General features: G+C 40.8%; 1 protein-coding gene across 1 annotated transcript; it reads right to left on the minus strand.

Annotated features, from left to right (window-relative positions):
* Positions 1-9,663: 9,663 nt before the first annotated feature.
* Positions 9,664-190,289, minus strand: GRM3 (glutamate metabotropic receptor 3). Its single transcript, XM_075274034.1, has 6 exons — positions 189,728-190,289; positions 91,985-92,541; positions 65,251-66,100; positions 18,671-19,734; positions 17,085-17,259; positions 9,664-10,356 (listed from the first exon to the last, which is right to left on the minus strand). Exons 2-6 carry the CDS (start codon positions 92,507-92,509, stop codon positions 10,280-10,282), a joined length of 2,691 nt encoding a protein of 896 aa, XP_075130135.1. The 5' UTR covers positions 92,510-92,541; positions 189,728-190,289; the 3' UTR covers positions 9,664-10,279.
* Positions 190,290-288,358: the final 98,069 nt, after the last annotated feature.

Here is a 288,358-nt window from a genome sequence, read left to right on the forward strand (position 1 = left end):
AAAGACTGGAAACGTGATTTGGAGTAATGAGACAAAAGTCAATATACTGGGCACTGGGCTTTGATGGGTGCAGATGGGTCTAGAATAAACCAGGGAAACGGAGGCTAATGGATCAAGAATTTGAAGGAACTGTCAAGTTTGGTGGAGAAAGCCTGATGATATGGGATTGTTTCACAGCCAATTGCGTTGGAAACTTGACCATGGTCGATGGTGGTCTTAGTGCTGAAACATTGTTACTCTTTTGCTTGCTATATATATCGTGTGTCTGAGATCTCTCTACACCCATTTTTCTACTTTCTTGTCCCAGTTCCCTATTATATATTTTCTTTTTACCTGGCATACTGCACAAGTTGTCCACAAGTCTCTTGCAAATGAACCAGAGTCTTCAAGAGCTCACAGTCCTTTTGTAGTGTACAAAAATTATGTTGGACGTGGTTTATTTTTTACAATAATTTTCAAAGGAAAAATGTGTTGAAAAAAATTGATAAAGGAATCGCATTTGGCAGTGCAGCTTTATTTTTTTTTAATACTTTTTTGAGAAATAAGCACCATAATGGGTTAATGCGCAAGACCATCTTTTTATAGTAAATTAGTTAGCTTTAGCCATTCTTTGTATGAATAATGGATTCCTCATTAAAAGTTCCCATATCTGCATTTTAAATATGAAACTGGATTCATTTATGAAAAGAGCTATATGGAGATGAATTTTATTAGAAAAAAACAGATGGGTTTATAATGTAAACCAATATAAAGTAATGTTGAGTTCTGATGGATATATCGCAGAGGTTATCCAATTACAACTCTTCTGAAAGTCAAGCCTGGCAGTGCGCAATAAAGAGCACCCATTGAGTAGACTCAAGAGACTGCTGAGTATGAAATATAGGTCTGTTTGTATCTTACCTTTTTTCAGCACCCTTCCCCCTACATTTTCATATATTTTAGTGCTGTTGCTTTTTATACTTTGTTTCTGCCTTTCTATTTTATGGAGTTATGAATAACTTAACTGTCTGACTGGGAACACTTTATACCTTCTATTTTGCTCTACTTTACAATCCCAGGGTGCAGCTTTATTGGAGCGGCTTTTTAAGCACAGTAGTTGTCTGTGTGGGACACAGTTGTTATTTATTATACTATTGTCTGAGTTTTTTTCTGTTATACTGTATATTCAGTTTCTTTCTCTTATGAAAAGGCATAGTGGGAATATCAGGACTGAAAATGTATTTTTTAATATTCCCATTCTTATAACAAGTTTTATACATTGTTATCACACAGTTGGTAAACATGTTAAACTGGTTTCTATTTTAAACAAAAATCTAATAAAAAAATGCTCTTTCATTGACAGAAAGTCAAGATGCCTATATCTGTAGTTGCAGATTACATAAATGGACCACTACGCTTCCTGTATTATTACAGCTAGCAATGGTACAGGAACCAGAGATGTGTATGGCATTATGGATAGTCCCATTTATGATGGTCATCATGCTCTGTTTATTGTATCAATACAGATAGTGATAGTACAGTAACATTGTCAGACTGAAGTGCCTATGGCCCACGCAACATCTTCCTGGTAATAGCCTACATCACGGCTCTTTCACTGTACTCTATGGGGAATGACCAGGCCATGGAGCACTTCACGCATGTGCAAGAATATAGTGATATAGACATAGCACACAGGGCTGCCATCAGAGCTGGCTCCAGGTTTGTGTGGGCCCTTGGGTGACAGAGCACACTGCAGCAAAAAAAATTGTTGAAATTGGGTGTTTTTTTTCTGAGGTGGACCACTGGAGTGGACTGTAATACAATCCATTCCATACAAGTAAATATAACCTATTCGGACATCGGAAAGTAAAGAGGAATTTGAGGTGAACATCTGCCTAGGATTCTTCTTTATTTTCTGCCCCTGGCTCATGGTGCAGGACATTAGCATTCTGTTGTGGCTTTCCACTGCTGATTAGGCCCAAATAAATGAGTCTAACCAGTGTGAAGTCTCAAGCCATGGCCTCCGAATCACCTGTACAATCTGCGGCAAGATCCAGCAGGACACTTTTTTTTCAGCTTCCTGCTTCAATTAGAAGACAGAATGAGAATCTGCTGCTGATTTGGGTGCGAAATCCACTGCAAAATCACTGCCAGATTCCGCCATGTGAACAGGGCCTGATATTGTTAATAGTGTCACTATACAGTGGCCCCCAGACAGTATCATATGCTCCACAGTGGCCCCCAAACAGCATTATTTGCTCCGCAGCTGCCCCTACACAGCATTATATGCTCCGCCATGGCCCCCACACATTATATGCTCTGCTGTGGCCCCCATACTACATTATATGTTTCGCCGTGAACCCCACACAGCATTATATGCTCCGCAGTGGCCCCCACACAGCATTATATGCTCCGCAGTGGCCCTCACACAGCATTATATACTCCACAATGCCCCCTCTCCTAGAGCTGATGCTATTATTATACTATATTATATTATTATTAGGGGTCACCTCAGGCCCCATAGTATAATAATAAGAGGTCCAGGGGAAGTGATTAAAAATAGCAAGCACTTATACTTACCCTACCTCACCTCTCCTGAATATCCTCACTCTTTCTTCGGTCCTCTTCTGCCTTGTAAATGAGGTCCTGCTCACCAGATGTCACTGCTGGGCCCCGGAATTGGGCCTCAGTGGTTGCATGAGGTGCGATGATGTCATTACGCTAGTGCGCCCCATGTGACTGCTGGGGCCCAATCATAGGCCCCAGCGAGTGAGGCCTGGGGAGCAGGACCTCAGTTATTGGCCAGAGGTTGGTATTTTTTTTATTTTTAAATTACCTCTCCTGCTCTGGCATCTAATGGAAAGGAACCTGGTGATGTATAACGCCAGGGAAATGGGTTTTCCCTGACCACTATCATAGTGATCAAGGGCCCCGGCCATTTACAGCTGTCTGTGGGCCACGTACCATACGCCACTGCCGAGTGGGCCCCTTGGTGGCCATCATGAAATTTGGAGCCTCATATTGAAAAAATTTGAGGGCCTCTCACCTGCTTGTATCAAAGTAAGTGTGTGTGTATATCAGACATGCAGGACTTTGTGTCCGTGCAAAAAAACTAGTTTCACCGCAGAGAGGCTGCATATGGACACCCGTGGTTTGCTTTAAAAACCCATTCAAATGAATGGGTTTTAAAACTGACCGCTGGCAAGCTGTCCCCTATGCAGTTTCTCTGAGAATTAGGACAGAAACCTCTGGGCAGACAGCAGGCGCTAGTGGGAACGCTGCATAAATGAGGTTATAATACAGGTAACAAAACCTAAGCTGTGAGAAGTGTTTCCCTCTGTTAGTATTTAACCTGTTGTTATTCTTCTAGGGAGGCCCCCTCAGGCTCAGGTAGGAGCTTGGCCTCATTGAAGGCCTATAAAAGACTGTAAAATCCTTAGTCCTGGGAGAACGCCAAACCATATAGGGCTGGCATTCCTGACTGTATTAGCAAGTTTGGGAGCCATCTTGACTCTTGTCCCCCCACCCACACACACATTCGCTGCATTCAACCCCCCCTCCTTCATATTTTTCTGGGTTGGTTGGGTTAGTCCGTTTGTGTGAAGGGGTGGGTTGGTACAGATCTGTAGGTATAGGCTAAGTTCACATGGGCATTTTTGGTCAGGATTTTGAGGCCGCATCCGCCTCAAAATCCTGACTAAAAAGACAATGGGAGCCGGTCAGTTCTTTTTTCCAGGAGCTAAAAAAAGAAGCGACATGCTCATTCTTTCAGGCGGATGTTCTTGTCTAAGACATAGCTGGCGGTACAGTTCTGTTAATTGGGGAGTGGAGGTGGACTGTATGTAGGGGGCCCCAGTCAAAGTTTGCACCAGTGCCCACAAGACTTTAATTAGGCCACTGGGTAGAAATGATGTCGTGTGTAAGGAATGGGGGAAGGGTACTGAAGGAACAGTGTGTGGAATCATTGGCTAGCCTTAGGCAACCATCTGTATTATATCAATGAACAGAAACACACATTGTGAGCACCATCATAGCTATTTTATCCTAAATGATAATGTAATATGGGACATAGCAGCTCCTAGTTGGTAATGTTCACAAAAAAATCAAAAACTAGACATATTTAGTCAAACATAAAAATATTTATTGGAAGAATTTGAATGAACATTCTGTACTTTATACAAGACAAGCAGCACTGCCTTCTATAGATACCACCGTACAGAACTTAGAAAAGTGCCCATTCACAATAATTTGTGTAAGCTGCCATTACAACATCATACTGTCATACTGATTATATTATTTATGAAATCTAGTAATTGATTTCCATGTCCTATACAACACTGCAGTAATAGCATATGAAGCATAGGTTAGTAGAGTATACCGAATAGCCTACACATCCTGAAAAAGTCTGTAACAATTTAGAACACGTATTTCAGATAATGTGACCACAGTGATTTACATTGTCTTTATTAACAATATCGTTTAAAAAAAACAAACTGCACTCTTTTAGCCTAAGTGTCCCCTAGGGTTAAATTCAGCATACAGTTCAATGAAGTACAAATATCCAGAAGGTATCTTCTTTAATATTTCCATTCTCGGTTATACATATCATTCTAGTTTAAAATTATCAATGGAACAAATTTTTTGAACAATCCAAGAAGTACCAAAAGATGTCTTGTGCTTTACAATCTCATTACTTTTTTTGGTGCTGTCCGAACTCCCCGCTATTCCAATGGCTTTGCATTCGGTTCCTTTATGATTTCCATCAGTTGTGCTCAGTTTGTGCTTATATACATTTCAAAGGGAGATACTGTATACATGTCCAGGAACATATCCAATATGTCATTTATGTAAAGATGTAAAGGAGTAGCCTTTGCTCAAACAATATATATTAGGAGATCATTGTGTACATCTACTTACATGCTCTCTATTTGATTCTCTTTTGAGAATCAGTATTAGTAAACTATCATTATTTTTCAATGCTATTGGTTCTCTAGCTGAATAGCATATGTATGTGTTTAAGGGGAGTTCCATCGAAAACTAGAGCTTCTCATTTTAAATATTCATGGGAGAACATGTTAGAGTCACCATGGAAAAATCACGGCAACAACTAAGTTTGCTATAAAATAATAAATGCGGTGGAATTGGTGCAAAGGCGCTTCGCTTGGGTGACAAATCTGTCATGTGTTTGCATATGCAGGGAGGGGGAGAGGGGTCAACAGTGTCTCTCTACTGGAAGGTGTAACATCTCTGCCTGTTCGGGCCTCTGCGCCACCCTCTGCTCGCATGCTGCGGCGCAGGAGGCGTGTGCAGTTTGATAATCTGCTTAAAGTTTTTAGTTGCACTGTGTGAACACGGCTCTAGTCCTTAATTGTATTTGCACCACACCCGTCTTCTGCCAAGGTTGCCTCTAGCTTTCTGGTTTTGCTTGCTGTTATATTACTTGTATTCTAATCCTTGACCTCTGCTTCCCTACTGACAATTCTTTTGGACTCCGTTTTGGCACTGCATCGCTCTCCTGTTACCGAACCCTGGCTAGCTGAGCTCCCTTTGTTGTTGTTCGTCTTGTCTGCGTTTTGTGTTTCACGTATTCAGGGAGGGACTGTCTTCGTGGTTGTCGCCTATTACCTAGAATAGGGTCTGGCAATAGGAAGGGCAAGCGGGGGGCTTCAGCTTAGGGCTCACTGTCTCTTGTGCCCCTCCCTCCAGGGTTCACCAGCAGCTTCTGGGGAATTATCGTCTGCCATTCCCTAACAGAAGGTTCCTTTAAATGTGTACATGAAAAATTGGTGTGTTCTCAAACAAAGAAAATGATTTACATTGACAATATTTTCTTCGCAGGAGACTTATTATATTTTTGCGGAGGAACTCATGTTATTGAAAAGGGCCAAAGCAAAAAGGAACATTTTCAACAGAATATGAAGCACGATACCTCAATGGCACCACACTATTTCTTGGGGGCACTTTTGAAATAGGAACAGGAACTGGTTCTGTTAGAGAAAATGTCTATAGAAAATTAGCTTCACCCAACTTTAGGACTTTTTTATATGATCATGTGTAGCATGGTCTACAATACAGACCCATACGGCATGCTGTATTGTGACCCATATAGTTCAGCATTATGTCTTTCTATAAGGAAATAGTCTGATATACAAGTATTCTGCTATTTTTGATGTGTATAGATATATGAATATTTGTACTTAACAAATGTCCACCACCAGGTTTACGAGCTATACTTAGAGTTGACTTTGTGCCTATAGGGCACCTGATAAAGCAATAATATATATACAGTTTGAATACCCTGAAAGGTGTGCATTTCTATGTAAATTATATGTATTTATCTTGTCAATTAGGCATTTGCAGTAATGTGGGGAGTGTGCAAGATGGTGGCTATATACATTACATGAGAGTCAGTCAAGCCTTCAGATTTCTGCTGAACTGGCCTTCTATCTGACTTTTTCCCAGGGACAAGTGTCTGGCAGATGCTTATTCTCTATTCATTCTTCACATTGGCTGAGGGATGTCTTAGTCGACACATAAATCTATGAGCATTTTTGGATGTTGGAAAAGTACATCCCATAATACTTTTTTTTTGTAAGGGCAGACAAAAATGTTTAAAGCCCTATAGGATTTAAGGTATGGCCTACTTGATGTAAAGACAATCTATGTCTACAGGCTTCTGGGATGGAAATCCATAGTTGCTCATGTACATTACTCAGTTTTTTTCTTGATGGATTTTTTTTCTACAGGAACAAATTGATTTTTAAATGTAAATGCATTTTCCCTTTAAATATTTTTTTTTTCTAAAATAGTCAAGATTTTCAGCTTGAAAATTCCTCTAACATATACAAAACAAATATGTTTTTATCATTTTCTTCTCACTATTCAGTACTATGTAAATTGTAGGGTTAGGCCAAGTTTTTAGTCTTAAATCTGGGGTGAAATGTACATTGGGGCTCAAGGTGGAGGTCGTGCTTTCTCCTTTGCCATTCATTTGATCAGTGTCATTAGGTTTTTCAATGACTGTATTTAAGTAACATGTTTAATGTTGGAGCTCTTCATTAGAATTAGATTATATATTACATTTATATTGATATCAAGATTGTTGCATTTATTATTCTTATAAATTGAGCCACTTTTTACATGTCTTGGTGATAGTTTGTATGTTTAGGTTATACATGTCATGAATTCCTATGTTCTATGTTTGATGTAATCATGGTTCCAGATTCACACACTTGTGTTATGATATATATGGCTGCAATCATGTATTTCATCTGTTTAGACATTTTTAGATATTGAATATGAATTAATGACATTATAATGAATCATGTTTATTTATTAATAGGTATTCTACATCCATACAGTATATGGGTATGATCATCGATTTGTTTATATGAACTTTTGATATATTTATTATTGTCACATGTTGGAATTATTTTTGTGCTTATTGGCATAGGGGTCAGTAGGGGGGGCCACCTCCATCTCTTCATGTTTTTAGTGATTTATTGGATTTCTGTTATGTATTTATTAATAATTAAAAAAAAGGTATATATTTTGATGTATTTAGTGATTATTTGTGGGTGCATTTGTAAGATTTCAAGATATGTCCTAAATTTGAATTAATTAATTCATTAATTGTATCTATTAGTACTTAAGAAGGTTGTATAGTAATAGAAAACATGGCAGCTCTTCTCTCAGGAAGTGAGCTCACATCTGTCACATGGCATTGCCATAGCTCAGTACCATTAAAATGAATGGAATTACAGGATCACCGTGTCACCAAAAGACATGATATTACTTCCTGAGAAACAGTAATCAGCCATGTTTTCTAATCCTTCCCAATCCCATTAACAGTTTACAGGCGTTTTCTTGGGATCATTAGAGTGGGATACCCTTTAAGCTAATGCCCCACATTGCAGAAATGCAGCTTTTTTTTTTTTTTTTGTAGACTTCGTTGTGGTTATTTTAGCCAAAGAAAAGAATGGCTACAAAAGGAATCGAAAATACAGTTATATAGGAAGTACTTAGAAGTGTAAGTGTTCTTGGCTCAAAAAACTGCAACAAAATCTGCAAAAAAACCAACATTTTCGCAAAGTGAGGCCTTAGGTTAAGGCCCCACGTGGCGTTCTGCAGCAAAAAAGAGCTGCAGGAAAAACCAGGGCGGCAACGCAGGTATAGTTGACATGCTGCGATTTCCAAAACCGCGCCGTGTCCCTAGTGTGGTTTTACCACAAAGTGGGCATGGGATTCACTATAATTCCATCCACTTTGCCCTGACTGTAAAATGCCATAATCTTTCCTGCGGCGTTTACACCATGTAGGGCCTCGGCCTTAATCAGCTTTTCAAATGGAAACCTTTAAAGTAAAAAGGGATTATCCAAAATGTACAACTCCTTTAAAAGATTAAATAAGGCTAAAGCCTAACATAACAAAACTAGGCAATACAATGCGCATTTTGGTTTTTTTTGCAACATTTTTCATTGTATTTTCAGAGTTTTCCTCTGCAAATTTTCTGCCCTTATTACACCTATACGGAAAATGCCATTGCAGGTATAAATGACAAGCTGCGATTTTTAAAAATACAAACGTTTTTGAAATATTAAAACCCTAAAAACTATTTAAAATATTATACTGTGGCATACGCTTTCAAAGAAACTATAATAAATAAAGTTCTATAGTAATAACTAAAGTGGTTGGGTGCAATTACAATAATATAGACCTGCTTCATTCCAGATATAGGGTCACTGCTGTCCATCAGATGTGTCTGTTATTGCAACCACGAACAATAGAAGCACTATTTTCGGAAGGGTGCAAGTACATTTTATGTCTTAGGCTATGTTCACATCTACATCGGAAACTCCGCCGCAGAAACTGCTGAAAACTGCCAGAGAGAAAAGTCCTCCATTCAGTATAAAAACAGCGAAAACTTGTTGGGCACCTGGTGGACCACATTATACTCTATTGGGTTGCGGGTAACTGTTGTTTTAGCAGAAGGGCTGTCCATCATTCGGGACCTGTGGTGGACCTGAACAACTGAGAGACCAGTGTAAGTTTGAACCTAGCCTTAATAACCTTTAGGGTTGAGTTTATATGTCTTTATGTTTTTAGTATAAGTGTTATTTTTGTTTGTGCTGTTAGTCATGGTACTCAGTTGGTAAATTATGATTTTTTTGCTTAATTACATTTGTTTTATGTGTGCATTTTATGAGATTTCAGAATATCCTTTGTCTTTTTGAGAACATATTACACTTTTTTTTAAACAATAGCATGCTCTCATGTTTGTAGAGAATTTTTCTTTTTAATTTGAACGAGAAAAGGCAAGAGAAAAACCCATGTTCAGTTATTACATGCATATGAATTTCTCTACAGAAACGGCTCTAGGGACATTTTTTATAACTATCATGGCCACAACTGGGTTGTGTGGTCCCTAATGAAAACATTATTGGCCTTTATGGTTTATGTATGAACAGGTTTCTATATAGCATTTAAGATCATAATATTCTATTATAAACAGCATGTCAAGATTGGCTGACCCTACTTTTTTTCTTTTTGCTTGTGTTATATATAATTTTCAAATGATGTGATGTTATGGAAGATTACTAATACTATATCTGCAGTTAGCATTAAAAACATTTAAAAAAATTGTCATTGCAATGTACAATACTGATAATATATATTGTTCCAGTGTATTTTAGGAAAAAGTGCACAAAACATTAAATATTCAATGTATAGAGTATTAAGTAAAATGAACATATTGTGTCCATGTTTGGCTCGCTCATTTGCAGGATACTTTAGAAGCCATACATTCATTGTACTTTATTATACTTCCAGAAACCTTCAAGTCAGTGCAATACAACAGTATATAAGTACCAAGAAATACATGCTATAAACCTCTACAAAGGTTTTATCACTGGCTTCTTTACATTAATACTGTATCAGTTGTGCAAAAACAACCAGTTACATGTCATGTAATTATAAGTAACTTAAACGCATTCTAAAATTGGTTACAACAATAACCTAGCGTACAAAAATGTCATAGGAAAGTAAATAACCCATATAGTAAATGGCAGACGCCATAGTTACTCAGTGGACACAGCAAGTTGTGTAGCTTACGCACCTTATTTACATGGTTTTAAAACTGTGGATTACAGTGGTCATCGAATCAATCTAAAAAGCTCTAGAACATCAGACAGTCCTCAAAAATATTTCTTTTCTAAAAATTAAAAAAAAAAGACAGGTCTGCACAACAAGTGCATATTTTCTAACAGTCTAAAAACCTTTAGGACAGAAATGTTGAGAACGATTATAAGGATGAGGTGGTGGAGTCTAGAACTTCTCCTCCATTACAAATGGTCGGTGTGTAATGTGCACTGGCCGAAGCTGAAAAAGAAATGAAACAGATAAATATAACATAATGATGTAGCAGAATAATGACAATATAGACAAAGAATATTTAAAGAGGACCTTTCATGGGTTTGGGCACAGGCAGTTTTATATATCGCTGGAAAGCTAACAGTGCACTGAATTCAGCGCACTGTTGGCTTTCACGATCTGTACCCCGGGTGAAGAGCTATTGGTGCCGGTACTGTAGCTCTTCACAGTCAGAAGGGCGTTCCTGAAAGTCTGTCAGGAACGTCCTTCTTGACAGCAGTGCCTATAGCGCTGTACTGTGAGACCGGGGAGGAATGGCTCCCTCCCCTCCTGATAATACTCATCTATGAACGAGTACTGTGAGCAGAGGGAGGAGTTCCTCCCCGCTCACACTGTACAGCCCTATAGGCGCTGCTGTGAAGAAGGACGTTCCTGACAGACTGTCAGGAACGCTCTTCTGACTGTGAAGAGCTATGGTACCGGCACCAATAGCTCTTCACAGATCATGAAAGTCAACAGTGCACTGAATTCAGTGCACTGAATTCAGTGCACTGTCAGCTTTCCAGCGGTATATAAAACCGCATGTGCCCCAACTCATGAAAGGTCCTCTTTAATAAGCAGAAGTCAGACATCTGATCTCTAAATGGTGAACCATCTTCCCACAGTGGTTTCAAATACCAAGATCAATTCAAAGCTTCTCATACAACAGTCAATCGCTTCACACTGATAGAATCCAATAGTCCCATGAAGTTTAACCAATTGTATCATTCTAAATCCTCATGCATCTTGTTCTCAATCCATTATAATAGTGCCATTCTGACTTGGGCCCAATAAATTAATTTAGAGATTTTCAGAAAGAGACTGCTAAGTAGATGCCATAAAACATATGACCACCTCTAATATAACTCTCTTTCTGGTCCAGCTGAAGAACTGGATGTACAGCCTAGTGCCCCAGCTGTCCAGTGGTAGACATCAATGATTTAACAGGAAGCAAAGTTGGCTGTGTATGTTGGGTCATGAAAGAATGTTTACCATGCATACTGAAAATCAGAAGCATGAAATGTAGCGAGTAGGATTGAGCGATCCGAATCGGAAAAGATCGTATTCCGATCGGCGATCGAGTAAATTTCACAATCGCGATCGGAATTCCGATCCTGTTTTTTTTAGGCGGGATTAAGGTCAGAGGTTATTTCCCACAATGCTTTGCTACTGGCCAAGCATTGTGGAAAAAGCTAACAATGTTAGCTAGGTCCCATAGAAATGAATGGATGCAGCCGACACACAGCCTGTGCCGGCGTTTGGCGACTTAACCCGCTGCACGCTTGCTGCGTCCATTCATTCTAATGGGAGACTAGCTAACATCTCTAGTAGATAACACTTACCTGCACAGATCGCTGGTCTGGTCCCCGTTGATCTCGCTCCTCTTCTCACCTCGCTGCCCCCGCCTCCCAGGTTAGTATTACAGACCTAGGAAGAAGGCGGGACTTGTGGCTTAGGAGAGTATGGGTGGGTACTGGGAGGGGAGACGTCACGTCTCCCCGCCCTGTACCCGCCCACACTCTCCTAAGCCACAAGCCCTATCTTCTTCCTAGGCCTGTAACACTAACCTGGGAGGCGGGGGCAGCGAGGTGAGAAGAGGTGCGAGGACAGTGGGGAACGGACCACCGATCTGTGCAGGTAAGTGGACAGCAGGGGGGACTAAGTAGCCAGAGGAATTTTTTATCTCTACACAGCGTGGAGTCTAACAATTAAAGCGTTCAATTTTTAGAATCCATGCTGTATAGTGAATAGGATAGTTTTTTAAATCTGATCTTCGATTATTAAAAAAAATCCCATTGACTTGCATTGGGATCGGGATCGGGTTCGAATGGAAAATGATTGGAAATCGGATTTTAAAAACGATCCTGAAATCTCAAGATCGGCTCAACCATAGTAGCGAAACTGTAGGAAGGAAGTTCAGTATATATGGTGTTGTAAGGGCATGGTTCTTCAACATCCACCAGATAAAAGTGTAGAGCTGGGAGGTCCAGAAGTCAACATTGGATTGAGAACAGTAACACAGAGGCCATTACCTTACTAAGCATTACCAGGTCCTGCAGAGGCCATTATTGTATCAGGCATGAAAAGTAGGTGGCTACAAATATTGTGTGTATGAAATGGGACACAATAATTTTTTCTATATTTTATAATAATTTGATTTTATCAATCTTTTTGACTGTAAAATGTGTGCAGTAATCTTAGCTTTATGATGTCTGTCAAACACATAATAGCATAAGCAATAATCATATATATTTGTCATTGATACTAATTGTATCAATCCTAGTTACCACATTACATTTCAGGCTAAGGCCCTACGTAGCGGGCTGCAGAGAAAAAGCTGCAGAGGTTTCCTCTGAAGAGTTTATGCTTCAATTATACCTATAGGGAAACCACCAGTGTTTCCATAGGTATAATTGACATGCTACGATTTCCAAAAACCACATCAGATTTGGAAATCGGAGCAATTTCATTGCACATATTTTTCTGCAATGTGTGGATGGGATTCAAAGGGACTGGAAAACATTGTTTTTTGAGTTTATGCCATGTGAGGCCTTGGCCTCAAAATATTATGTCACAAAATTATTTATCCACTAAGGGACAGGGGTTAAATTACTGATCAGTTGTGTCTAACCTCTTAGGGGGCATTCACACGGTGTAAAGTGGCGCTGATTTTGTCACGATAACTCGCGGCAAAATCAGCACTGATAAAGGCCTTTTTAACCCATTGATTTCAATGTGTTCCGCGTGGAAAATGGAACCCATTGAAGTCAGTGGGAGTCTATCAGCACTAATTCTGCCATGAGTTATCGTGGCAGGATCAGCGCTACTTTACTCCGTGTGAATGCCCCCTTAGTCTCCCATTAAACCAGAGTTCAGGGGTATTTTACACCAGTTGTATATGTAGAAGTGGACACAAAGTGTGTGCTCTTGCTCAAGGCCACTCCAATGGGAGTGACAGAAATAGCTGAAGGTCAGCACCTGCAATCTCTCATGCTCCCATTGAAGTGAATGGAGTGGAAACCTGCATTCTACATCTACAAGTAAACTCACAATAAGGTAAAATATTTTTTTCTCTCAAGATCGTTGGGGTCTTGTCATTTAGACCTCTATGGGCAGGGGATAAATAATTTTTCCAGTAGAACTCCTTTAATTAACTGTCAGATTAACAAAAAAAAATGAAAAACCTGAATTGCATTTACAGTTTTGATGTACCATAAGTTAGTGTAAGCCATAGTGACTTGACTGATAGACTTCACGGGAGTATGTTACTGTAGAATACAATACTGTGTGTGATATTTCTCATTAGCTGTCTGGCTGTGATTGCTACATAGTGGTTTTATTGTCTGTCTAAGTTAGTGTTTTTCATCGATTGAAGGCTTCCAATACTGGTACTGGTACTTTTTAGAGTGATAATAAAGATTTCTAGGAAAACACTCTGCAGAGATTGCTAAAATGAAGAAGAGTATTGACAGCAGACTTGATAAAGAGCCTGCACTAAGGCAAAGACTAATGAAAATGAATGGAAAAGTATGTTAAGCATAACATGTACAAGAGCCATTCTTAAAGTGTACTAGACACAGTATACTTAAATATACTAGAGGTATGCTGTTATTATATCATATATATAGTCGCTTACTACAGCACGTATCTTCAGGAAGAACTGATTCCTTTACAACCAGAGTTGAGAATGTTGGGACTGGGGGAAAACATATGCATTTGGGTTCACAACTGGCCCATTGATAGGGAACACATGGTGCTTGTTAATGGTAAATACTCAGAGTATTCTGAGTGACTTAATACCTTTTTGTATTTGCGTGTAGAAATAAAGTTTAATGTAGACAAATGTAAGTTTATTAATTTTGGTTGAAGTACATAAAATATATACTTATGTACTTAATAGTAAATTACTGGGTTAGACTGCCACTGGAAATGGCTTGGGGATTTTGGTGGACAGCAAGCTTACTTTAGTGATTAGAGCCAGGCAGGTACCGTCAAGGCAATTAAAATTATGGGATGCATCAAAAGAGGTCTAGATTCTCATGACAAGAACATACAGTAGTTATGCTTCTATACACTGGTACGGCTACACATACACTATTACACACAATTTTGGGCCCCAGTATACAAGAAGAACAAAGTTGAACTAGAGAGTGCAGAGAAGGTGCATTGCCTTGCACTGCAGCAAAAATTGTTTGTTGCTTTTTCGTTCTATAACTCAATGACATCAGATACTGCCAAGGTTGGGAATGGCTCTGTATTTAAAGGGGTTGGCCACTTTCAGACCAATATTGACAAACAAATGTACAATAAAAAGATATACAATTTTCCAATATACTTTCTGTATCAATTCCTCACGCTTTTCTAGAATTCAGCTTGCTGTCATTCATTCTGTTACTTCTAGTGGATAAAAGTCTGACCATGGTCATGTGATTTACGGTCCATGGTCATGTGATGAGCACACAGGTGCACAGCTGATTACCAGGCAGATGTCTCATTATGGTGCTGTAACTATAATGAGTTGTGCACCTGTGTGCTCATCACATGACCATGGACCGTAAATCACATGACCATGGTCAAAGTTTTATCCTGTAGAAGTAACAGAATGTATGACAACAAGCAGAGATCTAGAAAACTGTGAGGAATTGATACAGAAAGTATATTGGAAAATTGTATATCTTTTTATTGTACATTTGTTTGTCAATATTTGTCTGAAAGTGGCCAACCCCTTTAAGGACACTTTCCCTTGCTCTTGATGAGTGGGCTGGTTTGGAGGACAGCTGGTGTTATGGGACAGGTTGTAGGTGAGGAGAACAGCTTGAGGGTATACTAGAGAAGAAGATGAAAGCTTTGAGTGTTGTTTGCCAAGCCTAAGGAGTGGAGAAGACTGACAGCCATAGAGAAGCCATTCTATTCTACAAAGTGGCACATCCAAAAGCACACTTGCGAGTAGGAGGGTGGGTTTTAGAGTGGCAGAGTTATTTTTGCCGTGGACTGGAATTTTGCAAAACTAGGCCTAACGTTCATCTATTGTTTCATCTGTTAACTGTTCTGTCACTAAAGAATTCCATTCACTGTATGTGCAAGCTTCAGTGAGGACTCTATCACCACTTAGTCATCATTGCCAGTGGGTGGTCTCAAGTAATGCAGAGAGTCTGTGTTTGGGCAATAGTTTTGACAAGGCAGACTGGGGACAGAAGTATGAAGAGTGTGGTGTTGGTCTCAGCAGAGTCAAGATTGAGCAGCCATATTGTCAACAACCAGGTATGTGGTGGTGACTGCCCATCAGCATCTTCTCACATGCAACTGACAGAAGGCTCAAACATGGAGTGAACAGAGTCATAGTCAAACCCAATGCACAAGATAACTGAGACAAATGTTTTGGACCATACAAGGAGCAAAGGTGATTTTTTGATAGAGATCTGACTACAAGATTTGGCACAGCATTCATGTACATTAGTGTGTGTATCTGTAAGTTATAGCATCTCTCCGCTGACATCAATCATTTAAAGTGGTGCTTAAAATTTTTTGAACCCATCAGAATTTTCTATATTTCTGCATAAATATGACCTAAAACTACATCAGATTTTCACACAATTCCTAAAAGCACGGGTCAAAAATTACCCACACTCTGGCTGTAAAATCTATTTGAAGTAAGTTTCATAAAAGAGAAATACATCATTTTGCAACATATTCTCCATGCTTTCAATGCACTTCGTCCATCTGTCAACAAGCTTTCGCATTGAGTTACGAGCCATAAATTCACCGCTGTTTTCATCGGACGTGAATCTTCATCCTCACAGGGCCTCAGTATTAGTCCAAATTTTGTTTGCAGATGTCTAAACATTTGTGTTTGTGCTCTTCTGTGAAATGTTTCAGTAACCATTTTGAATAAACCTTTTGAAAACCCAAGTTTGTATGTAGATTATTGTATAGACAGAGCCATGGCTAACTCGTAAATGATTTGCCGTATGATTCACTGTCACTCTATATCAAGACCACAAATCTAAATATACACCATTTATTCTACCAAAGAATGGTTGCAGAAGAATAAAGTTAAACATTTTTGGAATGGCCAAGTAAAAGTGGAAGCATGCCGTCTATGAGAGGAACCCCACCAACATTAAGATTCCTATTACCAGAAATTTTTAGATGCAGATTTTGCTGCACAAGGGGGTCACACCAGATACTGAAAGCAAAGTGTAGGTACTTTTAGCACTCAGATATGTGATATTGGATCATTTGATTTGGTTCTCTTTAGTGTTAGGATCTGTGTGAAAATCTGATATAGTTTTACAACACTGCCATAAGCCATCAATGTTAACTGAGAGCTGCAATAACTACCAATTTTTAAAAAGTTTTTTTTTTTTTAAGATTTGGAAGTGCTATATTCACACTAGATTGCCTTAACTTTGCTGTCAATATTATTATTATTATTTTTATGTAAATTTGTCCTCATGTCTGAAAAGCCCAATGCCTGCCCACTTGACTAGTGTACCCTAATCTGCAAGAATACTAAAATTATAACTAGAACTTTTGCTAAAACTGCACAGATATTTCTAAAATCTTGAACGTATTTCCCTAAGTGATTAATAATGTGAGAATGATGACTCCAGATAGCCAGACTTCTAGTTTATACTGTATGTGAAGTTTGTGTTGTGTGTGAAGCTGCTAATGGTCATGAAATATAATATACTTACACTGGGAGTACGTGGTCGCAGTGCCGCTGACACTGAATCTATTTAAATGGAGTCTGTGCGTTACAACGTTTTTCTGTGGTTGAAATAGAATGATATGAACTTTCGGGGCAAACAGACATCCCAGGACTACAAAACCGCTTAGACTTACAGAAATACACATGGTTGTAGTTTGGACCTGAAAAATAATTAAAATAAATAAGTTATGTTTTCACTCAAGCGTCATCTTTGGATACACTGTTTATATGGAAGAACAGTTTGTATTGATACATGATTTATGTTTGGACTACTGATAACAAGAATTTATCTAACAGTAGCCTGAGTAACAAAGTCAAATAGGAAGGTCAAAGTATCATCTATCAAGTGAAGTAGAATATATTAGAGAAAAAGCTGATACAGTATCTTCACTAAAGTACCTGGAGTGTTGTAGAGACTAGGTAATAGAAATACTAGAAGAAGAATAAAATAATATATAAACCATAACTAAAGATCAATAATAACGTAACATCATAATACTCATAATGCAATATAACTTCCATTTTGTGTTGATTATTAGAGATGAGCGTGTAGTGTTCGATCGAGTAGGTGTTCGATTGAATACTACGGTATTCGAAATAGTCGTACTCGATCGAACACTACTAGCTGTTCGAAGTTTAATGTTCGAAGCAGAACCAGCGTTGATTGGCAGAATGCTATACATTCTGCCAATCAACGCTGGTTCTTCTCTTACCTTTCCGAAATCTTCTCCGCGCTGCGTCCCCGCGTCTTCTTCCGGGTGGAATTCACTCTGCCTAGGCATACACGCGCATGCGCAGTCGGCTCTGCTCAGGCGTCGGGCCTGGGCAGAGCCACACACGCATGCGCAGTCGGCTCTGCCTAGGCCGGATGCCTAGGCAGAGCAAATTCCACCCGGAAGAGGATGCGGGGACCCTGCGCCGGGAGAAGACTTCAAGCAGAAGCCAGCCCGACTGTCACTCGTGGACTTGGTAAGTATGATTTTATTGAATGTTGCCTACCCCTGAAACGAGCATTTCCCCCCATAGACTATAATGGGGTTCAAAATCCGTTCGAACAGTCGAACAGTGTGCGGCTGTTCAAATCGGATTTCGAACCTCGGACACTAGTGTTCGCTCATCTCTATTGATTATAAGGTAAAGCAGGAGATACTAAATGTCCATCTCTAATATAGTGCAGTCATAATGTCAGACTCATCGTTGCCTGTGCTGACGATATGAGCAGGTAGTTTCTGCAAATGATCAACATGCTCCATCAAATAGGGCAGGGTGAGCTGCAGGGAGAGGGGTCTTATTATTGGTGGATGAGAAGTATTGCTGCTACTTTATCCACAGTAATTTTCCACTGAACTGTCCATCGGGAAGAGTAGGGGTTTGGAGCCAAAATGAAAACTACAGCTTTGTATACCATTTTTTCACCTGTAACAAATATGTCTGCTGCTTTTTAATTTACTAGACAACCTCTTTTAGAAGATTAGAACAGTGCTGATTTTTTTTCTGTATTTCTGTAGGTCACAGTAGGTCATGGATAGCTATTTTTGAGTAGAAATTTTATGTAAATATAACTAAACTTACCCTGTAGTCGCTGGATGTCACATAAAATATTGGAAGAAATGCGAGCCAGATAATACAGGTTGTGTACATTGTAAATCCAATAAACTTGGCTTCGTTGAAATTTTCTGGGCACTTCCTTGTTTTAAAGGCATATACAGTACATAGTATCACTAGAACCACGTCATATGTTAAAGATATCAGCATACTTGAATCTTTCACATTACATTTTAATATGACAGTCTCCCTCTTCTCTGGAAGAGTATAGCGCCTGGTGCCTGGATATTCCAACATCAGCCATACAGAAACAATTACAATTTGAACAGAGATGAGGCTTAGGCAAATTATGACTTGAGATTTGGGGCTGATGAATTTAGGTCTTTGAGCACCTTCTTTCACACCACTGAAGATCCGGGCAATTCTATTTGTCTTTGTTAATAGAGCTGAGTAGCAAACTACAAAAGACGTCCCCAGGCCCAGACGTCGTAGAGTACATATGATCGGAGAAGGTTTAGCTATGAAGAAAAATGTCATACAGTAACACATAAAAACTCCAATCAAGAGGATATAGCAGAGTTCACGCCCAGATGCTTTGACTAAAGGGGTGTTATTGTTCTTGACAAAGACTCCTCCAACTAGGAATGTACACAAAAAACCAAGACACGCAATTGTTACTGGGCCTATTGCCCATGCGTCCTCCCATTTAATGTAGTCTTCTGGCAAGTCAAAACATCCAGTTAGATCTGAGGTGGGCCAACGTCCAGGTCCACAATCAACACATGTGAATTCATCTGCAAGATATTGATATGTTTCACATGGAATACAGATCCAACAACAGACATCTCCAGGTTGCATATTCTTCATTTCATTTGGAGCACATGGATCACTGCACTGTGATGTTGGCACCATACTCTTTGACCACTGTATGACATCTACATCAAGGGATAAGGTCTCTGCCCACTGACCTATTTTTAGATATGAGTATTTGCCATTATTATATTGAAAATTGAAGACATTATATAAACCAAGGCCATCTCCATATGCGTCAAACTTCACAACGCTGTCCGCAGAGGGAGGGATAAATGGAGCTGTTGAAAAAGAAAATAGTGTTAAAAAAAAGAACATATCATGATATACAGTATTGGTAAACATTTCTAAACGCCATAGACACATAAAAGTGAATATATAAGTGCTATGAAATTTGTAAATTGCATTTCTTGAGACAAGATGTTGATGCAGAGTTTGAAATTTTTCATATCTTCTTTTTTTCCCTCCTAGTAAGTGAAAAGGTGAAAACATTGTTCCGATTGCCTCCTAATAAGAGGTAAATGGCATCATTATAGGAGTTTTTCTTTCCTCCGAACTGTAGAAGTTTAGGTTAGACTTCCTGGTCCTGTGTCTTTTTTAACTTTATCACCCAAGTTACCACATGTACACCATTGTAGAAAAAAAATGTGGACTGCACATCCCAATATTATACATTGATCTATACTTTTTGGCAAAATATAAAAAAACAAATATGAGGTTCTTAATATGTATTTTGAGCAAAGTGTATAAGCCCACTACACCACAACTCTGTATAGTCAGTCCCTACAAAACTGGGTGTGGCGCTGACTCAGGATCGCCACCACCACAGCATAGCGCTTACAGGGGGAATAACCCAGCGGCTAAACAACACCTCTGCTAGTACGCCGAGACCTAATGTTCTGGGTCACCACACCTCACCGTCACAGCAATCACGGCCACCATGCAGCATCGTACCATGTGAACAGATCTTAAAAACGTCACCTTAGCATATGGTCTCAATGGACTGAGAATTAGTAGGTAAATCCCTTACGCAGTCGCCCATTGATCTGTTTAGTATGGCTAGTGGGCTTATACACCTTGATCAACATGTATACTAAGAACCTCATGTTCATTTTGTACAATTTGCTATGACACATAAATTCAATGTATAATAATGGGATTTACAATCCAAATCTTTTTTTTTTCCTGAAATATTGGTGTAAGTTACCATATGTTATTGTCTTCTTTTATGGAGACCTGGTATTCAGTAATGTCTGCTAACATGTATATATACACAATATCAGGGAATGCAACAAACACTGCTCTTCTTCCTAGACTAGTGTACCACTCGGGCAGCATACTATGCAGGACCATTATTGTACTCCTAATGAAAAAGAAGAGGGAAGGGAACAAAGGAAGAAAAAGAAGTGTAAGGTAAATGAAAGGGATGGAAGGAAGAGTACAAACATACTTTAAGTTATGGCCTTTATGGTTGCAGTGTTTTGAATGAAATTGTATAGCAATAACCACCCTCTGAATTAAGTTGAATATTAGCAGTATGATTATATTTGCTATTTAAAGGTGTTACCTTAACAAATATCTTACAAAACCTTACAAATCCCTCCAGTGGTGTAACTAAAGTCTTGTGGGCCCCAGTGCAATCTTTTGTCCGGGGCCCCATACCTCATCCTTACAGCAAATTATTGATAGTGATGGTTACGGGTGCTAAGGAGTTTAATAAGCCTTAGTGTGTTTAGGGGAATCTGTTGGTGTCCTTGGTTTATGGGCCAGATGGAAGCTGCAATCTCAATACTGATGCCAGTGCTTAAAGGCCCAGTAAGGTTCATGGGCCCTGTACGACCTCAAGTTATGTCCCTGAATCCATCCAATATAGAGAAATTATGATAAATATAGTGTCACTTTGGGTTCCTTTATCTTCGGTATGCATGTATGGTTATTTCATACTTATGTTTCAGGGAATGCACTAATGATTATGAAGTCTTCCTTCTTTCTTCTTCTGTTCCTTAGCTGCTATGGACTCCTAGTATATCTTCTCTTCTCAGCTTATGTGTGTCTATTTCTGTAATATATTACTGTGTATTATCCTGTTTCTGTATTACTATGCTGCTGTAAGATGCTGAAATTTCCCCACTGTGGGACTATTAAAGGATTATCTTATCTTATATCCCAATTTACATCTATTATATGATTTGTTCCCTTTCTGAGAGCAGTAACTTGATAACAAAGCAGCGATGGAAAATGTAAATTCCATGCAATTGTCCAATCTCCACAACTACCCAATGACATAGGACCACCTAGCCTAATGTGCCAAAAGGCAAATATAGCTTGTTGTAAAAGGAACCAGATACCACTGTGTGTCTGAGATTTAATACCCCTGCAAAACCATTTTTCACCACATTTCACATATGCGTCATGAGGTCTTCCAACACATACCTTCTCAATGTCCATATTATGTTCTGGCATTACTAGGAAATGAGCAAAATTCTTACATTTTGTCAGATTCAATTTGGCCCAGTCTGCCCTGAAAAGATGTGCATCACCCCCTGAGCTCTTCTAGGTCTTAATCTAACCACTTTGAAGCTCTTTAAAAACCAAAACAACATTAAAATGTTAATATGACAACGATAGATATGGTTGTGTGTAAATTGATGTTGGCTAGTGTTAACAAAAAAACTTCACACTGCCTGTCACCTTATATGCCTTATATAAATACAAGTAGTCCCTTTTTGGGTTCCATTTCAGGTTTGTTATATCTGCCCTGTGCAGGTTAGGGCTCCCAATAGCCGGAGTACTTGTGATTCTTCTTCTCTGGTTTCTTATGATACATATAATGTGGTCTGCATTTTGAACAATTTGTGTAACAAATCCAAAACACTTCAGGCTCAGCGAAATCTGAAACGTCTGAGACATTTGTAACAATTCCAATGTCTGCTGAATTGATTTATTCACCTCTAATTACTTACATCGTTCTCCTTGGCTACACTGATCTTTACCCTGGTTGTTTATACTTAAGATATATTATGATTTTATGATTTCTAAGCATTAAAACATAGCAACCTGAGCTTAATCCAAAAATCTCTGCCTATATTTTGGAAAATGTAGAATTTAGTCAGTGTTTGGCCTAACTCACATGTCCTCATCTGTTGTCAGCAATATGTTCATGAACAAACTTTCTATCTTCAGAATCAAATGTAATATGATGTGACATTTTGTGACCTGATATGTCCATTTTTATCATGGCATTGAGATGACTCCTGTCCAAAGGCTGTCAAGTCTGGAGGCCATACAAATTTATTCCAGACAGTTTAAGAATCCTGTGCATACAAAATGACAATTACTGTATCATTAGAGGTGGCCTAACTATAAGATTTTAATGAGATTCTAGAAGTGTACGTGTAAATGGCTTTCCAAAGGACAAATGATACTAATTCTCCCACATTAACTACATTTGTTCTACTCTTTTCATGTGCACTAAGTGATGTTGATATGATTTCATGTTATCAATTTCTACTATGCTCTTTACCATCCATAGAAAATCCATTTTCCATTTCTGATCAGCATACACAAGTGTCAGGTCAATAGTTAAGCATTCTCTTGACATTCTTGAAAGTCTATTCAGGTCCCTTCTTTTGCTAGCAGCTAAATGCCCTAGCTTCCATCTCATGTGCTTCTGAGTGTCTCCCAGCTGTAGAGCGCCTGGGAAGGCAGCACATAATATGACACAAAAACCATAGGTGGTGATCTTGCCCAACAGACATCTGGACAGTTGGAAATCTTCAAGTATTTCTCGGTTAATGCTCTTTCATTTGTTTGAGGGGAAGTATAGCTGTCATGTATGAACTGTGAGCAAACTGCAGTGACAACTCATGCGAAGAAGAGAAGTGAATTGTGCAGTTACAGAACAGTTATGTATTTATTTCTTGTGTAGAGTGATTCAGGACTTTGCAGCAAATTACAATGTAGGTATAAAGGTAAAGTAGTCAAAGCAACGTTTTCCCATACTCATATATAGTCCTGATAGTACAAATAGCTAGACAACCAGTTATATTTTACATCCACTATGCCCTAATTTATTTTATTGAATGGAAAAGCCAATGGCTTATGAAACATGTCAGTGGTCATGGGGTTTAAAGAAGTTGCCTCCTCTCCTGCCATGTTTGCTATAGCAAATAACTCCTCATAAATAACTAACTCAACATTGTGTGGTACCACTGTTCTTCCTTCTACAAATGTGTGAATAATTTGAAACTGTTACCCTTGCGGTGTCCCTTCACACTCTGACACTATCTAAACCCTGCTGAGAGAGCCAGACTGTGTAGGGACACACCTCTTTGACAAAATGAATGGAGGCCATGTGCAAAAAATGGGTACACAGAGAGATGCAGCAAACCTTGGGTGCACAAAAAGCTCATTTGCATATGGATGAAAAACTGTTTACCAAAAAAGGAACACAACACAGTACCAAATATGGTGGAGGTTCAAAGATGTTTTGGGGTTGTTTTAATGCATTTGGCACTGGATACCTTAAATGTATGCATCACGAAATCTGAAGATTATCAAAGGATTTGGGCTTGAATTATATGGCCCAGTGTCAGAAAGCTGGGATTCTGTCCTAGGTCATGGGTCTTCCAGCAGGACAATGACCCCAAACATACTTCAAAAATCACCCAGAAATAGATAGAAACAAAGTGCTGAAGAGTTCTGACATGGCCGGCAATGAGTCCGGATCTAAATCCCATTGAACATCTTGAAATGCTGTTGGGAGAAGGCACCCTTCAAACATGAGAGACTAGAGTAGTTTGCAAAAGAAGAATGGTCCAAAATTCCAGTTGAGAGGTGTAAGAAGCTTGTTGATGGTTTTAAGAAGTGATTAATTTCAATTATTTTTTCTAAAGGGTGTGCAACTAAAAATTTTGAGGGCACCTGTAATTTTGTCTGGCCCATTTTTGGAATTCTGCATGAAATTATATAATTTTTCGATTTATCTTTCTCTACACACAAAGGAAATAAACATGTGTATAACAAAACATGTGTAATTGCAATAGTTTTCTGTGAGAAATACTTAATTTTCCAGAAAAAACTTCAGGGGTGCCAACACTTACGGCCATTACTGTATCTGTGACCATGCTCCAGTTTGATTGTTATACATCTGAATCCATTTCCTAACCCCCTTAGACTTAAATATTACACTTATAGATCCTGAGGTCAAGCACATCCTCTTCCACTCCTTTGCTGTCTCGAAGAGAATTAATTTAAATCACTATCAAAATGGTACAGGTCGCAAACCTGGATGCGAGAACATGGTCTCTCTGGGACTGACACATACTGAAGATTTAACTCAGATAAAGTTCCTCTAATCCATATCTGGTGGTCATGCCCACTATTACTGGAAACAGGTTGAACTAAAAATCAGGAGACTTGGATTCTCGTCTTTCTCGCTAATCCTGAGGACGTAGTCTTCACTAAAAACACTCACTAACTTGGATACTCTGTTTCGAACGCTGATCCACTACTTTATCGCAGCAGCTAAGGCAGTCATCCCATTGTTTGTGTTGCAACCGTCCCCTCCATCAATTTCCCAATGGTGCTAGAAACTTCATCACATCACAAGATTTAAAGAATTGTACAGCGAGTTGAAGAGGACTCACCATAAATACTGAGAGATATGGTTCCCCTGGCTCACTAGCAAATAATGTTTTCCTGTCTGCAAGAGATGACAATTTCTCAGTGTCTACATTTTATTTTGCTCTATCAAGGAATACTTCTCTATGGTACTCTGTGTAAGTGGCTACCCTACACCCCCCATTCCTTCTGTGTACTAACACCCCCACTCACCTCCCCTACTCCTCCATCTCTTCCCTTGTCCATTATTTGAAAAATTGTTGGTTCTTATTTTCATCTTGTATGATATGTCCTACTGTGGTATGCATTGCATTTGCTTACACCTTGCTCTGTAACAACTGTTGTACCTCTGTAATGGTGTACTATTTTAGTAAGAATTATTAAAAAGAAAAAAGTAGAATTTTTTAAAGCAGGAGAGGAAAATATGAAAAAAGTCTCAATGCATTATCGTCCAAACTACCCTACCACTGATTGATACAACTTAAAAAGTCTCTTTTTAGATGAACAAATTCTGGTCACAGCTAGGGAATACATATGGATGTTATGGTGTAGCCATTTTCCTTTATATGTTTTGAAAGTTAAAATATTTTGGCAGGGTGACCCCTGTCTATGATCTATGACCCAAACAATCCAGAATATGGGAGGCACCCAGAGACATACAAAGTGTAGAAGATGAAACAAAAACAAAGCTGATCTGATCATCTACAGCAAACACCAATCACAAATTAGTGTGGTGTGCTGTCCATAATTGTCACGGAGATCACACGTCTGCAAAATCTAGATGTGTGAATAAGGCTTAATATTGCAGTTTTATCTCTGAAACCACTTGACTGTTAATATGCTTGTTAAGAGCCACATGGTTTTGTGTAGAGATGAACGAACAGTAAAATGTTCGAGATTCGAAATTCGTTTCGAGTAGCCCCTCAATATTCAACTACTCGAATCGAATATCGAACCCTATTATAGTCTATGGGGGGAAAATGCTCATTTCAGGGGTAGGCAACATTCGATCAAATTATACTTACCAAGTCCATGAGTGAGGGTCGGGCTGGATCCTCCGAGAAGTCTTCTCCATGCAGCGTCCCTGCGGCATCTCCCGGTTCTGAATTCACTCTGCCAGGCATCAGGCCTGGGCAGAGCCGACTGCGCATGCCCGCACTACACGCGGACATGCGCAGTCCCAATGCCTGGCAGAGTGAATGAAGAGCTGGAAGACGCCGCGGGGAAGCTGCACGGAGAAGACTTCTAAAAGTAGGAGAAGAACCAGCGTTGATTGGCCGACTGTATAGCATTCGGCCAATCAATGCTGGTTCTTCATCGAACTTTTCCATTCGAATAGCGAGTGGTACTCGATCGAGTATGAGTGTTTTGAATACCGTAGTATTCGATCGAATACCTACTCGATTGAATACTACTCGCTCATCTCTAGTTTTGTGGGTATAAGTGAAATTTTTACCAGATAAACTATGTGACAAGTTAGCACTCTGATTGGAAATCTCACACATGACAAATGGACAAAATTTAAGTCATATTTGAACATTAGAATGTATGAAGCCACCCTCATGGGGATGTCTTCTGCATTAATGTCCATTTTACTATGAACTCATTACAAGGAGATCCAGATGGTAGGTCTAATGATGCCATTCTAAGAGCTGCTAGATTTTTGCTGTCAGACAAAATAGTGACAAAGCGAAGTTTGAAGCCAAATTTTGAAGCAGGCTTTTATTTGAGAGTTACTTCAATCCTGCCCATACAGTGATCAGACAAGCTCTTTAACATTTTTATTTACATCAAGATTATTAATAAAAAAAAAATCCAACATTAATTTATTGGATTTTGCAGCTATAGAAATAAAGGCTCTCAGGTTGAGGCTCAAACTAAAAAGTCTATTTCTGACAGATGATCCTCAATTCTCATGCTCACCATATCTCTAAGCATACTTCTACTACTAAAATCAATGTTTAATACATGCCTGAGGTTTCACTCATCACTAAATGTTTTATTTTGTATTATTAGATGTTAATTTATTGTAACCAAGTGAATTATGTAAAAATCCAAACCATGAAAAATGAGATTCCTTGTTAGCCAAGTCTACAGCAATATTTCACACTTATTTCCCTGTAAGTACCACTCTTGTGTGTTCCTGTGTGAGTATGCAATGATCAATTACCCTATGAAATATTCTGTGTACTAATTTTATATGCAGTAAATCAAGTGCATGCAAAGCAAAGTAGTTTCCAATATTGTCTTATGTGCATGTGACTGTGAAACAACGCTATTTTCTAGTTACTTGTTCCTTTTTAGCAGTAGTGTGATTTATGATGTAGAATTTTGATTTATCATTTAGCTTTGTTACACACTGTTTTACAGAAAATAGAACAATGTATCAAATAAAGTACATACTTGGACTAGAACTGCAGATTGTTTCAGAATTAGCCAAGGAAAGATTTCTGATGAAAAGGTCTTGTTTGCCAGTTTCTGGTGTCCAGCTTAGGGATATGTGACTTTTTGCATTTTTGTTTTGTTAAATGTTAGTTTTCAGATACATAATAAAATACTTATGTAATATATTCAATATATTCACGTGAATAAAATATGATTTTTATTCTTAATACGTAACTAATAAGCTTGTGCGAACATCTGCTCTTCTCTATATCACAGCAGAAGAACTGATCCACAATGTACAATATAGTGCAATAACCACACAGGAGACTGATAACCCTACAGTGTCTTGTTGATGATATATTTTTAATATTGCACTATATATGCTTTAACTCTTTCCAAATCGGACATAATTATAACATGTTATAGAGCAAGACTATCAAGCATATTGCTTTTGCGGGGAAAAAAATGTTGTAAAACTTATTTTATTCATTAAATCTATGGTTAGGAGACCAATGGGTAGACATACTCAATAAGTGATACTTAACTCTTAGGCCTGGTTCACATCTGCGTTTGGGCCATTCTGTTCCCCTCTCCACATGAAAAATGCGGAAATAAAAGTTCTGCCAGCACTTTTCTCTCCGCATTTTTTGTGCAGAAACCGAGCGGAAACCACACAGACCCCATTATAGTCTATGGGGTCCACAGGTTTCCTTAGGTAATCACTTTTTTATGCAGATTAGATTTTCTTTTCAGAGGGTCCCCAAGCTGACTCCCCAAATGGAAACCTATGCACAGATGTGAACTGGCCCTTATTTTTACACTGAAGGTATCACTTGGCCTTGTTTGCACATTGAATGTATGGCTTATTGTTTACAATTCTTCCATGAAGGCCAATTTTGGCTAGGCTTCTCCAAACACTACTTGGGTTCCACTGATTTTTGCCAGTTTGGAGCATATGGCACTGCTACAAATATTCTGATATTAAAGGAAAGTAATCATGATGTATCTTTCATTTGCTGCACTCAGTTTCCTTGGCTGACCACTGTGTCTATGGTCCTCAACATAGTCCGTTTCCTGGTGCTTCTACAAAAGAACTTAAACATCTAAATACCCCAGTCTACTTTGAAATATTTACCTGGGAGAGACCTTGCTGTTGCAGAGAACAACTCAAAAGTGTAAAAACCTTTACCCTTTATGTATTTGTTTCATAAATCAATAGTACAGGTGAAGGGAAAAAACTTTGTAATATATTTGGCTACAAATGTACCTGTGTCTAAGTATTTCTCCTTTCCATTTCTTATGTGATTTATTCTATCCATACTCCCATAAACAAGTAACCTCAGTTTACAATGGGCTTTGTGGGAGGGGGGTGGGAGAAGAGGAGAAAGACAGAGATATAAGGTATTTCCATCAGGAGACAATAGGATAATAATTCATGATAACCTAGCTGTGTTGTGAAAAAGAACTCTATATATTGCTGTTGTCTATTTGTTTGAAAAGGTCTCCTTTCCTTCCCTCTTCTCCATAGAGTTCTATTGCAGAGATTTGATCAGAGACAGAATGAGGCAAATAAATGAAGAAAGTGTCACTTGTATTATATAAAAGATATTACAAAGTTTGTTATCTTCAAATGAAATAAAAAAAATAAATAGGCTGAATAGAAGGGCCATCTCTATCCTGGGGAGCCCCCTGGACCCAGGGTGACAGAAGGATACTGTCCGTGGTGAGCTCCAAGCGGGAGAACAAAGCCACCCTATCTATAAGACCGTGACAGCGCTGGGCAGCACAGTAAGTGACCGACTGCTTCACCCCAAATGTGAGAAGGAGTGTTACTGGAGGTTCTATCTCCCAACCATGGTCAATCTACATAATCTACACCAGACCAAGCGAAGAGAGAGAGCTAAATCATCCTGATTCCTGAAGTCTTCTTTCGTTATTTTGTTCCTTAGCTGCTATTGATTATTGAGTATCTTTTCCTCAGCTTATGTGTGTCTCCTTCTGTAATATATTCCTTTTTATTATCCTGTATCCGTATTACCATGCTGCTGTAACACACTGAAATTTCCCTACGGTGGGACTATTAAAGGATTATCTTATCTTATGCTTAGAGATGGGTGAACCTCTCCATATTGGTTTCTATTCTGGTTCGTGTGGTCCGGGACCAAGATTTGTTTTAGGTTGAAAAAGTATGGTATGAAACAAAGCTTATATTGGCTTAAAACATAGTATATAACATTGTCACGGCTCCTAGGTACCAATCTACCAATTTTTAGCTCTCTAATACAAGCACGGCTGAAGTTATGTGAAAGTGAAGTAACATGTATGTGTATGTAAAATGTAAGCAGTGGATACAACTCTGAGTTTAACCATACACTGCACCGACACTCGCTTTTACACATTTTAACATTTGATCCTTTTCGATCAGTGATCTGCTGCAGTATTATGGTAACATACCCCACATTACTAGGTTCCTGTTAGCAGAGACCAGCCGGGGACAAAATAAAAGGCACATCCATTAGACTAACAACATGTGAGAGAACTAAAGTGGAGCAATGGGCCAAAGCAACCAAACAAGTTGCTGTTTTTTCTTTTCCAGTTGTGATTTACTGCAGTTTATTGGTCTTTACTTCCGAACATGTGATGCTAGAAATACTTGTGAAGAGATCAACTCCTATTCATATTGGAGAATCTCTCTTTTACTGCCACAACACAAAGTAGTATCATTCAACGTGTTTCCTGTTCAATATTAATATCACAGCTCATAATGATGGTTGAGTTGCAGTGGATTTATTTGAAGCAGTTTACATTATTCATGCTAAAACTCTTGAAAAGCTTTTTCACAGCAGGATAACTACTTCTCCAGTTTCATGGTTGGCGTTATTGTGAGAGGTGTATTGCTGTCATGTTTATGATCTATTTGATTGAAGGTGGAAAATGCTTTAAAGAAAAGCTTGAGAAAACTACAATAAAAATGAACTTCTGAGAGCAGTGAGCAGGCTGTCAGCCATGCATAGAAATGTGGTGATAAGGAGCCCTTGTACATAAGTATAGTCTTTTAATGCTTAATTGTGAAATTACTTCAGTAAGGTTTAACATGTCACCGCATTGTCTGAAGTGTATGTGAGCACACCTGTTCTGCAGAAATATCTGGGAAAAATGGAATAGACAGAATTAAGAAAGACATCCAACAAATTGCTATTTAGTCTAACATACATAATAAATACTGTAGAAAGAATTACTAAGATCTGCATTTTATATGCCAGTCTTTGTCTAAGTTGCAGTGGAATAAGATGGCAAAATTTTATAAAGACGCACAGGTACGGAAAACAGGAGCACGTTGCATAATAAATTCCTTGAGTAAAGTTCTAATGGTAAAATATCCTACTAATATTATAAATGAGAAAATTACTTGATAACGCAAAAACAGCTGAACAGATTTAGATGAAATTTGGCACATAGATAGTTTGTAACCTCAATTAAAATGTAGGCTACTTTTTATCCCGGTAAATGACATAGCTTCACGGCTGTTATACATTTATATTCATATACTATATTAAACTGCTCTTGCCAACAGGCTGATAAAACCAGGTCTGTTATCTCTCTATGTAAACACACAGATAACACTGAGTCCATTGTGTACAAACATCTGCATATTATCTGATCTGCTTCAGGCAGTCCCTTTAATCCAAATTGGCAGTTTGCCAATTTTGAACATGCTGGGAAAAAGAAAATCTAATTTGTTGCAAAATTGTAAAACAAGGAGAGCTATGAAGGTAGCCAGAAGTCACAGACTTCTCCTCAAGCAGAACTCAGGGAGGATCATCAACACCAATAACACGCTCATTATATGGCATCCCAGCCAGCCACTGAGATGCAGAACAATCGCAGGCACGGCAAAAAGAACAAGTTCAGCAGCAGGTCAGATTGAGAGCTGTCGAAACGCCGGAGCAGGTGAATCATCGATGGCAGCAATTTACTGAATATAGGCGGATCATCAATATCAACCACAAGCAGACGAAGTCGCGGACAGAGGCTAGTATATAATAAATACATAATAAATTCCCCTGAGTGTTTTAACATAGTGGAGCTTGGTTAATGCCATTATGCTATCAAAACTAGAGCACTAAATGAAAAGGGATGTTCTTCATAGCAGTCAATGAGATTTTAGCTGTCTTTTTTTCAAACATACAGACCTGGTGCTTAGCCATGTTGCCTTTTGGCACTAATCTACAAGCTTTGATCTAACCATGGACATCATCTATATAAAGTTTGCTCTTTATGCTCTGGTCTCTTTAGACAGGTTCAGACCTTAGCCTGTGTAAATATGCGAGGAAGGAAAGTGAAATTGTCCAATAGGTAACAGGGATTTATTTGGCCATTTACAATTTCAATTACAGTTGACAGAACTCTTTGGAAATGCGATGGATTGGTCGCCTCCCATTCTGCTTTGCATAAAAGCTTTTCGCACAAAGATTGGTTATTGTTTCTAAAATCCTCTGGTATTGCCCAGGGTCCTCCAAAGGCCTAGTCAAAATTTTCCAGATAAAATTATTTCAGACCACAAAAAGGACTTTTATATTTCTGAAAATTTTACTCAACCTTCTATGCAAAGTACTATTTATACCAGTGAAAACTTGGAAATCTGAGGGGGCTTATACTTGGCTTCTATAAAACCCAATCAGGAAACCAGTAGTGGTCTGAGATGATGGATTTACCAATGTGGTGTGAATGATTTCACATTCAGGATGAACAGGATGAACATTTTACTGGATTTCCCTATCACAAAACTGACAATTGTTTTGTACTATGTATTACCTTCTGGTTTTTATCTTTGTATTTACGTCTTTGTATTTATGTCTGGCATATAATGTAAATCTTACACTCTAATTTCTACTACTAATGATTCCTAAAGCAAAAAAAATAAAATAAAAATCATAAGATTAGAAAGACTGCAACTTTCATGTCTCCGTTTCTTGCAAGTTTCAGAAATGTCCCCTGGCTTACAGCTTGATTGACTGTGTCTCTATAGTGTTCTTGGAAAGGCCATAAATGTGATGAGCTGAATGACTGGTGTGCGCTTTGTCTTGATGATTTTATCTCACGGATGTGAATGGCTGTGAGGCTCCTGCCAAAAACACTGTGGCATCCCCAGAGGTGAATAAATGTCAGTGTAATTGGTTTATTTATGTATAGCTTTACTTAAGGAGCTGAAGCCATAGTATTATATACGTGTGACATGCCTTGTCTCATCTAGGTGAAAAGGCTCCTCTACCTATCAGTCAAGTCTGAAGTGGGAAAAGATAAACTGGATGGGTTGGTTATATGCAATGCCATCTAAGTCATTACAATTCAGATTTCAGAGTAAAAGCCAGATATTCATACACTGCTAGCATAATGTTACAAGCTAAACTAGTATCTTGCTTAAATAACTAAAAGTATATTCTGTTAATTATTACATTGTGCACAGTGTTATGCTCCTTATGCCCCATAGTGGCCTCTGCACACACTATTATGCCCCATATTAGCCCCTGTGCACAGTATTGTGCCCCATAGTGGCCCACACACACTATTATGCCCTACAATTACCCCTGTGCACAGAATTAAGCCCCATGGTGACCCCTGCGCACAGTATTATGCCCCATAGTGGGTTCGGCACACACTATTATGCCCCATATTGGGCCCTGCACACAGTATTATGCCCCATAGTGGCCCTTGTGCACAGAATTATGCCCCTTAGTGGCCCCTGCGCACAGTATTATACCCCATAGTGGCCGCTTCTTTTACTTTTATAATCAGACCACCTAGGGACCTTGAAACCTATGGAGTCTGAACACATACTATTCATTGCAATACTACTATATTGCAGTGAATAGCAAAATGCTTCCCTCTCTATTACAAGCCTCGGACAGCATGTAATAAATCTGATGCAATGACAAGCCTGGGAGCCTTCATTAGTCTCCTGGCTGTCATGGCAACTGTTCACCGCCCTCCAATGACATTCAGGAGGACAGCAATCGGTGAAAAATGGCGGCGCCCGTGGTGCCTGCACAGTTTAGACGCCACAGTCCTGTTTGACCACGGCATCTAAAGGGTTAACAGCCGCAATTGGTGCAGGCACTGATCGCTGCTGTTAGCGGCGGCTGCTGGCTGTATTATAAAGCTGGAATCCGCCCTGTATAGAGAGAGCCGAGCTCCTGAGCACTCTCCATACATCTCCATGCGACGCAGGATGTACAATTATGTCCAAGGTCGCTAAGGGGGTAATAAATTAGGCATATCTTGCTCCAACACAGATGTGATCAAGACTGATGGAGATGGATGGATTAGACAGAGATAGCACACGGGACGACACTAGCATGTACAACATGTGAATTTTATATTCCACAAAACAGATAATTAGTATGAAAGCAGCCTAAGACTAGAGGAAAGGGCAGCAATGCAATCCTAACATTATAGCCAATGAAAGAGCCCTTTTCAGGATTAGGGGAAGCTTGTGATTTATCTTAAGCTGTACTTTTATTGAAGTCTCATATCACTAGGAGTCTGATATCTGGTTTCCTAGCAACAGTTGCAGTTTGAGGCCTTTTAGGCAAGTGGATTTTTTTTTTACTGATATTAAAATGATAGAAAATGCAATCTACTGTATTACAGGTGACTTCACTAGATCTCTATATATTGGGCTAACCTGACTGTTATTAACTAATGAAAGTGCTACATTCATTATTTTAATATTAACATTTTAATATTTTATACTTTGTCAAAATGATGTCTCTATTATTATTGAGGCAGTTCAGATGCTTGCAATGAGTGATTTGTGATTTATTTTGTTTCCGTTCAGTTTTTAGATGCAATTATACCAGCAAGAATTTCTGATGAATTATACACTCACCGGCCACTTTATTAGGTACACCATGCTAGTAACGGGTTGGACCCCCTTTTGCCTTCAGAACTGCCTCAATTCTTCGTGGCATAGATTCAACAAGGTGCTGGAAGCATTCCTCAGAGATTTTGGTCCATATTGACATGATGGCATCACACAGTTGCCGCAGATTTGTCGGCTGCACATCCATGATGCGAATCTCCCGTTCCACCACATCCCAAAGATGCTCTATTGGATTGACATCTGGTGACTGTGGAGGCCATTGGAGTACAGTGAACTCATTGTCATGTTCAAGAAACCAGTCTGAGATGATTCCAGCTTTATGACATGGCGCATAATCCTGCTGAAAGTAGCCATCAGATGTTGGGTACATTGTGGTCATAAAGGGATGGACATGGTCAGCAAAAATACTCAGGTAGGCTTTGGCGTTGCAACGATGCTCAATTGGTACCAAGGGGCCCAAAGAGTGCCAAGAAAATATTCCCCACACCATGACACCACCACCACCAGCCTGAACCGTTGATACAAGGCAGGATGGATCCATGCTTTCATGTTGTTGACGCCAAATTCTGACCCTACCATCCGAATGTCGCAGCAGAAATCGAGACTCCTCAGACCAGGCAACGTTTTTCCAATCTTCAATTGTCCAATTTCGATGAGTTTGTGCAAATTGTAGCCTCAGTTTCCTGTTCTTAGCTGAAAGGAGTGGCACCCGGTGTGGTCTTCTGCTGCTGTAGCCCATCTGCCTCAAAGTTCGACGTACTGTGCGTTCAGAGATGCTCTTCTGGCTACCCTGGTTGTAACGGGTGGCTATTTGAGTCACTGTTGCCTTTCTATCAGCTCGAACCAGTCTGGCCATTCTCCTCTGACCTCTGGCATCAACAACACATTTCCGCCCACAGAACTGCCGCTCACTGGATGTTTTTTCTTTTTCGGACCATTCTCTGTAAACCCTAGAGATGGTTGTGCGTGAAAATCCCAGTAGATCAGCAGTTTCTGAAATACTCAGACCAGCCCTTCTGGCACCAACAACCATGCCACGTTCAAAGGCACTCAAATCACCTTTCTTCCCCATACTGATGCTCGGTTTGAACTGCAGGAGATTGTCTTGACCATGTCTACATGCCTAAATGCACTGAGTTGCCGCCATGTGATTGGCTGATTAGAAATTAAGTGTTAACGAGCAGTTGGACAGGTGTACCTAATAAAGTGGCCGGTGAGTGTATATACTAATATAATATAATATAGTTTATTAAATACATTATAATACACAGTTTTGTCACATTAATGTGACCACCTGTCAAAATCCAGAATAACCACCTTTCGCATAGTGGACCGCTGCAAGACGTGCAGGAAGAGAGCGGATGTTGTGAGGATGTTCAATGGGATGTTGAGCCATGCCGACTCCAGTGCCGTGGCCAGCTGCGCTAGGTTATGCGGTTGAGCATCCATGGCGTGAACAAACCGATCGAGGTGGTCCCATAAATTCTTGTTTGGGTTCAAGTCCAGGGAATTTGCTGGTCAAGGGAGTATGGTAAACTCATCCTGGTGCTCCTCGAATCACGCACGTACTCTGCGAGCTTTATGACATGTGGCATTGTCCTGCTGGTAGGTGCCATCATCCTGAGGAAAAACAATTCGCATGTAGGGGTGAGCATGGTTCGCAAGGATAGATGTATACTTGTGTTGATCCATTGTGCCTTCCACAATGGTGAGTGCACCCAGATGGCTATGACACGTTTCTTCTGCAATTGGTTATTTAATGTTGACGTCAAAAGTAGGCGGTGGTCACATTAATATGACTGGACTGTGTATAATGTAATACTCATGCAATGGCACTTGGGCTGGTGAAAGAGACATAATAAATTTAGAACACATCGCTAAAAGAGAACTCTTCACCGCCTCCACCAACTCCAGTTCTTTCAATGCTTTATTAGGTGGATTTTACCGTAACCCCTACTTTTCCACACCTGATTTGATAATTAGACACTTTCCTGAAGATGAGTGAGCCAATTCGTAACAAGCCTGGTTTGCTCCGAACCTTCCAAAATTCTTGGTTTTGACAGAACCCAAGATTTTTTGGATTCCCTACTTATGAAACTCTATAATAAAAGCTCTTTCAGTTTGGACCAAACAAATTTGCACCAAACTCCTTTACATCAAGAGGTAACAGCTGAACAGTTTCAGAGATGATAATGACGTGGCTTGTCTGGTCCAGACTAAGGTCTCGTTCACATCTGCTTTGGTATTCTGTTTGTCAAGTAATATTTGTATGCTTAATGGTTGTATAGTGGGCGCATTGAATGAATTTTTCTGGTGGGCCCTAGGCATCCCTGTCCAACTCTACTATTTATTCGTAAAGAGACACAAAGTCAGGGCTCTTCACGAATAAATAGTAGAGTTGCACTGGGATGTAAGCTACACTTTGGTAACTCACAGATCGCGAGCTCTTTTGCAGGATGGACCGCAAGACTCATTTAGTTCAAAGGCAGCTGACAGACAGTCTACAAAGAAATATGTGAAACCTCCGAATAGACTGTTTAAAATTCCATTCAGATAATTACAAATTTCTAAACACTTTGGTCTGTCTTGAAAACATTCTGTGTAATTTATAATTTATACTCACAAGAGATTTAATATGAGAGACTTTACATCTATGCCAGCCAGAACCTACTTTTTGTGTAAAGTCATGAAAAATAAAAATATTGTGTATTTAGATATTTCATAAAACAATATTTCTTTAAAGAAAGTAATATTTAGAAAATATGGATACACTGCTGTAATAAATGTATTATGCATCAAATGAATCACAGAACCAAATGGGTCCCAGAGTTATGGCCTGCATCAGGCATTCTCTGGATATAGTGTAACTCCCATTTTTTCTTAACTATTGTGTTGGGGAGTGTTTGGTGACCAGTATATACTTTATAAACCTATCTAACTTCCTTTTTAATAGAAAACAGACTGTAACATTCTCCTTAGCATCTGTCTAACTGAGCTTTTGCTAGGGAATGTCTGTATATATTTGTATTAAAAGGGTATATTTGTATTATATTTGTATTGTGAATATGTAGAGCTGAAGCATTTACCAAAGAGGGGGATGGTTGCTTTAAATGGCTGTATCTCTGTTTTTATACCATCTAGAAAAATGGTTCTATTATCACAAGTAAGCTAAGATTCAATACATGCTGCATATTCAATTCAGTATTGTGTTTTTAACTTGTGATATCTCAGGTTCTGTTATAGCTAATACCTTAATACTGGTAGCATATGAAAGCTGAAATATTTTGATATCAGAACCATTTTTCTAGATGGTATAAAAACAGAGATATAGCTATTTGAAGTGAACATCCTCCCCCTTTGGAAATGTTTCAGCTCTACTTAATGCATTTAGCATGGGTGTATAGACAGTCTCCCTGGAAATGCTTAGTTTAGAGCATTGCTAGTGGGAACTTTGCAGCCTGTTTTTTTTTTATTAAAAGGAAGTTTCAGAGGTTAATAAAGTATATTACAAAAATTTCCCCCAATCACAAGAGCAAACAAATAAGAAGGGAGCTACACTTTTAATGACAACATAGAAAAATCCCATTATATAAAAGCATATAGTATACTTATATTGTATCTTAGTGTTCAATTTTTTAGAATTCTGTGGAAAGTAATGTGGAAAAAAGCCATCATTGGGGTAAGCGATGTGTGGACCCCATTGTTTTGACTTTTTAGGTGTCTTGGTTACTGCCTTACTATTGTCTATGACACCTGAGTTATGAAACAACCAAGATCTGAGTTAACTCTAATTTTGGCCATTGCTATAGGAAGCTGCCAATCACAGCTTTTGTGTCTACATGATCACTGTGCTCTACATTTGTACCACTGGCCCTTAGTAGAAAGATCTTTGTTGTGGCGCCAAGGTGTCCTTTTTATGTAAAAGGAACCCGCATTAACCTTTGAGTACTTTCCTTTGCAGTAAAGGAAACTGCACATTATTTACTTTATGGTGTCGGTGTATCGCCATATATAATTTTATCCAAACCATGTGTAGTCTGATCCTGCTGTCCTACCTACTTTAATCTATCTCTTATTCTTGCTTAAGGGTATATACCGTATACATAAAAGGTTTACATGAATGAATGGTATTTATATGTATTCTTGTGTGTTCTAATTTGAATATGATACAACTGAAAACAAAGTACTGGTATATATATTACAAAATACAGCATATAGGGAGCATACATTCAGCTGGATGTTGTATTCATGTGTACAGTATAGAACCTGTCATCATAATAATCCTCACGGGAATCAGTGATAAATATATTTAATTAGAAGCATGCATATTAGAACAGTGACCTGGACTTATAGGATCATGAAACCAATAATGACTAGTACTAATTAAATAGTGAATGCTAAATAGACGAGATATAATCTCCATTTTCATGCAGTAATATCCTTTTGAATAATTGATTGCTTAGCGTCTCACCGTGTAATATTAACTAGCTCACATCTATATAAACAAACCAGAAAAAAACCAGAAACAAAATTTCAGTGATCAGTTCAGTGACTAAAGTGGGGAACCACAATAAATTCCCCTGAGTAGACACCTCATAGCAGGACCAGGAATGAGACACTATGGGGAACAGGGATCCTTTGGAACTGGAGTTTAGGTTGTGTTCTTTTTTCTTTTTTGCAACTTTTTACAGCATACACAGGGAAGGACAGACCGCAGGGTTAAGGGGGCCTTATCAGATTGCAGGTAAATGGCTATATCAATGAACTTCAAGGCTAGGAATTACTAGTTCATTGTTAGAGAGAAGGAAAGGTCTATGCTGAGATATTGTAAAACAAGTGGTTGATAACTGGAAAACCGTTGTAGGCTGAGGCCCCACATTATGGAAAAGCTGCTTTTTTATTGAAGATTTTGATGTGTTTTTTTTGAGACAAAGCTAGGAGTGGTTGTATTTCCTATATATTTCCAATTTCCCATATTTCCTATATATTTCCCATTATTCTTGTAGCCACTTTGGCATTGGCTCAAAATTCAGCTACAAAATCTTCAATCAAAAAAAGCAGGTCTTCAGCAATGTAGGGCCTTAGCCGTAAAGTGATAAAGGGATGCTTTTTTCACAAACATTCGATGTTTCATTCGGCTGCAACAGTAAAAGGAGCGAAACAAGTGTAAAACATGAATAGGGAGAGTGTGAGTACATAATAATGGAAGTAAAAGCAGATACAAAAAGGCAGAATACAAACAGTATTGCAAAGGGGAATAAGAGTTATCCCATGTGCAGTCCTTATACTAATTTCTCTCTTCCAGGTAGTATATCACTCATTCAGAAGCCCATTTGAGGTTATATTATGGAATTGCCACAGGAACATTTTCCAAAAAATATGCCAAAACTGGCTGATACCAGAGACAACAGCAGTGGGAGATCGAGTCTAAGGTTGCTCAAAGGACTTCAACAGAACCCACTGCAAAGTTGGATGTTCTTTGCAGGATCTGAGGCCCCGGTTATCGCCCCAGATGCTTAATGTAAGAAATAGATGCTTCTGCAATCTGAATTCAAAATCAGAATCTATAGCAATACTCACAATGCAGGTCAAACCAGGAGAGTGGAATCAAAAGAGTAAACATATCCAGTCTGAGATAATCCAAGAGTTCACAGTCAAAGCCAAAATCAGAAGACAAAAGAATATCCGGTAACAAGCCAAGGTCAGTATAATAAGAAACAAGCAGGTATGTACAGAGTTCTGGAACCTAACTAAAACATATAACTAATAGCAGGTACATGTTGGAAGATGAGAATATCCCTCCATATCTGCTGATTGGTTCAGCATAATACAGCACTGATAGCTGCAGAAAGCTTCATATGTTGGCATGGCGACTTTAAGGCAACAGCAGTGAGCAGTGGCCAACACCAACACTTCCCAATTTCTGTCCAACATGCTATTTCAGTATTCTTCTAGAGTTCCACTAACTGTTGAACAGTTTCTGACGACTTGTCTCTTTCTGGAACCATCAAAGGAGCCAAATGTAGACTTGCTGATACTGCATAGTCCCCTCATATTTTGGTGTCTGTACTTGAGATTGATGCCCCATAGGTGAGAACACACCAGTTGGGACAAAAGCAAAGTGTTGTAAGAGTGAATAAGGGTTACCCCTCCCCCTTCAAGATACAGTTAGTCATGGGCTTCTTGAACCAACTAACAAATTTAGCTCTGGTTCTAAGCATACAACATTGTATGACAAATCCTCTAAGCACTCAAATGGTCCATCTCTGAAAGAGAATCTGTGATACTCTGTAAGAAGGATGGAGTTAGAACAGTAGCTGTTTCATATAGTAGTGCACACAAGATAACCCACATAGTGCTAGACAGTAGTGTTTATTTATCTCAAAAGGTGTTGCAGTGCTTTTTTTTTTTTAGAAAGGTATTTTGTGTAAAGCCCTATATAGTAATACTCACTTTTCCACTGGAATTATTGGCATGCTGCAGCACCATTTGGACTGTATTGGTAACCTTGAACTATGTTGATAACAACAATGTTGTTTTTATAACAAGGAGAGTTATGCTTTTATCTATCTATCTATCTATCTATCTATCTATCTATCTATCTATCATCAATCAATCAATATATCTCTGCTTCAACTTTACTTTGCTATTTTTGCAACTTACTCATTTCTATTTTTATAAAAAAGTGGTATAATGGTATATATTTTACATTTATACAAGTAGTATTGTAAAAAGTTCCCTAACATGGTCTATTTTAGCAGACAGCTTCACACACAATGTCAGAGCCAAAATCTGAAACGATTGCTTTCGGATCACTAAATGATTCTATAACATTATCCGTCCAAGACCAATTACAAAGGAAATTATCTGATAGACCCGAACAGCCAAACTCTACCCTGAGGGCTTCACTGCTTAGTAAGTATTTCAGCAGCACCTGAAATCCTTATGAAGGACTATTCCCTGTGCTGCCTTCACTTCATGGAAAGAAGAAGAAATCAATGTTGTCTCCTGCTGCTTCCTCCAGCTAAAGCAAACATAATTTTCCATATTTATCATAACCATTACCTTATACTATCTCTAATTAGGGCTTATAGCTCATGTCCAAACACAATAGTGTATATTTTACATAGAAAGCTTGTCATCTAATTACCCCTGCTAGCGCTTCATCTGTCTGTATTTTTAGGTAATGTATTCCACAATAACAATGTTGGGATTCTGTCCAAATGACATGCCATCTTATTATGAAGAATTCTTGTCTACAGTGACATTCTAGTTCCTTTCTACCCTACACAAATCAGCAGTCTCATGTATTGTAGACAAAGCTTCTTGGTTCTGCACAGACATTCCCATAAAACATGCATGCAATCTTTCTATATCCAGTGGTCAATTTGAATGGGCCATTGTATTATATATATATTTTAGATTTATGTGATATTTAGCTTTAATAAAAAGTGCAGTTTTAATCATTGTTAGGATATAATCTTATACAGACTATGGCAACACACTCTGCATACAGTGGTCTAAGAACATAGTGGTCCTATAAAATGAAAGCAGAGGGGTCGATGGACTCTGAGACACTGACATTGTTGGATGTAGAAAACAAAGAGCTGAGTATCCCAAAGCAATGTATATTTACTTGTCCAGGTCTTTATTGCATAGCATAACAGAGTGTATAGGGATGACACATTTTATTTCTTCTGGATTGCTTCTATAAGAATGTGATACCATGTCTTCAATATAGGATGAGAGTGGTTTGGTGGTATTAAGGAGACCTGACAGGGCTCCTGATATTTCTGTTGAAGTGAATTTGTCTATTTCCCACTAAATATTTTTCTTGGATAGTAAAATATTGTGTTGTACTGCTTCTCCATTAATTTTAGTAAAGAATTTAGATAAGCGCATTGATATGGAATATAATTCACAAGTCAAATGCATATGATGGAACATGTACCCCATAGGCAAAAATACAATAGAACATTCTTAAAGACATTGATGTGCAATTTGTCATTCACTTTAAAACCATGAAAGTATATGGCTTTTCTTGACAAAAGGACAACAGTTAACGGGCTCTATGCCTTGTAGTATCCATAACTCTCATAAACTACAATGCATGCTCACCTCAATTCATTTTCTCTGATCAGGTGTAGTTGGAGATCCTTATTCTCTGGATAAACAAGAGTTATTTATAACATACTGTATACTGTCAATATGTTTAATGGAAACATTACATTAAATTTTAATATATTCCTTAGGAGTGTAACCTTCAATCGATGTGCTCATTGGACAAGACAAGCTTGTGCACCCTTGATGTAGACTATTTGCCCATAAGGAATTACAGAGTTAATCCGGCATTTGCAGGTTAAATATTAGGAGGCCTTCTATCCATCCATCTATTGGAAGGCAATATTCTTCCTGGGAGCAAGTGTGGAAGACTGCTGTTATGCCACAGAAGCATCTCCTCACTAACATGGTCCAAGGATGACAATTTCAGGACATCATTCAATATCTTGGGTCTAGTCTGTGATTTGGTAGCATTATGGTCTTTGGCACATATGCAGGATCCAACACAGGTCACAGACAAGACAACTCTAAAAAAATTCACCTAGGTAGCTTTCAGGATGACATAGGAAATTAGAAATGAGCCATAGTCCAATATATTTTAGATCCCACTAAATAGGTCAATATCAGACAGTGCCAAATAGCTATCTCCCTGGGTCAAGGTACCTTGGTTAACTGTATATAAACACGATCATTTGAAACTATAGGCTATGGAAAAGGAACACTGGAGAGAAGATACATTTTAGTACATATAAGCTTTTAGGTTGGGCAACTATCTTAGTAAGGTTGATGTGATGAGTTATAGTGATATGGAGAGTTGACCATATCTTAACTCTCTCTTTGATATAAGTCAGTAGCAGAATGACATTAGCTTCCAGCATTCTGACACGTGTTTTATGTGGCTACCTAGCTATTTAATCTGGCAGGCAACTTTCAGCCCCAATATCGAGTATGGGAGAGTGGGAGTTTAGTGAAGGACAGGAAATGTAGATGGTGTGACAGGACCAGGGGAAAAGTGGTAGAAGGTGTATACATTTCTCCCAGGTTCCTGTCTTATATGATCTAAATACAGCTGAAAAATAAACCGTGTTCCTTGCTGAAGACTTTGATCAAAACCCTGGTAAAAAGTCCTGGCTGCTGGAGTAGGAGTATTGGGTGTGGCTCTACTCCACTCAACCACTCCAGGTTTTAAGATGTGTGGGGTTAATTCCTGGTTTCATGAAAATGTCTGTATAAAAGGGCAGACAGCCCACAGGTATATGGCTCTGTCTACTCCTGGGGAAAATACTTGTAAGTAATACTGCTGATTTGTGTTTAGGGAGCTGTGCAAAAGGCCCAGCTCTCATAGTTAGGTAACCTGTGTTGAAGGTAGAAGCCGGACGGCTAGGACTTTATTTTGCATTGTTTATGTTTTGTTTTGCCTGGAAAAATCCTGATAAAACTGGTTGCGGCCAGTTGCACCATACTTGGCTGGATTGGACTTTAATTTTGTGCCAAAAAGTGTTAAAGACAGAGATCCCTGAGCTAATCCCGTTACAATGGATAAAAAAAAAAATAATAATTGTAGGCTTGTACACTTTTACCCAAGACCTATTATATAGTGAACGAGTGTTCATATGAATGTTTTCTCCTGTACATGTAAATCTATGATCAGTTGACAACTGGGAAAATGTTTTTCTCTTAGCTGAGTGCATTTTTAAGTAGATATATAAAACATCATCATTTGTCAGTAACACATTTGGCAGCATAAAATACCCAAGATTGCTTAAACGGAGGTAAACATCAACTTGCTATATCGTTGCTTGACATTCATAACCATTAGAGATGAGCGAACAGTGTTCTATCGAACACATGTTCGATCGGATATCAGGGTGTTCGCCATGTTCGAATCGAATCGAACACCACGTGGTAAAGTGCGCCAAAATTCGATTCCCCTCCCACCTTCCCTGGCGCCTTTTTTGCACCAATAACAGCGCAGGGGAGGTGGGACAGGAACTACGACACCGGGGGCATTGAAAAAAATTGGAAAAAGTCATTGGCTGCCGAAATCAGGTGACCTCCATTTTAGACGAATAGTGGATTTCAAATCCGGGTCATATGAGAATGTGAACTTTGTGACTATGAGACAGGGATAGCTGTACAGGCAGGGATAGCTAGGGATAACCTTTATTTAGGGGGGAATGTTATTAAAAATAACTTTTTGGGGCTCTATCGGGTGTGTAATTGTGATTTTTGTGAGATAAACTTTTTCCCATAGGGATGCATTGGCCAGCGCTGATTGGCCGAATTCCGTACTCTGGCCAATCAGTGCTGGCCAATGCATTCTATTAGCTTGATGAAGCAGAGTGTGCACAAGGGTTCAAGCGCACCCTCGGCTCTGATGTAGCAGAGCCGAGGCTGCACAAGGGTTCAAGCGCACCCTCGGCTCTGATGTAGGAGAGCCGAGGGTGCACTTGAACCCTTGTGCACCCTCAGCTCTGCTACATCAGAGCCGAGGGTGCGCTTGAACCCTTGTGCACACTCTGCTTCATCAAGCTAATAGAATGCATTGGCCAGCGCTGATTGGCCAATGTATTCTATTAGCCTGATGAAGTAGAGCTGAATGTGTGTGCTAAGCACACACATTCAGCTCTACTTCATCGGGCTAATAGAATGCATTGGCCAGCGCTGATTGGCCAGAGTACGGAACTCGACCAATCAGCGCTGGCTCTGCTGGAGGAGGCGGAGTCTAAGATCGCTCCACACCAGTCTCCATTCAGGTCCGACCTTAGACTCCGCCTCCTCCGGCAGAGCCAGCGCTGATTGGCCGAAGGCTGGCCAATGCATTCTTATGCGAATGCAGAGACTTAGCAGTGCTGAGTCAGTTTTGCTCAACTACACATCTGATGCACACTCGGCACTGCTACATCAGATGTAGCAATCTGATGTAGCAGAGCCGAGGGTGCACTAGAACCCCTGTGCAAACTCAGTTCACGCTAATAGAATGCATTGGCCAGCGCTGATTGGCCAATGCATTCTATTAGCCCGATGAAGTAGAGCTGAATGTGTGTGCTAAGCACACACATTCAGCACTGCTTCATCACGCCAATACAATGCATTAGCCAGTGCTGATTGGCCAGAGTACGGAATTCGGCCAATCAGCGCTGGCTCTGCTGGAGGAGGCGGAGTCTAAGGTCGGACCTGAATGGAGACTGGTGTGGAGCGATCTTAGACTCCGCCTCCTCCAGCAGAGCCAGCGCTGATTGGTCGAGTTCCGTACTCTGGCCAATCAGCGCTGGCCAATGCATTCTATTAGCCCGATGAAGTAGAGCTGAATGTGTGTGCTTAGCACACACATTCAGCTCTACTTCATCAGGCTAATAGAATACATTGGCCAATCAGCGCTGGCCAATGCATTCTATTAGCTTGATGAAGCAGAGTGTGCACAAGGGTTCAAGCGCACCCTCGGCTCTGATGTAGCAGAGCTGAGGGTGCACAAGGGTTCAAGTGCACCCTCGGCTCTCCTACATCAGAGCCGAGGGTGCGCTTGAACCCTTGTGCAGCCTCAGCTCTGCTACATCAGAGCCGAGGGTGCGCTTGAACCCTTGTGCACACTCTGCTTCATCAAGCTAATAGAATGCATTGGCCAGCACTGATTGGCCAGAGTACGGAATTCGGAATACACATTCAGCACTGCTTCATCACGCCAATACAATGCATTAGCCAATGCTGATTGGCCAGAGTACGGAATTCGGCCAATCAGCGCTGGCTCTGCTGGAGGAGGCGGAGTCTAAGATCGCTCCACACCAGTCTCCATTCAGGTCCGACCTTAGACTCCGCCTCCTCCAGCAGAGCCAGCGCTGATTGGCCGAATTCCGTACTCTGGCCAATCAGCACTGGCTAATGCATTGTATTGGCGTGATGAAGCAGTGCTGAATGTGTGTCCTTAGCACACACATTCAGCTCTACTTCATCGGGCTAATAGAATGCATTGGCCAGCGCTGATTGGCCGAATTCCGTACTCTGGCCAATCAGCACTGGCTAATGCATTGTATTGGCGTGATGAAGCAGTGCTGAATGTGTGTGCTTAGCACACACATTCAGCTCTACTTCATCGGGCTAATAGAATGCATTGGCCAGCGCTGATTGGCCGAATTCCGTACTCTGGCCAATCAGCACTGGCTAATGCATTGTATTGGCGTGATGAAGCAGTGCTGAATGAGTGTGCTTAGCACACACATTCAGCTCTACTTCATCGGGCTAATAGAATGCATTGGCCAATCAGCGCTGGCCAATGCATTCTATTAGCGTGAACTGAGTTTGCACAGGGGTTCTAGTGCACCCTCGGCTCTGCTACATCAGATTGCTACATCTGATGTAGCAGTGCCGAGTGTGCATCAGATGTGTAGTTGAGCAAAACTGACTCAGCACTGCTAAGTCTGCATTCGCATAGGAATGCATTGGCCAGCCTTCGGCCAATCAGCGCTGGCTCTGCCGGAGGAGGCGGAGTCTAAGGTCGGACCTGAATGGAGACTGGTGTGGAGCTATCTTAGACTCCGCCTCCTCCAGCAGAGCCAGCGCTGATTGGTCGAGTTCCGTACTCTGGCCAATCAGCACTGGCCAATGCATTTCTATGGGGAAAAGTTAGCTTGCGAAAATCGCAAAATGACAGGGATTTCCATGAAATAAAGTGACTTTTATGCCCCCAGACATGCTTCCCCTGCTGTCCCAGTGTCATTCCAGGGTGTTGGTATCATTTCCTGGGGTGTCATAGTGGACTTGGTGACCCTCCAGACACGAATTTGGGTTTCCCCCTTAACGAGTTTATGTTCCCCATAGACTATAATGGGGTTCGAAACCCATTCGAACACTCGAACAGTGAGCGGCTGTTCGAATCGAATTTCGAACCTCGAACATTTTAGTGTTCGCTCATCTCTAATAACCATCAGAAGATCTACTTGTGTTTGGGACTCTCTGGAGAAGCGATTTGGGGAGGGGGTGCATGGATACTTGTTAAATAGTTCTAAAAAAATGTAAAACTTTTACTTTTGCAACTTTACAAGTCGTATTAATAAATGCATTGTGCATAGATCATACTAAATGAATACTTTGTGCATAAACTGAACCAAGTAAATAAGTGCATATACCTAACAACCAACATAAATAAACACTGTGGAATATAAATGAATTGAGTGAACATTGGTGTATCACATACATTAATACAATTTGGCAATGGGATAACTAGAAAATTTTTCATTTATATGTCACTTTTTAGAATTTATGATTCTTTCCCCAAGGCTTTTAAAGAGGCCATATACTTAGCGCTCTTAGTGCATGATTCCTCATACGTTGGATGCTTGGATTAGCCAAGTATGGATGTATATTTCAGTAGGGTCAGATTATAAAGAACTACTAAACTCTCCTTAATACTGTTTATCACTCTAGTACAAGAAGGATTAAACTTGATCCTTTCAATAGGCTGACACTATAGACATAAGATTGTCATGAGACTCATTAATAAGAGCTTTCGTTACAAGGGATTGTTTTGCATCTGGTGTTGCTTCTTATTTTTGATGCATTATATTGTGACACCAAAATAGATCAGAAACTAATAGTATGCACCTTATTATTTTATATGGTTTTCTCTCTGTAGGTTGCTTAATTCTGATATCACAGTAGAGGATAACCTTTATATACGGATTAGATTGTTTTAGTGCACTCTTTTGTTATGTCACAATAGAGAATTGTCTATAAATGCATACAAATGATTTATGTTGAGTTCTGTGGTGACATTACAACAAAACACTACTTATCAATACATATTCAATCATTGTATTCTATCAAAATGGGTTCATCAGAATAGAACACAGCCTAGTAAGCTGGTAGCTTGTGCCGCATATTCTGTAAAATGTTGCAAATGTTAACAATATGGCACTTACTCAAAAAATGCCTTATACACATATTCACATCCACAGTCCATGCCTTTCATGAACAGCACCCTACCCTTATTTGTGAATGGTGTGTTGTCCTTGGTTGATCTACTTTTCATGCCAAGTTTTTTTGTTTAAATTTTCATTTTATCTTTTTATATTTTGAATATCTCTGGGTCCATGAAAAACAGATGACACATGAATGTCATCCATTTTCTTTTCATGGACCCAGAGATAGTCATGATGCATCCGTGATACATCAACAGGAACGAAAAACAAAAGGAGGTGCTTCTATCTGCATAAACACATTGAAATGAATGAGTATGTATGGTTTCTGCGAAACACGTGGACACCACATTATGAGAACTGCGGACATGGGAATAAGGCTTAAGTGTACAAAATTGAATTCCCTTTCTTTCTAGCTAACACAAACAATGGTTATACAGTATTAGTTACTTGTTAGCTATGCTACTGAGCTACACAATGAAACATCTATGATCACAAATAATGCATTCAAGCTCTTTGTGGCCAGAATTCAAAATGTATATTCCATTACCTATTTTACTGTCCTAGTTATCTAGCTTCCAATAAAAGGTTATAGAATATTCATAACATTAAAATATTCACTTTGTTATGCAAATGAAGCATACTTCTTAATTGTGAACAATGTTATTACCTGTGTGATTTGACCAAATTATCTGACCTGGTTTGTTTTAAGTTTTTAAATAGGTAAATGTCTTGTTTTAGGAAAATGGAGCAAAATTATACCTGTTAGTTAAAAAACCCTGTAAAGGATTCTTTAAGCTAAATAACCTCAGTTTCTTTAATTTACTGGGGCTTAGTTGAGTGTTAAATTTAAGATATATTGGGGCAGGTGTACTATTTAAAACATGAAAGACTTCTGGTAGGGGCAACACGGTGGCTCAGTGGTTAGCACTGCAGACTTGCAGCGCTGGAGTCCTGGGTTCAAATCCCACCAGGAACAACATCTGCAAGAAGTTTGTATGTTTTCCCCATGTTTGCATGGGTTTCCTCCCATTCTACAAAGACATACTTTAATGGAAAAAAAAAGTACATTGTGATCCCTATATGGGGCTCACAATCTACATAAAAAAAAAAAGAATTCTGGTGTAATTTGTGCCCAAACCAGTAGTACATTCTTTACAGTATATTTATTAATACTTTATACACTTTTTGACAGTTTCAGCACTTGGTATGACAGGTGGACAAGAGGAGCTGCAGAGGACAGCTTAGAGAAGGAGGAGGGGCTTGTCAGAAAGGGGTTGGGTTTAATATGAAGGACCCTACACCAAAATCTTGACACTTTTTTGTTGGAAATGAAGCCAATTCATAAGTGGTATGAACAAACTATGCAGTCTAAGGCTTTACACAAATGACCATTCAATTTTTAACGGATACACACAACTGTTTTTGATAGCCATTGTGCAAATTTCCTGTGTCTGTTTGTCCCTTTTTGATGGCCTGGTGTCATCTGTTTTGCCACCATTTTTAACAGATCATTAAAAACTGACAAATTTTACTGGTCTTTCTTTTTTAACCCAACCCACTGATCTATTTCAACTGACTTAATTCAGATAGAAAATTTTCATTTTTGCAACTGACAATTTTTTTAGGTCCATCAAATTCACTCTCAATGTACCATTAAAACCATGTGAACAAGCTCTAACAATGGGTTAGATTTACAATCCAGCTTCAAACATGGCGGTAGATCTGGCACATTTCAAAACTGTCTAGTCTAATTCTGCACTGTCTAAAACTTGGACAGTATTAGTATGCCTGGTGCAGTTTAAAAGAAGAAAAATGTTGGCATACATGCCTTATAGTGCATCTTGCTTGAAGCATGGATTAAAATGTGACAATGTGCGCCAAATTTGCAAAACTTCACTATTAGAATTGTTGCAATGTAAACAACTGTAGAGAGATAGAGGCAGGGAGGCAGAAATGTGAAGTTTTGACAAGACTAGAAATATAAGACTGTAGTAGTAGTGAATAGACACTGTAGCTAAGCCCGAATCTAAGCTACCAAGACAGAAAAAAATAACTAAGAGAAAAGCTATTTGCATTTTTAACTCCACAACCATTCAACTGCAACCTCCACCAACCAAAAGACCATGTTATGGGACTGTCAGGTCATAGTATAGTCAGTACTCCCTACTCTACCATAGATATCCACAGTATTGGTGGGTATAGCACGCCAATACACTAATAAGTTATGCTCCCCCCATCCAGGTCATGAGATCAAATGTCTAGTGCTGCAGACTCCGGGGCCACTGGGCATTTGTCCATGTTGCCCCTATCCGCCATCCAACGCTGGTAAGGTATATGGTGTCATTTATATGACAATATTTATTAAAAGACAGACCTCTTACCTCTTGTCTCCTCCTATTTCCTCAAAGATTATAAGCTCTTGTGAACAGTGCCCTCTATCATATGTTTGATATGTTTATTTCTTTATCACATTGTAATGTTCCATATTGTCTGTTCATGTCATCTGATTTGTAAAGTGCTGCGGAATATGTAGGCACTATATAAATAGAATGATTGTCATTATGATTGTTAATCCTGTATTTGACATCATAGTGATACTTTCTGCATTTGTTGTAATGTCTTAGTGTACACAGTGAACTTTTTGTATTATTCTTATAGTGTGACATCACTGTGTGCGTTATTCCAATACTGTGACATCACTGTGTGCATTATTCCTGTACTGTGATATCACTGTGTGCATTATTCCTGTCCTGTGACATCACTGTGTGCATTATTCCTGTCCTGTGACATCACTGTGTACATTATCTCAGTATTGAGTCATCACTGTGTACCTTGTCTGTACTATAAAATCAATGTAGCAGCTTTGTGTGTACACAGGAGTACACGTTATGGGGCCCCATGGTTACTTGTTATGTTACTTTCAGGTAGGTCAGCAGTATAGTCTGTACCTAGTGGTAACATACATCACTTTATCTATGTGCTTAGTATAGTCCTTCAATAATGTTGCTAACAAGCCTCATAAGTGAAACTAGTTGACATCACAAATGTTACCGTCTATAACAGAGAATTAGGCATTGCTTATTTAAGCAGTTTCTAAATGTTGCAGTTCATTGATTTATGTCTCAGCCATTGTCAAACCTTTAATAATGGAAGACAGAGAAGCTTAATTTATTTCCCAATAATCTATTCCACTTCATAACACATACCTACCAGCAGGTACCTACCTATGCATTTTAAAGGTTGAATCAACAATTTTGAGATTTCTGCTAGAAGTCTGCAGCGAAGCCTGAATCCTAATAAGAGCTTAAAAAGAGCATCTCTCAGACTCTGATGAAAGCAGTCACCTTTGGTGCCACTCAAGGATGTATCTAATATTACTGCTGATTCTATTAACCCTGCCAATCTTTGTGTACTTCTCCACTACCACAACCAACTATGCTACACTCCATACAGTGGTATAAAGCAGACTGACAGCTCCTAGTTTGTACATGTCTGTATAGACGGACCCAAGAAAGAGGAATCTTGTCACTGTTTGTCATAGTTAAAAATACAGCTCTGCATGTTTCACAATCACCATATTAAACCAAGAGTACATGTGTTACCCTGTGTCCTTTTTGGCTTTTGCTCTAAGGAATAATTGGCTTATAATGTCAATGGGGTTTAGCCCTAGTAAACAATCTAGCCAATCAAGTTACGGTATATAGTAACCCAGTCTAATAGTACCTTCAATTTTTTAAGATGCACAAACATTTTACTGATTCCAGATTACTGCAGAATATTGTAATCTTTGCATGTCTAATGTCTTTACTGTGTACAGGTTTTGCAGTCTGTTGTTACAGCATACTTTTTAGATAACAAGCTTTTGAGATATATATTACTAAGCCCAGACACTAGTATGCACTAAATGCAGACTTCGGTAAGTGACGCCACGGGCCCCACAAGCACTATTATTATACTCCGGGGTCTTTTCAGACCCCCGAGTATAATGATCAGGGGTCAAGGAGAGGTAAGGGAACATAAAAACACTGTTACCTCTCTGCGCTCCATACACGCATCGGGCCTAGTTGTGTGACATCCCTGACGTCACTTGACCGGGACCTGCGTCCTGGGTCATACGATGTCCGTACGTCATTAAAGATGACCAACACCACCGAGGACTGCAGTGGAGCCTGTAGATAGGTAATTAACAGTGTTTTTTATGTTTGTTCATGAGTGTTCATTATGGGGTATAATACAGTGTGCAGGGGCCACAATGGGGCATAATAGTGTGTGCAGGGGCCACTATGGGGCATAATACTGTGTGCAGGGGCCACTATGGGGCATAATAGTATGTGCAGGGGCCACTATGGGGCATAATACAGTGTGCAGGGGCCACTATGGGGCATAATAGAGCCCGCAGGAATGTCAAAAGTTCGCCACAGGGCCCCGCCATTCCTAGTTACAGCACTGTATGCAGCATTTTACGCACACATATGTTGTATTGCCATCTCGAAAAAAAATTGTTTAAAGAACTGTGAGGTGTTTTTTCTTCTTTAAACCCTGCAAATGAAAAATTTGGAGCTAAATGACCTTCAGCGGACATGTCAACAGTAACGTGACACGCTGAGGATAATCAGCGGCTTTGGCAGAACTCAGGAAGAAAGCTGTGAGAAGCACCGGAACATACCAGATTGTACCTGGAGGACACTGGAGCATTCGGGACAGGTGAGTATCATTTTTTTTTTTTTCCTCCTGCTCCAGTTGACCAGGCATTGAAAAAAAAAAATGTCTGGACAACCTCTTTAATTAATTTTATGATGGTGGAGTTTCCAAAATTGAGTCACTTTTTGGGGATTTCCATTGTAATTTTACTTTAAAGGCTCTCCAAATATGACATGGCACCTGCAAGCTATTCCAGCTAAATCTGGTTTCCAAAAGCCAAATAGTGCAGTTTTGAAAATGGGTTGATTTATGGGGAACTTTTAATATATAGACCTTTAAAATCTTTAAAAACAAAATCTGCAACAAAAAAAGCTGTGTTCCCACAATGTGGAGCCTAAGGGTCCATTCACATGGATTTTTTTGGTAAGGATTTTGGCGCTGAAAATCTACGTGGAAAATAAAGCCTGCGATTGACTTGAATGGGTTCCTTTTTCCACTGGAACGCAGTGAAGTCAATGGGAGGCTTTTTTTTCCACATGGATTTTCAGCGCCAAAATCCTCACCAAAAAACTCTGTGTGAATGGATTCTTAGCCTCAAAGTCACTTGGGTAAGTTAAAGTGTCTCAAAGTTATTGGCATATAAAGTGAGACATGTCAGTTTTGAAAAATAGGGCCATGTCCTTAAGGTAGTTTTTGGCCATGTCCTTAAGGGGTAATCATTTTCTTATCATTAATATGGCTATCGATCTTGTGATTTCCATAAGACTTCTTTTTGGTGCTTCAATTTCAATGTTGAGGAGTGTATTTATTTTTTATGTTGCAGAGTCCATCAAGGGAACACACAACATATATAACATATACAAACTATACATGAATGTTATACATTGTATACAAATAGATGCCAGAATGACTTAAATTTTATACAGCAGGCTTTTTAACTGATCTCATTTGTCACTTTCATTAAGAAGCGAATGAACCAAGAAGAGCAAATGTTGCTGTGAGTGTCCTTTCTTGAGCCTGCACAGCATGGTAGGTGGAGGAGGTGCATGTGTTTGATATTGATGGATGAGAAGAAATATTCGTGAAATAAAATTTGATATGAATGTTTCTTTGCCAGTTCAGCAATCATTTGAGACCTTGAGGTTCCAGATGAAAGAATCCCATATGCCAGCACAAATTGGTAACCAGTAAGGCATAGCACAGCTTCAGGACACAATGTTTTCTACTTTTATGTGATCTTCAGATATCTGACCAAACTGACATGGGCTCCAGCTTGACTTGCTGCCAAACTTCTTGTTCAACCACTGTGTCCGCCTTGATATTTGAATAGAAAATGCTTTGTTGTTGTACTAAGTTAGCTCTCAGACCTTGCGTAAGAATCTATCTATCTATCTATCTATCTATCTATCTATCTATCTCTCATCTATTCATCCTTCTATTTCTCTATCTATATTTTTAAGTTGTCATGTTACTAATGAAACTAGGGGAATTATTAATTCATGACAGGAAACATACATATATGCTTAATAATAATATGTAATAGATTTACAGTGATCATCTGGGCTATAAGATAGAGTGAAGGAGCACATCCTAGCCCCAAAGTCTAATTTACATGTTTTCTCTACCTGTACATTGTGGTTCAGGGATGTAATTGAATTTCTGCCATGACTATCACTCTGGTTCTTTACACACAGTTTGGAGTGTAACTATGAATTTATCTTAAATAAGATAAAAGTGGTGTCATGCATTTTTGTAAGACTGTCTTGTCCTAAAGGCCGGGGCCCCATGGGAAACAGCACAGGCAAAGTGTATGGGATTCTAGCAAATCCCATGCCCACTTTGCTGTAAAAATCGTGGTGCAGACATGCTGTGATTTCCAAAACCGGCGCGGTTTTGGAAATCATAGCATGTCAATTATATCTACGGAAATGCCAGCGCTTTCCTCATAGATATAATTGTAACAGAGTCTGCGGAGGAAAACTCTACAAACTTTCTGTTTAAAGTGCTGTGGGAAGAACCGCAATGAATGCGTTGCCACCGCGGTTTTTCCCACAGAGCATCTTTGCTGCGGGATGTCCTGTGGGGCCTTAGCCTTAAGGGGTTGTTTAATCTGCAAAACTGTTTCTTTGAATGAGAATACACTGACATTCATGGCATCACTTCTGCTAAAACAAAATTGTTATGAAATAGATAAGGTCTACTGTTGACAAGTAGGCAAATAATCCAATATAATTTTAGCAATCTAAGGTACCCTTGATATTTTCATCAGAACTTGCTGCAAAGCAGGTTGGGCTATGCCACTCAGGATTCAGTTTGCAAAGCCCGAACTTGATACTAGAACATAAGCACACCCACAGATAAACAACCAAACTAGTAACCCCATGGCCCTACTCCAGAAGACCAAGCCAAATGTCAGAAACTAGGATATCAACAAAGTCAGGGAGTTAAACACAAGAACACAAGGAGCCGAGCTGCATTAACAATCTCAGGCAAATGTCTATGCTAAATCCAAGATTGGATGGTGAAGCAGGACTTTGATTTGATTTACATCTCAAGACTTTGATGGGTTGAGCAAACCCTGGTAGAGTTTGACTAGTGGGCATGGTAACCTTAAAGTGATGGCTGCAAGGTGGAGAAACACAAACACTGAGATTCCTAAGAGAAATAAAATGGTAACCAAGACATACATAGTGGTAATGAGTGAAAGCAGGATTTATCCAGGCAAGAAACCCCCTCTATGATATTACTATGTGCGACATATGGACAGGGATTGTCTGAATGGAACAACCTCTTCTCCTTACCATGTGAAAGCATCATTTCTCTAGGTTATATTACCATGAGTCTTTTTCCATCTATGACTATATTTTAGGCTCATTATTCATCATCCAGAATATGCCACCAATCCCTGAATTCATCTCTGCTACCAAAATAACTGGTATAAAAAGGTTATAGCGGGTTTATTATATTAAAGCACTCTAGGCATTTGCAAAACTGCACAATTAAAATATAGGAACAGTGTTCTAACTATGTGAATCCAACATATCGCCTGACTCAGATCTGCCCTTAAGGTGTACCAACACATCACTATTAGAGATGAGCAAACACTAAAATGTTCGAGGTTCGAAATTCGATTCGAACAGCCGCTCACTGTTCGAGTGTTCGAATGGGTTTCGAACCCCATTATAGTCTATGGGGAACATAAACTCGTTAAGGGGGAAACCCAAATTCGTGTCTGGAGGGTCACCAAGTCCACTATGACACCCCAGGAAATGATACCAACACCCTGGAATGACACTGGGACAGCAGGGGAAGCATGTCTGGGGGCATAAAAGTCACTTTATTTCATGGAAATCCCTGTCAGTTTGCGATTTTCGCAAGCTAACTTTTCCCCATAGAAATGCATTGGCCAGTGCTGATTGGCCAGAGTACGGAACTCGACCAATCAGCGCTGGCTCTGCTGGAGGAGGCGGAGTCTAAGATCGCTCCACACCAGTCTCCATTCAGGTCCGACCTTAGACTCCGCCTCCTCCGGCAGAGCCAGCGCTGATTGGCCGAAGGCTGGCCAATGCATTCCTATGCGAATGCAGAGACTTAGCAGTGCTGAGTCAGTTTTGCTCAACTACACATCTGATGCACACTCGGCACTGCTACATCAGATGTAGCAATCTGATGTAGCAGAGCCGAGGGTGCACTAGAACCCCTGTGCAAACTCAGTTCACGCTAATAGAATGCATTGGCCAGCGCTGATTGGCCAATGCATTCTATTAGCCCGATGAAGTAGAGCTGAATGTGTGTGTTAAGCACACACATTCAGCTCTACTTCATCGGGCTAATAGAATGCATTGGCCAGCGCTGATTGGCCAGAGTACGGAACTCGACCAATCAGCGCTGGCTCTGCTGGAGGAGGCGGAGTCTAAGATCGCTCCACACCAGTCTCCATTCAGGTCCGACCTTAGACTCCGCCTCCTCCAGCAGAGCCAGCGCTGATTGGCCGAATTCCGTACTCTGGCCAATCAGCACTGGCTAATGCATTGTATTGGCGTGATGAAGCAGTGCTGAATGTGTGTGCTTAGCACACACATTCAGCTCTACTTCATCGGGCTAATAGAATGCATTGGCCAATCAGCGCTGGCCAATGCATTCTATTAGCTTGATGAAGCAGAGTGTGCACAAGGGTTCAAGCGCACCCTCGGCTCTGATGTAGCAGAGCCGAGGCTGCACAAGGGTTCAAGCGCACCCTCGGCTCTGATGTAGCAGAGCCGAGGGTGCACTTGAACCCTTGTGCACCCTCGGCTCTGCTACATCAGAGCCGAGGGTGCGCTTGAACCCTTGTGCAGCCTCGGCTCTGCTACATCAGAGCCGAGGGTGCGCTTGAACCCTTGTGCACACTCTGCTTCATCAAGCTAATAGAATGCATTGGCCAGCGCTGATTGGCCAGAGTACGGAACTCGACCAATCAGCGCTGGCTCTGCTGGAGGAGGCGGAGTCTAAGATCGCTCCACACCAGTCTCCATTCAGGTCCGACCTTAGACTCCGCCTCCTCCAGCAGAGCCAGCGCTGATTGGCCGAATTCCGTACTCTGGCCAATCAGCACTGGCTAATGCATTGTATTGGCGTGATGAAGCAGTGCTGAATGTGTGTGCTTAGCACACACATTCAGCTCTACTTCATCGGGCTAATAGAATGCATTGGCCAGCGCTGATTGGCCGAATTCCGTACTCTGGCCAATCAGCACTGGCTAATGCATTGTATTGGCGTGATGAAGCAGTGCTGAATGTGTGTGCTTAGCACACACATTCAGCTCTACTTCATCGGGCTAATAGAATGCATTGGCCAATCAGCGCTGGCCAATGCATTCTATTAGCGTGAACTGAGTTTGCACAGGGGTTCTAGTGCACCCTCGGCTCTGCTACATCAGATTGCTACATCTGATGTAGCAGTGCCGAGTGTGCATCAGATGTGTAGTTGAGCAAAACTGACTCAGCACTGCTAAGTCTCTGCATTCGCATAGGAATGCATTGGCCAGCCTTCGGCCAATCAGCGCTGGCTCTGCCGGAGGAGGCGGAGTCTAAGGTCGGACCTGAATGGAGACTGGTGTGGAGCGATCTTAGACTCCGCCTCCTCCAGCAGAGCCAGCGCTGATTGGTCGAGTTCCGTACTCTGGCCAATCAGCGCTGGCCAATGCATTCTATTAGCCCGATGAAGTAGAGCTGAATGTGTGTGCTTAGCACACACATTCAGCTCTACTTCATCAGGCTAATAGAATACATTGGCCAATCAGCGCTGGCCAATGCATTCTATTAGCTTGATGAAGCAGAGTGTGCACAAGGGTTCAAGCGCACCCTCGGCTCTGATGTAGCAGAGCTGAGGGTGCACAAGGGTTCAAGTGCACCCTCGGCTCTCCTACATCAGAGCCGAGGGTGCGCTTGAACCCTTGTGCAGCCTCGGCTCTGCTACATCAGAGCCGAGGGTGCGCTTGAACCCTTGTGCACACTCTGCTTCATCAAGCTAATAGAATGCATTGGCCAGCACTGATTGGCCAGAGTACGGAATTCGGCCAATCAGCGCTGGCCAATGCATCCCTATGGGAAAAAGTTTATCTCACAAAAATCACAATTACACACCCGATAGAGCCCCAAAAAGTTATTTTTAATAACATTCCCCCCTAAATAAAGGTTATCCCTAGCTATCCCTGCCTGTACAGCTATCCCTGTCTCATAGTCACAAAGTTCACATTCTCATATGACCCGGATTTGAAATCCACTATTCGTCTAAAATGGAGGTCACCTGTTTTCGGCAGCCAATGACTTTTTCCAATTTTTTTCAATGCCCCCGGTGTCGTAGTTCCTGTCCCACCTCCCCTGCGCTGTTATTGGTGCAAAAAAGGCGCCAGGGAAGGTGGGAGGGGAATCGAATTTTGGCGCACTTTACCACGTGGTGTTCGATTCGATTCGAACATGGCGAACACCCTGATATCCGATCGAACATGTGTTCGATAGAACACTGTTCGCTCATCTCTAGTAGAAATGGTAGACCTAAATTTATTATATGAATTTTAAGATATCATGAAGAAATGTGCCCAGTGACAAACCCCCTCTGTTATACTGATAAACTTATGCCTGTCCAAAAAGTATGGCTTAGTAATGTAGCTAGACTCTGTCTAGAAGAGCCAGACTTCATCAGATCCACCACCATGTTTTCATTTTCCAGAGGGCCACATTTGGCCATACAGAGGAGAACAGAGGTTTCTGTTTGCTGTAATAATGGAAATGAAAGGCATTTTCCTTCTGTCCTGCCTCCTGTTAGCAGCATGTAAATATAATTAAAAGTTTTATGGATTGTATGTAATGCAAATGTAGTATTAGTTCCCAATTAGTTATGCATTAGTGATTTGTGCCGTTTAATGATTTTCCTTCTCCAGCTGTCGATTCTTTTCTGCAGGTTTTTGATCTTGTCTATCAGTTTTATTACTTTACAGTTTTGCTGTTTTATTTAAGCAGCAGAAGTATTGGAATAACTGAACAAAACCAAATGTGCTATAAAATGTATTTTCTATATATATTTTATTCCACAATAATATAGAATTCTGCTTAGTGTTTAAATTTTGAAACTAAAAAGCAAAATACTGTACACTTACACTAAAAGAACCTTAAAGAGGACCTTTCACCACTTTTGGGCACATGCAGTGTTATATACTGCCAGAAAGCCGACAGTGCGCTGAGTTCAGCGCACTGTCGGCTTTCCCGATCTGTGCCCGGTGTAAAGAGCTTACGGTGCCGGTACCGTAGTGCTCTATGGTCAGAAGGGCGTTTCTGACAGTTAGCCAGAGACGTCCTTCTGCCTCGCGGCGCCTATCGCGCTGTGCTGTGGAGCGGGGAGGAACTCCCCCCTCCCTCTCCTGATAATGCTCGTCTATGGACTTGCTGTGTGAGCAGAGGGAGGGGGCGTTCCTCCCCGCTCCACAGCACAGCGCGATTGGCGCCGCGAGGCAGAAGGACGTCTCTGGCTAATGGTCAGAAACGCCCTTCTGACCATAGAGCACTACGGTACCGGCACCGTAAGCTCTTTACACCGGGCACAGATCGGGAAAGCCGACAGTGCGCTGAACTCAGCGCACTGTCGGCTTTCTGGCAGTATATAACACTGCATGTGCCCAAAAGTGGTGAAAGGTCCTCTTTAATGTAATCCTATTAAGTAAAATAATAGCATATGTCTGAGGTGGCAAAGAGACATACTGCTGAATTTAAGTAATAGAAATTTAGCATTGTGTTTTCTCTAAAGCCTCTTAAACAAAAGCCTTCTGAAATACCTGCATACCACTTCACATCACTTGTATCACACTGTTTGCAGCCTTTGCAGCGCAAAGCTGTGGGGTAATCTCGCACCATAAATCGCCATGTTGTGTATTGAAAACCCACAGTACAGGTCATCTTGCACTGTTGGTTTTGGTCTCAGTAAATGGAAGAGATTTGGTAAAATCTCATCCAGAATGCTGGCCATGGTACAATGCATCGGATTAACCCACCACATCAATGTGATCAGCATCACATCAGCAATAGGAGGATGGCTACATGGAGAAACACAGGCTGCACAGCAAAAAAACAAATGGCATGATAAAGACACCTATTCGGCAATCAGCCAATTTTTCAGTAGTGCTCTACAATTTTGTGTTTTTTTCCTATTACTGTATGCTTTATCACCACCTAGATTGTAGGTTGGTGTCCGGGTAAGAGCTGCAACTGCTCCAGTGCGCTCCCGCACTGAGCCTTACAATTTACCGTTACAGGTGCCAGGTCAACTATTATTTGCATACTGTTACGGTTCTGTGTATATCTATAAAAATAATATTCTTTAACTACAGAACCGCTAGACTGCAGGACACTGCAGTGAGGTCCACAGGCCAAGGTGCGCGTCCGTATGTCTGAATGCAGACCACCAGTTAGCTTCACTGGCAGAGGCGTTAGTGCAGTTCAAGCTGCCAAGGGTTAAATGTCACCTCTGGTCAGCAACACAAAAGGACTCCTTAAACAACCAGGAGTTACAAAGGAAATAGACAGTTTAAATAAATAGGCTAACTCAGAGACCAAACCTGCTGGCAGCACCACAGGCTGGAACAGAGACCACCGCTCTAAGTTCTAGTGTAGAGCTGACAGTTCAGGAGATTACTGGTCCTGACTAACAGTGCCCAGATTGAGGCTGAGGTATCTCCACACAGAGGCCTAGTCTGGCAACCTGCCTGAATACTAGAACCTAGCCCTGAACTGCTGTCATTAACCAATTTTCAGACAAAGTGTGAGCCCCTAGTGGGCGTCGGCTCACACCATATAAAGGCAAGTCCCCACCCAACAGGGCGGTGGCCATGACCTCACCGGTCATCATCAGTATGGCCAAAACGGGACTTAGCCTCTGAGTGGCTCCAAAAAGTTCAAGCGTGCTCAGTAGGGGGAAAATGGGACTTAGACTCCAGTCACCTCACTGCATAAGGCCGAGGATGAGAGTTGGATTGACCCGCAGGTGGCGCTGTGTGCCGGGACAGAAACCTGCAAAATCCGATCCTAACACAGACCTGCATACCTATAAAATGGCAGATAGAAAAAAGGTTTAGATACTTATACAATGACAAATGGATTTTAAATAGTTTTAATGGATTTAGCACTGTATAATCTATAACAAATAGTGGTGCGCCAGACTTAATTGTGAAAGATTTATTTACCACAAATGTGAATGTGGCCTGCTATACTCTGAATGTATTTTGATTCCAGTTTTGCTCTTGTTTTATTTTATCATCTAGTAGCCAAGTTTATCCTATAAAACTGTCCATTTACGCTATATGCTGTACCTAATGTATGACTACTATTTACAGTAAGCACTAAATAGGGCATAGCTAAGTGGATTATTGTGCAACAGAAAATCAGTTAACTTATATGTGGTGAAGAGACAGAATTTTTTTTTAGTATTTCCTTAATTTTACATTAACAGTCAGTGCAGTTAAAAAAATTCCTTAACAGTTTGTCACAGTAACACATTTGTTTACATTTCTCTGACGGGATATGAAGATGTTATCAAACCCACTCATTAACTCCCACACACGTTTCCCGATGAAACTTGTCACTTCATGTACACTTTACATATAGAAACACGTTTATCAGTGAAAATAATCATTTTTGTTTCTACTAAATAGAGTGTAACCTTTTTATAGATTTATTAAGGTCTTTTTGGAATAGCCAGTTATCTTTATGAATCACTGCTTACTCACAGGCGGTAAAAGTAACTGGCCAGTGCAAATGCATAAAAATCTAAGACATTACTGTAGGCTTCCTTCTGCTTATAGCCACCAAGTAGTGACGTGGAAAAGCCATTAGATAACCTCCTGTATGTTACATTTGTGTCTTGAATGATTATTCTTATCTCTTTTCCTGATAAGGAGGAGAGCTTAGGCAGAATTCACACTACCGTTGAATTCCGTTATGAAGGTGTCCATTAAAAAACAAATATCGGACACCTATCATAACGGACACAAACGGACAGTAACTGATGGCTACCAGTTACTGTCTGTTATAAGTCCGTTGCCTATAGACTTCAATGTTAAAAAAGAACTGGACACTTGCCATCCGTTTTTTCTTACGCCCAGAAAAGTCCTGCGTGTAGGATTTTTTTGTCTGCTGGGAAAAAATGGACTTGGGTACAAACGGACACAAGATAAAATCCCGGTTCAGTTAGTGTCCGTTGCTAAAATCTTGTAACGGACAATAGCTATGGACACTGCTGACAGTCACCAATGGTAGTCTGAATGCCCCCTTAAAGATAGGTGAAGAGGTTATGTTTAGAGATGAGCAAACACTATTCAGAACAGCCGTTCAGAATAGCACGCTCCCATAGAAATGAATGGAAGCGGCCAGCACGCAGACTTTGCCGGCGGCCGGTCGCTTAACCCCCTGTGTGCTGGCTACGTCCATTCATTTCTATGGGAGCGTGCTATTCGAAACGGCTGTTTCGAATAGTGTTTGTTCATCTCTAGTTATGTTACCCCTGGTTCACAATAGCGTATGTATTCTGTCTGGTTACAGTCCGCATGGAGTCCCTCCAGACGGAATACAATTGCAATTTCAAGCGCTTTGCTGTAAAAGCACATGGTTCCCATAGACTATAATGGGGTCCGTGTGCTTACCGCGCACTGCCCGCACAAATGATGCTTGCAGCGATTTTCTCTGCTCTTCACTGGGGGATTTCATTTCCCATTCTGCATTTTTCATGTGGAATGGGTAACAGAATCCCCCAGTGGAGAGCCGGCTCAGTTGTGAACCTAGCCTTATAAAGAGGCTTTTATTTTGATGTTCAATGACAATATCAGTGAATTAAAGGGGCTGTATCAGCAAAATCATGCTGCTAGAGCCCCACATATGCGTGCATAGCCTTTAAAAAGGCTGTTCAGGCACCGGTAAAGTTATATTAAACTAACCCCCCGTTTTAAAATAATAACCTAAAAAAGAATGTGCTCTACTTACGGATCGTGCACGCTGGGCGGGCATTCAGGGTGTGTCTTCATCTTCATCCCTGCCTCTTCTTCCTCCGGTCCCGTCCTCCTCCGGCGCTTGCTCGCGGACACTGATAAAAAAAATAGCCTAGGCGCATGCGCAGTAGCCGTAGTAGAAGCCGCGTGCTACTGCGCATGCGCCCAGGCCGTTTTTTAATATCAGTGTCCGCGAGCGAGCGCCGGTGGAGGACGGGACCGGAGGACGTCGGAGGAAGAAGAGGCGGGGATGAAGATGAAGACACACCCAGAATGCCCGCCCAGCGTGCACGATTCGTAAGTAGAGCACATTCTTTTTTAGGTTATTATTTTAAAACGGGGGGTTAGTTTGATATAACTTTACCGGTGCCTGAATAGCCTTTTTAAAGGCTATTCACGCATATGTGGGGCTCTAGCAGCATGATTTTGCTGATAGAGCCCCTTTAATAACACCATCATTGTATATTGATTGTGAGTTGACTCCTCATTCTTCTCATTTGGCATATGGGGTTTACTTTATATACACAAGAAAAATCTGAACTCAAAACTTTTCTCTTTTACGTATAATAGCATGTCATGTCTTTCATTTTTCTGTTCAAGAGATTATACACTTATGATATATGCAGGGTACTCTAAATAGCACAATTCACATTAAACACCAATAAACTACTTGCAATGAGTCAATATATTTTCCGGTAGGCTAATAACTGCTAAAATTTTGCTAACTATTCATAGTACACCACTTATTTAATCTCTTTTCTAGGTCACAATATCATCATAGAGAACAGGGAATATTACCCTTACTGCATTAGGACCCATATTATCAGGCAGAGCTCTTTGTTATAACCTGCCTTTGTCTTAGGTCCAGGCTTGTAAATGCAGAGGATGACTTTAGAGGACTTCTGTGAATTACTGAAATACATTTATATGAATAAGCATTGCCCTATAATATTATTTTAATTGAAATATCTGTAGATCTGGAGCGGCAGTAAAAAAATAGAAAAATGGGTCATTGGGGACCTCTCTGTGATTTTCATTTTAGAGAAAAAAACAGATTCCAGTCTGCGATGGCTGCATGAACCGTATGTTTCACCATGCACACAAAATTCACAGGCAGTTCCTTCATGCCCATGACTAAGCAAATGGGTCATAATCAGAACATGTCCCTTTAATTCGATTTTAGGAGATGGCAGATGTTTTAAATAAATTATGTCCCAGGTAATATACATACAAGTGTAAGGTCAACAGAAGTATCCTTATCAATATTTGGTAAAATCTATGTTGAACCACAAAAACAAAAGACATCTGAAGGTCATTCTCAAACTTATAGTTGTCAAAATGTTATAGAACTTGACCTTAAAAAGCTCAATATGAGATAGCAGAAGGTTTGCCTCAACATTAGGATCCCCTCCTGGTGTTTTATTTCGTGATGCCTGGGGTAGAAGACAATGCTTTTTCTTAAGTTGTTTACTGTTTCCTTCTCTTTTTATGAAGCAGTTTCCATTCAAAAAGAAATTATGGGGAATTGAAATTTCTATCCAAACTCTTTGCATCTCATTATGCAGAGCAACATCTGTACTCTCTAATCATCGGGATCATGCTTTCTGTGGAATGTTTTTTATCCATCTCATTGTTTGTAAATGGTTTCCCTTCCTCCCATAGTATAGATGGCTTAACCAGATGGAAAATCGAAAATAAAAAAGCCATAAAATTCATTAATTCAGATAGCTTGTTTAATTAGTGCACATTGGAAAGAATAAGACTCTGCGGAAAGACTTACCTGTAAAGTTAACTTTCAGCAAATAATCCTTATAGAGCTTCTTACCATCTACAGTTTTCATGGTGTCGCACAGATGGGTAGTGTTTGAGCAAAGAGACCGTTGCATGTGATGTAGTGCATGTGCCATGGCGTACACAGCATTCACCACAAACATAATTTTGGATTCTTGCTCATAGTTAGAGCTGTTAATATGGAGACGCTTGTCACATGGTTTTTCAGTTTTATTGTGGAGACTGCATTGAAATTTTTGTTGCCAGAAATCCTTAAACCAAGGATTTCGATGATTGTTGCTCGGATTAAGGCTTTTAAAATACCTATCAAATTCCTTAAGAGGATGTGAGGCGAGTTCTAGAGTAATTGCCCCATATGCAATATGCTCATTGCCTTTAACAATGCTTTCTTGAGCACCCCACCCATCACTGGCGATCCATGTAAAGGAAGCATTAAACCTGTTTGCAGCTGCCAAAAGCTCTCGAGTGTCATCACTCCGCATGAAAAGAACAACAACTTTTGCATTGGGTTTTTGTAAGAGTTCTTTGATAGCATTTTCATAGGACTTTTTCATGTTTGATCTCCCAACTTTTTCGGAAGTGGCAATGCAAATGTTTCTCAGTCTTGCTTCTTGCTCAAAGGCTTCAATTCCTGTCTCCCCATAGTCTCCTTCAGAAGCAACTGTGGACACATATGTCCAATTAAAGTAACGAAGGATTTCTGCCATTGCTTTTGCCTGATAAAAATCTGGTGGCACTGTCCTTGCAAAGTAGTCATATCTGGATTTGTCACTGAGTTTGGCACTAGTGGAAGCATAGCTTATTTGAGGAATATGGAAGAGTCTCAGCAAATTTGCCACCTGTGAATATAAAAAAATAATTTATGAAAAATCATTACTTAGGAAAATATACTTCCTCTTCTGAATTTAAAATACATTAAATGGAGCTTTTACGGTATTGAACATAATATGGTATAGTGAGTATTTTGACCCTACAGCGGTTTCACAGATTTTAGTAACATTGATATGTGTAAATGAAAAATTACTAAAAATGGCACTTTATCCCCCAAAGTTTTCATTTTCACAAGGGGTTAAAGGAGAAAAAGCACCTCACAGGTAGTTACACAATATCTCCTGAACACGGGAGTACCCCATATGTAGTTGTAAACTGCTGTATGGGTACATGGGGGAGCTCAGAATGGAAAGACGCTTTTAGAGGGAAGATTTTAGTTTTCAAAATGGGGTCACATATCAGGGAATTCCACTTTACTATCTTTTCAGGGCTCTGCAAATTTGTCAAAGTGTCCAAAAAACAAACTGTCTAAATCTGTTCACCAAAACCCAAATATCGCTCCTTCTCTTCTGTGCCTGACTGTGTGGCTAAATATCAGTTTATACCTACATATGACATTAAGTATGCTATCCTGGGTACAACAGTGTCATACATGTGGGGATAACTTTAATATTGGGCACACGGCAGGGCACAGATGTGAAGGAGTGCTCTGTGGATTTTGCAGTGCAGATTTAGATGTTTGGTATCTGGATGCCATGTCATGTTTGCTGAGTCTTTAAGGTACCAGAGAAGTGGAATCTTCTAAAGAGTGACTGTAACATCTCTGTCTGTTCGGGCCTCTGCGCCACCCTCTGCTCGCATGCTGCGGCGCAGGAGGCGTGTGCAGTTTGATAATCTGCTTAAAGTTTTTAGTTGCACTGTGTGAACACGGCTCTAGTCCTTAATTGGATTTGCACCACACCCGTCTTCTGCCAAGGTTGCCTCTGTTCATTAAGTGTTTGATTTTATCTTGCCTGTGATTGACAGCTTTCCTTCCTATCAGGTTCAGGGCGGGTTCTTCCTCCCCTATTTAGTCTTGGCTCACAGTCACACTGGTGCCGGTTATTGCATCTTGCTTTCTGGTATCTCTTGCTGTTATATTACTTGTATTCTAATCCTTGACCTCTGGCTTCCCTACTGACAATTCTTTTGGACTCCGATTGGCACTGCATCGCTCTCCTGTTACCGAACCCTGGCTAGCTGACCTCCCTTTGTTGTTGTCCGTCTTGTCTGCGTTTTGTGTTTCACGTATTCAGGGAGGGACTGTCTTTGTTGTTGTCGCCTATTACCTAGGATAGGGTCTGGCAATAAGAAGGGAAAGCGTGGGGGCTTCAGCTTAGGGCTCACTGTCCCTTGTGCCCCTCCCTCCAGGGTTCACCAGCAGCTCCTGGGGAATTATCGTCTGCTATTCCCTAACAGTGACCCTATTTTGAAAAGTGTACCCCTTAAAGAATTTATCAAGGGGTGTAGAGAGCATTAGTATCCCAGACGTGACTGCACAACAGATGGTGAAAAGAGAATATGTAAGCTGAGCAGAGTACATTGGGAACACCAAATTCCCTACTATGTCCCAGTAGCCCCTATGATTGAGGGTCACTCTGGGGGTCACGTCTGGTGTCTTTTGCCTTATAATCTCTACATATGGGGTATCCCCTTATAAACGCTTACACAGTTCGTACATTTCCTTCTTGCCACAGTCAGTTTTCTTCTAGTGATTTGGCGATATTTGGGGTTATTGTCTTCATATTGTATGAGCTATATATATTTTTTTTTAATTTTCTGTTGATGTAGCCATATGAGGCCTGTATTTTTGTGGGATGAAGTGCATTTTTGGATGCCTATTACTGATTGAGTAAATTTTACTATTTACTTATTTGGTGAATTAAAAAAAAAAAGCAAAAACCAAACATCAATTCTGGCATTGCGTTTTACCTTTTAAATTTTTTTTCCATGCAGCGTACAACACAAATAACATATTAGCTTTACTCTGTGGGTTGGTATGATTACGGAAAGTCCCAATTTCAATTATTATTTTTTTTTTTATGCACATGGGGATTAATACCAGACAGTGCAGGTCTTGATAAATCATACACTTAAACACATGAAAACTTGCACGGGTAAAACATGCAGTAGTGTTTCAGTGTATATCTATGGTTTGTGTGGATTTATGTATTTTATTGTATTATTTTCCATTGCTTAGTGTAAGCACAAATATCTGTCATGGTTCCTAGATGATATTTTTGTATGTGCTATTTTATTTCCACCTATTGACTATTTGTAAAGAGACCATATGAATAAATAATTCTTTTCATTTGGTATAAAGTATTACAGCCATATCTGTATGCATTACATACACATTGTTGCTTTGTGTACGGCCCCTAAATAAAGCAGCTCCTAGCGGCAGGAGGTTTATTGCTATTAATGCTGTATGTGGTGACTAAATATGCAGGACTGCAGACATATCTACCTCAACTCCCTTGATATTCCTGCACATCAAAATTTGATGGGGATGAACTGTTTTATTTACCAGCAAGTCTGATATGTATCTGAAAAATGGATCCAACATTATTCTGCCAAAGACCCTTGCATAGTTCATAAAGTCCCTTTCACTCCCTTAAACAAAAAATGCATAATTTACCTGCACCTCGGTGGAATACATTTCTTCTGCGACAATAAATGTCATTTCTTCATTATAAAGCAAATAAAAGGAAAGGATATTAAACTAGCAGTAACACCTCTGGGCTATTCTGAGCATGTTAATTGCCATTTTTCAGTTCCTGGATGAATGCAGATTTCTATTAACATATGCTTTGTTATTTTAATGTTTTCTGAACTCAAAAACAACACAAGAAGTCCCCCAATGTGCATAAATAAATTGATTACAGAAATAACTTGGCTGCTGTACAGTAGTGACACCATAACAATTCATTAAGCTAGGGGCATGAGAAGACTACTCTGAATTTGCCATGTGAAATTAGTTCTTTCATTGCAGCCTGTTTGGGTTACTAGTTACTAGTCATAGTCAGTAACTACTAAAGAATCCCCATAAATCTGATATTGATGATAGGGGGGTCATCAATATCACAAATCCACTGAAGCCTGAAAAAGATCCTTCATTTGCTCTCTCTGCTACCATTATTTGGGTACTATATGACGCTTGTATTGTCGTGCCACATGGATTCATTATTTGACCATTGTAAATCCTTCAATTAGGTGTAATTACTGTATTATAGTATTAACTAAGAATTGTATGATAGAATTACACACAGTATGGAAGTATTATTCCTACAGTATGAGCACTTCAGAGGTATCATAATGTAGTAGATATAAGGCGTGGGGATTACTTGGCTCCCACAATATCATAGAAACTATAGAATACTATTATTTCGATATAGATATAGATAGGGTAGTTTGGGGATTGAGGATTATTGCATTGTAGACCAGAATGTTTACTATAGTGCACTGAAACCATAGATTACCCACCGGTGTGATATCAGATTCCTATGTTGTCTTTTGGTATACAGTAACTTGCTGGTAGAAGAATAGTAGTAATACACAACTTTGTACAAAATATGTGTTGTCTCTTCATAATATAACCTACAAAATAGTTATCATTTCAGAGCCATACTACATATGATGCATTTTTGCTTTAGATTGCCTGGTCTACATCTATATCACAGTCAATGAGGGATGACGCGTAGTCCTAGACCGAGTTGTAGACCCAGTTGTCAATTTATTTATACGTTTCTAGTGTACACACCACACAAACTGAACAATGGAGAATTCTGCTCAGAATTATGGTTTCATTGAGAATTCAAGCATTCATAAATGGACATGTTAGAAAATAGAAAAGAGAGAGACACCGAGCGCCAATAGTGTAGTATTCCCGATAAGATGAGGCAATAGGCATAAATTAAAGCCCCTTACCTTGTTGTGTTGTGATGTGACAAATCACAACATTATTAGCACACAAAATTAAAGCGTGGTGGCAGCAGTTAGTCCCCTTGCGACAGCCAAGGCTCGCAAAAAATTAAATTTACAGGTGGCCCTCAAAGTCCAAGACCAGTCAGGTAGCAGAGGAGTGGGGTAAGGCGCGCACAAACCAGCTGGACATAAATTCTTCCAGACGATTTAAACAGACCTATATGCACTTGAGAAAGGGCTAGTGCCCGAAACGTGTAGTGCCTTGTCAATAAAGATTCTGGAAGAATTTATGTCCAGCTGGTTTGTGCGCGCCTTACCCCACTCCGCTGCTACCCGATTGGTCTTGGACTTTGAGGGCCACCTGTACATGTTAGAAAATAGGGCATTTAAAAATAAAATGGGTTTTCTAATCCAGACCACCCCTAACTGATCAGTATTGTGCCACAGTGCCTGGCATTTGTAATTCTGTGCTATGGCTTTGGGTCCTAGTCCAAGTTACATAATCTGGGAGCTGTTATTTTCTGTTTCAATCACGAAGTATTTTGTTGGGTCATCTTGTTTGTATGTAGTTGTTTATCATGTATCTGTATTTGTATGAAATAGGGAAATAAGGTAAGCTCCAGAGGAACTGATCCTATAGAGAAATAAATGACTAGAATTATAAAGATAAGAAAAAAATCTGCTCTGAAAACAGATTGAAGAAGTATTACATATGATTCAGGCTTCATACTACAACTATTACATTATTGTTTATGTTATTTTCATTTTCTTAGATACATTTTGTATTAAAGTAAATTAAAAGTATTAAAAAGTATTATTGTCAAACAACATCTCCGATAACCTAGAGGATTTTCACTACATGGGATGAACTATATCTATTGCTAAAAAGTATGTTTGCAGCAATAGTTTCCTGATCACTTAATTTCTAATTTCTGAAATTCAATTCATGCAGAAAAATTCACGTCTTCCAAAAATCTCATTAACGCTGAAAGTCATGACGAGTTTTGATAGAGGATTAACATTTCCATGGAATGACATTTTTTCTTGTAATAAGGTCATATGTTTGTCCAGTTCAAAATGGACTTGTCTTATCAAACTTTGTCAAAAGCCAACTTGTAGTTTTGAGCAATTATTTCATGCAGTTCTGGTTTCATGTTTTTGGGGCAGCACGGTAGGATCCTGAGTATGAATCTGACCAAGGCCAACATCTGCATTGACTTTGTGTGTTCACCTCGTGATTATGTGGGTTTTCTCCAGGTATTCCAATTTCCTCTCATATGTCGAGAATATACAGAAAGATAATTGGCTTCTTGTAAAACACCATTGTAGGTGATATGGATGGGTGACTGTATGGTAGCCACTAACTCCCCTATTCCACAACACTCCCTGCGAAAAAAAAGCATTACAGATGTCTGAAAATATTTTCAACAGGGCCTAAGAACTGAATGCCTATAACGTGTTTGATGAGTAATATCAATTAGCCTCTACTGATCTCCAGAATAATTCATACTCAAACATTCACACTGACTGAAGATATAATAAATCTGAACTCATGTTAGTGTGCTCTGAGAGACTACCGTATATAAGTGCCTACGAGGTTAATGGCCCTTACCTTCTTTTGCAGCATTCTATGTCTATGCTTCAAACTTAAAATGTTTCCAAAAATAAAATCATTAATATTTTTTTTTTAAATTAACAAAATGCAAAGTGAATGAACAAAAAAGAAATCTAAGTTAAAGTGTAACTGCCATTTTGTATATTTTTTTTTTTTTGCTATTGCATCAGGGGGTGTTTATGACCATTTTTGATATATAACTATTATCCTATCTAACTTCTTTTTTAATGTAAAACAGACTGTAACATTCTTCCTAACTGAGCTGTTACTAGTGGTCATCTCTGCACAGTTGTATTGTGAAGAAGTAGAGCTGAAACATTTACCAAAAGGGAGAGTCAATTCAAATGGCTGTATTTCAGGTTTTATACCATGACTCTGACATTATAAGAAAGCTGAGGCTCTCTTAAGTACTAGCTATAACAGAACCTGAGATATTATTAGTTAAAAGCACAATCAGGAATGTGAACTTAATATGCAACATCTTGTGATTGTAGAACTATTTTTCTATGTGGTATAAAATTGGAGGTAAAGCTATTTGAGGTGACCATCTGCTCCTTTGGTAAATGCTTAACCCCTTCCCGCCGATGGCATTTTTTGATTTTCGTTTTTCATTTTTGACTCCCCTCCTTCTAAACCCCATAACTTTTTTATTTCTCCGCTCCCAGAGTCATATGAGGCCTTAATTTTTGCGGGACAATTTTTTCTTCATGATGCCACCATTAATTATTCTATATAATGTACTGGGAAGCAGGAAAAAAATTCAGAATGGGGTGGATTTCAAGAAAAAATGCATTTCTGCGACTTTCTTACGGGCTTTGGTTTTACGGCGTTCACTGTGCAGCCAAAATGACATGTCCCCTATATTCTGTGTTTCGGTACGGTTCCAGGGATACCAAATTTATATGGTTTTATTTACATTTTGACCCCTAAAAAAAATTCCAAAACGGTGTTAAAATTTTTTTTTTCTAAAAGTCGCCATATTCCGACGGCCGTAACTTTTTTATACATAGGTGTACGGGGATGCATAGGGCGTCTTTTTTTGCGGGGCCAGGTGTACTTTTTAGTTCTACCATTTTCGGGAAATGTTATTGCTTTGATCACTTTTTATTCAAATTTTTATCAGAATTAAAACAATGAAAAAACGGCGGTTTGGCACTTTTGACTATTTTTCCTGCTACGGCGTTTACCGAACAGGAAAAATATTTTTATAGATTTGTAGAGCGGGCGATTTCGGACGCGGGGATACCTAACATGTATATGTTACACAGTTTTTAACTACTTTTATATTTGTTCTAGGGAAAGGGGGGTGATTTGAACTTTTAATACTTTTTATATTTTTTTATATTTTTTTTTACTTTTTTTTTTATTTTTTTTTTGCATTTATTAGACCCCCTAGGGGTGTTGAACCCCAGGGAGTCTGATCACTAATGCAATGCATTACAATGCTAATGCAATGCATGCATTGCATTGCAAAAAATCATCATCTCTTTTGCAGGCTGTATACACCAGCCTGCAAAAGAGAGAATTTGCAGACTGGCTGGGAGCCCTTAACAAGGCTCCCGGCTGTCATGGCAACGGGGGGTCGGCCCTGGAGCATGCTCTAGGAGCCGGCGATCCCTGCCAAAATGGCGGCGCCCTTAAAGCAGTAGACACCCGGCGGCTATGACGGCCGCCCGGCTCCCGGGCGGTCGCCATAGTTACAGACCCGACACGCGCCGTACTATTACGGCGCATGTCGGGAAGGGGTTAAGCTCTACATGCTGCATTGAGTATAGGTGTCCAGACAGAGTCTTCTTGGCAACACTTAGTCAGGACATTGCTAATGGGAACTTTACTGCATGTTTTTTTTTTATTAAAAGCAAGTTTAATAGGTTAAAGTAAATTACAAAAAATGTTCACCACCCCTTCCCCTGATAGTAGCAAAATAAAAAAAATAGATGAATTAAATGGGAATTCCACTTTAAATCAATATTTAGCATGACCACTTTATTTAGCATTTACCTTTAAAACAGCATCAATTCTTCTAGGTACACTTGCATGCAGTTTTTGAAGAATCTCAGCATTGAGGTTGTCCCAAACATTTTGGAGAATTAACCACAGATTCTCTGTGGATATAGGTTTGCTCACATCATTTTTTCTCTTCTTGTAGTTCAAGACTCAATGATGTTGAGATCAGGGCTCTATGGAGACCATATCAATTATTCCTCCAAAGTTTGGTCACACCAATTGATTTGATTTTGATTTCTGTTTTGTCCATTCACTTCATTTTGTTAACTCAGAAATATAAATTATTAACACTTCTATTTTTGAAAGTGATCTTAATTAGAGATGAGCGAACAGTAAAATATTCGATATTCGTTTTGAATAGCCGCTCAATATTCGACTATTCGAACGAATATCAAACCCCATTATAGTCTATGGGGAAAAATGCTTTGTTTCAGGGAATCCCACTCTTCGACTGAGGAGAGTCACGAAGTCTACTATCACACCCCAGGAAATGATGCCAACACCCTGGAATGCAAGTGGGACAGCATGGAAAGCATGTCTGGGGGCATCTAACATGCCCAAGTCACTGTATTATGTCAGGATCCCTGTCAGCTTGCGATATGCGGGAGCTGACTTTTTCCCATAGAAATGCTTTGATCAGCGTTGATTGGCTGAATGCCATACAGAGTACAGCATTCAGCCAATCAATGCTGGTTCTGCCGGAGGCTTGTCTGTCAGGAGGCGGAGTCTAATATCGGACCAGAATGGAGATTGCTGTGGACCTATCTTAGACTCTGCCTCCACCTGCAGAACCAGCGTTGATTTGCCGAATGCTATACTCTGTATGGCATTCGGTCAATCAACACTGGTGAATGCATTCCTATGCCAAGATGAAGCAGAGCTGGCCGTGTGCTGAGCTTGGGTACTCCGAAGATGCAGCCGAGCTCAGCGCATGGCCAGCACTGCTACATCGGAGATGAAGCAGAGCTGGCCGTGCGCTGAGCTTGGCTACTCCGGAGATGCATCCGGCCAGCACTGCTACATCGGAGATTGTCTATTGTTGAATTATTTTGGCGAGAGATCGTAATACGGTAGTATACTAAGGGTTAAAGAAAGAAGGTGGAGTAAGTTAGTCCAGTGTTTCTTTTAAAAGCAAATAATGTCAGTATGTTATTCATGTCACGAGGAAGGTGCGTTAGCACCGAAACATGTAGCTCTGTCGTGACTTAACTTTACTTGTTTCATAGTTACTATTTAACTTTTTTAATGCATCATAAATAAAAGTTAAATTTTATCTCCGTATCTTGGATTGGACCCCTTTTTCTGGTTGGAGCTGAATTTTACAGATTATTGACATATATCTAATGGTCGGAGTCTATCCAGCTTTCTTGTCTCCCAGAAAAGGACTATGGATATGGTGAGCTGAAATAAATTGTTTTCTTTGCCTAGCAGACTGACCATGCCTATCGGCTGCAAGGGGATTAACCCCATGCATGCTGGACTGAACAGTCACAGTGGAAGAGGCTGCGACCCTGATATCAAGGTCGCATCTACTGTAAAGTCCTAACAGGTACCTACTCTGGCATTTCGGCAGTTCTCAAGCTGGCCTGCTGCTGAACTTGTTCCTCGCACCGTGCCTGTGATTGTTTCGGCATCTCAGCAGCTTGCTGGGATGCCATATAATGAGTGTGTTGTTGGCGCCGATGATCCACCTACTCTGGCGTTTTGGTTTCTCTAACAGCCATTTGAATTCTAGCTTGCTCAATCCTCCTGAGCTCCGCTTGTGACTTCTGGCTACCTTCATAGCTCTCGTTTTAGAATTTTGCGATAAATTAGATTTTCTTTTTCCCAGCATGTTTAAAATTGGCAGACTGCTAATTTTGATTAAAGGGGTTTTCCCATTTCAGTGTCTCACAATGGACTCAGTGTTATCTATGTGTTTACATAAGAGATAACAGACCAGGCTTTATCAGCAAACTCCAATTAACTGAGATAATGCTGCTGGCAAGAGTAGTTTAATATAGTATATGAACATAAATTCATAACAGTTGTGAAGCCATGTTACTAAGCGGGATAAAAATTTGCCTATATGTTAACCAAGGTTACAAACTATCTATGTGCCACATTTCATCCAAATGCCATTTGTGCGTGATCAAGTAACAAACACAAAAACATCCAAACATCTAAACTTTCACATTTATAATATTAGTAGGATATTGACCAATGGCTTAATACTGGAAATCCATTTGTCTTCTGATTTTAGCTCTGATGTTTCCTCCAGAACTGACTATTGCCTGGACAGTCACTCTCCTTTTTTATCCCCATGATTCCTAGCTGCCTAGTAAGTTTATCATGGGTTCTGGTTTGACTTTTTATTGTGGAACATTTATTTCTTGTACCAGTTTCTGTGGAGACAACTTGGACCTCAAAGTCCATCTCGCTTCTAGTATCTGGGATCTGTCTCTTAGTGCTGTATGCTACTGTTATCTTTTGGCAGCCAGATCCGGAATTTTTTGATATTTGCTCCAGAGACTCTACCATAACAAATATATAAATCTATTCAACATATCCTGCTCTAAAAACCTGCTGTCTATAGACTATAAAAAGACTTAATTTTACATGTGACTGTTTCCCTTTAAATTCTATCCTATTCAACATTGCATACTATTTGTATACTATCAACATATTCTATAAATCATAGTTCACATATTCAGACAAAAGTTAGATATTACACTCTAAAAAAATGAATAATCAATTCAAGCAATAGAGAAGCGGGCTCTGTCCTCAAGAGCTTACAATCTATGAAGAAGTAGCAGGGATACAATAGCTTACTGATCACAGAAAAACAAAAAGGTTTAGGGGCCGTTCATATCATGTTTTTTATTTTTGTTGAGCAGACATATTTTGACACAGAAAAATCACGATAAAACATGTTGCTAAACATCCCCATTAATTTCTCTTGATAAATGGATGTCAAAAGGTTTTTAAAAGAAAGAAAAGCATGGCATAGTATTCTTTTTCACCCATCCAAATGAACAAGGAATAAAAATCTATCTTCTGGGGTTTCCTCAGACCCGAGAGTATAATAAGTGGAGGCCCAAGGGAAAATAACAAACAGCTATTTCTCAAATCTCTTGGATGCTCAGGAGATTTGAGAAATAGCTGTTTGTTATTTTCCCCACTCAGCTTTGGGCTTTCACTTATTATACTCTCGGGTCCCTTAGAGTTGTACTGACTAGAGATGAGCGAACACTAAAATGTCCGAGGTTCGAAATACGATTCGAACAGCCGCACACTGTTCGACTGTTCGAACGGATTTCAAACCCCATTATAGTCTATAGGGGGAAATGCTCGTTTCAGGGGTACGCAAAATTCGATAAAATTATACTTACCAAGTCCACGAGTGACGGTCGGGCTCAATTCTCTTTGAAGTCTTCTCTGTGCAGCGTCCCGCGGCATCTTCCGGCTGGTATTCACTCTGCCTAGGCATCAGGGCCTAGGCAGAACCGACTGCGCACACCTACTTGATCGAACACTACTCGCTCATCTCTAGTACTGACGTCATGATGCTGATATGATCGCGTGACATCATACAGGGACTGTAAGAGGACAGAGGATGCCAGGGTACCACTGGATGCACAGGAGAGGTGAGGCAAGGTGCTTATAGCTGTATTTTATTTTCTTTAACCCCTTAGCGACCCTTGACGTAACTGTACGTCATGGGTCGCATGGGGATGTATGGAGCGAGCTCACACGCTGAGCTCGCTCCATACACGGCAGATGCCGGCTGTATAATACAGCCAGGACCTGCCACTAACAGCAGCGGTCGGTGCCCGAGCCGATCGCTGCTGTTAACCCTTTACACACTGCGGTCAAACGCGACCGCAGCGTGTAAACAGCGCAGGCGGCATGGGCGCCGCCATGTTTTGCCGATCGCCGCCCTCCTGAACGTCACATGAGGGCGGTGATCGGTTGCTATGACAGCCGGAAGCCTATTGAAGGCTTCCAGGCTTGTCTCTGCCCGAGATCTATTAGACGATGCCAGAGGCATCGTCTAATAGAAGTGCTGCGATTCTGCTATTCACTGCAGTACTGTAGTATTGCAGTGAATAGTATGAGCGATCAGACTCCCTAGGTTTCAAGGTACCTAAGGGGTCTGATCATAAATGTAACAGAAGAAAAAAAAAAGTTTTTAAAAGTATTAAAAAAATAAAAAAAATATAAAAGTTCAAATCACCCCCCTTTCCCTAGATCAACTATAAAAGTAATTAAAGAACATTAAACATAAACATATTAGGTATCCCCGCGCTCCAAAATGCCTGAACTATTAGAATATTAAAACATTTATCCTGTACTGCGAACGGCGTAGCGGCAAAAAAATAAAAACAGCCAAAAAGCGTTTTTTTCAACACTTTGCCTCCTATAAAAAATTGAATAAAAAGTGATCAAACCATCGGATCTTTCCCCAAATGGTATCAATAGAAACGTCATCTTGTCCCGCATAAAAAGACACCACAACCAGCTCCATACATGGAAATATGAAAAAGTTACAGGTGTTAGAACATGATGACACAAATTTTTTTTTCTATTTTGCAAAGTTTATCATTTTTTTAAAAGTATCAAAAAATTTCAAATACTATATAAATTTGGTATCACCGCGTTTGTACTGACACGTAGAACACAGGTAACATGTCATTTGTACCAAACAGTGAATGCTGTAAAAATTAAACCCATAAGAAAATGGCGCAAATGCATTTTTTTCTCCAATTGCGCCTCATTCTGAATTTTTTTCCAGCTTCCCAGTACATTGCACAGCATATTGAATGGTGCCATTACAAAGTACAATTTGTCCCGCAAACAATAAGCTATCATGTGACTCTGTGAACTGAAAAATGAAAAAGTTATGGCTCTTGAAATGTGAGGAGGGAAAAACGAAAATGCGAAACCAAAAAATGGCCTGGTCCTTAAGGGGTTAAGCTTCCCTGGGCCTCTGTTTATTATATTCTGGTATAATAATAATATCATAATAATAGTACTTTCGCTATTGGGTAAAGCGGTGGGACAAACGTCTCGAATAGTCGTCTAAAAGAATCTTGTGAGGTTGCCCATCTATTCTTGGCTCTTTTCTAGTTTCTTAATGTAAAAACTGATTCATGTTTGTACCTGTGTTTACTACTAAAACAAACAGCAGGGACATGATGTGAATGATCACTTATATTTCTGCCCTTTGAGCAACTGAGCCTAAGTGATAATGCAGGGACAGCCACACAATGAAGAGTATAAAAACAGAAGGGCAACTGCGGATTTCTCTGCCAACAGTCTAAACATAATTCTTGTAGCCTATTGAATTACTCATTGCTTCGGCACTATCAATACCAATAAAACTAAAAAGTAGCTTGGATTAACTCTGATCAGCTTAGTTTGGGTCTGTTACAATGAGAGAGTTTCTGTAATTGTCCTATCACACACACATTGCCTTTTTATATTTGCAGCTAAATAGACTTCAGCCACTTGGCCAAGCCCTACTTTGTATTAATCATTATAGCTGTTAACAGCAACTGAATGTATACATGCGTGTCCTTCCTTATGCTTCGTTTACTCTTGTGTCTGTCGTGAATCTGCCTTAATATCAGAAAAACAGATTGGGAATGGTTTGCAAATGATACATTTAAAAACCCATTCAGTTCAATGGGTTTTTAAAGCAATCCACAGGTGTTGGTTTGCAGCGTGTCATGAATCCACTCTTTTGAACGGAGACAAAGAAAGTCCATCTAAAAAGAAGTATGGCACTGTAATGCTGCAGGCACAGGAGTTGTGCCTGCACCATTGCTTCCAACACTTGGCTGTGTTATCTTCCGACTCCATTGGTTAACCCCCTGGATGCATGATCAATAGTGATCACAGCATCCAAGGAACCTAGGAGCAAGATCTGCAGTACCAGGATTGGCCTCTACACAGAGAACAGAGCTGTCTGCTTCCTGTTACATTCTCTGTGTATCAGCTGCTGAGAACAGATGGTAAGTAAAGGTAACAGCTCTCAGAATACCAACTACCTTTTATTGAAGACCTCCTCTTAGATTAATTCATCAATAGTTTTAGCCCAGAAAACCTCACTAAGGGCATTTATAGCTGTATAATATAGGTAGATGTATATACTAACATACAAAACAAAGATATAATAATATGAGACTGTCTTGTATCCACTCAGCACAATTGAATCAAGCGTGAACGCACAGTTACATCCTCGGTGGTGGACAGTATAAAATTGTAGCCATCACCATTAGAGATGAGCGAACACCCAAATGTTCGAAGTTCGAAATCCGATTCGAACAGCCGCTCACTGTTCGACTGTTCGAACGGGTTTCGAACCCCATTATAGTCTATGGGGAACATATACTCGTTAAGGGGGAAACCAAATCCGTCTCTGGAGGGTCACTAAGTCCACTATGACACCCCAGGAAATGATACAACACGGAAAAAGCACAAGCCAATAACAATCACAACATATCTATAAAAAGTATCAAAATATTTTATTGTATCAGGTAAACAAGAATACCATAAAAACAAATAATGCAGCAGGGCAGATGAAAATAGCCAAAAAAGACGACACAAATAGTGACACATAAGACTAGAAAATATAAGACATATAGCTAGATGGTCAAAAAAGTCATTCAATAGTATTAACCATTACAGGTAACATATCTCCTACTATATATCAGGCTCAGCACTCCTAATGATGAATGGAAGAAAGTGCTATGCTACCATATATAGCATGCACTTCTAAATAACCTTAGATGAAAAAATCCCACAGGTGTGAACTAGTGCATATAAACTAGTGATTATGCTGCAATGGCAATAATAAAAACACACAGGGACTACTCAAAGAGTGACATAGAAGATAAAGAGTAACCATGGAGGTTAATCCCCATTTAAATAGTATAATACATAGGTCATAGGGTAACCATGGTACTACACAGAGCCAACTAATTACATTAGTGTCATAAATTACCTGTAGTCATAGTGGCAAATAAAGAGACCATCAGCCAGATGCCCGATGTTAGTGTTAGTAGCTTGAACTCAATTCGCTGGGCTATGGGTAACCAGTGGAGGGACTGGCAGAGGGGAGCAGCTGATGAAGATCGGGGGTGAGGTGGATTAAGCGAGCAGCACAGTTTAAGGTGGACTGGAGGGGGGCGAGGGTGTTAGCCGGGAGTCCATGCAGAAGGGTGTTGCAGTAGTCTAAGCGGGAGATTATGAGGGCCTGGACGAGCATCTTGGTAGTTTCTGGGGTGAGGAAGGAACGGATTCGGTGGATGTTCTTGAGCTAGAGGCGACAAGAGGTGTTGAGGGTTTGAATATGTGGTTTGAAGGATAAGTCGGAGTCCAGGGTTACCCCAAGGCATCGGGCCTGTGGGACAGGGGTAAGTGGGGTTCCATTAACTTTGATAGATGGGTCAGGTGGAGGGGTCATACAGGATGGGCTGAAGATTATAAACTCTGTTTTCTCCATGTTGAGTTTGAGAAAGCGGGAGGAGAGGAAGGAGGCTACGGCCGCTAGACAATCTGGAATTCTGGCCAGCAGGGAGGTAATGTCTGGTCCAGAGATATATATTTGGGTGTCGTCGGCATAGCAATGGTACTGAAAGCCATGAGATTCTATGAGTTGGCCCAGGCCAAGGGTGTAGATGGAGAACAGGAGGGGTCCTAGGACGGAGCCTTGGGGGACACCTACAGAGAGAGGGCGTGGTGAGGAGGTGGTGTGCGAGTGGGAGATGCTGAATGTGCGGTCGGAGAGGTATGAGGAGATCCACGAAAGGGCCAAGTCTGAGATACCAAGGGATGAGAGAATTTCTAACAGGAGGGAGTGGTCAACTGTATCAAAGGCAGAGGAGAGGTCGAGGAGGAGGAGGACAGAGTAATGGCGCTTGGCTTTGGCGGTTAGCAGGTCGTTAGTGACTTTTGTTAGGGCAGTTTCAGTGGAGTGCCGGGGTCTGAAGCCTGACTGAAGTCTGTCAAAGAGCAGGTTGGACGAGAGATAGGAGGAGAGTTCTGAGTGGACGTGCTGCTCAAGAAGTTTTGAGCCGTACAGGAGTAGTGAGATGGGACAATAGTTGGCAGGAGAGGATGGGTCGAGGGACGGTTTCTTAAGTATAGGAGTGACAGTGGCATGTTTGAAGGCTGAGGGGAAGGATCCATTGGTTAGGGATAGATTGAAGAGATGGATTAGGGCTGGAGTGATAACTTCAGTGAGCTTGGGGATGAGATGTGATTGAATCGGGTCGAGCGTGCAGGAGGTGAGGTGGGATTTGGAGATTAGGGAGGAGAGTTTTTCATCAGTGATGGAGGAGAAACAGGTCAGGGATGGGGAGCAGCGAGTAGTTGGGTGGATGGACTGTCGGGGGAGTAGGGTGAGACTGTCTCTGATGGTGTCAATTTTAGTTTTAAAGTAGGAGGCGAAGTCGTCAGCTGAGATAAGTGATGTCGGAGGGGGGGCGGCAGGAGGACGGAGGAGGGAGTTGAAGGTGGAGAATAGTTGATTGGGGTTGCGAGAGATTGCAGATATGAGTGTGGTGAAGTAGACCTGCTTGGCGGCGGTGAGTGCGTTCTTAAATGTGAGAACTGCCTCTTTGTACCTGAGGAAGTCCTCCTGGGAGTGGCTTTTCTTCCAGAGGCGCTCTGCAACCCGCGAGGCACGTCTCAGTTTTTTAGCCTGGTCGGTGTGCCAGGGTTGTCTATTGGTTGGTCGGGCTCTGGGGTTTGTGTAGGGGGCTACAGAATCAAGGGCTGAGGTAATGGAGGTATTATAGAAGGCAGCAGCGGCATCTGTGTCCTGGATTGAGGATATGTCAGCGAGTGGTAGGAGAGAGTCTGAGAGGGTGCAGGTGTCAAGGTGGTTGAGGTTCCTGCGGGGGCGTGGTGGTTTAGAGAGTGGGGGGTCCGTTGGAGAAGAGAGGGCAGAGAACGTCAGCAGGTTGTGGTCAGAGAGCGTGAATGGAGAGTTAGAGAGGTTGCATATGGAGCAGAGGCGGGTGAATATTAGGTCTAGTGTGCCCCCCTTTGTGTGGGTGGCAGAAGAGGACCAGAGGGAGAGACCAAAGGAGGCGGTGAGGGACAAGAGACTGGAGGCGGAAGGGTGGTCTGTGTTAATGGGGATGTTGAAATCCCCCATGATGATGGTGGGGGTGTCTGAAGATAGGAAGTGTGTGAGCCAGGTGGTGAAGTGGTCGATAAAGGCAGCGGTAGGTCCTGGCGGTCGGCATATGTCGGCCAGTCGGAGGTTGGCGGGTGAGTAGATACGAACAGAATGCACTTCAAAGAAGGGGGGGCTAAGGGCAGGTAGCGCCTGGATAGGGGCAAATGAACACTTGTCTGACAGGAGGATGCCTACTCCTCCGCCAGGTTTGTTGTTGGGGCGGGGAGTATGTGAGAATTGCAGACCTCCATAGGTGAGTGCAGCGGGGGAGGCTGTGTCTGAGGGTGTCAGCCATGTTTCAGTGAGACCAAGAAATGTAAGATCATTGAGAATGAAAAGGTCGTGGATGTAGGTAAGTTTATTACATATGGAGCGGGCATTCCATAGTGCACCGGGGAGGGCAGGGGGAGGGGTAGGAGTGAGTGAGATTGGTTTGAGATTTCGGGGGTTCCGTGCTGTAGCGCCAGTTGTGGGGAAACGGCTGACAGTGGAGATTTGCTGTGGAGGTCCAGGGTTAGGAGATATGTCACCAGAAGTAAGGAGGAGCAGGGAGAGGGACAGCAGGTGTAGGTAGGAGAGGCTGTGGGGGGGTTGTATGTGTCTGGGGCGGAAAGCCTGCAGGTTTGTGAGGAGCTGTGCAGAGAAAGTTATATGGTGGGGTAGGAGAGAGGGAGAGATGAGGATTTCTTTACTGACCAGGCTGGTTTGGGGTGGAAAGGTGGTTTTTACAAGGAGTGGGAGAACAACAGTGATTGAAATGAGAAACATTTCTGGTAGACAAGTGATCAGTTTACAGCAGTTGGACTATGTTACCTTCTGTTCCCTTCTGGTTTAATTCTGGCATAATTCTGAAGTCTACACTTAGATGCACTTGGATTGCATGCTGGATTGCAGAATGACCAAGGCCAGAATGACCTAAGCTATTACATTTATACAAGCCTAGGTGTGTAAGATGTCTATCAGGTCTGAATATGGGTGGGCATATAAGCAGAGGCAATCAGGCCAGAATCAAAGAGAAGGAAATGAGACAGGAAAGAACACAGTAGGGTTAACCAACAGGTATCACACTGATATAATGGCTACAAAGCGCTATGCATATCACGTACCAACAGAGAGATTGAATGATAATAGCAGGCAAGGAAGCAGTTAAGCAGGATACTGGACTATATTTTCATGGGCACAGGATATCCATGTACAAAGGTAGATTATTCCATAATACAGCAGATACTTCGAAATGGGAGATACGTTTTTTTTATGTATAATGCTTCCTAAAGGCCTCCTTTAAAAGTACATAGGATTGACCAATACACATTTTTCCTCAATTTTCCCCTGAAGATACTGTATATTAAGCATAATTGTAACGTCTCTGCCTGCTCGGGTCACTGCGCCATCCTCTGCTCGCATGCTGCGGTGCAGGAGGTGTGTGCAGTTTGATTCCTTGCTTAGAGTTTTTGGTTGCACTGTGTGAACACAGCTCAAGTTTGGTAATTGATTTTCCACCACATCCGTCTGCTTTCTCCTTCATTTCCCTTTGCTCCTCCAATGGTTAAATTTAGTTTTGCCCTGTGATTGACAGCTGGCCTTCCTATCAGGTCCAGGGCGGGTTCATCCTTCCTATTTATGCTTGGCTCACATTCACACTGGTGCTTGCTATTGCCTCATGCTTGCTGGCTTTTCTCTTGCTGTTTAGTTACTTGTATTCTTATCCTTGACCTCTGGCTTTCATATTTTGTGTCCACTACTACATTCACAATGGGTGTTCAGGATTAGTGGTGGTCTCAGCAGTCAGGCTCTCACTATTCAGAAATGAATCCCCTGTCCTATAGATAGGAGATAAATCACTTCTGTGCCATGACCACATTTCAGTTTTACTTTTTTGATAGAACATATAAAGGAAGTAAACCTAAAGCCTGTGCAAAGAGAAATTGTACAAGTCAAAATTACAATGTGGATACGTACCAATACATACTGTATGCAAGGAGGGAAATTTTTCTAAATAATCCTTAGTGCCTTTGTGACATACACTCACCGGCCACTTTATTAGGTACACCATGCTAGTAACGGGTTGGACCCCCTTTTGCCTTCAGAACTGCCTCAATTCTTCGTGGCATAGATTCAACAAGGTGCTGGAAGCATTCCTCAGAGATTTTGGTCCATATTGACATGATGGCATCACACAGTTGCTGCAGATTTGTCGGCTGCACATCCATGATGCGAATCTCCCGTTCCACCACATCCCAAAGATGCTCTATTGGATTGAGATCTGGTGACTGTGGAGGCCATTGGAGTACAGTGAACTCATTGTCATGTTCAAGAAACCAGTCTGAGATGATTCCAGCTTTATGACATGGCGCATTATCCTGCTGAAAGTAGCCATCAGATGTTGGGTACATTGTGGTCATAAAGGGATGGACATGGTCAGCAACAATACTCAGGTAGGCTTTGGCGTTGCAACAATGCTCAATTGGTACCAAGGGGCCCAAAGAGTGCCAAGAAAATATTCCCCACACCATGACACCACCACCACCAGCCTGAACCGTTGATACAAGGCAGGATGGATCCATGCTTTCATGTTGTTGACGCCAAATTCTGACCCTACCATCCGAATGTCGCAGCAGAAATCGAGACTCATCAGACCAGGCAACGTTTTTCCAATCTTCAATTGTCCAATTTCGATGAGCTTGTGCAAATTGTAGCCTCAGTTTCCTGTTCTTAGCTGAAAGGAGTGGCACCCGGTGTGGTCTTCTGCTGCTGTAGCCCATCTGCCTCAAAGTTCGACGTACTGTGCGTTCAGAGATGCTCTTCTGGCTACCTTGGTTGTAACGGGTGGCTATTTGAGTCACTGTTGCCTTTCTATCAGCTCGAACCAGTCTGGCCATTCTCCTCTGACCTCTGGCATCAACAACGCATTTCCGCCCACAGAACTGCCGCTCACTGGATGTTTTTTCTTTTTCGGACCATTCTCTGTAAACCCTAGAGATGGTTGTGCGTGAAAATCCCAGTAGATCAGCAGTTTCTGAAATACTCAGACCAGCCCTTCTGGCACCAACAACCATGCCACGTTCAAAGGCACTCAAATCACCTTTCTTCCCCATACTGATGCTCGGTTTGAACTGCAGGAGATTGTCTTGACCATGTCTACATGCCTAAATGCAATGAGTTGCCGCCATGTGATTGGCTGATTAGAAATTAAGTGTTAACGAGCAGTTGGACAGGTGTACCTAATAAAGTGGCCGGTGAGTGTATATGTAAAGTATATCAGATAGATTGTTTCCGGTGCCTTAATTCCCTTTATATAAGATGTAGCACAGTTGGATAGTAAAATACAAAAGCCATGAAATTATGACACATATATTAGTGTCCTCAGTCCTTGAATGTTTTGACTTTCTAACCTTGCTTTTTTATGCTCCTTTAGATGAGAAGTGAACTATGGTAACAGACTGAAATACAGACACAACCAATAGTCTAGATGATAAGTAGTAAGTACAGTAGTGTATATAAACTTATTGGTGTGCATGCAGTATTGTCATTTTTGTGGATGCAGCCCTTTAAAGAAAAATAAAGTAGCTCTTTCATTTCTTATCCTCTTTGAAATATCTTCTTATATTACTGTACGTATTTCATTTTTTTCATAAAAAATTTTTTCTAAAAAAAACACATGCTTAAGTGGTGTAAATATTGCTATAAAAACAGCAACAGCATAAAAGTGCAAAAAAATGTAGTGCTCCTGGGACTTGAGCTGACCTAGGTATCTGGCAGTAAAATAGTTAATTATCCCGATTTACAGTTACTAGAGGTCTCCTAATAGAAGATAAAAAAAAATATATAAGACAACTAAGGTGAGGCAGAATAGCAAGTAAATGGGCAACTGTTGCTGTGTCATAATATATCCACAGGTCAGACTTTCCACACACCGAATATAGAATTGCCTTATTTACATACACATTTAATGCAGATATGACATGATCTATAGTGAGAAATGTGCCGCAGAGCAATCTATGTTCCATCTCCATATGGACATTATAAGTGCAGAACCGAAACAGCTTCTTCTGCCTTATGGATTAACTCTTTAGAATTAGATGAGAGCGAAATATGGTAAAACTGCATGTAAGATGTCACTATACAAGAAATTTACATTTTCCCATCCCCCAACATTGCTAAAGAAATCATTTAGTCTTAATAATATGTATTGAATGCATAAGCCGTTATTTCTACTTTTATGGTACTGCTATGGAAATCTGCATTATCATTATGACATCACTACATATGAGTTCTGTGAGTTGTCATGTTCAGACACCTGTAACTTTTTTCTGTAGCTGTGTAAGGTATCTTTTTTTGTGGGGCAAATTGTGCTTTTTATCTAATTTTTTGGGAAGACGAACCATATTAATATTTTACCTGCTATGACATTGAACATATGAGATAAATATTTTTGGAGTTTTTTTCGGTTGCGAGGATACCTCGTGTAATTTTCAAATACGATTTAGGAAAATGTGGGTGATTTTCCTATGGCAGCATGTAATAAAAAGCAAATCTCACTTCGGGAACCAGCAATCCTTCTCAACATGGTTGTTCCTACATACAACTTCTCTACAGATGCCTCAATCACATTACCACTGGATCTCTGTTGTGTGAATGAGAGAAGACCTGGCTGCTATGGCACCTGCTCAGCTCCTGAGTGGGCGCCATGTTTAAAACTGACAGATGTCAGGACAGGGATGAATATTATAAAACAAATGCTCACTACATACTGTATGTATAAATGATCAATATTGCAGTCCTTAGATAAACTGAATAGACATACAGTATATATGCTATAGTTTACTCATCTAAAGGTCACATTGGTAATTTAAAAGGTTTACAATCTTTCCATGGTTTATTTGCAGTTCTTCAGATTTGTCTAAAGCTCAGAATTAACTCAATGTCATGGGCATGACTGCTGTTTATCTATATCTGGTGGCCAAGGAATTGCTAGCTGCATGTGTCTCAACATGTCAATTACTTGAACTTAACTTAATTGAAGTGAAAATAGTTCCGTGTACTCAGGGAGCACAAAGTTCATCAAGCTTTGCATTCCCTGAAAGATTTTCTCTAAGTGTTGTCATTTTTCAAGCTCTAGGTCTTTAATCTACAGGGATCCACCTAAATTAGAAACATATTTTAGCTTTGTCCTTCAATGACATCTAACTCTTAGAACTTTTGCGTTTAAAATATTTCTTTCATCTAGTTTCACTCATAGCTGTTACCTGAAAATGCTGCAGGTTTTGCAGGAACTGAAAATATTAGAGGTGAATGACCCAATTTGTAATTACACATTACAATTTTCCAATAGTTCAGCCTAACTGTAAATTTTTCAGGTAGGATAATAATAATAATAATAATAATAATAATAATAATAATAATAATAATTGTAATTATTATTAGCTTCAGACTCCAGAGTACAATAATTGGAGGCTCATGGGGAGGGGTCTGGTTTTCTATCCCAAGTGTCAGTTTAAGTCAGTTATCCAACTTCCTTCATAACATTTACTTCCTGAATTACCCTCCTCTATTGGAAAAAACCTCCAAACAGCTTAAGGAGCTTGCTATACCACTGACCTCACGGATGGGTTGCAAGAAATCAGTCAAATCTTGTCATATGCTAAACTTCCTTTTTAAAAACTACCCCATATGTCTTCCTCCAGCTTACTTAAAATCCATAAGATGCATATTTTCCAGCTATCTTTGGAAACAAGCTACTCAGCCTCCCCGACATAAGCAGTTATTAATGAATTATTGGAAGAAGAATTTGAAGAATAATTATAAATTAGATGAAACTAGAAACATAGCTCTAGCCAACTTGAAGACAGTAGACTGTGCTCAACCACAGGGGCCAAGAATATCAACATCACAAACCTCGCCAAACGATGTTCTACTGTAAGGAATATTTGACACTTGGCACTCCATCAATAACGTATACTCTTTCATGCCATTCCTCTCCCCTCTCAGGCAAGCTAACTTAATACCTTATTTTATAATAATATTACATTACTATTTTATAATAATAGAATAAACAACAAATATGAAGACCCATTTTGAATATGGTCCTTCTCAAATATAAAAATATGGGACCTGCTCAAAGGCTAAAATATTTCCACTCTGTCATTTATACATACCCTAAAACTGAGCGCTATATGGTCCCCTAGACCCCCATACAATACACTCACTTTGTAAAAAACAGTGAAGCTCCCCTAGGTTTTGGTAGTGTCTGAAATTGTCTGAGCTACTTCTGAACTTTTATATCCAACCTACTCACTTGATTTCCAAATTATATAGAAAGCCACAAATAAGTAACACTCTGGCCATTTCCTTTGGTGCGACGGAACTGAAGATCTCTTTTGCACCCTTAGAGTTTTTAAAAATTCCCATGACTTTTCTAGATGTGTGCATGAACTCGAGTACCAAGTGGTACTGCTCCCCAGGTATAGTAGCCATAATGCATTGATACTTACTTTATACTGTATATGTTGGAGATATGATCACTACCCCAGCTCTCTATTTTATATTTGGTCAAACCAAAGCACAAGCCAACTTTCCTTTAGCCCCAAACTACTGTATAACCAATGAACCTTTTCTTCTCCCACTTTAGTTTTTTCCAAATGAAACCTGTCAACTCTGTTCATAATGACAGCTAAATTGTTGATGCCATTTATTGATGCCAATAGGGGTCTACTAAGTTATACTATATCCATGTGGATCGATAAAGTTAAACATCTTTATTAAATAGAAGGATTGCTTAGGATAAAGTTAAAAGAATGCATAACATTTGTAAAAGTTTGGTACCTTGGGTAGACTGGACAAGGTTTTACTCTCCATAAGCTTTATTTTCCTTAGTGCACCCTTGGCAGATGTTAGTTCTTTCAGACTTCCATCAATGATCTAATTGTGTTTTACACTAAAGATCAGGCCTATAATGTAGACCTACCTAATAATATCTCACCAACCACATTGGCTTTGTCACGGATTTCCACTTTAATTCTCATTACAATAATAATAATCCTCAGTGAATGTCTAGCTGTATATAAAATATTATGCATACCAGTTAATGTACCCTAAATTAATTTTAAGGTCAACCTTTATTGTGTTTTAAAGTTATGTTCTAACTACCTGATATTAGTATGCCAATTTTTTTTTTATTGAAATTGAGTCAGAATTTTGGTGCATTTAGTAAATTTTTCAAACCCTTCTAATTTTCTTTAAAGGACACACATACAAATTCCTTGTCTGAATTTTTTAAGTGGGCAGTAAGTTATATCTACCGTATATACTCGAGTATAAGCCAACCTGGATATAAGCCGAGGCCTCTAATTTTACCACAAAAAACTGGGAAAACTTATTGACTCGAGTATAAGCCTAGGGGGGAAATGTAGCAGCTACTGGAAAATTTCAAATATTAAAATGGTCGGAGTTTTGGGTGCAATAGATGTTGGGTGCTGGGAAAAGGGAGGGGGTGTTTTGGTTGTCTGTCTGCCCCTTTCCTGAGCTTGAGGACTGTTTTTTCTTCCTCCACTTGGAATTCAGTCTGGCTGAATATAGGGTCTCTGCAGTGCTCTTATTAACCCCTTCCCGACGGAACAGGAGCTCTGCAGATAACCTATATTCAGTAGACCGGGCACTTTCAGACACAGGGATACCTAATGTGTATGTGTTTCACAGGAATTTTCTACTTTTGTATGTATTCTAGGGAAAGGAGTGATTTAGAACTTTTATTTTTTTTATTTTTTTTAAATCTTTTTTTTTGTTTTTTTCCTGACTCGAGTATAAGCCGAGGGGGGCTTTTTCAGCACAAAAACTGTGCTGAAAATTTCGGCTTAAACTCGAGTATAATTGTGTTGTTAAGTTAGTCCTTTTTTGCTTACCTTTACGCCATCTCCTGTTCAGGTATGTCTTTTTTTATACTCTACACATATTGTATGTCTAAACTAAGTAATGATTTATAGTTTTACTATGGTATCTAGCCCATTTTAATGCATCTTATACATTTATTTGCATTGGTCTTACGCTTATAAAAATTGCTGAATGGAGTACATATTTTTGCAATCATACCTTTGTAGGTGCATTGTGTACATCGCTGTGGAATATGTTGGGGCTATATAAATACAAGATATTAAAAATATTAATAGATATAATTATGACCTAATTATAGTATGATCTGATTAAAATGTGCGCACCTTTGAGTTTGTTTTCCCATAGGGTGTGTATTGTCTTGTTGTGACTTTTACAGAATCTGAATCTTATAAGTTAAATTGCACCTTATAAGATGTTAGAAATCTGTCAAATGACCTACTTGCTGTAGAAAGATTTTCAATTTCTGAGGTGCATGCTTTCTGATACAGAGTTGCATACTTTCCATCATGCCTTGATATCTATCTTTTTACATGACAGGCTTGAGATGAAATGATGATAAACATTCTTAGAATATATCATGAAAAGTGTCACTCTGTCCCTTCTTGTGAAGTCTTGTCAGCTTGCATGTATTGTACACCAGCATTTCTTGACATTTACCTTTCTCATTTAGAATGTGTACATTCTATGGAATACATATATATATATATATATATATGTCATTAGATTTTGGCAGACTCTTCTCATGTGCTCTCATGATAAGGGATATAAAAGAATCGGTAAGAATTATCTTAAAAGATGGTTTACATTTAATTCCCGATGAGCTGAAATCCTATTGATGGTCTTCATAGCTGATCATTGACTTGTGGAAGAAGTCCACTTCATCTAACTTCCATGATTTTGTCAACCATGTTATTAAATAAAGTCAAATTCTACAAGTCTCTAGACCTGAACATGAGTCACAGCAATCTGAAATATAAGCACAGAGGATTCTCTCAAAAGAATGCAGGATCGAGTTATATCTTAACTAAGCTAAAGTGAAGTACTTGGCCTACATAAGGATGTCCTCTTCATTATAATGAAACCACATTCACAGGTATTGTTTATGTTGGTAGAGCTTATCATTGAAAGACAACCTTCAACCTTTACTGACCTTTTAATAAATAATACAATATGACTTTCAATACTAAAGTTATTTTCATGAACACATTTGTAGTAATTTTATTACGAAACACATTCTGATCTTCAAATCATATATTGCATTCCTTATATTGCTTATAGTAAATGAACCCTGTACATTATATTGCTTACCTGTATAGATACACTGCTATATGAACCACCAATTACTCCAGCGATAAGTAACGGGCTGTTTCCTTGAATGGCAAGTGAACCATCTGGACACACATACTCTGCTTCATCCACCTTTGTCAATGAAGCCCTAACAAACTCCAAGGATTGTTCCAGTGCATAGGTGTCTCTTGAACAGGTATCCAAGATATGAACACCTAATTTTACTCCAGGAAGAAGCATACTGTCTCGGTTAATATGATCAATTGCAAACAACATAGCTTCCAGGCGTTGTATGCCCCGATCCTCATTAATCCTTCCGCATTCTTCTAATCCGGTGCCCTTTTCTTTTATTGGAAATAGACCTCCTAATACAAGATCACCCTCAAACTTGATCTCTTTCCTCACAAAGTTATGATCACTTGAAGAAAGCAAAACTCCTTTAGAAAATAAGGCCAAAACAACCAGTTGAAGGCTGGAAAATGTCTTCATGATTTTTACTTCTTGGTATAAAAGTTGCACTTGCAGATTATAACTCATCCATAACATAGTCACTTGGTGGATGCAAGATCATCACATTCCTACAGAGATATAAGAAAGAGTCTTATGTCAGATAATTGCTACCATAGCATATGTCAACCATAGCACACATAAACATACAAATGAATAGATTATCTCTCTATCTATCTATCTTCTGGAATATGAAACTTCACACTTATGTGATATATATATATATATATATATATATATATATATATATATATATATATATTATATAATCTTCATTAGAGATGAGCGAGTAGTGTTCGATCGAGTAGGTGTTCGATTGAATACTACGATATTCGAAGTACTCGTACTCGATCGAACACTACTAGCTGTTCGAAGTTTAAGGTTCGATGCAGAATCAACGCTGGTTCTTCTCTTACCTTTAGAAGTCTTCTCCGTGCAGCGTCCCCGCGGCGTCTTCCGGCTGGAATTCACTCTGCCTAGGCTCTGTCTAGGCACCCGGCCTGGGCAGAGCTGACTGCGCATGCGCGGGCATGCACACGCATGCGCAGTCGGCTCTGCTCAGGCGACGGGCTGGGCAGAGCCGACTGCGCATGTCTGCGCATGCCTAGGCAGAGTGAATTCCAGCCGGAAGAAGACGCAGGGACACTGCATCGGGAGAAGACTTCAAGGAGAATCCAGCCCGACTGTCACTCGTGGACTTGGTAAATATAATTTTATCGAATTTTGCGTACCCCTGAAACGAGCATTTCCCCCCATAGACTATAATGGGGTTCGAAACCCATTCGAACAATCAAACAGTGTGCAGCTGTTCGAATCGGATTTCGAACCTCGGACATTTTAGTGTTCGCTCATCTCTAATCTTCATCATTCAAGCTTCTAAATTATGAACTATAGCTTTTTGCATCCAGCACACGAGCATAAACTGGATTGTGATGTCTATAAGTCATCACGTGCAGATGAATGAATGAAGTAGTCACATGTACATGACTTTTTCTTGATGTTACATAGGCAAGCAAACCACATTTTTTTACATACAGGACAATGTCATCAAATGGACAAGTTATGTAATAAATTATACTCTGTCACATTGTAGACTATTTAACACATACATAGTAAAGGAAAGATAAAACCTTTTTCGTACAGTACATTGCACCACAGTCTAATACTGCATGTTTGTGCAATACAATAATATATAACACATTTGTGTAAATGTATTTAAATCGCCAGGACATTGTAAAACAATCTTATGTATTTGAGTACATGTATATACAATATGATATGATTATGCTGCCAGTGTATAATAAAAGCTATAATTATGGCTACAACATTTTTGCAGGTGACTGGGGATTAGACGCATGCATTAGCAGAGTTAAGACTGAGGAAATTTGCTTGGTCAAACAATAACTTCAGCGGATACTCGCAGTTGCTGCAGGGTATAATCCAAGTTGGAGATTTAATTAGAGAAATGTCCTTGGTTGATTGTCACATAACAAAACAAATATGTCCATTAAAATTAATGAGACTAGGCGAGTAAGCATCACCAATAGCTATGGACATGTGGTAATCAGCATTTGGCGTCTACGAGCAGGGAAATAATAAGAATTTGTAAACACAAATATATTGGTGTTACTAAAACATAAAGTCATTTTCCTTTGCTGAACCCAAATCGAGTGCTTTATATAATACATAAACAGACTGGGAAGTGTTTTCTGGGGAAAGGCAAATAGAATGCTTTGTCTTATAAGGCAGGGGTGGATTAAGGTCCTTCAACATTTCTTATTTCTAGCTTTCTCCTAATCTTGATAACACGGTAAAGATTTTATTTTCATTGTCTGAAGTCGTATCTACCTTCTTCACAAGTAACATACGGTGAGTCACACATCAATTTGGAAGTACATAGAAGGTGAGGCTGAATAAATGCTCAAGAAACAAGAAAAAATATTGAAGATTATTTATATTTACAAGGATTGTCTCCTGAGGACAACCATTCTTCAAAAGAAAGTTGCCACAATTCCAGCTTCTGAAAGCTGAAAATAGTTATAGATATTGTAAGCAGAGAAGATGAAATATTATATGGTAGGCGTTCAAATGAATAGCCAACAGTCCAATACCGGGACAGGCAGGTCCTAAAGGGAACAGCACAAAGTTATTTCTAATATGGATTCTGAATTGAAAAGATTAGAGATGAGCGAACAGTGTTCTATCGAACACATGTTCGATCGGATATCAGGGTGTTCGCCATGTTCGAATCGAATCGAACACCGCGTGGTAAAGTGCGCCAAAATTCGATTCCCCTCCCACCTTCCCTGGCGCCTTTTTTGCACCAATAACAGCGCAGGGGAGGTGGGACAGGAACTACGACACTGGGGGCATTGAAAAAAATTGGAAAAAGTCATTGGCTGCCGAAATCAGGTGACCTCCATTTTAGACGAATAGTGGATTTCAAATCCGGGTCATATGAGAATGTGAACTTTGTGACTATGAGACAGGGATAGCTGTACAGGCAGGGATAGCTAGGGATAACCTTTATTTAGGGGGGAATGTTATTAAAAATAACTTTTTGGGGCTCTATCGGGTGTGTAATTGTGATTTTTGTGAGATAAACTTTTTCCCATAGGGATGCATTGGCCAGCGCTGATTGGCCGAATTCCGTACTCTGGCCAATCAGTGCTGGCCAATGCATTCTATTAGCTTGATGAAGCAGAGTGTGCACAAGGGTTCAAGCGCACCCTCGGCTCTGATGTAGCAGAGCTGAGGCTGCACAAGGGTTCAAGCGCACCCTCGGCTCTGATGTAGGAGAGCCGAGGGTGCACTTGAACCCTTGTGCACCCTCGGCTCTGCTACATCAGAGCCGAGGGTGCGCTTGAACCCTTGTGCACACTCTGCTTCATCAAGCTAATAGAATGCATTGGCCAGCGCTGATTGGCCAATGCATTCTATTAGCCCGATGAAGTAGAGCTGAATGTGTGTGCTAAGCACACACATTCAGCTCTACTTCATCGGGCTAATAGAATGCATTGGCCAGCGCTGATTGGCCAGAGTACGGAATTCGGCCAATCAGCGCTGGCTCTGCTGGAGGAGGCGGAGTCTAAGATCGCTCCACACCAGTCTCCATTCAGGTCCGACCTTAGACTCCGCCTCCTCCAGCAGAGCCAGCGCTGATTGGCCGAATTCCGTACTCTGGCCAATCAGCACTGGCTAATGCATTGTATTGGCGTGATGAAGCAGTGCTGAATGTGTGTGCTTAGCACACACATTCAGCTCTACTTCATCGGGCTAATAGAATGCATTGGCCAGCGCTGATTGGCCAGAGTACGGAATTTGGCCAATCAGCGCTGGCTCTGCTGGAGGAGGCGGAGTCTAAGATCGCTCCACACCAGTCTCCATTCAGATCCGACCTTAGACTCCGCCTCCTCCAGCAGAGCCAGCGCTGATTGGCCGAATTCCGTACTCTGGCCAATCAGCACTGGCTAATGCATTGTATTGGCGTGATGAAGCAGTGCTGAATGTGTGTGCTTAGCACACACATTCAGCTCTACTTCATCGGGCTAATAGAATGCATTGGCCAGCGCTGATTGGCCAGAGTACGGAATTCGGCTAATCAGCGCTGGCTCTGCTGGAGGAGGCGGAGTCTAAGATCGCTCCACACCAGTCTCCATTCAGGTCCGACCTTAGACTCCGCCTCCTCCAGCAGAGCCAGCGCTGATTGGCCGAATTCCGTACTCTGGCCAATCAGCACTGGCTAATGCATTGTATTGGCGTGATGAAGCAGTGCTGAATGTGTGTGCTTAACACACACATTCAGCTCTACTTCATCGGGCTAATAGAATGCATTGGCCAATCAGCGCTGGCCAATGCATTCTATTAGCGTGAACTGAGTTTGCACAGGGGTTCTAGTGCACCCTCGGCTCTGCTACATCAGATTGCTACATCTGATGTAGCAGTGCCGAGTGTGCATCAGATGTGTAGTTGAGCAAAACTGACTCAGCACTGCTAAGTCTCTGCATTCGCATAGGAATGCATTGGCCAGCCTTCGGCCAATCAGCGCTGGCTCTGCCGGAGGAGGCGGAGTCTAAGGTCGGACCTGAATGGAGACTGGTGTGGAGCGATCTTAGACTCCGCCTCCTCCAGCAGAGCCAGCGCTGATTGGTCGAGTTCCGTACTCTGGCCAATCAGCACTGGCCAATGCATTTCTATGGGGAAAAGTTAGCTTGCGAAAATCGCAAACTGACAGGGATTTCCATGAAATAAAGTGACTTTTATGCCCCCAGACATGCTTCCCCTGCTGTCCCAGTGTCATTCCAGGGTGTTGGTATCATTTCCTGGGGTGTCATAGTGGACTTGGTGACCCTCCAGACACGAATTTGGGTTTCCCCCTTAACGAGTTTATGTTCCCCATAGACTATAATGGGGTTCGAAACCCATTCGAACACTCGAACAGTGAGCGGCTGTTCGAATCGAATTTCGAACCTCGAACATTTTAGTGTTCGCTCATCTCTATATATAATATATATGTATAATAGAAAGTTAGGGGGCTGTTTGCTAAAAGCAAAGAGAAGGTTTTGGTCATTGCTTTATATTTGAAATATACTTGTAACTAATACAGAAAACCATATTCTATAGTAGTATTCTATTATGGTGCTATATTATATCAATCCATCAGCTAATCATCCTCTTCTTATTCTAAATGCTTGAAACTATTTGAAATAAAGAAATAAGAGAGACAATCTGTTATAACAGAAGTGTGCCCAAAGTTATAGGCATTCTGTTAGGAATGGCACTGCACCATTAAATATCTTGTTCTAGGCTCTACGACTTGCTGTAACTGTCGGCAAAACACTTTACTTCCTGCTGAGTGATTCCAGCAATTTATAACTAGTAGAGATGAGCGAACAGTGTTCTATCGAACACATGTTCGATCGGATATCAGGGTGTTCGCCATGTTCGAATCGAATCGAACACCACGTGGTAAAGTGCGCCAAAATTCGATTCCCCTCCCACCTTCCCTGGCGCCTTTTTTGCACCAATAACAGCGCAGGGGAGGTGGGACAGGAACTACGACACCGGGGGCATTGAAAAAAATTGGAAAAAGTCATTGGCTGCCGAAATCAGGTGACCTCCATTTTAGACGAATAGTGGATTTCAAATCCGGGTCATATGAGAATGTGAACTTTGTGACTATGAGACAGGGATAGCTGTACAGGCAGGGATAGCTAGGGATAACCTTTATTTAGGGGGGAATGTTATTAAAAATAACTTTTTGGGGCTCTATCGGGTGTGTAATTGTGATTTTTGTGAGATAAACTTTTTCCCATAGGGATGCATTGGCCAGCGCTGATTGGCCGAATTCCGTACTCTGGCCAATCAGCGCTGGCCAATGCATTCTATTAGCTTGATGAAGCAGAGTGTGCACAAGGGTTCAAGCGCACCCTCGGCTCTGATGTAGCAGAGCCGAGGCTGCACAAGGGTTCAAGCGCACCCTCGGCTCTGATGTAGGAGAGCCGAGGGTGCACTTGAACCCTTGTGCACCCTCAGCTCTGCTACATCAGAGCCGAGGGTGCGCTTGAACCCTTGTGCACACTCTGCTTCATCAAGCTAATAGAATGCATTGGCCAGCGCTGATTGGCCAATGTATTCTATTAGCCTGATGAAGTAGAGCTGAATGTGTGTGCTAAGCACACACATTCAGCTCTACTTCATCGGGCTAATAGAATGCATTGGCCAGCGCTGATTGGCCAGAGTACGGAACTCGACCAATCAGCGCTGGCTCTGCTGGAGGAGGCGGAGTCTAAGATCGCTCCACACCAGTCTCCATTCAGGTCCGACCTTAGACTCCGCCTCCTTCGGCAGAGCCAGCGCTGATTGGCCGAAGGCTGGCCAATGCATTCCTATGCGAATGCAGAGACTTAGCAGTGCTGAGTCAGTTTTGCTCAACTACACATCTGATGCACACTCGGCACTGCTACATCAGATGTAGCAATCTGATGTAGCAGAGCCGAGGGTGCACTAGAACCCCTGTGCAAACTCAGTTCACGCTAATAGAATGCATTGGCCAGCGCTGATTGGCCAATGCATTCTATTAGCCCGATGAAGTAGAGCTGAATGTGTGTGCTAAGCACACACATTCAGCACTGCTTCATCAAGCCAATACAATGCATTAGCCAGTGCTGATTGGCCAGAGTACGGAATTCGGCCAATCAGCGCTGGCTCTGCTGGAGGAGGCGGAGTCTAAGATCGCTCCACACCAGTCTCCATTCAGGTCCGACCTTAGACTCCGCCTCCTCCAGCAGAGCCAGCGCTGATTGGCCGAATTCCGTACTCTGGCCAATCAGCACTGGCTAATGCATTGTATTGGCTTGATGAAGCGGTGCTGAATGTGTGTGCTTAGCACACACATTCAGCTCTACTTCATCGGGCTAATAGAATGCATTGGCCAATCAGCGCTGGCCAATGCATTCTATTAGCGTGAACTGAGTTTGCACAGGGGTTCTAGTGCACCCTCGGCTCTGCTACATCAGATTGCTACATCTGATGTAGCAGTGCCGAGTGTGCATCAGATGTGTAGTTGAGCAAAACTGACTCAGCACTGCTAAGTCTGCATTCGCATAGGAATGCATTGGCCAGCCTTCGGCCAATCAGCGCTGGCTCTGCCGGAGGAGGCGGAGTCTAAGGTCGGACCTGAATGGAGACTGGTGTGGAGCGACCTTAGACTCCGCCTCCTCCAGCAGAGCCAGCGCTGATTGGCCGAATTCCGTACTCTGGCCAATCAGCACTGGCTAATGCATTGTATTGGCTTGATGAAGCAGTGCTGAATGTGTGTGCTTAGCACACACATTCAGCTCTACTTCATCGGGCTAATAGAATGCATTGGCCAGCGCTGATTGGCCGAATTCCGTACTCTGGCCAATCAGCACTGGCTAATGCATTGTATTGGCTTGATGAAGCAGTGCTGAATGTGTGTGCTTAGCACACACATTCAGCTCTACTTCATCGGGCTAATAGAATGCATTGGCCAATCAGCGCTGGCCAATGCATTCTATTAGCGTGAACTGAGTTTGCACAGGGGTTCTAGTGCACCCTCGGCTCTGCTACATCAGATTGCTACATCTGATGTAGCAGTGCCGAGTGTGCATCAGATGTGTAGTTGAGCAAAACTGACTCAGCACTGCTAAGTCTGCATTCGCATAGGAATGCATTGGCCAGCCTTCGGCCAATCAGCGCTGGCTCTGCCGGAGGAGGCGGAGTCTAAGGTCGGACCTGAATGGAGACTGGTGTGGAGCGATCTTAGACTCCGCCTCCTCCAGCAGAGCCAGCGCTGATTGGCCGAATTCCGTACTCTGGCCAATCAGCACTGGCTAATGCATTGTATTGGCTTGATGAAGCAGTGCTGAATGTGTGTGCTTAGCACACACATTCAGCTCTACTTCATCGGGCTAATAGAATGCATTGGCCAATCAGCGCTGGCCAATGCATTCTATTAGCGTGAACTGAGTTTGCACAGGGGTTCTAGTGCACCCTCGGCTCTGCTACATCAGATTGCTACATCTGATGTAGCAGTGCCGAGTGTGCATCAGATGTGTAGTTGAGCAAAACTGACTCAGCACTGCTAAGTCTGCATTCGCATAGGAATGCATTGGCCAGCCTTCGGCCAATCAGCGCTGGCTCTGCCGGAGGAGGCGGAGTCTAAGGTCGGACCTGAATGGAGACTGGTGTGGAGCTATCTTAGACTCCGCCTCCTCCAGCAGAGCCAGCGCTGATTGGTCGAGTTCCGTACTCTGGCCAATCAGCACTGGCCAATGCATTTCTATGGGGAAAAGTTAGCTTGCGAAAATCGCAAACTGACAGGGATTTCCATGAAATAAAGTGACTTTTATGCCCCCAGACATGCTTCCCCTGCTGTCCCAGTGTCATTCCAGGGTGTTGGTATCATTTCCTGGGGTGTCATAGTGGACTTGGTGACCCTCCAGACACGAATTTGGGTTTCCCCCTTAACGAGTTTATGTTCCCCATAGACTATAATGGGGTTCGAAACCCATTCGAACACTCGAACAGTGAGCGGCTGTTCGAATCGAATTTCGAACCTCGAACATTTTAGTGTTCGCTCATCTCTAATAACTAGTAATCAAAGTATCATTACATTATCACCATAAGCCTGTCATCAAGTCCATTAGTTTAAAGTCAAGCGTTATTACCCCAGCGCTGTAAGTTTGTGACTTTGGATTTTTTTATGTGATGATAATAGAATGTTCTATGCAATTTAACAGAATACAAATAAAACCGAGTGCATATTTGACTTTATAATAGCATATTAGCTTTGCTTACTACAAAGAAGATATTTTACATCAAAACATGTATTCATTGAGGTTACTGCATTCAAGAGGAATTAACCTTTCAAAATGCCTCGACAAGGGAAGTGAGAATGTAATACCTGAGCAATCATTATTATTACCACCAAAGACGTGTAATCCCAATGTAATTACTCTTCTCAGTCTTGCTACAGGATCCGTTACATTTGCATTGTATTAAACAAATTAGCCCTGTCTGTGTAGTTGCGTTAATACAACATTAAAGTTATAATGGAGAGTTAAGAATTCCTTTAATTCAGTATTTAATGCTACAGAAAGACTAGTTCACATACGGAAATTAGGTCAAGTTTTTGTGGCATGTTAGAAGACAGTAGCCCACATTTATCATAATGAGACAGGATTTCCAGATTTTCAATGGACAAATTTTCCAAAAGGTATTCATTATTATTATTATTATTATTATTTAACAAAACAATCCTTTGCTTTTCGTCTTGGCCAAAACATTGCAGGAAACATTTATTGTGTGGTTAAAATACAGAGGATACAGAGGAGAAAGAGGATCTGTGAAATTGGCTGGCTTCTGATATCACCTGAAGTCACGTGACAGCCTCTCAGCCTATAATAAATAAGTAGGTGGAGTAAATGGATGTCACACAATATAAATTTTTGCAGCAGAAGACAGCCATTTTGTGATATTTACAAGCTGAGGGAAAGTTGTGCTTTCATTTCTGTCTGTCAAAGTAATTTTTACAATTTGCTACTTGTTTGCTAATTAGGAAGATCCATACTTCTGCTAGTTGATACTTTAACCAGGAAGCATCAAGGATTTACTTTGAGAAGGAGCAGTGTCACCGGGCTTTTTCCTTGTTGTTGTGTTCAGTTAAGTTAAGGTACCATGCAGTGGGCAACAGTAAAAAAGCACTGCAGGAAAAACCACGGCGGAAATGCATGTCATGTTATTTCCTGCAACAATTTTCACAGAAAGTCTTCTTTCTGCATCAATTGCACCTATAGGCAAACCACCGACATTTCTGTAGGTATAACTGACATGCTGCAATTTCCAAAACCGCATCGGTGTGAAGGAGATCCAGCACTGATTCTGGAATATTTAACATTTTCAGACTTCTAATTCAAATTCTTCCAAAGCCTAAAGCACCATTAATTTCCACTAGGGACCGATCAACAGAATTATCTGATTAAACAAATCATACTGTTAAAATTTGCATTCACATTACTGTATCTGATAGAAAAATATACATCCTATTAATATTTTATTTTGAGGTGCACAATGATTTCATTGGCTTGCATATATTCTTGTAGCAACTCTACCTATTGTTCTATGTATATTTCATAAAATTTCACTTAATGGGTCATGAGCTTCTCTGTTATTGTTAATAATAATAGTATAATGGTTATTATTAGGATAGAAATAGGATGATTTGTAGAGTTATTTCATAAATCTCGTTGAAGCTCTGAGAGCTTGTATATCATTCCTAGAATTTAGCGGTAGAAATAAGATTTCCCCTTTTGAACTCTGCCAAAATAAAAGAGCCTGGTTTAGAGTTAGTGCCCCTGTGAGCCACATGTATAGATAGCTCTGTGATGAATTTTTGTCAGCTGATCTCTTCTATTATTCCCTCACCACCAACAATAGGAAGACAGAACTGTAAGTCTTTCTTTGACAGATTCAGAATGCTGTGATATTTGAGTTCCGTCTTAGGGTCACTGAAAGGTTGCTTGTCTGTTCTCTGAAATACTTGGTCAGTCAAGAAGTTTGAAAAGAACAAATGGTTTTATATGATAACCATTACAAATTGTTACAGCTAAGCCCAAGCCTAAAAGTCCTAGAGAATTTTGCTTCATTTTCATGAACTCTATGGGTATGTCTAGAATGTATGTCTGCATGCCAGAAGACGGAAACCATAGACTGGGTCCGGCCGTGAACGGCGGTGAGCGTTTTATGCTCTCCGCCGCGAAATCGGATTTTTTTATCCGGACACAGAGTACTGCAAGTCCGACTCTGTGTCCGGATTATAAAACCCGGTTTCGCGGCGGAGAGCGCAAAACGCTCACTGCCGCTCACAGCCGGATGTCTTTCTCACCCATTCAAATGAATGGGTGAGAGAGACTCCTGCAGGTTTCCGTCTCCTGCCTCTGTTTTAGGCAGGAAACGGAAACCTCAAGTACGGAGAGGGCAACGCAGATGTGAACGAGCCCTTACTTGTATAGTGGAAACATATTTCACACCGCTTTACAGACTTTGTCAGTCACTGTCCATATAAGACTCACAATTCCCTATTAGTATGTCTATGGAGTACCGAGGATGCCTAAATTGTTAACCATGTCCAGTACATATGAAATAGATGTTGTGTGGCAGACAGCTACGGCGCAGCTACAGTAGTTTGAGGATGACATAAGTGTAAAGCTTACAGACTGTATATTATCATGCAGGCCATATACATTTTTAAAAGAATGGTGACAAGTGAGACGTGAATGTTTTGTTATACTCTTTATGAACTTGTCATATACACGTCTGCTCTACTATTATTTCAGAACTAATATGAATATACTTTTCATTTGTTCTTAAATGTGGACATTACCATGAGTTTCTGAATTTTAGCCAGTCAGCTGCATTTATTGGGGTTGATTTTACAGCGGAATGCACTTGGATAAAACTATGAGTGACATGCGAGTGCCGTCCTTGATGGACTCACCTCTATGGGGGCTTCTGATCTAATCTGTTCCGAAGATATGGAGCAGGATAGGACATATGCTATAATCATTGGAATGGAGCATCAGATGGCCCCTCGAATGTGCCGTGGCCTGCATACTCTGTCTTGTGCAATAGGTCTTAGTCTTTCAAAAATGGAGTGTAATAATATTGTCTCTGGAGCAAATATTAGAAATTACAGGAACTGAATAACAAAAGAGCAGTAGAACTTGCAGTTTAAATCTTATACCGCACTGAGAGACAGATCCCAAGCACATAGGCATGTGCTCCTATAAAGGGATAACCAGGAGGCTTCTCTTCTGTCTCCCAAGTGATGTTCTCATGGTCTTACAATTGGTTTGATTTCAGAGTACTGTCTAGCTTTTTCAGCTAGCAGGCCGGTCACACTGAGAGTGCATCCCAAATTTTTCTTCAAATTTTGTAATTATCACTCAATAGTATTGCATCCCTTGCAACAAAGAGAACATTTTTGGTGGCTTTTTTTATGAAGTCAATCCTTTATCATTTCACTTTCCAAGCAGTAGGCATGCTGAGATCATGACACACATTTTTCTTCTAATTCTATAGTTGCCAGTGCAGTAGTATAATGAGAAGAAAATGAAACAATCCCACCATTGCTTCTTCCAATACCAATATTATGTTGGTGTGGCATTTTGCTCCCATATAGAGCTAGATATCGGATAAATAGAATCCTAGGAGCACTGACAGTGTTATACACTACTAGCTGGTACCTGCGACTTCGTCTGCGGTGATTGTAGCAGTGGGTAAATACAGGCGCGGGTAAGGTTTTAGTACTGTGTATAAGGTCTGGGATATGAAATGTAACTGTGTATCTTGTTTTTTCTGTAATTCTGAGAGCACATGAGACTTTTGTGTTGAACGTAATTTGTAGTTCAGCTGCTATACGGTGTTCTGAGAAACTGTACATAGTGTCTTTGGGACAGAGGTATTTCAGATTAATATACTTCGATATACGACGTTGTATGATTTGTTATTTTGCGCCAGTACTTGTAAGTTTTGGGCACAGGATACTCTTGAGCAAGCAACATAAAGTCTGGCCCTGTGCATGACAGTTTAGTAGCTCCATGTGCCTCTTATTAATAGCAATTAACCCCATAATGTCGCTCACATTAACCCCTGTGTAAGCGTTACTGATAGAGATGAGCGAGTACTGTTCGGATCAGCCGATCTGAACAGCACGCTCGCAAAGAAATGAAGGGACACAGCCGGCACGGCTATTAATGTGAGGCACATGGAGTTACTAACACTAAACTAATAACCCCAAATGGCTGACATTAATGAGAATAGGAACTAAAGGAAGGTAGCTGTGTGTTTCTTACTTTCAGTTTGCTAGCACCCCTCTCAAAGGGGAGTGTCCTTATGCCTCAGCTCTAGCAGAGCACGGACTTCATTTAACTCTTGCAGGTCCTGTGCTGCTGGTGTGCCAGTGAAATACGGCAGGAGTGCCACTCTTGGCACATGTGCCAGGGGTTGCTGACCTCTGCTGTAGGGGGTAATATGAATTTTGTGGCTTGCTATGGTCCAAAGTGTGTGAGATTGCAGAGATAGTGATGTGAGTTTGGGTTTTGTGGGGGTCCTGGGAAAAATGTATGTGCGCTATTGTGACGAAAAGTAGCCTATTGCGCAATCGAGTGTAGTAACTATGTTTGTGGAAAATTTCAGCCAAATCGGGTGAGCAGTTTTTGCGTGATTGACCGCCAAACATCCGAACATCCAAAGTCACAAACCCACAAACTCACAAACATTTCACATTTATAATATTAATAGGATGATTTAAGCCAATTTATGGTGTGGTTCATACCGTACTTGTCAGACCCAAAATTAATCTGGGAACCGAGTCACCTGAACCTAAAATAAACAGGCCTTGAGAGGTTTCACTCATCTCTACTTTTGATACTATTTCAAGAAATGGGTCACTGCAAATATAATTGTACTCTTATCTCTAAAGGGTTCAACATTGTGCATTACCAACAGATGTGAGTCATGATACTTGGACTTTAAATTCATCTTTAGCAAGAATGAATGGATACACATGAGGTGTGTGATGAGGTATGGAAGGTACAACTTGGAAAATTCACTTTATAGTTTTTAAGTGTCTAGAAAAAAAGCAGTACCAAAAACATTTTATTATACTCTTTATTTCAAACACTGCAATTCTGTCAGAATTTAATTACAGGTATTTTTAAGCCTTGAAAAATGAAGCTCCCTGGAAAAAAAAAATCTCAAGAGCTCTTGTTCATTGTTTGATTTGAATGCAGTCGGAAATACATATGAAATCTAATAGCAGCTTAATCAGGAGGATCTTGTAAAATAGCGCACCACCTCTGATATTGGTAAGATCTGCTATCTTAAAGAATAGTGCAATTACTGTGATGTGGAAGAAGAAAAAAACGAGAACTAATTCAGCTGGAGAGCCGGCATCCTTTATCACCAGTGAACCTTTTGTGTCACTGCTTTTCTATCAGGTCAAGGATTAAATGTAAAGGGAAATTGAGTTACATATCCCAAAAGGTGGTTGGGACAAGTGGAGTTTTCACACGTTAAAGACTTACTATGTGGGAGATTGCACAGATGCTGTTAAGATCACAGTTTCTATAAGAAATTTCAATTGATTTTTATTGCAACTCGGGAGCTTATAAGTGTTTAGATGTCTCTCTGTCAAATCACTGACTATTGCCTGCTGTAAAGTGCAAAGAAGGTACGAAAAAGTCCTGTGGCATGGGCAGAAATAGATATGATAGAAATTCTACCAGTATGTACGAGAGGTGTCCAATAAGGTATAACAGGCCTCTATGCTTAAAAAAATGTCATTATGTATTTCATTGCTCACTTTGCTGGAGAGCATAAAAGTGAAGATGAAAGTCAGAAATGTCATAATCTCTATCTCTATACTTTTAACCCCTTAATGCAAAATGGCATAATAGTACATCATGGGCAGGTGTACCTTCTCGCATCCTGACGTACTATTTCATCATGGTAGTGGCACCTGCTTAGAAGCTGACATTGTGAGTCCCATGCGGACTTCCATGAATGGATTACCGATGCAGATGTGACCGAGGCCTTACCTTGCCTGTTGATGTAATACCTGTGCATCAATGTACAGCAAGTCTGATGTAGTGATGAACTGTTATCCATGGTAGGAAGCAAATGTGTCCAATAACATTGCATTGCTTATGCCGTACATTCAACAATACAGGCCTGGCCAAGAAGTATGGTATTATTTACAAACTGCATCATTTTTATAGCATACAGAATATACAATGGCATAGTAATGGTAAATGAAATGTATAAATGTCATACTGGTGTTTGTATTGTGTTTGTCTTGAGGGCCTGAGGTACCATTTCCACCGTTCATTTTCTATGATTTACCACTATGAATAAAGATTATTTGTCAGCAAGTCAGTTTTGGAGGTAGGCTGTGAAGGGAGAGGAAAAAACATAACTGTATAATGGAAAGATTTGCATCTCTTCTGTTTCTAGACCCACATTGGTTTTAGCTCGCATATATTTATACAACATACGATTGTAATATGTATATGTATAGTGTTGACTTTAGTTTGGTATAAATACGTATGTATGTCTTCTGCTGAATTGAGGGTTAATGATCCCATGTATATGGGTGACTACCTGCAGACTGCACAGAGTGCTAGAAATATTAAATAGAACACGCTGGTGAGATACTAAGTGTTCTATGAAGTGAAAGTTACCTGGAGGCAAGCAGGGTCTGTCAAGTGTGAAATCACAATTAACATAGCAAGTGTTTTGTAAGTGAGCAGAAGCTGCTGCAAATTACATTCTGCTATAAGCTCATTCCAGCACAGCGCGGAGAAGATCAGGATTACTGGACCACAGCGTGTATTAAAATAACATTAATAAAACATAATTGATTGTGTCTTCTAAATTGCACCTCTGTCTTTTAGACGAAATTGCTTGTGTAATTCTGCAAGCTTTTATTCTTATACCTGTGGTCGACTAGACCTAGCAAGTTTATTATTTCATACTGCGTAATGTTACTCTCTTGCTTTATGACTTATTCTAAGAATATCATTTAAGACCGGGATCCCATGTTGCGAAAAGAGAAATTGGCACAAATTCATATGTGTCATATCATTCAACATGTATAATGCATACACTGAACACATTTTGTACACATTTCACCTATTACAATAAAAAAATAACTACATGGCAATCTCCACAGACAAACCCATGCTAATATGCAATGTTCTGGATGTTATTTGCCATAACATATCCAGGGATCTGCACAGATTATTTTCATAGTTATGGTCAGGGCTCCACGTGGCCAAAACACAGCGTTCTGGCCATGATGGACATGCTGCAGCAAAAACCGCTGCATTTTAAAGTACCTGAAAAGTGGATAGGATTCTGGCTAATCCCATGCACACATTCCAGAAAAAAATCCACTGTAGAAAAGCTGAGGTTTCAAAAACTCTTGTGCTTTTGAAAATCAAAGCATTTCAATTAGACCTACAGAAACGCTGGTGGTTTTCTGAGGCTAAGGCCCCACGGGATGATCCACAGCGCTAAAGCACTGCAGGAAAAACCGTGGTGGGAACGCATAACAGTTCTTCCCGCAGCATTTTGAACAGAAAGTTCACAGAGTTTTTCTCCGCGGACAAAGCATTTTTTGGCTGCAGCCCACTACGTGGGGCTTAAGGTCCATTCACACAGAGGCAAATGGTGTGGAATTCGGTGGGAATTTAGGCGATTTAAAAAAAAGCCTCACATTGACTTCATTGGGTTTCTTTTTCTGCTAGCTAAGACAGGTAGATAGCAGAAAGTGGTCTCTTTTGTCAAGAAATGGGTGAGGCAGCATGGATTATTTAATCTGACGCATCAGGCATTGGTGGGTGGAACTCTTGGCTGATACACACCTAATTCATCTTAACAAAGGTTAGTCTCTCCACATTTTGGGTGGACAGATGAATTCTTCTTGGGGTAACCATGGCTCCCGCTGCACTAAACACCCACTCTGATGCCATACTACTGGCCGGGCAGGACAGCTTTTCTAGGGCAAACTCGGCCAGTGGCAGCCACAAATCCAGTTTGGCTGCCCAGTAGACCAGTGGATCTTTGATGATGGGTGGCAGGGTGCACTCCAAGTATGCCACCACCTGCTGATTCAGGTTCTGCTCTGTGTCTAGCTGCTGGTGAGTAGTTTCTTCACTATGCGGGTGAAGAAAGCTTCTCATCAGTGACTCTAGGCTCAGGCTGCTTTTGATGTAGCTGGTACTGTTCCTGCCCCCCCCTTCCCCCTCAACAGCAGCCATGTCAATGCAAAGTTTTGTTTTTTGGAAGTTGAGTTTTGTTTTTTTCTACCACTTTCCCTAGTACTTGCTGACATCTCTCTCTGCACTAAGTACAATGGAAAATGCCTGAATCCAAGATGGAGGGTATTTTTAGGGCTGTGACATCACAGGGCTGGCTGGCTGCTGATTGGCTGCACGCATGGCATTGTGGGCGATCCAGAGTTCCTTGCCCCGTGTCCTAACATGTGCAGCAGTCATTTTAGGAAAAAATGCAATTTGTTACTACAAAACATGAGGAAATCCGGATTATCTGCAAATCAAATTTTTCTTGAAATTCAGAACGAACTTCATTTCATGAGCTTTGATTTGGTTGTCTCTAGTAATGAGGTGAAGAGCCAAGGCATATTTCCTTGTATGCTGTGTTATAGAGCCATTCTTCCCCAAAACATTGGCCAAGTATTATTGTGGCTAAGTTGGAACTGTGGTTTTTGTGCTCCAAAATATGGCACATTGGCGCAGCTGATTAGAGGGGCATGCAGCTGTCAGACTCCAACTAATCTCATATTGATAAACTATCCTAAGGGTAGCTCATTAATATCATAATCCTGGAAAACCTCTTTAGGGTGCATTCACACAGAGGAAAATGGTGCTGAATTTGGTGTGGAATCTGCGTCAGATTCTGCGCTGAAAAAAAAGTCTCCCATTGACTTCAATGGGCTCCTTTTTTATGCTAGAAGTACTTATACTTCTCCCTGGTTTTGGCTAAAAAAACCTCAGCAAAATCTGCAACAAAAAAGCTGCGTTTCCGGCTAAGGCCCCAGGTAGGGAAACACAGCAAAAACATCTGTTGCGTTTTCATTGAGGTTTTGTTGTGTTTTTCTGTGTGTCTCCCCCCCTATTAAACATACAGAGAAAACACTTGTGATTCCACACATAAAATTAATATGCTGCCTTTTCACTTAATTTCTGCAGCCGCCAAAAATGTGTGTGTTTTTCGGAAACAGCTTATTTTCTGTGCTGCAGAAAAAGTGCTGCAGAAAAAAGATGTTTTTCCTGTGTTTTTTCTTGCAGAGATTTTTAGCTGTGTTTTGCTACATAAGCCTTAAACTAAATTTCATCCTCTATACTGCTATGGTAGACTATTGATGATAGTCACTGGCAAGGCTGCAGCACCTAACCTGCTGTGTTTACGGTCTATATGGCCTCACCTTTAGGCCAGTTTCAGATGACCGTGCTTCCACAGCTCCTTTCATTAAACAAATAGAAGCCACGGAAGCAAGGACCGCAAAATAGGACAGGAATAAGACTGTCAGCCCACACATGGGACCATGAAAATCATGGTTGTGTATGGACCCATAAAAAAGCATGGGTCAGTGTGCTATCTGTGAAATACATGGATAGCACACTGACCCACACCATGGTCGTCTGCAAAGGGCCTTAACCTGATACATATCAAACTCTCTCCAAAACCACTGAAATAATATTTGAACATATATGGCTTTGCCCTATACATAACAGCGCATGAAATAACATAGCTAGAGAAAAGAATATTTTTAGAAAATGACCGTGTTGAAAATAATTACAAATTATCTACATAAACATTGTTAAAAATCACAGTAAACTGAACACATACACATTGTATTATTTAGAATAATTATCTTGATGGCTGGCAAAATCTAGGGGTACTAAAAATGTACGTTACACATGTTTCTGATTTGATATCGAATTAGAACAATTTATATTGTATACCATTGTGTAGCAAAGCCACAAACACCTCTGTATCCTTGCTGCATAACCTATAAAGACCATGTCATCTTTGATTAATAGCATGTATTTGCTGCAAATGCACTCTGCTTTTCTGTTTTCTACAATGCACATGGAAATCCACAAGGATTTAGAAACATTACTGAAAAGACAATATCAGGAATGATGCTAAGGAGCAATCTATTGCTCCAAGAGCCAAGCTAGCTTTAGCTTTCATAATGTATTTTCATTATAAAAGATACAACCCAGGTCTTCACTAGAACAGCAATTATTTTAGATGGTTTATAAGCGGAGACAAAAGACGGTTTAATAGATGCAGCTCAGTGACTGTTTATGACTATGTTCTTATAGAGGAATGCTTTAATAATCTATGGTGACAAGTACCATAACCACAAAGCCACAATATCCGGGAATCAATCTTCTCTGATCTATTAAAATGATCACCATCAGAATTTAGTCTAACATTCAAAACTACTTTAACAGTCATTTTAAGACGGCTAGAAGATGATAATGAAGTTATATGGTGTCAATACCACACACGAAGCCCTAGAAATCAAGCCATTCATATGGGACTTAAAATGGAATTTTAACTGAGATCCTCCATGTCCCTTATGAATATTTTTGGGTTTCATTTATACCTTTTCTAACTTTAGGACACCTTTTACATGAACTGGTGCCCAAAACTGAACTGCATGTTTGAGATGTGGCTACATCAATGCTTTGTAAATTTATTATAGTCCTATCCTGCCAGTCCATATCTCTTACATATTTGACATTACATTCTATTATTCAGTTTATAGTCTTCAAGTATACCCAGTCCCTTCTGTACTTTACTCCCCCTGGGGCATTTGTAACATGAAGATTATTTTTAAAAGGTGCATAACTACTTTTATCCACATTTAACCTCATTTACCAAGTGGATGCCAAACCATACAGCCTGTCCAAGTCAGCTTCCAACCTACACACATCTTCCATAGACTGCATTGTACTACATAGCTTGGTATCATCTGCAAAAATCAGCCACAATGACTCTCTGAATACGATCCTACAAACAGTATTTTTTTTGGTATTTTTTTCCAAGTTTTGTTTTTGCTGAACTCATAAACAATTGACTAACCTGTAGCCAACTATGCCAATCTTTATAAGAACTTGGAGTATGCCAGCCTAGTCAGTTTATATCACAATATTAGTTTATTAAAAGCAACAACAGTTCATATCTGTTAAAGGTCACAGTAAACAAATATGACCTTTTTCATTCAAGGAAAACCACTTACTTTTTCTTACTGCTCATTCATATATTGACTTACTGAGTTATACCAAATATAGCAAAGTTGGCAGAATTTTCCCTTAGCCAGGACACAGACCTTTTGAAATACATATTAACATTGGCATAAGAAACAAATTGTTGCTGAGATGAAAATTAGTACTCTCAGTCCCGATCCTTACAGCTGGAATTTATGGGAACAGCTGAGCAGTGCTGCTCTGCATTATTCCCAAACCTTCCATAGAAGTGAATAAGAGCTATTTAAACAGAGTAGCATTGCTGAGCTATGATGTTTCTACAGCTTCGCTGTTATGGAAACAGCATAACTAGATGTGCTACACTGTGTCCAAAGTTTCAAGTCTTCTCAATGATAGTTACTGGGAAAAAGTGTAGAACATCCCTGGTTTGCTGTTCCTGTATGCCCCTCCTTAATGATTGAGAATTGGGAGCTGTTATTTATTTCCCAAAAAAGATTTGCAAAGATGGGAAAAACCCTTTAAGACCGAAATGCATCAAGGTTTTTCCCGCGGCACTTGTCCAAAGATTTTCTGCTTCAATTTTACCTATATGGAAAATGCCAGTATTTCCATAGGTATAATTGACATGCTGTGATTTACAAGGATGCAACAGATTTTGAAATAACAGCATGTCCGGATGCAGATTCTTTCTGCAATGTGTGGATGGGAATAGCCAGGATCCTATCCACTTTGCAGATATTGCAAAATGCCATGTTTTATGCCATTTCGGCTGAGGCCCCACATTGCATTTTTTTTCAGATTTTGTTGCAGCTTTTTGAGCCAAAGTGAGGAATGGTTGTTCTTCCGTGCATCTACATTGGCTCATACTCATATATATTGAACAGTGGTATATCAGTGTGTGGTTGAGTCGTGTTTTTCTGTTTTTGCCGTTCCATATGTAAGCATGCTCAGCCGGGCCAAGCAGTGAATATATACTGAATGGTAGAGAGGAGAGAGGCACTGCCAGGTCTGAAAAAAGTAGTTAAAATCCAAACTCCAAGTCAGGAGCAATTGGTAGGTATGGCCACCAATGTATATGGCCAGCTTTAGACTACATATTAGATATTCAATTAAACTGGCTGATAAGCGGAAAAGCTGAAGATAGACAGCACGGTAATTCTGGAGCTTTCACCTCCCCCCTCCCCTATCTGAGGAGCTCCATTACTTGTCAGCCCATCCCTCCCCCCCTGAGAGCAGGCAGCTATGTCACTTGGGAAATGAGCAGATAAGTCCAGTGGCCATAGAAACGCAGTGTTAACAATGAAGTGAATAAATTAAGATAGCGGCCAAACAAAGCAGTTTTGATAAAGCAATGTATTTAGGAAAAGTCTTAAATCCACATAAACTAGCAGTATAGATAGGATACTTTTCATGGGACAACCCCTTTAAACATTACTATCCCCCTCAAGTTGCCCCCAGTTTAATATCATCTTCCAGCTGCACCATAGTTTAATTTTGGGAGGTAAGCCTCTACACCCTCTACGACCCTAGTATAGTACTTCAAAAAACAATCTCAGTCCAAAGGTAAGCAAAAGGTGGTTGCTCACCTGATGTAGTTGTGTGAGACACAACAACTTCTGGAGTATATCACAAAATCGGCAGGGCAGCAGCTGGAGAATACGTCCAGAAGATGTCAGGACAACAACAAAAGTGGACCAACCCCCTCGGAAGGAAAGGCAGAAATTAGCTCTCGCCCAAGTGGGTATGATAAAGAACTTTATTCGCACGACGCACATAAGTAACCTTAAAACAAATTACACAGGCATGACAATCAATAAAAATGAATTTTCAAACAGAAACATAAGTTTTATATAAAAACATTGCGTAGTTAAGTTCATACATAAGTGGAACATTTAAAACATGGCATAATTAAGCTCATAAATAGCAATATCCAAATCAGGTGGCTCATGTACAAACAGATATAAAGCAGATATATTCGTATGTACAAATATAAATAACATATCAAGCCTCATAGTAGTTACTCAAGCTACATATATACACTCACCGGCCACTTTATTAGGTACACCATGCTAGTAACGGGTTGGACCCCCTTTTGCCTTCAGAACTGCCTCAATTCTTCGTGGCATAGATTCAACAAGGTGCTGGAAGCATTCCTCAGAGATTTTGGTCCATATTGACATGATGGCATCACACAGTTGCCGCAGATTTGTCGGCTGCACATCCATGATGCGAATCTCCCGTTCCACCACATCCCAAAGATGCTCTATTGGATTGGGATCTGGTGACTGTGGAGGCCATTGGAGTACAGTGAACTCATTGTCATGTTCAAGAAACCAGTCTGAGATGATTCCAGCTTTATGACATGGCGCATTATCCTGCTGAAAGTAACCATCAGATGTTGGGTACATTGTGGTCATAAAGGGATGGACATGGTCAGCAACAATACTCAGGTAGGCTTTGGCGTTGCAACGATGCTCAATTGGTACCAAGGGGCCCAAAGAGTGCCAAGAAAATATTCCCCACACTATGACACCACCACCACCACCAGCCTGAACCGTTGATACAAGGCAGGATGGATCCATGCTTTCATGTTGTTGACGCCAAATTCTGACCCTACCATCCGAATGTCGCAGCAGAAATCGAGACTCATCAGACCAGGCAACGTTTTTCCAATCTTCAATTGTCCAATTTCGATGAGCTTGTGCAAATTGTAGCCTCCGTTTCCTGTTCTTAGCTGAAAGGAGTGGCACCCGGTGTGGTCTTCTGCTGCTGTAGCCCATCTGCCTCAAAGTTCGACGTACTGTGTGTTCAGAGATGCTCTTCTGGCTACCTTGGTTGTAACGGGTGGCTATTTGAGTCACTGTTGCCTTTCTATCAGCTCGAACCAGTCTGGCCATTCTCCTCTGACCTCTGGCATCAACAACGCATTTCCGCCCACAGAACTGCCGCTCACTGGATGTTTTTTCTTTTTTTAACCATTCTCTGTAAACCCTAGAGATGGTTGTGCGTGAAAATCCCAGTAGATCAGCAGTTTCTGAAATACTCAGACCAGCCCTTCTGGCACCAACAACCATGCCACGTTCAAAGGCACTCAAATCACCTTTCTTCCCCATACTGATGCTCGGTTTGAACTGCAGGAGATTGTCTTGACCATGTCTATATGCCTAAATGCACTGAGTTGCCGCCATGTGATTGGCTGATTAGAAATTAAGTGTTAACGAGCAGTTGGACAGGTGTACCTAATAAAGTGGCCGGTGAGTGTATATATAAAAGCAGAGGCCAGCACAAATAACACAGTTTATAGGTTCACCGAGCTTCAAGGAATAGATAGGGGTTTGGTCCGCATTTAGAGGAAGAACATGGTTGGCTGGTTGAGAATGTATGTTCAGCTGTTTCTGCTCTGAGGTAAAATGTAGTGAGTTAGGGAGCGTTCACACTACCGTCGGTTCCCGACATGTAGTGTCCGCTCAAAATCTGTCACGGTAGTGTGCTAGTGTGCATGCAGGGTTCTTCTGTCCGCCTGAGAAGTCGGACATCTTCTCTTTCGGACTGGAAAGGACGGGCAAAAGAATGCACCCGGTGCCCATTCAAGTGAATGACAGGTGTCACGGACACATCTAGTGTCCGCTCCTAGTGTCCGTGACAGATTTTGAGCGGACACTAGATGTCGGACACCGACGGTAGTGTGAACGCCCCCTTAGTCTTCAGTTGCAGAAAAGCCTCTGATCGACTAGCTGAATCTGAGCTGATTGGCCCAAGCTTTGGCTATTGAGTCTGTTAGTGCAGAACAGTCCCTTAGTGTAACAAGCGCTATTCAGCCACTTGGGTAAGCGGCTGTTTCATATTGTATGTGCATATATTCACTCAGTCTACCTTGTGGCAATACTAGGCTTTGTTAGTATTGATTTATAGATTAATTCGTTAGACCTTAGACTGTAAGTTCATTGCGTACCATTGTCATTACGTGTATAACTATATTAATTGCTTTCGGCTACTACTTTCTGTGGATCATTGTTGAGACAACCTCAAGAGAAAACCCAGTGATGGAGAAGGATTCTCCCTCCCTTTAAGAGTGCTGCTTAAGACAGACATTTTTCTTTTTTTTTTTCATAACTGTTTATTTATTAGGAATTTTGTCACAAGAGAACAGAAAAAAACACTGAGGCATGAACAGCAACAATGCTCGTACCGAAAACAGAGATCTCTATGAAGCTAATTGGTTACTGAGCTGTGTTGTATTTATCAATAACCTTATTCTGTACTTTCCAATGACTTTTAAGTAAAACATTTTTAGACCATAAACGCAGTCTCCAAAGTTTGTTTCTATCGTACATAATACCACTAATGGTTCCTACAAAAGCATATAGGTTAACCTATGAAATGCTAATTTTAATAAATCCCTCCATAGTGTTTTTAACTTGGACACTACCATGTTTAATTAGGACCAAATATATTACAGCTCATTCTGCACTAGAACGTCTTCACTCTGCTGTTTCACTCTTCACACAACCACATTCAAGGTGTCTCATGTGTATCCCCCTGATACCCTCACCTATTGTCTCCACCTATATCACCTTATAGATTTTAAGGCTTTGTAGACAGGGTTCTCATTCCTATTTGCATTAGGTTAGTCATCTAGTTGTTAGAAATCTTGTACTTCTTGTAAATGTATATGTATGTAAACCTCTTCACAAATGTTCAGCACCATGGAATTAATGGCCATTTGTAAATAAATTAATACTAATTATGGTAATACAGTCAGCAGTACAGGCAACTATGGCATAATTCACATTGTGAATAATGTTAATAAAATAATTACTATTTTAAGGCTAAGTGTCTTTTCTATGAAGTAATGATATCTCCGGATATAAAAGACAAGTACTGGACAAGTAAGGACATTAATCCAATTACTGTATCATTGTTAGGGTCAGAGAGGATCAATTTACAAATGCTAAGCTTTAATTCAGTTTATATTGAAGTGAGCTTTGCTGTAAAGTCAACTTTTTTCACAATACAGCAAACCCGCAACCTTGATAAATAATTAATATGGAGCAATGAAATATACAGAACACGTTTATTAAGCAAACACCATATATTGGAGCGCTGGCCACATTTATGTCACTTAATACATACAAAAAGCATCTTCATAAAATATTTTTCCTTTTTTAAATAAAATTTTTATTTTATAAAAACACAGAATGAAGTGCACAAAACCAATTGGGTATACAGACCCTAATATTATAACTAGAGATGAGCGAATAGTAAAATATTCAATATTCATTTCGAATAGCTGCTCAATATTCAACTATTTGATCGAATATCGAAACCCATTATAGTCTATGGGGAAAAATGCTTCGTTTCTGAGGAACCCACCATTCGACTCAGGAGGGTCACCAAGTCCACTATGACACCCCAGGAAATTATGCCAAAACCTCTGCAATGCATATGGGACAGCAGGGGAAGCATGTCTGGGGGCATTTAACAAGCCCAAGTCAGAGTTTTACCCCACCATCAAAGCCTATCAACTACACACTTTCCACACTCCAAAAAAACTCTATCAAAGTGGGAAAATACCTGGAAACCTTCTTTCCTCCCCAATTCAATGCACAGAAACCCAAATTTGACGCTAAAGAAACATTAACTTTAAATCACGTTGCCCATGACAACCACAGATGGAATAGGCAATGGGAAATCCAACAGTACCCACCCTTAACTGTCATTGTGTGTGTGATGTGGTAAAAGCTTCAAAAAATTCACTTTACTGGCCCTTAACGTGAGCCCTTCCAAATTAAGTTACAGGCCCTTAAGCTGAGCTACCAGCAGAGATTGAGGCCCTTTAGGTGACTTCAGCCTCTTGCCAGCAGAGTTTTAGGCCCTTTAACTTAGTTCAGCCTTGCACCAGCAGAGATTTTTGCCCTTTGGCTGAGTTGAGCCTTGCACCAGCAGAGTGTTAGCCCCTTTAAAATTCTTAGCCCCTAAAACGGTGGTTCCAGAACCATCACTCTCATTGTGTGGTATTGATGCAGTGGATTGGACTGAGGACCCAGACATTGACCTTGATTGGGAAATTGATAACATTTTGGCATCAAGTACTGGGAGTAACTTTTATTTAGAGGACCGCAAAGGTGGAGAATTGGCTGCAACCACTACTACCGGTAATGGTCCTCTAATATGGGACTCTACATTACCTCTACAGGGTTCTGATCCTGTGTGTGATGCAAGAATCCCTCATCACCATCAGGGATAACGCATTTTATGCTGAGGAGTTGGACATAGGACAGAACCATTCCAGCAGGATAGTCACACTCCTGTCTGCTTCACAGCGTATATTGATGGAGGAAGAGGAGGATGACAAAGTGTCAGATGATCTCATTGTCACACAGGAGGCTAGAGGCACCCCCTGGCCAAACTACTGCCACTGAGGTGCCTAGTGTCAACATGACAAATTTAGTGCAGTTTGCACACTTTGCAAGTCTAAACTGAGTAGGGGCTCTGAAAAGAGCAACCTTACCACCTTTTGCGTGCGCTGTCATTTGGAAGGCATGCCCTGGGCTCAGTGGGAGAGAGCAAATGCAGGACAATCGTCGCCCGGCGTTGCCGACACTGCCTCTTCCACTGTTTACAGTGCTGGTGCTGCAGTCCAGACCACCAGCCTGGACACTTCCATATCTGTCTCTGACACTTTGGGGAAAGCCTCTCTGAAAGCCTACTCCCGCGCTGCAACCACCACCTCATCTACGAGTTGGAAACGCTGTAACACTGGCGTGGGGAGATGTCAGCAGGCCGTGCTGAAGCTCATCAGCTTGGGGGACAGACAGCACACTGCCTCCGAGGTGAGGGATGCCATCTTGGATGATATGGCAATATGGTTTTCACCGCTGCACCTGGGCCCAGGCATGTTTGCGTATGTGATAATGGCCGGAACCTGCTAGCAGATATGGATTGTCCAAAAATTTGATTGAGCTTATATAGCGTGACTGAATTACTGTGTATCACACTTAGCTTTTGGGGGGTAGACCCTTAAAAATTGGATTGACCTGATATAGCCTGATTGAATTGCTGTGTCTTCCACTTAGCTTTGATGGGTACAGCATTAAAAACAGGTTTGAGCCTACTTGGCTTGAATGAATGAACGGCTGTGTCTCCCACTTAGCTTTGGGGGTTAGAGCCTTAAAAATTGGATTGACCTGATGTAGCCTGATTGAATCGCTGTGTATCCCACTTAGCTTCAGGGGGTACAGCATTAAAAACAGGTTTGAGCCTACTTGGCCTGACTGAATGAACAGCTGTCTCCCACTTAGCATTGGGGGGTTCAGTGGAGGAAAGCTGGATTTCGCGGATATGGAATGACTGAATGAACGGCTGTCTACCACTGAGCTTGGGGGGGTACAGCATTAAAAACATGTTTGACCATATGTGGCCTGACTGAAAGAACGGCTGTCTCCCACTTAGCTTTGGGGGGTACACCCTTAAAAATTGGATTTAGTATACATAGCCTGACTGAATTTCTGTGTCTCGCAGGTAGGTTTTGGGGTTACACACTGTGAAAAACTGGATTGAGCGTACATAGCCTGACTGAATTTCTGTGTATACCACCTAGGTTTTGGGGGTACACACTGTGGATATCTGGCTTGAGCATACATAGCCTGACTGAATTTGGGTGTATACCAGAAAGGATTTCTGGTTACACACATGGATATCTGGACTGAGCGTACATAGCCTGACTGAATTTCTGTCTCTCCCACCTAGGTTTTGGGGATACACACCCTGGATATCTGGATTGAGCGTATATAGCCTTACTGAATTTCGGTGTCTTCTACCTAGGTTTTGGGGGTACACACCCTGGATATCTGGATTGAGCATACATAGCCGGACCTAATTGCTCTTTATCCCTGTTTTGGGGTTACAGACTGCCTGAAAAGCTGGTTTGCACGTATATAGCTGGTTCTGACTGCTCTGTATTCCTGCTATTTTGTGTGTGTGTGTGTGTGTGGGGGGGGGACACCACTAATAAAAGCTGGTTTGCACGTGTATAGCAAGAACTAACTGCTGTGTATTCCTGCTATTTTGTGGGGGGGACACCCCTAATAAAAGCTGGTTTACACCTATATAGCAAGAAGTAACTGCTGTGTATTCCTGCTATTTTGTGGGGGGACACCCCTGTAAAAGCTGGTTTGCACCTATATAGCCAGAACTAATAGCTTGGTATCCCTGTTTTCCACAGTCTGTGGAAAGCTGGACTCTTCTCCCTGCAGTATATGGCTCTGAAAAGAGCTGTTGTTTTTCTTTGGTTTTTCCCTGCCTACTAGAAGCTAATGCCTATCTAGCCCTCAGCAGATATGTTTCTCTCCCTATCTCTTACCGCAAATCTGATGAATATGGCGGCGGCCATTCTTATGAATGGGAGGTCACATGTTTTCGGCAGCCAATGGGTTTTTTCAGTTTTTTTTCAATGCCTCCATTGTCGTAGTTCCTGTCCCACCTCTCCTGCACAGTTATTGGTGCAAAAAATGGCCAGGAAAGGTGGGAGGGGATATAATTTTTTACTGCGTAGGTGGCGTGGTATTCAATTGGAATTGAATACCTCGAACGACCTGATATTCGATCGAATATCTATTCGATCGAATATCTATTCGATCGAACAGTGTTCGCTCATCTCTAATTATAACTAACACAAGAAAATATATTGTATGCATTCTGTGTGTGACCTTATCTGCAGTTTTTGTCGAAGCAGAGTAGAATAGTTATATAGATTTAGACAGAACTTTACAATTTTTAATTGCCCCAAGACCCTTCAGGTTTTGAAAGAGAGTTAAAGTGAAAGACACCGCCATCTTGGTCCTTTTATATGTAGCCAAATAAATATATATATATATATATGTGTGTGTGTGTGTGTATATACATTTGTCTATGTATATATTAAATTCTCTCTAGTCATTAATAAATTTCCCCAGTATGGAGTCCCTAATTTCCTCCTCTCCATCTCCATCCATTCCATCTGTATCAGGAGATCTCTTGGAGATGTCTCATCTCCCTTGTAATCATGAAATAAATAGGATGCAGTGGAATATTCAAACGCCACATGGACATAATTAATTCATGGGTTTATGACCAGCAGCTCTGACCATATCCCATGATATAAATCCATCCTATATTGTTGATGGTTTGGACAATGTGGAAGGGATGAATATTGAAAACTAAAATTGCTTTACATATGATCCTATAGTGGGTCTCCTTCCAACCCTCATTTAAAACCAATCCTCCAATATACTTCAGCCACAGAGGATTCTATTACCTGTGTCAGGTATGTTAAGCTGTCAGTGTCAATAAGCAAAGATAGTATTAGGATGGTTACTAGACTGTTGATCTCGCAGTCAGCATATATCAGTCATATGTTGGAACAAATATAGTCAGATAGCAATATATTGTCTAACTTATTCTGGATGTTTCATTTTGAACATTCCTCATCTTGGGCATTGCTGAAAATATAATTTGGCTACATTGCAAGAAGTGGGTTCAGTTTAAGTAGTATTATAAGTTCATCTCGGTCAAGTCAACAAGGTTCTGTCATGAAATAGATGTTGTACTCATTGGATGCCTATATCACACCACACCCAAAAGCTCTGATACAATCTCTCCTGGTCCAGGAAGGACCACAGTGGTTAACAATGACCGCTTTAGTTTAGCTTTAAGTTCACACTGGGTTTTTTGGACTAGGAATAGAAGAAAATGATGATCAGCAACACATTGTTTGACCCAATAATGGAAGCCAACATGTCACTGAGAAAGCTTTAGGCTAAGGCCCCACCTAGCAAGACACAGCTGAAAAAAAACACTGTGGAATAAATGCATTGAAAATATTATTTGCTGACATTTTCCGTGTAATAAAGCTGAATGGTCAAAATTCACAGTATTTGTGCATTTGTGTATTAATTGCATATTAAAACTCTAAAACAGTGTGTAAAGGAGGTCTTATATGGATAGACATATTATACACATTAGGATTCCAAAGTAGTCAAATACCAAAACCAACCAGAGTACTATTACCTTACGTTCTTCACCAGCAGATAATGCAGTATTGGCCTTTATTTTTATTTACTATATTCAATTGTACATTACAAACTAAACTGTAGTTAATACAGATTTATATAGAATTATGCAACCCATGCCTGAAATGTTTGAGAATGGATACAGCACAAAGCAGATGCACTGACCTTTATTGTGACTGGCTACAGCTGTTTCTGAGCAACCTGCTTGATTCGATTAGTTAAATGATGAGACAGTAGTCAGATATCTAGGCAGATGCAATTTCTTTTCCATGTCTGTCATTACAGTCTGTTGTCAAAACCAACATATAATGCTTCACTGAGAATGGTCATCCTTGAACCTCACAAGTTTTGTTTCTTTGGTCCCAAGATTTATTTTGGTCTGAATAAATTCATTCCGGACCTGAGTTTAAATTGGCTCAAAACAGGATAGAGCGCTCTCGGCACTCCTAGGACCCTTTCTATACCATCTCTAGCATCCTAAGGCAAACAAAAGCAAAGCAATGTCAAGTTGACAGTAACATATATGCCTTGGGGAAACGGATAGCTTAACACCACAGTGCATGGTCATGTTTTTTTTGGTGTGTTGTCTGAAAATGAATCCTTTGCAGACATCCACCATAATATATTCCGACATCCACTGTGTTAATCCACTGACTTATATGGATTGTGGACATTAACCCTTCTGCTTTCTCGGTCAAACCTTCTGGAGACACCATTTTCACTGTTACATTTTGAGGAGGATTGCTGGCCCCGAAGTATGGGGTGGTGATCCATTACCATGTAAGCCAGGAGCCTATTGAAGGCTCCCGGTATTGTCATTACATCTATTACAGGCTGTGCTAGGTTGCCTTTAATCAAAGTGTGTGGATTTTTTATTACATTAAAGAGCATTAGCATTGCAGTGTTTTGTATTCATGATCAGACTCCTTGGGGTTCAAGACCCCCTTAGGATGTTAAAAAATAAAAGACCAAAAAAAAATTAGGAAAAAATAACTAAGGGTGCATGCACACTACGTAACGCCGGGCGTGTATGAGAGCCGTACACGCCGGCGTTACAGCAGGGCTGCCGAACACTTCCCATTCACTTCAATGGGAGCGCTCGTAACAGCGGCGTTTACGAACGCTCCCATTGAAGTGAATGGGAAGTGCTCGGCAGCCCTGCTGTAACGCCGGCGTGTACGGCTCTCATACACGCCCGGCGTTACGTAGTGTGCATGCACCCTAAGAATATCAAAAGTTGAAATCACTCCCCTTTTCCTAGATCAGATATAAAAACTAATAATGTAAAACACATACACATTAGGTATCCTTACCTCTGAAAATTCCAGGTATACAAAGCTATAAGAATATTTTTCTCATATGCTGAACGCTGTAGTAGAAAAAAAACTCAATAGAGAAGAACAATAGTTTTTTTTTTGCCATTTTGCCTTCCATAAAATGTTGAATAAAAAGAGATAAGAACATCAAACATTTAGTACCGACTCACAGAATACAGGTAACATGTCACTTTGGGTGCACAGTAAACGCTGTCGGCAAATCGTGGTGTTTTCGGCCTGTGGGGCCCTGGCCTCAAAGACATTTGGGGGGGGGGGGTCCATAGTTGAAAGCACTTCAGAGATTTCTGCAGTTTCCTTTATCTGACAAAATGTATGGCGATTATATACATTTGACCACAACATCAACTCATGTAAACTAAACCTTTAACTTCTTGGCGGAGCTCCATTGTGTTTAGCATATGCCTGATTTGTTACTAAATGCAGCTAAACAGGGATTAGGGACTACTTGCATGAAACTAGTTTATTACACTTCACTGAACTTTCTCATTTCTATTATTTAGGCATGTAGCATCTTGTAAGTGTTTGCTTGCAGTAACGCAGCATCTTATTTTTGCATACTTTGACAGAACTATGATAATCTATATTATAAAATATTTCATATGCTATATTTACCACTGCTTGATGAGTCAACACAATGATAACATGTCAAACTAAAATGAAAACCACTTAGTCCCAGGCACAATGTAATGGAGAAGTAATTTCTTTGATGAATATACTTAATTTTACTCACAGTAAACCTCGTGTTTAATAAAATGGTGCGCGCTATACTTTATTGACACTATCTCTCATAAAGTAAATTCATTTTCTTATGCAAATGTTTTGAGGCACTAAAGTGTCATTTATATACAAATTCTTGCAAGACGTAGAGATAGAAACATTATTGCTGTGTTTATGAAATGTGCCTGGTTTGTTAGGTATGGTATATTTATCACCAAAGATAACCAGGTGAATACACTAAGGTCTCGTGCACATGAATGTATTTTTGATGTGCAATTGCGGATCCTCTATTGTGGATCAAAGTATGGATACATGATTTTCATTGGGTCCAGACATATAGCCATAGTTTTTGGAGCGGTGTGTCCTGGCTGCAAATTATGGAGCAGGTCCTATTCCTCTTCATAATTGTAGCTCTGTCATTTCATATCCATTGTATGGGTCAGTAAATATCAAGGATGATACACGGATACCGATCTGTGTGTCATCTGTGCTATTTTACTGATTTGGAGACCGCACACAGATTTCACACAGTTTTCTAAAATGGATGTGTGAAAAATGTGTTGCATCTTTAGCACGCAACCCAATCTTGTCCAGAGATGCCACACATGCCTTTTTCAGCACCTTGCTTGCTGCGTTCCGTAAACGTGGCCAGAGCAGGGTGGGCTGGGACAGGGATGCCTCAGACCAACAAATTTATTATAACTCAATACTTACAGTATAGGTGTCTTAATATGTGTCAGGAAGGATGGGACTTTAAGACCTCATCCAAGCATCACTACTATACACTACATAAGGAAATGGGCTACTGGGCATACATTAAAGATGCTACGTTTGTTTCCATTGCAACTATGCCCATGGATGGAACATTTGTATCTATTCTCTGTGGAGGATGAACTACAAGACTGATGGACAATATGCATTAATACTAGGGCTATACATAATGCTAGCTGTACAAAATATCTACAAATAAAGATAATGTAAGAAAATGGTGCCAGGATATATATCCCTGAGAACATTATCTAAAACAGTTATTTGCTATGCTTATCTGCTAGGATGTTACACATGATGTAATGGAAACAATTTATACGAGACTGTATAAAAGGAACATACATTAAATGATGACATTCTGATTATAGGTTATATGTATAGAACTTGCATATGTTGCCTCATAAAGCTTTTTTTCACACAATCAATCAAGCCAAGCTGAAATTCACCACCAGAATAGCCATGAAGAGACAAGGAGTATACAACCTTCCAATAAATTGAGATTTTGAGGGAGATTGAGAAGAAAACCTGTTCTTGTGAAATTAGGAACTAATTATGCTAATCTATTTTGGATGCCATCTGGCTTGAAAAAAGCAAAGAAACCTGACCAAGAAAAAAACAATAACTATGGGAAATTCAAGATGATTAGACTTCTGGCTCTATAAGAAATGACTTTGCCCAATTCCAATTAGTGTCTTTTTTTTTTAAACAGCCATAATGCGACGCATTTAGGAAAATAATATCACTCCTATTAATATATGATCTTAAAGGGGTTGTCCAGAATTTTCTGAAATTTGCAAACAAGCAGAGTATGTTAGAATATATATATATATATATATATATATATATATATATATATATATATATACAGTACAAACCAAAAGTTTGGGCACATCTTCTATTTAGAAGAGTTTTCTGTATTTTCATGACTATGAAAATTGTAGATTCCCACTGAAGGCATGAAAACTATGAATTAACGCATGTGGAATTATGTACTTAACAAAAAAGTGTGAAACAACTGAAAATATGTCTTATATTCTAGGTTCTTCAAAGTAGCCACCTTTTGCTTTGATTCTTGCTTTGCACACTCTTGTCATTCTCTTGATGAGCTTCAAGAGGTAGTCACCTGAAAAGGTCTTCCAACAGTCTTTAATTAGTTCCCAGATATGCTTAGCACTTGTTGGCCCTTTTGTCTTCACTCTGTGGTCCTGCTTACCCCAAACCATATTGATTGGGTTCAGGTCTGGTGACTGTGGAGGCCAGGTCATCTGGAGCAGCACCCCATCACTCTCCTTCTTGGTCAAATAGCCCTTACACAGCCTGGAGGTGTGTTTGGACTCATTGCCCTGTTGAAAAATAAATGATGGTCCAACTAAACGCAAACCGGATGGAATAGCATGCCGCTGCAAGATGCTGTGGTAGCCATGCTGGTTCAGTATGCCTTCAGTTTTAAATAAATCCTCAATAGTGTCACCAGCAAAGGACCCCCAAACCATCACACCTCCTCCTCCACGCTTCACAGTGAGAACCAGGCCATCCGTTTACCTCTTCTGCGTTGCACAAAGACATGGTGGTTGGAACCAAAGATCTCAAATTTGGACTCATCAGACCAAAGCACAGATTTCCACTGGTCTAATGTCCATTCCTTGTGTCCTTTAGCCTAAACAAGTCTCTTCTGCTTTTTGCCTGTCCTTAGCAGTGGTTTTCTAGCAGCTATTTTACCATGAAGGCCTGCTGCACAAAGTCTCCTCTTAACAGTTGTTGTAGAGATGTGTCTGCTACTAGAACTCTGTGTGGCATTGACCTGATCTTCAATCTGAGCTGCTGTTAACCTGTGATTTCTGAGGCTGGTGACTTGGATGAACTTATCCTCTGCAGCAGAGGTGACTCTTGGTCTTCCTTTCCTTTCAGTGTGAATCTACAATTGTCATAGTCATATATTTACTTGAGAAAGGAGCTGAGAGTTCCGAAACATTGTAATCTGTCATCATTATTATTTAGCCATTTAAAAAGGTATCAACTACTGAAGACTATCAAGTTTTTTTTTTTTTTATATATTTCCAAAAAACCCTAAGAGTCCAAAAGACCCTAAGAGTCCATGTGTCCTTCACTGACTATGGACAGCTTCAGGTGACTCTCAGGCATCGATACTGGGGCAGCAGCTTAGGAGAAGACAGGCCGGGTGCAGTAACACTTTAGTCGTGGAACAGTGAGGTGCCAGCTGCATTGGAGAAGTAATATTGCCACCATTCCAGTGCTGGCAGCTAACTGTCAGTGCCTATTATATATGATTTAAAGCTATACTGAATCAGTATATGGTTATAAAGCTAGATTATTTACATCATCCATTATTTTACAAACTCGTCTCTGCTATATTGGTATACTGCATAAGAAAATATTTTTTTAAATAGATTTTATTGAAACTGAATAGAATACCAGTTTATGTGAATTGCTTTAAAGATCTGATAACATCAAAAAATTAAATTTATTATAAAAGCAATCCTATCCCGGTACTTTGATAAGCAGAAACAACTTACTACGCCTACTTACATTCATACACTTGGGTGATAAGCTAACATATCTCAAAGATAACACTGTTTTGTCCATCTTTATACAGAAAAAAATGCATCTACATTTCTATTTGTGGTATATACTACCACTTTAACATTTCTGAAAGATAAGCTTCTTGTAATCTATAATTACAAGGCAAAGGTTGGATTCTTCCTTTTAGACAGGATAAAGATACTACAGTTACGTGCCCACAGAAGCAGGCATATTGTTATAGTATCTGATGTTATACCATCATTGTGTCTAGCGATTTAATCCTTTTCATAACATATTGATGTAGCTAACCACAATGGATCTTAGGCTGCAGTATACAAGTTTGTGGTGTTTGAGGGAAACATAATAAATTATTTCTACAGTGTCTTCATGATCAAAGAGCAGGAAAAGAAAACTGACGGTGAGTATAACATATAGAGGACTGTACCTACCAAGGTAGATCCCACTAGCATACATTCTCCATATGTATTCATAGTCTATTCTCCTGTGTCTCTACACATTCACTCTATACCACCAAGTTAACCTTTACTATCAACTTTTTATATTGTATATTATTGGCAATTGTATACATTAACATGGTAGTTGAAATGATAACCAAAGTACCAGTATTCTACAATTAGAGCATACAATATTATGTTTGAGAACTTCATTTAGAATGATTTGATATGTTGTAGATACATGTGAAAAATTCAGTTTGGGAATATTATCAGAATATACACAGGGAATGAAAACAGCTTAGAAGCTGCAGGTTAGAAGGACAGCCTTTTACTGTAAATCTAAACTGTACTTAGCAAGGAAATAAGTAGTAAAGGATGCGGGATAATAGAATTATATATAACGCAAGGCAGCAGAAAAGGGAGGGGGGTCTAGGATTCAAAACTACCAGACGGAAGAATTGAGGATATTATCAGAAGAGAGATATGAGAAGAAAATAAACTTTGATCCTTTTCTGGAGATGGAGAGAAGTCTTATATCTCTAGTTACAGAAGCAAAAACACAGCACAGCTATCACTGAGGGATCCAGAAAATGAGCAAAGTTAATGATTGACATATACCATACATCCCAACTGTCGAAGGATAGAAAGAGTGTCAGTATGTGTGGCAAATTTAGCTCCATCCACTTTTACATTGACTCCGCCCTTTCTCATCCATTTTTCTTTGTGCCTCCAAACAGTATAATGCTCCTAACAGTCACCCTAACATTATAGGCCCCCACATTACAATGTTCCCTTCCAATTGCCCCACAGTATAAAGTCCCTCTACTCGTGCCCCAGTTTAAACTGGGGGAAATTAGTGGGGAACATTGAACTGGGGCATCTGGAAGGGGACATTGAACCATGGGTTTAACTGGAGGGTTCACTTTAAACTGGGGGCAACTAGAGGCAAACCTGTCCCCTCTAGTTACACCCATGGTTTAATGTCCCCTTCCAACTCTCCCCAGTTTAATGTCCCCATCCATCTGCCCCAGTTTAATGTCACCCTCCATCTGCCACCTGCAGTTTAATGTCCCCCTTCATCTGCCCCAGTTTAACATAATAAAACACTGATGTTCTTTTCTCCTCCCTTCTCTGCTGCTCTTTAAAAGTCTGTTCTCCCAGACTGTTCAGGGAACTGCAGGCACAATGTGTGTCACACAATTTTATTCCAAATATATACTGCAACAGACCAGTCTTATATACCGCCAGTGTGTTGTATATATTTGGAATAAAATTGTGTATTCTTCAAGAAATTTGGAGTAAGCGTGGTGCCTTTATACTCAGGTCGTCCTTCTGCATAATACAGGATATAACTGCGCTATTTAAATCACATGGTATTACCATCACTCTTTACCTCAGTGAGATGTTTAGGTGGCTCAGTGGTTAGCATTGCAGCACTGGAGTCCTGGGTTTGAATCCTGCCAAGGACAACATCTGCAAGGAGTTTGCATGTTATCTCCGTGTTTGCGTGAGTTTCCTCCGGGTACTCCGGTTTCCTCCCACACACCAAAGACATACTGATAGGGAATGTAGATTGTGAGCCCTATTGTCAGAATCTATGTGTTAGAACCTCTGTTTCATCATGTGAAGATACTGTTCCAAGGATCTCCACTAGTGGCCGCTATTCAGGTGTCATTATTACTCCTACCACTGGAGGCTGCTGTTCCCTGACTCTTGCCCACAGTTAATGTGGCGAGTATTGCTTCATGACCATGGCCATCTTGTTTCCTGTTTGCGGCCATCTTGTTTCCTGTTTAGGCCTATATATACCCAGAGCATATTATAACCAATGCTTGAGTATTGTGTGTGTTCCCAGTCCTCTAGCTCTGAGGTATTCTTGCTCAGTATACCTTGGCTTCTCCTGCTTACCCGCTCCGTGTATCGACTCCTGGCTTCATCTGATTACCCGCTCCGTGTATCGACTCCTGGCTTCACCTGACTACCCGCTCCGTGTACCGACTCCTGGCTTCACCCGACTACCCGCTCTGTGTACCGACTCCTGGCTTCATCTGACTACCCGCTCCGTGTACCGACTCCTGGCTTCACCCGACTACCCGCTCTGTGCACCGACTTCTGGCTATCCATCGATCAAGTCTCTTACTCCGCTGTGTCTGCCGTCCTTCCTGGCTATCGGATTCCAGCTGTATCACCAGTATCGTAACAGGATACTCAAGCCTTAATAATGGAATCCGCCGGGATTAAGAGTCTGGAGGATCGTGTGAACCAGATGCACGGTACACTGTCCAAGCTTCATAGTGAGGTGCGTGACTTCAAGACTAAACATACGGCCTTGGAAAATCAGACTACACACCACATTCAAGTTTATGGACAAGCCATCCAAAACTTGCAGGAATTGGTACGTGATCTAACTGACCGCATGGTCAAACTGGAGTCCCAAGAGCGTGGTGGAACAGCATCTGCCCTTCCCACTCTGCCACTTCCACCCTTTAGGTTTGGTGGGGACCGAGATAAATTTCGAGGATTCCTCAATCAGTGCCAACTCTTTTTTGAAGCTCATCCCATGCATTACCCCACAGACCGATCCAAGGTTTTGTGCGTCATCATGCTCCTGACACATAAGGCATTAGCCTGGGCTAGCCCTTTCATCGAGACAAACGATGTTCGGCTGAATAATTTAAAAGACTTCCTGGCAGCTATGAGTGAAGTGTTTGACGACCCCAACCGAGTGGCTACAGCGGAGGCGACTTTACTAGCACTACGCCAGGGCAAACGCTCAGTAGCTGAATATGCCTTGGAATTCAGGAGGTGGGTAATTGACACTAAATGGAATGATGCTGCTAAGCTTACAATCTTCAGAAATGGTCTTTCTGGGACAATAAAGGATGAGTTGGCACGTGCTGAAGCTCCCACTGAGGTGGATAAATTCGTACAACACTGTATCCGGATTGACACTAGATTGGCTGAACGTAAACAGGAGAGATGGGGCTCCTTGTGGTTCCGTAACAATAACAGCTATACTTCTGTTTCAGCTCCGGCTACCAGAGACTCCCAGGAGAAAGGGTACCAGGAATCCGGAGTAGAGCTGATGCAAGTAGACAGCATGCAGAGACGTGAAAATGCTGAAAGAAGAGAACGTAGGCTTCGAGAGAATCAATGTTTCTATTGTGGAAAGAATGATCACTTCCTCATTAATTGTCCCCACCGGGGGCGCAAGACTGTTGCCGCTATGGTCGAACCAGAATTTTCAGATGAGGAATCTGTGTGCTCTGAACATGTTTCACCTGTGGTTGCAGTTACTCGCTCCATTGCACCTGGTATAGGAAAGGAGAACAAGGACTCCCACTGTGTTATGTCTGTAAAATTCCTAGCCAACTCCCAGTGGATATCCACACAAGCTATGGTCGATTCTGGAGCTAACGGTAACTTTATGGACATTGACTTTGCCAGAAGACATGGGGTGAAACTGCAAAAAAGGCGGTCTCCTATCGTTATGGAAACTGTGGACGGGTCTCCACTGAACTCAGGACCAGTTGATCATGAGACCGAACCCCTGGAGATGGTCATGGAGCTTAATCACCATGAGGTCCTATCTTTCCTTCTAATTTCATCCCCACACTTCCCTATTATTTTGGGATTGCCATGGCTGCGTACACAGAACCCTATAATTGATTGGGAGACTAAGAAAATATCCTTTCCATCCGAGTCTTTACAACAAGAGTGTTTTTCTGAACAACCCCAGAGCAAGCCAGAGGAGAATCCTCAATCAACTACAGGATTGCCATCCATATATGCAGAATTCGCTGATGTCTGCGATAAGAAGAATGCTGACAAACTCCCGCCACACCGCGATTATGACTGTCCGGTGGAGTTGTTACCAGGTGCGGCTATACCTTTTGGAACCATCTATCCTTTAGCAAAGCCCGAACTGAAGTCTCTCAAGGAGTATATTGATGAGAATTTGGCAAAGGGATTTATTCGTCCATCTTCATCACCAGCAGGTGCACCCATATTTTTTGTTAAAAAGAAGGATGGTTCACTTAGACCATGCATCGACTACAGGGAACTGAATAAGGTTACCATTAAGAACCGTTATCCCCTGCCATTAATTCCTGAATTGCTGGAGAGAGTCCATCAAGCAAAAGTATTCACAAAGCTAGACCTCCGAGGAGCCTATAATCTTATTCGTATTAGACCAGGGGATGAATGGAAGACAGCGTTTAGATCACGATATGGGCATTTTGAATACATGGTCATGCCCTTTGGTCTTTGTAATGCACCGGCAACCTTCCAACACTTTGTTAATGATCTTTTCAGAGACTTATTAGACTTATTTGTTGTCATCTACCTTGATGATATTCTAATTTTTTCCAACACGTTAGAAGAACATCAAGATCACGTGAAGACCGTGCTGAAACGTTTGAGGGACAACCAACTCTGCATCAAGCTGGAGAAGTGCGAATTCCATCAAAGAGAAATACAGTTTCTGGGTTATGTAATCTCTCCTTCAGGACTATGCATGGATACTAGTAAAGTTCAAGCAATCATGGACTGGCCCATTCCCAAAAATGTGAAGGAGGTGCAACGCTTTGTGGGATTTGCCAATTTTTATAGACGTTTCATCAAACATTTTTCGGAGATAATTGCACCAATTACCCGATTAACAAAGAAGGGAGCAGCCTTCGTCTGGTCCATGCAGGCACAAGAAGCTTTCTCTCAACTAAAGACTAAGTTTACAACAGCTCCCATATTGATACATCCTGATCCGGAACGTGCATTTATTGTTGAAGTGGATGCCTCGGATTGTGCAATCGGAGCCATTTTGTCACAAAGAGTTGGGGAAAAAGACATGCTACACCCTTGTGCCTACTTCTCAAGACGCCTGACCTCATCAGAAAAGAATTATGATGTAGGAAACAAGGAGCTCCTAGCGATCGTAGCCGCTTTCAAAGAATGGAGACATCATTTACAGGGCGCAACACAGCAAATAGTGGTCTTAACTGACCATCGCAATTTAGAATTTGTTAGATCTGCCAAATGTCTGTGTCCTCGTCAAGCCCGATGGAGCTTGTTCCTAAATCAATTTAATTTCTTAATTTCCTACAGGCCTGGTTCTCGGAATGGTAAGGCCGATGCCTTATCTCGAATGTTTTCCACTGAATCCTCTCCTGCAGAGCCACCAAAGACTATCCTCCATGAATCAAGATTCTTTGGGGTGATCCATAACACAGACCTGCTGGGGAAGATAAGAGAAGCCTATACAAGTGACCCAGTCTTGGCACATCCCCCCAATGATTTATCATTAGTCTTCAAGAACAAGGTGTGGATCCATGAGGACCGTCTCTATGTTCCTGAAGCAGTACGACTAGAAGTCTTAAAACTAATTCACGACTCCAAAATAGGGGGTCATAAGGGAGTGCAGAAGACACAAGAATTCCTATCCCGCTTCTTTTGGTGGCCTGATCATCTCAAGGATGTGAAGAAATATGTGACATCTTGCAGTACCTGTGCAAGGAATAAGATTCTGCGCTCTTCACCTATGGGATTGTTACAGCCCTTACCAATTCCATCTCGCCCCTGGGGATCAATTTCTATGGACTTTATCGTAGATCTGCCAGTTTCTAAGGGGAAGAATACCATTCTGGTGGTGGTGGATCGTCTCACTAAAGCCGCACATTTTGTCCCTTGTTCTGGATTACCTTCAGCTGAGGAGACAGCTGATCTTGTCATTCACAACATTTTTCGTCTTCATGGAGTGCCTGATGAGGTTGTCTCAGATCGTGGAGTACAATTTACCTCAAGATTCTGGCGAAGTTTTTGTACTGCATTAAATATCGATATTAATCTATCATCTGCCTTCCACCCTCAGTCGAATGGACAAACAGAGCGCACCAATCAGACCTTGGAACAATACCTACGATGTTATACATGTCATCTGCAGGACGATTGGTTCGACTTACTTCCTGTGGCAGAATTCTCTTATAACAACTCACAGCACGCATCAACGAAACAGACTCCATTTTTTGCAAATCTAGGTTACCACCCCAATATTCTTCCTAACTTTCCGATTGAGACCTTAATTCCTGCAGTCACCGATAGAATCCAAGCATTACAGCAAAATGTCAAGATGTTAAAAGAGACTCTGAAACTTGCTCAGGAAAAGTATAAGAAGACAGCTGATAGGTTACGCAGACCTTCACCGACCTTTCAGATAGGGGACGAAGTTTGGCTGTCTACTAAAAACTTAAAGCTCAATGTACCGTCAGTAAAACTAGGACAGAAGTTTATTGGTCCTTTTAAGATAACAGCACAAGTAGGCTCTGTAGCTTTCCGTCTCCAACTCCCCAAGACAATGAAGATACATCCAGTATTTCATGTGGCACTATTGAAACCAGTTGTTCCCAATCCGTTTCCAGGCCGTCTGTTGCCTCCTCCGGGTCCCATTAAAGTTGCTGGAGAAGAACACTACGTGGTTGAGAGAATTCTGGATTCTAGGATCTTCAGAAACCGTCTGCAATATTTAATACAGTGGCAGGGATATGGTCCTTCGGAAAATTCATGGGAGCCCATCAGCAACATCAATGCTCCTCGTTTGATTAGAGAATTCCACCATAGATATCCAGACAAGCCAGGTCAAGCAGCGTCCAGAGGCCGCTGTTAAAGGAGGGAGTAATGTCAGAATCTATGTGTTAGAACCTCTGTTTCATCATGTGAAGATACTGTTCCAAGGATCTCCACTAGTGGCCGCTATTCAGGTGTCATTATTACTCCTACCACTGGAGGCTGCTGTTCCCTGACTCTTGCCCACAGTTAATGTGGCGAGTATTGCTTCATGACCATGGCCATCTTGTTTCCTGTTTGCGGCCATCTTGTTTCCTGTTTAGGCCTATATATACCCAGAGCATATTATAACCAATGCTTGAGTATTGTGTGTGTTCCCAGTCCTCTAGCTCTGAGGTATTCTTGCTCAGTATACCTTGGCTTCTCCTGCTTACCCGCTCCGTGTATCGACTCCTGGCTTCATCTGATTACCCGCTCCGTGTATCGACTCCTGGCTTCACCTGACTACCCGCTCCGTGTACCGACTCCTGGCTTCACCCGACTACCCGCTCTGTGTACCGACTCCTGGCTTCATCTGACTACCCGCTCCGTGTACCGACTCCTGGCTTCACCCGACTACCCGCTCTGTGCACCGACTTCTGGCTATCCATCGATCAAGTCTCTTACTCCGCTGTGTCTGCCGTCCTTCCTGGCTATCGGATTCCAGCTGTATCACCAGTATCGTAACACCTATATGGGACAGTGACTGACAATATCTGTAAAGCGCTGTGGAATATAATGGTGCTATATAAGTAAGCATAATAAATCAATCAATAAATAAGATGTGTCTATAAGATTATGTAGTTATAGTTAAGATTTGGTCCCTGTAAAGAAGTAGCTGCATATTTAAGGTTTTACTATAAACTGAACCTTATTTAGTCATTGACTACAGACTATATAGCATTACTGTCTTATATGCATTTTGATCACGATTATAGGTATGGAGTAGTTCCTTCTTTCTTTTTTACATCTACAACTTTTTTTCAATAATAAAATCACTATTGTTCATGGAAGGTGTCTGGTATTGCATCTGAGCTCCATTCATTTCAATGGTGATAAACTTCAATCACACTACTTCTAATTCTAGACAACCCCTTTAAGTCCGGGGCCACACAAGTCAGAAACGCTGCGATTTGCGTTTGCGATTACGCGTTTTACAGTAACTGCAAAGTGGATGGAATTTTTCCGAATCCTATCCTTACTTTGCGGTAAAAAACGCGGGGTTTGGAAATCGCAGCATGTGAATTATACCTATGGAAATGCTGGTGGTTTCCCAATATATGTAATTGTAACAGAAAGTTTGTGGAGGAAAACGCCACGATCCTTCTGTTTAAAGCGCTATGGGAAGAACCACGATATGTTGCCGCCGGGGTTTTTCCCGCAGAACTTTATTGCTGCAGGTCGTTCCGTGGGGCCTTAGCCTTAGAACTTAAGGTTTTATTAGGTATTTAATAGAGATGAGCAGTACTCGATCGCGTACTACTAGCTGTTCGAAGTTAAGATTCGATGCAGAACCAGCGTTGATTGGCAGAATGCTAAACATTGCCAATCAACGCTGGTTCTTCTCTTACCTTTAGAAGTCTTCTCCCTGCGCAGATTCCCCACGTCTTCTTCCGGCTCTGAATTCACTCTGCCAGGCATCGGGCCTGGGCAGAGCCGACTGCGCATGTCCGCTTGTAGTGCGGGCATGCGCAGTCGGCTCTGCCCAAGCCCGATGCCTAGCAGAGTGAATTCAAGGCCGGAAGAGGACGCGGGGACGCTGCGCAGGGAGAAGAATCCAGCCCGACCCTCACTCATGGACTTGGTAAGTAGAATTTGATCGAATGTTGCGTATCCCTGAAACGAGCATTTCCCCCCATAGACTATAATGGGGTTCGAAACCCGTTCGAACAGTCGAACAGTGTGCGGCTGTTCGAATCGGATTTCGAACCCCGAACATTTTAGTGTTCACTCATCTCTAGTATTTAACACTATAGTAAAAATACAATAAAATCGGCAGTTAATGTAAAGGCAATAACATTATAAATAAATAGCAAAAAATTAAGTAATTCAGTTCATCTGTTCAACAGCTGACTCCAGTCTCTGGGAAATGTTGACCTTTACAATGAATCTTTTGTTTTTCCGAAAATTATAAAGAAATGTCATTGTCTTCTTACATTGCAGCTGGCACACGTTTCAATGATCAATTATTTATTTATTTATTTATTTTTTTAACAAACCATGTCTTTGCAAAAAACATTCCCAGACAGGTTTTCATGCAACATCAATAGCCAAGATGTACACAGATGGCTTAGGCAAATACTGACTAATTAACCAAATGTATTTTCTCAATATTTAAGGAAAGGGTTATTAATTCTGGCTACCAGCCCCAGTGTTAAGAACTTGTATTTCATATGCAACTGCATTTCATAACCTGCACACTTAGGGTCCATTCATACAGAGTAAATGCACGCTCATTTTGGCAAAATACACATGTAAAGAATAAGACTGTGTAAAAATAAGACTCATATTGACTTCAATGACATATTTTACATGTGTAAAAAACATACCAAAAAATGCGACGCAACACCTTGACAAAGCCCATTTGTGGGCGAAATGTGCGTCAGACGGTTGCAGCTCCTGATGGTCCTGGTGGTATAGGTATATTTATTATTTAGGGGGTCCCATCTTGCTTATTTTATTTAATGCACTTATTGAGGTATGTCATCATTTATGCTGGCATTTTTGTATGTGTATTGTATTTACTCACCAATTAGCCTATATATGTAGTTCATATTGGGACTCTGATTTACATCTGTTTTACATGTTCATTACCCTATGCCCTCAGCCATTAGGTTTTGGAATAGTTTAGTTTCCCCTCAGGGCTCGTTCATGTCTGCGCCCGGTCTCCGTTTATACAGGTTTCCGTTTCTTGCCCAAAACTGGGCAGGAAACGGAAACCTCCGGCATCTTTCCAAACCCATTAATTTGAATGGGTTTGAAAAGTGTCCGGCTGTGAGCGCCGGTGAGTGTTTTATGCTCTCCGCGGCGAAACCATTTTTTTTTACCCGACACAAAGTCGGATATGCAGGACTTTGTGTCCGGTTTAGAAAAAACGGTTTCGCCGCGGAGAGCATAAAACGCTCACCGGCGCTCACGGCCAGACCCGGTCTAACAGGTTTCCGTCTTCTGCTGGCAGAAGACGGAAACCTAAGTACGGAGACCGAACGCTGGTGTGAACCCAGTGTCACTCATTTTTGTATTGTTTGTTATTTTTGCTTTACTTTATTTTTAATGACATTAATAAAAAATCATGGTTTTATTTCAATAGCTGGGTGATTTTTTCTATTGTTGCTTTGTAAATTTACAGTTTGGGTTAAAAACTCTTGGTATTACAATGGCTGATGCAAACTATGGAACCATTTGAATAATTTGCGTAGGAATCATTTTGAAAATTTTAATAATTAAAAACTATAATTGATATAATATTAGGACTATTGAATCACTTTGTTGCTGAAAAGTATTTGCTGTTTGCAATAATAAAGGGTTGGAAATAGAAACCATCTGAGGTGTGTACACATGCACGTAGTCTGATGCCTGTGCTTATATTATGTATTAAAGAAGATCTGTCACCTCTTATGAAATGTCCGTTTTAGTATTTGGATTTCCCATTTCAGGCATATTTTTCTTATAACTTTGTACTGTGCTGTTCCTCTGCTTTTCTTCCTATAAATATATGAATACATTGAAAACTGGATGTTAGTATTCTCAAAGGTGTATGTCCCTACACTCAATTTGTGATACTGATTTGTCAGTAGCCTTCTATTTTGGGACACATCCCAACTTGAGGATAAGGCATCACGTAGCAGGCTGCAGAAGAAAAGTGCTGCGATAAAAATAACACACGGCGGAAACGCATCACGGTTTTGCCCGCAGTGCTTTTTGCAGGTTTCCTCTTTCTGCTTCACAACATACAGAATGAATTGATAGAAGGATCCGCTCTACCAGGAATATTTCTTTAAAAAATAACTTTTAATCCATAATGATTAAAAAACACTCCATAGACAGGAACAAAAGTGCAAAAGTAGGAAAAAAGTGATTAAAACCGCATAGGTTTCATTGTGGCTGACATGTTTCGACACGTCTGTGTCTTACTCATAGCCCAATCTAGAGTCTACTGACCGACCAAAACCTTTTTAAAGGCTGAAAACACGATTATCCACCTTACAATAACACCTGATCAAAATTAGTCCAAAGCACAAGTTAACCCTCAAAACTGCTATTATGTTTATCATGAACGACACTTTCAACTAACAATTTCACTAAATTGAATTAAAACTACAATATTCACCCATATATATACAAAAACAATATTACCGCATTTACAGTGTTACAACGATAAAGCTATATATAAATCCATTAACCCACATAGTTCCAAAGGGTAGACAGCCCATGATCAAAGTGGTGTGTTTGTATAAGACCTTATTCACACACTGACGATAGTTCAAGCAATGAAACTATTTGTAAAGATACAAAAGCTGCAACCTCCCAAGGTCAGCACCTTAATTCCAACATACCTATAGGGAAACCACCAGTGTCTCCATAGGTAAAAATGACATGCTGCGATTTTAAAAAAACACAACGGTTTTGTAAATCACAGCATTTCCGCTGTGTGTATTTTTCTGCAATGTGTGAATGGGATTCACTTCGTTTTTGCAGGGACTTAATAAGAAAAGATGCTTCATAAATCTTATTTTATGGGAAATTTTTACTAGTAGGGATGAATGAAAAAAACTGGTTCAGGCTAAACAAGTTGCAACCAAAAAAACACTTTTTTCCAGCAGTGATTTTCACAGAAAATCCAGACTTTTCCTCTGCAGACTTCTTGCCCCTGTTATATCTATATGGAGAACTGCAGCATTTCTGTAGGTATTATTGACATGCTGTGATTTACAAAAATTCAAATGTTTTTGAAATCACACCTTTTCACCTGAGGATTTTTTTTTTTTGTAAAGTGTGGATGGAATTAGCCAGAATCTCGTCCAATTTTCAGGTTACCTAAAACGCACCGTTTTGCAACATGGGGCCCTGGCGTTCACTGGACATTTCTAATACTTTTGGGTTTAAATGAAGCTGAACCTTTTGTGGTTCAATTCACATAAAGTGTCTAAATGGCAGCATGTTAACGTGGAGAAAGCAGACGAGAAAAATCATTAAGGCCTCAGGGATGAGGTGGTTTCCCCACAATGCTTTGCAAGAAGAACTCATGACATTGGAGAGCCAATAAGGAACTGTAGACATCACTGATGACTCATAGGCAGGAAAAATAACTCAGACAGAAAAAGAAGGTGCCCATTCTGAGGGAAGAGATTAGAGAGAGGGTCTCACACAGTCAGACTAAGGCCTGGTTCACATCTGCATCGATAATACGTTTGGGCAGATCCGCCTGGGGACCCCCCTGAATGGACTACCAAATGCATTGGCAAGCGGTGTACAGTGAAAGCACATGGACCCCATAGACTATAATAAGGGCCGTGTACTTTCCGCACGGTCTCCGCATGGAACATGCTGACAGAAAAGAAATCCACAATCTACTTTCCTGTCCACCTGACTCATGTCTAAAACGGATAATAAAAGTGAGTGTTCTGGGTAAGTGTAGATTCAAAACTAGAGAAGAAACACCTGCCCCAGTGATCACAAACACACCCCTCCCCCTTTAAAGCAACCAGTCTGCTCTTATCAATCAATAACATGAAAGTTAGCTTGTCCTTGTTCACACTCTCTCAAGCTAATGAGAAGATCACCGAAATGATGAGAGCAGGTAATTTTGTCACAGGACTGAAAATCAGTGGGAATCATTTTTTGTGATTAAGTTAATTTTCATGGCAAGGATTGACTTTGTAATGTCTTGAAATTCATCTGTTTACTATTCATAATCTAGTTATCAAAGTCTACATTTGGTTACACCCTGCAGAGTGACATCTTATCACTGAAGACAACAAAAAACAATGTGGAGTCATTGAAAAAGTTGTCTTCTGTGATAAGATATCATGCTGCAGCAATTTAACCAATTGCAGAAGTTTGTGTTAACTCTGCTACAACCGTAGATATAGAGTGAAAACCAAAATGTGTCCTCAACTGTAAGTGGTGTATTAGCATACTCTGCAATTGTTTACATCTGTATCTTCCTGTTCTATGCCTTTACTATAGCTCCCATGATTCCTTGGGCTACAATCAGAGCTGACTCACTGCCCCCTTTCTCACTCCCTCCCTCTCCATTTCCCTAGCTAGCCTGCCCACTACACACACAACGATAATCTTTAGACTCTTAGTTCAATAACCTTCTGTTTTGTCTGTAATATAGTAATATACCAATTGCCAAAAAAGCATCAAGGAGGGGTTGTTGTCCTGTCCCGAAGCTTTCTCAATGTGACTGTAATAATGATCTATGATCTATTACAATGTTATAGGCAAAAGAGAAGGTTATTGGGGAAAACTGTACAATTGACATCTATAGCCTGGATACAAGATGAGATACTGTTGGACAGGGAAATATACAGGTTCTGTATGGTATTCTGCGACACATTTAACCACAGATGTTACAGCTGTTACAGCCCTATGCAATAAAATATGCTCCAAAGTGAACCCACACAATATAATATGATACACAGAGGCCCCACACAATATAATATGTTCCACAGAGGCCCCTGCACAGTATAATATGTTCCACAGGAGTCTCACACAATATAATATGTTCCACAGGAGCCTCACATGGTATAATATGTTCCATATTTGCCCATGCACAGTATAACATGCTCCATGGTGGGCACTGTGTATACTGTGATGGGGCCACTGTGAAGCATATTATACTGTGTGGAGGCCTCTTTGCAGTGCAATATGCTCCATAGTGGAGGGTGTACCAGAAGATATAATGTAAACAAGCAGTCACATTGAAGATAAGGAGCAGGAGAACAGTTTAATAAGTGGTGAAGGAAGCGGATCTCCTTAATAAGGATTTATAAAAAGTTGTTTAGAACCTTTACTTGTTTTAACTTTTACGCACCTACAAATGTGAATATAGGTATATTTATCGAAGTCCACATGTAGCAGAAACTTCGTGAAAAAAAATGCTGAGTTTTACAGCTCTAGCAAATGAATTTCAGCCATACATTCTCAATCACAAAAAAGGAGCTCATCCTAAAATTAATCAAAATATATACATTTTATTCAATAAATATACAAAAAAAAATTCATTCATATATTTAAAATTCTGAGGACCACATCGATTTACTGGTGCACAAATCCAGAGCAGATCTTTTTGGAACTAATGGCAGTCAAATATACAAATATACTAACCAGTCACTTAGTACACACATAACAAAAAGCAATCCTATGTACTACCATAAGAAAAATAATTCCAATTCTCTTACTCAGTGTAATAAAGTATATCCACTCACAGATGTTACCAAGACCAAACACTATAGAAAAATGAGCAGAGTTCTGTTCTGTTTTACTGCACATGCTCCTTGGATAGTGAATTTGATAAACTTCCCTGTATCCAGACAGAAAATAATGTAATCCTTTAATAATTTAGAGGGTATGTTACCATAATACTAAAGTACCTGCCAAAAGGAAAATAAGATAAGAGGTATTATTGAACAGCACTTGTTGCGGCACACAGTGTAATCCCCAATGCATGATGTCATTGTAATATTGTCATTTCTAATCCCTGTGCGCTCCTGATCATTCCAACAAGTGCTAGCTAACAGCAGCATTACTAATTAGTCTTGTTGCTTGTTATTTTAACCATGGGGTGAATATGCACTTGAAATTTGGCAGACTAACACTGTGAAAATGTAGAAAAAGCCAACTTTATCAACAGAGGTTTTATGCAGTCTGAGCAACGGCTTGAATCTTTGAAGAAAAGACTTCAAAGAAATCTGGAAAAAAAGAAACAATGTCTAATCTTCATACAAATGTGCTCAGGGGTTCTCCAAGCTCAATGTCTTTCAAGATTTAAGAATTAATTATCAGTTGCCAGAAGCAGGCTTCCTCACAGGTAGCTAACTAGTATAGTAATTTGAGTCCTTTAGGTGTAAAATTCACGAAACTATGTTAAGCTGATTAAAGCCTGGTAAATCATTATATTTCCCTTTGGTGTCGTTGGAAATGATGTGTACTGTATGTTTGATTTTGTGCTGTGCACGACTTGCTGTTTTAACCTTGGGACACAATTTATTTTGTTTATCCATATGCATAAGAGCGAAAGTTTATTTATCATTATTTTTTATTATTTCACAACATATTTTAGATTGTCAAGTGAAGCATACGCAGCCATCTGAGATTGCTTTAGCACAGGGCAGCAAACACAATCATAATACAGTAGATTATTGTAAGAAGCTGACTGTAAATATTAATAATAAATAATCAACTACCTTTCAGTAGCAAGCTTGGTGCCAAACTTAGAAACACTACTTGACAAACAAAATCAACCTTCTTTCCATTTCAAGTCGTTTTGTCGGTCTGAGGGTTTTTATACATAGATCTACAAGTGATTTGTACAAACTTTTAAAGGGATTCTATCATTAAAACTGCATTTTTTCTTGCTAGCACGTAGGAATAGCCTTTATGTGGTACATCATGGCACAAAAAACACTCCTTTTTCTGAGAATACATAACCACATGTTTAGAGAGGACCTTTCATCAGATTGGACACATGCAGTTCCATATACTGCTGGAAAGCTGACAGTGTGCTGAATTCAGCGCAATACTGGCTTTCCCGATCTGTGCCCTGTGTAAAGTGCTATCGGTCCCGGTACTGTAGCACTTTACAGTCAGAAGGGCGTTCCTGACAGTCTGTCAAGAATGTCATTCTGCCCACACTGTACAGAGCGATAGGCGCTGCTGGGCAGAATGACGTTCTTGACAGAGTGTCAGGAACGCCCTTCTGACTGTAAAGCGCTACGGTACCGGGACTGATAGCACTTTACACAGGGCACAGATCGGGAAAGCCAATAGTGCGCTGAATTCAGCACACTGTTAGCTTTCCAGCAGTATATAGAACTGCCTGTGCCCAAACCCATGAAAGGTCCTCTTTAACATGTCAACATTTTTTAGTTTAAACTCGATGCGCCATGATGCTCCACACTGTACCAAATATGCGCATGTGTATGCCAGTATCTAGTCTAAACCACAATAGTAACTCTGGGCTGCTGAGTGTTTCAGCATTTATTTGACAAATGAGGATCAATTTTACAACTCAAGGTGGTCCTCAGATATTTTTGAAAGTATGGGGGAAATGTGTGATTGACCCTTACCGAATTCTCTAGTATTGCATTAGCTACAGCTCCATCTCATTATATTAAACAGAATTTATCAGTTTAAGGTTTTCTTTATGTTTTGTCTTTTGCTGTAAGGGTACTATTAGTCATCTGTATTTTTACTCACATTAGTGCATTCTTTTTTTTGAAACCACACAAGTGTTTGTATTTTTGATCAGTGTTAGTCATGTTCATTGGTGTAGAAAAAAAAAGAAAAGCAAATGCATTAATGTGAATTAAAACAGCATGTGTAATAGCACCCGTAGGCCTCACGTACACGACCACGCATGGAGGCACGGGTGGCACATAGTCATTACTCGTTAATGATCTTCAGTGAACCCAGGCTGCAAAAAGGGCAATGATGCGACCTGTCCTGAGTTTTGCACCAGGCTCATAGCCTCATATATGGACCCATGATAATACATGGTCATGTACATGGGGCTGCAGAATCTAATCGTTTAACATGACTAGCAAAGTGAAAATGCACACAGTCATGTGTATGAGGCTAAGCACTCAGTATAGTGGAAGTGATGTCTTAGTTTCAACTGTGTAATTTAATTTAGATTTATTTTTAACCCCATCATGAATACCTTTTCTGCTTGTAAGTTTTAACACAGTCAAATAAAAACATATATATTATATTTATAAAAGATATTGCAATATGTTTTTCAATCTGATCTCCTGTTTCTTAATATTAAGAATATGTACCTTTGCTCTGTGTTTTATACGGTATATACTACAGAAAAAATAAAAGCAAAACTGTAGTCCAGTAACACTTCGTTTCGTGCAAGCGCTGACATTTTCCAACCTGAAAGTCTGCTTGTAGCCTGTGGAAATGAACAGATGAATTGTCTCTTGAGAAATCGAGTCTAACTTTGAAGTCCACAATGCTGCTCTGCAGGTTGACTTATAGTGCAGCATATTCTGCAAAGCCATCTGGTGTTCGTAAGCCTGATCACAAAGCGAATATGGTTTGTAACTATTTTTTCATGGATTTCTGTTTGGTCCTTTATGTACTTTGAAGATATTTTTCTCTCATGGAATTCAGCATGTTAATGCACTAGACATATATTCAAATGGCCTTTCCTACTAAGGTTATTTTTTTAATGGGTACAATTTCTATTACCTTGCACTTATACATATAAAGAAAGTAAGTGTGAAACTGCGTTTTTCATAGATGATGTTACATCTTCATTGAAATATTAATCTGCATGGATTTTATTCAGTTTACTATTTAGTAAAACATTCATAATGGATACTAAAGGATCATAGTCAAACATTCATATTTAATTGTCTTATTGACAATGACCTAGACTCTTCCACAATTGAAGTCTCCTATTCTAACTATTTTCTTAGCCAAATCTGGGTTATATGATGTTTGAAGATGCCAACATGGTGAAGAGAGGGACTACAGTTTTTTCTCCTTCTCATATATTACTTATTCGCAAATTTACTTTTTCGTGATGGATAAAATAGGCTTAATAGAAATGGCCTTCTCCCACATAGGGCTCAGAACTTTGCTGTATCTGTGATCCTTTTAAGGAGGCTATGCTAGTGTTTTTTTCCTGCCACTCTGCCAAGGTTCTGTCCTCAGGGTTCTTATCAGAACTTTATCCAATCAATGGAACACGTCAAGGGTGCCCACTATCACCAATTATATTTGCCCTTTTTATGAAGCCCTTGGCGGAGTCCATTAGATTAAACCCAAATATTGTCAATATTCCCATGGGAAGGTCGCAATACATCGGCTTGTATGTTGATGACACTATACGTTCTCTCTTTAGCCCATTGTCCTCCCTAAAAGCAACCACTGTGGCCTTGTAACCTTTAGTAAGGTCTCCCATTACAAGATTAATCTTTCTAAATGGAGGGTGATCACTATTGGTATATCCCCATCAATGAAAAAAGTTTTGGCTAGACCTTTTCCCTTTAATTTACTTTGCTAAATTTCCAAAATTACTCTAATTTAATTTGGGATGCAAATAAGTCAAGACTAATTCTATACTATGGCCATGCCCTGGTCAAGGGAGAGTGGGGTTATGGTAACTTTGGACGTTAAAAAATATTACATTTCCATAGTACTACACCAGATGAAGGCTTGGTGGTGCATTGGAGTGTGTATACACTGGGTTGACTTGGAGGAGGCTGAGGTAGTCATTGTAATTTACACATGCTGCAAACCACATATCCCCATCCCACTACTGAGTATCAGGGCGTCCCTTTGGACTTTAGCTCTCTGCCGATGGCCTTGTAACTATGATGGACATGATTCTTTGCTACATAACTGCATTCCTGCAAAATATTAACCTGACACAGTGGACCATTAATGGTCTAACGCTCCTTCGACAACTGTTCACTGGTGAGCAAATGAAGTAATTTTTATGTTATCTGAAGAATTCCAACTCCCATCTAGAGACTTATGGAAGTTTCTACAGATAAGTCATCTCTTTCAGTCCTGAGATGCCTCACTCCCTATATTCCCCATAGTGGTCCTAAAACAGCTGAAGTTGTCTGCTTTTTATAATAGGGGATCCTCTGTTTTCTACAAAACTCTGACACTCCCTTTGGAGCAGATCAATCCTTTTTTCCTCATACGATGGGAGAGGGACCTCTCTAGACAAATATCCCTTCAGGAATGGTATAATGCCACAGGTTATGTTAAAATTATTTTGAAGGGTGCTGCCTATTGGGTTACAGCCAGGGGTGAACCTACCCCTTTCGCTGCCCGAGGCGAACTACAGAAAGCCGCCCCCCCCCCGGAGGAGGGGGCGGAGCGAAGGGGCATGGCGGGGCAAAGGGGGTGGGGCTTAGCGCCGTTCGCAGGCAGAGAGCAGGCACGGATAGGATCTGCTCTCTGCCTGAGCGTGAGGGGAGGCTGCTGGAGCAGCGCTGCTCCAGTGGCCTCCCCAAATCACCGCTTGGTGCTAAGCCAGTCCAGGAAAGCTTAGGTAATCAAAAATGCCGCCCTCCCTGGGGTCCTGGCGCTCGCTTCAGGTCGCCTCATTGGAGGTGCGGCGCTGGTTACAGCAACAACAATAACAATAACTTTATTTATATGCACCAACATATATCCCATAACTTAACAAATCAGAGAATACATGAGCTGCTATTAAAGCTATACTACAGCATTTATTGGTAGCTGCTATGTGTCGGGATAACCTGTCTAATTTACTGCAGCCAGGGCTGGCTCTAGGTTTTGGTGGATCCTTGAGGCGGAAATGTCTTAGCTGGTCTCCTGTCATTCATGGTAAGAGGCACAATTGATGGGATACAGTATATCATATATCCACTTTCTGAGTTCCCATATTTTATAACATTGCAGTGAAGCGTGGTGGTTGCAAATAGAGGGTATACCGTCTGCATCTGTCATTCTGTCATATCAACAATCTGAGAAGTGTAAACCTAGCCTTACTTATATAGTACTGTAAGCACTGGTTGGATGTATACATAAATTCAATTATCATACACATAAAACATTCACTGCAGTTTCAATACACTTTATAACAAAACTTTAACATAAAAAACACAATTCACATCTGTATCGTGGCTTCTGTTATAAAATGGAAATCAGGACATAGTGTCAGCTCATGGCAGACTTTTCCTTTCTCATTGACTTACAATGGGGATCGCTGAGTTTTATCAATTTATGGTTTTACTTTGGCATTTACACTGAAATTATTCCTTGTTATACAGATAATACACACCCATACTAGACAACTGTGGAACAAGACTGGGGTAATACAAGCTCCAGGGCAGAAAAATACACAGTGGACTGCATTAGAAAATTGAGCACTTATATGCAGTCACAGGCATAACTACGGTCCAGCAGGTCAATTACAGAAGTGCTATATCACATGGAGAATACAGTAATATATATAGGGGTCCGAGGTCAGATAGGAGAAACAGGGAGTTGAAAGGATGTTGTGGACAGATAACAGCAAGTTTAGCAAAGGAAGAGATTGACTATAAGCTTGTTTTGTTAGCAAAACTGATGTTTTCAGTTCTCAATCCCTTGAGCCTGACTGTAGCACTGACTCTAAGAATCAGTAGGATGCCATTTCTGTGCTCCTCTCGCCAACCCTTAGTGAGTGCGTGGTGTTCCACTATCAGGGGGCCCATTTGAGGGTTATGGCTAATACCCAGTGTGCTGCTACTTAACGATGGCCCTGTATATGGAAACCTAGTGATCTTGAGAATGAAGGGGCTGCAGTGCTGTGTCTCCCTATCAGTTTATATGGGCACAACAGCGCTCCATCCACTTGTTTGTACAAGAAATTGCAAAATGGCCCCAATCACTTTAATAGGGCTTTGCTGCAGCCCCATACCAAGCTGGTAGTCGGGGCACCACTGTGCTTTGGAAAAACAGTGAAGGGAATACATTCTATACCAGTGTCCATAACTGTGTCCCCTTCAGTCTCAAGATTGGTTAGGGACCCTCAGGATGCCCATCAGTCATAAAGTCATCAAGATAATAAGATAGACTTCAAGATAAAAATACCCCTTTTAGTTTCTTCATTTTAGCTTTCAAATAATATCATATTTCAGTGATGTTCTGCTGAATGCTGCTGCTGCCTAAGTAAAGTCAATGCCACATATTTTACAGGATTTATTTACATCTGATTGTATTTTCATTCCATTAGTCTGTGACTTGGAAACACACTGTAAATGTCAGAACTACAAATTTTTAATAAAAACCATGGACTGTGTTTCTGTGCCATAAAATTTCTCCCTACGGGGTAAATACTGCTCAATAGCTCAATAACTTGAAGTATAAGCATGCTCAATGCCTTTCTTGTGCTCTTTGAATTTTGAGAAGGATCAGGTGCCATAGCAACAGTATGGGAAATGATAGAAGGAAAGCAAAGCCAAAAAGTCACATATAGCACACGTAAGGACACAATCTTTATATTTTTACTTTTTTCAGTGCTGATCATCTAGAAAATAATGTTCCTAAAGACTGATATTTTAGCAAAAATTAAGTTTCTTCATTTGTAAATAAAGGTTTGTATGGAGTTAACATCTTCCTGAAAGAACCTCACATTACTGTGTAACTCCTCTGCGAGGTAAGCACTGAATGGTAGATTTATGACTATGACAGCCAGTGCTGTGTGGTTGCTGTCTGTACACCTATACATAGACAAAATATAGCGCACGGCTCTTCGGCCATTGTATTTTTTTTTTTACCAAGGTTTATCTCCTGTAAAGGCATAATTCATCCTTATAGTATAATTCAGTAATAGTGTAAGGAAATGGGTGGTCCAAAAGTCAGATTTCTTTTTTAAGTTTTGAATATGTAAACGGGAAAACTTGTTCATAAAATGAGACAAAATCGAAAATAGTTTTTGATGTCATGTCACCTACAGACTGGCACTGGTACTCTGTGTGACTGTATGGTTCCTCCATATGCTGCAATGCTTCTATGGGTGAATATATGCATTATAACATCCAATGGAGAATGCCTCCGACCTGTGTCTTATGACATTATAGGCATGCAGAGGTACAGTAAAGTTCTATATGCTTGTATGAGTGACATATTATGGCTATTTAGAGGTCACTCTCATGTTATACCAAGCCATTATATGCTCATGTACCTTCATGTTTCCAACATATACTTTTGTCCTCTAAATAGTTTTGGTTTTTCCTTAGATAAGTATATGAATTGACAGCATTATATGACTTGTTCTCCCAGGGAAGGTTTAGGGCAATATATACAGATCAGTAGTAAAATGCACATATGAGCAATGTGCAGGGAAGTTTGCCTGTCTCCTGGTAAATGATCATCTAAAATATAGACAAGGCAGAGACTTGGAGAAGCAGTCTGCTTGATGGTGTAAAATATTAAAAGAGATGCAATTCAAAAGGGACATGAGCGGAATAATAATTGTCTCTGGCACAGTTTTTAATTTCTTTTTCTAATACTTCCTATTTAAATAGAATAGAGTTCATGTTCAATGTATGTTTGCTAACATGGAAACAGCGTGCAATTACAATAATTAATGTTTTTCTAGGTGACATACACAGCACAAAATATAATTTAGGCAGATAATTTTAGCCAGAAAACGTAGAGGTAAAAATCAGAATCATACATATATTAATTTACCTATTTCTTTGCATGGCATTGTGTAGACTCTTAAAACATTTTTTTTTGTAACACTCCTTCCTCATTCTGTGGTCACACAAATAGGATAATTGGCATATAAATGTGTCATGAGTCATGAGACCATGTTATGTTTAAAAAAATCTGCTTAATTTGTGATACACGTATCTGAACATGTCTACCGGTAATAAAGACGACAAGTGTATGAAGATGTGTCTGTATATATAAAGCCATATACAAGTCCTGTTAGACAAGTTACAAGATGCATTCTAAGCTGATGATTTGCCTGTAACTGGGGTTTCTGGGTTCTAAAAAAATCTTTGCATTATCATAGAACAGAGTGAAATGCTTCTCATTGTCTCCCAGGGTCGTAATGTGCACAGTAGCACATAGTGGATCAGTGAAGGACTTAAAGAGTATGTGCAGCTTGTGGAGTTTACTATTTTATTATTACAAGGCTTTTAGGTATACCTAAAAAATTCTTTAGGGAGGGGTGTAGTTGTACGGTAGAAAAAAAGAGGTAGCAGTAATTGTTGTTCCTCATGCCTTCAAGGCTCCAAAGTCCCCTGCTACATAAGATACCACCTATTCAGGAAGGCCTACAACCTCCAATAACACTATCACCACACCAGCATCTGAACTGTCTCCCCCTCTCCTTCTGTCTCTACCCCCCCTTCCCTCATAGATTGTAAGCCCTCACGGGCAGGGCCCTCTGCCCCACTGTGCCAGTCGGTCATTGTTAGTATTATATCTACCTGTATATTTTGTGTACTGTATGTAACCCCCAAATGTAAAGCACCATGGACTTAATGGTGCTATATAAACAAACAATAATAATAATAATAATAATAATAATAATTAGAGCTGAGCGAACAGTAAAATGTTCGAGATTCGATATTCGTTTCGAGTAGCCCCTCAATATTCGACTACTCAAATCGAATATCGAATCCTATTATAGTCTATGGGGAGAAAATGCTCGTTTCAGGGGTAGGCAACGTTCGATCAAATTACACTTACCAAGTCCACGAGTGAGGGTCAGGCTGTATCCTCCGAGAAGTCTTCTCCGTGCAGCATCCCCGCGGCATCTTCCGGCTCTGAATTCACTCTGCTAGGCATTGGGCCTGGGCAGAGCCGACTGCGCATGTCCGCACTACAAGCAGCCATGCGCAGTCGGCTCTGCCCAGGCCCGATGCCTGGCAGAGTGAATGAAGAGCCGGAAGACGCCGCGGGGAAGTTTCACGGAGAAGACTTCTAAAGGTAGGAGAAGAACCAGCGTTGATTGGCCGACTGTATAGCATTTGGCCAATCAATGCTGGTTCTGCATTGAACTTTTCCATTCGAATAGCGAGTGGTACTCGATCGAGTACGAGTATTTCGAATACCGTAGTATTCGATCAAATACCTACTCGATTGAGTACTACTCGCTCATCTCAAATAATAATAATAATATGAATGTAAATGGTGGGCAGTACGCAGTGCCTTTTTGCGTTGTCCCAGCCATCCTTGGAGGGGTGTACCATGGTCATTTGGGACGTACTGTTTTGCACTCATCCCCTTGTGGGAAGTGTAGGCTGCTGCTGCTGCTGAGTTCATGTCTGACTATAAATGAAGGAGTATCCCCCCAGCCAGGGGCAACCCCGTGGGACATCATATTGGAGGTTCTTCAGTCGCTCGGTGCTCTACATATCTTTTTGTCTATTAACAATAGACTTAACAGTTATACTAGCATGGGAGGTGAGCAATTCTGTTCTCCTATTCCTCCCTGTGATCTTTCTGGTAGGCAGGCCACATATACATATACGCATAGTATTAGCACCTAGTCGGCTTTGTTATCAACATTGTCACCAACTGTTTCTCCTTCTCTTACACACCAATGTCAGTCATCCATAAAGGAATATGCGGACAGGAGACAGCAATATGTACCCAGTAATCTGTCAGTTGTGCAACTTAACTTGCACATGACCAGGCTGCTCACGGTACAGTCTCTGCTATACCACTTAGTAGATTCCAATGCATTTTGACAACTGATCGCATGTGCTCAACCACGAATGAGGATACCTAGCCATCATTTTTTCTCTAGGAAAGCTGCCCTTTCTTTATATTGCTTCTGTGTAAGCAGTAGAAGGCAGTGAACAATAATGGTATGTAGCAAATCACAAGCACAATGTGTTACTTAGGGGTACGGAGTTGGAGGCTCATGAGGAAAGTGCTCTTGCTTCTCAAGCCCTTTGAATAAGCCACCAAATTTGTCAGCATGGACTATTGCAGCATTAGCAATGTGATCTCTCTATTGTATATCTTCCAGGAAACTCTATCACTCATGCAATAATGTCAATGTCATCGCCCTGTGGAGGATAAGGAGCTGAATGATAAAGGTCACGGTCATTAAGGTAGAGGAACTTAGATTGAAAAAGGAGGAAGACTCTCACTTGGATGAAGTCAGGGTCCTTGATATGTCATAAGCACAGCCAGGGGAGGAGGCTGACCTTTATATGTTTCAAGAAGAAGTTGATAATGATAGTGATGACCATGCTGGCCAAGAACACAAACCATATGAGGACAATGGGTCAGTGCACACGGTAGCAAGCAGGACAGGCTGTATGCTCTGCTGCTTGCACAGTGACAAGTATATTATTAGCATGAAGCAGAGGGATGAGTAATAGATGGCTGTGTCCTTCAGACCCTCGCTATAAAGACAAAATGAGTGAATTCTTTCTTGCTTCCCTGTTTAGGGAGACCACTGCAATTTACAGTCACATGTACCCAGGTGGCCTCGAATTGCTCACAGTCTACCTTACTTAGCCAGTGCTCCACCGCCTTTGCCAGTGCATCAGGGGGAGTAAAAACAGCAACCAGGCCCATTACAGTATCTGAAAGATGAAGAAGCAAAAAATTTTCAGCTTGTAGTGACAACCAGAACCACAACAGGCAATGGACACCCACCGTCATACCTGCACCTGCACCTATAGTCCAGTACATAACTCTGACCTCATGGAATTCTGAGCCAATAGGTAGAGCAGTGAAAGGACTGGCTCAGTTTGCAATGGGAGTTTTATCTTGTCCAGCCTCAGGTGTTATGGCTGAGATGGTATTTAGTGCTGATGATGATATTGCAACACCTAGAAGGATGAAACTGTCCACTGGTAGCAGTGAAAAAATGACTTTCATCAAAATGAATCAGCCATAGATCCTCACACAAACACATCGTTTCAAACACCTCCGGCTGGTGCCTCCGAATAGTGATGTCTCCCTTTATCCAATCATGGGATTTTTTTTTTTTTTTGAAAAGCCAATTCTTTATCACTTTTCAAGTGGCTCACAGCCACAAATCTGTCTTCCAAATAACAATAAACCCATGTAGAACTTACCAGTCATGAAAACCGGCTAATTTTTCTACAAAACCATAGTTTTTTGCAATATAACCGCTATATGTGTCTATAAAACCATGGGCACACATTTCCCCAAAAAAATGGGTAATTTTTGGAAAATTTTAAATGTTAAATGGGTAAAAGTGAGTGTCAGTGCACTGTATGGTTAAACTCTGAGTTTGTATCCTCTGTTTCCCATACATTTTTCCATAGATATGCATATCACATTCACTTTGACATAAAAACTTAAGCTTAGAGGGCTAGAGATCGGCTAGATAGGTTCCTAGGAGACAGTGTTCCACACTATGTTTTAAGCCAATTTAAGGTGTGGTTTGAACCAAACTTAGTTGTCCTGAAACAAACCTAAGACCCAAGAGGCCAAATCTGAACACTAAATAAATCTTGAGAGTTTCATCCATCTTTAGTTTTAATAATTACAATACATTTAGCATATACTATAGCACTATTGTGTTAGGAACCATAATTTTTAATTCTCATGAAATTAGCCATAGTTTGTCCCCTTTCAAGAGTTTAGGTTGTACCCACCACTGGGCAAGTATTGATACAATCAATACAAAGTGCGGGACATTTATCTCCTATGCTATTTTACCAAAAAGTTTGCATGGTCACCATCCTGGGCATCCTTACCGGCAAGATTTTTATATAAATGATTACCAAAATCTGTACTAGCTATAAGCTGGTGTAAATTTCAGTCTATGCAAATGAACTGCGATTAATCTATAACAATGCCTGCACCTTAAAATGCATTATTGTTATCCATGCCCTCCACTGGCTCAGGGGATATCAAGACTGGCATTGAAAACTGCCCCTTTGTGTATGACTTTCCAGAATATGTTACTGCAGAAAATAAGACAATATTTTAATATTAATTTGTATCTACAGACTCATGGAGAATAAATTCATTAACTGCTGTAATAGAAAAGAAATCCAATAATTAAGGTCTAAAAGAATGACATTAGAAAGACTAAAAATGAAAGTGAGTATACAATCAATATTATTTTTGTAGTTAAGAAAACATTTTACTGCTTTGAGCGAGAAATATTCACTAGACTGTTAAGCGTGAATGAGTTAAAACTTTACTTCTGTATAATGCGTTTGCATGAATGCACTTTGGGAGTTCAATCAGACTTTTCCCAATATTGGAGATTTACACATGGCTGAAAATGCTTGAATATATGCAACGAGTCGAGCATGCAATTCTGCACTTTCTCTGTGTGATCAGGGGATTAAGATAAGTCAAGTGGAAAATACAGCCCAAAATTTCCTAAGTAATCTGCTGAGTTAACATTATCGCAAAAGAGGGTAATTAAAAGTAAGAAAAATCCTAAGTTTGCAAGCACAATTTTACATGTTATAAATTAAGTTTCTTATGAGATAATGAAAACCCCATTTTAACAAGCAACACATTTTTCACCTCATTTTTCATATATTCCATATTGCAAATAGTTTACGTTTTCAATCTGTCATCTTATTTATCAAATTGTTGATGCAATATAAATGAAATCCTTAGATCTATCAGTCTCTACATCTACAGTTACCTAGGCATCATTAATTAAAGGAGCTTGTACTGCTTTGAGACTACATCAAGCATATATTCTAAACCATACATGGTCTGATAATACAAGTCTTTGTAGGACTGGAAATAACCAGAACTCTGGATACTAATAGCACTGATCAGATAGGGCCGTTTATTATGCTTGCATATTCTACCTATACATTGTCATTTGGAACTGCATATGCTAAGCTCAACTGACTTAGTAAAAGGGGTTTTCTAAGTAACAACATTTATCCAGTATCCCCAAGATAGGAAAATCCCTTTAAGGGTCTAAAAAAGGCTTAATGACTACCATTTACATCAAACATGATTAAAAACACTTTCCTAATACTGTGCACAGATGTAGCAAAGTTTAATCTGGTATTCTGTGCCCCCTTTTGGAACTCAAAAACTTCTGACCCATCAGGACATTGACTAAGGTATCTGGAACCCAGAATTTAGCTGCAGATTCATGTCCTGTAAGATGCATGGTGGAGTTTCCATGGCTTAGACTTTGTTTCCAGCACATCCCACAGATACTTTATCACAATTTGGACAGCATATCAATATCCTGAATTCTTTGTCATGTTTCTCAAACTATTCATATTCCACACAGAACATTGTCCAAAGCTTCATACTTTCTCAGTATTCTTTCTTCTTATAGTGCATTCCCGTACTCTTCCTCAGGTAAGTAATGTACACATATATGGTAGCCCACATGATGCAGAAAAAAATGTAATTCATCTGACCATTGTGTCATGGGCCTGTTCTAATGCTCTGGTGCTCATTGTAGGAGAGGTCTTTAGAAAATTAGGAGTCATCATGTGCACTCTAATGGTCTGTGTCTATGCAGCTTGGGTTCTGACATCATTCTACCACACACAACATTAACTACCTATTCACTACCTTCAACTCCCTTCTCCGTCCTGCTGTGCCCCCTCCGACGTCACTTATCTCAGCTGACGACTTTGCCTCTTATTTCAAAAGTAAAATTGAAACCATCAGAGACAGTCTCACCCTACACCTGGAGCAACCACTCTACCCAACTGCTCGGTGCTCCTATCCTTAACCCTTTTTCTGTAGGTGTCCCCCAAGGCTGTGTCCTTTGACCACTCCTCTTCTCCATCTATACCCTCAGCCTGGGCCAACTGGGTTTTCAATACCAGTGCTATGCCGATACCACCCAAATATACCTCTCTGTACCAGACATTACCTCTCTGTTGACCAGAGTTCCAGATTGAGAAAGTAGGAGGAGAGAAAGGAGGCTATAGCCACTAAACAAACTCAACATGGAGAAAACAGAGTTCATCATCTTCGCTCCACCGAATACAGCCCCTCTACCTGACCCATCTATCAAATTTAATGGAACCACACTTACCCTCTATCCCACTGTGCCAGTCGGTCATTATTAGTATTATATTTGTATATTTTGTGTACTATATGTAACCCCCCAAATGTAAAGCACCATGGAATTAATGGTGCTATATAAATAATAATAATAATAATAATAATAATAATAATAATAATAATAATACATTTTTCAGCTATTGGTTTTACATTTTTTTCTGTAACAGCAGACCAGAATGACTAACCTAACCTATAACCTATGCATATCAATAAGCCTTGGTCATCCATGGTCCTGTTACTGGTTCATCAGTTAACCTTCCTTGGATCACTTTTTTTACCGTTTTAACTACTCCATACTGGGAACAATCTACAATACCCAGGGTCGAACTGGGGTGTCTAGGGCCCACCAGTGGAATTGTTTCTAGGGGCCCACCGCCAGGACCCCCACAGATCAGCGATACCGAGACACGACGGCTAAATGTAATAACATGTCAGGAGCCATGCTGCTCACGCACTATACCATGGGCACCACTGCACTACCTAAACCTACTGCTACACCTTGTATGGCAAGTGAACAGTGCGGCTCCTAGAAATGTTACCATTACCTGTAGCCATGCTGTCCTGGAAGAGCTGATTTGCAGAGATCCTGGCTGTTGTATCATCACAGATGTAATATTGATGGTCTATCCTAAGGACAGGCCATCAATATTAGAAACATGGATAAATCCTTTAAAGTGGTTGTCCAGGAATTGGAGCAACTCATGTGCCAGGAGGGAGGTGTAAAATAAAAAACAAATAAAAAAGCATAGTCACCTGTCTCCGTTGTCCGCCGCCAGTGTCCGTTCAGTCTCGTGCTGACGCCTCCTTGCTGGGAGTCCTGCACCTCATGTGATCGCTGAGACCAATTAGGTACAGGATTTCCAGAAATGAGTTGCCGCCATGAGACTGAACAGATACAGGCGGGGGACAAGGGGGTGCTGGGGACAGGTCAGTATACTTGTTTTTTTACACCTCTCTGGTGGTCGCTACAGTGATAACTCCTGTTTATAGACGACCTCTTTTAAAGGGGCTCTATCAGCAAAATTATGCTGATAGAGCCCCACATATGAGTGAATAGCCTTTAAAAAGGCTATTCAGACACCGTTAAAGTTATATTAAACTACCCCCCTCGTTTTAAAATAAAACCCTAAAAAAGAATATGTTAAACTTATCTATCGTGCACGGTGGGCGTCCAACGTCATCTTAAGGGGTTTTCTGAGCCAAATCTTGTATGGCCACTTCACTGCTCCCCATCATACAGTGGCCTCTTCACTGGTCCCCATCATACAGTGGCCTCTTCACTGGTCCCCCATAATGTATGGGGAAAAGTGATGGGGCCATTATATTGTGTCGGAGCAGTGATGGGGCTAACGTCCTGTGCAGAAAGGGGATGTTAAACTATGTGGGACATATTGTCCAGGGTTAAACTTTTTTATGGCCTATGCTCAGTATAGGTCATAAATACCTGAAACCCCACATTGCAGAAACGCAATGTCTTTGGCTACTACAGAAAAAAAAAAAGCGTTTTACAGAATCAACAAAGTGAATGAAATTTACCTCATCCACACGTTGCAGGATGGCTCCAGGTTGGAATCCCTACCCTTGTACAACACAATAACAAACTCTTCCTATTCTACAGTTATGACACTTCTTGTTAAATTTTTGCACTGGCGTTCACGGAGCTTCTTGCATTTTCCATAGCACTTAAACTTAACTTGTGCATTTCTAAAAAATATCTTTCTCAAGGAAATAGTGTAATTACTGAGCTATCTTTAAGTATGGTGGTGCTCAGCCATATGTCCACTGCAATGCACTGTGGCTGGTTTGACAGTGAGTTTCCTGGTAATAGACTCCTTTTAAGAACTAACTGTTGGTTAACATCACATATCCTATCACTTGACAGGTGCCAGCCATTGTAACAAGATAATCAGTGTTATTTACATCATCTATCAGTGTTTTTAATGTTATGACCGATCGATCTATTTCCCTAAGGCTCTGTTGCTACTGCAGCTAATCCTTGTTTCCTTGTTTCATAAGGTTTCCATAGCTTTTTCAGAAAAAAACAAACAAACTATAGATCATATCTTGCTATAATATCTTTATTTATGTATATATATATACATATATATATATATATATATATATATATATATATATATATATATATGAACTAAATAGAAACCTATTAATATACATATGGGAACCATGAGACTTGGAATTCATTGCACAATAGATCTTATAAAGCTATCAAATCTCTATAAGTAATAGAAGACTATAAGCTGAGACTACCCATAACTTGACTTATGGAATGGGAGCTCATATTTAATCAGCTTGTATGTTTTCCAGAGATAGCTACTGTATATACAGCACTGTATGCATTCTGGCTGTGTTTCCGATATACACACTCATCAACTACAATTAGTATTAGTTGTTCATTAGCATAGTCTTAGGCCTCATACACATGATAGTGTGCATCTGCTGAGTTCATGGCTGAATGACATGGATGATGCCCATGTGCTACCCATGCCTCCACAGACCCATTCAGTTACTTCAGTGATTCTGGGACGCAAAATTGACAGCGATAGGAGTTTTGCCCCGGGCAAATTATGGGGCATTAGAATATAATGAGTGAATGTTCTACCATGAAAAACATGGCTAGCCCACTGACAATGCACATGGCTGTCACATGCTAATTCTCATGTCAAAAACCATGTATCATATCACTGCTGCGGGTTGAAAATAAGCGAAGCTGGAATATTATGCACATTAGGCTCCACATTAGTAGAATTTATGTCTAAAATATATAAATTAACAATAAAATCAATTAAAAGAATAGAATAAGATTGGAAGTTGTCTTTTCTATTCCTCTTTCAGCTTCACTACTGTATACTGAGGTCAATGGAATTGCTTTATCTTCTTTCAATATATTACCACCATATAGGCTCTATTCACATTACATTAGGATACTTTGATGAAAGAAATAGCAAAGATTGCAGGTAAACTTTTCTTTACAAAACACCAGACCACTAACCATTCTTAGGGCTGGTTCACATCTGCGTTCAGTATTCCGTTTGGGGAGTCCGCTTGGGGACCCCCTCGAATGGAATACCAAACGCATTAAAAAGCAGTGATCAATGAAAGTACATGGACCCTATAGACTATAATGGGGTCCGTGTGTTTTCCGCGCGGTGTCCGCACTAGTCATACGGAGAGAAAAGTACTTCAAGTCTAAAGGATGGTTAGTTATTCAGAGATTTATTTTCCCTTCTGCTTGATTTTGTTTTAAAGTCTAAATCCGTCCAAGTAAAACAAGAGCGTTGACTGAAGAATATTTGTATTCCATGTTTCAGTAACCAGGTTGGGAAGATACAGCTATAGGCAGCCAATCTGGTGGCTATGAAGAACTTGCTTTAGCCACTCAGTTACCCAGCTTTATACATATAGTATATGTAAATACATCCACTTTTCTGCTCCATGTCTATCAAACGTGCCTGTTTCTTGTATAGTGATTTCCATGTGTTTATTGGGTTGGCACGGAAATTATCCATATTGTATTACATTACAACATGTATCAGAGCAGATATTGTAAAATATGCATAAAGCCATAGTTGATTAATTACTAGAGATGAGCGAACAGTGTTCTATCGAACACATGTTCGATCGGATATCAGGGTGTTCGCCATGTTCGAATCGAATCGAACACCACGTGGTAAAGTGCGCCAAAATTCGATTCCCCTCCCACCTTCCCTGGCGCCTTTTTTGCACCAATAACAGCGCAGGGGAGGTGGGACAGGAACTACGACACTGGGGGCATTGAAAAAAATTGGAAAAAGTCATTGGCTGCCGAAATCAGGTGACCTCCATTTTAGACGAATAGTGGATTTCAAATCCGGGTCATATGAGAATGTGAACTTTGTGACTATGAGACAGGGATAGCTGTACAGGCAGGGATAGCTAGGGATAACCTTTATTTAGGGGGGAATGTTATTAAAAATAACTTTTTGGGGCTCTATCGGGTGTGTAATTGTGATTTTTGTGAGATAAACTTTTTCCCATAGGGATGCATTGGCCAGCGCTGATTGGCCGAATTCCGTACTCTGGCCAATCAGTGCTGGCCAATGCATTCTATTAGCTTGATGAAGCAGAGTGTGCACAAGGGTTCAAGCGCACCCTCGGCTCTGATGTAGCAGAGCCGAGGCTGCACAAGGGTTCAAGCGCACCCTCGGCTCTGATGTAGGAGAGCCGAGGGTGCACTTGAACCCTTGTGCACCCTCAGCTCTGCTACATCAGAGCCGAGGGTGCGCTTGAACCCTTGTGCACACTCTGCTTCATCAAGCTAATAGAATGCATTGGCCAGCGCTGATTGGCCAATGTATTCTATTAGCCTGATGAAGTAGAGCTGAATGTGTGTGCTAAGCACACACATTCAGCTCTACTTCATCGGGCTAATAGAATGCATTGGCCAGCGCTGATTGGCCAGAGTACGGAACTCGACCAATCAGCGCTGGCTCTGCTGGAGGAGGCGGAGTCTAAGATCGCTCCACACCAGTCTCCATTCAGGTCCGACCTTAGACTCCGCCTCCTCCGGCAGAGCCAGCGCTGATTGGCCGAAGGCTGGCCAATGCATTCCTATGCGAATGCAGAGACTTAGCAGTGCTGAGTCAGTTTTGCTCAACTACACATCTGATGCACACTCGGCACTGCTACATCAGATGTAGCAATCTGATGTAGCAGAGCCGAGGGTGCACTAGAACCCCTGTGCAAACTCAGTTCACGCTAATAGAATGCATTGGCCAGCGCTGATTGGCCAATGCATTCTATTAGCCCGATGAAGTAGAGCTGAATGTGTGTGCTAAGCACACACATTCAGCACTGCTTCATCAAGCCAATACAATGCATTAGCCAGTGCTGATTGGCCAGAGTACGGAATTCGGCCAATCAGCGCTGGCTCTGCTGGAGGAGGCGGAGTCTAAGGTCGCTCCACACCAGTCTCCATTCAGGTCCGACCTTAGACTCCGCCTCCTCCGGCAGAGCCAGCGCTGATTGGCCGAAGGCTGGCCAATGCATTCCTATGCGAATGCATACTTAGCAGTGCTGAGTCAGTTTTGCTCAACTACACATCTGATGCACACTCGGCACTGCTACATCAGATGTAGCAATCTGATGTAGCAGAGCCGAGGGTGCACTAGAACCCCTGTGCAAACTCAGTTCACGCTAATAGAATGCATTGGCCAGCGCTGATTGGCCAATGCATTCTATTAGCCCGATGAAGTAGAGCTGAATGTGTGTGCTAAGCACACACATTCAGCACTGCTTCATCAAGCCAATACAATGCATTAGCCAGTGCTGATTGGCCAGAGTACGGAATTCGGCCAATCAGCGCTGGCTCTGCTGGAGGAGGCGGAGTCTAAGGTCGGACCTGAATGGAGACTGGTGTGGAGCGATCTTAGACTCCGCCTCCTCCAGCAGAGCCAGCGCTGATTGGTCGAGTTCCGTACTCTGGCCAATCAGCGCTGGCCAATGCATTCTATTAGCCCGATGAAGTAGAGCTGAATGTGTGTGCTTAGCACACACATTCAGCTCTACTTCATCAGGCTAATAGAATACATTGGCCAATCAGCGCTGGCCAATGCATTCTATTAGCTTGATGAAGCAGAGTGTGCACAAGGGTTCAAGCGCACCCTCGGCTCTGATGTAGCAGAGCTGAGGGTGCACAAGGGTTCAAGTGCACCCTCGGCTCTCCTACATCAGAGCCGAGGGTGCGCTTGAACCCTTGTGCACACTCTGCTTCATCAAGCTAATAGAATGCATTGGCCAGCACTGATTGGCCAGAGTACGGAATTCGGCCAATCAGCGCTGGCCAATGCATTCTATTAGCCCGATGAAGTAGAGCTGAATGTGTGTGCTTAGCACACACATTCAGCTCTACTTCATCGGGCTAATAGAATGCATTGGCCAGCGCTGATTGGCCGAATTCCGTACTCTGGCCAATCAGCACTGGCTAATGCATTGTATTGGCTTGATGAAGCAGTGCTGAATGTGTGTGCTTAGCACACACATTCAGCTCTACTTCATCGGGCTAATAGAATGCATTGGCCAGCGCTGATTGGCCGAATTCCGTACTCTGGCCAATCAGCACTGGCTAATGCATTGTATTGGCTTGATGAAGCAGTGCTGAATGTGTGTGCTTAGCACACACATTCAGCTCTACTTCATCGGGCTAATAGAATGCATTGGCCAATCAGCGCTGGCCAATGCATTCTATTAGCGTGAACTGAGTTTGCACAGGGGTTCTAGTGCACCCTCGGCTCTGCTACATCAGATTGCTACATCTGATGTAGCAGTGCCGAGTGTGCATCAGATGTGTAGTTGAGCAAAACTGACTCAGCACTGCTAAGTCTGCATTCGCATAGGAATGCATTGGCCAGCCTTCGGCCAATCAGCGCTGGCTCTGCCGGAGGAGGCGGAGTCTAAGGTCGGACCTGAATGGAGACTGGTGTGGAGCGACCTTAGACTCCGCCTCCTCCAGCAGAGCCAGCGCTGATTGGCCGAATTCCGTACTCTGGCCAATCAGCACTGGCTAATGCATTGTATTGGCTTGATGAAGCAGTGCTGAATGTGTGTGCTTAGCACACACATTCAGCTCTACTTCATCGGGCTAATAGAATGCATTGGCCAGCGCTGATTGGCCGAATTCCGTACTCTGGCCAATCAGCACTGGCTAATGCATTGTATTGGCTTGATGAAGCAGTGCTGAATGTGTGTGCTTAGCACACACATTCAGCTCTACTTCATCGGGCTAATAGAATGCATTGGCCAATCAGCGCTGGCCAATGCATTCTATTAGCGTGAACTGAGTTTGCACAGGGGTTCTAGTGCACCCTCGGCTCTGCTACATCAGATTGCTACATCTGATGTAGCAGTGCCGAGTGTGCATCAGATGTGTAGTTGAGCAAAACTGACTCAGCACTGCTAAGTCTGCATTCGCATAGGAATGCATTGGCCAGCCTTCGGCCAATCAGCGCTGGCTCTGCCGGAGGAGGCGGAGTCTAAGGTCGGACCTGAATGGAGACTGGTGTGGAGCTATCTTAGACTCCGCCTCCTCCAGCAGAGCCAGCGCTGATTGGTCGAGTTCCGTACTCTGGCCAATCAGCACTGGCCAATGCATTTCTATGGGGAAAAGTTAGCTTGCGAAAATCGCAAACTGACAGGGATTTCCATGAAATAAAGTGACTTTTATGCCCCCAGACATGCTTCCCCTGCTGTCCCAGTGTCATTCCAGGGTGTTGGCATCATTTCCTGGGGTGTCATAGTGGACTTGGTGACCCTCCAGACACGAATTTGGGTTTCCCCCTTAACGAGTTTATGTTCCCCATAGACTATAATGGGGTTCGAAACCCATTCGAACACTCGAACAGTGAGCGGCTGTTCGAATCGAATTTCGAACCTCGAACATTTTAGTGTTCGCTCATCTCTATTAATTACACTTCCTTTTCCATTTATTATACAAAGATAAGTAGCTAGAAAGATATTTTTTTCCCTAAATTATGAGTCTGTTGCATCATTTAAAATGTATTGGTTACAATATTATAAAACAACTAATTGAGTAATTCTTGTATGTCTGAACACATTATATGATAGGAAAATCAGATGCCAAAAGTAGAGGATTTCTTCAGCAGTTTATCAGCTTTCAGCATGTGCTCTAACAATGGAAATTTGTCACAACTTGAAGAGAACTTGTGATTGTTTTCACAGGTTTCTATGTGTTAATTAAGTTGCAATGAGGAGGATTTTACAATATATTAGGGCTAGATTATTGTTGTTGCCTCTGGATTATTAAATATGATGTAGTAATGCTTTTACATAACACATATCTTAGTAGAGTCATTTGCATTACATTTTACAGTGTGACTGCTTTTCAGTACCATGGACAGAGACAAACCTGAGCTTTCTAATATTAAAGAGAGTCTGTCACCAGGAAAATCAATATCAAACTAATGACGGTACCTTGTAGGGCTGCCATTACACTTTCCAAAGTTGCCTTTCTTATTCTGCCATGCAGCCTCATTTTCATGAAAATCAGGATTTTATTCTTATGCAAATTAGCTGAAATCAGTTTCAGGAGCGTTTCTTCTTCTGCCAGGGCTGGTTATATAGAGGAAAGATTGAAACCCCAGTAGAAGAAGAAAAGCCTTTTAAAACCCTTTTCAACTAATTTGCAAAAGAATAAAATCCTGATTTTCATGAATATTAAGCTGCATGGCAGATTAAGAGAAGCATCTTTAGAAAGTGTAGAAGTCGCCCTAAAAAGTACTATCATTTGTTTGATACGGATTTCCTGCTGACAGACTATCTTTAAATACTATATTTTAGTCTCTTTCTTGAGATGGATACAAAAATTAGTATTGATGGCATGTAAGCAAATAATAAATAGTTTAGTATTTTACTACTTGTGTTAAAAGGACTGTACATTAGTATATACTACTTTAACTAACTTGCCAGTTCAGGAACATGGGTGTTCGGGTAATTCTAGTTAGGGAACAATCACTATATTGGTGGTATTCTCACTGCTTGGACCCTAACTGTTATAAGAATGGCCCCTTGTACTTCTGTGCGAATTAAATGACTCGTCACACATGTATGGCTCTTCTTTCACTTTGTACTTCTGTGAGACTACTGAATTACAGCACTTGGCTAGCTGAATACACCAGTTATACAGTGAATCTTCCATAGACTGAAATACAATGATACCATTGTATTGCATTCTATGGGACAAGCAATCCAAATATCATAGGTTTAAGCCTCCTACAAAGGCTATTTTTTTTAATTTAAAGTTTCCAAAACATAAAAAAATAGAAATAAAAAATCACCCACCCTTTCCTAAATCACAGATATAAGTAAACAAATACAAACAAATTAGCCATCCCTGCATCTCAAATTGCCCGAATATAAAAATATAAAAACGTTTATGCCATGTTAACATGTTGTATGGTACGTTTATACTATGTAGCGTTAAAAAAAAAATAGTTAAAAACATTTGACATGCCCCAATATTGTCTAAATAAAAAGCCACATCTAGTGGAAAAAACAATGATGCCTTACACACTTACAAAGAATCATAAAAAGTTAGAAGTATCAAAGTATGGGGACTAAAAAACATTTTTTTATTTTTCAAAGTTTTAAATTTTTATAAAGTTTTTAAAATCATAACAAACACTATATAAATTTGGTATTGCTATGATCATGTTGACCCAAAAAATACAAGGAATGTTACTTTTACAGCACGTTGAATTAGCTATTTATACATGGAAGACAGATAAAGTAAAGGTTCCCTGCTTAACTAGCAACCTCTTAGCATATTATGCCTATATATTATTTATTTCCATTACTGCAAAGTTCATATTCCCCTGTGGCAAAAAGTACTCCTCAAAAATGATAACTATTTTTACTCTTCCAGAAACAATGCAGTGCGACCTATGTGCTCCATTCAGTTTGGGAAATGGGAGTCCTGCTTTTGTGATCGTAGGAAGTTCCAATAAAAACTAGCCAAGACTTGTTTCATAAATATTTATGAGGGTTACCAACCAGTAGTTTGGTTTGAAGTGCTATTATTATTCTTCAGGGTCTCTTTAAGGGTCCTCTGGGGTCCATCATGAAACCCAGTAGGCTAGAAGAGGACAGAAGATGACTGTGATGGAGCAACAAACATGCAAGGGAAGATGAAGGAAGGTAAATATTAGTGTATATTATTTTACTACCCCTTCAGTAGTCTCTATGCTGAGATATTGGAAAGTCCTTGTGTAGTGAAGTCTAGAGATTCCCATTCACACAATAAAGAAAAATATGCAAAGCGGACACGCTGCAATTTCCAAAACTATAGCTGCTTTGGAAATTACAATACGCTAATTATACCTATGGAAACGCCGATGGTCTCCTTAGGCCTAGCTCACACGGGGATTCCGAGTTTGCACATTCCGTCACGGCTGCCACGACGGGATGCCAGTGCAGTGCACGGCATCCTGTCGCGGCTTTCCGCTCCGGATTAGGCCCAAATGAATGGGCCTAGACTGACGGGTGCTGTTGCGAGGCGGACGCCGCGGCTGAATTGCTTCTTTTTTCTGCTAGCGGGAAAAAGCGCTAGTGGAAAAAAGAACACTAGCGGTCTATATAGACCTTTATTGTGAGGGGGTGGATTTTGAGGAAGATTCTGCGCCAAAATCCGCCCCCTCTTGCCCTGTGTGATCTAGCCCTTCTAGGTATAATGAAAGAGGAAAGTCCGCAAAGGAAACCTCTGCATTGCCTCTGCGTTTTTTCCTGCAACACATTTTGATGTGGCTTGCTACGTGGGGCCTTAGCTTTAAACAATCTTGAGGACTTCCTGCAGAGAACACAAATCTACATTCAGATGAATGAGGTGCAAAACTGCCATGAAAAGTGTCCAATTTTTTATGGCTATCTTGCACTCAAGGGACACCTATTTTCATGGATCCCCAAAGTATTACAGTGTATGGAGAGATCTGTGAAAACGGACAAAAATAGGACATGACCTATATTTTGATGATCTGTGACAAATGACTGTCAAAATAACGGTCATGTCAATAGCCCGCATTCAGTGACATTGAATCTAATGCTGAAGTGTGATGTTCCTTAAAAAAATCATCACATGGCCATTATTCACTGTCATGTGAATGTAGTTTTACGCTTTTGCTGATCTGTTCCATTTTTTATTTTTTTTAGCTAAGGAATGGCTAAGGGATGGGGTTTAACAATCATTTGGCCATACTGCACACAGGGACGCTCATGCTTTAGCCCATTGTTTGACTGCCAGATGTAAGAGCAGTGAGAGAGAGAAGTGTAAAATATGGCTGGTAAGGGTTTATATATATATATATATATATATATATATATATATATATATATATATATATTAGACAGAATAAGATGAAATGTAAGGAGGAGTTAAAGGAAAAGAATTATGACATATTGTTCCTTCATTATAATCATGTTAAAGAAAAAACACAAAACAGATATCTACTTCATGTATTCATATGTGTGTGACTATGGATGTGATAAGTATATTACTAATAACGATTCCTGGCACTTTGAATGAGAATATAATACTGATAGCTCGTGCAATGGGTTTTAACTATTCCCTACCCAATTTAGATCTTCTGTCATTTAATTAAACCAAGTGCCAATTTAATAAGAAATGTTCTCTGAATGAGCATTGTAGGAAATATTAGCATGCTGGAAATGTTTGAATGAAAGGAGGAGAAGGTAACAGGGACAAGTGTACAGTGAATGAAGGTAGTGAATGAATTATCAGGAGACACAATTAAGCCATCAAACAAGAAATAAAATGCCATTGATTCCCAGACTGTCAGAAGTTGAAATTACTTTAACTTTGTCAATTAACCAAACTTCTCTGCCAGACATCAATTTATAGATGTTTTCAGTTCTTGTTATATCACATTATTTCAACAACCTACAGCACTTATATTGATATAGAGCAGGAATTAAAGGTGAATGCTAAGACACTGCAGATATTTTTCTCATGAGGAAATGTATGAATTTTACTGGCAGGTTTGACACTGCTTTTACATAGCATTCACCAGCTCAAAATCAATTTGGGCAGTTGTGAGGGCAGAAGTCATACACAAAAAATGATTCTTCCTTACTTGTTATGGCAATATGCTTATGTGCAAACAATAGAAAGGGTTAACCAGGCAAAGTAAATTGCAGGAACTGAGGTGTCCTAGGTGATGGGTGGATTGAGGCTAGCTGCAAGCCAGTAAAAAGAAAATAGTGTCTAGCAAGGTGTGCCAAATTTAATATGCTCCATATACTTCCTGCTTCTCTGTTTGTGGCTTTTTCTACAGCATACTGTGTATGGGTGGGCACTGTGCTCCTGTAGAGCATGCACCTCCCCCTAGATTGATATCACACAGTAAGCAGAGGCTATGTCAGTAGTTATACTGAGATCTGTCACAAACCTCTGCAGAGACTATGTCAGTAGTTACACCAAGATCTGTCACAAACCCCTGCAGAGACTATGTCAGTAGTTACACCGGGATCTGCCACAAACCCCTGCAGAGACTGTCAGTAGTTACAACGGGATCTGCCACAAACCCCTGCAGAGACTATGTCAGTAGTTACACCGGGATCTGCCACAAACCCCTGCAGAGACTGTCAGTAGTTACACCGGGATCTGCCACAAACCCCTGCAGAAACTGTCAGTAGTTACACCGGAATCTGCCACAAACCCCTGCAGAGGCTATGTCAGTAGTTACATCGGGATCTGCCACAAACCTCTGCAGAGACTATGTCAGTAGTTACACCAGGATCAAAGTAAAGAGATTGCTTGCAGCCTACGTGCTTACAAGGCCAAAAAAAAAAAAAAATTAAAATAAAGGACTAACATTAAAACAAAAATGTTTATTAGCATCATTGATATGTTACAGTTTGTGCCAAAAAATCAACAAATGATAAAGTAAATAAAACTAGGAATAAAAGGCAAATTTGTAAACCTTCCAACACAGTTGCACATCAGCAACTATAGAACACTTATTTTCAGTATTATTGCAAGTCAAATCCCACAAGTTACAGAAGTACATGGATAATCAATAACAGACTGACCCAGAGAGAAATCCATAGACATTCTAAGTCTCGCTCTGGGTCACGGTTAGTCTAAATATAGTAGAAAGGGTGTCATAAAGGTTGATCTTAGCGGTTCTATTTAATACACTACTGTAGTTAATAGGAAAGGTACAATACTCTAACAATACAAAACTAGATGTGACCAAAATCATAATTAAACATTGTATCAAAGGCAGCAGCTTAATACGACTTATGACGGGCTCGGCTATATGATCAGACCTGTAGCAAATGTAGGAAAGATCAAGCATTATATAGCACCATAAATCTTCAATGTATAGCAACTGAATCAGCCAGCTTGCTATAAGGTAAAATAATACACCATACTGTCTCTTTTCTCAGTCAGGAAGCGATATTTCAGAAATCTTATTCTGTGACCAATGCATCTCCATTACTTTTGCCTCTGAGGGCTGGAAGGTCTCCCTTTTTTGCTGGAAATTAACCTATTACACGTTTGAGAATAATAATACAAATTTGTTCAGGTTGACCCTATTGGGAGGTATGACTCCATGCCTTCCACATCCCATGTCATTTTAAGTAAATCATAGATTTGTGAACTGCTCAATGGGTCTGTTTGACCCACATGTCCCAGGGTGTTGATAAGGTTCACAGACTATTCTACATACCTCATACTGTAAATTAGATTAAACCATGAGCAGATTGGTCATTCCTGAGTAAGCATAGGCTGCTCAAGCAGGGGGTCTCTAAAGTAGGGGCTACCAAAACAGGCTTTGTTGCCCATAGCTTTTTAACACCGCTCTGTGGCACTGTGATTGGTTTCTATGGGAATATGGCCAATTTGCCAGTGTGAATAAAAAAAAATAGCCTTATATTATTAATCCTTTCCTAACATCTGCCATAATAGTATGGCAGATGTCGGGTATTTAAAGGGGTTCTATCATTGGGAAAAGTCATTTTTAACTAATCACATCCTTGCACAGCCTTTAGAAAGGCTATTCCACACCTACCTTTAGTATGTAAATTGCATCAGGGTGGAGTCTGATGGAGTCTCCTATGGAGATTACATAGACCACCTAACCTTAAAAAGGACCAGTCACCTCTCTCAACATGTCTTTCAATAACCAATTGTGTGTTTCATGCAATAAAAATTCTGAAAGTTTTTTTTTTTATATTATTTTTCTGGGTTCAAATATTCCTCTTATTTCCTCTAGAGTATTTTGAATACATTGACAACTTGGTGTTACAATTCCCCTTATCAAAGAAGTGTGTCCCTACACAATCCTACTGTTAGGGCAGTGTCAGATGTTTGGGACTCTCCCCATCTACTGGTAACACAGAGTTGCCAATGTATTCATAGATTTCTAAAAGGAATAACAGAAGAATGGCACAATACAAAGTTCTAAGAAATGATGAAGTAGGATTGTTATTTCAGATGGACTAAATATTTTTACTAAAACAGCCCATTCCTGTCATTTGACCTACATGCACGTCATAATGTCAAAGTGGAATATGAAGGGGGCTCAGGAGCAGCAGGTAGGCACTGATAACAACTGTGAACAGTACCAGCAATGAATGCGCTGTTAACCACTTAGATGTCAGTGTTTAAGCCATCTTGAAAACAGCCATTGCCCTTGCAATGTTAGGGCCCGTGCACACGGAGTATACGCACGCTCATTTTTGCATAATACACATGTAAAGAATACACGTGTAAAAATCAGACTCCCATTGACTTCAATGACAATTTTTACACATGTAAAAAAACGCACCAAAAAACGCGTTTTTCACTGCAGGTGAAACCTTTGAAACCCATGCCAAACCTACATGAAGAAATCCATCTACTGCATGTTCACAATCTGGAGCACCAACGACTTTGTGCTGTTCAGTAGAGATGAGCGAGTAGTACTCGATCGAGTAGGTATTCGATCGAATACTATGGTATTCGAAATACTCGTACTCGATCGAGTACCACTCGCTATTCGAATGTAAAAGTTCGATGCAGAACCAGCATTAATTGGCCAAAAGCTATACAGTCGGCCAATCAATGCTGGTTCTTCTCCTACCTTTAGAAGTCTTCTCCGTGCAGCTTCCCCGCGGCGTCTTCCGGCTCTTCATTCACTCTGCCAGGCATCGGGCCTGGGCAGAGCCGACTGCGCATGTCTGCTTGTAGTGCGGGCATGCGCAGTCGGCTTTGCCCAGGCCCGATGCCTGGCAGAGTCAATTCAGAGCCGGAAGATGCCGCGGGGACGCTGCATGGAGAAGACTTCTTGGAGGATCCAGCCTGACCCTCACTCATGGACTTGGTAAGTATAATTTGATCGAATGTTGCCTACCCCTGAAACAAGAATTTTCCCCCCATAGACTATAATAGGATTCGATTTGAGCAGTCGAATATTGAGGGGCTACTCGAAACGAATATTGAACCTCGAACATTTTACTGTTCGTTCATCTCTACTGTTCAGTATTGTGTAAATCCCAACCCCTACACTAATGCTGTATATTGCAGCTGGTTACATGCTGGCGACTCTCAGAATAAATGTAACCTGTCATTTTTATAGTAAAAACAAAAAGAATATGGCACAACTCAGTTTTTTCCTAATTTGACCCCATTCAGAATTTTTCACTGGTCCATTGGCCCATTGTATTGGATATTAAATGGGCCAATAAGAAGTACAATTTTTCCTGCAGAAAAAAAACAAACCCTTATAAGGTATTGTGAATGGAAAAATCTAAATGTTATGGTTTATGGAAGGAAGAGAAGAACTAAAACAAAGGCAAAAAATGAAAGTTTGCACTGAGGGAAGGGAATAGAAATGTCAGGAGACCTAACAGGTCATCTTTAATAAATCTGAAATAAATATGTCATAGTAGAAGCTGTGGATCAGATATTAACTCTAAGCTATCTATCTATCTATCTATCTATCTATCTATCTGTCTGTCTGTCTGTGTCCTATCTATCTATCTATCTATCTATCTATCTATCTATCTATCACTATATATTTGAAGCCTTCTATTGCATTGTTTTCTACAGTGTTTTCGCCACATAGTGGATAATTTACTTTTACATTTCTAGTAATTGGGATTGCTTTTCAAAGCTAACATCAAACACTGAGTATTTCTCCAGGATTTCACCTCCTGTCACAGTGGACAGTGACCTTCTTTCTTGTATTTATTTAGCATGTAAGAACCTGCTGATCAGCCTGCACAGAGTTAAAATCAGCTGCCAGCAAATTAGGTATCTGAGCAAGATGAAATTCCCAGTCTGCCAGGACTTTTCTCCTAGGATACCAAGGGAAGCAAAGTTCAACTAAACAGCGCAATTAATTCAAGATCACTTCGAAATATGAAAAAAAAAGAAAAGGTTGTTTTATGCTGAGCCTCTGTCATCCCGGGGATTTATTGTCAGTTTCTGGATCTGGAATTGCTATTCTCTTTTAGCTGCCTTACCTTATTGGTATTCTTGTAATTAGTATCTCACATGCATTCTATCCTTTAACTGGAAGACTCAGCTTCAGGAATCAATTGGAGGATTATCCTAATGTAAATATACAGCAAAAAATGGCACTGAATATAGAGAAATGACAACATAAAGGATCCCAGTTAAAACAAAGGCAGTGTCTGCTGTTTGAAGTTCCCTTTGGATTCACAGACATTTCAGCACTGGAAAGCAAGCTCCCTCATAGTAATTGGTATAAAGCAATATGGAATAGTCTGCAGATATTTAATAGATTCTTGTGCTTTGCATAATACAGAACAGTCTGCTGTCAGCAGCCAAAAAGACAGTGATTTAAAGTATAGTAGCATTGGTTAGAATAAAAAAGGAAAAAAAAAATTACTCTTCAACTGAGACATACAATATTCCACAAACCAGAAAATCATTGAATGCTGGGGACACATCTTGTGTATTGAAAGTGGGTTAGCCAAGGCAAAATTGTCTAAAAAATAGAAAAAATCCAATTGCCACTCACCATATGTCAAGAGGTCTTCGGGGTGTGCGATCCACGCTTCGGGACTATCGAAGCAGTTAAGTAAATTGAAGAAAAAAGGTGCGAATCCACAGCCCGGCTTCTTAAAAATTAGCTTTTAATCCATAAATATTAAAAAGATTTTTCACATAGTGCAAAAAGACAGGAAAAACATAAACAGTGCAAAAAAGATTTAAAAGACGCAACCAACGCGTTTCGGGACCTTTAGATCCCTTAGTCCTGGCATGGTCTAAGAAAAATGGCATTTTTCTTAGACCATGCCAGGACTAAGGGATCTAAAGGTCCCGAAACGCGTTGGTTGCGTCTTTTAAATCTTTTTTGCACTGTTTATGTTTTTCCTGTCTTTTTGCACTATGTGAAAAATCTTTTTAATATTTATGGATTAAAAGCTAATTTTTAAGAAGCCGGGCTGTGGATTCACAAAATTGTCTACTGCTAACCTATTGGGAAGTGCAGTGGCCACGTAGTGGAAGGGATTTCACCAAATTCCATCACTGCAAAGTGAATGGCACAGTGCAGAGTTTCTTGTGCTGCAGACAGTCATGGCTGTTTATTTGCACACAGTTGTCTGAAAGATGTGACAAAAACATCTGTTTCTGGCTGGTTTGTGCTGTGGGTGGGTCAGCAATGTATCCAACACATTGAGTGGCATAAAAATCTAAATATCTAAATCTAAATCTAGATAGTATAATATATATAAAGATATAAGTAATTTAAGATAAACTATTGGAATTTAGAGATGTTAATCAGCACAGAATTTTGAAGAATGAATTGTAATGTAATATTTTATTTCTATAAATTTGTCCTATGGGAAATATACAGAAACATGTTTTTGCTAAGTTTTTTTTTTTTTTTGGAGGTGTGTGTGTGTGTGTGTGTGTGTGTGTGTGTGTGGGGGGCTGATTTATTAAGACATTTTCCAAACAGTTTTGTTAATCCCTGGTTTACCAGCGCCTGCGTGTAATCTGACAAGGTGTATACCTTCCCACAAATTAGCACATCCTTATTGAGTGTTGTATATGCAGTGATCAGAAACCGGGAAAGTAATAAAGCATCCCAGCCTTCTCTAACGGAGGTCCAGTGGTAGTAACAGCTGGCCCCCGGTTCTGCAGCTTCAAAATTTCATGCTGCTTTACACTGAATAGATGCTTATATATATTCTTCTTATGGTAGAGTTGGAAGGGACCTCAATGGCCATCGGGTCCAACCCCCTGCGAGTGCAGGTTTTCCTAAATCATCCCAGCTATATGTTTATCCAGATTCCGCTTGAAGATTTCCATTGATGGAGCGCCCACCACCTCCCGTGGCAGCCTATTCCACTCTCTCACTACCCTCACTGTCAGAAAGTTTTTCCTAATGTCTAATCTGTATCTCTTTCCCTTTAGTTTCATCCCATTGCTTCTTGTACTTCCTTGTGCTAATGAGAATAGGGTAGATCCCTCTGCACTGTGACTACCTTTCAGATATTTGTAGACTGCTATTAAATCTCCCCTCAGCCTTCTCTTCTGCAAACTAAACAATCCCAGTTCTTTTAGCTGCTCCTCATAGGACATGGTTTGCAGACCTTCCACCATTTTGGTTGCTCTTCTCTGGACTTGCTCCAATATATCGATGTCTTTCTTCAATTGAGGCGCCCAGAACTGTACACAGTATTCCAGGTGTGGTCTGACCATATATGTCCATGCAGAGTTAAGAGTGGACTGTCCAGATGTATATAATCTATGGACTGTCCAGAACTGGTTAAGCAAGGCAAAAGGTGACCAAAAGCCAGGACCACCGAGCAACCTCCACCTTTTGGTTCCCCCAAACATTTTCATATATACTCCATGCTGAAATATGGCAAGGCTCTGAATCTCTTTCTCTGTTAAGATTAAGCTTTGAAGCCCCATCTGCCTTCAGCACTAACTAGAAGAATGATTGGTATAAGTAAATTCTAGATACCACTGACTTTGAGAACGAGGATCAGAAATGTTAAGCTACATAATTTCAGATCCTTGCCTTCAGCAAATATCCAATGATTTGACAAGCAATGAGGGTAATGGAGTTATTAGGTATTAGGTGGACTAAAGAGTTTGATAAAAACAGCTAACTGCTTTAACCCCTTCCCGCCGATGGCACTTTTTGACTTCCTGACCAAGCTCGATTTTTCAAAACTGACATGTGTCACTTTATGTGGCAATAACTTTGGAATGCTTTAACTTACCAAAGTGATTTTGAGATTGTTTTTTCGTAACACATTATACTTCATGTTAGTAATAAATTTTGGTTGATATGTTTTGTGTTTAATTATGAAAAAATAGGAAATTTGGTGGAAGTTTTGAAAAATCTGCATTTTATAAAGTTTGAAATTATGTGCAATGCATACAGATAATCAGACCGCCAAAATTATACCATAAATCTCATGTCCCAGATCTCTGCTTTATGTCGCCATCAAACATTAGTCACCCTTTTATTTTTTTTATGGACATTAGAAGGTTTACAAGTGAAACAACAATATTCAAAATTTTCAAGAAATTTCCAAGACCCATTTTTTAAGGGACTAATCCAGTTATGAAGGGGTTTTAAAAGACCCTTGTATTAAAACTCCCCATAAATACCCCATTTTCAAAACTGCACCCATTAAATAAGCCAACACAACATATGTACCTAGTATTTTAACCCTATAAGTGCTTAACAGGAATTAAGACAAAATGGAGGTGAAATTTACACATTTGATTTTATTTTACTGATATTTTGGTTTAGCCCTAGAATTTGCACATTCACAAGGGGTTAAAGGAGAAAATGCATCCCAAAATTTGTTATGCAAGTTCTCCCGACTACCATAGTACCCCACTTGTGGGTGTAAACTAATATATGGATGCACAGCGAGACGCAGAAGGGAAGGCGCGCCAAGGAGCTTTTAGAGGGCAGATCTGGCTGCGATCAGTTTCAGGAACCATGTCGCATTTACAAAGCCCTTGAGGTGTCAAAACAGTGGAAACCTCTAGAAAGTGACCCCGTTTTGAAAACCGCAGCCCTCAAAGAATTTATTAAATGATGTAGTGAGCATTAGTAACCCCGAAGTGAATATGTAAGCTGTGCGGAGTAAATTGGGTACACCAAATCCCATTCTATTTTCTCACTAGCTCCTATGACACGGATGGGGAAGAGGAGCATTCTGGGGGACGCTCGCACAGCATATACATTTCCTTCCAGTCGCAGCCACTTATGTCCTATGGCAACTTTTGGGGTTTTTGTCTTCACATTGTACAAGCTAGATTTTTATTTTTAATTTTCTGGCAATGTGGCCATATGAGGGCTTGGTGTTTGCGGTATTAGATATACTTTTCAATGCCACCATTTTGGAGTGCCTGTAACTTATTGACTACATTTTATTAACTCTTTCTGGGTGGGAAACATCAATACTAGCATTGCTTTTTAGCATTTATTTTTTTCCCCGTGCAGCGTACAGCATAAGTAACATGTTACCTTTATTCTGCGGGTCGGTATGATTACGGCGTAACCTCATTTATATTATTTTTTAATGTGTTGCTATTTGTGCAGAATAAAATTCAATTTAGGGAAAAAATCAATTATTTTTGCATCGCCATCTTCTGAAAGGCATAACATTTTTATTTTTAGGTAGACAGAGCTGTTTGAGTGCTTATTTTTTACGGGATGACCTCTTCTTTTTATTGGTACAATTTGGGTTTTCATCTGACCATTTGATTACATTTTATAGAACATTTTGTAAGGGAAAGGTGGTGAATAATCATTATTTTGTGCAGTTTTTTTTTTATGATGTTCACCGTTCAGGTTAAATAATGTTTTAATTTTACTGTTCAGGTTATTACGGACGTGGTAATACCAAATGTTTTTTTTTTATTTTTCTTTATTTTACATAATAAAACATTTTATATGGGAAAATGGGATTTTTGGGGCTTTATTTATTTCTAATTTATTTTAAACTTATTTAAACTTTTTTATTTTTACTATTTTATAACTTTTTTTTCTGTCCACATGGGGGATTGAAGCAGTGATCTGCTGATCTCTGCTTCACTAGATGTAAGCTGCAATACACATGTTACACGTGTATTGCAGTGTAGAGGAAGCTGTCAGCCTGTGTAGACGCACGGGGCTGACAACTTCCTTTTTAGCAGGATCAACCAGGTACGTGGAGGGGACGGCATGGGGCAGACCCAGGGTCACTGATCAGACCCCAGGTTGCCCATTACCAACCCCGGCACCCCCCGAAACCGTTGCGGGGGGTGCCGAACGGCACTATAATATACCGAAACCCCTGAGATGCCGGCGGTCATGTTTGACCACCAGCATCTCAGGGGTTAACACCCGCGATAGGACCCGGTTCGGGGGCGGGATAGGGAGAAAAGGGATGTGGGGTCCAACGGGCCGCGCTGCACATGGTTCACGCAAGGAAGGGGGATTCACGGACGAAGTCGCGGGTATTGTATAAATGATCAAGCAGTCAGTGTGATCAGCTAGAAATGAAAATAAAGTTTTTAAAAATATAATAAAGCAATAAAAGAATAAAAATCCACATTTTGCATATGAAAATAATTTTAAAAAGGCAAACATAATTGGTATCAGCATTCTTGAAAATGTCTGAATAATTAAAATATAGATAATTTTAAGTATATATCCTGTATTTAAGCATGTCGTAGAGAATAAAAAAAATCTCAATGTAGAATTCACACGCAGCTGTAGAGAATAAAAAATCTCAATGTAGAATTCAGATGCAGACGAAGTTGCGGGCAGAGGCTAATATATATATAGTATTCTTTTTACCATTTTGCAATACTTTATGTAAAGTTAACTGGTACCATTAGAAAATACAACTTGTTCCACAAAAAACAAGCCCCCAAATGGCTCTGTAAAGGAAAGAAATTAAAACGTTATGGTTTTTGGCATTTGAGTAAGTAAAACCAGTAAATGACTGTGACAGGAAGGAGTTAAGAGGTGGTTTTTACAGCAAAAAAAGAGCTGTCAACGTTCACGTAAAATATATTTTATGTAAAATTCATCTTTTTTGACACTGTTTTCTATTTTTCTGTTCTATGCAATATTCCTTCAACATTAACTTGTTTTTCCAGACTCTGTTGGGGAAAGGGTCTATTTTTACTACCTCTGCCTTGCTTTGTAGCAAAAGTTTTTGCCCTGCAACTATTACAATTTTAAAATTTCAGTTTTTATTTTTAGTGCTAGAAAATAGCCTATGGAACATAATCACAGAATAATCAACATATATGTATTAGCGATTATATATAGAAATATATATATATTTTTGGCAACTGCAAATACCAGTTACTATAGTAACTAAAGTAGAAATACTGTATACCAAAATGGCATGTTTGCTTTAACACTTTCAAGATTTAAATATTTAGAATAGCCATGACACCATTACTAGTCATTTACCTTATTGGCCCTACTATTGATCTTACCCTCACTCTATTATATTGACTATTTAGAGATGTCTATTCTAAGCTGTATTCTATGCAATCTAGTTTTATGCATCTGCACAACCCAATTATCCTTATTTCAGTTGTCTCTTTCCCAAGTGTTCTGACAACAATCAGCTCTGAGACTGTGAATTGATGGAGCAGTATGAATCCTCAGCAATAGGAAATACAATGCAGTATAAGGAGCCTGTAGTGTTGTGTGCTTCACCATTTTTTTCCCGCATACAGCATAGACACGTTCACTGCCACTGCAAATGTCTAGAATCTATTAGTTGAGTCATATTCACTAATTAAAATGATGTTTCAATTATTTGTTGCACATGTGGGAAGTAGAAAAGCAGTTCTGTAATAGTTTTTTTTTGTTACAATATTCAAAATGCAGTATACTTGCAAATAATTCCACAGGTCAATATAGGTAGTAAATTTATATTGTTTCCATTTTTTTTTTTTTTACTAGGTTTGCAGAATGAAATAATTTTTGTGTCCCTGTATTTTGTGAGCCATGTCTTCTTTATTTTGTAGTTGAGAGAACTGAACGGGGGATTTTTTAAATTGGGGTTCATATACTTTTAATAACATATATTTTTAGAGCCTGGAATTAATTTTCTCTTTTTGTTACAGCAATCACCAAACAGGATAAAAATAATCAAAAAGTTATAACATTGGTTATTACAATGGAAATAAGAATTTTGTTAGTTCTTCTTTTTCAATAATGAAGCATTTTTTGTGGGAAAAGAGTAAGCTTCTTTTTTTAAACTTAAAGTTTTGTTCTCTTACCATAACTCTAATGGAAGTAAATATGAGTAGGACAGTAAGCTACGCTGTTTCTGTAACATACAATTTAGAGAAACAGTGAGTCTTGCTGAGATTCAGTATGCTGTTTCTGATAGTATCATTCATTTCAATGGCAGTAAGATAACTCAATGTATATCTATACTGGGTAGGTCAATGTTGCAATATAGGGTGAAAAAGGGTTAAATCTTACCATACAAATGATAGCAGAGAAATACTTGAAGCTCTTATGCCCAAATGAAAAAATAATAATGGACCTCCAACTATCACATGTCATTTTGAGCAGTGCTCAGGTTGCAAGAGGACAACGTCTACACTTTCTTACCTTACGCTCCTAGCAATCAGTAAAGTCTATTTTAGGAAACATGAATTAATTCAGAAATAGTATACATTTCATATATATCATACATTTAAGACAATTTTTTGATACCTTGCAAATTTGACTCCATTGTTTGCACAAAATTTACACCTTGAGTCCTTTGCACTGTATTGTCCCTTCTTGACAAACATACATTACAAAGTTAAAATATCTAGCTTTTACTGTCACCATGTTCTGAGTAGGATGTCACAGCTAAGCAGATTCACAATGAAGCCTTTCAGAATGAGGATTTCATTCATTGGTATTTTCAACCATTTCCTAATTGCTTATCATGACAGGAACCATGGTGTGCACTTACATAATGCTGGAGGAAGAGGCACAATGGCTTCATCTTTCACTTAGCAAATTATTATATTACTTGGCATGAACTGGAGACACAAAGTAATGCTGGTGTGAAAATGTAAAGTGAAAAGAGTGGGCTATGTGTGACAGAGACAATTGAGACATGCTGTATAAATAATATTCCTAATATACACTATATATATATATATATATATATATATATATATATATATATATATATATACATATGATGTAGGCAGGTTATGTAAAAATGAACATGACCAAGAAAATCAGTTGATTTGGCAAAGGGCATTACTCAATGTCATCAAACTGCTCTGCTATGTTACACAATGGAAACCACACAGCCATTGTTAATGGATAGATATCAGGCAGTATACTCAAGTAACACATTCAATGGGTGCACGTTCCGAGAGGGACTGGCCACACTCCCTCGCGGATTAAGTAACTCCAACTATAAAAGGTGGCCCTAAGGACCATATGACTTATGAAGTACACTTAAAGTCTTGGTGGGAATTACAGTCATTAAATAATTATATTAAGAATAAGATTATTGCTAAGGGGTTGAAGATTACCATCACCCCAGGAGTGAGAATATCTACTACAGATCTGGGAATCCCTGGAAACTGATTGTTCTCTGTTGGTTATGCAATTGGTGACGGAAGAAACAAAAATAGGACTTGGCACAATCAATTTGTTGTAGATCTGCTTGAATTTGTCTTCACCCATAATTACTATGTATTTGATGGGTTTTCTTCCATCAGCTCAGGGGCACAGTTATGGGGAGCCCAGGTGTCCCCACATGTTAATGGTCCGCAACACTCCAATATTCAATAAAACTTCATATTTTAATTCATCTTCTTAAAAACGATAGACATGATACGGACAATGTGGCAGCAAGAAAACATATAGGTGCAATAAAAAACGCTAATGCGTTTCGAGGTAAACTGACCTCTTAATCATAGCTATGATTAAGAGGTCAGTTTACCTCGAAACGCGTTAGCGTTTTTTATTGCACCTATATGTTTTCTTGCTGCCACATTGTCCGTATCATGTCTATCGTTTTTAAGAAGATGAATTAAAATATGAAGTTTTATTGAATATTGGAGTGTTGCGGACCATACTTCTTTTTCTTCATATCCTGCATGGCTGTGTGTCCTCCATTGTCCAGAGGCAAGGTCCAGCACCTCAACTAAATCGCCTGTAGCGGTAAGTCACAATCCACATCTTTTTCTTTTTTGGAATACCCACATGTTAATATACTACTAGGCTGGTGGGAGGATCTTATGGAATTCATGGAATCGAATGTGACCTGGACGAGACATTACTGCTCTTTGATGCCATTATATCAATGATATATTTGTGGTTTGGGAGGTACAGAAATTCAGTTTGGGGAATTTTTGGATGTATATTTAAAATATGAAATTAGCAAAAAAAATCAAATTTCCTGTTGTTGAGTTATCTAGTGCTCCACTCTGTAGGGGAATCCCAAATGGTTAGTACCAGTGGGTACACAGGAATTGTTCTATGAAGAAATTATATTGAAATGAAGCTGATAAGCTTATACAGAAATTCCAACAGAAGCCTGCAGATGTGTGGATTATAAAAAAAGGTAATTCACTCAAAAAATGGAATCAGATAATATAATCAGATTGATAGACACATATGATGAACAAGCACAGGAATATTGCATTCTATTGTTTGTAGATCCTGATCTTAAAAGAGCTATTCCCCTCTACTCTGCTATAACCTATAGCTGGGAAAGAAATATTGGATAAAAAATTGTGCACAACTATTTTCTCTACCCCTATAAAATCCAGTTAGTTAGAGAATAGAAGTATTGGTAAATGTAAGTGTGGCTGCTGTAAAGCTTCTGATCACAAAAACAATAAAACATCCACACTGTACAAATCTTCTAGACATTCAGGACCTTTGCACTATACTATGTCTATACTATGTAGTCAAGACTGTTAAAGAATTTAGATGAAGTATTTGGAACACATCTATGACATAGGACATGAAAGGGCCAAGTCCATTTCAAGACATGTCAACAGTACTCAGGAGATACATCTGTATTCAGTTTTGCTATCTTTGAATCTGTTAAGAACATCATTGAGGGAAGGGGGGTTGAAGGTATAGAAAATATCCAGTTAAGCAAGGAAGCCTCATGGATACATTGCTTGAGTACTGTTTCTTTTTTTTATTTAATGAGATTTTGAGGAAGGTCTCATGATACATCTCTATCTGATTAGGTGGCTATAAGCTATGCCTTATTTCCTACTTCATCATGTCCTGTTAGTACTTTTAGGGTGGACCATCTGGTATTTCAATCACCATTACCATCCAGGAAATGTCACTACTAAAGGTGAAATTAAGTTTTGGCAGTTTTGTCTACACAGATTGTGCCTGAGAGTTTATTAGTAGGGTACAAAATCTTCTCTATTACTGTATCTCTTCATTATATGGGATGTATCATGGGGCTACTTTGTTGTTTATGGCTTTTGTCCATTAATCTGGGTTAAAATTGGTGCCCTCTATTGATTTTTGGGACAACTTGACAGGTTCCTAGTGTGTTCATTCCTTTTGTAAAACTTTTGGTCACTTTATCTAAGCACCTCCAATTCAGTGTAATAACTGTGCCCCTACAAATTGTACAGCGCTGCGGAATATGTTGGCGCTATATAAATAAAATTTATTATTATTTATTATTATAATTTTATGTAATCTCTAAATCCCTCTATTTATGAACCTCCAAGATCATGTATCTATCTCGTTCCCATTTAGTGATCCTTTTCATATGTGTAAAGTCTATAAGGACTTTGCAGATGAATTCATGAATGTGCAATGTACTGACACCATTTTTGTACTCTTGGTACCTGTCCCCGGCTTTCAGCTTAGGCTGTCTCGTCATCGATACACATCAAAGGTGCGCACAGTGATGATGCTCTTTGAGGATGAACTGTCAGGGGCAGCCCCACTACTTAAATGACCATCCGTTCACACAAACACATGGAACGCCAGCATGATATTTATGAAGCTGGGACGATGGACCTTATGACACATATATGAGACATGAGATCAAGGAATATCACTCTCCTCTGACTCCCTCATTCTCAGTGCTTCTAATTAATGAGCCAGCACCTGAAGGGGGGGGGGGAGGGGATGACTGGTGCTGCTGGCGTGCTACTAAAGGGAAATAGAGTGCCAGCAGACTAGTTGGCAATGACTACATTTGTACATACCAAAAAAGGTGTGTGCATATATGTATGTGTGTATATGTGGGTGTATATTTTGGCTTGTTAAGTATATTGGGGTACTTCCACATGTCATTTTTCACCTTAGCATGTTAGTCTTATTATACAAATAGTTTATTTGTGCCCAGTGTCTGTTTTTCCTGTGTTGTTTTTATTGTGTGTGTGTTTTGCTCATTCACTGTTATACTATGTTAATATCACTGTGACAATTTTTATTTTTTTAAGCCTTATGAAGGGTTAATACCCAAGTCTTCACAATAAGCAAAAGTATTGTGAAATAGTAAACATTTAATCAAGTGGTGACCCACTATAATACATGTCTCCCAACTGACACTATTACTTATGGAGTGCTGTTCTATTCTTCTACTTACCATTGTTAATGTTTGTTGCTGTCATCCGTTTCAGGGTGAAAGCAAGAGACATTAAATAACAGATGCAGATGGAGTTACCCCTGCCGGGGTCTGTCTACATTCACCCCAATGTCATAAAAACATGTCGTTTTCTGATAGAAGAAAAAGTTTTGCATTCAGTACTTTTTCTTCTGTTACAAAAATAAACAAACATGTACACATGTGGACAGAATAGTTGGGTACACAATTATTATTAGTAGGGTCCTTTAATGAAGGAAAAACCTACAATGGTCACAGAAATAACTTGAATCTGACAAAAGTAATAAAAGTAAAAATTCTATGAAAATGAACACATGAAAGTCAGACATTGCTTTTCAAACATGCTTTAACAAAATAAAAAATAAATAAAATAAAACTCATGAAACAGGCCTGGACAGAAATGATGGTTCTCTTAACTTAATATTTTGTTGTACAACCTTTTGAGGCAAATCACTGCAATTGAACGATTCCTGTAACTGTCAATGAGACTTCTGCACCTCTCAACACGTATTTTGGCCCACTTGTCATGAGCAAACTGCTCCAGTTATCTTAGGGTTTGAAGGGTGTCTTTTCCAGATGGTGTGTTTCAGCTCCTTCCAAACATGCTCAATAGGATTTAGGTCAGGGCACATAGAAGGTCACTTCAGAATAGTCCGATGTTTTCCTCTTAGCCATTCTTGGGTCAATATCCTGTTGCAAGACCCATAATCTGTGAGAGAGACCAAGCTATCTGACACTGGGCAGTACATTTCTCTCTAGGATCCCTTGATAGTCTTGAGATTTCATTGTACCCTGCACAGATTCAAGCCCCAGAACATAACAGAGCCTCTTCCATGTTTCACAGTAGGGACAGTGTCCTTTTCAAGACATGCTTCATTTTTCCGTCTGTGAATATAGAGCTGATGTGCCATGCCAAAAAGTTTGATTTTTGTCTCATCTGTCCATAGGACATTCTCCCAGAAGCTTTGTGGCTTGTCAACGTGTAGTTTGGCAAACTACTTTTGTCAGATTCAAGTTATTTCTATGACCATTGTGGGTCATAGAACTCCTGACCTGACCTGCTGAGTAACTCCAGCAGGTAACGGGCCCTATTTACTTACCGATCCTCGCTCCTACTTATGGCTGCTGGCGCTTCCCCTTTTGCAGAGGCGGCTGTGATCAGGAACAGGGATCGGTAAGCGAGGTCGCATCTTTTCAGACCCCCAAATATAATGATCGGAGGGCTAGGAGAGGTGAGGGAACATAAACATAGTTACTTACCTCTCCTGTTCATAATGCATCACGACACAGGCCCATCCTAAGTGGCGTCTGGTCCATCATTGAAGAGGTAAGTAATAGTGTTTTTTATGTTTGTATCCTCCCCTGGGTCTCTGATTATTATACTCTGGTGTCTGAAAAGACCCCAGAGTATAATAATTGTTCATTGGTGAACCACTATGTGGCGTAATACTGAGTGCAATGGCCACTATGGGGCATAACAGTGTGTGCAGGAATGAAGTTTGTTGCATTTAGCTGCATAGTGGAGTCCCAGAATGAATTCTACTGGTGGCCATGAGGCACCCCAGGCCTGCACTAACTCTGGTAATCACAGAGCTTGACTACTCAAACATACCAGAGGTCACAGTCAGAAGTCACAGTCAGCTTACCAGTCAGGGGGAGTTTTTGAGTTTGGATATAATCCACTTCAAGAAAACTTTGGTCCAGCAAGACTTTTTAAAATGTATTTACTTTAGTAGCAGTTTGTTGCAGAAATTCTACCATGGAGGTCTCTAAGCAGTTGATGTTCTGACGTGTCTGTTGCTATTACTCAGTGAAGAATTTATTTGGCCTCTAAAGAACTGTTGATAGGCAAGTTCTAAAGCTGGTGACTCTAATAAACCTCTTCTGTGCACCACATGTAACTGAGTATTGGTTTCCCAGGGATGATCCTCAAGACACCATAGAGGCTTATGGTTTTTGCCACTGCATTAAGACACAAAGCAATTCTGAAGACTAAGTTTTTAGAGCAGACGTTTTCTATATTTGCCTTTACAATGAATCTTTTTAAGAAGAAATATGTATATAGCTATCACCTTGACCATTTACATTGGTCCAAAATTCTGATTTCAAGCACTTAAGCACAAGCCTTCAGGTGAACGTGCTTTTCAGTTTCATGGAAAACATACTTTTTTGGCCAAACTTGTGACTGGTACATAGACAGGTCGAATAATTTAGTACTTGCCAAAGGAGGTTCACTTCAGTTACTTATGACCCTGACATAAATTCCCATCACTGGCCCTCAAACAGTATAATTCCCCAGAATTTGCATAACAGTTTAAACTGCCCCCTCAGGGGGCAGATATTATTCTCAGATCCCTCAGACATTATTTTGTAATCTCTCCCTCCAGTTGCACTCACTGTATAATGTCCCTGTCCTGGTGCATCTATACTATAATTTCCCCCACCTGGTTGCCCCCACAGTTTCATGTCCCTAACTTGGTTGTCCTTACAGATTCATGTCCCTCTCCAACTGCCCCCACTGTTAATGTCCCATAGTGGTCCCTCCAGGCAATACAGTGTCTCACAGTAGCCCATACACACAGTATAGAATCCTATATTGGCACCTCCACACAGTATAACGTTTCATAATGGCCCCTAAAATCTACCAAAGATTTCAGTTTCAATTGAACACTAAATTTTTGGGTTACACCACACACAAGTTATTATCATACATCATGAAGCTAGCATGACCCACGTGACCACCAAGGCCCAATACCAGGCCTCAGCTCTCTGACTTCATTCTGATGTCATGATGAGTCAGGAAGAGGCTTGAAGACCAGCGCTGGAGCCCAGGGTAGGTGAGTAACATATTTGTTCTGTTTAATCACTTACCCTGAGCCTCTGGTTCATTCTACTCAGGAGTCTGAAGAGAATCTAGAGTATAATAATAGCATTTTCATTTCTACCATGTGTTTAGTCTGAACAAAGCCTCTGGATAAACCCAATAAATATTAAGAAATCTGCTGCTTAAGCATCATGGCAGATGCAGCCCTGGGACCGTCCCATGGGGCCTCCCACAACCCTATGTTTAAAGTGGACCTTGCAGTAATATAGTAGAATTATCATGAGTCTGCACTGCTAGTGCAGTCTGCACTTTGGTGCCAAAATAGCTCCATAGCCCCAGCATAATAGGTATAAATTTAGGGGAGTGTATTATAAAGATAATTTTTAAAGTCAGTCTTGCTGGAGGCTACAGTTGTATAATTTGTTCAGAAGTTTTTAAAGACTTAAATTTGGAGCATCTTTAAGTCGAAGTCTGAGATAATACTCCGCTTTCCTCTACTGGAAATTGCAACAATTTACCATACCACTTTCCCAACCACTTTTCAAAAGTGCAGGGAGTGGTGTAAAAATGAAGAAGTTCCAAAATTCTTCAGCAATTTAGCTTTAAAAAGTTTCAAGTCCCCTTCATTTGCAACTTTTTGATGTTAGAATTCTGTCGCACAGGGCTTGATGTATCCCTCTAAACAGTCTACAGATACGGCAGTTTTGTCAGCCAGCATCAGTCATTTCAATAAATCTGTTGCATTTTAAAATTGTGTACCTAATGGAAAACTGGAGTTTCATTAAAAAGTCTATTAGCTGAGCTTTGTATTGTACTATCTTTGGCAGTTCCATAGACCCTTATTTTCATACAAGGTGGAGGTCTCCACAGTAGATACGTGATAAGTTGTGATTATATGACATCTCTTATCTATTTGGAGGATAGTGTTTATTTGAATGCCCTACTATTAAATTATTTGAACTAGATTGGGTTTACCCTATAGAGCCTAGAGATAAACACACGTACAAGCATGCACATGGTGGCATATTAACAAAATCTAATGTGTACTATGCCATTTATTACACACACTATCAAATCTGCAAAAAAAAGTATAATAGATAAGCTATTTCACCAGTACAAGGCAAACCACAACTTCTCAATATTTGTTGCAATTTTAGAGAATAAGGCAGTGCCATTGCAGATTTAGGAATACTTACTTGCTTGCACAATGTTTTTTTTTTGTTTTTTTTTTGTTTTTTTTTAATTTAGAGAAAATATGGCATACCCAAGGGATCGTATCCAGCTGTCATTTTAGAAAACATAATCTACAACATATAATTCATATTTTGTAATTCATTCTTACAAGCAATAAATATTGTTGCTTTAGACCTTGTACCACTTAATGGAATCTCTAGCTCTAGGAAATATGTAATAAACCATATCAGACCTGATGGAGGGGACAAAATGCTTTAATACTTGAAGAGAATAATACACCATGTGCATAATATATTTCATGCTAATAACTCGGTATACAATACTGCATCAGCATTACATGCACACAATTGAGACTTTCTGATGTAGCTCACTGCCTCAAAGGAGGTTACAAAATGTGACTATTCTACGGAATGAATTAGTTCTTCATGGTGTTAAAAATTTCACTTACATCTATATGTAATTACCCTTTAAAGAAAGCCCAAGGCAAAGAACATGTCTAATTGTGACCACATGTTTCCCCTTCAGGGACTGTCATTTCATAGAGTGCTGATCCTCTGTTACCTCTTTGTCTCTGCATGAAGTCCCCCATGGGAACTGGTGACAGCAATGCTTTCCTCTTGGGACACAGCGTCTGCAATTCATTCAGCTGTGGTCACACTACTACAGTCTACATACACAGTAGCATTTTGACTTAACTGAGCGCTTCCCTTGACTTAAACATGATGTATTAGTCTCATGACCCAGTCATTCTCAATTAACTAACAAACCCTGCAGATACCTTTCCTGTGAATGACAGTATTATGCAAAGCTATCACAATAGCTTTCAAGCATGTCTAGATTTCATGATTTTGCATATGATACCTGTTAGACTGTGTTAGAAAAATAAAATATAAATGTGATATAATGCCAAATGTTCTGAAAAATTATTAAATATTTATTAAAATGTTATCAGTATGTCCCCATTTCACATGGTGTTCCCCCTGTACAAATTACTTATGCATCTGGAGACCTCATGGCACATATGATATAGTGACCCACAGGATGCCCTTATACTAACAGATATTAATAGTGTTTTTATGGCTTCTGTTCAGAAGTTCCATTTTTAACTGTATAAAATCGCTGTGACTTAGGGTGCATTCACCTTTGGGTCATTTGGTGCATTCTTCTGTTTCCTCACAGGATCAGACAAACAGATTAACAATAAAGACACATCTGTCTAATCTGACACTTTCTGAGGGGCCCCATTCTCTATAATGGGGTTGGCTGGTATTCTTTTTTTTTCTTCCTGACATCTCCAGAGGAAAAGTCATGCTTGCAGGACTTTTTCATCCAGAATTCTAAAGGGATTTTGTGCTAGGTGGACTCTGACGTAGATGTGATTGTATCTTTAGCTGTTTCATACATAAACATTCTGTATAAAAAATGTTAACTGTGTCCTATGCTTTGTTTTTTTCACATGGATTCCTATGTGTGACAGATACCACTACAGGCATCCATTTAATGAAGGCACCTGAAGCTCTTAGTGCTTCTGTACATTACAAATATGAGAGAGTTCAGTCTGAAAAATCCTAATATGGTAATTATTTAGTGACACTATAATGTCATATATGATAATTTACAGCACACATTTGTTGTAGATTTTAGGGAGAAGATTAAACATACCAACTGAACAGAAATAAGGTAAGGTTCTAGTGAAAAAAAAATTGTCACTTGTGTGGCCAGCTTTGTGGTTGTCCCCTTCAGATTTCCAAGCTACAGATCAGCAGATCCCTTTATTAGTGAGTCTGAAGATTGCATAACTACTGCACAGTGACTTCTACTACTTAATGCTAATTCCTGCCTCATTACTGGAAGCAGAACTGGCCTCTTTTCTCTTATAATCAGTGAGGCAGTGCCTTAACTTTAGGTGAATTACTACTTTCAGGTACATCAAATGTCTACATTGTTAAGGTAACAGAATCCTTTTTGCAGATGATGTGGTTTGTGTCTTTGCAATGTGGCCATGTATACATATATAAATACAGCAGAGCTATGTATGTGAGTGGAATTTGCCACAGGACATCTCCTTATCATCTTGTTTTATCTGTGGCTTTACATGGGACTGCAGCTGAAGCTTGATGGCTACCAACAGTCCCCTAATGGCATTTAAATGGCTAATTCAGCCCTGCATTCACCCTATCTATCTAGCTATCTAATTACTCTATCCATCTATCTACTAATGTTTTCCACATCAATGTAATATCTACCTAGCCATTGCTCTCTAGTTTTATCACTCTCTATCTTAGTCTATTTATTAATAGAATTATGCATCAGATCACAAACATTGCAGCACCAACCAATAATTTTATTCACATATTATACTGTGATATCATATATTGTAATATTTCATTAAGAGTGCAGGAGAAAGGCAATGTGGTGCTCACATAGTTCACAGTTCAAAAGCCACTAGTCTCCTAGATTTGGTTTGCAAATGATCTGTATATTAAAAATCCCAGTTTCCTGCATAGACATGATTCTAGAGATATACAGAGTATATGTGTTGTCTGCCATTATCATACATGTGCTGCTTACCTGGTGCAGGTGATGCTGCGCACACATGTCTCATACACAGTCCTCCCCTCCATCCAGCATCACAGTTCGCACTGGGACATAGGACAGAACTTGGAATTGGCCCCTGTACTTTCAGTGCATGTCATCCAGTTTGTCCTCTCAGTGTGAGGGGATTCTTTTCCTTATACACCAGTTACCATTGCTCTGATCAGGAATGTAGAATTGGGTTGGCTTTAATGTCATTTTCTAAGACAAGATCCAAAGCTTTTGTTCTATTCTGTTCCTCATTTCTCTTAAGGGTTTCCCCTCTGGGGCTGATTCAGCTCCTGCTAATTAAGAAATGCAATGCAGAAGAATAGTGAATTCTGCCACTTGCTATTCAGATATGAGAGTAGCAGCTCCTGGAACTTTGATGCTTGTTTGCTCCTGGCATCCTTGGCAGGGCTGCTGCTGGACAATTAGTCCTTGGAGTGGCCTCCCATTCCCATGCTGTGACTTAATGAGAGAACACACTTTGTGCTCTCACAGCAGCCTAAATAGTGGTGCAGAGCCGGACTGAGGAGTGTGTGTCCGCTGCACCAGGCATGTCTCCTCAGCAGCATGCACATCTATCTGTGCTCACACAGTACCAAGCATCACCTTCTCCATCTCCTGGCACACCCACTGTGACGTCACCACCCCACTCTCACTATCAGGGGTGAAACTCAGCACAAAGACAATAAAGAGATCCTGCTTATTTAATTAGGGAAAGAAGTGCAGGATGGCATGTGCAGCAATCTACACTATAGCTCTCTGTGTATCAGCTTATGTCTGGCTATCTGTGTCTATTATCTGAAGTTTGTCTATATCTGTCTATCTATCTAAGGACTATTGTCTATCTGTGTCTATCATCTTATGTCTGTCTATGTATCTAAGGGCTATTATCTATCTATCTATCTATCTATCTATCTATCTATCTATCTATCTATCTGTGTCTATCAGCTTATGTCTGTCTATTTATCTGTGTTTGTCTATCCCATGTCTGTCTTCCACTATTTTTTATCTTTCTATTTATCTATGTATTTGTGTATGTATATTTGATATCTATATGTATCTTTCGAGGACTAATAACTGTCTATATATCTCTCATCATCTCATGTCTATCTATTTATCTATGTGCCTTTATCTATCATCTCATGCCTTTCTATATATCTATCTATCTACATATCATTTTTGTCAGTCTATTTCATATCTATTTATGATTCTATCTCTAACTATGTACTTGTGTCTATTTGATATCTATCAATCTATATGTGTCTATTATCTAAGGTCTACTTGTTTATCTATGTGTCACTGTCTATCCATTTATCATATGTATATTTCATCTATCTATCTATCTATCTATCTATCTATCTATCTATCTATCTATCTGTTTGTCTATCCCATGTCTGTCTATCACTATTCTTTTTATATCTTACTAGCAAGAGGACCTGGATAATTCATTTTATGTTTGCATAAGGATCATGTGTATCTCAGTATGGATATCATTGAAAAACACAGCTCTGATACATCTCTACATATGCACAGCATACCCAGCTCTGCTTCATCTCTACATATGCACAGCAAACCCAGCTCTGCTAAATCTCTGCATACTCAGCACTGCTACTTCTCTGCATATGCACAGCATACCCAGCTTTTCTACATCTCTGCATATGCACAGCAAACCCAGCTCTGCTCCATCTCTGCATACCCAGCTCTGCTACTACTCTGCATAGGCACAGCATACCCACCCCTGCTACTTCTCTGCATACCACAGAATACCCCGCTCTGCTACATATCTGCATACACACAGCATACCCTGCTCTGCTAAATCTTTGCATATGCACAGCCTACACAGCCCTGCTACATTTCTGCATATGCACAGCATACCCAGATCTTCCACTTCCATCTCTGCATACCTACACAGTCCTGCTATGGGTATAGTGTATAAAAATGGCTGAGTTGTTATGGAAACCTGGAATATAGCTGTGAGTGACAGTTGGCGCTCCATGCCTGCGATTGTTACGGTATTTCAGTAGCTCACTGGGTTGCCATATAATGAACATGTTGTTGGCGTCGATGATCCACCTGCTTCGGCGTTTCAGCTGCTCTGAAGCTGGACTGCCACGTAACTTGTCCCTGGCGCTGTGCCTGTGATTGTTTTGGCATCTTGGCAGCTCCCTGGGATGCCATATAATGAGCCAGTTGTTGGCATCGAAGATCCCCCTGCTCTGACGTTTCGGCAGCTCTCAAGCTAGACTGCCGCTGAACTTGTTCCTCACGCCGTGCCTTTGATTGTTCTCATATCACAGCAGCTCACTGGGACGCCATATAATGTCTATGCTAAGGCTAGGTTGCGCCAGGCTCTCCGTCATTTGGTTCTTCCAGGAAACCCGAATAATGGATAGCCTGTCTGCTAAAACAGTGGTTGCCCATAGACACCATAGAGTATAATGGAGTCCACCAGGTGTCCGTCAGATTTCCACCATTTTTATACTGAAACCAGCTGAGAGAAAAGTCCTCCTTACACGTTTAAAGGGGTTTTCCAAGTACTTTATTTAAAAAAAGGTTTGTTAGTGCTGTTAATGGGTTAATAATTGCAACCAAAGTCCTTTAGCAGTGTTTTGAGTGATTTCTGGGTTTCTCAGACATCTTCTGCATTGTTTTATATGGGTAGATTCCTGTTCTTTTATCCTATAACTACCATGATGCATTGCTCTTCACTCAGAGCTGACTCACCCTAGCTCCGCCTCTCAATCCTCCCTCCTTCCCTACCCCTTCCCCCGAGGCAAAGTCATTTAACAGAAGGGAAACGTCTAAGTGCTTCCTTTATATTTTCGATTCTTATTCAAACCATTCCTGACTCAAAAAAGCAGCAAAATCTGCAACAAAAAACACTTTTTCTCTGCAACATGGGGCTTTACCAAAAACTCCTTTTCTATAAGTAATTGTAATGTGATACATTTCTCAAAATGGTATCAATAAAAGCTACAACTTTCCTCACAAAAAAGAACCCCTACACCGCTCCACAGACAAAAATATAAAAAACTTAGAGTTATCAGAATATTGTGCTGTAAATAAATGATTTTAAAGCTTTAGGCTGAGGCCCCAGTTGAAGAAAAACAGCTTTTTTTTGTTGTTGAATCCACTCCTACCTCTGGGCAGCATGGTGGCTGAGCGGTTAGCACTGCAGCCTTGCAATATTGGAGCTCTGGATTCAAATCCTGCCAAGGACAATGTTTGCAAGGAGTTTTTATGTTCTCCTCGTGTTTGCGTGGGTTTCCTCTGGGTACTCTGCTTTCCTCTCACACTCCAAAGACATACTGATAGGGAATGTAGATTGTGAACCCTATGTGGTACAGTGACTGACAATGTCTATAACAGCACTGCGAAATATCAATACCATGCTATCTCAATACAAAATGCCACTCTGTCCCATTATCAGCCGATCTTATTTCTAATCAGGGCTTCTGCTTGGGTCTTGGAATAGAGATACCAGCTCTAAGACGTGTTTTGGTCTCCCACCTCCAAAAAATGGAAATGTAGCACCATATAGCTTGATGTCTTCTCTGATTGTAGTTGTTCATCACTTTAACTTTTGACTCTCTCCATAACCAGACTATTATGAAGACTTCTTCAAGCTTTGACACATCTCTGCCCACGAACTGCCCATCTAGTTACTATCCTAAAATGTCATACACACACACATTACTAGTATCTTAACTAATACAAATATGCGTTAGCTAACTTGAGTAAGCTTTAATATAAAATATTTAATAATTAAACTATGACTACATCAAAATAGTTACATCTTACACTAGGTTCACACTAGCATTTGGGTTTCTACATGGGTACCTGAAAGACAGAAACCCTGTCTTATAATGAAACCTGCAGAGAGAAAAGTTCTCCTTGCAGGACTTTTCTCTCCAACGATTTTAAGCGCATTCCGTGGCAGAGTCTCCTTTGGAGACTTCAACGTACATGTGAATTCAGCCTTAGTTACTAACTTGTATGTCGCTTAATTTAATGGAAAATGCTATTTAGATCCTGGTGGATAGTCTGAAATACAGTAGAGCCATACTCATGCCTTACACATCAAAAGACTATTCACAATGATAATCCTTCTACTACTACAACATATTTTACTGTTGTTACTGCTACTATATTAGATTGCACAAGCCCTGTCACCAATAAACTATGATTGTATGTTATTGCATGAGTAATCTATGTACTGTATCAGTTTCATTCCTTTATTCTACATTGCATTATTGCATTATTACATGCATATTCCAGGCTGGCAGACAAGTAGAATTAACCTCTTTGCAGATGTCAAGGGTTAAATATGTCACCCACTTAGAAGCTAAGGTGGCATCATAGCCACAGGGTCTCTGCTGTTTTGCACAGCAGGAATGTTTATCCACTTGCTACCATGGCATCAGAGTGGCTGCTTTCAAATTTGGCTTCCAGGTCTGGTTTCTACCATCATATTGCAGTTTATGGTACAAGCAATCTAAAGATCACAGGTTCAACCAATGACGTTAGGCCGGGGCCCCATGTTGCGAAAATGCAGCATTTTTCAGTACTTCCAAAGTGGATGGAATTCTGGCAAATCCCATCCACACGTCATAGAAAAAGATCCACAGTGGAAAAGCAGCTTTTTTTAAAAATACTTGCATTGAAAATTGCAGCATGTCAATTATACCTACGAAAATTCTGACATTTCCCATATAGGTATATTAGGGGAAGAGAATCCACAGAGAAAACTCAAATCAAGCTAAAATTTGAAAGAAAACCGCTGAGGAAATAAAACAAAACAACAATGCTTTTCCGCTATGTTTTTTTCTGCAGCATTTTTTCAGGGGGCCTTAAATAATTTCACTGGTTCAAGATGAAATTGACCTAATTGGTAATACAAAAGTTCACTCAATAGAATCATAAGTCTCAAAAATAATAAATCCTTAACTTTTATTAAATTAGACAATAAAACACAAATATACTATGTGCTCAAAAATCAACCAAAAATGGTAAAAACTACCAGAGCATACCAGCTCTATGATATAGCAGAACTAGACCCTCATATGATAGCACATGTGCAGCCTAGGAATCAGCCCAAAGTGTATGCTAACCAGCTGGTGCGTTCCCCTAAGGGTTGGTTCACACTAGCACTTGTATTCCGTCCGCAAGGAGTCCGCATGGAGACCTCCCCGGACGGAATGCAATCGCAATTGCAAGCGATGTGCTTGCAAAGCACATGGAGCCCATAGACTATAATGGGCTCTGTGTTCTTGCCGCGCACTGCCCGCACGAATGAATTGTGCGGGCAGTGCGCGACAAGCACACGGAGCCCATTATAGTCTATGGGCTCTGTGTGCTTAACTGCACAGCGCTTGCATTAGTGTTGGAATTCCGTTTGGGGGGGGTCTCCATGCGGACTGCTTGCGGACGGAATACAAGCGCTAATGTGAACCAACCCTAAGAGCGCCCCCAGGAATATAACCCAGATGCAAGGTCTTCTGAATTAAGTCTGCCTAATAATGCTGGAAGCTGCTGTTGCCCTGAACTGTAAAGACCCTACACTCTGCTTTTCCCTGGTGTCAAAATTTCATTAGGGGTCATATAGATTACATCAAACTCAGAGCCAGTATCATACAGACACACTGTAGCAACATGTCCACATTGATAATAGCAGCACACTGAACTGAGCTCTTGGAGCGGCTTTTATAGGTAAGAGCCCGCCCACTTACTGCCCATAACCGAGGAAGAACCAATTAGAGCCTGCCACATCATAGGGGCATGCACTATGATATGTGGCTGGACCAATCAGGTAAGTATAATCAGGAGGCTTGTCCTGTTGTCATGGTGCAGTACATTACAGCTAAGGGGGTCCCAGCTACTATGATCGTGCAAATGTGAACACTCCACGATTGGAGACAGATAAAGTATGGACAATGAGGCAGAAGATGATCTATAATAAGATATGGCTGCACGTCTGTGTCCACCATGACGCTATCAGCATAAATAGATAACCTAGCCAATCTGAGAAGTAGATTGTGTACTAATAAAAAATACAGCATGATCACGACTTTATCATGGGGTTTTTTGACTTCCCCTGGATCAACACTGTAGGGGATTGTAGGGTTATAGGTTGGACTTGATGGACTCATGTCTTTATCCAACCTCATCTACTATGTAACTATATGTAACTATGTGAAGACACAGATAAAAACCCAGAGATAATAAGGGCACTCAGGGGTCAGAGGGTATGAGCCAACAAAGATAATAGGGCACTGAGAAAACCAGGGCATAGAACAAAACCCTCATGATCTGCACTTAGAATAGTTGAGTGCTCATCACAAAGATATTACAGCAAAACCTTCAGTGATGCAATGTGAAAAGGTAACTAGGTTCACATTAACCCTATGCCAAACATATCAATCCTGTCAGTATAACAGATCTGCACGTGGCTCGATACAGTACCAGAGTTGTGGCTGAAAAATACCTGGCATAATACAGTATCAAAACTATGAAGCAAAGAGTAAGAACATTCCATATTACCATCCCAGATTCCATGATATAAGGGCTAATCTGAGAACTCTGCCCAAGAATTGAACCAGGGTCATCTGCTTGAAAAGCTGCTAAACTCACCCCTATACTACAAACACTGCAATACTGTCACAGTGTCTGCATTACATAGAGGGGATATTAACCCTCAAAACATCCCTCAGAACCTGAACATAGATACCAATAGCCACCTTATATTGCAACCAAAACAAAATGCAAAAATTAGGCAACAGTCCCATAGAAAATATGATACCATACAAAAAAAAGGGAAGGGACAGTGATATTAATGGGCCAGGAGAAACTAAAGCATTAGTAGACACGTCCTATGTCCCCTGATCATAGAAGTGAAAACCAAGAGATAGGAATTATAAGACCAGAAGATCCGGTCTAAGAAAGACCTTTATCTGTTGTTCTTGCCTGATTTCTAATCAATTGGTTGGGAAACACTCGAGCCCTAAACCTGTCTGCCAGTTCAGTAGCCTGTCTATCAAAGCCCCAAACTAAGGAACAGTTTCTACGAGTACACAGAAACTATCCCTGTGGTAACCTACGTTTAAGAGCCACAGGATGGCAACTAAACCCCGCCTGACTGATTTTGATCTCTCGATAGGATACTGCCTTTGTATAATGCAGGCACTGTAGCAGTATCTCTTACTGTTGTGGTGTAATGGTTAGTTTAGTTGCCTTTCAAGCAGGGGGGGGTGGTGTCTCTAAGGGAAAGCACCAGTTGGTTAGCATATATTTTGGGCTGATTCCTAGTTTGCCCATGTGCTATCATATGAGGGTCCAGCTCTGCTATATCATAGGGCTGGTCTCCTCTAATAGTTTTTAGCATTTTTTTTATTCTGTCACTTTTCTTTTGAGCACATATTATATTTGTGTTTTATTGCCTGGTTTAATAAAAGTTAGGCTTTATTGTTTTTGTGACCTATAATTATGGGACCATAATACTATTCAGTGAACTTTTACATGGGGCCGTAATCTAACATAGGGCTGTACAGTGAAATATACAGAAGTTACAGGTGTATAGTGACTCAATTTTTTTTATATTCGTATTTTTTGAAAGATATTAACACTTTGGCACACCAGGATGTACAGTTATGTCGTGGTGTGTGTGAAAAAACATGCAGCAGCTCTGAAACAGAGCAGCTGCACTAGCTGCTGGGTTTGTGCTGTTTCATAGAGCAGGGATCTGGCAGCACTGCCTGTGGTCAGAGATAACTCTAAAGATCACATGTTCCAGCCCCCTAAGGGAGATGGTGACTGGAAAAAAAAAGTTTTTAAAAATAAGTTTTCAAAAAACTGAAAAGTTTAAGTCATCCCCTTTCCCTAGATCACATATAAATATAAATAAATAAAAGTAAACATAAACACATTAGGCATCCCGAAATGCCCAAACTATTGAAATTAGGGTTGAGCCGATCTTGACTTTTCAGGATCGATTTTAAAATCCGATTTCCGATCATTTTTCATTCAAACACGATCTCGATCCCAATTCCGATCCCAATGCAAGGCAATGGGATTTTTTTATTAATCGGAGATCGGATTTTAAAAGCAATCCTATTCACTATACAGCATGGAATCTAACAATTGTTAGAATCCACGCTGTGTAGTGAATCACTAAAGTAGCCAGAGGATTTTTTTTTAATCCTCTGGCTACTTAGTCCCCCCTGGTGCCCCCTCCCTGCCAGGTTAGGAGAGTGTGGGTGGATACTGGGAGGGGAGACGTCACGTATCCCCTCCCTGTACCCGCCCACACTCTCCTAAACCACAAGCACCGCCTGCCTAGCGCTTTAAACACTAACCTGGGAGGCGGGGCAGCGAGGCAAGAAGAAGGAAGGCACTGGAGCAGCCATATCTAGAGGTAAGTAGCTGCTAGAGATTTAGTTTAGCCTTCCATTCGAATGAATGGAGGCAGCCGGCACGCAGGGGGTTAAGGCTGTGTGTCGGCTGCTTCCTTTCATTCCTATGAAACTGCAGCGGAGCCTTCACACTGAGTATACAGCGTATACTCAGTGTGAAGGCTAAGCAAAGCATTGTGGGAAAAATCACCGATCTCGATCCCACATAAAAAGATCGTGTTCGGAATTCCGATGGCGATCGTGAAATTTTCTCGATCGGAATCTGATTTTTTCCGAACACGATCGCTCAACCCTAATTGAAATATAAAAACATTTTTCCCATACATAGCAGGAAAAAAAAATCAAATACCTCTAAGAAAAAAATAAAAAATGATACCTTACACAGGTCTGTATACTGAAATATAAAAACGTTGCAGGTCAGAATATGTTGATTCAAATAATTTTTTTCTTCAAAATTTTAAATTTTTGTAAAGTTGTTAAAACATGAAAAGAACTGTATACATTTGGTATCATTGTAGGGTACCATACTGCCCTGAAGAATAAAGCTAATATAGCATTTTTACTGCAGAGTGGAAGCCGTAAAAACGAAACCCATAAGAAAATGGAGGTACTGCGATTTTTTCTTGATTTCACCTCATTCTGATTTTTTTTCCCCACTTCCTGGTACAGTGTACAAAATAATAAATGGTACCATTTTGAACTACAACAAAAATCAAACCCTTATATGCCTATGTAGACACAAAAATAAAAAAGTTATGGCTTTTTTTAAATGTAAGAATTAAAAAAATGAAAACACAAAAATTAAATACATGAAATATAACAATAACAAATTGATATCATCTTGATCATACTGACCCACAGAATAAAGTTAACATGACATTTTTAATGCAGTATAAATGCATTAATGTGAAGGGGTTATCACCAGCATCCTCTGGGATATGAAAGTAAAGGTGATAGTGTCAGCATCCCTGGTGATGAAGGGCAGTGATAAGCAGGTATACTGACATTTACCCTATCTAGTGGAGTGAATTGCATAAAGTTAGGGTGCATTCACACGGAGAAAAATGGCGCTGAATTAGCAGAAAAAGGAACCCATTGAAGTCAATGGGAGGTTTTTTTGTCAGCGCTGAATCTGACGCAGTTCCACACCAAATTCAGCGCCATTTTCTTCCATGTGAATACACCCTCAGGGAGAATTTACACGTAGTAAAGTGGAGCGCAATCTGGCATGTATACGTGTGTCAGCAGTTTGCGCGCTCAAAAAGATCCTATTGATTTCAATGGGAGTTACGAGCGTATACGCCGCGTAATTTTGCGCCCGTATTTTTGCAAAATTACGGGCGCAAAATTACACGGCGTATACGCTCATAACTCCCAATGGGATCTTTTTGAGTGCGCAAACAGCTGACACACGTATACGTGCCAGATTGCGCTACACTTTACTACGTGTGAATTCCCCCTTAGGCTGAGTTCACATGGGGTATTTTGGTCAGAATTTTGAGGTGGAATCCACCTCAAAATCCTGACCAAAAAAATGGCTCCCATTTATATCAACGGGAGCCAGTCAGTTCTTTTTTTCCATGAGCGGTTTGTTCCAGCTCCCGGAAAAAAGAAGCGACATACTCATTCTTCAGGCAGATTTGCCTCCGCCTCAAATTCTGGTCCAAAATACCTCGTGTGAACCCAGCCTTGGAATTTCTGGTTGCACTCATTATCATCCAGACCTGGGATCTAATTAATCTGACAAAATGGCTATTGGTTTCAGACTTTGTAGGAATAATAAAAGGGGAATGGTGACAACCAGTTGTCCATTTATTCATAAATTTGTAGTAAGAACAACAAAAAAAACCCCCATAGAGGTTGGAAAAAAAGATGTTGCTTAAATTTTATGTAATGGTTATACATACTATTTACTAAAAGAGACAAATCACAAGAGCTGTTTAATCTGGTTTAGTTATTGGTTTTACTGTAATTTCTTTAACTAATATGGATGAACCTTAATAGAACCACTAAAAGAGAGGGCACATTAGGTCTTACTACTTATTGGAGGATACTGGGAAATTGAAAGTGAGTTTCAAAATAAAGAAATTAGCATTGACTGGTTTGAGATTTTCCATTTATATTTGGCTTCAAAGACCTTTTTCTTGAAATTTTAAAAACTTTAAGAAATTCAGATATTAAATACATTGATAGATGTAGAAATGTGTGTCTAAAAAAACATATGTAAGGCTGGGCCCCACGGGCACTGCAGGAAAAATCGCGGCATCAAATCAAATCAAATAGGCTTTATTGGCACGTCCGAATGGGTATTTGGCATTGCCAAAGCTAGTAAAGTGTGTGTGTGTGTGTGTGTGTGTGTGTGGGAGTTGGAGTCGAGGGGGAGAGTATGGGGGGGTGGGGTGGCTGATTTGGGGTATAACAGTCCATGGAGTCTCATATTCCTCTTAGTTGGTGACCGCTATATGGGGAGGTGGGGTGGGGAGAGTGGTTTGGGGTATAACAGTCCGTAGAGTCTCATCTTCCTCTTAGTGACCGCTATATGGAGAGGTGGGGTGGGTGATTTGGGGTATAACAGTCCGTGGAGTCTCATCTTCCTCTGGTTTGGTGACAGCTGGACACGTATTGGGCAGCGATCTCCACAGTGGACTCTTCTTCTCCCAGTAGGATGTAGACTTTCCTCTTCTCATCTGCAGATATGAAGTCTGGGATGTGGGCAGAGAGTCTTTGGTAGTAGATGGCTCTCACAGCTGAGTATTTGGTGCAGTGTAGCAGGAAGTGGGACTCATCTTCTAGGGCCCCCTGGTCACAGTGCTGGCACAGTCTATTCTCCCGTGGCTTATACGTCTGCCTGTGTCGCCCTGTCTCCATCTCCAGGTTGTGGGCGCTCAGTCTATACCGGCTCAGGGTCTGTCTGTGTTTGGGGTGGCGTATTCTCTCCAGGTAGGTGGCCATGGTGTAGTCCCTTTGCAGTGACTGGTACACAGTGAGTTTCTTGGAGTTATTTATTGCGCTTCTCCATTCCTCGATGTACCGCTCTCTGTCTCTCTCGATGACTCCTTTTATTTGAGCCTTGCTCAGGGCATGTTGGGGGTTTTGGCTTGGCAGATGGCTGATGCTTGGTTGGGGGTATCAGTTTTTCTCGGGGCTCTGTGGCTAAGCCACAGAGCATTTTACATTCAGGGCAAAGTGGATGAGATTATAGCAAATCCCATGCCCATTTTGCGGTAAAAACAGCGGTGCAGACACACCGTGATTTCCAAAACCCGTACTGAAATGCTGGCGGTTTCTCACCATAAGTATAGTTTTAGCAGAAAGTTCTCAAAGGAAACCTCTGCAAACTTTCTGTCTAAAGCGATGCGCTGCCGCCATGGTTTTCCCTCAGAGCTTTTTTGCTGAGGCATGTCCTGTGGGGTCTTAGCATAAAAATCTTGTATTTCAGATTTTATGTGATAACCAAGCTCATGACCCCACAACAGTACCAACTACGTTTAAGGTAATGGGAAATATACATGGTCTATAATAAAAGGCTAGTTTCAATGGGTTGTGTAACACTTCAAAAAGGTGTATGTTCTTCTAGAAACATTGCTGTCTGTCCATGAGCTTTATGAGCTTTATGTGGTACTATAGTTCTCCTTTCACTTTAATGGGAATGGGCTGCAATACCACACAGCATATGGACAGAAACCGTTCTGTTTCTCAAAAACTTCAGACCCTTTTCTCAAGTCCATGCCAACCGTAAACAGTGTCATAAAAACGAAGCAGGCAGCCTACTGATGGGGTGATCTGACCTGAAGGAACCCCTTGGGAATTAGTGATCACTGCAGTGGAATTGTGCAGTAATATTACATTCCAGTAATCAAAGTGAATAGCCATTATTGCAATGTATGGACAGACTTGGTTCACTACAATTGGTCTTTGGAAATCACCATCTGATCCTGCTTCATAGTCCCAAGTGGAGGACCCTCATCTATGAAAGGGATTGTCCTGATAAAACAACCACTTTAAATATCTCACTATACTTGAAACACGTGTATTAGAAATGGTCTAGCTTATTCATTTACCCAACATGGCAGCTGGTTAAAATAATATCGTTAATCTGTCATCTTCGTTTTGAACATTGCTCCTGCCATGAACAAGTGTTTTAAATTCATGTGCAAGCGGCCATCAGTTGACCCTAGAATTGTGGAATTTCTCACGAAATTCAAGAAGGTGCTACATTTCTTTATATCAGATGAATATATATGATTAAAAAGTTCTTTGAAAAGGACTGAAAGCCAAGTTAGCTGATTGTGGCATTGAATGTCCAATTGGTTTCTTCCAGGCAAAGGATTGTAAAAGGCTTTTATAGTTGTCTGGCGCTTACAATGTTAAAAACATTCAGGAGCTGTTTCATGTGCTTTAGCTGTTTTAGGAAGGAGGCAGAACTGTCTGTGCAGTCTGAGGTGTAAAACTGCAGCCATGGAAACAGGTAGCAAGAGAAAAATAAGCTTCAATGCAGATATTAGGACTTTAAAGCTATAACCTTTGTGGAGCAGAAGCTCCATAAAAAAGTTAAAACATATATTTAAAAGAGTCTTGTCTTCCTTAGCTGAACAAAATGATGAGAAGTGAAATAAATTGTCTTTCTTATGGAACAAAAGATGACACTGAGTTGAAATTATTCTTTAACACACCAGCTCTGTGTTTTTCCCAGGCTGTGAATAGAAATATCTGAGTTCAGGGCATTGGGGAATCATTGATTTATGCTGAACTCTGAAGATATCTTTACCATTAAAAGTGCTTTTGAATTGCTGCTTAGTGGCCATCTTTATGAGCATTAGAGGAAATTTCATCAAAAATGTTCAGTCTTAAAATAACAAAGGTTAGTGGGTCTATGAAATAAGCAGAATCCCGGTTTTACTTATTATACTTAGATACCGTTTAATTCACCTTGAGAATTATATTTTATTTTTTTTTAATGTTATTAAAAAGAATTATATTTATTAGATAGGAAATCTATCTGTGGGTATAGACTGTAATAAGGTAAAAATATACAAAGATTTAAACTGCTTACTGCCTATGGAAATATTGTTACAGATTGTAGGACAATCCAGCCTATGGTAAAGGTGCATAGACTGCTTGTAGGACTACCTGTAATAGCATATAGTGAATTGTTTCCCTATAGCATCTTTCGGTCCATTGTTGCCCTATAAATGGGATAAGATTTGTAGTGATAGGACATATGTTGAGTTTTTGGTCTTAGAGCTGTTTCACATATGTCATTTGGCAAAATTTACCCCTGTGGTACAGCTAAACCCACATTGTTTCCAGGGTGCCGTACCTGTGTGATAAGACAGGACTGATGACATTACTCATTGCTCTCTGTGTGTGGGTTGAGCTCTCACTGTTATATACAGTTCTGCAGGCAGGACAATCAGCTCAGCTAATTGCAGTTTACTGATAAAGCCATGTCCGCTTTCTCTAGCACACAGATAACACTGAGTCTGTTCTCTAGGAGCATGTGCATATTATCTGACCTGCATTTCTATTAGATTTAAAGTAATCATAAAAAAAATGTGACACTTCATAGTGTCCTGTTCAGCAAGCTGGGGGAGGCGGCTTTGACTGTTTGATAAGGAATTTAATAAGTGAGAAGAAGAAACAGCAGGCAAAGCTGCTGAGAACAAGAAGATGGGAAAACCCCTTTAATTAATAGGGATTCTTTAGTGACTGGTACATGTATAGTATTCCTGGACTTTGCAAAGGTGCTTCACACTGTCCCTCACAGATGTTCAATAGATAAAATATAGTTTGTATTGAAAACCAGTTAAAGGATTGTATCCAGAGAGTTTTGGCAATGACTGATAACTAGACTGGTCTTCTGTTATAAATGGTGTACCTCAGGGCATAGTGGATGGGATTAGCACTGTCTCTATTTTTGCAGATGGCATCATGCTATGTCGTAACATTCACTCTATGGAAAATACAGGTAGTGTTTGGGCATATACATGGAAAATGAGGTTCGATGTGGATAAGTGTAAAGTTATGCATCTGGGTAAAAAAATAATCTGTGTACAATATATGTCCTAGGGGAGAAAAAAAGCTAGAAGAGCCACTGGTGGGGAAGGACCTGTAGATCAAAGATTAAAAGCATGCAATATTAATTGACTGTTTCTAAGGCCAGCAGGATATTATCGTGTATTAAAAGGAACATATACAGGGTTGGAGCTGGTAAAGACCCAGTGTTTATGGTGCACCTCACCATCAGTTACTTAAAGGGGTTGTCCCATCACAAGGATCCTATCTATACTGCTTGATAATGTGAATGTAAGACTTTTCCTAAATACATTGCTTCAACAAAACTGCTTTGTTTGTCCACTATCTTACTTTATTAATTTCTCTGTTGACACATCCCTTGACTTATCTGGTCATAAGTCAAGTGATGTATCTGCTGCTCTCAGGGGGAGGGAGGAGGGGCTAAGTGCACAGGAGGGGGGGGGGTAGTGTACCATTTTGGGGGGAAGGGGCCGCCAATACAGACCCGGCATCTGCTGTAATAGAGAGGCGGATGCCGGGGAGTATAGACGCCGGCACACGTGCCTGCAGCATCGCTACACTCCTGTCCTGCATGAAACCAGCAGCGGCAGGAGCGATGCTGCTATTACGGAGGGGGGGGGGGAGGGGGGGGAGCGGAATAGCAGGATCGCTCCTGCCGCTGCTGGCTTCATGCAGGGCAGGAGCATAGCGATGTTGCAGGTACCTGTGCCGGCGTCTACACTCCCCAGCATCCGCCTCTCTATTACAGCGGATGCCGGGTCTAAATTGCATTGTGAAGGCTGTACGTTCGATGCCTAGCTTCATCGGGAGCGCACCAACAGGGCCAGCGGCATAGAAGCGACGATGAAAGATTTCCTCTTTGCACATTAGTGAACATATTAATTTGCTGAAGAGGAATTTCTCACTGTAACTTTTTCATCATTTAAACTATTGTTGTTATTTTAACAGACTAAGAGTTTGCTCACTTGTGCTGATCTGAAAAGGCTAAACTTGTAAAAATATTATTCAACCGTAGAGAAAATGCCGAGTATTGAAGAACATCCACATTTTGCATACCATAAGCTAAACCTGAACTGACTTCAAGCAAAGCAGCAAGTTTCTTGGAAAGCTTCCAATTTGAAGTGAAGTTAATACTTGGCAATGAGGAAAACTAAATGACAGTAAAATGTTTGACAGTTACGTTTTACAATGCAGTAGCAATACCTCAATACCCTGATGTCTTTACCTAAGTTTGGGACTAATAATCTATGCATGTAAAACAAATATTGTGTTTTTCTTTTCATGTATCCTCTTTTTGTATTATTATTTTTTAAAATAAATAACATGCTTTTATCTGTTGTGATGCATGTTTTAATACAGTATGTTTTTGCAAAATTACAAAATTCACCAAGCAAAACTAAAAGGTATAATTTATTATATAGACTGACCCTATTATAATGATATTCCTCTACTTTATCAGGCTGGAGAGAAGAATGGAAACTACAAGAAGTAGAACTATGCAGAACTATACATTGCATTGAAAAGTTAAAGCAATAAGAAATAGCATTAGACAGGGCAACATGGTGGCTCAGTGGTTAGCACTGTAGTCTTAAACGCCTGAGTCCTGGGTTTGAATCCTGCCAAGGACAACATCTGCAAGGAGTTTGTATGTTCTCCCCATGTTTGCGTGAATTTTCTCTCATACTCCAAAGACATACTGATAGGGAAAAAATGTTCATTGTGAGCCCTATAAGGAGCTCACAGTCTACATTAAAAAAATTTGAAGTTTTCCCAGCACGAAACACTCCACGATGTTTGTTTATATAAAACTTAACTTTTATTCTGTATCATGCTACAGCCAATAAAAGAAATCCTGCCACCATGATGTAAAAGTGGAAGAGGGTCCGTACCCTAGCGCCTACGCGTTTCGGAGGATAACCTCCTTATTCATGGCATGCCATGAATAAGAAGGTTATCCTCCGAAACGCGTAGGCGCTAGGGTACAGACCCTCTTCCACTTTTACATCATGGTGGCAGGATTTCTTTTATGGCTGTAGCATGATACAGAATAAAAGTTAAGTTTTATATAAACAAACATCGTGGAGTGTTTTGTGCTGGGAAAACTTCAAATTTTTGCTGTTCCTATGGATTTTGATCTTCCAGCGGGGGAAGACATCCCGTGCACCCTTCCATCACTCCTACGACTCTACTAACCGGGGCATGTAAGTGCGTTTTCCTTTTCACTATTTTAATACTTTGAGTAGTGAGGCTGTTTTTGTCAAAGAATTTTTGCGAGTACATTAAAAAAAGAAATAGTATTAGTATTGCCATGTGGTCCATATGCTTATCAACTTTAGATAAGGTAAACCAAAGAATATGTACACATCTTAGAATAATCCTGAACCATTACTAGTTCTACTTAAGACATTTAGATGTCTCTCCTTTTTTGCAAACCATTAAAATATTCAGACACCATAATGTGCACCAGCAGAAATGTAAAGTATGCATCTTAATTCACAAAGACTGTTTAAGCTTACAACTTTTACAGCTGTAAATCTGTCATAAACACCATTCATTTCCCTGGGGTTTAGTAATAGTCAGCAGATCATTCTTCTCTCACTGCTAAATGGTCTTGAAATCTCCTTACAGTTTACCTTCCATATTAATAGTACCATAAGTCCCCTTTTCTGTTTTCCAATGCATTGTGTGCAATAAAATCTTACATTTGATTGACTGTTTTGCACAACTAAGCTATACTTTGAGTCATGAGCAGCAGAATCTAGCCAATCTCTTCAGGTTTCTTGAGTTATTACACCTATTGATTCTAGGCTGTTTGTTTTAGGGAAATCCCATTTTGCATACAGAACCTGAAGAAGGCAGAGAGCAAATTTTCATAAATAGAATAGAGTAGGGAATCCAGTCTGATTTGCTGTCAGTTGTTGGCCATCATAAGCAGCTGTTGTTATATTTCTTTCAATGTTTATCAGTCAAAAATGACCATTTTGGCCAATTAAAGTTTGTGGTGTGTGGCTACTTGTTTCAGATCAAGCTGGATTTTACCCACATTTTCAAAATACCTGTACAGATTATATTTTCATCATTTTCAGTTAACAGTGACATTAAACATCTTCATGAAGAAGTCACAATGTGACACTGGCACTCTTGCAAAACTCAACACATTCTATTTCACAACCTTGACTCAAACCCAAAACTTTTAAGGTTTATCACTCATGAAACTTTACAATAATGTTTTAGACCTCAAAGTGTAATATGTGGAGGCCCAGGGAAAGTGAGTAGATGTAAAAACAGTTTTACTCACCTTGCCTCAAGGAAGAGAATGGTTCCAATCCCCAGAATACTGTCCCTCCGTGATAAGTAGAGATAAGGGATCACTCAGGCATGGCAGCAGATGTGATGGTGTAAACAATATAGGAGCCATTGTAGTCATTGGAAATTAATAGTTGGAATACCCCTTTAATATAATGCATAGAACTTTGGAATGCTGCATGCTTATGTCAGGGTTAAAATTCTTTTCCAGCCCAATGAAATGAACTGCACATGAAATGACTGTACAGATTGCATTTTCATCATTTTCACTTAACGGCAACATTAAACATCTTCATAAACAAGCTACAATGTGGCATTGGCTCTCTTGCAGTATGCAGAACTCAAACACATTCTATTTTACAACCTTTACACTTTGTAATGAATTTTACCACATTGACAATATGGTTATATAAACTGGGAGAGAAAAATGTTTTTGCAAAAATAATAATCTTTGCACAATTTGCACAATTGTAAGTAAAATTGTAAAATAGCAGCCCTTTATACCCTTCTGCTGTTTAAAAGCTTCCCTTCTGTATACTATAAATTCATTCTTTTTATTCATAAAAAAAAAGAAAAAATTAGTGTCACTCAGGCTAGATTTACACCAGCACTCTGTCTCCGTTCGGGATTCCATCCCCCATTCCACTTCAAAAATAGGGAGAGAAGTCCTGCAAGCAGTATTCAGGCGGGAACCTGGCAGACTCGGTTACAGTCTATGGTGTCCGCAGGTAACCCCTTTTTTAAGCAAACTGGGTTTCCTATTTTCAAGTCTCCAAGCGAATCCAAAGAACAAGAACCCGAGGGTAGGTGTAGCGTCACTGATCACTGCAAAATTTTTTATTAGCATTAAAAACAGCACTGGTCACGTCCTCAGTGACGGTCCGTTATCCACAGCGAGCTAATTACCACTTATACAGCACGAATAGGCCCATCACTGATGACATCACCTGCATTGTTGTTATATGCCTGCACCTCCTAGTGAAGAGTTTTGAGGTCATCGCTGGGTACTACTGCTTTTTTATTTTTGGCTAACTATAAAAACTGACGGTTTGAGCACTGCATGTCCTTTATTGCTTCTCTGTGGACATTTCCTTGTGTGAAGATAATATATGACCAGTGAGACAGTAGCAGCTGTATATACAGGGTGGCCATAAAATAACCTCAGGTGTTTGGAGTTGTGTGCAGGCTGACCCAATGGACGGAATTGCCTGAAAATTTGTATGTGTGCTAATCAAGACATGGGGAAACAGACGGCATGAAAAAAAAATGTAATACCAAAACTCCCCACCAGGGAATATGAAGAGTGAGGCTCTGTGCTGAAAATATATGAAAATCTATGAAAATTTGCCCATTTCCGGTGTTTCCCTAGGACACCAGGTACTTCGCGCATGCTCGTTATTATTTAGTCATGCTGGTATTATTGGGGCTTTCCGATGTTGTCCGAAAACCTCGGATCATTGTGCACATGCGCACTCCTCCGCAGAGGGTCTGAGGGCTTCTGATGTTGTCCAAAAACCTCCCAATCTAACCATATAAGTGTAGTAGATATGTGTACCCACTGAAATACGCCAATGAAATTTTAGAAATAAAAAGTACTCTTAAAAAATACCTTTTATTAGTATGCTTTAAAAAGTAGAAAAACTGGACTGATACTAACCAGCCTTTAAAACTAGGGCATTAGATTGATTGGTGAATAGTAACTAGTTGCACCTTGTATCTAAAGTTATTGACTATAAAGGGATCGGTAACGAATATGCACTAAGGTAACCAGTAGCAACTGTAATCTCCACACCCAAGTGCCCTTCCTACTTAGCCGACTCCCACTAGTCAAGACACGTTCCAACAAGCATATACACACAAAAAGCTGCCCGGGAACGAGGAGCAGATAATCCCAGCCAGCCACTAAACTTGAGGGAAGATAGTTGTATCCCCCATAACTAACCCTAATCACCAACCAAAGCAAATGGTCAATAGGACCACCACGTATACACTCACACACACATGAACAATATCAAATGTAGCCTGACGCATTTCAGCTGATTTAACAGCTCATCAGAGGCTCGAGAATGTGTAAAGACTGGACAATATAGATATTTTCCTATCCAGACTAACGAGCGTCTCGTGCCCGTGGCCGGACAGCTATAGTATGCAGCCATAATCACGCCGCCGGCCATCGGGTATGATATATCCCCCAACTCCGCCCACTGAATACGCATCAAGAAGGGAGTGCCGTAATACAAAAAGCACCTCCCTCTCACAATGATGCAGAGTAAACCACACCCAGAGAGGGCGTGATCAAGCTAAGGGGACGTGCATCCACGTCAATGGTAACCTCTAGCATATCTTACGCGATTTGTATATTTACATAGGAATTCAAAAACTGATCGGCTCAGCAGATCAGTATAACAGTAGAAAATATCACTCAAAGGCGGACCATACAACCCAGGTATCAGCCTGGCCAATCCAAGCACTTAAAAAGGTAAGTATATGATGTACATTTGAAGTACCACACGTAAACTGTGCCACGAGAACCGCATATAAGACGCAACTAATCGCAAAACTAATGCATGACCAAAAAAGAGGTGTAGGGGGAAGGGAGAAAGAGGAAAGAAGACATACCCGGAACCTACCGATGGCAAAACCATATAGGGGGATAAAGTCAGGGAATCCATATATAATCTGACTATCAATGTCAGAAAACAGCCTAATAGCTACACAGATCAAAAGTGCCCAATATAACATACCAGTACCGGTAATTCTACAGATGGCAAAACCAAATAGGGAGGTACTACAGGGTATCAATATATAATCCGACTAATATTATCTAGAAGCAGCCTAATAGCTGCACAAATCCAGAATCCCCAATATTACATAGTAGTGATGATGACAATGCTGTTTACAGGAATGACACGAATAAAATAAAATCATTCAATCCATTTGGTGCAACCATATTCAAAATAAATGTCCACCTGGATTCTCTCTGGAGAACCTTCCGATCAAAATCACCCCCCCTCGGAGATTTAGACACCACCTCAATGTCTTGAAATCGCAATAATTTTTTGTCGCCATCATGTACCTGCCAGCAGCACCACACCTACCATGAGGCGACCTGAAGCGACCGCTTCAGGCGGCGCTATGCCAGGGCCCCAGGGAGGGTGGCATTTTTGCTTACCTAAGCCAGTCTAGGACAAGCTGTCCTGGACTGGCTTAGCACCGAGCGGTGGATTGGGGAGGCCGCTGGAGCAGCGCCTCCTCCGGGGGCTTTCTGTCGTCCGCCTCGGGCGGCGAAAGGGGCAGGTTCACCCCTGCCTGCCAGATATGATTAGATACCGTAGTATCCTCTTTTCTCAGGATGTTATTAATATGTTCCCTTACCTTCCTGCGAAGCTCCCTTGTGGTTTTGCCCACATATTGGAGCCCGCAGGAGCAAGTGATCAAATAGATGACCCCGCTTGTCTTGCAATTAATAAACTGGTTAATCCTATAATGCTGTTTCGTGTTGGTACTAACAAAATATTGACTCTTTTGGATGGAACAGCACGCTTTGCAAGATCCACATGGATAACAACCAACCATTTTATTGGACAACTGGTTTAGCCATGTTCCCTCCAGTGAGACTAGCATGAGATGGCTATGTACCAGTTGATCCCTAAGATTGGGTCCTCTCCTAAAATACAATGCTGATCTATCTCCCGCCAGTTCTTTCACCACAGGGTCACGCAATAGAATCTCCCATGAGTCCGATATGATTCGCCTGGCATCATTTGCCACTCCATCCTATGTGGCAATGATCCTAGTCTTATTGTCTGTTTCTTCTCTAACACGAGGGTTTAACAGCTCACTCCTGTCTGTTGTTAGAGCACAATGATAAGCCCGTTTTAAGACTGGTTCAGGGTACCCACGTCGACGAAACCTCCCCTGCAGGTCCCTGGCCATGACCTTAAAATCAGAGAACCACGAGCAGTTCCTCTGAATCCTCATGTACTGGCCCTTGGGTATCCCAGCCTTCAAAGTGGGGGGATGCCAATTATCCCATGACAACAATGAATTAGTTGCTGTGGCTTTGCGATGTACGATAGTGCTGATTTGGCCTGATTCCTCCTTTGTGATAGATAGATAGATCTAAAACGTCATATGTCTATCAATAATCTCATACGTAAGATACAGACCTAGGTCATTCTCATTGAGAGTTTCAATAAAGGCTACCAGATCTCCCCTGGGCCCGTCCCACAACAATAAAATATCGTCAATGAAACGGACCCAGAGGAGAATATGACCAGTCCAATGTTCCATGTGGTCCATAAAGACCCTCTCTTTCTCCCACCAGCCCAGGGAGAGATTGGCAAAGCTGGGGGCACAAGGACTCCCCATGGCCACTCCCCTGAGCTGGTGGATGATTTTCCCGTTATAGAGGAAACAGTTGTGTTCCAAAATAAATTTGAGAAGGTTGTGAGCACAACAACTTTGTTTTAGCCATCTTCTAGTTTGACTTTGCACCCGGTTTGTATGCTGTGCTGCTTCTGCATTTTTTTCTACTAGATAGATAGATAGATAGATAGATAGGAGATAGATAGATAGGAGATAGATAGACAGATAGATAGACAGACATTGATATGCTGTATATACTTACACATATACACATCTACTCACACACATACATTCATATACAACATATACACATACCTATCTACACACATACAGGACTCACACAGTATATAAGACACATAATGTAAACACATACACATCTATACATATTTTATCCAAAAATATACTTACATGTGGCTGTGCAGCTCTGTCTAGCAGTGAAGAGAGCAGATACATCACACAGGATATCTCCCTTCACACTCCGATACTGAGGAGGGGGAGGGGCGGAACAGGAAGCTGCTGTTTGCAGAAGCTCTTACAAGAAGCATCTGCAGCCCTGCATCTACTGCCGATCTTCTACTTAGGTAGGTAGGGAAGGTATGGGGCCCTTGAGGGTGTGGGGATATTAAGGAGCCTATTAAGGAAAAAAAACCCGCAGGGGTAGCGGCTGTCGCCGGGCCCCTAATGTCCTGGGCCCTGTGGCAGCTGCTACCACTGCTACCATGGTAGTTATGCCACTGGACGTTGGAGGTAAACACAAAAAGAGAAACCTCCTACACTAAATATCTTTGTCTGTGGGATAAGTATACAACAGTCCCACAAATTGGAGCAGTTAGTGTGACAAATAAGCTCCATCACAATCACACATTTAGTGGACCCTAGGTACCAGTTGATGAAATTAGCTTTGCCCCAAATAGAAGACTAGAAAAGGACTGGAGGAAATAATAGGCTCTAATACATAGGCTTTCATGCAAAGTAACAATATGTTGGAGAAACATTGGGGAATTGTAGGAAATTAGCTGCTCGAAGTGTGTTAAGTTTAAGTGTGTTTCAAATAAAGCGAGAATGTCTACAAGTCGGATTTAACACAGTACTTTCTGGCACAACTAATCCTTTATTGGCAAGAGTTGTTGCCTTGGCAAGAATTGTTGCTTGAGATGAACTCTGTGACTTCTGGCTACCTTCATAGCTGTCATTGTTTGCGACAAATTAGGGTTAGTTCACACGTTGGCAGTCCGGCGCGGGTTTTGACACAGAGAGAGCCGCGGCAAGCTGCGTCTCTCTCTGGTCAAAACCCGCCTGCCACGACCATCGCAGTCGCGGCATTCCCCTCCTATGTCGGCTCAAATGAATGAGCCGACATGGGAGGGTGCTGCCGCTAGGCGGAAGCTGCGGTCCAGCGCACCGCGGTTTCCGCCTGAAGATAGGACATGTCACTTCTTTTCTCCGCTAGCAGCAGCCCGCCGCTAGCAGAAAAAAGAAGCCCAGCGGTCTGCATAGACCACCATTGTAAAGGGGCGGATTTTGAAGCAAAATCCACTGTCAAAATCCGCCCCTTTGTTCACCTGTGAATGAGCCCTAAGATTTTCTTTTTCCAGGCATTAAAAATTGTTAAAAATGTGCAAATTTGGATTAAAGATGTTTGCCCATATTTGTCAGCACTGGAGCAAATCAGATAATATGCAAAAGTGTGTACACACTGAGGGTTAAGTGTGTTTACACAGAGAGATAACAGCCCTGGCTGAGATAAGGCTGCTGCTAAGAGCTGTTTAATATAGTATGTGAAACTAAATAAAAAGTAGCCTATATTTTAATCGAGGTTACAATCTATCTGTGTGCCAAATTTCATTCAAATCCGTTCACCCGTTTTTGCATGATCGAGGAACAAATATCCAAACATACAAACTTTCACATTTTATAATATTAGTAGGATAGGATAGTCATGTACAAAGAGAAATGAAGACCTTATTTGTCACACTAACTGCTCCAATTTGTGGGACTGTTGTATACGTATCTCACTAGCCTCCTACTAAGACAAGGATATTTATTGTAGGAAGTTTCTCTTTTTGTGCTCTCCTTCCACGCCTAGGTGCTTCTTAGACTAGTTGGCGTTTTCCTCCTTGTGAAGTTTTATGTTTTATATTTAATAAAGTTATGTTTTATATATTAGTCTTATGAGGAACCCCTCTGTGAATAATTGCTTAGATGGTCTTCTTTTCACTGTCTGTGATACTTAAAATTATTAGAGTTTACTATTTATATTTCTTGTTCCTTTAGAGCATCCCCTACCAAGGTACATACTGATATAGTCTTTTCCTTATTTGCCTCTGCTTTAATTCTGATTAATTCTGATTAATTTTTGTAACATGGTGAAAAAAGCTGCGCTCCTTTACTTATCCATGCTCATAAAGAAACCTTTGTTGTATTGTATGTAATTCATCTCCTGTGTGCACTGATCTATGTCTCTACTTGACTGTGGCAGGTTTAGTGATGTATAGCATAGGAGGATACTGTATATAATCAATACCTATACTACTTAAACTACATGAGTTCACAGTATCTCTCAAGACATAAAGGACACTATCAATGGTTTATAGGTGATACTGCAGTTGGAGGCAGTTATCTTGTCTTTAGACTACATAATAGAATAAATTTCTATAGAATATTAAGATTATAATTTGTTCACATTTTCAGAATGACTTCAAATAGAAAGACAACAATAAGGGTATGTTCACATGGAGGAATCTGCAACGAATTTGGGAGCAGATTCTACTCCCTTTCCCATCCGTGACAGATTCCACCCCAAATCTGTCTCTCATTGTGGCAGAAATCTCAGCAGGGTGCAGAAAAAAATCAGCACCTTGCTTGATCTTGCTGCTGATTCCACGGCTGATACCGATACTGGTCTCCTCCCATGCCTAAGTGCTTTTTAGACTAGTCGGCATTTTCCTCCTTGTGCGGTTTTATATTTCATAAAAGTTATGTTTTATATATGCTTGGGAATCCCTTCTGACTACATCTATTTATCTGAGCCTAAACAGCAGAAGAAAGCTGATGCAGGGGCAATAGCATTTAGTTGCTTCAATACCAAGGCCTTATACAGTGGTGGAAATTAAAAGAAGTTTCTTCATTTTCCATCATGTGAACCTAGAAAAAGTAACCCAGCTGGATAAATAGAAAAGTAAACAGATTTCTTAAGTAAGATGTATTACAGAGTTTTAATTTGTTTTATATTTGGAGGTGCCCCTTAATACTGTGCAGAGGAACTAAGAGGGCATCCTATTATGTGGGAGTGCTAAGGAGGATCATACTGTATATACTTAGGCATTAACCCTTTCCCGCTGATGGCATTTTTTGATTTTCGTTTTTCGTTTTTGACTCCCCTCCTTCTAAACCCCATAACTTTTTTATTTCTCCGCTCCCAGAGCCATACGAGGTCTTAATTTTTGCGGGAAAATTTTTTCCTCATGATGCCACCATTAATTATTCTGTATAATGTACTGGGAAGCAGGAAAAAATTTCAGAATGGGTTGGATTTGAAGAAAAAATGCATTTCTGCGACATTCTTACGGGCTTCAGTTTTACGGCGTTCACTGTGCAGCCAAAATGACATGTCCCCTGTATTCTGTGTTTTGGTACAATTCCTGGGATACCAAATTTATATGGTTTTATTTACATTTTGACCCCTTAAAAAAAATCCAAAACTGTGTTAAAATTTTTTAAGTGTACGGGGATGCATAGGGCGTCTTTTTTTGCGGGGCCGGGTGTACTTTTTAGTTCTACCATTTTGGAGAAATGCTATTGCTTTGATCACTTTTTATTAGACTCAAAACACTGAAAAAACGGCGGTTTGGCACTTTTGACTATTTTTCCCGCTACGACATTTACCGAACAGGAAAAATATTTTTATAGATTTGTAGAGCGGGCGATTTTGGACACGGGAATACCTAACATGTATGTGTTTCACAGTTTTTAACTACTTTTATATGTGTTCTAGGGAAGGGGGTGATTTGAATTTTTAATACTTTTTATATTTTTTTTTTATATTTTTTTTTACTTTTTTATTTTTATTTTTTTTGCATTTATTAGACCCCCTAAGGGTGTTGAACCCCAGGGGGTCTGATCACTAATGCAATGCATTACAATGCTAATACATTGCAATGCATTGCAAAAAATCATCCTTTCTTTTGCAGGCTGCATAGACCAGCCTGCAAAAGAAAGAGCTTGCAGACTGGCCGGGGAGCCTTGTAAAGGCTCCCGGCTGTCATGCCAACATGACGTCGGCCCTGGAGCATGCTCCAGGAGCCGGCGATCACCGGCAAAATGGCGGCGCCCATGCGCCGCCGGGAAAATGGTGCCTCCGGTGCCTTTGACCGTGGCGCCGGAGGGGTTAAGGAGGGGTTAATGCCTCCGATCGGTCCGGGGACCGATCGGAGGCATTAGAGCTGGTTGTCTACTGCTTAAAGCAGTAGACACCCGGCGGCTATGGCCGACACCATAGTTACACACCCGACATGCTCCGTACTATTACGGCGGATGTTGGGAAGGGGTTAAGCGGCAATATACTGTTGGGGCAGTATACTATGTGGAGAAACTAATGGAGACTCATACTGTATAAGGGACTTAATGCTGTGTGGGGAGGCACTGGGTGGACCTCATGCATGTGGGGGCACTAAGCAGCATCATATAGCATCAAACAGTGAAGACACTAAAGAGGCAACATATTATGTGGATACAGTAAGGAGAATCATACTGTGTGTGTGGTTTGCTAAGGGGACATCAATCTTTGAGATTGAGTGTAATATTCTTTTAGCATCTCTTCCATAGTATTATGGATGGGCAGTAAGGGGAACCATACTGTTGGGGGTGGTTATTAAGGCAGCAATGTACTATGCAAGGCACTAAGGGGGTATCATTCTGCATTATAGTATGATGTCCCCACACAGTATTAAGAACACTAGGGGGTATCACTATATGGTGAAACATTAAGGGGCAACATTATGTGTAGAGGGCTCTAAGGGGCACTAAACTGTGTAGGAACTGAAGGCATAATACTACATGGAAGTGCTAAGTGGGATATTATACTGTTAGGACACTAAGGAAGCATCAATCTGTTTGAGGGCACAAAGGGGCAATATACTGTGTAGGGGTACTAAGGCGGAATGTTTTACATCACTGTGTATCTCCCACTCATAAACAGCTCAAGGACCATGAAAGGGGAAGGGAATATATATAGAGATATTCTGTGTTGTACTCGTGTGAGGAAAGCACTTTGGTTGTGCTAGATAGTTTCTTTTCAGCTACTCATTAGACTAAGGCGGTCTTTCTTCTATCTCCTGCATATCATCGTTGCTCTTCCCATCTCGCCTCTCTACAGACTAGTATAGGCATTAGTCATCTGAGTCACGTGACTTTCAGTTCATCTCACAAAGAATAGAGCAGTGTTTTTAGAATAAAAGTGAGTTCACCAGAGGGAAGGGGAGCAGAAGAACAAACCAATAGCAGAAAATGGCATTTTACTCTGATTCCATATATCACAAAGTTTTTTGTTTTTCTTTTAACCCCTTAAGGACCCGGCCATTTTTTGGTTTCGCATTTTCGTTTTTCCCTCCTCACATTTCAAGAGCCATAACTTTTTCATTTTTCAGTTCACAGAGTCACATGATGGCTTATTGTTTGCGGGACAAATTGTACTTTGTAATGGCATCATTCAATATGCTGTGCAATGTACTGGGAAGCTGGAAAAAAATTCAGAATGAGGTGCAATTGGAGAAAAAATGCATTTGCGCCATTTTCTTATGGGTTTAATTTTTACAGCGTTCACTGTTTGGTACAAATGACATGTTACCTGTGTTCTACGTGTCAGTACGAACGCGGTGATACCAAATTTATATAGTATTTGAAATGTTTTGATACTTTTAAAAAAATGATAAACTTTGCAAAATAGAAAAAATTTTTTGTGTCATCATGTTCTAACACCTGTAACTTTTTCATATTTCCATGTATGGAGCTGGTTGTAGTGTCTTTTTATGCGGGACAAGATGACGTTTCTATTGATACCATTTGGGGAAAGATCTGATGGTTTGATCACTTTTTATTCAATTTTTTATAGGAGGCAAAGTGTTGAAAAAAACGCTTTTTGGCGGTTTTTATTTTTTTTGCCGCTACGCCGTTCGCAGTACGGGATAAATGTTTTAATATTCTAATAGTTCGGGCATTTTGGAGCGCAGGGATACCTAATATGTTTATGTTTAATGTTCTTTAATTACTTTTATAGCTAATCTAGGGAAAGGGGGGTGATTTGAACTTTTATATTTTTTTTATTTTTTTAATACTTTTAAAAACTTTTTTTTTTCTTCTGTTACATTTATGATCAGACCCCTTAGGTACCTTGAAACCTAGGGAGTCTGATCGCTCATACTATTCACTGCAATACTACAGTACTGCAGTGAATAGCAGAATCCCAGCACTTCTATTAGACGATGCCTCTGGCATCGTCTAATAGATCTAGTGCAGAGACAAGCCTGGAAGCCTTAAATAGGCTTCCGGCTGTCATAGCAACCGATCACCGCCCTCTTGTGACGTTCAGGAGGGCGGCGATCGGCGAAACATGGCGGCGCCAATGCCGCCGGCGCCGTTTACACACTGCGGTCACGTTTGACCGCAGTGTGTAAAGGGTTAACAGCAGCGATCGGCTCGGGCACCGACCGCTGCTGTTATTGGCAGGTCCTGGCTGTATGATACAGCCGGCATCTGCCGTGTATGGAGCGAGCTCAGCGTGTGAGCTCGCTCCATACATCCCCATGCGTCCCATGACGTACAGTTACGTCAAGGGTCGCTAAGGGGTTAATAATCGCCTGTACTATTCATGTATGCAAAGTTTCTTTAACAACAGCGCCTATTTAAGAGCTGAGATAAACAGAAGAAAAAAGCCACCAAGACAGTTGGATACAATAACATAAACTGTAAAGATACACAGAAAATAATTGAGAAACCCGAAGACCAAAGAGATTTTATAGAGGAACAATTAATTATGAAAGTAATCACAAATATACACTCACCGGCCACTTTATTAGGTACACCTGTCCAACTGCTCGTTAACACTTAATTTCTAATCAGCCAATCACATGGCGGCAACTCAGTGCATTTAGGCATGTAGACATGGTCAAGACAATCTCCTGCAGTTCAAACCGAGCATCAGTATGGGGAAGAAAGGTGATTTGAGTGCCTTTGAACGTGGCATGGTTGTTGGTGCCAGAAGGGCTGGTCTGAGTATTTCAGAAACTGCTGATCTACTGGGATTTTCACACACAACCATCTCTAGGGTTTACAGAGAATGGTCCGAAAAAGAAAAAACATCCAGTGAGCGGCAGTTCTGTGGGCGGAAATGCGTTGTTGATGCCAGAGGTCAGAGGAGAATGGCCAGACTGGTTCGAGCTGATAGAAAGGCAACAGTGACTCAAATAGCCACCCGTTACAACCAAGGTAGCCAAAAGAGCATCTCTGAACGCACAGTACGTCGAACTTTGAGGCAGATGGGCTACAGCAGCAGAAGACCACACCGGGTGCCACTCCTTTCAGCTAAGAACAGGAAACTGAGGCTACAATTTGCACAAGCTCATCGAAATTGGACAATTGAAGATTGGAAAAACGTTGCCTGGTCTGATGAGTCTCGATTTCTGCTGCGACATTCGGATGGTAGGGTCAGAATTTGGCGTCAACAACATGAAAGCATGGATCCATCCTGCCTTGTATCAACGGTTCAGGCTGCTGGTGGTGGTGTCATGGTGTGGGGAATATTTTCTTGGCACTCTTTGGGCCCCTTGGTACCAATTGAGCATCGTTGCAACGCCAAAGCCTACCTGAGTATTGTTGCTGACCATGTCCATCCCTTTATGACCACAATGTACCCAACATCTGATGGCTACTTTCAGCAGGATAATGCGCCATGTCATAAAGCTGGAATCATCTCAGACTGGTTTCTTGAACATGACAATGAGTTCACTGTACTCCAATGGCCTCCACAGTCACCAGATCTCAATCCAATAGAGCATCTTTGGGATGTGGTGGAACGGGAGATTCGCATCATGGATGTGCAGCCGACAAATCTGCGGCAACTGTGTGATGCCATCATGTCAATATGGACCAAAATCTCTGAGGAATGCTTCCAGCACCTTGTTGAATCTATGCCACGAAGAATTGAGGCAGTTCTGAAGGCAAAAGGGGGTCCAACCCGTTACTAGCATGGTGTACCTAATAAAGTGGCCGGTGAGTGTATTTGCAGTGGCTTTTGGGATAATAATATTGCAAACAGTATATATAAGGCTTTATACACATGGCCATAATGCAACACAGGTTCTCAGAGGGGTAGACAGGACTTTACTGTATCTTTATATGGTAGATTTTAATTTGATACGGTATTATGTTTACTTACCCATTAGAGTAGGGCCATCTTGTCATGCACGTACTGACTAAAGAAGCATGATATGGTGAAGTCCTTTCGTCTCCATATAACAGAGGTCTGACAAGATACATTGTATATACAACTTTCATAAAGTATAAAGTTGAGGCAGATTAGCTCTCATGTTTAGTAATTGTAAAACCAATTAAAATATTTAATGAGAAGTTGCCTGGTGTAATTGCTTAGTAATACATTGTGTGTTTCTTACTTATTAGGGTGATGTAATATTGTTCTCTTATGAATCTATTAAAATGTTGGCAAGCTTCATAAAGGATCTTTCACAGCTCTCAGCTAGTGAACAAGCCAAGCAGTTCAGGATACTGCTGTCAGGAGCAGTGACACATTGAAGTGTTTCCTTTGTAGTCCTGTAGCATCCATGACCTACCACATACGGGGTAAGGCAAAAGATCTACATTTTCCCATTAATTTGAGGTGGAGAAATTGAAGGAGGTTGTGAAATGAATGTTCTCAGAACTTCTAGCCCACGGCTTTCCAGCCATTGCATGCCACTTATCTCTTTATTTTGTTAGGCTTGACTTGCACTTATCCCAGTTTTCTATTATGTTGAAATCCATCTAGTTAAAGAATATTGTGAATGTGCTGTTGACATTTTTGCTTTTGTATTATTCCAGAAAATAAAAGAGTCAACAAAGAAATCTCTCTGTACTACATTAAAAAAGGCCATACTTTATGAATGGCTGAGTGCATTTCTTTGACATTTTATACAAAAGTGCTTGCGGAAATATGTAAGCTGTATAACAATATAGGAATGGAAATAAAACTGAATGGACTAGAACTCACAACCACATTCCCATTTCCATAAAATGCTACGTGATCCAGAAATCCTGGACTTAACTCCATGTTTGCCAGAAACGAGAAAACCTCAGAAGCTTGCTGTTAGAGCTGAAAGGATCACAGGAAGTTTCTTGATATACATATATAGCGGTCTTTAACTTGATAACTGCAATGCTCTGATAAAGAAAAAAAAACATTGAAAGTTATTAAAGTCAAGTGGTAGTGTATTACCTGGAATAGTAAATGTTACTACAGTACTTGTATCTTAGAATGTTTTACATTTAATTCTTATATCTTTCTATCTGAAGAAACACATTTTATTTTGGTATTGCTATCTACTATACTTGTTTATTTTATTGTATTCCTGCCAAAACTTAGGAAAAGATAAGGATTCGTTTAGATATAGTAGTGCAATGTTGACAAGGAATAACAAGATATAAAAAACAGATTGTCCCATAGTCCCATGTTTACACTAGAAATTGTAATATTCTTTGTTTTGGTATTCTCAGAAGAAAAATGGTGTGAAAAAAAATATTTACACGATTTCCAGATTTATTGTGAAATAACGTGTAACATACTTTGTAAACTTTTTTGTAAACTTTTTAAAATAACATAGGTTAATGTCACACATAGCGAAACACAAGCAAAAACTATGTGAATAAAAAGTCAGCAGAAATGCAGCGGTAAAAACACATTAAATACACTTGGGCTTTCACTGCTTTTCTGTTGTGTTTTTCCTTTTCACCTTCACTTATTGATATAATTCTATGGTTAAGACCCCATGTAGCGAGCCGCAGCCAAAGAGCACAGCAGGGAAAAAAACCATGGTCGAAATGCGTTTTTTCCCGCAACACTAACAACAGAAATTCTCTGAAGTTTTCTTCTGTGGACTTCCTGCCTCTATTATACTTATACATGAAAAGCCAAAGTTCCCGCAGGTGATTTGCAAAATCACAAGCGTTTTTAAAATCATAGCCTTTCTGCTGCAGATATTTTCCTGCAATGTGTGAACAAAGGTGCGGATTTTGACAGCGGAATTTCGCTTCAAAATCCGCCCCTTTACAATGGTGGTCTATGTAGACCACCGGGCTAGCGGAGAAAAGAAAGGACATGCCCTTTCTTCAGGCGGAAGCGGCGCGGGCTCAGCCGCGCGGCTTCTGCCCCCGGCAGCTCCCTCCTATGTCGGCTCATTCATTTGAGCCGACAGCGGAGGGGAAAGCTGCGACCACGATGGTCGCGGCAGGCGGGTTTTGACAAGAGAGAGGCGCGGCTCACTGCATCTCTCTCCGTGTCAAAACCCACGCGGGCAGTTCACGTGTGAACTGACCCTTAGTGTTACGCTTTATAACATAGTCAAGGCTATAGGCAGTAATAGACTGAAGCTGACTCATGAAGGTCATTCAGAGAGTTTTCTAGGCATACTCTGTGCAGGGAGGAGAAGTAGTTAAGCTGTGGTATCATCTTTGACAAAAGTGGACGTGGATAGATATCTGTAATGGTGTGAACTTCTATTGTGAACCTGTCTGTTTTAATTGTGATGTAAATGAGACTGCTGCAATTGAAAACGGGAAATGTTAGTCTATTATTTGACATAGTCGCCAGAATGAAAATTGAAGGTATAGTACTTCTTAAAATATAAATAATGACATGGAATTTTAAAAAAATAATAATTCAGAATTATTAACAATGTGCTTCACAAAAAAATGTGGCTTAAAAAACCCAAAAGAACCTAGGACATTTTTGGTGATACATTCCTTTTAAGCTCATAGATGACATTTTTTTTATACATTTTGTTCCAGTAAATGTATTGATTTTCTTTGGTTACTTTTGATTTCTAGACAAATTTGCAAAAATCTCACCAGAGCTTCATAATAGAAACAGTAATTGTCAGCAATTTCATTATTATAGGAAATACTATCCCTGAGATTGCTGACTAGTCATTTTTCAGCATCTAATTATTGTGTATGACTAGAGCAAATTCTCTGGAAAAGAATTAATTATATTTCATGTGATAGTTCACTATCAGGGCAATGGGAATGATTGAGTATTGAAGAAACACAGTACCACTCTACCAAATAAATTCATGCTTGTGCCGCATTTTTATTGTACCTCTATTTAAAATTCAACAGATCAATGTCAAAACACACCACAAAAATAGTAAAGAATAAATAAGATATATTGTATAAGGGGATGTTCACACTACTGTTGTGAAAATCTGGCAGTGGTGCCTCCACACAGTATAATGCAAGATAGAAGGAAAAAGCACCGAGCAGATCCTTGTGTATTAACCAACGCAAATGGTTAAGAAGGAAGAGACAAATGCCTTCTCACCTGGTGGAGTTGTGAGGATGCCACAACAACCCTTAAAGCATGTATACAACCAATCCGATGGTATAGAGTTCAGGGAAGACGCTAATACACGTAATAGAGACATCAAAGTAGTATAGTATGGACCAGCCTCCTCAAATGATTCGACAAAGGAACAGCGCTCACCCAGAGATAAATTGGAAACTTCTTTGTTGAATGATACACAACGCATTTTGGGCCAATATTGGCCCCTTTTCAAGTGCAAATATTCCTTCCCTAGTAGGCCAGAAGTACTAAAGACCTGCAAGGGAGCCCAGAAGAGGTAACATTGTCTGTAAATTGTAATCCTCTTGGTCACTGCTTATACTCTGAAGTCTGAAGAGACCCCAGGGTATAATAATAGATGTTCTGAATGAAACTGCCAGACAAATCTCGTGAGTTGAATAGCATGAGGTTCACCCTGCTTATCAATTTCCTATTCTGCCCATATCTGCAACCGTTTCTCCCTTTAGTCTCCAGGAAATCCTTTGTGCCGCACTGAATACTGTCAGCACATTGTTCGGCATCAGTGATGTGATGTGGACATGCAGGGCCCCCTGGAGGGCTGAAGGGGAAGTGGAGGTGGCCATGGGCAGGATCGGGCATCAGTAAGTAAATAGCAGTTGTTACTAGCTGGATTAATCCAGCCGTGTCCTGTAACAGTTGCTATGGCTACTATGGCAGTAGTTCCTTCACTGGTTACTCTCATCCTTTGATGGAAGAGAGTAATGGCATTAGGTATAAAGAAGAAAATGTTTGTTTTTGTACCGTGTTAGCCAGTGGGTATGAAATATAAAAAACAAAAAAGTTAAGAGTCTTCAGCAGATGATACCATTTTTCTGAAGAAGAAGCCAAAGAGCTTCGAAACGTTATATATTTTCATCATTATGAGTTAGCCATTAAAAAAGGTATCATCTAATGAAGACTCAAGTTTTTTGTTTTTTATAATGGACATTAATAATAGTTGTGTGAACCTACTCTTAAATCTCCATATAGTGTTTCGAATCCTTTAAGTCAATGGTTCTCACACTTTCAGATGAGGGGACCTACTTTTGGCTAAGACTTTTGTTTGGAACCCACCATATAATGTATATACTTAGCCATATTTGAAAAATAAGTTCCTGCAACTGCCTCTACTCTGCCATCCTCCTGTATTCTACCTCTATTTTCCATTTGGGTCCAGAAAATTCGTTTAATACCACGTAGTGTGTTTTGAGAAGGAAGGTAACTACTGTCATAGCAGCTGCAGCGACTACCTGCGCTGCCACTTCATCCCTCCAGGGGCCGCTATAAAACATTTTGTGTGCAGGGCCACTATAGGACACTATATTGTATGGAGGGGCCATTACAGAACATTATACTGTATGGATGGGCTAATGTGAGACATCATACTGTGTGGAGGCGCTACTATGGGACATTATACTGTGTGGAAGGGTCTCTATGAGACATTATATTGTGTGGAGGGGTCGCTATAGGATATTATACTATGTGAAGGGGTTACTATGAAATATTTTATTTTATTCATTATACTGTGTGGAGGACCAATAGAGGGTATTATGCTGTGTGCAGCGGTCACTCTGGAATATTTTATTATGTGAAGGGGTCACTATAGGACATTATGTTGTCTGGAGGGGCCGTTTTGGGACATTATACTGTGTGCAAGGGCCTCTATGAGGCATTACACTGTCTGGAGTCCATTTTGGGACATTATAGTGTGTGTTAATGGAGGGTTGTCCCGTGTGGGGGCCAGGAAAGAGGGCGCTATGGCATATGGGGGTGGGGGTCCAAGTCTAAAGTTTGCTATATAATAACATAGAATTAAAATTGCCCTATTTGGTTGTAGTTCATCCTTTCTGGTTGTAATAGTTCAATACACCAGAACAACTGTACATTTTCTATCTGTCCATCATTTTTTAACAAATGAAAGTCCATCATGGTGAGAACTTCAATGGTTTTGAAAGTAAGTAAATGATCAGACACTTGCTTGGACAAAGTGGACATCAAACTGAATGGCATCTTCTTCATTTGAACCACTCATTTAGCAAAAAATCATTTGAGCCGGCAGATCATTTTGCTTAGTCCATGCACCCCTATGCTGTATTCACTTCTTGTGGTGCATTAAGCCCTCTAGGCAATTCCTATAGATACATACCATTACTGGTTGAAAAAGGAGAAGCAAAATAATGTGCTCCATGCAGCTGTTTTCTTAAAATTGCTCTTTATATGTTGGAATTAAAGGTAAAAAAAACTTAAACAAGTAGAAAGCTCTTCTAGTTTCATCTATGTGTTATGTTTTCACATTTTTGTTGCTGCATATGCAAATGATAAAGTGCTTATCAGTAAATGAAATTAGGTTAATGTTCAAGGTACAGGAAGCATAATGTTGGCTATAGGGAATTCAGTAAGTGGTGTTTTAAGTAAATAATTATAAGAAATGCAGGACAAGCATTTTATTTTATGAATACAATTTAGAAAATGCATAATAATTTATATTAGACACCTTTCTTCATGTTGTTCATCTTATTAATCACCACTGTTTTATTACCTTGCTATGATCATGTAGTTCAGTATAATTTTATAATTTTCTTTGTTATTTCATCCAAAGCAAGAATAGTTTATAGGGATTGCTCAGGAATTTTAATTTGATCAGTGGGGAACTGAAACTTGACCCCAAACACAGATCAGATGTTTGGAGGTGCATCCGTTCTATGTACTATACAGTGAACAGAGTCAGAAGCAGTTGGCTCACTGTCCAGTGGACACCATTGCTGCTGCTCAGCAACTGTGAAGCTGAAGTCACAGCAGCATGATCTTGTGGGCTTAGTCTATGTAGCACGTATTTCTAGTAATATGATGTTGGTGATTTGGGGCAAAATGGAAGGATAAAGTGAAAGTCAAAGTAATCTGTTTTCTTAATAGTGATACTTTTTTTTTTTACTTTGTGAATTATTTTTTGGAGCTAACTCTTTGCCAATGTGGCAGGTCCTTTTTTATGTTGGATTGACAGCCCTCTTTATATAACTTACTAGCTTTTACCCGCGACTTCGTCTGCGGTGATTTGAGAATTGGGCGGACACAGACGTGTGAAACTGTAAAAGTGCTTTAAAAAGTTTGGTGGGCTAGCAAATGTGATGTGTTATATTGTGTATGTAGTGATACAGACAATGTGATGTGTTGTATTGTGTATGTCGTGATACAGACAATGTGATGTGTTGTATTGTGTATGTCGTGATACAGACTTTGTGATGTGTTGTATTGTGTATGTCATGATACAGACAATGTGATGTGTTGTATTGTGTATGTCGTGATACAGACAATGTGATGTGTTGTATTGTGTATGTCGTGATACAGACAATGTGATGTGTTGTATTGTGTATGTCGTGATACAGACAATGTGATGTGTTGTATTGTGTATGTCGTGATACAGACAATGTGATGTGTTGTATTGTGTATGTAGTGATACAGACAATGTGATGTGTTATATAGTGGAAAGCTATATGTAAATGTGAGTGAGTAGAGTGAGGGCTACTCCTGAGGTGACAGTAAGGAGTGTGCAGGCAGGAAATGCCAGGCAGTGTGTGTGAGTCTATAGCTGGGGCTAGGAGTCCTGCTTTTGTGAGTCTCCTGCTAGGAAGCCATGTTGTTTAGTGGCACCAAAAGTAGCCTGTGACTCAATCCTAAGGGAAAACTATGTTTGTGGAAAATTGCACGCAAATCCGTCCAGGCGTTTTAGCGTGATTGAGGAACAAACATCCAAACTCACAAACATCCAAACATCCAAACACACAAACTTTCACACTTATAATATTAGTAGGATTATATATGTAAGGCTACAGAATAGTATTTTATCAATGAGACACCAGATCAGACAACAGCATTTATTCAGCACTTTATACAACTTCTCATCACATCACAAATCCCCTCTGTTGTTGTAGTCTATAATTTATTGTAACAACTGTGTCCTGACATTGTACAGCGTCAGGACATTGTCTGCATTGCTATACACTATGTCTTGATGCTGAATGGTATTAGAACACTTTACAGCACAGCTCAGACAGCTGATACTGCACAAAATGAGGCAGGACTTCTAGGAGGGTATTAGAGCGATCTTCAAGAGACCTCTACAGCAGCTCTTTAGTCATTTTCTGCAATGACTGCTTCTCAACTGTTTCCTTCCATGTTTACACAGATGGGCAGATGAACAGCAGTGTAGAAGTAGGAGGCCTTTTTAGAGATCTGCCTCACTGTTTCAACCTTACTGATCCATTTATGAATTTCGAAGAGGTCCTAATGGTCTTCTTTATGAGAAGTAGTATATCTGCAGACATAGTCCAACATACTGTGCATAACAAGTGGCAGCTAATGAATTTTATTTTACTTAGATTTTCCTAATGCTGTGTGGCTTTCTATTTTGTGCTTCAAGCTAAGGTTAGTGTATTTCTTAGGAATTCAGCATACACTAGATCAGTGATGGCGAACCTTTTTGAGACCGAGTGCCCAAACTGCAACCCAAAACCCACTAAATTATCGTGAAGTGCCAACACGGCAATTTAAACTTAATACATTGCAGATCCACAATTGCGGACGGTAATAGAGATGAGCGAACAGTGTTCTATCGAACACATGTTCGATCGGATATCAGGGTGTTCGCCATGTTCGAATCGAATCGAACACCGCGTGGTAAAGTGCGCCAAAATTCAATTCCCCTCCCACCTTCCCTGGCGCCTTTTTTGCACCAATAACAGCGCAGGGGAGGTGGGACAGGAACTATGACACCGGGGGCATTGAAAAAAATTGGAAAAAGTCATTGGCTGCCAAAATCAGGTGACCTCCATTTTAGACGAATAGTGGATTTCAAATCCGGGTCATATGAGAATGTGAACTTTGTGACTATGAGACAGGGATAGCTGTACAGGCAGGGATAGCTAGGGATAACCTTTATTTAGGGGGGAATGTTATTAAAAATAACTTTTTGGGGCTCTATCGGGTGTGTAATTATGATTTTTGTGAGATAAACTTTTTCCCATAGGGATGCATTGGCCAGCGCTGATTGGCCGAATTCCGTACTCTGGCCAATCAGTGCTGGCCAATGCATTCTATTAGCTTGATGAAGCAGAGTGTGCACAAGGGTTCAAGCGCACCCTCGGCTCTGATGTAGCAGAGCCGAGGCTGCACAAGGGTTCAAGCGCACCCTCGGCTCTGATGTAGGAGAGCCGAGGGTGCACTTGAACCCTTGTGCACCCTCGGCTCTGCTACATCAGAGCCGAGGGTGCGCTTGAACCCTTGTGCACACTCTGCTTCATCAAGCTAATAGAATGCATTGGCCAGCGCTGATTGGCCAATGCATTCTATTAGCCCGATGAAGTAGAGCTGAATGTGTGTGCTAAGCACACACATTCAGCTCTACTTCATCGGGCTAATAGAATGCATTGGCCAGCGCTGATTGGCCAGAGTACGGAATTCGGCCAATCAGCGCTGGCTCTGCTGGAGGAGGCGGAGTCTAAGATCGCTCCACACCAGTCTCCATTCAGGTCCGACCTTAGACTCTGCCTCCTCCAGCAGAGCCAGCGCTGATTGGCCGAATTCCGTACTCTGGCCAATCAGCACTGGCTAATGCATTGTATTGGCGTGATGAAGCAGTGCTGAATGTGTGTGCTTAGCACACACATTCAGCTCTACTTCATTGGGCTAATAGAATGCATTGGCCAGTGCTGATTGGCCAGAGTACGGAATTCGGCCAATTAGCGCTGGCTCTGCTGGAGGAGGCGGAGTCTAAGATCGCTCCACACCAGTCTCCATTCAGGTCCGACCTTAGACTCCGCCTCCTCCAGCAGAGCCAGTGCTGATTGGCCGAATTCCGTACTCTGGCCAATCAGCACTGGCTAATGCATTGTATTGGCGTGATGAAGCAGTGCTGAATGTGTGTGCTTAGCACACACATTCAGCTCTACTTCATCGGGCTAATAGAATGCATTGGCCAATCAGCGCTGGCCAATGCATTCTATTAGCGTGAACTGAGTTTGCACAGGGGTTCTAGTGCACCCTCGGCTCTGCTACATCAGATTGCTACATCTGATGTAGCAGTGCCGAGTGTGCATCAGATGTGTAGTTGAGCAAAACTGACTCAGCACTGCTAAGTCTCTGCATTCGCATAGGAATGCATTGGCCAGCCTTCGGCCAATCAGCGCTGGCTCTGCCGGAGGAGGCGGAGTCTAAGGTCGGACCTGAATGGAGACTGGTGTGGAGCGATCTTAGACTCTGCCTCCTCCAGCAAAGCCAGCGCTGATTGGTCGAGTTCCGTACTCTGGCCAATCAGCACTGGCCAATGCATTTCTATGGGGAAAAGTTAGCTTGCGAAAATCGCAAACTGACAGGGATTTCCATGAAATAAAGTGACTTTTATGCCCCCAGACATGCTTCCCCTGCTGTCCCAGTGTCATTCCAGGGTGTTGGTATCATTTCCTGGGGTGTCATAGTGGACTTGGTGACCCTCCAGACACGAATTTGGGTTTCCCCCTTAACGAGTTTATGTTCCCCATAGACTATAATGGGGTTCGAAACCCATTCGAACACTCGAACAGTGAGCGGCTGTTCGAATCGAATTTCGAACCTCGAACATTTTAGTGTTCGCTCATCTCTAGACGGTAACAGACCCTCAAATTACAGTCATGTGAATGAGGCATTACAGAGCTTTCAATAATACAAACAACTTTGTACTGAAAGGTAAAGGTCTCTGCATTTAGTACTTTTGAGCAATTAATGTTCACTATTTAAATAGTTTTTACTATTCACAGGATCAGTTTTATAGTGACCGTGCAATGTTATTACTGTACTAATATCATGTCTGCTATAAAACAGATACTGTGTGACATAAATAGTGAGGGGACTCCAGACAGTATTACATGCTCTGCAATTGCCCCCCCCTCGGTATTATATGCTCCACAGTAGGCTTACCACACAGTAACTAGACTGGGCTGATCACCTGGAGGCGCTGCACAGAAAGGGTCACAGCAGGCTCTACCTGCTCAGGAGGCTGAGGGCCTTCGGAATCCAGGGGACACTTCTTAGGGCCTTTTTCAACTCTGTGGTGTGGCCTGCTGGGGGGAGCAGTATATCAACCAGGCACAGAAATAGACTTGACAGGCTGATCAGAAGGGCCAGCTCTGTCCTGGGGAGACCCCTGGACCCAGTACAGGTTGTGGGCGACAGAATGATACTGTCTGTGGTGACCTCCATGTGGGTGAACAAATCCCATCCCATGTATGAGACCTTGATGGGACTTGGCAGCACTGTAATTGACCGTCTGCTTCACCCCAAGTGTGAGAAGGAGCACTATCGCAAGTCCTTCCTTCCAACCGTAATCAGGCTGTATAATCTACATCAGACCAAGCGAAGATCACTCCGCACAGAAAACTAAAAGTATGATTATGAAGTCTTCCTTTTTTCTTCTTCTGTTCCTTAGCTGCTATGGACTCCTAGTATATCTTCTCTTCTCAGCTTATGTGTGTCTACTTCCATAATATATTACTGTGTATTATCCTGTATCTGTACTACTATGCTGCTGTAACATGCTGAACTGTCCCCACTGTAGGACTATTAAAGGATTATCTTATCTTATATTCTCCACAGTACCACAGTAGCCCCCCACAGTATTATATGCTCCACAGTAGTCCCCCACACACAGTATTATATGCTCCTGTTATGACCCGATCTCTACGCTCTCGGCCTGTTGGGTTCAGGCGTGGAGTGTCCGGGCGGCATTAGGCGCGTGAATCACTTGATGCGATGCAGGGGAGTGTTCACACTGGGCATGTGGTTCCTGCAGTAGCACTCAAGCATGGATCACATGATGAGTTACCTTGTGGATCAGTGCCTGGTGTGTCTTGGCCTCTGAAGGAATTAAGTCTTCTGTAGGGACGAGGGCTATTACAGGCTGTGGGCGGTTCTGAGACCTGCTCTTCCTATTTATATCCGCTGGGCATGTTGTCTGATGCCGGTCTTAAATCTTCAGAGCCTGTGTCCCAGACATGGTCTGTCTGTCTGAAGCCTGCTATTTCACCTGCATCTGAGTCCTGGCCTTTTCAGCTTCCATTGCTGCCTGTTCACACCATCCTGATATATTTTTGGGTTAAGTATTGAGCTCCATCTCCAAACATAGTGTCCCGGGTGCAGTGAACCCTAGCTTATTTTGTTGTTTGGAGGTTTGGATATTTTTGCAGAGTTTTTTGTGTGGGATACTAAGTTCTGTTTATCCTATCCCTTGCTTTAGTTCAGTATTCCTGTTTCACATTTCTTTGCTACTCTATACTTTCTGTTCCCTCATATTCACCGCATCCAGTCAGACCTATGTGGGGGGCTTTTTCTGTATCTGATTCTCCTTCATAAATGTGAAACTAGACAGGGGTTTCTGTTTCACTTTATAGGTGAGCTAATTCTCTGGCTGTGTTCATGCCCACTCAGGCAAGTTAGTCGGGCCCACGGCTACTTCTAGTTGTGCAAGGCAGGGTGTAGGAGTATCCACACTAGTATTCCAAACTGCTCATACTTCTGTTTTTGTATGTTTTTTTTCTTTAACCTGACTGAGAAGTTATCAGCCAGGGGCCAGTCCATGGTCAGAGATCCCCAGACCATAACAGCTCCATTGTAGCCCCCCCCCCAGGATTATATGCTCCACAGTGGCACCCACACACAGTATTATAAATACACCCCCCAGTATTATATGCTCCCCATTACCCCCACACAGTATTATATGCTCCTTAGTATGCATCCCCCCAGTATTATATGCTTCTCAGTATCCCCCCCACACAGTATTATATGCCCCCCCTCTCACCCACAGTGTCAGGATTTTAACCTAGGGACTTCAGTGTCCCAGGCGGCAGCTCTGCAAACTGAGCTATTCAGCCTCCTGGACAGCTCCAGTGCTGATCCGAGCCTAGTTCCCGCTGGCTCTAATTCCAGTTCCTGCCTCTCTGGGTTGCTCCACCCTGTTCTCTGATTGTGCATCCTATTTAAGCCCAGCCTTGCACTTCCTGCTTTGCGAGATTATTGTGCTCTGCATGTGATCAAGCTGCCTTACTGCCCTGCTGTCAACTCAGACGCTCATCTCATCTCATCTCATCTTGTGTACTGACTACTGGCTTGTTCCTGACCACGGTATTTGCTCTCTCCTCCAACTCTGACGCTCACCTCGTGTACCGACCTCTGGCTTTCCCTTCTGACGATTCCTTGGACTCTGATTTGGCACCTCACCGCTCGATTGTTACTGAACCCTTGGCTAGCTCCCGACCATGTTTCCAGCCTTACAAGTAAGTCTCCATCCAGGTGGTAGCAACCTTAGACTCCAAACCATACCCAAAACCGTTACACACAGTATTATATGCTCTCCAGTATGACTGACTGACAGACACACAGGCACACACTCTCTTATACTTACCCAGAAGAGGCGCCAGCATCCACCTCCTTTTGACTGTCAAACTCTGCAGTCAGTGTAGGCCGCGGTCGCATGATCCACGGCCTACACTGACAGCTTTCAGCTGTATTTTGCACTTACAACTGAAGGCAGCAATCGCTCATCAACGGGGAATCCTGTATCGTATTCCCCATTAGTGAATGATCCAGACGACCGCACGCATGCTAGCAAGGAGGGCTCTGCGTGCCCTCTCTGGCACGCATGCCATAGGTTTGCCTTTACTGCACTAGATAGTACTTACGCTTTTTGTTATCACTATCATTAATAAGATAGTAGAATGTAATGGACCGACCTCCTCACAGGATTTGGCCATGGAAAGACAGCATTTGCCAGTGGGTACAAAATATAACTCTTTTATTGGCACACACAACGCGTTTCTGGCTTATAGCCCTTTTTCAAGTGTATAAAATCTTTAGTAGTCCAGTACATGTAGCTGGTGCACATTTCAGACATTTGCGTCTCTCATCCAACGATCCTGTGTGAATGATCTCCAGTAGATGCAGTGACTGCCTCCTGGTAATGGTTAAAGTTAGTGTGTACAACGAGGAACAATACTATGTCCAGCCATGACATGGCTATAGTCTGATAGTATAATCCAGCACACACTATACACAGCTCCATGTCAGTCAGGTGAGGCGCCAGCAGCTGCCGGCTGCTCTATGACTTCGAGTTACCTCAGCTGTTCCCGCCTTCTCCCTCAGCTCAGCCCCTGCCTCCTCCCTGCCAGAAGTGATGCAGCTTCCTGTGCCATCCTCTTCCCCCGGTGTCAGTGTGAATGGCAGCCTGACCTGCTGCCGCAGCCTCTCCTCATATCGCACAACCAGTCCCTCCATGCTTCCAGATTTTTAGGGTAACTAAAGTCTCCAGATTTTTAGATCTAGTGGTGCCCTAATAAGGGTGATACTACCACCAGTCCACAGGTAGTCAAACACCCAGAACCGCTCCTCAAACTGACACCTAAGTAAAAGTAGTACACTGATCTCGTCCCTCAACACTAGTGAGTTAAAATAACTCCCAACTTTAATAGACTTTAATGACTATAATAGACTTCATGAGTCAGCTTGTTTTTTTGGCCTTGGTTAGCAAACATACTACAACATGGTATGTGAGTAAGCTATTTTTTTTGTCATGATAATGGCATGTTTTCTATATTAATTAACAAAATAAACTGTTGCCAGAAAACACCTTTGGGGGCGCTCACACTACCATTGGTGTCTGACAGCTAGTGTCCACTGCTAATGTCCATTCAAAATCTTGTGTGGACATTAGCATCAGACACTAGCTGTGTCCGTGACATTTTGCATTGATTTAAATGGACATCGGGTGCGTTCTTTTACAGTCCGTGTCTGTCCTTAAAGGGGTTGTCCCATCACAAGGATCCTATCTATACTGCTTGTTAATGTGGATGTAAGACTTTTCCTAAATACACTGCTTCAGCAAAACTGCATTGTTTGTCCACTATCTTACTTTATTCAATTCATTGTTGACACATCCCTTGACTTATCTGCTCAAAAGTCAAGTGATGTATCTGCCTGCTCTCAGGGGGAGGGAGGAGGGGCTAAGTGCATGGGAGCGAGCCTGTGTATCTAGTTATTCCTGTGTCTACACCACGTGACCTAGCTCCCTGCTTTCAGATAGGGGAGAGGAGCTGCTTTCATTTCTTCTGTTCTCCCAGTTATCAGGCTAGCTAATTCAATTGTGTTCATTATTACGAATTCATTACAGGCAGTCTCTGTATGTAACACAGAATGGAGTTGCTCCTGCCTGTACTTCATAGTCCAATATGGGTGGGCGGAGCTATACACTAATTTGGGGGCGGAGCTAAATGGCAGGTTGCATGTGAAACCCCGCCCACCAAATGATGCAAGAAACCAGGAAGAAAGAAGATTTTACAACAGTGAAGACTGGTGAGTATGCGACGTGGGAATACCCCTTTAAGTGTCTGTTCCCAAAGATGTCCAAGTGTTCAAGCGGACAGCAAAAACCTACATGTCGGGTTTTGCTGTACATATCGGGTTTTGCTGTACATTGGCATGGGACACAGCTAGTGTCCGATGCTAATGTCCGCACAAGATTTTGAACGAACATTAGCAGTGGACACTAGCTGTCGGACACCGGCGATAGTGTGAATGCTCCATTAATGTACAACCCCCCATTTTATTTCATTTTGTGTTTTTGCTATTGTGTCTGGTATTGTTTGGTGGACATTTTTCTAATATTCTTAATCTAACTTTCTTTTAATAGAAAACAGGCTGTAATAATAGTGTGTTATTAATTGCAAGGTATAAATCATATACAGTAAGCTCCTGAGCTCCTTCTAGTGGCAGCTGCAGGCAGCTAGGATTTCAACTGTTCATGCACAGGATTCAGAGTTTTGTACCAGATACTACTATGATTTATTACAACATTAATCTGGACAGAAATGTGTACTTTAAAGTTAGAATGAAGTAAGGTGGACACAGCTGCTGTTATGCTTTCATTTACCTTGTGGGCACCTATAAAAAGCAAATTCAATCTCAAAGTCTCACCTTTAGCTGACATTGCTTCATCAATAAACATATTTTTCACATTCACCACAACATTAGTTTTGCTGAAGTATGAAGTCTACAGTAATAAGACACACTTTTAACAATCTGGCTTCACTTAAAATGTTCCCATGTGATAAAGAAAAATAATCATTATAGTCTTTACTAATAATCAATTGCTAATATTTTGTAATCCCATGGTATACATGTATACTACTAATTCCTTTATTGCTGACATTTTCAGTCTTGTCATATGCATAAGAACGTTCACCTAGGATCTAGTTACTTGGAACCTAGCGAGTCCAGAAACATTGTTTTAGATAGATGAGCCCAAATAGTTTGATAAGGTCTGCCTTTGAGGGAGATAGGCCCAATGTTTAGGCCACATAATGCTCTTTAGAGTTGACTGTCACTATATAATTATGCTAATTCTCCTATAATTCTCCTATAAGAATGACATTGATTGTAAGAGGATGTTCTGATGGCTAGTTGCTAGAAATTTGGCTTAAGAACCCCTGTTTTGGAACATTTGTCAGATTTCTCTGCCCTATAAGAGTTCTGTATAGCTGCATCTCTTTGTTTGGCTTATTATCTCTGTCTATAATACTTCTTATTTCTTAATAAACTTTCATCTGCCTTATCCACCTAAGAGACAATTTATTTCCAGGTTTTGTGTAAAAGTTTGCTTAACAGTTTGGTGGAGAATGCTTGGGCTTGTCCAGCTGCTTCGGTTCCCACTGCAAGTATCCCAGACATAAGATAAGATAATCCTTTAATAGTCCCACAATGGGGAAATTGCAGTGATACAATTTCATGGATGGTACAGTAGTATATAACAAGAGAGAAACACATACAAGCTCATGGCAGATAGAGAAATGCTAGGAATCATAGCAACTAAAAATAAAGAAACACAGACACACTGCAGGATCATTTAGCTCCCCCAGAAGTGGGGGACATATGCAGCTATTACGATAACATGTGGTAGTTTCTTTGGTAGGTAGTGAGATCTCATGCTCACAGCTGATAGCTCGGTATCTTGCATCAACACTATTTTCCTTAATCACAAAAAATGTCCCAAATGTCCTTCATCACAAGCCCTCCTCCTTTCTTCTTACCGCTGTGTTCTACTGCCCAAAGAAGTCTGAAGCCATCCAGGTAGACAGGTTGCTGCTCTCTTGCCAAGCTTCCATAAACTCATGGGGTAGGTGGGTGATGGTAGGTTCCCAGGCTGTAATACAGTCCCACATGTCCACAGTAAAAGAAAGAAATACCAGTCAGCTGTAGGCATCTTCACACATCAGCAATAGACTCCAAAAATTATCTCCTTGAAACAAAGAAGGACATGAGGATTTACATACTGATTTTTTTTTTTTTTTTTTTTTTTTTAAACATAGTGCCAAGAATGTAATATGGTCAATAACATGTGAAGGTTCTCACCTTGTGTACTTGTGATGAGCTCTCAACTACTTAGAGGGCATTTCAGATGATTTCCAAATAGAAAGAGAGATGGATTAAACAAGCATAGGTCCAACATTGCCAAAGGTTACTCCAAACACAGTGTGTCCAGACCAGCATCAGCTTACATAAATGTAATCCGAAGGATGTTTGCATAACCCCCTACAGACACAATCCTGGATAATAGTTTTATTAGGTTGGACCTTTTAAAAAAAAGAGAATATTTCTTGATTTACAAATTGGATACTATGCCAATAGGCTTAAACGAAACAATGGAAAACAAATCTTCTGATCTTTTTTTCCAAAGGGCTTTCTACTATAATTCGCCTTATACTTTTACTGTATTGTATTCATATTTTATTATTATACCCATCCACATCTTTTATACAACTGTTCTTATTTTCATTCAATTTCTATAAGTGTTTTATATAGGTTTTATATGTTCTTTTTTTATTTCCCTATGTTTTATATGTATTGTATATGCTTTACAGTGTAGATACAATTTTATTTTCAACCATTTGATACTCACATGTCTATACACAATATGTTTACATATGTGTTTAACTCACATCACATTACTGAATTTCCTTATGGATCTAGATTTAGACTCTCTGACTCCCAAGAGAAGTTCTGTAAGGAAATTGCTAGTTGAGCAATTCACCAGTGCTGCCGCTGAAACCAGGGAGGAAGAGGAAGACAGAGACAGTGAGTCCTAAACTCGACCCAGCTCAGCCCATCTCTACCTACTTGCCATAACTGTCCTAATGGCAGGGACAACTGGGCGGCAATCCCTTTTCGTGAAATAGCAGGTTTCCGAACTTCAATCTGGTCTCTAGCTGTATGAGTTTTGATGTGTTTTTCTGCTGCTAATATCCATTATAGCTGCAGCATATTTTGCATTTCTCTCTCAGGCTGGAGACATGCACAATAAGAAGCAGTCTGTCCACTTCTGTATCCATTACTGATACTACTGGGTTTGCATGCAAATCAGAGTCTACATTGGATACTCTGCCATAGAAACTGAAGAAAATTATCAGAGAGAAAAGTCCCCCTCCGGTTTTAGTATAAAAATTTAAATGGGGTCTGCTTTCTGGCTCTCCATTGTCTTACGATGGACTTGAATGGAAGAGAAGTGTGTGCAGATGTGAACCTAGCCTTAAGGATATTTTCTTTCTCCCAGAAAATCCCTTAAATACTCCCAGAAAATACTTAGGGCTCGTTCACATCTGCGTCGTCGGTCCTTATTGCAGGTTTCCGTTTCCTGCATAAAACAGATGCAGGAGACGGAAGCCTGCAGGAGACTTTCTCACCCATTCATTTGAATGGGTGAGAAAGCTGTCCGGCCGTGCACGGCAGTGAGCGTTTTGCGCTCTCCGCCGCGAAACCGGGTTTTATAATCCGGACACAGAGTCGGACATGCAGTACTCTGTGTCCGGATAAAAAAATCCGGTTTCGCGGCGGAGAGCGCAAAACGCTCACCGCCGCGCACGGCCGGACCCGGTCTGTGGTTTCCGTCTTCTGGCATGCAGAAGACGGAAACCACAGAACGGAGACCCCAGACGCAGGTGTGAACCCAGCGTTAGTTATTACTGCACAGGTTAGTGTACTATATACTCTATCTAAATTCTAAAACTTAGTATGTAGTAACTGACTATAATGTTTTTTGGATGGCTCATTATTAATTTATAAGATTTTGTATAACCATTTTGTAGGATTTCATATTTTGTATGTACATAATTTGCAGAAAAAGGATTGGCCACTTAAATATTAATCTTGACCACACCAGTTCCATTCTTAAGTTACCAGTCAGTAACACATGACCTGTTGTTACAATAACTATTTACCCACTTTCAATGAGTCCTTGATTTTACATCCAAGGAACATTCTGTATTATTTAGAATAATATATACTGTATCATTTTCATCTGTTGGATGTCTTTATTTGTTATGATAGCCCATGTTTTGCCATCTGTTATTACTTCTTCATAAGGTTTCTTGCTGTCTTTCTGGCAGAACACCTTCCCTTGTTTAAATATTGTTATTTTCAAGCAAAACACACACATACATTCTTTTTGTATCTTTGATGTCTGAAACGATGCACTAAACCTCCTCTATTGTATTATTATATTCTATAATTAATAAGCATCCAGCGTATTTCTGGTAATAATCACTCAGGTGTACTCTATTTATATCAATTGTAAAATTTGTTACATTACTTGCAGATGTTTAATAAAAATAACTATTGTATATGCTGTTTGCAAAGCTGAAAATACAAGATGAATCACCAGATTCTGAATTTATGAATATTCTACATCCTTCACAGTCTTTACAAAGAAATATTTTGAAATGTTTCAAGCATTTGTCACTATTTAGAAATAATTACTACAAATTGTCAGTAATAGATTCTTCTCCAGGTACCCCTAGACAGTTCTCTTATAGTGGATTCGGGCAGTTGTTAGACCATATAGCAAATCAAGCAGATATGGCAAATATGTAGACTCTCTTTGGAGAAAAAACTTCTAATAGGGTTTCTATAGAAAACCAGTACAGAATTACTGTATACTTAATAAACTTAGGGACGTTCCTGTTATTTGCGGATTGGTGAGAGTTCTACTGCTGGGACACACACTGATCATGTGAACTTAGTTTTAAATGGAGGTGCAGGTCAGACAGTATATGCTTTTGTATTCATTTCAAAGGATAACCTTGATTTTATGGATAGCTATGTCCAGCAGTCCCATTGAAATAAGGGGAGTGATATGTACTGTTCAACCTGCTGTCTATTCAGAACCAGGGTGCAAAGTACATCAGTTCCTGTGATCAGCAGGGGTCCCTGGGATCAGACCCTAATAATCAGAAAGTTAGTTCTTATCCATTGAATAGGGGATAGGGGATAACTTACTGTGATTTGAACATCCCTTTAAACTCAGCTTCCATAATTTTCATTGATTATTAATTCATTAGAGCAAACAAAACATAATGCAAGTACAGTTATTTTGCAGTTTCATATAATATTGCTATACAAAATCCCGATAATTATTATATTATCCAATACTACATTGTGTTGCTCAAACATTATTACTATATGGTGCAATTACAATGTGGGTGGATGTGTGTTGGTTGCATATGGCATTTGCAACTGAACCGGACAGGCTCGTTCTTTTTCTCTCTATGCATCAATGAGCCTTATTGTCCATAACCTTTTCACCAGTTGTCCTTCCAGTATAAATAAGGGGTTTTATTTGTCTTTATTCTTCTCAGACAATCTTTGGTGTGGTTTAAATGATGCAGTATTTTCAATGAAATGTGTCATTTTATGTTATGAAGTACTGTAGCGCATGCCCCAGGATGTGTCCACATTTAAGCTAAGTTCCAGTATGGCAACCTATGCAATTTCTCATGAAATCAATTCAACACAATATCACAAGATGATGACCAAAGCCTTAACAGGCTGCAATTCATACCTCCCCCATAGCCTGTTCAACCATAAGCACAGATAGGATAGTTTGCACATCTCATTGTTTTAAAGGGGCTGTGCAGGTTCTGTCCCATTTTTGATATTGACTTATCCACGTGCCATCCTATAAAATGTGACAGAGTAAAGACAACCCCTCTAAAGGGACCCTGTCAATAGATTTTGGGTACTGAAATCAAGCATAGTACCTAGCAGTGCATCTCATAGTTTCCTCCAATGATTTCCTGATAAAGCCTCTTAAAAAAAATAAATAACCCGTTTAACTTATCACAAGGTACCTAGACAAGTCCACCCAAAGGGTTGTCTAAGTTTAGGAGAATATGAAATGAGTCTTCATTGACATTTTGTGATAATGATTAGAGATGAGCGAACACTAAAATGTTCGAGGTTCGAAATTCGATTCGAACAGCCGCTCAATGTTCGTGTGTTCGAACGGGTTTCGAACCCCATTATAGTCTATGGGGAACAGATACTCGTTAAGGGGGAAACCCAAATCCGTGTCTGGAGGGTCACCAAGTCCACTATGACACCCCAGGAAATGATGCCAACACCTCTGGAATGACACTGGGACAGCAGGGGAAGCATGTCTGGGGGCATCTAACACACCAAAGACCCTCTATTACCCCAACATCACAGCCTAACAACTACACACTTTACACACTCAATACCACCTCTCTGACAGTAGGAAAACACCTTGAAACATGTGTATTTGGCACTTGCAGTGAGGAGAGCTTGTCACCAGCAGTGAATTTGGCCCTTGTAGTAAGTTGAGGTTGGCACCAACATTTGTTTTGAAAATCAGGGTGGATTGAGCCTCTAACCAGCAGAGTTTGGGCAAATTCATGGTGGAGGGAGCCTCTAAAAACCCCAGTTTGGACCAATTCATGGTGGAGGGAGCCTCTAAAAACCCCAGTTTGGACCAATTCATGGTGGAGGGAGCCTCTAACCAGCCCAGTTTGGACCAATTCATGGTGGAGGGAGCCTCTAACCAGCCCAGTTTGGACCAATTCATGGTGGAGGGAGCCTCTAAAAAACCCAGTTTGGACCAATTCATGGTGGAGGGAGCCTCTAACCAGCCCAGTTTGGACCAATTCATGGTGGAGGGAGCCTCTAAAAAACCCAGTTTGGACCAATTCATGGTGGAGGGAGCCTCTAACCAGCCCAGTTTGGACCAATTCATGATGGAGGGAGCCTCTAAACAGCCCAGTTTGGGCAAATTCATGGTGGAGGGAGCCTCTAAAAAACCCATTTTGGACCAATTCATGGTGGAGAGAGCCTCTAAAACCCCAGTTTGGACCAATTCATGATGGAGGGAGCCTCTAAACAGCCCAGTTTGGGCAAATTCATGGTGGAGGGAGCCTCTAACCAGCCCAGTTTGGGCAAATTCATGGTGGACGGAGCCTCTAACCAGCCCAGTTTGGGCAAATTCATGATGGAGGGAGCCTCTAAACAGCCCAGTTTGGGCAAATTCATGGTGGAGGGAGCCTCTAAAAACCCCAGTTTGGACCAATTCATGGTGGAGGGAGCCTCTAAAAACCCCAGTTTGGACCAATTCATGGTGGAGGGAGCCTCTAAAAACCCCAGTTTGGACCAATTCATGGTGGAGGGAGCCTCTAAACAGCCCAGTTTGGACCAATTCATGGTGGAGGGAGCCTCTAACCAGCAGAGTTGTGGGAAAGCAGGGTGGAGGGAGCCTCTAACCAGCAGAGTTGGTGGAAATCAGGGTGGAGGGAGCCTCTAACCAGCAGAGTTGTGGGAAAGCAGGGTGGAGGGAGCCTCTAACCAGCAGAGTTGGTGGAAATCAGGGTGGAGGGAGCCTCTAACCAGCAGAGTTGTGGGAAAGCAGGGTGGAGGGAGCCTCTAACCAGCAGAGTTGTGGGAAAGCAGGGTGGAGGGAGCCTCTAACCAGCAGAGTTGTGGGAAAGCAGGGTGGAGGGAGCCTCTAACCAGCAGAGTTGGTGGAAATCAGGGTGGAGGGAGCCTCTAACCAGCAGAGTTGGGGGAAATCAAGGTGGAGGGAGCCTAGTATTAGCAGAATTGTGCAACGCTTATGGTGGATGAGTATGAGGATGCGGAGGAATTGGAGAGGTTGAGTACAGACATGGAGTTTCATGTTGGGGTGCTTTACACAGGTGGGCACAAAAATGAAGGCTCTATCCAGTGGTGGTTCATTTTTATCAAAGTGAGCCGGTCGGCACTCTCAGCTGACAGACGGGTGCGCTTGTCAGTGATGATGCCACCGGCTGCACTGAACACCCTCTCAGATAGGACGCTGGCGGCAGGACAGGACAGCACCTCCAAGGCATATAGGGCAAGTTCAAGCCACAGGTCCAACTTCGACACCCAATACGTGTAGGGCGCAGAGGGGTCGGAGACGAGAGGGCTGTGGTCGGAAAGGTATTCCCGCAACATGCGCCTATACTTCTCACGCCTGGTGACACTAGGACCCTCCGTGGCGGCACTTTGGCGAGGGGGTGCCATCAAGGTGTCCCAGACCTTAGACAGTGTGCCCCTCGTTTGTGTGGACCGGTGAGAACTTGGTCGCCTACTGGAGGAACTGCCCTCCCTGCCGCCAACGTCACATGCTGGAAACATCTCCATCATATTCTGCACCAATTGCCTGTGGCAAGCATTGATGCGATTGGCTCTCCCCTCTACCGGAATAAAAGACGAGATGTTTTTATACCGGGGGTCAAGGATAGCAAAGGTCCAGTACTGGTTGTCCTCCATGATTTTGACAATACGCTTGTCGTTTGTAAAGCACCCCAACATGAACTCAGCCATGTCTGCCACAGTGTTAGTTGGCATGACTCCTCTGGCCCCACCGGAAAGTTCAATCTCCATTTCCTCCTCATCCTCCATGTCTACCCATCCGCGCTGCAACAATGGGACGATTCGAAGTTGCCCGGAAGCCTCCTGTATCACCATCACATCATCGGACAACTCTTCTTCCTCCTCCTCCTCCTCCTCCATTAAACGCGATGAAGCGGACAGATGTGTGGACCTACTCTCCAGCTGTGACGGATCGGATGCTATCCCTGACTCCTCTGTGTGATCTGAGTTATCCCTGATGTCAATCAGGGATTCTCTCAGAACACACAAGAGCGGGATTGTAAGGCTCACCATCGCATCCTCAGAGCTCACCCTCCTTGTGGACTCCTCAAAGACCCGTAGGATGTCACAAAGGTCTCTCATCCATGGCCACTCATGGATGTGAAACTGAGGCAGCTGACTTTGTGGCACCCTAGGGTTTTGTAGCTGGCATTCCATCAAAGGTCTCTGCTGCTCAACCACTCTATTCAACATCTGAAACGTTGAGTTCCAGCGTGTGGGGACGTCGCACAAAAGCCGGTGTTGTGGCACATGCAGGCATTGCTGGAGAGATTTTAAGCTAGCAGCGGCTACTGTCGACTTGTGAAAGTGGGCGCACATGCGCCGCACTTTCACCAGTAGCTCTGGAACATTGGGGTAGCTCTTTAGGAAACGTTGCACCACTAGGTTGAAGACGTGGGCCAGGCATGGAACATGTTGGAGTCCGGCAAGCTCCATAGCTGCTACCAGGTTCCGGCCGTTATCACAAACGACCATGCCTGGGCCCAGGTGCAGCGGCTCAAACCATATTGCCGTCTCATCGAGGAGGGCATCCCTCACCTCGGAGGCAGTGTGCTGTCTGTCCCCCAAGCTGATCAGCTTCAGCACAGCCTGCTGACGTCTACCAACGCCAGTGCTGCAACGTTTCCAACTCGTAGCTGGGGTCAATCTAACAGCGGAGGAGGAGGCGGTGGTGGAGGAGGAGGCGGTGGTGGAGGAGGAGGAGGAGGGGGGTGTTCTTCTCGTGTCCCTGCCAGGAATGTTAGGCGGGGAGATGAGGTACACCGGGCCAGTTTGGGAAGCAGTCCCAGCCTCAACTACATTCACCCAGTGTGCCGTCAGTGAAATGTAGCGTCCCTGTCCGCATGCACTTGTCCACGCGTCGGTGGTCAAGTGGACCTTTGTGCAAAGCGCGGAACTAAGGGCCCGCCTGATATTGAGTGACACGTGCTGGTGCAAGGCGGGGACGGCACACCGGGAGAAGTAGTGACGGCTAGGGACGGCATAGCGAGGTGCCGCAGTTGCCATCAGGTCCAGGAAGGCGGGAGTTTCAACAAGCCGGAACGCCAACATCTCCTGGACCAGCAGTTTAGCGATGTTGGCGTTCAAGGCTTGCGCGTGTGGGTGGTTAGCAGTGTATTTCTGCCGCCGCTCCAATGTCTGAGAGATGGTGGGTTGTTGTAAAGAAGCGCCTGATGGTGCCTTTGATGGTGCAGGAGAAGGAGATAAGACAGGAACAGGGGAGGATGAGGAAGAAGTCAACAAAGTGGCGGAGGCAGATGAAGTGGTGTCCTGGCTCGTCCTCTGGAGTGCATCGCCAGCACAGTTAGCAGTGGCAGTGGCAGAGGCAGAGGCAGTGGCAGTGGCATGAACGGCAGGCGGCCTTTGTCCTGCCGTTGCTGCCTGCCACTGATTCCAGTGCTTGGATTCCAAATGACGGCGCATTGAAGTGGTGGACAGGTTGCTCTTCTCAGAGCCCCTAATCAATTTTGAGAGGCAAATTGTGCAGACAACACTATATCTGTCCTCGGCGCATTCCTTGAAAAAACTCCACACCTTCGAGAAACGTGCCCTCGAGGTGGGAGTTTTTCGGGGCTGGGTACGAACTGGAACATCTTGGGAGATTCCGGGTGTGGCCTGGCTTCGCCTAAGCTGCTGACCTCTGCCTCTGCCTCTAGCTACCCTTTTTGGTGCTGCACCTGCCTCAACATCCACACTACTTTCCCCGCTTGACATCCCCCCTGTCCAGGTCGGGTCAGTGTCCTCATCATCCACCACTTCCTCTTTCAACTCCTGTCTCATCTCCTCCTCCCGCACAATGCGCTGGTCAACTGGATGCCCTGACGGCAACTGCGTCACATCATCGTCGATGAGGGTGGGTTGCTGGTCATCCACCACCAAATCGAACGGAGATGGAGGAGACTCTAGTGTTTGAGCATCTGGACACAGATGCTCCTCTGTTAGGTTCGTGGAATCGTGACGTGGAGGGGCAGGTTGAGGGACAATGAAAGGAGCGGAGAACAGCTCTGGGGAGCAGGGACAGTTGGGGTTATTGTTCTGTGAAGCTTGGGAATTTTGGGAGGAAGGAGGACAAGACTGTTGGGTAATAGGAGGAGAGGAGGCAGAGTCTGACTGGCTGCTGGACAATGTGCTGTAAGCGTTCTCTGACAGCCATTGCAAGACCTTTTCCTGGTTCTCGGGCCTACTAAGGTTTGTACCCTGCAGTTTAGTTAATGTGGCAAGCAACCCTGGCACTGTGGAGTGGCGCAATGCTTGCTGCCCCACAGGAGTAGGCACGGGACGCCCTGTGGCTTCACTGCTACCTTGCTCCCCAGAACCATTCCCCCGACCTCGCCCACGGCCTCGTCCACGTCCCTTTCCGGGAGCCTTGCGCATTTTGAATTCCCAGTTAGAAATTGGCACTATATACCAGTAGCAAAAATTGTGGGTGCACGTAACCCCAATATATTCTTTGAATTACCAGTCAGAAACTGGCACTATATGGCAGTAGCAAGAAATGAGGGTATTTGTAACCCCAATATATTCTTTGAATTCCCAGTCAGACAATGGCACTATATACCAGTAGCAAGAAATGAGGGTATTTGTAACCCCAATATATTCTTTGAATTCCCAGTCAGACAATGGCACTATATACCAGTAGCAAGAAATGAGGGTATTTGTAACCCCAATATATTCTTTGAATTCCCAGTCAGACAATGGCACTATATACCAGTAGCAAGAAATGAGGGTATTTATAACCCCAATATATTCTTTGAATTCCCAGTCAGACAATGGCACTATATACCAGTAGCAAGAAATGAGGGTATTTATAACCCCAATATATTCTTTGAATTACCAGTCAGACAATGGCACTATATACCAGTAGCAAGAAATGAGGGTGTTTGTAACCCCAATATATTCTTTGAATTCCCAGTCAGACAATGGCACTATATACCAGTAGCAAGAAATGAGGGTATTTATAACCCCAATATATTCTTTGAATTCCCAGTCAGACAATGGCACTATATACCAGTAGCAAGAAATGAGGGTATTTATAACCCCAATATATTCTTTGAATTCCCAGTCAGACAATGGCACTATATACCAGTAGCAAGAAATGAGGGTATTTGTAACCCCAATATATTCTTTGAATTCCCAGTCAGACAATGGCACTATATACCAGTAGCAAGAATGAGGGTATTTGTAACCCCAATATATTCTTTGAATTCCCAGTCAGACAATGGCACTATATACCAGTAGCAAGAAATGAGGGTGTTTGTAACCCCAATATATTCTTTGAATTCCCAGTCAGACAATGGCACTATATACCAGTAGCAAGAAATGAGGGTATTTATAACCCCAATATATTCTTTGAATTCCCAGTCAGACAATGGCACTATATACCAGTAGCAAGAAATGAGGGTATTTATAACCCCAATATATTCTTTGAATTCCCAGTCAGACAATGGCACTATATACCAGTAGCAAGAAATGAGGGTATTTGTAACCCCAATATATTCTTTGAATTCCCAGTCAGACAATGGCACTATATACCAGTAGCAAGAAATGAGGGTATTTGTAACCCCAATATATTCTTTGAATTCCCAGTCAGACAATGGCACTATATACCAGTAGCAAGAAATGAGGGTATTTATAACCCCAATATATTCTTTGAATTACCAGTCAGACAAAGGCACTATATACCAGTAGCAAGAAATGAGGGTATTTGTAACCCCAATATATTCTTTGAATTCCCAGTCAGACAATGGCACTATATACCAGTAGCAAGAAATGAGGGTATTTATAACCCCAATATATTCTTTGAATTCCCAGTCAGACAATGGCACTATATACCAGTAGCAAGAAATGAGGGTATTTGTAACCCCAATATATTCTTTGAATTCCCAGTCAGACAATGGCACTATATACCAGTAGCAAGAAATGAGGGTATTTGTAAACCCAATATATTCTTTGATTTCCCAGTCAGACAATGGCACTATATACCAGTAGCAAGAAATGAGGGTATTTATAACCCCAATATATTCTTTGAATTCCCAGTCAGACAATGGCACTATATACCAGTAGCAAGAAATGAGGGTATTTGTAACCCCAATATATTCTTTGAATTCCCAGTCAGACAATGGCACTATATACCAGTAGCAAGAAATGAGGGTATTTATAACCCCAATATATTCTTTGAATTCCCAGTCAGACAATGGCACTATATACCAGTAGCAAGAAATGAGGGTATTTATAACCCCAATATATTCTTTGAATTACCAGTCAGACAATGGCACTATATACCAGTAGCAAGAAATGAGGGTATTTGTAACCCCAATATATTCTTTGAATTCCCAGTCTGACAATGGCACTATATACCAGTAGCAAGAAATGAGGGTATTTATAACCCCAATATATTCCTTGAATTCCCAGTCAGACAATGGCACTATATGGCAGTAGCAAAAATAGTGGGTGTATATAGCCCCAATTCTATTGCTAGGGGACTTGCAGGGTATTTCTGGGGTGAAGGTGGGGGGGGGCACACCGTTGGAACGGGGATTTGGGGTGTATATATGGGGTATACGGGAATACACTGTCAGTGTATTCCATTCAGGATCCTGGGAAAGCTGGGTTGCGGCGATTGAGCCTGTCAGTGCCACGTTACACTGACAAGCTTCTCCCTGGAATTTAGCTCTTATAAGAACTGTTGGTTGTCTTCTCCTTCCTATCCTAGCCTGTCCCTGCCTACCCAGAATCTAAGCCCTAGCTAACTGGACGGAAACCTCCGTCCCCGGTGAATTGCAAGCTCAGAATGACGCGAAGCTGGGCGTCGCTGTTCTTTTAAATTAGAGGTCACATGTTTTCGGCAGCCAATGGGTTTTGCCTACTTTTTTCAACGTCACCGGTGTCGTAGTTCCTGTCCCACCTACCCTGCGCTGTTATTGGAGCAAAAAAGGCGCCAGGGAAGGTGGGAGGGGAATCGAGTAATGGCGCACTTTACCACGCGGTGTTCGGTTCGATTCGATTCGAACATGCCGAACAGCCTAATATCCGATCGAACATGAGTTCGATAGAACACTGTTCGCTCATCTCTAATAATGATAATTGATAATTGTAATGTAGAGTACATAGGATAAGGACATGCATGATACAGTAATAGACACTATAAGGAAAGCAAATTAAAGTGATTTTCTGACTAATAACATGTTTCTGACTAATAACATGTATCCACTATCCACAGGATATAGGATAAGTGTCTGGTCACTAGAGTTTGGACTCTACACGGGTACTTGAGTGCCCAATGTGAAAGGAAATGCTGGTGCACATGCTCGACCATACCTCCATTAAATTCTACAGAACAATAGTGATTTACATCAGCCCAATAAAGTTGGATTGTGGAATGGCCAAACATACTCCATTCACATATTCATGCAATTACTACAGGGGACCCCATTAGTCAGATACTTATTCTCTATACTGTGGAAAGGTGATAGATGTAGATAGTGGGAAAACTTCATGTTCTTTAAATTAAAATTGTCAGCAGCCTTCACACTGAAATGAAAAATGGATTTATTAATAAAATCAAGTTATGTGTCAAAGAAAGACAAAAGAAATTGTTTTTGCTCTTGGATGTTTGGCTGGTTGAAAGTGAATTTTTTCAGTTAAAAAGTGAGGTTTAGTTAAAAGTTTAATATACAGGCATAGAGCCCAGTGGCTTTGAACACAGTGATCTCTCCAAAATGCCCATATTTTGTTGTGCAGTTGGCCAGAATAGTATGAGTTTGGCGTGGATTGCAATTTTCTCTATTTCTGCTATATTCTTATTGTAGTGATTCAATGCTACTAAAGCATTATGCACTTGCATGTTTAAAGAAAATAACATTGAACGCTACAGCTATTTCTTTCAGATCACTGTTTGATCCTGTTCTAGCTATTGCTTTCTTTCTACACAATCCCCAGTCAACTGATCTTTCCTAGTATTTGTCTTTAACCTTTTGCAGTTGTTCTAAATGGTTTCTTTCCCTTTTTGATGGAACCATTGATCTTGCAGTAAACATTGTGTCTTGCTGTGTTTGACCTTGTCAGAACAGTTTCTAGCATTATTCATGTTTTCTGTCAATGTCAAATATTTTATTGAAGCAGCTTAGCATTACCAGATAAATCATTATAGATAATACATTTTTGAATATTAATAACTAGTGATTATGAAAAAAAGGTTTATGGCAATAATGTAATTCTTGTAGCTGTGGCCAAAACCAATTTATGTTGTCTGGTATGTACAGTATGTATAACCAGGGTACCAAAAACATTGATAAAAGTGCTCTTTATCTTCATCAGACTTCTAAAAGTCTGGTAAAGTCAGTATTTATATAGGGAATTGTTGGCTAGTGTTTGGAAAAGGAGGGGGAATTATTAAGCTGTTAGCTTAGCAATATACATACATATGGGATAATGGTCAATAGGGTTTTGTGAAAAAGGTAGTTTTTGAAAATAGAAAATGCTCAGTGTGAAAATGTTGTAGCCCTCAGTTATAGTGATATTCTATTTTCAAAGCTTTGTCATCCTGATTCTATATTTAGTGCCCCATACTTACCGCAAAGTTTTGACATATGAGCTAGGCAGTCCCACAAGACATACGGTGTGTCCCCAGGGTGACGCTTAGCCATGTCAGTGGATATAAACTGTCCATCAGATATGTGTGAACACCTATTGTAATACAATGCAAATGAAGAACATTATTATTTTTTTAAATGCTTATGCATTTATATGTGTGTTTTCTGAAGTTTTGCTTATACCGATCTGCAACTTGTAAATAAAATTAAATTAAATTTATCTTAAAAAAACAAACAAAAAAAACCTAAATAGTATCCAGGAGGTGGTTGCAATACTGGTTTAACCCATACCCTAGCCAAGCACCCAACTATAGGAAGTTTGTTTCTTAAACCTTTCAGACTAATGGCACCCTTGGAAAAGTCATTTCTTCAGTGCACCCCTATCCACTAAATTTTAGCAAAAGACAAAAAGAAAATGTCCTAAGAAAGCCGATAATTTTTGCTGAAGGCATACAGTCTCTTCCTAACAAGAGTGTCATGTACTTTTGGGTGCTGAAGTACCCCTGTTGGGAATCGCTGCACTATGGGCACATTATGGCTGCATTCATATGTCCGAGGTGCAAAATGGCAGTGATAAAAAAACTTTCCCACCTGAGGGAAATCTGTTTTTACTAATCCCGCATACACGAGTGTATGTAAGGGTGCATGAATGGAAAAAATAGGATGTGTCCTATATTTTGATGGTCTGTTACAACAGACCATCAAAATGACGGTCATGCACACATCCCCCATTTACTGACATTCAATTTAATGCTGCCATGCCACCGCTTAAAAAAAAATGTGTCACATGGCCATTATTCACTGTCAAGCAAATAAATCTTAACTTTCTTGTCAGTTTTCCTTTTGAGAACTCTCATTTGGTATTAAATAGAGATGAGTGAACCTCCCAAGATTGTGTCTGCTTCAGAATAATAATAATAAAAAAAAGATCAAACAAGCTAGGTATGAACCACAGTTTACATTAGCTTAAAACATACAGTAGTGTATAACACTGTCAGGGCTCCTAGGAAGCTATCTATCCAATTTCTAGCTCTAACAAACACAGCCAAAGTTTTCAAAGTGAAAGACGTATGGTAAGCAGTGGAGACAAACTCAGAGTTGAACCATTTACTGTGCTGCCATTTGTTTTTATGCATTTTAACATTTAAAAAGCTCCAAACATTACATTACCCTTCTATTGGTGGTATGGTGGTGCTTGCCTGTGTTTTTTTTAGACAAACATAAATATAATAAACTGATATAGAGCCAACATATTCCGTAGCACTTTACAAATCAGAGGGTACATGAACGATCAGTATTTGACATTACAATGTGACAAAAAATTAAACTATCAAACAATAGGAGTGAGGGTCCAGCTAGGGAGACACAAGAGGTAAGAGGGCTTGTTTGGTACAATAACTGTGCCAACTTTTAATAAATAAGGTCATATAATTGAAGCTGTATGAGCCCGTCAATAGCCAGTATCTGTGAATAAACGGATAAGAAATGCATAGAGTGCGGGGAACTTCTAGATGGAGATGTATAACCTGAACTAGGTTATACACCCTAAGACAAAAGTCACACATTGCAGAAAAGCTGCTTTTTTCTTGCAGATTTTGCTGAGATTTTTTTGAGCCAAAGCCAAGAGTGGCTACAAAAGGAATGGGAAATATCCAGGAAATACTTCTCCTTTCTGCTCAATCCACTCGTAACTTTGGCTTAAATAAAAAAAAGCAGCAATATGTGCAACATGGGGCCTCAACCTAAGGCTGAAGCTCCAGTTTGTTAAAATGCAGCATTTTGCAGTACCTGAAAAGTGGATAGCATTTTGGCTAATCTCATCCACACATTGCAAAGAAAAAAAATCTGTAGTGGAAAAGTTGCTTTTGCAAAAACCCACACATTTTTGAAAATCTCAGCATGTGAATTATACTTGCAGAAATACTGGCATTTTTTCTATAGGTATAATATGGGCAGAAAGTCCGCAGAAAAAAATGTGTGGCAAAAAATGTGGTGTTTCTGCTGCAATTTTTTCCACAATGTTTTTTTTTTTTTTTTTTTGGTGTGTTTTGCTATGTGATGCCTTATCCTTAAGAAAAATATTACCTTATAGAATAATTGATACATTTTCTTAGGCATGGTTCACATCTGTGTTCAGTATTACGTTCTGGGTGTTTGCTTGGGGACCCCCTAAACGGAATACCGACCACATTAAAAAGCACTGAGCAATGAAAACACAGACCCTTAAACTAAAGCTGATTGATTTATAATTTACCAATATTTTCAATTTAATCCTTGTTTATATAAATGAAACTACTGTGTCTTACATTTGTCAGCCCTCTAAGTGAAAAAGGGACACCAAAAGTAATATAAAGTAATTTTTCTATATGTACCACTAATTTTACTCTTCTTTTTCTAAAAACGATGTTATATTTGGTTAATAGACTTAATAAAACAAAGACACAAATTTAGATTTTAACCATTCCTTACCTGGCAACTATTTTGCAGTTGTAAATTTGTAATGTAATGTAGTGTAATTGTAATGACAGGAAAGCAGGCTGCTGCAGTGTTGAGCTTAGGTGAATGGCTCCGGCATGTGTTGTGAATTTGTTTGCATCCTTGTTGAGATTTTATAAGTAGAGGAGCGCAGTGCGGGCAGGCGGTGAATAGTTCCCGCAGTTACCGGTTTATGGTCTGTTTTCCTGCCAGTCACACAGGAAGAAGACGGTCTGCAGGGCGTGTACGCCGGTGTATTTGTGTCATGGGCTCTCCAAGATTTTGGGGCTCACTGCTCTACCTAGCGCTGACAGGGCTGCTTATTGTGTCTTGTGAGGACGATATAGAAGAAACTTCACTTGATGAAACAGAAGTTAAAGAAGAAAATGACGTCTTGATGCTAAATGATGCAAACTTTGATACTTTTATTGCAGATAAAGATACTGTACTTGTACAATTCTATGAACCTTGATGTGGACACTGCAAGCAGTTTGCTCCGGAGTATGAAAAAATTGCACAAACATTAAAGGAAAATTATCCACCTATACCTGTTGCTAAAGTAGATGCTAAAGAAGCTACAAAGCTTGGGGAAAAGTATGAAATAAGTGGATATCCTACTATAAAGATCTTCAAGAAAGGCCAGCCTGTTGATTATGAAGGTTCACAAACAGAAAGCACAATTGTAGATAATGTTAAAGAGGTTTCAGATCCCAATTGGACAATTCCACCTGAAGCCACAATAATATTAACTGAAGCAAACTTTGATGAGGTGGTAGAAAATGCAGATGTAATGCTAGTTGTAAATGGAGACAAAATTGTGTCTGGCTGTATTTTAAGAGAAGACAAAACAGACTGCATGAATGGAGGACTGGGATTCATATTTGTGGGCTTCAGAAATGCCCATTCTACATAATATACTGCAGGTACACTGTTTAATGGGACATTAACATTCTGATAAAACATCTATTTAAAATAGCATGCATGGGCTAGAATGGAAACAGAGAAAAGTGTTCACTACAACTCTACCAAAGACAAAACAGGACAAAGCATATTGGGGTGCAGGGAACATAGGACTCACTGAAATTAGTGGTAGAGGTTATCTTCTCCTGCTAAGAGAAGGTTTCCCCTTTCACTGTTAATGTTATATACTCTCACAGGCACTGATAGAACATATGGAGAAGGGCTACTCAAAGATCATTGCCCACTGTATAAATAAGCAAATATATTATTAATAGATCTTGTTTGTTACAAAGTTGCAAATTACATGTACATTTACCATTAATAAACTAATCATACATTCATAAGTAAGTTTATAAAAGGAAACAGGCGGCAAAGTACATGTTAACATTTTTCACTAAAACAAGTCTTCAAGTTCTTTAGATTTTTTCATACAGTCTTTCTTTTTTAGGTCATATTGAATGATAAGGTGAAATTTCAAGATAGGATTAAAGTTTCATCAAATAAAGTAAAGGCATATTCAAAAGTTAATTTTGTGTATTTTCAAAAGAATTCATATCCATGTGGTGGTATGCTCATAAAATGTGGAAGTTTCTCCTTATAAAAATATGATTACATAAAATACCACAATGATTGAAGTCACAGTTGTATGCCAAGCAAATGTGACTGTGACATTTCCGAAAAGCTAGCACTTTGTGCTTAATGAAAACTTAGTATGTACTATTACGAAACATAAACTGACATTTGTGTGTAGAATATATAGAGAGCAATATGACATTTTTATATCTATATGCGAAAAATACAAATATGTTTATTGAGACATTTAATTCAGATATATTTTTAAAATGAATAGAGGATAATGCAGAGTGAAAGTGGTATTCTGTTTTTATAATATACATTTTATATATATTTTTTTTATATATACAGCATAAAGTCCAGTGTTTTATGGAAATCCTATTTTTAGGGCATAGCATTAGATATACTTTCTACCCTTCTAGCTGACAACTTGTTGCTCACATATTGTTAGGATGGGGTCCCGCAGGCTACTAGCATTGTGACCGGAACTCTGGCATGTTGTCAGCTGCCCCTGAGAGAGATGTCAACATAAGAGCCCAAAACCTATAAAAGACAGCAATGGGAGAGTAAAGAATTAACTGTCTTCTCACCAGACACTGTGCCTAGGGACAAGATAGGAGTCATGCTTCCTAAGAAGCTGCCTACTGGGACCCACTTATCAACCAGTTATTTTGACCACTGGGATCATTGTGCACTGCCCCTGGATCCTTACACTGGGTGATGCAAAGTATATTACTTACTTGGCGTGGAGTAAAGACACCTTATTACCATCATAGTCTGGGTTGTGGCCATTATAGTCAATAGGGTTGGTCAGGCTCCTTGTTTCAAATATCACCGGATCTAGGAGCACCAAAAATTTATATATTCACATAAAGGGTGTCCTCAAGACAAACGTTAAAACTTAACTTTTATTGTAAAATCAAGTAAAAAGTCAGGGCAAGCGGCCCCTATTGTTATAAATACAAGAATTTTTTTAGGAGTGTGATATACATTCCAAACACTAGGGAATCTAGGTGCAGTCCCCCTATGCCTAGTGAGTATATATTCAATTAACTTCTAGACACCTAATGCTATTGATAACAAATAAAACTACTGTGTACCATAGCCTAGCAAGCTTAGCTCTGATACACTGTCTTCTAGGCTAGTAGTGCTCCAGTGTTCCAATAGATTAACCCTTATATTCTCAGATCCACTCCCCTACTGATGCCTAAGGGAGATTGAGAGCCATCTGTTTTCAGCCCACACCCATCTCCTACATGGGGTTAACAATGAGTGTTCCTAGGTGCTAGAAGGACTCCAAAATCTAATCCCAGAGTCTGGTTATGATAAACCGATATGGTGATATTGTTCCTCCCACCATTCTCTATATATTTGTCTCAACGCGTTTCTTTAACTAAAAATCATCAGGAGACAATAAAATTCTTGATAGCCCACGATGTGCGGTCAAAACTGCAGTTCTCGGGACCCTGGTGGTGGGTCCCGATACTTCCAGGAGGTTGACACCAGGAGGAACAATATCACCATATCGGTTTATCATAACCAGACTCTGAGATTAGATTGTGGAGTCCTTCTAGCACCTAGGAACACTCATTGTTAACCCCATGTAGGAGATGGGTGTGGGCTGAAAACAGATGGCTCTCAATCTCCCTTAGGCATCAGTAGGGGAGTGGATCTGAGAATATAAGAGTTAATCTATTGGAACACTGGAGCACTACTAGCCTAGAAGACAGTGTATCAGAGCTAAGATTGCTAGGCTATGGTACACAGTAGTTTTATTTGTTATCAATAACATTAGGTGTCTAGAAGTTAATTGAATATATACTCACTAGGCATAGGGGGACTGCACCTAGATTCCCTAGTGTTTGGAATGTATATCACACTCCTAAAAAAAATTCTTGTATTTATAACAATAGGGGCCGCTTGCCCTGACTTTTTACTTGATTTAACAATAAAAGTTAAGTTTTAACGTCTTGAGGACACCCCTTATGTGAATAGGCTCCTTGTTTCACTGTTATGTTAGTGGTCCGCCTATTTGTTGTTTTAGTCTCAGACGGAAGAAGAGAAATGGAAACCCAACCCATTGAAAAAGCGGGACCACTGGGTTTCCACCCGACAAATGTGGAGAGCAAAGTCTTGCTTTCAGGACTTAAAGCGGATTCAGGGATGAAATCCCTAATTGATGAGCAGGTGCAGGTGTGAACTTAGCCTAAACCTGTCATATGGCATCAATAAAAAACTTTGATTTCTTGGGAAAAACATGTCTATTACAATGGAGTCTGTAAATTATTGAAGATAGCCCTGACTGTAGGACATAGATATAGTTAAAATGTGTGGCAGTGCAGGAACCTGTTGTCTTTACTGGATTGCAAACAGGTAAGTATAATTTTAATTTTTTAAATTTTTTTAGGGCACTTGGGGGCCTTATAATATTATAAGAAGGAGAGATCATTTATATAAGGAGGCATTAGGAATAGAAGGAGTATTATTTATATAAAGGGTCATTGGGGGGGGGATGAAAATAAGGGGGATCTCTTAAATAAGGTGCTATAGGGGGGTCAATCAAATAAATGGTATAATTTATATAAGTGGTCATTCCAGTTGATCATTTATATAAGGGACATTATGAATATAGGGTTCGAACATAAGACAATAAGTGGACCCTCAGTATGTAGATGGGAATACCCTTTTTAGTTTATTTATGGCCCTTTGGAGTACAAAAATCAGACAATAGTTGTTGGTTGGTTGTTTAACACTGCATTGGATAGTAGGGAAGAGCTCTGGGCACCATCTTACTTTATTAGTACTTGTAAATGGTATGAACTTTATTGATTCTTTGTAGAATCTCAGTAATAAAACCAGTTACAGGCAAATTCACATTGAGAACCCCTCATATTCCACTTATATAATATGAAAAAAATATTTACAATATACTTTGTATTAAATTGCATAACACATAGACATATATTTTAGTTTTTTGCATATGAAAATGTTGCAAAAGTAATTCAACAGTCAACTTGTCTATGAAATGCTAGTTAAGCTTTCTGTCTGGAGTGTTCCTTGATATTCATGCATAAATATTCATTGCCTTCATGGGGTTAGATCCACATTGTTATTGGTCATTTGTTATCTGCGATATGAATATTATTAAACTGCACTTTCTGAACAGAGTATTTAAAACTGATGTTATCATGAAATAGAAAGTTTGACACTAATAAAGGGTATATTTACACGGCTGAGATTTTCATAGCTGCATAATTCATCTTCAGGAATTTGAATTTTTTTCTGTTTAACCAAATTCAATATCAAATTCTACCCCTGCTTTTATTTATTTTATTTAGGAGTTATCAGAAGGGATCCATCTGAAATCAGCTAGATGAAAAATCAGCATCTGCCTCCCATTGAAATCAATTGAGGCTGGTTTTAAGTGGAGTTAAGTGGAGTTAGTGCAATTTTAAGCTCATTAAGACAGACTGTCAAAAATTTAGCACCAAATTCCACACTGTGAACATTCCAATTACTGTAAGTAAAAAACATTTTGTCTAAAGGACCAAATATATAGCTCAATTACTGGGCCAATCTTTGGAACCAAATGTTCATAACATCACTCAGTCCCAAAAATTGCCTTACTCTAAGGTATTTCCGAGTTGGCACACTGATCCATTCATTTACATCCAGTACCACACCTCTAATGATTTGAGGTGAGGTAGTTGCCTCAGGCAGCACTCTGGAGTGGACGGCAGACACGGGTCTTTTTTAACCTATACATCATCAAAGATCCTTTAACTCAAGTTAAAGGACCTTTAATGATGTCATCAAAGGTCCTTTAGCTGATGTGCAATGCGGCATCTATCTAGGACCTAGTTAGATGCCACATTGCAAGTCAGCTAAAGGACCTGTGATGACATCATCATAGGTCCTTTAGTTCACTAGGCTATGAGCAGATTCTTTAGTGGGCAGAGCCACATGGGACACAACGCACACCCCTCCCCCCCTGCCTGATGCGGATAATTAAAAGAAAAACCATATCACGAAGCCCCCCCCATTCCTCTACACCCACCTGGTCTTCAGTCCAGGGGGGTGTCTTTTGAATGTCTGCCTCAGGCAGCAGAGGGGCTAAGTTTACCACTGTTTACATCGGTCCATGCACACCATGTTATTTCCATGCATCTGTGTGCAGGCCAACAGTTCCTATTCCTGTCCAGTTTTGTGTCTGTTCTTGTTCACCCAAATGAATGGGTCATGGATGCATGGTCAGTGTATGGGCAGCACTCGATGACATCCGTGTACCACCTTTGCTATTCAATCACGGCCGGCGGTTCGGATAACACAGTTGTGTGTTTTGAATCAGCCAAAAAAAACAAGAAAATGCTTCTCTGTCATCTGAAGTTGAATCTGTCAGTAAACAGTAGCAGCAGCCTTTGTATATGGTACATATACATAATTCCTAACATCTGACTCCTATTTGTGCAAATTCACCTTCAAATGGCTAAAATCTCTCTAAAATCACTTTTTTGTGTTCATTTGCATAAACCCCACCCCATGTGCTCAGTCAGCTTTATCAATCCCTTTATGTCAGTTTTCTAGGGTAGAGGGGTGATGCTTTAGCACACATTTGAGGCAAGGCCCTTTCTTGAGCCAAACTTTCACAATGATCCTGTTCTTGGTGGGGAGTGGGACAGTATGGTACGCCTAAGCCCAAAGTATTCATCATAAGTCATGCCAGTATTGGCGTCTCTTCAAAAATGAGCCTCGTCTGTCAAGGCCTTTATTAAGACTTGCATATGAAACGCAGCATTCACATGTTTGTTTTGCTTGGATGTACTGACTGTTTTGGTTTTTTGTATGAGTGGGAGTGTACTCCTCCCATCTGTCCAAGACTTCTTTAAATTAGAGCAAACATAGTGGATCTGAATACTTACAGAATTGTGCTATATTAGCATGCAACTGCATGTTTGTTTCATCTTGCTTATTTATATTGACCTACAATGCTTTTAGCTTTTTAAAAAGTTACATTTCATAAATCTGGGTACAAAATAATTCTGCTATGGCAAAACATTAGACATTCCCCAAAATTTTATAACTAGAGATGAGCGAACAGTGAAATATTCGAGATTCGATATTCATTTCGTTTTGTTTTAAATTCTGATTTTATTGAATATTTTTACAAATTTTACAACAGGTTCAAAGAAAAGAACAAGAAAGGGAGTAATGTGATAATATAACAAATGAAACATAGAAAATTAGGACTCAAACCATCCAATATTAATATTTGAGAGATACAGTACAGCAGTCAAATATAAGGGCGTGCAAGGTAGCTTAATAAAATTTGAAGACGCTAAAGTATTATAAAGTGACTAATTTCTAGCAATGAATAAGCATGTTAAGGGATGGGAAAGGGGAAGGGATAGGGGAGTATTGGATGACAACTTAAAACTAAGTTGTAGGGAAGAATCATTTGAGAGAAAAAAAAAAAAAAAGATATAGCAGGTTCAGGACCTCCAGAGTTGGAGGAACAGTACAAGAAGAAAAAGGAAAGGAAGGAGGTTTTTAATCATCTATTAGTCACATGACAATGTAGGGAATGTGTCCCACCAGGGTGACCAGACTTTCAGATACAAATCCAGAGTACGTAGTTGCCAGCTGACAAGTTCTTCGTATCTGGCAATTTGATGAACCTTCTCACGCCATAATTGTAGTGTTGGAGGTGACGGTTGGAGCCAAAAAAGGGGGATCAGTGAATTTGCAGCTGCAATTAAATGGGTAGCAAGATTCACCTTAGAAGGAGAGTACTAAGGAGAAGGCTTAGACAGTAAAACCATTTCAGGAGTTAGTTGTAATTTCTTATTTAGTACTTTTGATATCTGTGCCTCAACACCTGACCAGAAGGGTTTAATCATGTCACAGTTCCACCAGATGTGTGCCAGACTTCCAACGTGGGTTTTGCATCTCCAGCACAATTTGGAATCTGCTAGACCATGTACGTGTAGCCATTCGGGAGTTTTATACCATCTAGCTAAAAGCTTGAAATGAGTCTCTTGTAATCTTACGCACCTGGAGAAACCATGTGAATTTTTTAAAATTGAATCAGTGTCGTCCTCTGAGAGGTGAGTGTCTAGTTCTTTCTCCCATGTAATGAGGTATTTCGGTTTTGAGAAGTCTTGAGCGTTTAGAAGGACCATCTTAAGGTAAAACAATTAGTTAGATTAGTAAGACAGATAAGACAAATTAGACAGGTAAGACAGATTAGTTTCACTTCAAAAGGAGTTAAATTCCTATTCGTGAGTCCTAGTGTCAAGATATCCGTCATCCATGTATTAAAAGTTGCATATTGAAGAAAATTTAAACGGATTGACGGAAGGTACTGTTGTAAAGCTTGTTGAGAGATGGGTGCTCCATCTTTGATGAGATCTGTTACTTTGAATCCGTCTAATTTAGTCCAGAAGTTAGAGTCTGCAAATAACTGTTTCTTTAGAATTGCAGGGATTGTAGAAGCAGGCATAATAGGAGAGATTCGTGGTGACAATAAGGGACCATATTGTGACCATGTTTCACATGGTCCACGTAGGAGCGTATTAAAGGATGAGTTTCTCAACAACTTTGCGTCTGGTGCCCAAATCATTTGTTTGTACATTGAGCCAAAATGGGCTCGTTCTAAAGCAGTCGATATTCATTTCGAGTAGAGCCTCAATATTTGACTACTCGATCAAATATCAAATCCCATTATAGTCTATGGGAAAAAATGCTTGTTTCAGGGAAACCCACTATTCGACTAAAGGAGAATCACCAAGTCCACGAATATCAGGAGGAAAGTGTTTAGGAGGAGCGATGTGCAGTCAAAGTGCACGGACCCCATTATAGTCTATGGGGGCCGTGCGCTTTAACTGCAAAACGCTTGAAATTGCACTGATAAAAAGTAAGCTTCCTCGTAACAGCAAACTGCCAGCTCTCCCAACTAACAAAGACGAGCCTGAGGCAAATCAACGCTGGTCCTGCAGCAGGCTCGTCCTTGCTAGTCAGGAGAGCTGGCAGCTTCCTGTTACGAAGGAGCTGACTTTTTCTCATAGGAATGCATTGACCAGCGTTGATTGGCCAGTGTACAGCATTCAGCCAATCAACGCTGGTTCTGCCGGAAGCTTGTCTGTGAGGAGGCGGAGTCTAAGATCGGACCACAATGGAGACTGCTGGTCAATTCATTCCTATGAGAAAGTCAATTCCCTTGTAACAGCAAGCTGCCTGCTCCTAGCAAGGACGTGCCTGCTGAAGAACCAGCATTGATTGGCCGAATGCTGTACACTGGCCAATTAATGCTGGTCAATTCATTCCTATGAGAAAAAGTCAGCTCCCTCGTAACAGCAAGCTGCCAGCTCTCCCGACTACCAAGGATGAGCCTGCTGCAGAACCAGCATTGATTTGCCGAATGCTATACACTGTATAGCATTCGGCCAATCAACACTGGTTCTGAATCAAATATTTACTGCGAATAGCTAGTAGTATTCGATCGAGTACGAATATTTCGAATACCTACTCGATCGAATAATACTCGCTCATCTCTAGTTATAACTAAAAAGTACATCTGGCCCCACAAAAAAATACACTATATGCATATCTATAAATGGAAATATAAAAACAAGTTTCAAGAATTTTTTTAGGGGGGGAAGTTTTGGAATTTTTAAGGGGATAAAATGTAAAATTTGGTAGCTCTGGCATCATACCAACCCATAGAATACAGGTGACATGTCATTTTGGCTTCATAGTGACTGTGAAAGAAAGTTGCACAAATGCGATTCTTTTTGTCCAATTCCAGCCCATTCAGATTTTTTTTTTCCAACTTCCCAGTACATTGTATGGATTACTAAATGGTATTATTACAAAGTACAATGTCCCACAAACATTAATCCTCATATGACTCTGTGAATGGAAAAATGACAAAGTCATGGGTTTCCAAGCTGGTAAGTCACAAACGAAAATAAAAAAATGCCTTTGGTATGAAAAGGATAAACAGCTATTCCGTTACTGGGGTATTGCTAAAGTGGTAATTTCATTACATTTATTTACTTCAACCCTTCTTCATGTGCAAAGTGACCTGGAATTAATGCCATTTAACAAACAATAATGAGACTATGTAGGGCACAAGCAATATTTTTTTTGTCTTGCAAATGCTCATTTGAATTCATAAACATAAGACCAGGGAAGCAATAAAATCGTGTGATGAGTCTACAATACAATAGGCATATCCAAAAAGGTTGTACAAAGAATGAAAAAGTTTATGGATGTAACACAGAATAAAACACACCAATGGAAGGAGCCATAGCATCCTAAATGAAAGAAATATGTTCAGAGTGTAACCAAAATTTCAACATGTTGTTTTTTGCTAATCTAGGGTCAGAATATGGAAAAAAAAAGTGTACAATTGTAAAAAAACATAAGTAATTTTTTATTTCTTGACTAAAAAAACTTATTGACCTTTAAGTGTGTTTTCAGTATTTAGAAATTATATACATTTGGCATTGTATAATATATTTATCTTATTTTAGAAGCTTAAGATCTTACTTTACAGTGAATTAGTGTCCAACATTTAATTCTTCAGTCAAGTTGTTTTTCTAATTGTTAACTGGCACTTTAGAACTAGCGACAGTACGTGCTACATACTGACTTTTGATAATTCTTTCTGAAGGTTGAAAACATTGTTCTGGGAAGCAGAGAATCAGAGCACCTTGGGGAGTACTGCAAGTCTTCATAGCTTGTCTTAATGTATTTCACACAGTCTAAAGGCAAAAATATCATAGTATTTTACTACCATTTTATTTTGCTTTAACTTACGATAAACTGCCAAAAAAGCCACTAATAGCCTTAGTCTTATAAAGAAAATGATCTCCACTACGACAGATATTAATAATAATGCACTGCATCTAACTGCTGGAATATTCTAACAATCAGAAATAGTTTACCACACTATTATCCAGGAGAACATAAGTAGAGAGGTGGAGAGTAGAGATGAACGAACAGTAAAATATTCGATATTCATTTCAAATAGCTGCTCAATATTCGACTGTTCGATCGTATATCAAACCCCATCATAGTCTATGGGGAAAAATGCTTCGTTTCAGGGGAACCCACCATTTGACTCAGGAGGGTCACCAAGTCCACTATGACACCTCAGCAAATGATGACAACACCTCTGCAATGCAACTGGGACAGCAGGGGAAGCATGTCTGGGGGCATCTAACAAGCCCAAGTCACAGTTTTACCCCACCATCACAGCCTATCAACTACACACTTTCCACGTTCAAAAAAACCTCTATCAAAGTGGGAAAATACCTGGAAACCTTCTTTCTTCCCCAAATGAATGGACAGAAACCCAAATTTAAGCTAAAGAAACATTAACAAGCGCCCCTTTAAATCACGTTGCCCATGACAACCACAGATGGAATAGGCAATGGGAAATCCAAAAGCCCTCACCCTTAACTGTCATTGTTTATGTGTGTGTGATGTGGTGAGACCTTCAAAAATTCACTTTTCTGGCCCTTAACATGAGCCCTTCCAAATTAAGTTAGAGGCCCTTAAGCTGAGCTACCAGCAGAGATTGAGGCCCTTGAGGTGACTTCAGCCTCTTACCAGCAGAGTTTTAGGCCCTTTAACTTAGTTCAGCCTTGCACCAGCAGAGTTTTTTGCCTTTTGGGTGAGTTGAGCCTTGCACCAGCAGAGTGTTAGCCCCTTTAAAATTCTTAGCCCCTAAAACGGTGGTTCCAGAACCATCGCTCTCATTGTGTTGGATTGATGCAGTGGATTGGATTGAGGACCCAGACATTGACCTTGATTTTAATTGGGAAATTGATAACATTTTGGCATCAAGTCCTGGGGGTAACTTTTATTTAGAGGATCGCAAAGGTGGAGAATTGGCTGCAACTACAACTACCGGTAATGGTCCTCTAATATCGGACTCTATATTACCTCTACAGGGTTCTGATCAGGTGTTAATAGTCCAAACAACATGCTCCAGTACTTTAGATGTAGATCAGAAACCACTTTCCCTTCCGACACCAGATTTAATCAAGCTTCACCATCATCATCCTGCTGAGATGGAGCCACTAAAGGAAACATTTCCTTCAAAGGCATGTTCTGGAGCTGCGACTGAGCCAAATCTAAAAACAGAGTCCTTTGGAACGGAACAAAATTCACCAGCAGAGTTTTTGGCTCTTAGGGTGAGTTGAGGCTTGCACCAGCATGTGTCCCGTAACATCAGGCGGGTCCTAAGTTCTGCACTAAGTCGCACAAAGTTCCACTTGACCACCGACGTGTGGACAGGTGCATGCGGCCAGGGACCGCCTGAGAAAATCTGGTTGGAACTTATATAGCAAGAAGTAACTGCTGTGGATTCCTGCTATTTTGTGGGGGGACACCCCTAACAAAAGCTGGTTTGCTCGGTTTGCACGTATATAGCAAGAAGTAACTGCAGTGTATTCCTACTATTTTTTTTGGGGGGACACCCCTGAGAAAAGTTGGTTGGAACGTACAGTCCTATGAAAAAGTTTGGGCACCCCTATTAATCTTAATCATTTTTAGTTCTAAATATTTTGGTATTTGCAACAGCCATTTCAGTTTGATATATCTAATAACTGATGGACACAGTAATATTTCAGGATTGAAATGAGGTTTATTGTACTAACAGAAAATGCGCAATATGCATTAAACCAAAATTTGACCGGTGCAAAAGTATGGGCACCTCAACAGAAAAGTGACATTAATATTTAGTACATCCTCCTTTTGCAAAGATAACAGCCTCTAGTCGCTTCCTGTAGCTTTTAATCAGTTCCTGGATCCTGGATAAAGGTATTTTGGACAAACAATTCAAGTTCAGTTAAGTTAGATGGTCGCCGAGCATGGACAGCCCGCTTCAAATCATCCCACAGATGTTCAATGATATTCAGGTCTGGGGACTGGGATGGCCATTCCAGAACATTGTAATTGTTCCTCTGCATGAATGCCTGAGGATTTGGAGCGGTGTTTTGGATCATTGTCTTGCTGAAATATCCATCCCTGGCGTAACTTCAACTTCGTCACTGATTCTTGAACATTATTCTCAAGAATCTGCTGATACTGAGTGGAATCCATGCGACCCTCAACTTTAACAAGATTCCCGATGCCGGCATTGGCCACACAGCCCCAAAGCATGATGGAACCTCCACCAAATTTTACAGTGGGTAGCATGTGTTTTTCTTGGAATGCTGTTTCTTTTTGGACGCCATGCATAACGCCTTTTTTTTATAACCAAACAACTCAATTTTTGTTTCCAAAATGAAGCTGCCTTGTCCAAATGTGCTTTTTCATACCTCAGGCAACTCTATTTGTGGCGTACGTGCAGAAACGGCTTCTTTCTCATCACTCTCCCATACAGCTTCTATTTGTGCAAAGTGCGCTGTATAGTTGACCGATGCACAGTGACACCATCTGCAGCAAGATGATGCTGCAGCTCTTTGGAGGCGGTCTGTGGATTGTCCTTGACTGTTCTCATCATTCTTCTTCTCTGCCTTTCTGATATTTTTCTTGGCCTGCCACTTCTGGGCTTAACAAGAACTGTCCCTGTAGTCTTCCATTTCCTTACTATGTTCCTCACAGTGGAAACTGACAGGTTAAATCTCTGAGACAACGTTTTGTATCCTTCCCCTGAACAACTATGTTGAACAATCTTTGTTTTCAGATCATTTGAAAGCGGGCTGTCCATGTTCGGCGACCATCAAACTTAACTGAACTTGAATTGTTTTGTAGAAAGAAATGGTCCAAAATACCTTCATCCAGGATCCAGGAACTGATTAAAAGCTACAGGAAGCGACTAGAGGCTGTTATCTTTGCAAAAGGAGGATGTACTAAATATTAATGTCACTTTTCTGTTGAGGTGCCCATATTTTTGCACCGGTCAAATTTTGGTTTAATGCATATTGCGCATTTTCTGTTAGTACAATAAACCTCATTTCAATCCTGAAATATTACTGTGTCCATCAGTTATCAGATATATCAAACTGAAATGGCTGTTGCAAACACCAAAATATTTAGAACTAAAAATGATTAAGATTAATAGGGGTGCCCAAACTTTTTCATAGGACTGTATATAGCAAGAAGCAACTGCTTTGGATTAATGCTATTTTGTGGGGGGACACCCCTAACAAAAGTTGCTTTGCACATATATAGCAACAACTGTAAGTGTTCTGTATCCCTGTTTTCCACCGTCCGTGGAAAGCTGGACTCCTGCAGTGTATAGCTCTGAGAAGAGCTGTTGTTGTTGTTCGGTTTTTCCCTGCCTATCTGAAGCTAATGCCTATCTAGCCCTCAGCAGATATGTTTCTCTCCCTATCTCTTACCGCAAATCTGGCGAATATGGTGGCGGCCATTCTTATAAATGGGAGGTCACATGTTTTCGGCAGCCAATGGGTTTTTAAAAATTTTTTTCAATCCCTCCATTGTCACAGTTCCTGTCCCACCTTCCCTGCACAGTTATTGGTACAAAAAATGTGCCAGGGAAGGTGGGAGGGGATACAAATTTTTTCTGCGTATGCGGCCTTGTATTCGATTGTGAACGAATACCTTGTACGGCCTGATATTCAATCGAATACCTATTCGATCGAATGGTGTTCGCTCATCTCTAGTGGAGAGTTGTCCTCCCTTTTACATTTTAGAAATTAACATAAATATAACATTATTTAGGCAAATATAACTATATAAAACAGAGTCGAAATGTAACAATAGTGCATATACACTAGGTACAAGATAATACAAGGATGCAAATATGTTGTAAGGTAATGGATAGAGAAATATTGGTCATCCTACTCAATTTTTTTTAGCAGTAACCCAGAGAAGGGAGAGTACTTGACAATGTTCCATCATTAGCAGCAACAAGTAGCCACGCCCAGCTACCAAAGCATACACAAAAATGATTCCACATCAGTAGTTACTGGTCCCTTTTTCGCTCCTGCTGTCCTAAAGTACCTGTACTTTGTACATTTATCTGTGTGTTACTCGCATCATATATTTTGTATAACTTTTTAATATGATACTATTAAAGTTTGTATATTCCTATTACGAGTTTTGGTCTATTTTTGACCTCACTAGTTTGAGTGTCTGTATACCTATTTCTTTGTTTTTTCTCAAAATATACAAAGCATAGAGCTCTTTTGGGGGACCCAAAAGTTTCCAGAATGAGGGTACTGCACGTGCAGTTTTTGTAGTACGCGACTCTGCAGATAATTATTTGTTCAACCACGCCTTCTCAGTCAGTGTGCCAAGCGGCGTTGATGCGGAAGGTTTCGTCTACCCACAGTGACTGTTCTTGCAAGAGCTGTTTTGTCCAGTCGTCATTTTTCTTCATGGAGAAGTTTTATGAGCAGCGCGCAGCTATGAAGTTTTGCTTTCTGCTCGGGAAAAAAGCATTGGAAACCGTTCAAATGTTGAAGCCTGCTTACAAGGATGATGCTATGTATCAAGCTCAAGTTTACTCATGGTTCATCTGCTTTAAAAATGGTGAAATGTCAATTGATGATCAACCACGTTCTGGACATCCATAAACTTCCCGAACGGATGAGTGTCCAAAAAACCAACGAGCTCATGCGTGAAGATCGATGACAAACCATTGAGGAACTTGAAGAGTTGTCTGGAGTGAGTTGGAGCTTGATTCAGCGCATTTTATCAGAGAATTTGGGCATGTCACGGGTCGCTGCAAAGTTTGTGCTGTGGCTCTTGACTGATCAACAGAAAGAGTGTCGCATCGAAACATGCCATGCCATGAAAGAACATGCCGAAACTGACCCAGAATTTTTTTCTAAAATTATTACGGGAGATGAGTATTGGTGCTATGCTTACGTCCTGGAAAGCCACTGGAAGATGCCATCCTTGCCCTGCGCCAAAAAGGCTCGTCAAGTGAAGTCCAATGTGAAGACAATGATCATTTGTTTTTTCGATGCAGAAGGGATTGTGCACTCGGAATTCGTTCCAACAGGTCAGACCATCAACCAGGTTTTGTACTTGGGGGTTCTCAAGAGGTTGTGCAACAGTGTGCAGCGAAAAAGGCCCGAAATGTGGCAGTCTGGTGATTGGCTTTTCCACCACGACAATGCCCCAGCCCACACCGCCATCTCGGTGACCACTTTCATGGCAAGAAATGGCATGGCTATCTTGCCCCACCCACCCTATTCACCCGATATGGCTCCCAGTGACTTTTTTTTATTCCCACGAATGAAGAGGAACCTCAAGGGGAAGCGTTTCGCCGACGTGGAGGAGGTGAAGAGGAAAACGACGGAGGCGCTTGCACACATCAAAGTAGATGAGTTTAAAAAATGTTTTGAACAATGGCAGACTAGATTTGACAAGTGTATTGCCGCTAAAGGAGAGTACTTTGAAGGAGATTGAAGGAATTTTGTACAAAAAAATAAATACGCGCTTCAAAAACAACTTTTCTGGAAACTTTTTGGGTACCCCCTCGAAAACACCACTGGAATTCTGTCCAATATATGTGAAAAAAGGCAGAGAATATGGTCTTAGACTAGTTGTGGAGTAGAAAACAAAATAATTTAGTCTATTGGTTGAGATAAAGAAGACATTGATTCCCAAAAGGGAGTAAGAATTTGCAATTATACATACATAGTTACATGTATTGTATGTACTTCTTTGGTTATGACTTTGTATTAGAATAGGAAATAAATAAATATATCAAGTGATGCCATTTAAGAAGTTTTTTTGTAAGCTGCCCCTGGTGTCTGATTTGTTTAGAGATCTGTTTCTCTAGTTCATAGCTGTAAGTCACATATCCATTTAGTACATGTAGCCAAAGTCTATTTCCCATGGTAAAACATTTCATTTTAGCCCTCTGATTTGTGTTAGTTAAATCATCATAGAATTTGGAGATTGTATGGTAGGGTTTTTTTTAACTATAAAAAGTCACTTTTGAGAAAAAAAATATTTCTCCTGCATTATGGATAGAAAATGTCTAAGTCTTTTAAGGACTTTATAAATATCACATTTTGCATAGTTTATACATAGAAATGAAATTACACATTTACTCGTATATATCTCCATATACATTATCCTATCTATTATTTAGACATTTATCATGTTTCTCTACGTCTGAGGTCCCATTATTGTGTAGGTGTGTAAATGTACTTGGAATTTAAAATATTTATAAGCTGCTTGGTGGCTTTAAAGGCTTCTCAAAGCCAATTTTGGTGAAATTTGCTATATATAAAGATATTACAGAATTAGTAAGCATATGAGGTGACGGGAATCTGTGCAGGGTACTATATGAAATGCTTCTGACAAGTATAGAGACACTGAGAGATTCAGGAGGTTACACTCACAGCTCATAGGGAAGATAACATGCTGCTGCTACGTACTGTACATACAGGACAAGGGAGACTACAAACACTCAGGCACTAATACACAATACCGCCACAGACAGGGTACCTACCTATCAATGTAGCAGCCAAAGTCTGGCATGTTAATATTTTACCTTTGTCCTTCTTGTTGCTGTCTTTGGCTGTGTTTGATTTAGAAGCCGCCCACCTACCTGTACTCCACTTTTTCATGCTTCAAATAACTGCAACAAACATCAGTCACTGAGCTGAAAGTGTTTGCATGCTTCTGTGACTGATGTTTGGTAGGTGATCGGTCTCCAACTCACACATAGCAGTTATATGAAGCATGAAATGTGGATCTCCGCAATATAGGATTGGCGAAAAGACATAAATCAATTTGATAGGATGCACAGAGCCATCAACATTGACAAGATAAAACATAGGATATGGCGTCCTTATGTCAGACCATAGGTGACTTAAGGTTTGTTTTGGCCAGAGCAGCATTACCAATTCCTAAGTTTTATCCTGTCAATTTTGATTGATCTGTGAATCTAAGCTATCTGTCTACCAATCCATTTTCCAAACTCTAATGACCCTTAGATGAAATAAAAATTAGACTTTTTCACCGAAAAAATAAAGATCCAAGAAAAGATTGTTAGGACAGTGTGGCAGCTGTGGCCAAGGGGACGGGTCACAACTCTCTCCTCTGTTGTTGTGTTTTGCCAGCTGCCACCCTTTCCTACTTGACGACAGCCCTGCTTAGCAGGGGTTAACCTCCTTACAGCAGCTGGGCTTGGTTGGTTGTCTGACTGACAAGGTTGTCAGCCAATGTACACCCTGCATGGGCAGCTGGGCTGGTTGGTTGGGACCGCCCTTTCCCTATTCAAGGAGGTAGGTGGCCCAGCTCGCTGCCATAATCTCATTCCAGATCCTCATTCTGAATTGCTGTGTGCATGGTTCAGGGTGCTGTTGCTCTGTAGTTGTCTTTTGTTAGAATTTTCCCTAAGATAGAATCACACCATAGTTCTCTGCCAGCAAGCTGCCTTATTTCTGATTTGCACTGGTAGCACACATTCTGTATTGGTCTTTGTCTAGTTCTGTGGTTTTGACTAGACTGACATTTCTTTAGCGGCTGCTCTGAGCTGCAGAGGAGGTCTCTGTGAGGTTAACAGAGACACACAGATGGTGGAGTAGCCTGGCAGTGATGTAAACTGTTGGGCTTCGTTCACACCAGGGTAGCCCTGTGACTCAGAGCCCAGTTGGGCTCTGCAGGTGATTAGTTATTGTTTTTTTTTTTAGTTAACTTGCAGACCATAACAAAGATAATCTTTAACTGATACATGGAATTTCTTTATGTGCTGAGTGAAATTTAAAAAGCCTTCTCTTGATGTACTACTTTGTCAATATATTTCATTACCAAATCCAGTCTCCCACCATTAAAAATCTCTATCTATATAAGGTTATAATCCAAAGAGTAAATTACATCTCCTACAGACTCTACATATATCATAGAAGATTATCATACCTTTTTATGGCAGGTCTACGGTATGAAATCAATTTAATGGGGGAAAAAAGCACATTACAACTTTATATTAATAAAATTAGATACACCTCTGATCCTTGTTATAGGATTTTTCATAATGTAAGCTCAAATGTATCTCTCTATATTATGAAAATGAATTCTTGTCTGTCTGTTCTCTATGTGCGACCAAACAACTGGACCGATCTTCACCAAATTTGGTACAGAGATACTTGAGGTATCCGGGAAGATTTAAAATGAGACTCCAATTCACTCAGATGCACCGTTGTTGAAATACAGCATTCCCCCTTAGCCAATACAAACCTGCAAGTCTTTCACTCATATTCCAACTGCAATACACCCGGTCACTCCACATGCACAATACAACACTGATATCCAAACTGAGATACACGCATCAGAGGTTTAGATACACAGATCAGCACACAGTATCATACGCTAGAGGATTAGATACACAGATCAGCACACAGTATCACACACTAGAGCATTAGATACACACGTCTCCACACAGTCCCACACACCAGAGGATTAAATACGCGCTTTTGCACACAGCTCCACATGCCGAAGGATTAGATACACGCATCTGCACACAGTACCACATGCCGAAGGATTGTATACATGCATCTGCACACAGTTCCACATGGCAAAGGATTAGATACACGCATCTACACACAGTACCACACACCGGGGAATTGGATACATGCGTCTGCACACAGTATCACATGCCAGAGGATTGTATACGTGCATCTGCACACAGTTCCACACACCAGAGGATTAGATATGCACATCTGCACTCAGTACCACATGCCGTAGAATTAGATATGTGGGTCTGCACACATTTCCACACGCTTGGGGATTAGATATACGCGTCTGCACACAGTTGTACATGCCATAGGATTAGATACACGCATCTGCAGACAGTACCACATGCCGTAGGATTAGATATTGTTAGGATGGGCTCTCATAGGTTCGCCTTCAGGTGCACAGCGCCACCTGCGGGCCAATCCAACCCTCGCCCTTGACGTCGGACGGTGAGATGACTAGAAGCTAAGTCCTGTTTTTGCCACACTGAGCATGCCCGGTGAAGGTCATGGGCACTGCCCTGCTGGGCGGGGACTTCCCTTTAAATAGTTTGAGTTTCCGCCGCCCGGAGCTCACACTTAAACTCAAACTAGGGAATGACACTGCAGGGCTAGGTTCCAGCAAATGTTAGGTGGACAGGTTAGGCGTCTGTGTGGGGATACCTCTGCCTCTAACTCTGGGAACATTTAGGTAGAACCTGTAAAACCTGAACTGCCAGCTCCACACTAGGGCTTGGGTGCAGCAGACGCTGTCCCAGCCCGTGGCACTGCAGCAGGTGTGGTTTCACTAGTTAGCCTACTGCTTGTCTTCTGCCACTGCTACTCCTAGTGGTTAAGGAGTTCTGTTTGGTTTCAGACCAGGGGTGACATTAACTCCTGGCAGCCTGGGCTGCAGCCTAAGCTCAGGTGCAGTCCCCCAGTAAAGGTTACTGGTGCGCGGCTATTGCAGCTAATCCACATTAAGAGCTGAACACACACCACTCACCCAGTGAGGTTAACTGGAGTGAGTCCTGCTTGGCAGCTAGTGCACATTAAATCCGCACCCACATCATTCACCCAGTGAGGTTAACTGGGGTGAATTCCCTTTGCAGCCCTGTTCACATTAGGAGCTACACTGTCTCTTTTCGCCAGTGAAATTAACTGGTGTATGTGTGTTACCCCTGTACACACTAATGCAGTACTGCAGTTTGTCCAGACACACGGCTGCCCCAGAGGCTTGTGGACCTCACTGCAGTGACCTGTAGTCTAGCAGTTCCGTGGTTAAAATACTATTTTTTATATTTGCACATGGAACCGTAACAGATATGTGTGTCTACACACAGTTCCACATGCCGTAGGATTAGATATGCGTCTCTTCACACAGTACCACACAGGGGAGGATAAGATACATGCGTCTGCACACAGTACCACATGCCAGAGGATTGGATATGTGCATCTACACACAGTTCCACACACTAGAGGATTAGATATGCACATCTGCACACAGTACCACATGCCGTAGAATAAGATACGTGCGTCTGCATACAGTACCACACTTTGGAGGATTAGATACATGTCTCTGCACACAGTACCACACATCAGAGGATTAGATATGCGCGTCTGCACACAGTTCTACACGCCAGAGGATTAGATATACGTGTCTGTACACAATACCACATGCCATAGGATTAGATATGCACTTCTTCACACAATACCACACAGGGAGGATTAGATACGTGCATCTGCACACTGTACCACACACCAGAGGATTGGATACGCACATTTGCACACAGTTCCACACGCCAGAGCATTAGAAATGCATGTCTGCACACAGTACCACATGCCGTAGTATTAGATACGCGCATCTGCACACAGTACCATACGCCGGAGGATTGGATACATGCCTCTGCACACAGTACCACATGCCAGAGGATTAGATATGCACATCTTCACACAGTACCACATCCCATAGGATTAGATACGCACATTTTCACACAGTTCCACATGCCGGGGGATTGAATACATGCGTCTTCACACAATACCACACACCGGAGGATTAGATACATGCCACTGCACACAATACCACACTGGGGAGGATTAGATATGTGCCTCTCCACACAGTACCACATGCCAGAGGATTAGATACGTGCCTCTCCACACAATACCACATGCTGAGGATTAGATACGCGCCATTGCACACAATACCACATAGGTGAGGATTAGATGCCTGCGTCTGCACACAGTACCACATGGGGCAGGATTAGATACATGCCTCTGCACACAATACCACACGCCGGAGAATTACATTTGCATCTCAGCACACAGTACCACATGCTAGAGGATTAGATATGCACATCTGCACACAGTACCACATGCCGTAAGATTAGATACGCACATCTGCACATAATTTCACTTGCCGGAGGATTAGATACGGGCCCCTTCACACAATACCACACGGGGGAGGATTAGATATGTGCATCTGCACACAGTACCACACCAACAAGGATTAGATACTTGTGTCTACACACAGTACTACACGGGGAAGAATTAGATACGTGCATTTGCACACAGTACAACATGCCAGAGGAATAGATATGCGCGTCTTCACACAATACCACACACCGGAGGATTAGATACATGCCACTGCATACAATACCACATGGGGGAGGATTAGATATATGCCTCTACACACAGTACCACACACCGGAGAATTTTATACACACATCAGTACCACACGCCAGAGGATTAGATGCGTGCATTTACACACAGTACTACATGGGAGAGGATTAGATACGCGCATCTGCACACAGTTCCACATGCCGGAGGATTAGATTCGTACTTCTTCACACAATAACACAGGGAGGATTAGATATGTGCCTCTGCACACAGTACCATAAGCCATTGGATTAGATATGTGCCTCAGCACGCAGTACAATACGCTGGAGGATTAGATACACGGCTCTGCACAGAGTACCACACATTAGAGTTTTACTCCAGGTTTCCATAGTATCCCAGACATTTTTCTTCACTGCTGTATATCAGTTTTAAAGAAGCAGGGCACTGTGGATGACACTGTTACACAAGGTTACATTCACACAGCTTTACTCCAGGTCTCCATAACAACAGATCACAGGTTTTTCATTGATATACAAAATGAGATACACATGATCACATGACCCTTATGGACACACACAAACAACATACAAAATATACCAGTGCAAAATTGGACAATTCTTATGGGGCCACTACACAAACATAAAATGTAATATACCCGTGCAAAGCCGGGTCCTCCTGCTAGTATTTAATATATATCTTTAATATTTTTGAAGGTGATACCTCACCTGTGATTTGGGATCTGGATTTTTATTTTTTTTAGACAGTCTGTGTCTTTTACCACTCCGAGTAAATTCTAAAAAAAATATATTGTATTTCTTTCATATTTTAGTTTTTAACCAGTAATAAGATAAGATAATCCTTTAATAGTCCCACATTGGGGAAATTTCAGCACCATGGTACCATTGTGCTATAGTACCACAAAATATTAGGTAAGATTAGGGGCATTCTAGTTACCATTGGATGTCTGTTCTGATTGGATCTGCTGAAATAAAAAAAATGGATACTAATCATAACGGATATTAACTAATACTAACTGATGTTTATGGCTTTAGTGGATCAGTTCAATGAATCAGTGAAAAAAACAGACACATCAGCATTAGCTACTGTCCATTTTAATATAATTCTCCCAAACACTGTAAAAAAAAATTGCTTCTTCTATTTCTGAAGATAATTTTTAATTCTTTTGTCTGGCCAACATTAATTCCCAAGTTCTTTATCTGATCTGATTCTATCCACTTTCTTGAAGACTTTTATTTTCCTTACTATTTTTCTATTTATTAATGAATAGGGTTGAGTCGATCTTCAGAATTCAATCCAATTTCTGATCATTTTCCAGCCGATCCCGATCGCATTTGTGAAATTTGCTCAATCACCGATTGGAATCTGATCTTTTCTGATCCCGATTGCTCAACCCTATTAATAAACAATAACTCAATTTTAATTTTATTTGAAAACATGAGAAGAATCAATATAATTTGGATATATTCACATGGCAAAACTTGGAGTGATTGAGTTAGTCTTTCGACTCAAAATCCTCTGCGGAAACTGGCCCTATGGAACCCAAAGCATTGAAAATAACTGGGAACAGAAGGTTTTTTTGGAGAGTATTTGGAAGAAGAAGATTAAACTGAGACCCCATGTTGTGGAAATACAGCTTCTCGTTGCAGATTTTGCTGTGTTTTTTGGAGACAATACAATATAATACAATGGGTTTGAAACAGAAGGGAGAGGTTCAGGTCAAATTACCAGTGCAGGAGATGAAGGGGGCTGATCTGTGAGGGATTACACTAACATATGCAGAGTCAATACAATTCCTGGATAGTATTTTGAGCCAAATCCAAGAGTGGCTACAAAAGGAATAGGAAATATTTAGGAAGCTCTTATATTTCTACCTTCTGCTCAAACTACTCCTGTCTTTGGCTAAAAAAAATGCCACAAAATCTGCAAGAAAAAACTCTGCATTTCCAATATTTCTGCTCTCCTTTGTATTTACTTCTGTTTGTCTCAAAAGCTGTGCAGAATGAAATGTAATGCTTTAAATGTATTGTATTATATTTGTAAAATGACTTCTGTAAGAGGACATCTATGTTAAACATCTTAAAAAACCCTTTTGACATATGCATTTATTGAGTTCTTTAAATCCTTCACATTCTATTGTGTGTGTTGAGTTATTATATTATCTCTCGGATCATCCTATTAGCAAAATGAGCAGCGGTGACAGACAGTTTTATTAATGTGCTTCTCCTGAAACCATTCATTCTGCAAAGGATACCATTCATGTCAAAGCTCTACACTGAAGATGAGCAAAGTGCAAAACACTGGTCTTTATATCCTTAAATTAACTGATATTTCTTTGAATTTGTTTTCTATTCACTTTGAATAGAAAAGACCAGCAGTATTTTCTTTATGACAGGGAAAGGCTCTAGATTGCTGAAAAAAAATGTGCTTCAGCCTAGAACAGCCAGCACATGCCAATACCTCCAATGTCCATGACCTGTATTGTAAAAAGATCATTTGTGTAACAAACCAATCTCACTAATCTTGAAGACAATGCTCTATTTAATGGTAACCAATATAGAAATTTCCTTTATATTCCAGCATAATGTTTAATTCATTATTGAGGCTCATTATGTTTTTGTATGTGGGGATAATGTCACTCCTTGAGGATAGACCACCTTGCCAGGTGTGTGGAGCCTTGAAAAAAGCCATTTTAGCTCCACTGTGGGGGATTATGGGAAGAGTATGCAAATCTGTTTCCCAAGATGTAAATAGGGAAACAGTGCCTCTGTTTGTTGCCCTCTAGGGGAAGCTCCCTTGAACATCATGCCCAACTTTCCCACAAGCCTTCCCACAGCTGGGATACTGACTTGGCAAAATCCTGCATCATTGCAGCAAAGGTTTGTGGGAAATTCTGGCATGATGTTCAAGGGATCTTCCCCTAGAGGGCAGCAAACAGAGGCACTGTTTCCCTATTTACATATTGGGTAACATATTTACATATTCTTCCCATATGTTTTTATATGAAATTTTAAAATGATACTATATAACAGAAACCTATTTTGAGGCAATATCTGCTTTATTAATGTGCTTCTCCTGAAACCATTCATTCTGCAAAGGATACCATTCATGTCAAAGCTCTACACTGAAGATGAGCTGAAGATGTGGTTTCTCCAAGGAAATCTATGCAGTGTTAATGAAAGCATATTAAAACACCTTACTTCCTATCCACTCCCAGTGTCCAGATATTAAAGACTAAACTGAATTCATGTTGGTTTGTTGGAATCAATTAGTATAAAGTATTAAGTAACCTCAACATTTTATATATTTGTATATAGCAAATATACAAAGGTAGATATAAAAATTTCACTTTTATACAATAAAGGTATCTCTGAATATTTAAACATTTAAGGTCACAACTGGATGTTCACCAACACTTCACTGTAGAAGATAAATCCAGACACAAAGATCTATGGAGATATGGGACCATTGTTCACTTATTAATCGTACCCAAAGAACTGGGTGCAGGATGAGTAAAGGAGTTTGATTCTTGACTCCCTACCTTCCAAAAGCCATAACTTTTCTGTTTTTCTATTTACAGAGCTATATGGAGGCTTATTTTTTGCAGGACTGATTGTACTTCTTAATAGTACATTTTATATTCCCTAATATTATATACTAGAAGACTATAAAAATTCATAATGGGGTACAATTAGAAAAAAACTATAATTGCAATATGTTCTTATGTGTTTTGTTTAAACTTGAACGAAGGTTCAGGTACCCTAACTTGACCTGAACTCGAACCCGAGCCCCATTTAAATCAATGGGCACCTGAACTCGGTAACCCAAACATGGCAGATAATCATCCATCATGTATATATAGATATAAGATATCACACATTTATCTAATGTACATATATTTTATTTTGCTCATAAATTTTCATGATTTGCAGTAGTTTTTCTCTAAAGAAATAAATGGTATAGTCCAAATAGCCATGTGAATACTCTATAGTGTAATGGTCACAACAAAGACCTGCTTCCACCAGTATTGCTATATAGTTTTCATGTGGATATGTTCCTTGTGCCCCACATATGTAATCCAATTTCTTACTAAATGATCAGAATCGTATTATGTGTGACATGACACACCATGTTCTATTCTGACATGTATTACACAAGACTAATCAGTCCACTTCATAGACAATACCATTCTACTATGCAGAAAGGGTTCTGCATTGATATAATAAATGCGTGTGAGGAGTATTTATTGTTCTACAGACAAATAAAAGAAAAAACTTAATCTATCTTTAAATATTGAGAGACCCCTTTAATTGTCTGAGTTGATTTAAACTAAAGCTTTGCATTTGGAGCAAAATTTTAAAAATAATATCTGAAGTTTTAAATGAAGCCCAAATGCAGTATGAATTTTTTGAAATATAGGTTTAAAAGAAGAATGTGTATGGCTGTGTTTCCATATCTAAAAATTTTTTGACATTTAGAATATTGGCCTGTCACAGGTCTTCTGTCTTGCTGACAGTGTCCTCTGGGCTTGCCAAAATGATTTAGTATCAACTTCATAAAAAGCCCTTTTCTATTACGTTGATGAACAGAAGGTCATTTTTTAAAATTAATATGTTGGTCACCCCATTACAATAAAAATCACATATTATTTAGCAATTATGCACAAAACTTTTAATCCAGGGAATTCTTTTTAACCCAGTCCTGACACAGCCATTTTTTGCCCTTAAGGACATGGTTTATTTTTTCACTGTCACATTTTACAAGTTATAACTATTTCATTTCTCTACCAATGTATCTGCGTGAAGGCTTCTTTTACAGAGTTGTATTTTTCAATGGAACTATTTTAGGAGGTCTATAATTTATTAAATACATTTTATAAGAAGGTACATAAGTGGAGGACAAAAAGCAGGAGGCCTTGACTAGGTGCCCCAAAAGTCCCTCTGTGCCGCTAGAGACTGGAAACCTGTTAGAGACTTTGCATTGGGTCCTATGAGCATTAACTTACAGTACTTCTTTAACCACTTGTTCTCACTAATCATTCTCCCACTACAAAATGTACAGTATACTTTTAGGCCTCTTGCTCTTACCAAGGCTTTTCCAATGGGTGATCTGATGCACTATTCTGCTCTTAAACATTGGAATGAAATGGGACTTCCCCATTAAAGTCAGTGGGAGATGTAAGGCACTTGGATAATACTCGGTTGCGTCTATGAGGCCTTATAGGAGCAGAAAATCAAAGCAATGGTTTAATAATATAGAATAGGAAATATTTTTGTCTCTTAAAGAAGACCTGTTACTAAGAAAATGCTAAATAACATATATCATTTGATTATTCTCAATCCCCTGTCCACCTATTCAAAAGATATAGGTTTAGATGTAAACTAGCTTTGATTCTTCACATGGCCCGGTACCTTTTATTTTCCCTTTTTTTGAATGGCTGGTCAGATATTAAAAAGAAAACACCAAATTGACCAGGGACGTAGTGAAAATCATTTGATGTATGATATTTAGTATTTTAAACATGATGACAGATCATCTTTAAAATCCAAAGGTATAATTCGGTTTTGGAAATCGCATCAATGTCAGTACCACACTTTTTACTGCAAAGTGGGCATGGGATTTCCTAGAATTCCATTCACTTTGCCTTCACTGTAAAGCACTATGATCTTTCCTGCGGCGTTTTCATCACAGGCAAATTGCGGCATTTACACCACATGGGGCCCCATTACAATAAATACAATGCAGTAATACTCACAGGAGATGTCTCCCCACATTTCCCGTCTCTTCCCATTGGACCGCCATGACCACTTCTTTCAGCTGTGACTTGACTCTGTAAAGTTTGAAACACAGACATATTTGACTCCTCATTTCTCAACGCACCCAACCCCTATATATATATATACCCTAAAGCGGCCCCTGCAGCCTATATTATGCCCCACAGTGGCACAATAGACTGTGGGGCATAATAGAGGTTGCAGGGGGGCCGCTGTGGGGCATAATAGAGGTTACAGGGGCCACAGTGGACCCTTCAAGCTCTATTATTATACTCAGGGGTCTTTTCAGACCCCCTGAGTATAATAATCGGAGCCCCAGGGGAGATGAGAGAACATAATAAACACTGTTACTCACCTCTCCGGGATTCGATGTTAAAGAGGACCTTTTATGGGTTTGGGCAAAGGCAGTTGGCGTTCCTCCCCGCTCACACAGTACAGTGCTATAGGCGCTGCTGGGAAGAAGGACATTCCTGACAGACTGTCAGGAACGCCCTTCTGACTTTGAAGAGCTACAGTACTGGCACCGATAGCAATTCACCTGGGGCACAGATCAGGAAAGCCGATGGTGCGCTGAATTCAGCGCACTGTCGGCTTTCCAGCGGTATATAACACTGCATGTGCCCCAAACCCATGAAAGGTCCTCTTTAATCCTAGCAGGCTTCGGGCCTATATGGTACTGCTAGCACAGGCTTTGGGCCTATATGGTAATATACCAGACCACGTGACGTCTGGGCATTACCATATAGGCCTGAAGCCAGCTAGGATTAACATCGGATCCCGGAGAGGTAAGTAACATTGTTTATTATGTTCCCTCACCTCCCCTGGAGCTCCGATTATTATACTCGGGGGTCTGAAAAGACCCCCGAGTATAATAATAGCGGCAGTGGGATCGTGGCCTGGCCCGGGCCTATTCACTGCCGGCCTCCGCGGCCTATAATACAAGGGGAAGCGGGGGCGGCTGTGAGCAAGTCTGACGAGGTTGGTAAATAGGCTGCTACCTGCTGGAGATACTCCAGCAGGTAGTGGCCTATTATAAAACAAAAAAAATATTATTATACTTACTGATAGCGCTGCTGCTGCTCCCGCTGCCTCCGCGATCCTCTTCTCTCGGCAGACGTCAGACATCAGACATCTACGTATTAGCGTAGGCAGCGTGTTGACGCTGCCTACGCTGATACGTAGACATCTGAACCAGCGCAAAGAGAGCGGCAGCTCTCCTGCGCTGGTTCAAAGAGAAAAAAGTAAAAAAATAAAAAAAAAATAAAAAAATCGGCCAGGCTGCCTCCCTCCCGTGTGCTGCCTGAGGCGGGCACCTCACCTCGCCTCTTTAGTGGTGCGGTGCTTCCGGAGTCTGGGGCCCCAGCACTGTCCCGGGTATGTCGAGTGCTGATGCCGGCCCTGCGTATAGGTTTTCATTTAGGGGGTCCCGAAGCGGACTTTCTGAATGGAAACCCAAACGCAGATGTTAATCGGGCCTTTCAGCGCTCTTCTTCTAACTTGTGTTTTTGAACACGTTTATAATCGACCTAGAGGCCAAGAAAAGACAGAAATGCCTAAACGTGCTACTCAGGTGTATGGAGACCCCAGTGACGAATGAGCTTTCTAGAAAAGGAGTTGTTCCCCTTTGAGTTGACAACAATAGTAAGAAATATATGGGTTCATATGAATGGATAAAGTGTAGAGGTCATAATGAAGAGGAAAGGGGAAAACAGAAAGAGGAATGAGAGGAGGAATAGAGGCAGATGAAAAAGATGAAAATGGAGGAAGGGGAGAGAAGAGGGAGTTAGATGAAAGAAAGGGAGATTTAGGGAAAGGAAAGTGAGAGTGGGACAAAGGAGAAGCTGAAGATGGAACTATAAGTCAGAGAGAGTAAAGCATGGGAAAGCAGGGGTGTACTCCCTAGGGGAACACCAAAACCATTGGAGGCACTATAGAGTCTCACATACAAAACATAACAATTAAGAATGGTGCTCCATGACCCAGGGAAAGTCCAACACCCATTAAGGCTGACATCAGGTGGCCTCCAGGAATCCAAATATCAGAAGTTAAGCAGTTCAAGTCGGGTGAAATGATGGTCACTCAAAAGGACATCCAAAGCAAAGGTGTGGTCATGTTGGCACCGCCTGGGATGGTGCTGAAGTCTGAGGCGCTAAGCAGGTGCAGGGGTTCCAGAATTGTCACTGGAAGTATCTTAAGAGCCGCTGTGAAGGCAGGAAGGTCACTTGGCTGAGACATTGAGAAGGGGCGGCCTTTATGCCTCACTTGTAGGTGGAAGGGAAATCCCTAGGAGTATGGCACTTGCTGATGTATCAGGAGTACTAAGAGTCTTCAGGGTTCCCTGCATGGCAAGGGTAAGTTGCAACAGGTCAGGAGGGAGATAGGAACATCCTGGAACATAACCTGGCAGGACTGAGATGGCCTCTGAGGGTATTGTGGACAGGTTAGCTAAAGAAACAGGAAGGGGGAGTGAGTGATATAGGGAGGGTGAGTGAGTCAACTCTGACTGTCGTCCAAGGAATCAAGGAGAGATGCAGGAAAGGCAGACATAAACAAATGCAGAAGATGGCAGGAGCTCCTAGAGGACAGAAATCACTCAAAACACTGCTAAAAATATTTGGGTGCACTTGCTAACCTATTAATAGCACTAACAGACCTTTTTTCAAAATTTATTTTTTACCCATAATACACCTTTAACTACTGTTTCATTTTGATTTGCTACTAGATTCTGCCCGTGACTTCGTCTGCGGGTTGTTGTTGGCGATGAGGCACTAATAATTAGCCAAATGTGGTTGTTGGTGATCTGCCTGCGTCCACGTGTTGGCTCTGCTACATCTGTGCATATGCGCAGCAGCCCCATCTTTATGCACATTCGTATGGAGAGCAAAGCAAGCTGTGGTACCGCGCTGCCTCAGCTCGACTACATTGGGCAATTTCGATCACAGGGATTGTGTTCTCTGAGTGTCCTAGCAGTGTCTGTGTGACGCTAGGTTCACACCTGCGTTCAGGGTCTCCGTTCTGTGGTTTCTGTCTTCTGCATGCCAGAAGACGGAAACCACAGACCGGGTCCGGCCGTGAGCGGCGTTGAGCGTTTTATGCTCTCTGCCGTGAAACCGGTTTTTTAAATCCGGACACAGAGTACTGCATGTCCAACTCTGTGTCCGGATTATAAAACCCGGTTTCGCGGCGGAGAGCATAAAACGCTCACCGCCGCTCACGGCCGGACAGCTTTCTCACCCATTCAAATGAATGGGTGAGAAAGACTCCTGCAGGTTTCCATCTCCTGCTCTGTTTTTTGCAGGAAACGGAAACCTGCAGTACGGAGAGGAGAACGCAGATGTGAACGAGCCCTTAGACTCAGGTGAATGGCTGCTGGTGAAATTTGAGACAGTTCACCCTTTCCGCCCCCCCAGCAAAGTCCGAAGACCACATGCCCCCCCCCTCGTGTTACACACACAAACTGCTAGCGCGCCTCAGCTCTGCTACATCTGAGAATTTGTGTGAGAATGTCTGAGCAGCTTCTGTGTTAGACACGGCTGAACAGATATTTCTGAAATGTACAACAGTTCTCCCCCTTCCCAGGCAGAACAACAGATTCCCCGTCCTAATTACTGAACCTGTACAGCCAATATTCTCACCTTGGCTACACACAGCCTGTATGTTCTGTAGTGTCCTGATCTGGTATGAGAGTTCATTTTCTTCAGCTTTTAGACTGTCCGGCTCCCTCCTGTTTATCTCCGCCCCCAAATTCATATGTAGCTCCACCCACCACATAGCGTATCCTATGGGATGCCTGAAGGGCCTGTGATGACGTAGTGTGTGTGTAAATTGGTGCTGAATGATCATGTAGTGATGTCATTTACCGGGCTAAAAAGTAGCCTATATTTTAATCGTGGTTCCTATCTATCTATGTGCCAAATTTCAGCAAAATCCGTTCAGCCGTTTTTGCGTGATTGAGTAACAAACATACAAACATGCAAAGTATTCTTGTTGTGCCTATACACAATAGGAGTATATATAGTGACAGCTTAATTAATGGAAAGAAATAGGAATAGTATTTTGAGTTATAGCTTACTGGTGTATGTTATTTGATGATTGTTACTTTTTGCCTCAAGGATAAATGATAGAGATGAGCGAACAGTGTTCTATCGAACTCATGTTCGATCGAATATTAGGCTGTTCGGCATGTTCGAATCGAATCGAACACCGCGTGGTAAAGTGCGCCATTACTCGATTCCCCTCCCACCTTCCCTGGCGCCTTTTTTGCTCCAATAACAGCGCAGGGTAGGTGGGACAGGAACTACGACACCGGTGACGTTGAAAAAAGTAGGCAAAACCCATTGGCTGCCGAAAACATGTGACCTCTAATTTAAAAGAACAGCGACGCCCAGCTTCGCGTCATTCTGAGCTTGCAATTCACCGAGGACGGAGGTTTCCGTCCAGCTAGCTAGGGCTTAGATTCTGGGTAGGCAGGGACAGGCTAGGATAGGAAGGAGAAGACAACCAACAGCTCTTATAAGAGCTAAATTCCAGGGAGAAGCTTGTCAGTGTAACGTGGCACTGACGGGCTCAATCGCCGCAACCCAGCTTTCCCAGGATCCTGAATGGAATACACTGTCAGTGTATTCCCGTATACCCGATATATACCCCGATACCCGTTCCAACGGTGTGCCCCCCCACCTTCACCCCAGAAATACCCTGCAAGTCCCCTAGCAATAGAATTGGGGCTATATACACCCACAATTTTTACTACTGGTATACAGTGCCATTGTCTGACTGGGAATTCAAAGAATATATTGGGAATACAAATACCCTCATTTCTTGCTACTGCCATATAGTGCCAGTGTCTGACTGGGAATTCAAAGAATATATTGGGGTTACGTGCACCCACAATTTTTACTACTGGTATACAGTGCCATTGTCTGACTGGGAATTCAAAGAATATATTGGGAATACAAATACCCTCATTTCTTGCTACTGCCATATAGTGCCAGTGTCTGACTGGGAATTCAAAGAATATATTGGGGTTACGTGCACCCACAATTTTTACTACTGGTATACAGTGCCATTGTCTGACTGGGAATTCAAAGAATATATTGGGAATACAAATACCCTCATTTCTTGCTACTGCCATATAGTGCCAGTGTCTGACTGGGAATTCAAAGAATATATTGGGGTTACGTGCACCCACAATTTTTACTACTGGTATACAGTGCCATTGTCTGACTGGGAATTCAAAGAATATATTGGGGTTATAAATACCCTCATTTCTTGCTACTGCCATATAGTGCCAGTTTCTGACTGGTAATTCAAAGAATATATTGGGGTTACGTGCACCCACAATTTTTACTACTGGTATACAGTGCCATTGTCTGACTGGGAATTCAAAGAGTATATTGGGAATACAAATACCCTCATTTCTTGCTACTGCCATATAGTGCCAGTTTCTGACTGGGAATTCAAAGAATATATTGGGGTTACGTGCACCCACAATTTTTACTACTGGTATACAGTGCCATTGTCTGACTGGGAATTCAAAGAATATATTGGGGTTACGTGCACCCACAATTTTTACTACTGGTATACAGTGCCATTGTCTGACTGGGAATTCAAAGAGTATATTGGGAATACAAATACCCTCATTTCTTGCTACTGCCATATAGTGCCAGTTTCTGACTGGGAATTCAAAGAATATATTGGGGTTACGTGCACCCACAATTTTTACTACTGGTATACAGTGCCATTGTCTGACTGGGAATTCAAAGAATATATTGGGGTTATAAATACCCTCATTTCTTGCTACTGCCATATAGTGCCAGTTTCTGACTGGTAATTCAAAGAATATATTGGGGTTACGTGCACCCACAATTTTTACTACTGGTATACAGTGCCATTGTCTGACTGGGAATTCAAAGAGTATATTGGGAATACAAATACCCTCATTTCTTGCTACTGCCATATAGTGCCAGTTTCTGACTGGTAATTCAAAGAATATATTGGGGTTACGTGCACCCACAATTTTTACTACTGGTATACAGTGCCATTGTCTGACTGGGAATTCAAAGAGTATATTGGGAATACAAATACCCTCATTTCTTGCTACTGCCATATAGTGCCAGTTTCTGACTGGTAATTCAAAGAATATATTGGGGTTACGTGCACCCACAATTTTTACTACTGGTATACAGTGCCATTGTCTGACTGGGAATTCAAAGAATATATTGGGGTTATAAATACCCTCATTTCTTGCTACTGCCATATAGTGCCAGTTTCTGACTGGTAATTCAAAGAATATATTGGGGTTACGTGCACCCACAATTTTTACTACTGGTATACAGTGCCATTGTCTGACTGGGAATTCAAAGAATATATTGGGGTTATAAATACCCTCATTTCTTGCTACTGCCATATAGTGCCAGTTTCTGACTGGTAATTCAAAGAATATATTGGGGTTACGTGCACCCACAATTTTTACTACTGGTATACAGTGCCATTGTCTGACTGGGAATTCAAAGAGTATATTGGGAATACAAATACCCTCATTTCTTGCTACTGCCATATAGTGCCAGTTTCTGACTGGGAATTCAAAGAATATATTGGGGTTACGTGCACCCACAATTTTTACTACTGGTATACAGTGCCATTGTCTGACTGGGAATTCAAAGAGTATATTGGGAATACAAATACCCTCATTTCTTGCTACTGCCATATAGTGCCAGTGTCTGACTGGGAATTCAAAGAATATATTGGGGTTACGTGCACCCACAATTTTTACTACTGGTATACAGTGCCAATTTCTAACTAGGAATTCAAAATGCGCAAGGCTCCCGGAAAGGGACGTGGACGAGGCCGTGGGCGAGGTCGGGGGAATGGTTCTGGGGAGCAAGGTAGCAGTGAAGCCACAGGGCGTCCCGTGCCTACTCCTGTGGGGCAGCAAGCATTGCGCCACTCCACAGTGCCAGGGTTGCTTGCCACATTAACTAAACTGCAGGGTACAAACCTTAGTAGGCCCGAGAACCAGGAACAGGTCTTGCAATGGCTGTCAGAGAACGCTTACAGCACATTGTCCAGCAGCCAGTCAGACTCTGCCTCCTCTCCTCCTATTACCCAACAGTCTTGTCTTCCTTCCTCCCAAAATTCCGAAGCTTTAGAGAACAATAACCCAAACTGTCCCTGCTCCCCAGAGCTGTTCTCCGCTCCTTTCATTGTCCCTCAACCTGCCTCTCCACGTCACGATTCCACGAACCTAACAGAGGAGCATCTGTGTCCAGATGCTCAAACACTAGAGTCTCCTCCATCTCCGTTCGATTTGGTGGTGGATGACCAGCAACCCACCCTCATCGACGATGATGTGACGCAGTTGCCGTCAGGGCATCCAGTTGACCGGCGCATTGTGCGGGAGGAGGAGATGAGACAGGAGTTGGAAGAGGAAGTGGTGGATGATGAGGACACTGACCCGACCTGGACAGGGGGGATGTCAAGCGGGGAAAGTAGTGTGGATGTTGAGGCAGGTGCAGCACCAAAAAGGGTAGCTAGAGGCAGAGGCAGAGGTCAGCAGCTTAGGCGAAGCCAGGCCACACCCGGAATCTCCCAAGATGTTCCAGTTCGTACCCAGCCCCGAAAAACTCCCACCTCGAGGGCACGTTTCTCGAAGGTGTGGAGTTTTTTCAAGGAATGCGCCGAGGACAGATATAGTGTTGTCTGCACAATTTGCCTCTCGAAATTGATTAGGGGCTCTGAGAAGAGCAACCTGTCCACCACTTCAATACGCCGTCATTTGGAATCCAAGCACTGGAATCAGTGGCAGGCAGCAACGGCAGGACAAAGGCCGCCTGCCGTTCACGCCACTGCCACTGCCTCTGCCACTGCCTCTGCCACTGCTGACTGTGCTGGCGATGCACTCCAGAGGACGAGCCAGGACACCACTTCATCTGCCTCCGCCACTTTGTTGACTTCTACCTCATCCTCCCCTGGTCCTGTCTTATCTCCTTCTCCTGCACCATCAAAGGCACCATCAGGCGTTTCTTTACAACAACCCACCATCTCTCAGACATTGGAGCGGCGGCAGAAATACACTGCTAACCACCCACACGCGCAAGCCTTGAACGCCAACATCGCTAAACTGCTGGCCCAGGAGATGTTGGCGTTCCGGCTTGTTGAAACTCCCGCCTTCCTGGACCTGATGGCAACTGCGGCACCTCGCTATGCCGTCCCTAGCCGTCACTACTTCTCCCGGTGTGCCGTCCCCGCCTTGCACCAGCACGTGTCACTCAACATCAGGCGGGCCCTTAGTTCCGCGCTTTGCACAAAGGTCCACTTGACCACCGACGCGTGGACAAGTGCATGCGGACAGGGACGCTACATTTCACTGACGGCACACTGGGTGAATGTAGTTGAGGCTGGGACTGCTTCCCAAACTGGCCCGGT

The sequence above is a fragment of the Leptodactylus fuscus genome, chromosome 5 (assembly GCF_031893055.1).
Source record: "Leptodactylus fuscus isolate aLepFus1 chromosome 5, aLepFus1.hap2, whole genome shotgun sequence".
Lineage (NCBI taxonomy): Eukaryota > Metazoa > Chordata > Amphibia > Anura > Leptodactylidae > Leptodactylus > Leptodactylus fuscus.

Bases quoted from the DNA above. Each gene is read 5' to 3' on its own strand.
- GRM3 (XM_075274034.1), bottom strand. From the start codon at position 92,509: ATGTTATGGATGAGTTATAATCTGCAAGTGCAACTTTTATACCAAGAA. The intron at 66,101-91,984 runs GTAAGCAATATA...TTATATTCACAG, and splicing joins ATAGCAGTGTATCTATACAG to GTGGCAAATTTGCTGAGACT. The intron at 10,357-17,084 runs GTAAGTATATTA...TTTCTTTTTCAG, and splicing joins TGCGACCACGTACTCCCAGT to CTTCGGCCAGTGCACATTAC.